This window comes from Colletotrichum fioriniae, assembly GCF_027942845.1.
Source record: "Colletotrichum fioriniae strain IMI 355084 chromosome Unknown scaffold_11, whole genome shotgun sequence".
NCBI lineage: Eukaryota > Fungi > Ascomycota > Sordariomycetes > Glomerellales > Glomerellaceae > Colletotrichum > Colletotrichum fioriniae.
In genome coordinates, this window is record NW_027076847.1 from 1,857,336 (window position 1) to 2,106,279 (window position 248,944).

General features: G+C 52.7%; 53 protein-coding genes and 1 non-coding gene across 54 annotated transcripts; 28 read left to right on the forward strand and 26 right to left on the reverse strand.

The window, feature by feature from the left end:
- Window positions 1-7,432: 7,432 nt before the first annotated feature.
- CBH1_2 (Exoglucanase 1) lies at window positions 7,433-9,086 on the reverse strand (the record flags this gene model as incomplete). Its single annotated transcript, XM_053189088.2, has 6 exons — window positions 7,433-7,489; window positions 7,548-7,917; window positions 8,002-8,212; window positions 8,274-8,478; window positions 8,549-8,622; window positions 8,675-9,086. 6 exons carry the CDS (start codon window positions 9,084-9,086, stop codon window positions 7,433-7,435), a joined length of 1,329 nt encoding a protein of 442 aa, XP_053053854.2.
- Window positions 9,087-12,335: 3,249 nt separating this feature from the next.
- Window positions 12,336-14,909, forward strand: N0V96_009149 (uncharacterized protein; the record flags this gene model as incomplete). The annotated part of the gene is made up of 2 exons (XM_053189089.1): window positions 12,336-13,831; window positions 13,892-14,909. 2 exons carry the CDS (start codon window positions 12,336-12,338, stop codon window positions 14,907-14,909), a joined length of 2,514 nt encoding a protein of 837 aa, XP_053053855.1.
- Window positions 14,910-15,566: 657 nt separating this feature from the next.
- N0V96_009150 (uncharacterized protein) lies at window positions 15,567-16,667 on the forward strand (the record flags this gene model as incomplete). Its single annotated transcript, XM_053189090.1, has 1 exon — window positions 15,567-16,667. The coding sequence occupies one exon, from the start codon at window positions 15,567-15,569 to the stop codon at window positions 16,665-16,667; it is 1,101 nt and encodes a 366-aa protein (XP_053053856.1).
- A 1,104-nt stretch (window positions 16,668-17,771) lies between these two features.
- Window positions 17,772-19,786, reverse strand: N0V96_009151 (uncharacterized protein; the record flags this gene model as incomplete). Its single annotated transcript, XM_065758557.1, has 4 exons — window positions 17,772-17,897; window positions 17,951-18,946; window positions 19,028-19,134; window positions 19,192-19,786. 4 exons carry the CDS (start codon window positions 19,784-19,786, stop codon window positions 17,772-17,774), a joined length of 1,824 nt encoding a protein of 607 aa, XP_065612950.1.
- Window positions 19,787-20,984: 1,198 nt separating this feature from the next.
- On the forward strand, window positions 20,985-21,863 carry N0V96_009152 (uncharacterized protein; the record flags this gene model as incomplete). The annotated part of the gene is made up of 1 exon (XM_053189092.2): window positions 20,985-21,863. The coding sequence occupies one exon, from the start codon at window positions 20,985-20,987 to the stop codon at window positions 21,861-21,863; it is 879 nt and encodes a 292-aa protein (XP_053053858.2).
- A 678-nt stretch (window positions 21,864-22,541) lies between these two features.
- Window positions 22,542-24,226, reverse strand: N0V96_009153 (uncharacterized protein; the record flags this gene model as incomplete). Its single annotated transcript, XM_065758558.1, has 2 exons — window positions 22,542-23,932; window positions 24,091-24,226. 2 exons carry the CDS (start codon window positions 24,224-24,226, stop codon window positions 22,542-22,544), a joined length of 1,527 nt encoding a protein of 508 aa, XP_065612951.1.
- A 1,561-nt stretch (window positions 24,227-25,787) lies between these two features.
- Window positions 25,788-26,411, reverse strand: N0V96_009154 (uncharacterized protein; the record flags this gene model as incomplete). The annotated part of the gene is made up of 2 exons (XM_053189094.1): window positions 25,788-25,951; window positions 26,021-26,411. 2 exons carry the CDS (start codon window positions 26,409-26,411, stop codon window positions 25,788-25,790), a joined length of 555 nt encoding a protein of 184 aa, XP_053053860.1.
- A 1,459-nt stretch (window positions 26,412-27,870) lies between these two features.
- On the reverse strand, window positions 27,871-55,628 carry N0V96_009155 (uncharacterized protein; the record flags this gene model as incomplete). The annotated part of the gene is made up of 2 exons (XM_053189095.2): window positions 27,871-55,279; window positions 55,342-55,628. 2 exons carry the CDS (start codon window positions 55,626-55,628, stop codon window positions 27,871-27,873), a joined length of 27,696 nt encoding a protein of 9,231 aa, XP_053053861.2.
- A 2,671-nt stretch (window positions 55,629-58,299) lies between these two features.
- On the forward strand, window positions 58,300-59,046 carry N0V96_009156 (uncharacterized protein; the record flags this gene model as incomplete). Its single annotated transcript, XM_065758559.1, has 1 exon — window positions 58,300-59,046. The coding sequence occupies one exon, from the start codon at window positions 58,300-58,302 to the stop codon at window positions 59,044-59,046; it is 747 nt and encodes a 248-aa protein (XP_065612952.1).
- A 1,660-nt stretch (window positions 59,047-60,706) lies between these two features.
- Window positions 60,707-61,695, reverse strand: SNO1 (Senecionine N-oxygenase; the record flags this gene model as incomplete). The annotated part of the gene is made up of 2 exons (XM_053189097.1): window positions 60,707-61,232; window positions 61,433-61,695. 2 exons carry the CDS (start codon window positions 61,693-61,695, stop codon window positions 60,707-60,709), a joined length of 789 nt encoding a protein of 262 aa, XP_053053863.1.
- Window positions 61,696-63,699: 2,004 nt separating this feature from the next.
- Window positions 63,700-64,635, forward strand: SNZ1 (Pyridoxal 5'-phosphate synthase subunit snz1; the record flags this gene model as incomplete). The annotated part of the gene is made up of 1 exon (XM_053189098.1): window positions 63,700-64,635. The coding sequence occupies one exon, from the start codon at window positions 63,700-63,702 to the stop codon at window positions 64,633-64,635; it is 936 nt and encodes a 311-aa protein (XP_053053864.1).
- A 515-nt stretch (window positions 64,636-65,150) lies between these two features.
- Window positions 65,151-65,256, forward strand: N0V96_009159. Its single transcript has one exon. It is a non-coding gene; the product is annotated as a tRNA-Phe (tRNA).
- Window positions 65,257-67,000: 1,744 nt separating this feature from the next.
- Window positions 67,001-68,185, reverse strand: N0V96_009160 (uncharacterized protein; the record flags this gene model as incomplete). Its single annotated transcript, XM_053189099.2, has 1 exon — window positions 67,001-68,185. The coding sequence occupies one exon, from the start codon at window positions 68,183-68,185 to the stop codon at window positions 67,001-67,003; it is 1,185 nt and encodes a 394-aa protein (XP_053053865.2).
- Window positions 68,186-68,913: 728 nt separating this feature from the next.
- Window positions 68,914-70,514, forward strand: N0V96_009161 (uncharacterized protein; the record flags this gene model as incomplete). The annotated part of the gene is made up of 2 exons (XM_053189100.1): window positions 68,914-69,445; window positions 69,505-70,514. The coding sequence occupies 2 exons, from the start codon at window positions 68,914-68,916 to the stop codon at window positions 70,512-70,514; spliced, it is 1,542 nt and encodes a 513-aa protein (XP_053053866.1).
- A 1,321-nt stretch (window positions 70,515-71,835) lies between these two features.
- N0V96_009162 (uncharacterized protein) lies at window positions 71,836-72,538 on the reverse strand (the record flags this gene model as incomplete). Its single annotated transcript, XM_065758560.1, has 2 exons — window positions 71,836-72,388; window positions 72,534-72,538. 2 exons carry the CDS (start codon window positions 72,536-72,538, stop codon window positions 71,836-71,838), a joined length of 558 nt encoding a protein of 185 aa, XP_065612953.1.
- Window positions 72,539-75,516: 2,978 nt separating this feature from the next.
- ATG26 (Sterol 3-beta-glucosyltransferase) lies at window positions 75,517-80,101 on the forward strand (the record flags this gene model as incomplete). Its single annotated transcript, XM_053189102.2, has 4 exons — window positions 75,517-76,357; window positions 76,416-76,513; window positions 76,575-79,760; window positions 79,820-80,101. 4 exons carry the CDS (start codon window positions 75,517-75,519, stop codon window positions 80,099-80,101), a joined length of 4,407 nt encoding a protein of 1,468 aa, XP_053053868.2.
- A 3,014-nt stretch (window positions 80,102-83,115) lies between these two features.
- fcp1 (CTD phosphatase Fcp1) lies at window positions 83,116-85,626 on the forward strand (the record flags this gene model as incomplete). The annotated part of the gene is made up of 1 exon (XM_053189103.1): window positions 83,116-85,626. One exon carries the CDS (start codon window positions 83,116-83,118, stop codon window positions 85,624-85,626), a length of 2,511 nt encoding a protein of 836 aa, XP_053053869.1.
- Window positions 85,627-87,044: 1,418 nt separating this feature from the next.
- N0V96_009165 (uncharacterized protein) lies at window positions 87,045-87,373 on the forward strand (the record flags this gene model as incomplete). The annotated part of the gene is made up of 2 exons (XM_053189104.1): window positions 87,045-87,232; window positions 87,328-87,373. The coding sequence occupies 2 exons, from the start codon at window positions 87,045-87,047 to the stop codon at window positions 87,371-87,373; spliced, it is 234 nt and encodes a 77-aa protein (XP_053053870.1).
- Window positions 87,374-89,273: 1,900 nt separating this feature from the next.
- Window positions 89,274-90,257, reverse strand: N0V96_009166 (uncharacterized protein; the record flags this gene model as incomplete). The annotated part of the gene is made up of 3 exons (XM_065758561.1): window positions 89,274-89,313; window positions 89,378-89,948; window positions 90,242-90,257. The coding sequence occupies 3 exons, from the start codon at window positions 90,255-90,257 to the stop codon at window positions 89,274-89,276; spliced, it is 627 nt and encodes a 208-aa protein (XP_065612954.1).
- A 3,359-nt stretch (window positions 90,258-93,616) lies between these two features.
- Window positions 93,617-95,765, forward strand: N0V96_009167 (uncharacterized protein; the record flags this gene model as incomplete). The annotated part of the gene is made up of 3 exons (XM_053189107.2): window positions 93,617-93,625; window positions 93,795-95,040; window positions 95,188-95,765. The coding sequence occupies 3 exons, from the start codon at window positions 93,617-93,619 to the stop codon at window positions 95,763-95,765; spliced, it is 1,833 nt and encodes a 610-aa protein (XP_053053873.2).
- Window positions 95,766-96,245: 480 nt separating this feature from the next.
- On the reverse strand, window positions 96,246-100,081 carry cnd1 (condensin complex non-SMC subunit Cnd1; the record flags this gene model as incomplete). The annotated part of the gene is made up of 4 exons (XM_065758562.1): window positions 96,246-98,846; window positions 98,899-99,164; window positions 99,217-99,728; window positions 99,849-100,081. 4 exons carry the CDS (start codon window positions 100,079-100,081, stop codon window positions 96,246-96,248), a joined length of 3,612 nt encoding a protein of 1,203 aa, XP_065612955.1.
- A 1,565-nt stretch (window positions 100,082-101,646) lies between these two features.
- CDC7 (Cell division control protein 7) lies at window positions 101,647-103,166 on the forward strand (the record flags this gene model as incomplete). The annotated part of the gene is made up of 3 exons (XM_065758563.1): window positions 101,647-101,932; window positions 102,000-102,248; window positions 102,277-103,166. The coding sequence occupies 3 exons, from the start codon at window positions 101,647-101,649 to the stop codon at window positions 103,164-103,166; spliced, it is 1,425 nt and encodes a 474-aa protein (XP_065612956.1).
- Window positions 103,167-103,800: 634 nt separating this feature from the next.
- Window positions 103,801-104,782, reverse strand: RPL28 (60S ribosomal protein uL15; the record flags this gene model as incomplete). Its single annotated transcript, XM_053189110.2, has 4 exons — window positions 103,801-104,050; window positions 104,104-104,149; window positions 104,206-104,324; window positions 104,751-104,782. The coding sequence occupies 4 exons, from the start codon at window positions 104,780-104,782 to the stop codon at window positions 103,801-103,803; spliced, it is 447 nt and encodes a 148-aa protein (XP_053053876.1).
- A 540-nt stretch (window positions 104,783-105,322) lies between these two features.
- On the forward strand, window positions 105,323-108,154 carry CHL1 (ATP-dependent DNA helicase chl1; the record flags this gene model as incomplete). Its single annotated transcript, XM_053189111.2, has 3 exons — window positions 105,323-105,484; window positions 105,539-106,768; window positions 106,820-108,154. 3 exons carry the CDS (start codon window positions 105,323-105,325, stop codon window positions 108,152-108,154), a joined length of 2,727 nt encoding a protein of 908 aa, XP_053053877.1.
- Window positions 108,155-110,462: 2,308 nt separating this feature from the next.
- On the forward strand, window positions 110,463-114,776 carry N0V96_009172 (uncharacterized protein; the record flags this gene model as incomplete). The annotated part of the gene is made up of 1 exon (XM_065758564.1): window positions 110,463-114,776. One exon carries the CDS (start codon window positions 110,463-110,465, stop codon window positions 114,774-114,776), a length of 4,314 nt encoding a protein of 1,437 aa, XP_065612957.1.
- Window positions 114,777-115,599: 823 nt separating this feature from the next.
- On the reverse strand, window positions 115,600-116,282 carry N0V96_009173 (uncharacterized protein; the record flags this gene model as incomplete). Its single annotated transcript, XM_053189113.2, has 2 exons — window positions 115,600-116,118; window positions 116,232-116,282. The coding sequence occupies 2 exons, from the start codon at window positions 116,280-116,282 to the stop codon at window positions 115,600-115,602; spliced, it is 570 nt and encodes a 189-aa protein (XP_053053879.1).
- A 6,609-nt stretch (window positions 116,283-122,891) lies between these two features.
- N0V96_009174 (uncharacterized protein) lies at window positions 122,892-126,035 on the reverse strand (the record flags this gene model as incomplete). The annotated part of the gene is made up of 1 exon (XM_053189114.1): window positions 122,892-126,035. One exon carries the CDS (start codon window positions 126,033-126,035, stop codon window positions 122,892-122,894), a length of 3,144 nt encoding a protein of 1,047 aa, XP_053053880.1.
- Window positions 126,036-129,409: 3,374 nt separating this feature from the next.
- Window positions 129,410-130,440, reverse strand: N0V96_009175 (uncharacterized protein; the record flags this gene model as incomplete). Its single annotated transcript, XM_065758565.1, has 6 exons — window positions 129,410-129,610; window positions 129,682-129,712; window positions 129,765-129,774; window positions 129,846-129,957; window positions 130,020-130,171; window positions 130,236-130,440. 6 exons carry the CDS (start codon window positions 130,438-130,440, stop codon window positions 129,410-129,412), a joined length of 711 nt encoding a protein of 236 aa, XP_065612958.1.
- Window positions 130,441-132,601: 2,161 nt separating this feature from the next.
- N0V96_009176 (uncharacterized protein) lies at window positions 132,602-133,318 on the forward strand (the record flags this gene model as incomplete). The annotated part of the gene is made up of 1 exon (XM_065758566.1): window positions 132,602-133,318. One exon carries the CDS (start codon window positions 132,602-132,604, stop codon window positions 133,316-133,318), a length of 717 nt encoding a protein of 238 aa, XP_065612959.1.
- A 172-nt stretch (window positions 133,319-133,490) lies between these two features.
- N0V96_009177 (uncharacterized protein) lies at window positions 133,491-134,411 on the reverse strand (the record flags this gene model as incomplete). Its single annotated transcript, XM_065758567.1, has 1 exon — window positions 133,491-134,411. The coding sequence occupies one exon, from the start codon at window positions 134,409-134,411 to the stop codon at window positions 133,491-133,493; it is 921 nt and encodes a 306-aa protein (XP_065612960.1).
- A 774-nt stretch (window positions 134,412-135,185) lies between these two features.
- On the forward strand, window positions 135,186-136,070 carry N0V96_009178 (uncharacterized protein; the record flags this gene model as incomplete). Its single annotated transcript, XM_053189117.2, has 2 exons — window positions 135,186-135,471; window positions 135,538-136,070. The coding sequence occupies 2 exons, from the start codon at window positions 135,186-135,188 to the stop codon at window positions 136,068-136,070; spliced, it is 819 nt and encodes a 272-aa protein (XP_053053883.1).
- A 1,111-nt stretch (window positions 136,071-137,181) lies between these two features.
- On the forward strand, window positions 137,182-138,039 carry N0V96_009179 (uncharacterized protein; the record flags this gene model as incomplete). Its single annotated transcript, XM_065758568.1, has 1 exon — window positions 137,182-138,039. The coding sequence occupies one exon, from the start codon at window positions 137,182-137,184 to the stop codon at window positions 138,037-138,039; it is 858 nt and encodes a 285-aa protein (XP_065612961.1).
- A 258-nt stretch (window positions 138,040-138,297) lies between these two features.
- On the reverse strand, window positions 138,298-139,044 carry N0V96_009180 (uncharacterized protein; the record flags this gene model as incomplete). Its single annotated transcript, XM_053189119.1, has 1 exon — window positions 138,298-139,044. One exon carries the CDS (start codon window positions 139,042-139,044, stop codon window positions 138,298-138,300), a length of 747 nt encoding a protein of 248 aa, XP_053053885.1.
- A 1,950-nt stretch (window positions 139,045-140,994) lies between these two features.
- Window positions 140,995-142,598, forward strand: N0V96_009181 (uncharacterized protein; the record flags this gene model as incomplete). Its single annotated transcript, XM_053189120.1, has 2 exons — window positions 140,995-141,558; window positions 141,624-142,598. The coding sequence occupies 2 exons, from the start codon at window positions 140,995-140,997 to the stop codon at window positions 142,596-142,598; spliced, it is 1,539 nt and encodes a 512-aa protein (XP_053053886.1).
- A 351-nt stretch (window positions 142,599-142,949) lies between these two features.
- On the reverse strand, window positions 142,950-144,731 carry N0V96_009182 (uncharacterized protein; the record flags this gene model as incomplete). The annotated part of the gene is made up of 1 exon (XM_053189121.2): window positions 142,950-144,731. The coding sequence occupies one exon, from the start codon at window positions 144,729-144,731 to the stop codon at window positions 142,950-142,952; it is 1,782 nt and encodes a 593-aa protein (XP_053053887.2).
- A 392-nt stretch (window positions 144,732-145,123) lies between these two features.
- Window positions 145,124-145,962, reverse strand: N0V96_009183 (uncharacterized protein; the record flags this gene model as incomplete). Its single annotated transcript, XM_053189122.2, has 3 exons — window positions 145,124-145,262; window positions 145,317-145,795; window positions 145,861-145,962. The coding sequence occupies 3 exons, from the start codon at window positions 145,960-145,962 to the stop codon at window positions 145,124-145,126; spliced, it is 720 nt and encodes a 239-aa protein (XP_053053888.1).
- An 870-nt stretch (window positions 145,963-146,832) lies between these two features.
- On the reverse strand, window positions 146,833-148,044 carry N0V96_009184 (uncharacterized protein; the record flags this gene model as incomplete). Its single annotated transcript, XM_053189123.2, has 3 exons — window positions 146,833-147,408; window positions 147,502-147,948; window positions 148,024-148,044. The coding sequence occupies 3 exons, from the start codon at window positions 148,042-148,044 to the stop codon at window positions 146,833-146,835; spliced, it is 1,044 nt and encodes a 347-aa protein (XP_053053889.1).
- A 1,306-nt stretch (window positions 148,045-149,350) lies between these two features.
- On the forward strand, window positions 149,351-149,842 carry N0V96_009185 (uncharacterized protein; the record flags this gene model as incomplete). Its single annotated transcript, XM_053189124.1, has 3 exons — window positions 149,351-149,368; window positions 149,446-149,640; window positions 149,699-149,842. The coding sequence occupies 3 exons, from the start codon at window positions 149,351-149,353 to the stop codon at window positions 149,840-149,842; spliced, it is 357 nt and encodes a 118-aa protein (XP_053053890.1).
- A 247-nt stretch (window positions 149,843-150,089) lies between these two features.
- N0V96_009186 (uncharacterized protein) lies at window positions 150,090-151,268 on the reverse strand (the record flags this gene model as incomplete). The annotated part of the gene is made up of 5 exons (XM_065758569.1): window positions 150,090-150,591; window positions 150,652-150,799; window positions 150,859-150,990; window positions 151,050-151,070; window positions 151,148-151,268. 5 exons carry the CDS (start codon window positions 151,266-151,268, stop codon window positions 150,090-150,092), a joined length of 924 nt encoding a protein of 307 aa, XP_065612962.1.
- A 1,575-nt stretch (window positions 151,269-152,843) lies between these two features.
- Window positions 152,844-153,563, reverse strand: N0V96_009187 (uncharacterized protein; the record flags this gene model as incomplete). The annotated part of the gene is made up of 1 exon (XM_053189126.1): window positions 152,844-153,563. The coding sequence occupies one exon, from the start codon at window positions 153,561-153,563 to the stop codon at window positions 152,844-152,846; it is 720 nt and encodes a 239-aa protein (XP_053053892.1).
- A 6,059-nt stretch (window positions 153,564-159,622) lies between these two features.
- Window positions 159,623-161,302, forward strand: N0V96_009188 (uncharacterized protein; the record flags this gene model as incomplete). The annotated part of the gene is made up of 1 exon (XM_053189127.2): window positions 159,623-161,302. The coding sequence occupies one exon, from the start codon at window positions 159,623-159,625 to the stop codon at window positions 161,300-161,302; it is 1,680 nt and encodes a 559-aa protein (XP_053053893.2).
- A 746-nt stretch (window positions 161,303-162,048) lies between these two features.
- NdufS8 (ndufs8, ubiquinone oxidoreductase 23 kd subunit) lies at window positions 162,049-163,004 on the reverse strand (the record flags this gene model as incomplete). The annotated part of the gene is made up of 2 exons (XM_065758570.1): window positions 162,049-162,417; window positions 162,687-163,004. The coding sequence occupies 2 exons, from the start codon at window positions 163,002-163,004 to the stop codon at window positions 162,049-162,051; spliced, it is 687 nt and encodes a 228-aa protein (XP_065612963.1).
- Window positions 163,005-163,725: 721 nt separating this feature from the next.
- Window positions 163,726-164,366, forward strand: ACP2 (mitochondrial acyl carrier protein; the record flags this gene model as incomplete). Its single annotated transcript, XM_053189129.1, has 3 exons — window positions 163,726-163,968; window positions 164,123-164,252; window positions 164,320-164,366. 3 exons carry the CDS (start codon window positions 163,726-163,728, stop codon window positions 164,364-164,366), a joined length of 420 nt encoding a protein of 139 aa, XP_053053895.1.
- A 1,591-nt stretch (window positions 164,367-165,957) lies between these two features.
- N0V96_009191 (uncharacterized protein) lies at window positions 165,958-168,345 on the reverse strand (the record flags this gene model as incomplete). The annotated part of the gene is made up of 3 exons (XM_053189130.2): window positions 165,958-167,463; window positions 167,734-167,852; window positions 168,189-168,345. 3 exons carry the CDS (start codon window positions 168,343-168,345, stop codon window positions 165,958-165,960), a joined length of 1,782 nt encoding a protein of 593 aa, XP_053053896.2.
- Window positions 168,346-185,646: 17,301 nt separating this feature from the next.
- N0V96_009192 (uncharacterized protein) lies at window positions 185,647-187,422 on the forward strand (the record flags this gene model as incomplete). Its single annotated transcript, XM_065758571.1, has 2 exons — window positions 185,647-187,200; window positions 187,300-187,422. The coding sequence occupies 2 exons, from the start codon at window positions 185,647-185,649 to the stop codon at window positions 187,420-187,422; spliced, it is 1,677 nt and encodes a 558-aa protein (XP_065612964.1).
- A 291-nt stretch (window positions 187,423-187,713) lies between these two features.
- On the reverse strand, window positions 187,714-189,797 carry N0V96_009193 (uncharacterized protein; the record flags this gene model as incomplete). The annotated part of the gene is made up of 7 exons (XM_065758572.1): window positions 187,714-188,254; window positions 188,322-188,487; window positions 188,576-188,873; window positions 188,944-189,032; window positions 189,127-189,254; window positions 189,401-189,595; window positions 189,691-189,797. The coding sequence occupies 7 exons, from the start codon at window positions 189,795-189,797 to the stop codon at window positions 187,714-187,716; spliced, it is 1,524 nt and encodes a 507-aa protein (XP_065612965.1).
- Window positions 189,798-193,203: 3,406 nt separating this feature from the next.
- On the forward strand, window positions 193,204-194,966 carry N0V96_009194 (uncharacterized protein; the record flags this gene model as incomplete). The annotated part of the gene is made up of 4 exons (XM_053189134.2): window positions 193,204-193,352; window positions 193,458-193,649; window positions 193,722-194,694; window positions 194,760-194,966. 4 exons carry the CDS (start codon window positions 193,204-193,206, stop codon window positions 194,964-194,966), a joined length of 1,521 nt encoding a protein of 506 aa, XP_053053900.1.
- A 4,737-nt stretch (window positions 194,967-199,703) lies between these two features.
- Window positions 199,704-200,139, reverse strand: N0V96_009195 (uncharacterized protein; the record flags this gene model as incomplete). Its single annotated transcript, XM_065758573.1, has 2 exons — window positions 199,704-199,882; window positions 200,136-200,139. The coding sequence occupies 2 exons, from the start codon at window positions 200,137-200,139 to the stop codon at window positions 199,704-199,706; spliced, it is 183 nt and encodes a 60-aa protein (XP_065612966.1).
- Window positions 200,140-201,652: 1,513 nt separating this feature from the next.
- N0V96_009196 (uncharacterized protein) lies at window positions 201,653-202,821 on the forward strand (the record flags this gene model as incomplete). The annotated part of the gene is made up of 2 exons (XM_065758574.1): window positions 201,653-201,657; window positions 202,002-202,821. The coding sequence occupies 2 exons, from the start codon at window positions 201,653-201,655 to the stop codon at window positions 202,819-202,821; spliced, it is 825 nt and encodes a 274-aa protein (XP_065612967.1).
- An 18-nt stretch (window positions 202,822-202,839) lies between these two features.
- N0V96_009197 (uncharacterized protein) lies at window positions 202,840-203,457 on the forward strand (the record flags this gene model as incomplete). Its single annotated transcript, XM_065758575.1, has 2 exons — window positions 202,840-202,844; window positions 202,920-203,457. The coding sequence occupies 2 exons, from the start codon at window positions 202,840-202,842 to the stop codon at window positions 203,455-203,457; spliced, it is 543 nt and encodes a 180-aa protein (XP_065612968.1).
- Window positions 203,458-207,089: 3,632 nt separating this feature from the next.
- Window positions 207,090-207,922, reverse strand: N0V96_009198 (uncharacterized protein; the record flags this gene model as incomplete). The annotated part of the gene is made up of 2 exons (XM_065758576.1): window positions 207,090-207,837; window positions 207,918-207,922. 2 exons carry the CDS (start codon window positions 207,920-207,922, stop codon window positions 207,090-207,092), a joined length of 753 nt encoding a protein of 250 aa, XP_065612969.1.
- Window positions 207,923-212,066: 4,144 nt separating this feature from the next.
- On the forward strand, window positions 212,067-212,929 carry N0V96_009199 (uncharacterized protein; the record flags this gene model as incomplete). Its single annotated transcript, XM_065758577.1, has 2 exons — window positions 212,067-212,072; window positions 212,144-212,929. 2 exons carry the CDS (start codon window positions 212,067-212,069, stop codon window positions 212,927-212,929), a joined length of 792 nt encoding a protein of 263 aa, XP_065612970.1.
- Window positions 212,930-223,874: 10,945 nt separating this feature from the next.
- Window positions 223,875-225,742, forward strand: N0V96_009200 (uncharacterized protein; the record flags this gene model as incomplete). The annotated part of the gene is made up of 2 exons (XM_065758578.1): window positions 223,875-223,916; window positions 223,958-225,742. The coding sequence occupies 2 exons, from the start codon at window positions 223,875-223,877 to the stop codon at window positions 225,740-225,742; spliced, it is 1,827 nt and encodes a 608-aa protein (XP_065612971.1).
- Window positions 225,743-227,599: 1,857 nt separating this feature from the next.
- Window positions 227,600-230,209, forward strand: N0V96_009201 (uncharacterized protein; the record flags this gene model as incomplete). Its single annotated transcript, XM_065758579.1, has 2 exons — window positions 227,600-227,608; window positions 227,645-230,209. 2 exons carry the CDS (start codon window positions 227,600-227,602, stop codon window positions 230,207-230,209), a joined length of 2,574 nt encoding a protein of 857 aa, XP_065612972.1.
- Window positions 230,210-248,944: the final 18,735 nt, after the last annotated feature.

Consider the following 248,944-nt stretch of genomic DNA (forward strand, 5'->3'; position numbering starts at 1 on the left):
ACCGTTGCCGTCTCAGTCTTGTCTTTGGTTTGGGAGTGAACGGGCGACTCTGACGACGGTATCTGGCACTGGTTTTGTAACAACCCACAAATCGCCTCTTGCGATTGAACTTGCGCAACTTCGGCCCTCGGGAGGCCACCGCCTACCCATCGTCATCGAGAATTGCCGGGCGTCACGGCAAGCTTTCGGTTCTGTTCGATCGTTTTCGCGCTGAGCTCTGTGTATGTTGGTAGATCTAAAACTCTGACCAAAGTACTTTAGTACTCTGTCGATAAAGACCTCCACATCGTAGCTATGCTTGTCAGCCTCGGTCGCGCTCTCGAAATAAATTGTCGATGCCGTCTTTGTGAGTATTTCTCTTGATGACCACTGCGGAAACAGAAGTGTTCGTGTTGAGAGAAGTTGTCGCCGCATCCTATGAATCGGATTATCCATCACATGTAGCTTCTGCGCATGGCTTAGTTGGATGAAGATTTCGGTCCCAACGGGTTCGTGTCGGCTTCGTCTCGCATGGAACTCGGTCTGGAGGATGTCGGGCTCGAATTTTTTCTCCGGCCGCTGAAGCCATCAGCTTCGATGGGTTGCTTTCCTAGGAGAAGGTCCCCCACACGGACGAGGTCCAAGACGTGGAACGGGTCACCTGTGGATCGTAATCGATTGAATATTTCGGTTGCCTCTGCTTCAGGTCGTGAGTAGAGACCTCTCATCAGCTCGTGTAGATCATTGTTCTCTCTTTCAAGTTCTTCCAGTCGATTAACAATCGCCCTTCGACGTGTTGTTTCGGGCTCGGTATCCCATTCGCACTCAACATTGTGGGTAGAACATCGAGAACAGATCGGCCGGGTTGCGGAACACTGTATTTTTGAATACTAATGATCAGTCGAAGGTTTTTGGCTTTGTGACTAGTCTTTTCGAGATGACAGGTGTCCGTCCGGCTGTGCTGATTCCTCAAGGGGGCAGATGAAGAGGGGGAAAGGTTGACGGTTAACTGTTTAATCTATTCATGATTTGACAAGTCTCTGGCCACTTTGCCCCACCTAAACGGCGGCGATGTCAACAACCTGGATAAGTAATTACCGTTGCGATGTGTGTGACACCTGGCTGTGGCGAAAGGTACTTTTCTCATCAACGGTAGGTAGCTAAAGGCGGGCGACTTTCCCTCTTCTTTTCTCTGCTGCCATTTCGATAGAGTGTGGTGGTTACCTTTACTTTCCGTCTGCGGCACTCAAGGCAAGCTGCCGGGACAGTTTGTCTCTGCCGTCGAAAGGGGCGTTCCGTTGAGATAACTCGAGGACCAGCACCGGCTGGTAAGAGACGCCTGAAGCCTGTGGCTGTCGCAGAAGCATCCGGGCTCTGAGCGTCCCCTATGTTATCGTCGTGTTGCGAGTTCATCATCGGTTCAAGATGAAGAAGAGAAAATAGAGATAGCAATCTAGCGACAAGGTTCTCCCCATCACCTGCCTTGGAGGAATATTTATGGCCAATTGTTCTTCAGTGGAATCAATATTCCAACGGCATCGCTTGGCCACTGCACATTTCTCTTCTCGGCCATAGTACGGATGTCCATTTGATACACCCCGCTGGCGTGGTACCATCCCTACTGGCGTTTGGAGGGATACCCGTCTGCACTGACCTGGACAATCGAGAAGGTGAACTTGCCCTGACGATTGAAAGTCCCGTTTGAAGTGCTAAGCCTTCCACAGCAGCCAATCTTACACCCTTTAGTACACTCCAAGCGGTCCACACTGTCGACGCGATAATCATCCACATAGGTATCAATGAGGATGTGGCAACTTGATCGGGCACTTAAGATGCTGCGGATGTTCTACTTTCTTTTTTACAATTGTACCTGTAGCGACTCGGATGTTGCTTTGCCACAGCTTGGCGGTCATAGTGATAGATGAAGCGGAGTATTCCCTCCGACTTGATAGATGTCTTGAAAGGCAAGGCGGTTCTTGTCTGCTTCTTCTTGAACCCCGTCAACCGTAAAATTGGTTTGAGGAGTCCCCATAGAGACGCGAGTTTTCCATCGAGTCGCAATTTAAACAAAACTTGAGGCGTTGTTTAAAGTGAGAAGTACGCGAAGAGAGTGAGAAAAGCCATAGCTTGAGTGTTCGCTTGGCCCCTAAAAACCCATTGTGGTCCACGAAGCGCAGACTGCGCAGTACACACATGGCGAAGGTCAAAATCTCAGCGGTGATCTGATGGATAGGTCAGATTATCTCAGCCCCTCAACCAACATGTAGGGGCATGTCTCAAAACTCTCGTACTTGTCGAGGCGACCCCTCGATTCACGAACTTTCCCTATCCCGTGTCAATGGTACTCCGTACATCAGGTATTAAGCTATCAAGTTCAAAGTCGTACCCAAAAAAATGCCGCATTCGCATGAAGGCTTAGCGATTATTGCAGGTGGGTTTTACTTAATTGTGAGTTCAATACGCCAATTCCTATTCGATCAAGCTCAAATTCAAAGCCATTTCAGAGGGAGTCCCAGTCAATGATGTCACAGTACCAGAGTCCTTCGCAACCATTAACACCTTCTGGTCTCGCAATCGTTCATCGGATTCATCTATCGGGAAACAAATAAAGAGGGCGGCAGTCAAGTGTAAACGAGTTTGAGAAACGGCCTCCTCCTCTCGCACCGCAGTTTGGGAAGTTTGGCCCTCCTTCTTGATGGCGTTGACTGCATCCAACGCAGAGCTGTGCGACTCAATTAGCATAATTAAACCTGAGTTCACTGAAATCAGAAGCTTGGCTGTGCCAAGCTGGCGTAGCGGTCGCCAGGTGCTGCGATTCAGGGCCATGGATTTCTCTACAAGCTCAATGTGCTACCCAACCACAGTGTCTTAATCTTGGAGGCTTCATATTCTCGACAAGATTATAGAGCAATTCCACATGAAGGCTTGGCATCACAAGCGCGAGTAAAGTCTTGGACACGACTCTACCTGTCTCGCGGGCAATCCAATAAACCAATCTCTTCATCTTGGCTTAAGGGGGCCGTAGAACCTCACCAAGGTAGGTACCTATTAGCCCCGTCGGGCCTCGGGAGTCGGGGTTTAGGCTGGCGGCACCGAGCGGAACACCGCTGCTCTCTTGATCGCGGGGCAAGCAACATTGACGCGAACCAGTTGTGCCTTTCAAAGGCGTCCAATGGTCGATCAGCCGTGATCACTTCCATGTGGTAGTCCGTGGCCGCAACCACCTGAGGAAGGTAGTTAGGCGGCTCATTGGCAATGGTTCAAGAATGATCAATCTGCAATGAATGATTGTTATTGGCCGTCCGTGAGTCGGGAACCTAAGTCATTGGTCGTACAGAAAGTTCAGGGCAGTTATGAAGCTAGCTCTACAGATGCCTCAACGAGCTCCACGATTCAGTGCTACAGCCTACGGCGCTATCAAGGCGTCTCTCAGTCAAATGCAAGCCCTTCCCTAATTTCAATTAGACCTGCGGATCCGTACACCGCAAAGGAAAGTGCTCAGAGACACAGAATGTGCAATTTAGGTCGCACCTAGGACTACCTTACCTTACGAACATCATAACATAGCTGGGAAGTTCGTGTGCATAGAGGATTGAGATCTTAAAGAGGAAAGACAGATCCAATCATGTCGCCCACCGTGTGTGCGTATGATTGTAGCACAAGCGTGGCCGACTCTTGCTCACCTACCTCAGACACGTCCGTTTCTGGTTCTCAAGATGTCAATCACCTCATTTTGCCACCTCCAGGATGGGCGTTGCAGTGTGAAAAAGTTTTGCGAGGTACAAATATGTACGGACATTCGGGCAGTAGTCCTAGCTTCCTAGCCAATATGCACCTTCCGCCACAACCTTAAACCCACCCCGCCCCGTTATGGTTGCATACCAGCCACAAAGCGCCCTTACATAAGCAAGGTAATCACTATGGTCTCAGCTACCCACGGTCGGAATTACCCACGTACGATTACAATTCCTTGTTTATAATTGCAATTGGCAATAAGCATAACTGCCTTGTTCTCGTAGTTATCATTGGTAATTGCCATCGTAAGTCAGCAATTGCGACCGTATGTAGGCAACTACGACCGAGATCACCACATACAGCGATGATAAATACCTAATTGTGGAGGCTAGAGGGCGGGTATATAGATATGCACAGTACCTAGGGAGTCGGTCGGCCCTCCATCTCTACATCAGCGAGCCCTCATTGGTCGGAAAACTCCGAGTGGGTTGCTGCCCAGGCAGCCATCACGACGATCTGCTTGCCTCCTGCGGATTACTCGGGGAGTGAGCCGAAGAAAGTGTTGGCGGCTCTGAAAAAGAAAAAAAATTGAACAAAAAAGGCACTGGCAGCGTTCTTTGTACACATGACGACGCTGTTTCGTGTCTCTCAAGGCTTCCAAAGGTTTGAAGCTGCGATCACTACCTTACTTGACTTGCGATAAGAGCTACAACAACTAAAAACCAATACCCTGCGACACAAATGCCAAAAGGCAGAAGATGGGGCCAATGGCCATGGCGACCTTGTTTTCTAGTCGCTCTAGAGGTATCTTGCTCAATGTTGACAACTTGATACGGCTTACAACTTCTGAATCCTGAGCATAAGTTGAAGCAGGCTGTGCTTCAGAAAGGAATTCTAACCACCCAATCACCCAGTCGCATCCGAATGAGCGAATCTGCCTGGAGCCAGGGCTCAAGCCATTGTCATTCTGCTCAAAACTCGATGACACGGCGCAGCAGTCCATCAATACCCTATCCTATCAACTGCTGGATGACGTCGGTACATAGATCTCCAGTTTTCTCCAACTTCCCTCTAAAGTTGGATTTTTGGGTTCGAGGATATCACGGGAATAGGGGCGAATCAATATCTGATTGACATCTACCCCAGATATGTACGTATACATTTGTACTGATGCCATTGCGCAGTTGATGGGATCAATTACCACAGGCCCCAGTGGTATCACAAACCTGGGCACATCCTTCACGAAGTTTTCTTGGGCCATCTATTATGCCTTACGAATAAGCCGATGCGATGAAGAGTACCCGCCTCCAACGCGAACAACGTGTTTGCCAATCTCTGGGAAGAAGCGATTAAGTACCCGTCCAGTCTATCCAGAGCCTCATCAGGTGCTGGATACCTTAAGCATCGACAGGCATCTGTCTAGACTTCTACGGTCCCCTAAAATATTAAATGCTCTATGCTCCAGGCATGAACAGGCGGGCTTAGAGAAACTGTAGAGGTCGTGTGCTGTATTATGTCAGTGCTTACCCTTGAACTCCCACATGCTTCTGAGGCATGGGGTGGCGAGCTCTATCTCAGGTGATCACCTTTCTACATCCAAACGTCTGGCTGTAAAAATGAGAAAGATTTGAGCGGCCGCATGACTACACAAGAAATCAAACAAAAATATGTACAACTGGCCAAGCAACAGCTTTCTGGATGGGCTGTGAGACTCACCCCTATTTAGCGAGCCCGATATCCCCTAAAACAAAATGTGCGCCATCCCCCACCTCGTTGATGAATGTTCATCTCAAGGGAATGAATGGAAGCCATGTTCGCTTGAGGTACATTTGGCAATGCAAGCGGAGGTCCAAAAGACACGCTCCTCGAAAACGACACAATTCCCGCCCCTATTTATGACCAAATAGTTTCCTTGGTCTGGGGAGACAAGATGATTGCTACTATCAGAAGATAGAAGCTGAAAGCTCATATGGAAAGGTGTTGCCAGAAGTGTGACGAATCATGACGGGGATCGTCGAGTCCACAAGCAAATCACCGGGGAGGTGCGCTGGCACGTATGCTACAGGACAGCCAAAGGACCCGTGGAAGCCCGGTGCCGCAGATATTAACATGCAATTAACACCAGATTCCTCTCACTGTGCTGTGTAGGCTGACCCTGGTGGGCAGTGAGCTATTCCAGCTTGAGATGCCGGATCTTGATAGGTTTACTCCACTATCATGGATACCTCTGTCTCCGATGTTGAATCACAGTATCGCTGTAGAAGACTGGAGTGGGCTCGATACCACGCCTGTCCCCTCTCCAATAACGGCACTGGCCATTCGTTCAGCTCATGGCTTAAAATCACTATGGGCTTGTAGCACAATGTAGGGGGTGCCGCTGTGGTCATTGATCCTTGCTATTGTCAGGAGTCCCAGGCTAGAGACAAGCGCGTAAAATAACATCAGCACTGATTCCTGAGCGCTGAGAGTCTGCAGACTCCAAATCACAGCCGATTCCGCGAGTGCTTGGTTTTTGAAGACCGTCAGATCATCTAATAGTACCTATGTCATCTCTCCGTAAAGCTCTGGGTGCTCGTTGTGCTCTACAATCCATACATGACGATCTTCAGACATTCACTCCGAATAATTAACATGACGGTTATGCATCTAAGCAGGAGTCGGAGCCCATCCCAAAATTACCAAACTGAATGGACGCACATGTCTTGCATGTGCAACAAACTTTTATCACCGACAGCCACTGACAGCCGGTGGGACCACGGGCATCACGGGCGGCGTTCTCCTCACCTCTCTGCCGGAATCCGGTTGATCCGTGACGGGTCGGGTGCGTCACTGAAGCTGGGGTCGAAGATAAACATACACTGATTGGTTCGTGTAACAATCATGAGAGTTTGAGCACTTTGATTGGATTGGAGGCACGGCTTGAGCGCCGTGGCGGCGCAGCCTGCCATTGGGCAGAGAACCGTCTGATGAACCTGATCACACCATCTCAACACGGATAGCCTCTTGAAATCAAGTTTATCAACGATAAGAGTGTGGGCACACTCACGGCACAGTCAATTCATTGAGTGGCCAGACCGGGTTGGCGAGCGCGGGTAGGGGCCCGTCTTATCCCAAATCCAAACCTTGCAACTTAGAATAGCACGAGGTTAGGTTCTAACTTAAAGGAGAAATGTCGGCAATCCCACCAGTGTCAAAGACAATTGTCCGATAGTCATAGCCCTGTAGCCGAAGTTAGTTGCCCCGACACTGTAATAATTACATGACTGGTGGCCGTCCTACTTGCCGTCAGCACTCGCTTTCGGTTTAGCTTCGAGGATTAATTTTGTACGTTGAAGACGAATCAATTCCCCGTTCGGAGGAAATCTCCTATGATTTCTTGGCTATTTCCCTTTGGTCGCCTTATTGACGAATTCCATACAGGCGAGGCTACAGCAGAGCGAGGCCGTTGAACATGGGAGTCGGGACACAAAACAACGAGCAACAAAACCTTCAGAGTGAAAGAGTAACGACTATACACGAAGAGAAAACGACACCCTGAACTTCGACCGACAATATTCTAGCTACAGACACAAGTGTCTATCGCAAATGACCAAGTTTCCCTGTAGGCCTGTCGTCGTCTCGCTACCCCCTTTACCGGAACACGCAGAGCTTCAACCCAGATAAGAGTTGCACATACCAAGCCCTCCAGCACGACGAGCAATAAGTTCTACGAACACACTTATTTGACGGTGGAGCCGATGGGTCCGAAGCGGATGTTCGAGTACGTGACAGTGGCCTAGTTAGTCTCGGTGTCAGCTCTATACTTGGCGCGCACGGAATGAAGGGTCAATTACACTGGCAAGACTGTTCTCGACCTCAGCAGGGACGCCGGAGGTAGTGGGGCAGTCTCCACGGGCGGCGCCGGGCTGACCAGCCTTCTCAGGAGGGTACACAGAGTCGAGCCAGAGCATGTTGGCATAGTGGTCATCCCAGAGGGACATGACGAGAACCCACTTCCCGCTGAGGGCCGAGTTGAGCTTGGAGAAGCCTCCGATCTCCGAGAAGCGGTCGCGGTCACCAAAGGCCTTGAACTGGGCGGTGCAGAACTCGGGAGTGACGGCGTTACCGGACACGCCGCTGATGGTCGAGTTGGGCATGTTAATCTTGGCGCCATTCTGGACGAAGTACTGCGCGACCTTGTTGTTGGAGAACTGGGTGACGACGCTGGGTGTTCATGGTCAGCTATTGGGCCATTGTGTCGCCTATTGAAGGCTAGAGGAAGGGCAAGGCTGTAACAGGATGACTTACGTGAACTTCTTGGAAGTATCGACCGTCTTGCCCTTGCCATAGAAGCCGGTGACACCCATGCGGTAGGGGTTGAAGTCACATCCGTTGGCATCGCAGTCGCCAGCGAAGCGGTCCGCGGAGTAGGTGCCGCCACAGCCGGACGTCTCGCAGACGTGGTACGCGTTGTTCGTGCAAGCGTGGGGGGTCACGGCGAAGGAGTGAGAGTTGGACTCTGTCAAACGGTCAACCACAAGGCTCAGAGACATGGCACATGGGGGCGATGTGTTGCGTACCCCAGACGTCCATCTCGGCACAGCAGGCACCGTAGGGACCGACGCCAGCGTTGGCATCATTGGATGAAGGAACCCAGCCCTCGATGTTGGCCTTGCCACCGACGAACTTGAGATCGCGGGCGCACTGGGCGTCGCAGTATCCAGTACCGTACTTGGCACCAGCCTTGTTAGTGGGATACTTGGCCATGCCACCATCGGCGTCCATCTGTTGAAAGGTAAGTATTTGACACGGAAGCTCTTCAATCATTGTGAATCTTCAAAGATGTTTGACTTACCTGCACAAAGTAGAGGGCACCGTTCAGACCGCAATCAACCTGGGATAGGTCAACGTCGAAGGCCAGCTCGTTACCTGTTGGGAGGTTAGTAACTGACACGAAAGCCTTTCCAATAACCAGACCAACCTGTCAACGTGAACATCTCATAGGCTGAAGCGCTGTTCATGAGGTAATGACGAGAGCCAATGTTCTTGCCATAGGCGTGCTGCGTGACGAACTTCAAGCTGAGAGCATTGCCAGAGGTCGTCACTCCGTATGTGGCCGAGTAGTCGGCGCCCTCGAGGGAGCACTTGGAGGCGCAGTCCGTCGCGGAACTGCAAGCGCTAGTCCACTTGTTACCATCGTAGCAGTTGGTGCCGGAGGCATCGTGGAGCCATCTCCAGTTATGGTCGATGACGACCTCACCGTTGACGTTGGTGCAGCTGGAGGCGGTGCACTTCTGCCAGGTCAACTTCGGGTGGGTTTCGGTCTGCAGAGTGCCTGCCTGCTGGGCAGACACGGCGCTGATGGCAGCAAGAAGAACGGAAAGTGAAAGCATCTTGAGATGAGATGTCAACAGCTGAGGATGTTTCTGGCTGGTGAAGAAGCTCATGAGTTTCACGACATCTTGCGTGATCCTGACGGACTTCTTATAGTCCTTCTTGGGACTTAGTGGGAAGTAGACTTTGACGAATACTCTCTCAAGGAGTCCCAAGTTCCGTTCGCAGTATTGACCAAGACCTCAGCACCAAGCAAGGGATCACCGGGAAGCGCACCGAACATCCCTTCATCCCATTACCGGTGGGATCCTCCATGCCTCCATGACGGAGGCACTCATCCGTTGGGCAGTAAACAGTATCGATCCGACTTAGGTGGATGGGCATCCAACAGTCCTCGACAAAACATCAGAGGAAACTTTCAACTTACCCCTGAGGGCCGCGGGAACCGGAGTGTCCCCAATGAACCAGCAAAGCGTTCCATCAATCGCTCGAGGCAATCTAAATTGCAATCAATCCTCACGTTGGCATAGGTGCGGGGGAGTCGAAGTGTGTCTTCGAGTCCAGGAACATGGAGTGTGCGGTACTGGACGGAATCGGGTTCCGATATCGTATAACACACAACAGTAGGTGTGCTGCTGCTTTTTCTGGAGTCTTGCTTTCAATTGGGTACCCGTTTTCTCTTCTTGTCCGAACGTCTTTCCTTAAAGCTTTCCGTTGACGTTCAACAATATAGAGGCTGCTGGTTCGACTACAGATGGAACTCGCGGTATAAGCTTTTCGTAGTTGCAATCAAGACTTCATGCTTGCGCCAATAATGCCAATACAGAATAAGCACTCGCTGCCAAGGTTCTTGGTAGGCTTATTTGCCTTGGGGCTTCTTCTTGCTAGGGATGATGGCGAAAATGGGGTCTAGATCGTCTTGGGCCTAACGGTGTCTGGCAAGAATGTATTTGGCGACCAAGACGTCCGATGGAGGTATTTCGGAAGAAGCCTTGCGGATGATACGGAGGCAAGGTGGGCGATGGCTGCTTGCCTTATGTCAGTGAACTCTAGGCAACCTAGCTTCCTAACACGAGGGTTCGTACTTATCGCTCACCCTTCAATTTCTTTTCAGAACATTTCTGGGCCTAGGTCCTCCTGGTCCAATACAGTACTAGAACTTGGAGCTATTTCCAGCGCCGCAAACGCAATGAGATCTAGCAACAAGTCTTTTGACGAAGCTCTTTATTTCTCCACATCAAATGTCTTCCCTTCGTTAGAATTAGATGTGGTCATGATGCTGTCGCCAGCGCGCAGCCGCCAACTTTCATGTACCTCACCCAGTAAATCTGATGTCGGCTCAGCGGTGCAATCCCGGCTTTGGTTTCCATAAGCGGCGCTGTTGATGTTGTCATGTGGGTTGAAGCACTTGCCATACTTGGACCGGGATGATACCCTAGTCTGGGGTAATTCTCCTGAAAGGTCGGCATTTATATTAGCCCCAACAGGGGTTGGAGGCATGCATAAATCATTCCACCACACACGATCCAAAATGAGCGACGAGCGAAGCGCTGCCGACCAGTCATGCGGTGGCAGTCGAGGAGGGGTAAACGGGACGTGATTATAGGATAAATGTCTTTGATCCAACCTCAATTACTCTCCCATGGGAGTTCGATATTGCTTTTGCCCCGGTGGCCCAACCATGATGTGAGGTTGGAGAGTTGCTTGGATGCGACTTGCCGGTATGGGACTGGTCGCCGGTCGATATACGGCAAACATTCTGTTTTCCAGAGTAAGCAGCATCCAGCACATGCCTCCGATGTGACTATTCGGAAAAGAAACCGGAATATCCCACCCCGTTGTCACATTTTATGACCTTGGCGAGTTTCATAAAAATAATTGAAATGACTGGCGACGGCCTTTGAAGTAAGGTACCCTCAGGAGATTGATGTTGAGAACAATAAGCGCTTATCGAGCGATTGTGAGCCCGGGTGCGAATGTCGAGTTTAATGAAAGGCAGAGAATTCCCAAGCTCTGTCACTCCATGTCTCTGCGTGTCCAGAATCTGGCTTGGGTTGTAATGTCTATAGCTGCAGTCTTGAAGCAGAGGTCTGTGTGTATCAAGGGGGTTCCTCGCCTCTTGGGCCCATTTCCGAGTCTCAACTGAGTCAGAATAGTCTTGAGTAGTTATTTTAAAAGCAAAGCAGAAGGAAGACGTTACTGGGGATGTCTCTCAATAGACTTGTGCTATTCAGGTTGACTTGTCCATGCTGTAATTCACTCAGATGATATTGTGCTTTTTGTTGTTAACCTCTCATGATTGATCGTATCCTAAGGTACCTTATCTTCAAGAAGCTTTGCCATTTTCTGCTCCCAAAAAGCAGTCTTGAACTGGCTTAATATTTCGCTCGTTGAATCAGCTAGCTATGTTGGGTGGCTGCTGTCCATTTCATCTTTGGCGACTGTTTCTGTCATTCTAGATATTACAATCACCTCCTCATCTACCTTGGGCATTATCAGTCTCATTAACAATTTCTATAGCTAGATCTCAAAATCTATTCTTAGCAGAATATCACTGAAGGAACACGAGACATGACTGACAAGGACGGTAATAGTAAGCAAGGTAGTGTAAAGAATAGTAATGGTGATAATCCTAAAGAGAAGGCGAGTCGTAATAATATCGAGGGGATTATGTATGGGTTAACTGGCGGGTTATCTATTATTATTTTACTAACCCGAATGTTTATAAGATTAACCTATATCAACTGGCTTTAGTCTTGGAGAAATAGGTGCTAGACCTTTTACTATGTAAGAGATAGTGAGTGAGAAGAGTCTTTATACAGCATATAGAGGACTGAGGGTTGATCTTCAGAATACGACTGACTGACTACCTTAGGGATGCACCTTCCTCTTTCTCTGGACCTCCGGGTTCTTAGTATGAGAGTGGAGCACTGAGAGAGAGTAGCGCTAGTCCTGTTTTGAGCGGCAGAATTTGCGCCGTGCGAAAACTCTCGCTCAATTTAGGACCCACTCACAGTTCACGTGCATTTCCGCACAAACCCTGGCTGATTGTCACTGTGCGCAAATCCTGCCCCACTTTCCTTTGGTACTCCCTGCTGACTCACCGCCCTGGAACGTCGACTGGGCGCAACACCAGAACCTCCGCACACCCACTTTGGACGCGCACATAGGCACACAGGACAGGCCGTCCCGAATCGCAGCCGGAGCTTCTCCGACAATCAGCCATTTCCACTCAGCACCGCCCATCGCAGTAGGAGGGATAAGACCAAGGGGGCCATCGCCTGGCCCTGCTCTTCTCTTTTTTCGAGATGTCATCGTCGTTGGCCGATCAGGAACCTCAGCCAGAGGACCAGCAGCAGCCGCCCGATCATCAGCCCGACCCTCAATCCGACTCCCCTGCATCGCCAACTGCCTCTCAGCAAGCGACAGCCCACGCCTACGCCAGCAATGGACTCCAGGTCCTCCAAGCTGCTTCGGACGCCGCAGCTGCCGCGGCTATCCAGAATGTCCAGCATCATCTGAGTACTGTTGCAGCCGCTGCCGCCGCCGCTGATGAGCAGCAAATACAGCAACAACACCAACAACAACACGAGCCACAGCCTGTCGAGGAACAACAGCAGCAGCACCAAGAACAGCTGGCGATGCCCTCGGCTGTCGAGCAGGACCAAGTCCAGCATCATCAGCAACAACAACAGCCGCCTCTCCCTCCTCCTCCACATACACCGTCCCAAGCGCCGCCTCACCAACTTCCGCCACAAGCTTCTCATGCCTCGACAGTCGCAGGTGCTCCGCCCGCATCTCCACTCGGCGCCGATGGCTCTCTCGGCGCCGTGTCGCAGAGCGCCTTGTCCGCCTTCCCTCACGCCTTCGGCCCAATGCCGCCGATGCCACGAGACCCGACAGTCAACCCGAAGCTGACCCGCCTCCGACGCGCCTGTGACATGTGCTCCCAGCGCAAGGTCAAGTGTGACGAGTCCGGTCCGCCGTGTAGGCCATGCTCCGAGCTCAACGTCGAATGCACCTTCAACCGAGAGCTGAAGAGGCGAGGGCCCCCGAACAAGCATGCCGAGGCTGCCAGGGCCGCTCGAAGGCAGAGAATCGAGCCTGGTATGGGTGGCTCGCCCACCACGGCCGCCTTCACCTCATATGGAGCTGCCGTTACACCCTCGCCTTCGCCGCATAACGCTGCGCAGGCTCTGGTTTCGATAGCAGAAGGACCGGGTCGTTTGGATGCAGAGGCCATCGCACCCTTACCCATTCTCGAACTCTTGATCGACGACTTCTTCACCTATATTCACCCGCTCGCCCCATTCCCCCATGAGCCGACTTTCAGACACTCCTTTGCAAATAGAGAGGATAGAACGAATCCCGAGTTTCTTGGTCTGCTGTCCTCCATGATAGCCTCTCTGGTGTCCTCCTTTCCCCGGAGTGCCAGACAGCATCTCAAGACCCAGCACAGCACCCACCTCTTTCCGAGAGCGATAGTCATGATTGAGAGATGTCGAGATATCGCCCTCGATACGCGGGGTCCGCGGTGGGCACTGAAGCAGAAAACGTTGGATGATGCCGCTACCAGCTACTTTCTTGGGCTCGCGGCAGGCTATACTTTCCAAGTCCCTCGCTTCCGCTACTTCATGTCCGAGTGTCTGTCTCTCATACGGGAGCTTGGATTCCACCGACCCAAGCATCCCAATGAGCTCCCAACTTTTGGCAATGATAACTGCTCGCCCGATCCTCTACCTTTCCACCATATCAAGGACCAGATCGGCAAGCGCATCTTTTGGTGTCTGTTGCTCGGCGTCAGGTGAGTTCCCTGTCTTCTGTCATGTTAGTCCACATACATATTCACTCACACACATCATAGGTCCTTCTCACAACTAGGCGCCTCTCATGCCGACTTGGTCATCGCCCCGTCGACCCCCGGACTGCCATATCCTGCCCTGCCCGAGAACGTCGATGATCTTTACATCATGGCCAATGAAATCGTGTATCCGCCCGAAAGCTCGGTCACTCTCCTTACTGGTTTTCGATTTGCCGTCGACATCTACACTACCATGAACGCCATTGTCAGCGTTGAGCTCGTTTACGGCATGAGCACCCTTCCGTGGTCCGATCAGAGGTCCCTGCTCAGAGACGCTCTCATCGCCGCCAAGGACATCATCGACCGGCTCCCGCCTGAACTTCAGCTCAGTGCTTCTCATGAGCAGTCCAGCGGGTTCGGCACCCTTGAAGATGCCGACCTCCAATACGTGCCTCCCGCGTACCCCAGCAGCCAGCCTCCCAACGATGTTCGAAACGTGATCAAGAATCACCCCCAACGCCGGCGCCAGCTTCAATACGAGATTCAAAAGGCCAACATCTACATTTCTCAGCTGGCTACGCGTTCGTTCTATGTGGAGCTGTACTTCAACTTGCGCGACGTCCACATGTCCGACCCCAACAAAGAAGAGCAAGTTGGGGACAGCGCCGAGGCACAAGCTGCCAAGGGAGCCGAGGATGCAGAGGCGGCCCGCGTCTTTGAGCTGATGACGGCAGAGCGGGAGCTCATCGTGCAAAATCTACTCCACGTGCTGGGCTCCATTTCACAGCGTAACCTCGAGCCTAACGGCGGTTCGCTCATCAACAAGGTTCGACAGGTTGCTTCGACTCTCCTCAATGACGCGCCGGAGCGGAAAGGCCCGGTAGCTATGAAGTCGGAGGAAGCGCTCGTGAAGCTCATTGACGTCCTTCTCAAGCTCGAAGGAACAGGGCCAAGCGGTAGCAACATGGCTGGAGAGAACATGACACCGCAGGATGAAGAAGAGGAGATGCGAAACTGGGCTCATTTGCGTGATTATCAACAGCGCTTTGCTGCTCACGGTGGTTTTGCAGGAAATATTTGACAAGTAAGGTAGCTATGGAGTCTACTCGCGCGAGCGGCAGTGGCATCAATTAGGGATGTCTCAATGGTTCAAGTATAGGAAATTCTCAATCTGGGGGCAACGAAATGGGTAAAAGTCACTCTCGTCTATAAAGTTGCTTCATAGGCGAGGCGGAGAGAAGGAAGGGTACCTAATCCCGAGGAAGTGGGACAGGCAACGGGATAATAATGATACCAGATCATTCTCATCACATCATCGAGAGTCCTCTTTCATCCCTCTTCACGCTGCAAGCATGGGATGAATACTAGGTGACTTTGCAGTGAGGGGAGTTGGAATGCAAGACAGTCCAATCAAAGGAATCGTTATTCCAGACCAAAGGCGCAACCTGCGGGAGGCCGTCCTTCTAGGCACAGGGTACCTTGGATCCCCTAAGAACTTTCCGGATGGAGGCCCAAGATTGAAGCTTTTGCCAGTAGAATCATTTTCATCTCGGAAATATCTAGAGAAAGCTCCTGCCAAAGACTAGGTACTTGCCTTCCCCTGGAAGAGAGTAGCTTCGCATCTCCCCAAATCCTGACCTCTGGGCTCCCTCAGATCTTCCAGCCATCAGAATCTTTCAACAACGACACAACCATCCTCAAGTCCTGATAAATCAATTCTATTGCAGCAGTCATACCAATGTGTCTTCGTCAGGATCTTATCAAGCCCATGGTGGTTGATACCACCAAAGGCCACGACCACACGCACACCGTCGTCTTTCTCCATCGCTTCCCCGAAACCGCCTCCGAGGAGGAGCTTAGTCGAAAGGTCCTGTCCGAGAAGTTGACGATGAACCACAAGACCCTCCGCGAACAGTTTCCCTCGGTCCGCTGGGTCTTTCCCTACGCCAAAGCACACGCGCGTCCTTGGAACAATCTCACGCCCGAAGATAGAGCTGCAGTCGGGATGAACGTAGGCAGTCTCCCCTACATCGCCCAAATCATGCTCCAGGAAGCAGACAAGGTTGGCGGTCTTGACCGCATCATCCTCGGTGGAATGGGACAGACTGCCGAGGCAGCTCACGATGCCATGACGTCCTTTCCCGAGTGTAAGATGGATGCCTACGATAATGCCGACGGCATGTCGTCGTTCCTTCAGAAGACCTTCCACGCCAACTGCACTAGTCTCGAGCAGCTGAAGCTCGCTGGTTTCGTGGGCATGCACGCCCAGGACGCTGAGATAACGTCCGACGTCAGAAGCATGGCCGTCTTGTCCAAGGAACTATCCACAATGAAGAAGAAGATCAACGCTACCCTCGTCGCGCAGACCCCCCATAAGTTCATCAACGGCGGCTACAAGATCCAGACCAAAACTTGGGACGGCAGCCGCATCGACGATTTCGCTAGCTTTCTCGAGGCCATGGGCGTGCAACGCACTCTCGATACCAAAAAGACGTGCACCGAGACGCTCATTCCGAAGAACCGAGAACTGGCCAAGAAGTGGGATCCTCGGGATACTCTCAGCGACGCCCAGAGATACGCTCAAGAGATTCTGGATCAGAAGAAGGAGAACGAGGAGATCAAGCGGAAGCTGCTCATTCGCATCGAAGCTGACAAGGTCGAGCGCAAGATCAAAGATGCACGCGAGAAGGCGAACCGAGGCAAGGTCAACAGTAAGAATAACTGGCTGAAGCCGGCGGATTCTGTCAATGTTCTCGGCGGAGTTGGTTACCGCCCCAATCTCAATCCTGAAGAGGATGAGGCCGAGGTACGAAAGCCGTCACCCAGCAAGTCCAAGTAAGTTAAAAAAGAGCAACCCAGCGATAAGCAGCCCAGCAGCGACGCATTCAACCTCATCCAAAACGTCTACCCCATCGTTCCCAAGAGGGACAGCAAAGCGAAGTCATTTGCATAAACACTAGATAGTCTATGTCATCTACGTTATCCAATCCTTCCGTCAGATACCTCGTGTACTCTGGGCAGTGTGACGTGAACCATAGATGCTTGTGCTCGTCGCTCTCTCCTAATCAATGGCCGCCTCTGCTTCTCCCATGTCTTGATTTGTGTGTTTCGTAGGAGTTTCAGACAAAAGCTACGAAAAAGAAGGAAACCAAAAAAAAATATATAGATGATTCCACGGGGTGCAGCCAGCTAATTATCGACGGGAAGGTCAAGGTCCACCATAACCCTAGGGGCATCTCATTAGCAATAACGATGATCAGATTTCATACCCCGTAGGCCACATAACTAGGTTTTCAGTCCCTTAAGACCCGAGGGAAACTCCAAATAAATCCAAATTCAAACGCTTCTCCAGCTTCTCGCCATTAGGTAGCCTGTCCTTGGTCCCGTTGTCTCCCGAGCAGCAGTGTATTCGCACTTGAATCCTCCCTCGGAGAAGACTACTAATACGTGGGAAAGAAGGATCGAGCCCTTTAACGGGAATTTCACAACCCCGATTCGCTGGCTGAACCTAAGACCAGGAGCAATTAGAGAAAGACGACCTGCGAGATTGAACAAGATTTGTCAAAGGGGCGAGGCGGCCGCGGCCTAGGTGGTAAGAATCTTCGCCTATCTCACGTTTTATAGTTGAATTCAGGTGATTCTAGTATATATCCAACAGGGTGTGTCCTCCCGTTCTCCTGCCGTAGCAGCGGGTATGGCGGCCGAAGAAGAGAGTCGCGCTCAAAGAAAAGTCCGATGCTACGGAAGTTACAAGCTTTCAAGAGAGAAGTTGACTCGGATGGACCAAGATGCCTGATGCCTAGGTTAGTTTCGGGGCTCGCAGTATCTGCCACTTGATAATCACGAGGTTTTGCAAGTATGGACGATTGCGGCATGAAGGACTCATATACCTGCACAGATATTTACCTGTGTAGATGAAGCTCGTCTAGACTCTTCCCATCTTCTACATCTCAACCAAACTCTCTTCCGTGGCCTTGATCTGCAGTGCCAAGAGCCGCGAATAAGAGCGACACAGGGCGAGATTCCCACCCATGTAGTAGAACCGCGGATGACCACTGCTCCTCCAGATCTGCCCGAGGTTAGTTGCCTGTTCAAATTTGTGGTAAACATCAGATAACTCACAGAATTGATCTCCCCTTGCTCATCAAGATCCCAACACTCCTTGACCCGATCGGCTACCTTGTCCCCTAGGATATTACGTGTGCTAGACCTCATCCCACCATACCCCGTCGCCAGCACAACAATGTCGGCATCCAAAGTCGTACCGTCCGCCAGCGCCAGACCAGTGGGCGTGAAGCCGGTGATACCCCCAGGGCTATGGTGAACCTTGACCTTCCCGTCGACAATCAGCTGACTACAGCCGACATCAATGTAATATCCTCCGCCGCGAGTGATGTACTTGCGGTAGATACCGCTTCCATCCGGCCCAAAGTCAAGCTTGAACCCCGCCTTGCTCAGACCGTCCAACAAGCCTTGGTCAACTGCGGTGATGGCCTTGATACCGTGTGTACTCAGCGCGAATTGCACGGGGATCGGGACGCTCTGCGCAACGATGTCGCAGTCTTCGGTCGGTGGCCCGCCTTCTTCGTACATTCCCTTGTGCATCACAAAGATTCCCTTATTCGCTGTAATGACATAGGTGCCGCCCCTTTGGATCATCGTCACCTGTGCTGCGCCATTTTCATAAAAGTTTTGGCAGATGTCGTGACTCGAGTTGCCAGAGCCTACGACGAGGACCTTCTTTCTGGAGAGATTGTCGACGAGGGAGGCGTCTTGGTGTTGGCTGCCGTGGTACACTACACCCTTGAAGTCGTCCTGTCCGGGGAATGTGGGCGTGATGGCATCACCGGCCTGACCTGTCGCCAGAACGATGTGCCGAGGCTTGAGGGTGCGGAGGGTGCCGTCTGCTCGACGAAGTTTGACGGTCCATATCTTTTCTTGCTCGTTGTAACTCGTCCCCTCGATGTTGGTGCTGGTCCAGATGTTGAGTTCCATCATTTTCGCGTAGGACTCTAGCCAGTCTGCCAGTTTGTCCTTTGGCATGAACTGAGGCCAGTTTCCGGGAAATGGGATGAAGGGGAGGTGGCAGTACTGAATCGGATCATGGGTCATGAGAGTCTGCACATAAGATGAGTTTTCAGGTCAGCATTCGTCTCATCACGCTCCAGCGGTTTTGGTCAAGACACCAGAAAGACTGACCCTGTATCGCTTGCGCCAGCTGTCCCCAACGTGCTCATTGCGATCTATCAGCAAAGTAGGGAGACCAAGATTTTGTAGACGAACGCCAATGTTGAGCCCAGCATGACCTAACAAGACACATGTTAGCAACCCAGGACCATCAGCATCGAGGATATGCAACTCACCAGCGCCAATGACCAACACAGTAGGGTCTTCATCGACGAATTCCACCTGTCGTTCGCGTCTCTCTTTCCAATTGCCCCCCTTGGGATCTACATGACCAGTAGGCCTGCTGACTCCCATTTTCTCCTCGAACCCCTTCAGTTGTAGGAGTGTAAAGTTGATCATGAAGGCTTTCCAGGTGTCATCCGCTTCCAATGCTAGCCTCACCATACCCTTGCCTCGGCCAACGTTGGACTCAAAGTCAAACATGCTCTCTACCCAGTGAACACCAGGTGCAGGGTCTCCAAAAGACGGCTGGAAGGCGCCCTTCTCCCGGGGGACGATCTGGCGGAGACCGGCCCGCGGCTGATTTTCCTTGAAAAATGCCGTGATCTCGTCCAGGCCATTGATGGTTCTAAAGTCCCATGAGAGACTGAGAAAGTCTCTGATCCAAGCATCTTCGCGGAAGACGGTCGATAGGCCGTCTTTTACGTTGTTGGTGAGCACTTTCTCAAACGCCTGTGTCCAAGTTTTGATGATTTCTCGTGCATTTTCCGGTGATTTTGAAGTAGGTTCCCTGAGGGTGGGGAGTTTGATGATGTAGTCGTTCTTCGCCATAATGGGCCTATTCCTGTTCTTGTATTATCAAGCTATTCGCTGCCTACACCGGTATAAATACCATGGTAAACTTGGATGACGATGTTGGGCTTTAAATGGGAGCTGACCGCGATCGGACAACATTAGTCCGCACCGCTGGGGGTAGCTTTGGCGATCGGCTTCAAAGTTCACAGCTTCATGCAGGATCCTGGATTCTGATTGCCGAGACTAAAAAAACACGGCCCGCTGTCGCCTGCATCATGTCGGTCGATGGACACGTCCAACGCATCGATCATGGCCAATTACATTGAGAAGCCATCAAGAACCCAATGGGCCGTGTCAGATATCAGCTACCCCTCCTCGACAGCCCTAACATGACCTAACTCCAAATCCACTTGTAAATGTTAGCTGGAGCTGTTGGGAGCACCAAAGGGCTCGCTGCATGATGGCGCGACACGGCCCGTTGGGGCGTGAGGGGTCACTCGGTCTCGCTGATACCCTCGTGCAATTCTTTTCTTCTTTTTTTTTTCTTCTTTTTTTCAATCATTCAGAAGGACCGTGTCGATGTTTTGAGGCAGGCAATTGATCTCGCCGTTCGATGAGCACCATCAGGTTGATGATCCGGAGACAGAGTGAAGCCAGATTCGTGATGTGAGATGAGATGCGCTCTTCACTTCCGACCATTTATCTCAATGACAAGCCAATACGTCACTGGATGAGGGCTGCCTCGGACGACACTCGTCCGATGGTACTGAAGTACTTTAGGTGAGGAGAAACGCCTCCCAAACATCCGGTACGTGGGTTTAATTCAGATTGAAGAAGAAAACAGCTGCTCGATATAGATCATCACTTATCTCCACGAAATTGAGAAGAAGTATTACCAAACTCACGGGCCCATCTTCAGTTTCATCCTCTTGATCATCGTATAATCTCACGACGACATAAACATTTGTACTCAACATGGCGACAGCGGCAATGCAAAACCCGTCCTGGCTTCTGTACGGCCCAGGTTCAGCCAAGATCGTTGACCGACCTACTCCCACTCTTGAGAACAAATTAAATGTGATGGTTCGGGTAAATTTTGTTGGTGTATGCGGGAGTGATGTAAGTCAGCCATCCTTTCAGGCCAATTGACTTGACGTTGATCGATCTCTACCAGGTGCACTTCTGGAAAGAAGGAGGATTTCAGCGCAAAGTAAGCGACGAGAAGCCCATTGTCATGGGTCATGAAGCCTCCGGTACCATCGAAGCAGTCGGTTCCGCCGTCACCAATGTCAAAGTAGGCGACAAGGTAGCGATCGAGCCAGGGGTCCCCTGCCGGCGCTGCTCGGCAGCCTGCAAGAGAGGCGAATATAATTTGTGCGTCTCGATGAGGTTCTTCGCTGACCCTCCGGACTCCCACGGGGCCTTGACAAAGTATCTCGTCATGCCGGAGGATTTTGTCTACAAGGTCCCTGACGAGGTGAGCCTCCAGGAGGCGGTTCTCGTGGAACCAACCGCTGTTGCCGTCCACGCGACACGTCTGGCTGAGATCAAGTATGGACAAGATGTCGTCGTGACGGGGTGTGGGACGATCGGGTTGCTCTGCGCAGCTGTGGCCAAGGCCTTTGGCGCCCGACGCGTCATCTTGGTTGATATCATCCAGGCAAAGCTTGACTTTGCGCACAAGTTCCTCGACTGTGAGACATTCCTGGTTGAGCCTGGGACAACGAGTGAAGATGTTGCTGTGAAGCTGCTAGAGACGATGGGTATTACCGACGGAGTGGACGCCGTCATTGAGGCGTCGGGAGCACAGTCGTCAATCCAGACGGGGATCTTTCTGCTCAAGAGCGGCGGCAGTTACGTCCAGGCTGGGTTGGGTAAAGCCAAGCCTGAAGTTCCCATGTTGGTTCTGTCCGAAAAGGAACTCAGAGTCCGAGGATGTTTTCGATACGCCTCTGGTGATTATGAGTTGGCTTTGTCGCTTATCGCGGAGGGCAAGGTGAAGCCTAAAGCGATGCTGTCGAGTGTGACCCCCTTCGAGACGGCCACTCTGGCCTGGGACAAGACTGCAAGGGGCGAAGGAGTTAAGAATATCATTGAAGGCGTTAGAGATTGAGAGAAGCCCTTGCTTGAGTCTGTGTAAATGTCTTCGAGAGCTTCGATCTCATACGATGTGTGCCGCGTTACCTTTATGATTTAATATATCACGGGTTCTCACATTTGCATTTGAGGTTTGGGACCCAAAGAATACTGCGTTTAATACTGGTAGGATTTTATTCCGTCAATTGAAGCAAGTTCGCAATGCTGATCTTTCGGCACCGAGTCCATGAAACTCTGGTCACCACCCTCCCCCTCGGTCCTCGAGTACATGTAGCCATTTTAGCCCACGCCTGCCTTGATTGTCAGTACTGAAACTTTTGTCGCCAATTTAGCTTTGGACGAATTACATCAGTTTAAAATAGCAACCCGGGCATTGCCAATTACCCAAGCTGTTCTTTCGCCTCTGTGAATGCGATGCTCATCTTATGGTAGTCACCCGGAGCCTTCCTTTTCCGGCTGTCTTCTTCTCATAACCCATAATAGGACAATGATTGACGTGCTGCGCTTTCCAAAGCGTATTCTCACAGGAATATGTAGGATACAGAGAGAACTAGCAGTAACAATATAGTCAAGAAAATCAGCAGCAGCAGTAGTAGTGATAGTAAGAATAGAGCTGAGGTATTGGGCGGTGAAATACTTTATTGTGTCACCCACATGGCTTACTGAACTCGCTTTGAACATGGAATGCCACCCTCTATGCCGAATCCGCGTACTCCCAGATGTGCTTCTCTATAAAGTCAAGTGCCTTCATGTCCTCGTTTTCCTTCTTGATCTCCAATACCCGCTTCTTATACTTGTCGTTGGCAAGCACCTCCTCTACTCCTCCTGCAATTTGTTGAGACGTCGGGCGACCAGTCTTGAGATTAACAGCTACACCCGTCCATTGGCCCCTCATTGCGATCTCTGGCTTGTCTTCTGTATCGCCTCCGAGCACCATAGGCACGCCGTTCACGATCCCGTGCAGGAAGCCTCCATAACCAGCATTCAAGACCCAAACATCTGCATGCTTGAGCAGGGCGTCATACGAGAGGAAGTCGATGACCTTGGTGTTGGCCGGAATCGTGAGCTCCTCGGGAAGTGTCGCGCCCTTGACACCCAAGATGGCAACGAGAATGATATCGTCGCGGTGAGCCAGACCTTGTATCGTGGGGATGATGAGATCCGTGTAGTTGATAGCAATGGTACCCTGAGCAACTCCCACAACCTTCTTGTTTCCGGCCGTGATTTCATCCCACCATTCTGGGTACTTGTAGTTCGGGTCGATGGGCTTGGGCGGTAAACATCCCGCGTACTTGATGACATCGGGGAGATCCGATCTAGGGTACTCGAGGCTGGGCGAGCACATTTGCAGGGTAACGTCATAGCTGGTTTGCCATGATTCGAACAAGGCTGGTGGCAGCTCACGTGTACCGCCGAGCGCCTTGACGACGTCGTTGTACTCCTTTGCTGCCGCACCAAAGGGGCCCACCGGGCTAAAAAACATCTCATTGAGGAGCTTGTTCCGCCCGCGGCCCGACTCGGTCGAGTCGGGAGGCAGACCGGGTCCGAACGGCGCGGTATCAATGCTCGTGGTCACGACAGGGATAATGTTGATGTCGACGACGGGCGGTCTCGTAGTGTAGCCCTTGGGTAGAGGCGTGCCGTACATCATAGGGGCAAGACCCATGTAGAATGTCTCGTGGACAATAACGACTTGCTTGTCGGGATGCTCGACACGGATCTTCTCGAGGGTTTCCATCAGGACATGGAAGTGAGGCGTCACAGCCCTAATGAAGATGTTGCTTAGGTCGAACATGAGGCGGGGTATGCCAACAGGAACTTTTTCGCGAATGGCTTGCTCGTCGGGATTCAACATGGGCGGAATGCTAACATGCTGGGCACCGATGCGCTTGACTTGGGGGTGGAATTCTTCGCCGGCGATGAATGTGCCTTCGAAACCGCGTTGGATCATCTCATCAGCGACCTGAAGGAGGGGATATGTGTGTCCTGTTGCTGGCGCCGCGCAGAAGAGAAGGTAAGGCCGCTTCTTGTTGCCGTCGCTGACACCATTGTTGGCCGCTGCTTCGGCAGCTTGAGCTACAGAGTCTGCTGACAGTGTCATGATCTCAGATACTTTGTCTCTTTCAAGAGATCCTTGGTGTGAGTAGATAGATGCTCGAATCGTTACTTCAAATGCAGAGAGAAGAATGACATCAAGATGGGCGGCAGCACCCAGTGATTTATACATGTATGAATAAGAGAACCTCTAGTGAAGACGCAGTACGCGGGGAGCTCCAACTCGATGCGGTCACTCATCTCGGTGAGATTTTCACCCGTACGCGCGCCGTTGGGTCGAATAGTCGCCGGCTTCATTGCGTTCAAGGCTGCATCGGGCCGCATTGCGAAAGGGAAATCTGACAGCAGATTTTAGTACGTCAAACGGTCCTGTCTTACCTGTCTCTACGCCTCAAGGTCGTTGTATGGAGCCATCAAAGAGCCAGTCAGCATGCACTAGTCGTATATCGTAGACCAGTGTGCGTAAGGCAGCGAGTCATTGTGAGATGCCGTACAACCTATGTGTCCATGTGAAGAGGAGTCGAACGGGAATATTGTATGGTCTTACCGGCGGTATTGAAGCCCATTGGTGTCATACTGTCATTATCGACGATCCATGTCTGTAAAGCGCGTTGAGAAAGGACACTGCAGGATCAGGGTCCTTGCAGATAAGTCTCAGCCCGTCAGCGCGACGTCTAGAACGAACGAGCTAGTGCGGCCGTGGATTGAGGCTAACGGTGCTAGTATCGTGGATGATGTAAGTCGGCGGATTGGCTTCGTTCTGTAGCTTCAAGCTCCAGTCTCACGGTTATCGAGTGCCGAGCCTAGAACCATCGCCGGAAAGGTCCTGACATGGCAGATCAGCTTCCCTTGAGAATGCTCTTAGCCACCTGAGATCATCGGATGACATGGCCTGAGGGGCATCTGCCACCACCGGTAGAGAGTCTACCAGCATAGAGGGACCAGGCAGGATAAGTGCTCAAGAGAAAACGTTCATATGTGAGATGGGGGTTGACGCGCGGTTCGTCTTCAGACCATGAGGGAGGCTTCCCGATCGAGATGTATTGACAGTTGTAGGTAGGTCATATATCGAAAGAGGAAACACCCTGGACACCAGCCTGCTGCCTTGTACGCACTTTACGCGTTTGTCAGCCCTTGCGAAACCGAGATCTCGAAGAAGACTTAAGTAAAGTACTAGGAGGAAGATGGCGCATGCAGGTAAGCTGACGCCCTGATATCCTGCCACTTGCGGGAGTCTCATTGGCGCTCTTGGGAATTTGATGGATTGTTGATGATCTAGAAGACGATGCGAGCCATTGATAGGGCATTTGCGAGCGAGTGATCAAAACCTGTGCGACAAATAGTGACAGTACCTTAACTGACAGCTTGATTTGTGTTCGTCTCTTCGTAAGGCTCTATTGTCTTGGCCATTGGACCACAGAGGCCTGTAACGTTTCTTCGGCCTCACGCGATGCGGGATACAATGCGTATGAAGCGTTCCTCAATGGTAAAGAACGAGTTGATGGACGTCGTTGATCAACATTGCATCGGCGTCGGCAAACAGCAAAAGGCCGCGCGGGGACGACGCTCTCTCGCGCGCGCGGGATGATGCACAAACAAGGAATGTTGTATCGTCATTAATGGGGCTCGGCCGTTATGTCTCGTCCGCTTTGCTGGACCATTCTCGATGCTTGATCAAATGTCTTGGTTCGCGCGCGCGAGACCTGACGAAAGGCACTCTGCATGCCCCCCCATCACCGTCGTTGTTCTCGAGGCCAATGTTCCAATATTTCCATATCCTTTTAAGATCCTAAACGCCCCAGTCATTTTTGACTGTTATTGTCCCACCCAAAGATGCAATGCGTGCTTGCTGCAGCCGTCCAGTGCTACCTGACGCGAGGCCTGTTCAAGCAGTCCCTTTTCCTTTGCGGTCGCCTGTCCGGGCGAACAGGTCCTTGAAGCTCCAATGCCTCCTGTCTGAATCGTCTGATGGTCCGGATGAAGGGAATATGGAGAATCGAGAAGATGACGAGCTTGACTTGGCTGAGCCGTAGACTTCGGTCGGTCGTCCTGGCAAAAGAGCAGTTAGGATTGTGTTCAAAAAATGCAATGCAAAGATCAAAGTGTCATCAAACTTACTAATGTTTCCAGCCCCTCCAATCCCATATCCTCGAAACTGGCGGTCTCTCACCGCAGTCTCCTTGACATCGTCCTCCTCCGTGTCGCTGCTCGCATCATCCAGGCTCTTCCTCCTCCGCACCGGCGCCACTGTGCTCCCAGCCACGCCCGACTCGAACTTTGCGCTCGCTGGGCCCCCCGACCCGTTGCCGACAACTGGGGATGGCAGCTCCGGGGCCACTGACGGCGTGGGTCGCAGATTCACTGTGGACACGCTGCGCACGACGGCGAGTCGGCCCTGAACGCGGACGCGGTGTCGGCGTTTCTTCGCGGGGATGAGCTGATCTGACTCCGGATCGGGTTCTCCCGTGTCGTCCTGGGAGTATCGGCGCTGGTTCGAGAAGGGAAGCATCGCGGGAATTTGGTGAAGCGAGTCGAATTAGGGGTAAGATCGGCGAAAAGAGGTTCGTCGTGACTTAAGGTTACGGTGCGATAACGCAGTGCTTTGCCCAACGCCCCTCGGGATGGACAGGAACAATTAAAGGGCCCCCCTGGAGGACTGAAGTAGCGCAATTGAAATGTAGAAGCAAGAATCAGAACAGCTACTGGGCTTGAATGAATGGACGCAACGAGGTGACAAATTCTCGTTGCACAGGAAGCGGGCGTTGCGAGGAACTATTTCATCAGCTCGCAGCGCAGCGACAGTATATACATACACACAGAGTTCATAAACAAGTTTGAAGAAGAGAGCAAAGGAACTAGAGCGTCGCATCATGAGCGGCAGAAAGGGGGCCCAACGCTCATATGTTCGCCCCCAGACGAACGCCTCAGCCCAGTCCAGCCAACACGAATCCGCCCTAAGCTAAGCACCCAGCTCTTTTAATGACTATGTGGTAGATAAGAAGACGGCGTGCTTGGGGTTGATTGCGCCGCTTTGCCATAGTCACCATGCTGATTTCCTTCTGTCAAGGCTTCTAGCAATCAAATCTGGGCTCCTTCGCCTTCCTTCGGTGTTCGGGGGCGGACGAGGCAAAGCAAAAGGTCCCCCCATCCCCCCTCATTAACTCATTAAACCTTGCATTGGCGCGAACCCCTGGCAGAGATGGGGGCTACGCCGCAAAAGAGTCCAAAGCAAGGAATTTTGGGGTGACATCGCCGGGGAACCAACCGGATTTGCGCCAGGGCCCGTCTCCCGCCCCGACCAGGTTGCCGGCTGCTTCGGATTCAAAGAATTCGAGGGACTCTGCTGGTGTTTTTTTTTGATCAACTTCGCTCTCCTTCAGATAAGATCTATCCTTATCTTTTTTTGTTTATGGAAAAAATGGCATCTGCGATGGACAGTTGTGCTGTGACTCCAATACAAAGGAAGCCTTGAAAGTAAGATCGATCGAACGTTGCACCAACAGCCACAAACAGCTAGGCTCAGCAGTAACCCATAAGAGGTTAGTTCTTACCTCACTGCCATAGTCTATGGAATAGCATTCGATGGCGCCTTGAAGCTCTGTTGATCGCGTCCGGGCCACGGCTTTTCGAGTGGCTGTCAGGTTTTCTCATCTCAATATTCTCTCATCTCAATTTGCAATTTTATCACGATGATTTAGGTGAGCTCTGATTTGTTGAACAAAAGAAGGTATTAGTGATATTACGTATTACATGATTATCAAATCTTGTGTTTGCTTAAGAAACGTCCTGCATCGCGACTTGCGCAGAAGAAACCAGCGAGTTTCTGAACAAAGAAAGGTTGGATAGAGGTGAGATATCCTTAGTAGACAATTTCATGGATTATTTTTTTTTTTTTTGCCGCAACGCCATCAAACACAGGAAACCCGGACAGAAAGAAAGGAAAGAGTGCTGTAGAAGCATTTTTCGGACTATTTGGCGGCCACGTTCACCGTGGCGACGCCAAAGAGGCGCAAGTTCAGGCAAGCCACAATGTTCGGGCCCGTCAAGGACAGGTTCAAACAATCCGAGGCGATGCCGTTGGACAAGAGGCCGAGCGAAGTTACGCAAGAGATGAGGTTTGGTGCGCTGACAGTCACTGCCACGCCGCCGGTCGCGTCGACGCCTAGGTTGACACAGCTCTGCGGTAGTGTCGTGATACACTGCGAAGCCAACGAGTTCTGGATACATTGTGCGTACGACTGCGTCTGCGCTCCGAGGAGACTGCCCACCAGGCCGGTGACACTGCCGAGGGTACAGCCCAAACCGGTAGCCAAGTTTGATACCGTGCTTCCCAAGGCGCTGACGACGAGGCCAGCCTGGCAGAGGTTGAGGTTGGCATTGATTTCCGACGTTGAGAGTGTGACATCCAGTAGAGCACCGCAGGCCGCCGGAGCGCGGGCGCAAGCTGTGCCGGAAGGACACAATACTGTACTCGCCAATCCGGCGACTGTTTGACCGACCGGCAATCCGAGAGCTCGTTCGAAACAGTTGAGAACGGCCGCGCCTCCTTGGTTGGTGACGCTGGATATGATACAGTTGCCTGCTGTCGTGATGGAACCAAAGGCTCCAAGATTGGCGAAGCACACAGCGGCGTTGGTCTGGACATTGGCAAGAGTCTGGCTGGATGCCGCCAGGTTGGCGCAGATTGATGGAAGTCTGGTGAGACAGGTACCCGCCAGAGCAGTCTGGATACATCTGACGTGGTTGAATCCCAGGACGTTTCCGATCAGAGCAATTTGTTGCAAGCTGAGACAGTTGCTGACGGTTCCAATGTTGGCGGTCGCGCCTAACGCTGCAGTACAAGCATCGAGCGTTGCCTGAGAGTATGATTGCAAGATGACACCCGTGAGACTGGCGCAAGCAGCAGGCAGAGTGATTGCGGATCCCGTTGATGGTAGACAAGTCGGGGCGGCGACACCCGTAGGCGTCGGGACACAGCCAGATGGTGCGTATGAGCTGGTGACGACGCGACTTGCCGATGCGAGTGCCGTCTGCTGGAGTACCGTGTTGCCAATGGTCGTAGTCCGCGTGCCGGTGAAGGCACCAGTGACTCCCGTGAGGATCGTGGTGTACGATGTGCTTGAGGGGAGGGCGGTTTGCTGGACGACCGTGTTGCCAATGGTGGTGACTTGAGTGCCAGTGAAGGTACCGATCACACCGGTGACGACTGTCGTGTAAGAAATTGGAGGAATGGCCGTCTCCTGAAGGACGGTGTTGCCAATAGTCGTGACTGAAGTTCCGGTAAAGGTGCCGGAGACTCCGGTGAGGATTGTGGTGTACGGCACGGCAGTCTGGGCGAGGACCGTTCTTGTTGCTCCGGAGCCCGCGAGGGTAGTGAGAGAGGTTCCGGCAAATGTGCCCGGAACGCCAGTGGGCACCGTGTTGTAGAAGACCTGCGGCAGAGCCGTCTGGGCGAGGACCGTGTTTCCGACAGTAGACAGAGAGGTTCCGGTAAAGGTTCCAGTAACTCCCGTGACGACCGTGGTGTAGGGAATCGCCGTCTGGGCAACGACTGTCTGAGTGGCTCCAGAGCCCGAGAGAGTGACCAAAGACGTTCCTGCAAAGGTACCAGGCACGCCTGACGGAATGGTCGTGTAGAAGATCTGGGGCAGGGCTGTCTGGGCTAGGACCGTGTTTCCGACAGTAGCCAGAGAAGTTCCGGTAAAGGTGCCAGAAACTCCAGTGAGGACCGTCGTGTACGGGATGGCAGTCTCTGCCACAACAGTTCGAGTGGCTCCGGTGCCAGGAAGAGTGACCAGTGAAGTGCCGGCAAAGGTACCTGCGACTCCCGAGGCAACTGTAGTATAGAAGAGCTGCGGCAAGGCTGTTTGGGCGAGAACCGTGGCCACACTTCCGACGGCGGGAAGCGTAGATAGCTGCGTTCCTGTGAAGGTGCCGGTGACTCCCGTGGCCACTGTGACGTACGAAACCACAGGTAAGGCTGTTTGAGCGAGGACGGTCGCGACGCTTCCGACAGCAGGCAAAGTAGACAACTGCGTTCCAGTAAAGGTGCCCGTGACGCCGGTAGGAACAGTGACGTAGGAAACGACAGGCAAGGCTGTTTGGGCCAGCACTGTGGCCACACTGCCGACAGCAGGGAGTGTCGAGAACTGGGTTCCTGTAAAGGTGCCAGTGACGCCCGTTGGCACCGTAACATATGATACCGCAGGCAAGGCTGTCTGGGCGAGAACTGTGGCAACGCTGCCAATAGCTGGGAGGGTCGAGAACTGCGTGCCGGTGAAGGTGCCCGTGACTCCTGTTGGAACAGTCACGTACGACACAACTGGAAGGGCAGTCTGCGCCAAGACCGTAGCCACACTTCCCACGGCCGGCAACGTCGACAAACGGGTGCCTGTGAACGTGCCGGTGACGCCAGTCGGAACGGTCGTGTACGAGATGACTGGAAGAGCGGTCTGTGCCAATACGGTAGCCACACTTCCAACGGCTGGCAATGTTGAGAATTGCGTACCCGTGAAACTGCCAGTGACTCCTGTTGGGACGGTAATGTAGGAGACGACTGGGAGAGCGGTCTGCGCCAAGACGGTTCCGATAGTTCCAGAGACTGGCAAAGTTGACAATTGGGTACCCGCGAAGGTTCCAGTAACGCCAGTAGGAATGGTGAGATACGAGATGGAAGGGAGGGCGGTCTGGGCAAGGACGGTTCCGATTGTGCCGGTAACGGGCAAGGTCGAAAGCTGCGTACCAGCAAACGTTCCAGTAACACCAGTTGGGATGGTGATGTATGAGACTGAAGGGAGAGCAGTCTGTGCCAACACTGTTCCAATGGTGCCAGTGACGGGCAATGTCGAGAGTTGGGTGCCCACGAAGGTTCCAGTAATACCAGTTGGAATCGTGATGTACGAGATAACGGGCAACGCGGTCTCGAGAAGCACCGTTGCGATGGATCCCGTGATCGGCAGCGTGGTTGTCTGGGTGCCGGTGAAGGTTCCTGTAACTCCCGTGGGAATTGTGATGTACGAGATGACTGGGAGGGCCGTCTGAGCGAGCACAGTACCAACGGTACCGGTGACTGGAAGGGTGCTGAGGCGGGTTCCTGTGAAGGTTCCGGTTGCTCCAGTGGGAATTGTCACGTAAGAAATGACTGGGAGAGCAGTCTCCAGATAAACGGTACCGACAGTCTGGCCTGGACCGGTCGTGGGCAAGGTGACTGTGGAAGTGCCCGCAAACGTGCCAGTGACCCCAGTAGGGATGGTGATGTACGAGATGGCTGGGATGGCAGTCTCCAATAACACGGTACCAACGCTTCCGGTGGCTGAGAGGGTGGTAACAGAGGTACCAGTAAAGGTACCGATAACACCAGTGATGATAGTCGTGTAAGAGACAATGACGGAGCTGGGGATGGCAGTCTGAAGAACCACGGTTCCAAGGCCTCCTCCAACAGCCGGCAAGGTGGTGGTCTGAGTGCCGGTGAAGCTGCCGGTGACTCCGCTGGTGACGGTGAGGTACCCGGTGGGCAGGGCGGTCTGAAGCAGAACGGTTCCGAGACCGCTGACGGCCGGGATTGTCGACGTCTGGGTGCCAAGGAAGTTGCCCGCGACTCCGGTGAGGAGAGTCGTGTACGAGATCGGGATTGCGGTCTGGAGGAGCACCGTACCGATGGTTCCGGTTGCGGGTAAGGTGGTTGCCGAAGTTCCAAGGAAGGTTCCGAAAACGCCGGTGACGATCGTCGTGTAGGACGTGGCTGGTGGAACGGCCGTCTGCAGAACAACAGTGCCAAGGGTTCCAGTGACTGGAAGAGTCGTAGTCTGGGTGCCTGTAAAGGTGCCGACGATGCCGGACAGAATGGTTGTGTATCCAGTGGACAAGGCAGGAATAGCAGTCTGCTGAAGAACGGTTCCGATTGTGCCTGTGACGGGGAGAGTAGAGAGCTGGGTGCCGAGGAACGTAGCTCCCAGAACTCCAGTAGGAATGGTGATGTAAGAGGTGACGGGGTTGGGAATAGCAGTCTGTTGAAGAACCGTACCGATAGTGCCGGTGACAGGTAGGGTCGACAGTTGGGTTCCGAGGAATGTAGCTCCCAGAACTCCCGTGGGAATCGTGACATAGGATGTGACGGGGTTGGGAATCGCCGTCTGTTGAAGAACGGTTCCGATTGTGCCTGTGACGGGGAGAGTAGAGAGCTGGGTTCCGAGGAACGTGGCTCCCAGAACCCCAGTTGGGATCGTGACATAGGAAGTCACAAGAGGAATGGCGGTTTGTTGAAGAACAGTTCCAATCGTGCCAGTAACAGGAAGCGTAGAAAGTTGCGTTCCAAGGAACGTAGCTCCCAAGATTCCGGTCGGTACCGTGATGTACGATGTAGCAGCGGGTAGAGCAGTCTGTTGCAACACGGTTCCAATCGTGCCGGTAACGGGCAAAGTGGAAAGCTGGATACCCGTGAAAGTAGCTCCCGCGATGCCAGTAGGAATCGTAATGTACGAAGTTGCTGCCGGAAGGGCTGTCTGTTGGAGCACGGTGCCGACGGTTCCAGTAACGGGCAGGGTCGTGAGTTGAATGCCGGTAAAGGTGCCACCAATGACTCCAGTTGGGATCGTAATGTACGAGGTAGCAGCCGGAAGAGCAGTCTGTTGAAGGACCGTACCGATGGTTCCGGTAACGGGCAAAGTAGAAAGCTGGATGCCGGTAAAAGTGGCTCCAATGACTCCGGTGGGAATCGTGATGTATGAAGTAGCGGCCGGCAAGGCGGTTTGTTGAAGTACAGTACCAATGGTTCCCGTGACTGGAAGGGTGGACAGCTGGATGCCAGTGAATGTGGCACCAGCGACTCCCGTGGGAATCGTAATGTACGAGGTGGCGGCTGGGATGGCCGTCTCCAACAAGACGGTTCCGATGCTTCCCGTAACCGGAAGAGTGGTGGCGCGGGTGCCGACAAAGGTCTCGCCAGCGATGCCAGTGAGGATTGTTGTGTAGGAAGTTGTTGGGACGTCGGGAATAGCCGTCTCCAGGAGGACAGTTCCAAGTGTGCCGATGACAGGCAGGGTGGTTGCCCTCGTACCGGGGAAGCTGGTTCCGGTGACACCAGTGAGGATCGTGGTGTACGAAGTCGTGCCGGGGCTCGGAATTGCCGTCTGAAGGACGACGGTGACGAGTCCGGGGGCCGTGGCGGCGGCGGGCAAGGTAGTTGTCTGGGTTCCTGCGAATGTGCCAAAGATGCCAGTGACAATGGTGACGTAGGAAGTGTTGATCACGATGACCGACGAGCTTGAAGACGTGCTGCTGACCGATGGAAGAGCAGTCTGGATGAGAACAGTCGCGACGTTGCCCGTGCCGACGACGGGAAGAGTAGTCGTCTGAGATCCAGCAAAGTTGCCTGGAATTCCTGTGAGGAGCGTGGTATAGGAGATGGCGGGCAGTGCAGTCTGGAGGACGACAGTCGCCAATCCGTTGGAGCCGACAACAGGCAAAGTGCTTGTTTGTGTTCCGATGAACGTTCCAGGAATGCCCGTGAGGACAGTAGTGTACGAGACGCTCGGAAGTGCAGTCTGGAGGAGAACGGTGGCAACGTTTCCGGTGCCGACGACGGGCAGAGTGGTCGTCTGGGTGCCAATGAAGCTTCCAGCGATGCCGGTGACCAAAGTTGTGTAAGACAAACTCGTGGTTGGAATGGGTGTCTGCAGAACAACAGTTCCAAGGCCGTCGATTCCAGTGCCAGGCAGAGTGGTTGTCTGGGTTCCGGTGAAGGTGCCAACGATTCCACTGAAGATTGTGGTGTACGAAGTAGCGGCAGGGAGAGCAGTCTGGAGAACAACTGTTCCAAGGCCGTTGGCACCGGTGCCAGGGAGGGTGGAAGTCTGCGTGCCGATGAAGGTGCCCGGAATGCCCGTGAAGATTGTGGTGTAGGAAGCCGCAGTCGTCGAGGGGACAGCCGTTTGCAAGACAACAGTGCCAAGACCGTTGGTGCCGACGCCAGGAAGAGTGGTTGTCTGAGTTCCGGTGAAAGTGCCAAAGACACCACTGAAGATGGTCGTGTATGAGGTGACTGCGGGGAGGGCCGTCTGAAGGACCACGGTAGCCAATCCATCCGGACCAACACCGGGGAGGGTAGTGGTCTGGGTGCCGGTGAAGCTGCCGGGAACGCCGGAGACGATGGTCGTGTACGATTGCACAGCCGAGGTGGGAATGGCAGTTTGTAAGACGACAGTAGCCGTGATACCGATGCCGATACCGACTCCGATAGACGGAATGGGCAAAGTGCTTGTCTGAGTGCCAGTGAAGCTTCCCAAGATACCAGTGACGATGGTGATGTACGTGATGCTGACACTGCTTGTTGGTGACGAGGTGGTAGAAGGAAGAGCGGTTTGCAAGAGAACGGTCCCGACGCTACCAGAGATGATTGGCAGCGTAGTCGCCTGCGTACCGATGAAAGTTCCCGGAATGCCCGTCAACAATGTGACGTAGGAGAGAACCGGGCTTGGAGTTGCGAGAGCGGTCTCCAAGAGAACAGTGCCAACAGTTCCGGTGACGATGGGCAGCGTAGTCGTCTGGGTGCCTGTGAAAACACCAGGGACTCCAGTCAAGATTGTGGTGTAAGTGACACCAGCGCTGCTCGAAGTCGGCGTGGGAACGGCGGTCTGGAGAATGACGGTGCCAACTCCGTTGGTTCCCGCGGGAAGTGTTGAGGCCAAAGTGCCGACAAAGGTACCCGGGATGCCCGTGACAATGGTGACATATGACGCAGCTTGGACTGTGGGAACGGCGGTTTGAATGATGACGGTGGCAAGACCATCAGAACCAGCCGGGAGCGTAGTAGTCTGCGCGCCCAAGAAGGTTCCTGGTACCCCGGATAGCAAGGTGGTGTATGAGATGGGGCTTGCTGTGGGCAGAGCAGTCTGGACAATGACAGTTGCGAGTCCATCGAGACCAGCAGGCAACGTTGTCGTTTGTGAGCCCAAGAAAGTGCCCGGGATGCCAGTAAGCAGCGTGGTGTACGAGGTTGGGCTTCCGGTTGGCAGGGCTGACTGGATGACAACAGTTGCGAGGCCATCGGGGCCAGCAGGAAGTGTTGATGTCTGCAGGCCCAAGAAGGTTCCTGGAAGTCCTGTGAACACGGTAGTGTAGGACACAGAGCTAGCTGTTGGAAGGGCAGTCTGGATGACAACAGTCGCGATTCCGTTGGTACCGGCGGGCAAGGTAGAAGTCTGCGCACCAAGGAAGGTTCCTGGAACGCCTGTGAGCACCGTGGTGTACGACAGAGGGCTTGATGTTGGCAGAGCTGTCTGGATGAGAACGGTTGCCAAACCGCCAGGGCCAGCGGAAAGGGTAGTCGTCTGGGCACCCAAGAAAGTGCCGGGAACGCCGCTGAACACCGTGGTGTACGAGAGCGGGCTGGCCGTCGGGAGTGCGGTTTGAACGACCACGGTCGCAATGCCGTCGGTTCCAGCGGGCAGAGTGGTTGTCAAGGGCGCCGTGAAAGTGCCAGGGATGCCAGAGAACACAGTCGTGTACGACGTTGGGTTGCCAGTGGGCAGGGCAGTTTGGATAACCACCGTGGCAATACCACTGGGCCCAACAGGAAAGGTGCTCGTCTGAGCGCCGATGAAGGTGCCCGGTACACCAGTGAGAACGGTCGTATATGACGTAAGGCTTGCAGTTGCAGTCGGAAGCGCCGTTTGAATGAGCACAGTTGCGATGCCGTCAAGTCCAGCAGGCAGAGTGGTTGTCAAGGGTGCGATAAATGTACCGGGAATGCCAGAGAACAGAGTCGTGTAGGACGTCGGAACACCAGTGGGCAGCGCGGTTTGGATAATCACAGTGGCAACGCCGTCAGGTCCAACCGGAAGAGTACTGGTCTGCGGGCCCAAGAACGTTCCAGGGATGCCAGTAAGCAGTGTGGTGTATGAGGCACTGGCTGTTGGAACCGCACTCTGAACAAGTACCGTGACGAATCCGTCGGGACCGGCAGGCAATGTGGTTGTCTGAGCTCCGATGAAGGTACCGGGGACGCCCGTAAAGCGAGTCGTGTAGGAAACGCCCGAGGTCGGAAGCGCGCTCTGCACGATGACGGTAGCAAGACCGTCGGGGCCCGCGGGCAAGGTCGTAGTTTGAGGTCCCACGAACGTGCCGGGCACGCCAGAGAAGATGGTGGTGTAGGAGACGGGGCTTGCAGTGAGCAGAGCAGTCTGGAGAAGAACGGTTGCGATGCCGTTGGTACCAACAGGCAAAGTCGTCGCCTGGGTTCCGAGGAATGTGCCCGGAATTCCCGTCAATACCGTAGTGAAAGAGACAGCAGCAGACGGAACGGCGCTCTGGACCAGGACAGTCGCCAGTCCATCGGGTCCTGCGGGAAGAGTTGATGTCTGAAGACCAGCAAAGGTGCCAATGATACCCGTGACGATTGTCGTGTACGAGACAGTGACGCTGGGGCTGGACGTGGCCAGAGGGAGGGCAGTCTGGATGAGAACGGTGGCAGATCCGTCATTTCCGGCAGGAAGGGTAGTTGTCTGGGTGCCAATAAAGGTTCCAGGAACACCCGTGATGAGAGTGATGTACGAGATACCGCTGGTGATCGTCGGTGTAGCAACGGAGCTGCTCGTCTCCGTGAGGGGAACGTAGACAATGACCGTGTTGGGCAGAGTGGGATCGCCGCTGATGCTGACCAGAATTGTGGTGGTGATTCTTGTCGTTCCGGTGTAGGGAGAGAAGATGGTGGTGAGGTCACGGCTGAGAATCGAGGTGGGAGCAGATGTAATGGATGGCGGCGAGGCGGACGTGCCAGTGATCTCTGGGACCTGCACAATGACGCTTCCGATGCCAGAACCCACAGGGGGGATGGAGAAGGTCGTCGCAACGGAGCCGGTGATGGTGAGGGTCGTGTAAGACGCGAGGAGGGCAGTCGGAGTCTGGATAACCACGGTTCCGAGGCCGGTAGGGTCGACAGCTGGGATGGTAAAGGTCGACGCAGCTGGGCCACCAGACGTGATGGTGGTGAACAGGGCTCCCGGGCTGACAGTGGGCGTCTGGATGACGACCGTTCCGAGGCCAGTGGGATCAGCGGCTGGAATCGTGAAAGTGGAAGCGACTGGACCACCAGAAGTGAGAGTCGTGAAGAAGGCTCCAGGGCTGGCGGTGAGGGTCGGTGTCTGGACGACGACCGTGCCAACGCCACCAACGATGTTGGGCAGAATGGTGCTGGTCGCCGCAATTGGTCCTCCCGTGGTGATGGTGGTAAAGATACCAGCCAGAATTGATGTGGGCTCGGAGACAATGACCGAGACGATACCATCCAGTCCGGTGACTGTAGCAGTGGCCGGAAGAGCTCCGGTACCTGGAACGGTGGTGAACACGGTCGAGGGAATAACCCCCGGGGGCAGAGTTGTACTTGGGAGCTCCACGATGACAGAGACTATTCCACCGAGGCCGCTGGCCGTGGTAGTGGTAGGGAGAGCTCCGGTTCCAACGATGGTGGTGAAGACCGTCGTAGGAACCACGGGGCTCTGGCCCGAAGTCGTAGGCTCCAGGAAGATGACGGAGACGACTCCATCCGCCCCCGTGACGGTGGTTGTTGCTGGCAGAGCAGCCGTTCCGGGCAGCGTGGTGAAGACCGTAGTCGGAACAGCTCCAGAAGGAAGAGTGGGGGTCTGAAGAATAACAGAGACGATTCCATCTGGGCCGGTGACGGTAGTGGTGGCAGGCAAGACTCCAGTGCCTGGCTGAGTGGTGAAGACCGTAGAGAGGATCTGTCCAAGGGCTGTGGGGGTCTGTATGATGACTGAAACCACGCCATCAGGGCCAGTGATCGTGGCAGTAGCCAAGAGTGAGCCAGTTCCAGGCGCGGTCGTGAAGACGGTGGAAGGCGTAATGGCCGGTGAGCCCGTGGAGACGATTGGGGTTTGAATGATGACCAGACCAGTTCCGGAGGGATCCGATGGCAGAATGGTTGTCGTTGCCGGAAGAAGACCAGAGTAGCCGCTGGTGACGGTTTGGAAGATAGCAGGAAGATCGATGATGACCGTCGCTGGAAGGCCGGTGCCGGCGGGAGCGATGGTAGTGGTGCCGGCAGATGGGGCGCCAAAGCGAGTTGAAGTGACTTCGGCAAAAACGCCGGGGATGTTGACAAGAACCGTGGTCGGGTCGCCAGGTTGAGCGGGGGTTTCTGTCTGGATGAGAGTGACAGAGCCGCTGTAGGTGTTGAAGACGGTCGTGATGCCTCCGATTGTGGGAGACGCCGTGGCCGTAGCCGGACCAGGAACCTGGATCATGATCGTCTGAACACCATCGGAGCCAATTGGCATAGTTGAGGTGGCAGTGACACTGAGACCAGGGATCGTGGTCGTGGCGAGCACCAATCGGCGAGGGAGACCAAGAAGAACAGTGACCACATCGCCGGTCCTTGAGGGAACGAGGGTCGAGATCTGAGTGGTGGAAGCCGTGATGAAAGACGTAATGGTCGTGTACGAAGTGCCGTCCGAGATGGTAAGAGAAGGCGTGCTTGAAGGCACGGCGGTCGGGACTTGGATGAAAACGGTGCCTGGCAGACCAGAGGCAGCGGGAGCGAGCGTCTGGAAGAGAGTTGAGGCGCCAGAGTAGTAAGTCGTGACGGTGATGTACGAGATGATGGACTGAGTGACCGAGATCGCGGGCGTGGTCGTGGCCGTGACCGTGGCAGTGGGAACCTGGACCAGAACGGTCGCAAGTCCATCTGCGCCAGTAACGGAGCCGATGAGGGTCTGAAGAAGCGAGCCATCATACCCACTTGTGACGGTCGTGTACGAAACACCGGGCAAAGTGGCCGTGGGCAGAGTTGCCGTGCCAGTGGGGATGTTGACGACCACGGTGATGTAGCCGTCAATGCCTGGAAGAGAGCCGATGAGAGTCTGGATGAATGAGCCGCCATAGCCGCTGGTGACTGTGGTGTATGAGACCGGAGCCGAGACGGTCGGGCTAGAGGTAATGGAGGCTGTTGGGACCTGGATCACAACCGTGGCGAGACCATCAGCTCCAGTAGCGGTACCGATGAGGGTCTGGAGAAGAGATCCAGCGTAGCCACTTGTGACGGTGGTGTAGGAAAGGCCGGGAATCGTGGCAGTCGGGGAGGTGAGTCCCAAAGTGGGAGTCTGAATGACAATCGTCGCCAAGCCGTCTGCACCGGTCTGCGTTCCAATGAGAGTCTGGAGGAGCGTGCCGTCGTAGCCACTTGTCACGGTGGTGTACGAAAGGCCTGGAATAGTGGCAGTCGGCGAGGTAATCGCGATCGTGGGCGTCTGAATGACCACCGTAGCCAGTCCATCGGCTCCCGTCTGCGTTCCGATGAGGGTCTGGAGGAGAGATCCAGCGTAGCCGCTGGTGACTGTGGTATATGAGAGACCCGGAATGGTGGCCGTGGGTGAGGTGACCGCGTTAGTAGGAGTCTGGACGACAACAGTAACAAGGCCATCAATACCGGTGGCCGAGCCGGTTGACGTGGCGATGACAGATCCATCGTATCCTATGGTGAGCGTGACGAACAAGCCGACGCTTCCCGTGATGGTGGGCAAGGAAGCGGCGGTTCCGGTCGGCGAAAGAACCACCACAGTGACGAGGCCATCCACTCCGGTAAGAACGCCCGTTTCGGTTGCGAGAACGGATCCAGGGTAGCCGCTGGTGATGGTCGTGTACACAGCTCCAAGGGCGCTCGTGGCACTTGGAACCTGGATGACAACAGTGCCGGGATCTCCGGGGTTGGCCGGAGGAATGGTAGTCGTCAATGGGGCCAGGCCGGTGAAGCCACCACTCGTGACAGTCACGTACGAAATGGCATCCACACTGACTGAGCTGGTAGGAACCTGGACAATGACGGTTCCAAGATCGCCGGGAGCGCCGGGAGCCACGGTAGTGGTCTGAGGAATGAGTCCGGTGTAGGCACTGGTGACCGTGGTGTAAGACACGCCGTTCGTGTTGAGCACGTTGCTGGGAACCTGGATAATGACCGTGGCAAGTCCTGAGGGGTCGGTCGCCGCAGGAGGGACGGTGGTCGTCAAAGTGACTGAGCCATCATAGGTGCTGAAGAGCGTGGTGAAGAAACTGCCTGGCGAGACAGTGAGACCGCCTGTGGGGAGGCTCGAAGTATCCAGAATGTCGGGTACTTGAACGACAACTGTTCCCAAGCCCGTGGGGTCCGCGGCGGGAATAGTAGTCGTCAAGGTAACTGAGCCAGGGTAGGTACTGAACACGGTGGTGAACAAGGCACCCAGAGCACTCGTGGCCGTGGGAATCACTCCAGTGTCGGGGATCTGGATAATGACTGTGCCAAGACCCGCAGGATCAGTAGCATCGGGAGGCAAGGTGGTGGCCAAAGTAACGGATCCAGGATAGGTGCTGAAGATGGTGGTGAAGGAAGCAGCCAAAGCGCTGGTGGCGGTCGGAATGATTCCAGTATCCGGGATCTGAACGATGACCGTGCCGAGGCCAGCTGGGTCTGTGGCAGCAGGAGGCAGAGTCGTGGTGAGCGTGATGGAACCAGGGTAGTTGCTGAAGATGGTGGTGAACGAGGCCGCCAAAGCATCGCCAGATGAGCTGGTACCGGTGGCTTGAGAGTCTGGCACCTGGATAATTACGGTTCCAGTTGCAAGACCGGCGGGATCTGTAGCAGCAGGAGGAATGGTGGTTGTCAAAGTGACCGATCCCGGGTAGTTGCTCACGATAGTCGTGTAGAAGATGCCAGGCGAAGCCACAAGATCCGAGGTCGTAAGAGGGACCTGCACAACAACTGTGCCAATGCTGCCTCCAGCGGCGGGATCAATCGTGGTGGTGATGGGAACAGATCCCGAGACGAAGCTGACAATCGTCGTGTACGTGATACTGACGCTGATGGTCGGGCTGGAAGTCGCCAGGACATTGGGCAACTGGACGATGACGGTGCCGATGTTGGCAGGGTCGCCGCTAGCCGGAGCAAGAGTCGTGGTGAGAGGAATGTCGCCAGTGTACGTGCTGAAGATTGTGGTGTAACTGATGCCATCAGAGTTGACAGACGATGTTGGCAACGCGGTGAGGGCCGAGCTGGGCTGAAGAATGACAACAGTGCCAGTCTGGCCAGGAGCGCCGGGCGCAATGGTAGACGTCTGGATGATGGACCCATCGTACCCACTGAAGATGGTGGTGAAGGGCACATCTAACGTTGCGGTGGCCTCGGGCTCAAAGAAGATGATAGTACCAACAGTGTCAGTTCCCGAGGGGGCCTGCGTGGAGAAGGATGGCAACAATCCAGTGTACGTGCTGGTGACCGTGGTGTAAGAAGAGACACCAGGGATCTGGACGCTCGAGCTAGGAACCAACAGGATGACGGTGCCAACAGCATCGGTGCCTACGGGAGCCAGAGTCGAGGTCGCCAGCAACGAGCCTGCGTAGGTGCTGATGATGGTGGTGTAAGACACGGTGACGCTTGGCGCGGCGGTACCCGTTGGCTCTAGAATGACGACCGTTCCAAGTCCATCGGTGCCGACGGCCGGGATGGTGGACGTGGCAATGACGGAACCATCGTATCCGCTTGTGATGGTCGTGAAAGAGCCAGCGTTGGTTGTCGTGAGGAGCAGGGCTGGGTCCAGAATGATGACGGTCGCAGGGTCTCCAGAGACGGCGGGCGGAATCGTAGAGGTCAGAGTCTCGGTTCCGGTGTACGGTCTCGTAATGGTGATGCCCGGAGTGTCGATCGTGATGGGGTTTAGAATGATGATGGTTCCCTCGGTGTCCGATCCAGTTGGGAAAATGGTCGTCGCAGATGGGATAGCACCCGAGTACGAGCTCGTAATGGTGGTGAAGCTGATGCCCGCACTGCTCGTGGGCACCAGAATAACAACAGCGCCAATAGTCTCCGTACCCGTGGGCAGAATAGTTGACGTTGATGGTACGATGCCTGAGTAGCCGCTGGTAAGCGTGATGAACTGACCAGGAGAGGCACCGAGAGCGGAAGTTGGTACCAAGACAACGACGTCTCCAGGCTCACCCGAGGGACCTGCTGGGAGAGTGGTAGTCAAGGTGACTGAGCCGTCGTAGGTGCTGGTCAACACGTTGGGCAGAGCCGCGGTGGGAGTAGTCAAAGCACTGGTGATGCTTGGGACCAAGATGACGGTGGCACCAGGCTCTCCTGAAGGACCAACCGGAAGTGTAGTGGTGAGGGTAACCGATCCGTCGTATGTGCTAGTCAGGATGTTCAAGTCCGCAGTAGGCGTGGGAATGGCACCAGTGAGACTTGGCACCAGAACCACAGTCGAACCAGGCTCGCCTGAAGGTCCAGCTGGCAAAGTGGTCGTGAGAGTGACTGAGCCGTCGTATGTGCTGGTCAAGAAGCTTCCCAGCGCAGAAGTAGCGCCGGGAACCAAGACGACGGTCGGGCCAGGTTCTCCCGAGGGCCCAGCAGGAAGTGTCGTGGTAAGAGTGATGGATCCTTCATACGTACTAGTGAAGACGTTGGGCAATGCCGAAGTCAAACCAGGAACCAAAACGACGGTAGGACCCGGTTCGCCAGATGGACCAGCTGGGAGGGTAGTTGTGAGCGTAATGGATCCATCGTATGTGCTCGTGAAGAGGTTGGGCAAAGCACTCGTGAGGCCAGGGACCAAAACCACGGTTGCACCGGGATCGCCAGACGGGCCAGCGGGGAGTGTTGTGGTGAGAGTGACAGACCCGTCGTAGGTACTGGTGAAGAAGTTTGGCAGAGCAGATGTCGGCAAGGCGGATGTGAGACCCGGAACCAGAACAACTGTAGGGCCAGGCTCTCCTGATGGGCCAGCAGGGAGGGTGGTGGTGAGGGTGATGGACCCATCGTACGTGCTGGTGAAGAGATCTGGCAACGCTGATGTGGCGCCAGGAACGAGAACAACCGTCGGTCCGGGCTCGCCAGAGGGACCCGCAGGCAAGGTTGTAGTAAGAGTAATGGAGCCATCGTAGGTGCTGGTGAACAAGTTCGGCAGGGCAGACGTCGGCAAAGAAGATGTCAAGCCAGGAACCAGGACCACGGTAGGTCCAGGCTCTCCAGATGGACCAGCTGGAAGGGTGGTGGTCAAAGTAACCGAGCCATCGTACGTGCTGGTAAAGAGATTGGGAAGTCCGACGCCGACTGAAATAGTTGGGACTAGAATAATGGTTGCACCAGGCTCTCCAGAAGGACCGGCAGGAAGCGTAGTCGTAAGGGTAACTAATCCATCGTAGGTGCTCGTGAAAAGGTTGGGAAGGCCACCGACGGAAACAGTCGGGACAAAGATGATGGTGGCTCCGGGCTCGCCAGATGGACCAGCAGGGAGCGTAGATGTAAGAGTGACTGAGCCGTCGTACGTGCTCGTGAAGAGACCACCTCCCACATTGGTCACGCTTGGAATAAGAACCAGTGTTGGTCCAGCAGGCAGGGTAGTTGTGAGAGTGACAGATCCGTCGTACGTGCTGGTCAAGACATTCGGCAATGCTGAAGAGCCAGGAATGCTTGGGACCAAAACCACGGTTGCTGGGTCTCCAGAAGGTCCGATGGGCAGAGTGGTAGTCAAGGTAACAGAACCATCGTACGTGCTTGTCAGCACGTTGGGAAGTGCTGGAGCCGTGATACCAGGAACCAAAACGACGGCCGTTGGGTCACCAGAGGGCCCAATCGGCAGCGTCGTTGTGATTGTGATTGAGCCATCGTACGTGGACGTGAGAACGTTGGGGAGACCAGGCACAGTGGCGCTTGGGATGGCACTCGGTACGAGAACCACCTCTGCTGGATCGCCAGACGGGCCAATGGGCAAGGTAGTGGTGAGAGTGACAGAGCCATCATAAGTTGAAGTTAGGACGTTGGGAAGGCCAGTAGCAGTTACGCTTGGGACGGCGCTTGGTACCAGGATCACCGTTGCTGGGTCACCCGAGGGACCGATGGGCAAAGTCGTGGTCAGCGTGACGGAACCGTCGTAAGTCGAAGTAAGCAAGTTGGGCAGTCCAGGTGCGGTGACACTCGGTACAATGCTTGGGACAAGAACCACCTCTGCGGGATCTCCGGAGGGGCCGATCGGAAGCGTGGTGGTGAGAGTAATAGAGCCGTCGTACGTAGAAGTAAGCACATTCGGGAGACCAGCAGCGCCAGACGAGGGCACCAAGACCACGGTAGCCGGGTCCCCAGAAGGACCAATGGGCAGAATAGTGGTAAGAGTAACTAATCCGTCGTACGTGCTTGTTAAGATGTTTGGAAGACCAGCAGCACCAGTGTTGCTCGCGCCAGGTACGAGGATGACCGTGGCCGGGTCGCCAGATGGACCGATGGGCAAGGTAGTTGTGAGAGTAACCGATCCATCGTAGGTGCTCGTGAGAACATTTGGTAGACCGGCGCCAACCGAAGACGGCACCAGAACAACTGTCGCAGGATCTCCTGAAGGTCCAATGGGCAAAGTAGTCGTAAGCGTCACCGAGCCATCGTAGGTACTGGTGAGAATATCGGGAAGACCACCAGCGCCATCGCTCGTCGCACCAGGCACCAGAATGACCGTAGCCGGATCTCCAGAGGGCCCGATGGGCAACACTGTAGTCAGAGTCACCGAGCCGGCATAGGTACTGGTAAGCACATTCGGTAGACCGGGGGCATCCGTGATGGAAGCTCCCGGAACCAGGACGATTGTCGCTGGGTCTCCGGAGGGGCCAGCCGGAAGCACGGTAGTGAGAGTGACCGAGCCGTCATATGTGCTCGTGAGGAGAGTGGGCAGCCCTGGAGCATCGGTAATGGGAGCACTGGGAACCAACACAATCGTCGCCGGATCGCCAGAGGGACCAGCTGGGAGCACAGTGGTGAGGGTCACAGAACCGCCATATGTGCTTGTGAGAATATTGGGCAATCCCGGAGCATCAGTAGGAGTAACACCAGGAACCAAGACGATTGTGGTTGGATCACCAGAGGGACCGATTGGAAGGACGGTCGTGAGAGTGACTGAGCCGGCGTAGGTGCTCGTAAGCACATTAGGTAGAGCCGAAGCGTCCGTGATAGTGGCGCCGGGCACAAGGATGATGGTCGCGGGGTCTCCAGAGGGACCAACCGGCAAAACAGTGGTCAAAGTGACAGAGCCAGCGTACGTGCTCGTTAAGATATTCGGAGATCCAGGTCCCGCCGTGATACTAGGGACACTGCTAGGTACCAGAATGACCGTAGCCGGATCACCAGACGGTCCAATGGGAAGGGTAGTCGTGAGGGTAACCGAACCACCATAGGTGCTAGTGAATAGGTTGGGGAGGTTGATGCCAATCGAGAGGTCGATGAGCGGAGGAGTGCTGGGCACCAAGATGACGGTGGCAGGATCTCCAGACGGGCCAACTGGTAAGACTGTTGTGATGGTGGATGGACCTCCATATGTGCTGGTGAACAATCCTGGAAGATTGATACCAAGAGAAATGTCGATGAGTGGAGGAACGGCGCTGCTGGGTACCAAGATGATCGTAGCAGGGTCTCCAGATGGTCCCAAAGGCAAAACCGTTGTAAGAGTGACTGAACCACCGTACGTGCTGGTAAGCACGTTAGGTAAACCAGGCGCAGGCGTAATGGTAGGAGTAGCACCCGGGACTAAGATGATGGTAGCCGGATCTCCAGACGGGCCAAGAGGCAGAACCGTCGTGAGGGTGACTGAACCATCGTACGTGCTCGTAAGCACGTTGGGAAGGCCGGGAGCAGCCGTGATGGAAGGAATCGTGCTTGGGACCAGGATGACAGTTGCCGGATCGCCCGATGGCCCAATAGGTAGGGTCGTCGTGAGAGTAACTGAGCCATCATAGGTGCTGGTGAAGACATTGGGAAGACCTGCGCCAGTTGAACCAGCGCCGGGCACGAGAACAACGGTTGCAGGATCGCCAGATGGTCCAACCGGTAAGACAGTAGTAAGAGTGACCGAGCCTCCATAGGTGCTTGTAAGCGCATTAGGGACACCAGGAGCCGCCGTAATGGAAGGAATAACGCTGGGAACCAACACAACCGTGGCGGGATCACCAGAAGGTCCAATGGGTAGGGTGGTAGTAAGGGTGACTGATCCGTCATAAGTGCTCGTCAGCACGTTGGGAAGACCACCGTTGTTCGAACCAGAACTGGGCACCAACACGACTTCTGCTGGATCTCCAGAGGGCCCAATGGGAAGTGTGGTGGTGAGGGTGACTGAGCCATCGTAGGTACTCGTGAAAATGTTGGGAAGACCACCATTGTTCGCGCCAGAGCTGGGAACCAGAATAACAGTTGCCGGGTCACCTGAAGGTCCAATGGGCAGCGTCGTTGTGAGAGTGACTGAGCCCCCATAGGTGCTCGTAAGCACGTTAGGGAGGCCAGCTCCATTCGAGCCAGAGCTGGGTACCAAGATGACTGTGGCAGGGTCACCCGAGGGGCCAATTGGTAGAGTTGTTGTAAGAGTAACCGAGCCGTCGTACGTGCTGGTAAGAAGGTTGGGCAACCCAGGCACAGCAGTCGAAGTGGGACTACCGGGGACGAGAATCACCGTCGCGATATCGCCGGATGGTCCAACTGGGAGAGTTGTAGTCAAGGTTATGGAACCACCATAAGTGCTTGTCAAAATGTTGGGTAGACCAGGGGCAGCAGTTGAGCTGGGGACCAAAATCACGGTCGCGATATCACCAGAGGGGCCAACAGGTAGCGTCGTGGTCAAAGTCACTGAACCGCCATACGTGCTGGTCAACGCGTTGGGCAAACCAGGCGCCGCAGTCTGACTTGGCACAAGGATCACTGTTACGGGATCTCCAGACGGTCCAACAGGCAAGGCAGTAGTCAGCGTGACTGATCCGCCATACGTGCTGGTCAAAACATTTGGCAGGCCAGGAGCAGGTGTCGTGCTCGGTACCAGAATGACCGTTGCGACATCTCCTGAAGGTCCGACTGGAAGGGTGGTGGTCAACGTGACTGATCCACCATATGTGCTGGTCAAGATATTGGGTAAGCCACCAGCGCCGGTCTGACCTGGTACCAAAACGACAGTCTCGGGGTCGCCAGAGGGACCAACTGGCAAGACGGTGGTAAGAGTGACTGATCCTCCATACGTAGATGTGAGGATATTTGGCAAGCCAGGAGCAGATGTCACACTTGGAACCAAGATGACAGTTGCGATATCTCCAGAAGGCCCAACGGGCAAGGTCGTTGTGAGAGTGACTGAGCCACCGTACGTCGAGGTCAAAATGTTCGGGAGACCAGGAGCACCGGTCTGACTTGGCACCAGAATGACCGTCGCAACGTCTCCCGAAGGACCAACAGGTAGTGTGGTGGTCAAAGTGACCGAACCTCCGTACGTAGAAGTGAGAATGTTGGGAAGGCCAGGCGCCACAGTTTGACTAGGCACCAGAACGACGGTGCCAACGGGCAAGGTCGTGGTCAAGGTGACAGACCCATCGTACATGCTGGTGAAGAGATTGCTTGGGACAGCGGGAGCAGCAGTTTGACTCGGCACCAGGATGACGGCCGCCGGATCTCCAGAAGGTCCGATTGGGAGGGTAGTGGTAAGAGTGACCGAGCCGTCATACGTCGAGGTAAAGACGTTGGGCAACGAAGGAACCCCGGTGTTGGTAGGGATGAGAATGACGGTGGCACCAGGCTCGCCAGATGGGCCGGCGGGTAACGTCGATGTCAATGTGACTGAGCCATCATAGACACTGGTCAACACTCCGCCAGGAGCAATGGTAGGTGTGGCGATCGGAGAACTTGGCACGAAGACGACCGTCGCGCCGGGCTCGCCAGAGGGGCCAGTAGGCAGAACCGTGGTGAGGGTAACCGAGCCCCCGTACGTCTGGGTAAGGATGTTGGGAAGACCCGCGGCTCCAGTACTGCTCGGGACAAGAACAACAGTAGCAGGATCACCAGATGGACCGATAGGCAAGGTGGTCGTAAGAGTAACCGAGCCACCATAGGTACTGGTCAGAATGCCTCCAGGAGCAACAGTTGGTGTAGCAATCGCGGAACTTGGCACAAAGATAACAGTCGCACCAGGCTCTCCCGAAGGACCCGTCGGGAGGACAGTCGTCAATGTCACCGATCCGCCGTATGTCTGAGTAAGAATATTCGGAAGGCCAGCAGCGCCGGTGCTGCTCGGCACCAAAACAACGGTTGCCGGGTCGCCTGACGGGCCGATGGGCAGAGTAGTCGTCAAAGTGACTGAGCCGCCGTAAGTGCTCGTCAATACGCCACCAGCAGATGGAAGTGCGGGAGTCGTCGTTGGGAGGCCAGGAACGAAGATGACTGTCGCTCCGGGCTCCCCCGAAGGACCCGTGGGAAGAACCGACGTCAAAGTCACAGACCCACCGTAGGTCTGGGTCAGGATGTTGGGAAGACCTGCCGCTGCGGTGCTTGTTGGAACCAAAGTGTTGCTTGGGACCAAGACCACAGTCGCAGGGTCACCAGATGGGCCAACCGGCAAAGTAGTCGTGAGCGTGACCGATCCATCGTACGTGCTAGTCAACACATTGCCGAGGGCCTGAGTAGGATCAACGGATGAGGCTCCAGGTGCCGAGGGGACGAAAATCACAGTCACACCAGGGTCTCCCGCAGATCCTGTGGGAAGAACAGTGGTCAACGTGACGGAGCCACCGTAGGTCTGGGTCAAGACGTTGGGAAGCGTAGGAGCCGGAGTGATGGTAGGGGTGGCACTGGAAACACCAGGCACGAAGATGACCGTAGCAGGATCACCGGACGGCCCGACTGGCAAGACTGATGTCAAAGTGACTGAGCCGCCATAGGTGCTCGTGAGGATGTTGGGCAGACCAGCAGCACCAGAGTTGCTGGTGACACCAGGAATTCCCGGCACAAAGATGACTGTGGCTGGATCTCCAGATGGGCCCACTGGCAAAACTGAAGTGAGAGTGACGGAGCCTCCGTAGGTGCTCGTTAAGATATTGGGCAGACCAGCAGCACCAGAGTTGCTGGTGACACCAGGAATTCCCGGCACAAAGATGACTGTGGCAGGATCGCCAGATGGGCCGACCGGTAGGACCGAAGTCAAAGTCACAGAGCCTCCATAAGTACTTGTCAAGATGTTGGGAAGTCCGGCAGGATCAGTGTTGCTAGGAACGATGGTCACGCCCGGAACAAAGACAATGGTCTGTGGCGGCACGTTCACACCACCGTCAGTAACGACTGAAGTCAGGGTGACTGAACCACCATATGTGCTGGTTTGAATGTTGGGCAAACCCGGAGCAGCAGTGTTGCTCGGCACAAAGATGATTGTCTGCGCCGGATCACCCGATGGCCCAGTTGGCAAGACTGAGGTCAGGGTGACTGAACCACCGTATGTGCTGGTCAAGACATTGGGCAAAGATGGTGCGCCGGTGGCGCCGGGAGCGCCCGTATTGCTTGGGACGAAGATGATGGTCTGTCCAGGATCTCCGTTGATGCCAGTAGGCAAGACAGAGGTCAATGTGACGGAACCTCCATACGTGCTCGTCAGGACGTTCGGCAAAGCCGGGGTAGCAGTGGGAGTCGGGATAAGAATAATAGTCGCACCCGGTTCGCCAAAGGGGCCGGTGGGCAGCGTAGATGTGAGAGTGACGGAACCACCATAGAAGCTGGTGAACAAGCCACCGGGAGTAGGTACTGTAGCCGATGGAGTAACAGTGTTGCTGGGGAGGAAGATGATGGTGGCGCCCGGCTCGCCAGAAGGACCGGCCGGTAGGACCGAAGTCGATGGCACCAGTCCGCTGTAGAAGCTGGTGAGAACTCCGGCCAAGGCGGTAGTAGCGGGATTGGTGACAGCAGTGTTGCTAGGAACAAAGATGACTGTAGCACCAGGCTCTCCAGACGGTCCGACGGGAAGCGTGGAGGTAAGAGTGACTGAACCACCATACGTGCTCGTGTAGAGACCGGCAGCCAAAGCCGTGGTAGCGGCGGTCGGCAGGCCGGTGTTGCTAGGAAGGAAGATGACGGTACCACCAGGCTCGCCAGAGGGACCTGGAGGCAACACGGATGTCGAAGGCACCAAGCCACTGTAGAAACTGGTAATGACACCACCAGCAGTAGGCGTTGCGGCGCCTGCTGCACTGGTTGCACTCGGAACGAGAACAATGACCGTTCCAGGGTCGTTGGAGTTGACCGGAGCGACAGTGGTAGTCAAAGAAACTGAGCCAGTGTAAGTGGACAGGAATGTTGTAAGCACATTGTTGCCAACACCAGGAGCAGCGCCACCAGTCGAGCTGGCAACGTTGCTTGGAACCAAGACAATGAGAGTGCCGGGGTCTCCCGGGTTTGCAGGTGAAGCAATAGCCGTTGAAATGATGGAGCCTCCATACGTCGACGTGACAGTAGTAAGAGGAATGGCGGGCGTGGCAGTGGGAGAGGCTAGTACGTTGCTCGGAACAAGAACAACGAGGGTGCCAGTCGAGCCAGTTCCCGATGGCAGCACGGTCTGGAATGAGGTGACAGAGCCTCCATAGGTGGAAGTGAGAGTGGCAAAGACTGCACCAGGTGAGGATGTAACAGCCGGAAGACCGGCACTTAGAGTACCGGCGTCGACGGTAGAACTCGGGACAAAGACGACGAAAGTTCCCTGAGAGTTGGTTCCAGTAGGGAGGATAGTCGAGGTCGACGGCACCAATCCAGTGAATGTGCTGATGAGAGTTGCAAAGTTGGCACCTGGAGTAGTTCCAGGGGTTGCCGTGGCACTTGGGAGAAGGACGATGACGGTTCCCAGGCTATCAGTGCCAGCCGGAGCGAGCGTAGTGGTCGATGGAACCGATCCAGTGTAGGTGCTGATGAGAGTCACAAGCGAAGCGGGTGCCACAGTCGGAGTTACAGCTGGCCCTGTGGTTGGGAGGTTGACCGCAGGGTTTGAAGTTGCCGGGTCCTGTCCAACGGTGGGAGTCTGGATGAGAACAAGACCGACGCTGCCGCTGACGGTAGGCAGGATGGTGGTGATCTGAGTTCCAGTGCCAGAGTATCCAGTCTGAACTGTAATGAATGAGAAGCCAGGAGCCGTGGGTGTGGGGGCAACATTGGTAACTGCGGGTGAAGAAGGAGAGAAGGGAGTCTGGATAATGATGGCACCAACGGTCTCGGTTCCAGATGGGAATACTGTGGCGGTAGTCGGCACAGCTCCAGTGTAGCCAACTGTTGTGGTGAGGAACGAAAGGCCAGATGTGGGAAGAGGTGTCTGGATGATGACTGTTCCTGGATCACCGGCGTTCACAGGTGCTAAAGTTGTGGTCGCCGCTGCAGTACCGAAGAATCCGCTCGTCAAAGTAACGAACGATGCCGGAGCAACAGTGACCGAAGGATCAGCAGCAGAAGTAGGCGTCAAGACAATCAGAGTCGTCGGGTCGCCGGCGGAAGAGGGGGTAAGCGTAAGTGTAGACGTGGCAGAGCCAGCAAATCCGCTTGTGACAATGACATTGGGCAAAGCGTTTGTGACGCTGGGAGCCGCGGTTCCAACTGATGGAGTCTGGACAACCACACTTCCTGGGTTGGTGCCAGACGGAGGGAAAGTGACCGTGGTGGGAAGAGTGCCAGTGCCAATAGTAGTGGTGAGGATGAAGCCGCTGGGCACAGTAGGTGGTGGAGGATCACCGCTAATACTGACGAGAACAGTCGTGCTGATTCTCGTGGGAGTCTGGATGAGGACGATGCCAACAGAGTTGGTTCCCGTGGGAAGAATCGTCACCGTGGTCGGCTCCGTGCCAGTGAATCCAGTAACAGCTGTGATGAAGCTGTTCGGAGCAACAGCAACGCCAGAGGTAGGAGTCTGGACGACGACGACTCCGGGCTGTGTACCAGTTGGCGGCAGAGTAAAGGTCGTCGGCGTGGATCCAGTGTAGCCAGTGGTAACAGAGACGAAGCCGGGCGCGGTGACAGCCGGGTCAACGACGGGGCTAGTTGCGCCTCCGGCTCCGGGAGCGGTGGGAGTCTGAATAATCACGGTTCCGATAGTGTTGGTGCCGGAAGGCAAGATAGTAGATGTCGCCGCAACAGGTCCGCCAATGGAGACGGTGATCTGAATGTTCGGCAGACCCAATGAGATGGATGGCACAGTCACAGCACCTCCAGAGAAGATGGGTGTCTGAACGACCACTGTTCCAACCGTATCAGTTCCACCGGGGAAGTAAGTAATCGTAGTCGGCGCGATGCCTGTGAAGCCCTGGGTGGTGGTGATGAAGCTGTTGGCCGCCGCGTTGGTGGCAGAGACCAAGGGGTTTGTGAACGGGGTCTGAACGACCACGATACCAGAGCCACCTGAAGACGGCTGCACGGTGACGGTAGTGGGAAGTGATCCGGTGAAGCCAATTGTGGTGGTCTGAAGAATGTTGACTTCCACAGAGACCGTGGGCGTCTGGATCAGTACGACGCCGAGGGTATTGGTTCCCGTCGGCGGCAGGGTCGTAGTCTGAGGAACAGATCCAGAGAAGCCCTGGAAGAGAGTCGTGAAGACACCAGCGCCTGGAGCGGCAGTCGCGGCGACAGTCGGTGTCTGGATAATGACGAAGCCCACCGAGTTGGTGCCGGAGGGAGGGAGAATGGCGGTTGTTGCTACCGGTCCACCCTGGGTCAAGGTGATGAAGGAGCCCAGGCTGAGACTTGGAACAGACAGAATGATGGTGGGCAGGTTGATGGAAATCGGCGGGATGGTGAGTCCAGGAAGCACCAAACCAGAGTTGACTGCGCCTGGGGAGGTGGCAGCACCGGTTGGCAGAGCCGTGAACAAGGACGAAGGCACCTGGACGAGAACGGTGCCAACAGTGTTCGTTCCCGATGGCAACAACACGTTTGTCTCCACGGCGGGAACGTCGGCTGGTGTTGTGACCGTCACGAAGGGCACGCCAGAGGGGAGGTTCAGCTGAGAAGCAGCAGCAGTAGCAGGAGTCTGAACAAGGACTGTTCCCAGGGTGTTTGAGCCAGTGGGCAACAAGATGTTCGTCTCCACGGCGGGGACGTTGCCGGCGGTCGTCACCGTCGTGAACGGAACACCAGCAGGCAAAGTGAGTTGAGGAGCAGCGATGTTAGTAGGGGTCTGGACGAGAACGGTTCCTAGAGTGTTTGTTCCCGTGGGAAGCAATACATTTGTTAGTACAGCGGGGACATCACCAGCAGTAGTTACCGTGACAAATGGCACTCCGGAAGGGAGAGTCAGTTGAGGAGCAGCTGCGTTAGTAGGAGTCAGGACGACAACCGTTCCAAGAGCGCCGCTGACAGCAGGAGGAACGGTAAAGGTCGAGGGCTGAAGGCCATTGAAACCGCTCTGGATGGTGGTGAAGGCACCCAGAGCTCCAGGTGCGAGACTGGATGGAACTCCATTGACACCAGGATCCTGTGTCTGCGTCTGGCCTGGCTGAGCAGTAGCAGTGGCCAAGGGATCACCCAGAACTACAACCGTGCCGACACTGTTGGTTCCTGCAGGAGGAATGGTCAGCGTGGTGGGAGTTGACCCAACAGCTGGCCCAGTGAGGGTGGTGAAGGAACCAGGCAGAGCCCCTTGGGACGCCGCGGCAGTCGCAGCAGCTGGATCCGGAGTCAACACCAAAACGACGGGAGCAGTAGATGCAAGGCCTTCTGGGAGAACCGTGACGGTAGTAGGTTGGGAACCGCCAAATCCGGTGGTGATGGTGTTGATCACATTAGGAGCCACAGTCGCACCAGAGCCCGCAGGGTCAGGCGCAGCGGAACCGGCAGCGTTGGTCAATGGCGTGAGAACCAAGACTTGCGAGGCCGTTTGTGTTCCCAGAGGAGGCAATGTTACCGTGGTCGGCACAGATCCAGAGTAGCCGCTCGTGAGAATGTTCGGTAGAACACCTGCGTTTGAAGCCGCCGGGTTTGCGGCAGATACACTGGGGGCGGTAGCTTGCGTAGCAGCGTTCGTGATAGGAGGCACAACCGTAGTTGCGGCAGGGTTTCCAACGCTGACTCCCGCGCTGAAGCCAACGGGCAACTGCTCGACGATGGTGGCAACCGGGTTGTCGCCCTGAGAAGGCAGCGTCAGAGTCAACGGATCGGTGCCATTATAGTCACCTCGGATAGTGACGAGGTTGGCGGCCAGAGCGGCTGGTGCAGTTGTGGCCGGATCATCTCCGCCCAGTCCCACGGCGACTACAATAGTTCCGGGGGCAGAAGCAGAGTTTCCCAATAAGGGTAAGGTGATCGTGGCACCGAGGCCGGCAATCGGGAGCGCGGCCAAAGTTCTAAAGAGGGCAGGCCGAGCAGTAATTGACGGAGTCTGCACAATGACGGTGCCTAGGGTCGGGTTACCAGCGGGAACAATGGTGAGCGAGACTGGAAGAGATCCGGTGTTGCCATTGGTCGTAATGGTCGTAAAGGGGCCGGTGAAGGAGGTGATGGCAGGCTGGACAACGACAGTGCCGGTCTGGCCGGTACCTGAGGGAGGGACTGTAATGGTGACTGGTGATCCTCCCGTGTTGCCACCGGCCGTGATGGTCCGGAAAGGCCCATTGAAGGCCGTAGGATCCAGGCTCTGAACGAGAACGGTGAAGACGCCGTCCGTCGCACCAGCGGCCGGGGGAATAGTCACAGTCGCGGGAGCATCACCCTGGCCGCCGCCAACAGTGACGGTCGTAAACGGGCCAGCAGCGGGGCCTGTGAAGCCATCCGTGGTCTGTACGATGACCGTACCGGTCTGTCCTTCGGGTGCCGGGATAGACAGTGTCGTTGGTGTAGCTCCGGCAACGCTGATGGTTTGGAAGATGGCACCAAGAGCCGGTGCTGCAGTCTGTACGATTACCGCACCAACACTGCCAACCGTCGGAATAAGCGTAAAGGTTCCGGTTTGGCCGTTCTGGCCCTGGATACTCACGGTTGTGAGCCTGGCAAGAAAATCGGCCTCACCTCCCGGAGTCTGGATAATCTGAAGCACAGCATCGGCCCCGGTCTGCGTCACACCCCTGTTACCGGGCAATGTGATGGCAGCGGGTGTAACACCGGCATTGCCGAGAACCGTAATGACGTTCTGAGGACCAGTCACAGTGATGGAGAAGCTGTCAAAAGTCTGTGCAAAGACCGTACCGGCAGATCCAGCCGAGTCCACGACGGTGAAGTTCCTGGGCACGCCCGTGGCACCACCAACGTTGACGGTAGCAAAGATCTGAGGCAAAGCCGCAGCACCTCCGGATGCTGTAGGAGCGATTGTAACCGGAACTGAGGCAGGGCTAGGTCCGGGGTTGACGACGCTGCTCGCCGCTGGCGCAGACTGCGTGACAAAACCACTTGGGTCGATAGGAGTGCCCAAGACAGTTGCTGTTTCTGGAACACTGCTGCCCGTGGTAGCCGCAATGTTGGCGAAGGGGGTGAAGACCAAGTAGGTTCCGACGCCATCGGGACCCGAGGGGAAGATTGTGATTGTGCTTGCCTCAGATCCGGCCTGGCCACCTCTTGTGATTGTGACATAGGCGTTTGGGATGGATGAGACCTGGTCAATGATTCTAAGTTGGCAGGTTAGCTTGTACTTCCAAAGATGAAGCTCGGGGAAGCACGACCAACTTACCTGGTTACTTGGGACGTGAGTGTGCCCAACTTATCAATCTCGGTGACCAAGGTCAATGGAGCATTAGTGATGGTAAGCGTCAGCCCATCGTCGAGTACCAGGACGGTGTTGACTGGCAAGTAGGCGCTGATGTAGATAGGCTGTCTGACGATGAACTGCACCGGCTGTACTTCGACAGACGTGATGCCGGCAGCACAGACGGGATTATCGGGAAACTGAGGCAGGGCAGTGACCGGCCAGTACTGGCTGGCGGCAGCCAACAGGCCCAGGATGGTGTTGAACTTCATGGTGATGATGAAGCGCCGCTGCGTGATTCCAGCACGATAGTCTCAAGACCGTCCAAGACACCAGGTCTGGAAGCCGAGCAGCAGCAAGGTTAACGTTAGTTGTGTAACGTCGTTGCTGCTAATCAGAGCCGATCCTTTTCTTTTGTTTCCTTTCGGATATTAAGGTATAGTAGAGTCGTACAAGGAAATATCTGGTCGACTATTGACCATGCAGTGGCATCTCTCGAATAAGACGGGAGGCGCCGCTGTTTCAACGGGAAGAGGAAAAAGAGGGAAAAGGCAAACAAGAGAAGCGTTCGAGGCCAAAGTGTGTGGACGCCGTGAAACAAATACTAGATGTGTTACTTGTACGACGGTCAACGAAGATGGCTCGATTGTTTTAATGGAGAGGTTCTGCTGTAGCTTGTTGCCGTGAGACTGGTGCGTTCCTGACCATGAGAATGGGCCAGAGGTGTGTGGAATGTCGTATCCTATGCGGACGATGGCGGGATCTGTCTTCAGCCCAAGGCGCATGCCAAGCTGGCTCACAATGTCTCTGTGTGATGAGGATGATGGATACTCTACCTCGGACTCGATTGCAACGTCCAAGTAATGACGAGATGTAAAAAGGGTAGATATCGGAAGCGAAGAGAGGCAAATAGGAGAGAGAGATGGAGAGAAGAGGCGAAAGAGAGGGAGAGAGATGGCGAGCAAACCGTGGCGAACCTGCTACCGGGCCGAGTGCCTCTCGTCGAGGATACGGCAGAGGCATGAGAGGCCAGAGCCATCTCATTCGAAAACAGGAGGATTGATGCCTCGCCTGACTTCATGGTTACCTACTCTGTGACTGAATCTGGCCGAGTTCTGCTCGTTCCGGCCAAAGATGTGATGCTGTTCAGAAGCGATTGGTGAGAATGGGGTCTGGCGTTTTTGGAGATCTAAGACAAGACCGTCAACCGAGAGGGAACTAGAGCCGCTTCGGGAGCTCACGGCGGATTTTCCGCGCTCGGCGTAGGTAGACAGCAGGACTGCTGTGATTACTAGGTAATGCTCGGAATTCTCAGAGTGGCCCATTGTAGACAATCACATTGTTTGTTCGTCCGTCCGTCGGTAGCGTCAGTGGTGGTGGGTGATGTGGTTGAGAGCCACAGGAGCCTCGGTATGCAGGCAAGGCAAGAAAACACATAGCTAAGGTGATTTGACTAGCATTAGACTCCCGTCATCTCAGATTCCGCGCCCGCAAGAACGACGACGGTTGAGATGACAACATCCGCCTGGCCCTATTCTTCGCGGGTCCTCCGAAAGAGGGAGAGATTTGCTCCCGCTCTTAGTAGCTTTTTCCCTCCCTACCAACCTTACTTATTAGATGCCTAGCAGAAGCTCTCTCCGCTAGCTGCCGCCCAGGTCTAGGATGACTTGCAGCCTCCGTACGAAAGCGTTGCCGGTGGGTCATAGCTATGTGTGTCGTATCTGTGTGTGTTTGTGTGTGTGTGCGCGGGAGGTCAGTCAGACGCAATAAGGTGCGAGACGGTTCGAGAGAGCTGAGGTCCATCTTGACCAAATCCGTCCAAGCTTCCCCAACTCCCCAGTAGGAGGCGTTCAATGTAGCCGAACCGTTGCTGGCTGTGGACTACCTACTTGTTGTGGCGGGCACTCTCCTTCGGCCGCCTCTTTCAACCTGCTGTGGTGCCTCTTTGGGAATATCACCGCCACAGCCCGGAAACGAATTGAGAAGAGGTGGACGGTGAGTCGGAGGTCCTCATCCCGAGGGGGTGTGTGCATCAGTCTACTCTGTCGGTCGGTCTGTGAGAGGAGTGAGGAGTTGTTGTCAAATAGCACACTAGCAGAGTTAGACCGCAACTAAAGACGGGAAGGGAATGCGAGAGATCTACGCAACAGTTGGCGCGGTTTTCCCCCGGGGGAGCCGTCGCGGTTGGTCAGCCGTCATCCCGTCTAGTTCCAAGACACACACCCTACAAAGAGCCTAGACCCTTGAACTCAATCTCACCGTTCCCACGGAGCTTTGACAGTTTTCTTATTTCCGATCTCTGCTTCTTGTTCGGATCCGGTTACTACTCGCCCTTGACCAGGACGGCCCGTGACAGTTGAAGCTATCCCAACCTGTCTTCCCGAACAAGACAAGCAGTCTGAAGACTACAGATACCCTCACACACGACCGCACCCGGAACAGTGGCGCTGGGCGAGGCCAGGTATTGGATTCTCTGGGCAGAAGGCATCACGATCGCAGTCACAAAGACCTTGGCAAGTTCGCATTCAGCTGCTCTCTCGAGCAAACCCCCTCATACTGTTCCTTTGCAGCTCGATGAGGGCTTTGTGAGAGTTGCGTCTGTTCCGGCCGTGACACTCTCGAGAGGCCCTCGGGAAGGCGTCTTTCCAGTCCCCAAGAGGGTTGGAGGAACAAGAGAGTTGACGCCCTGTTGGACATGACGTTCCGGAGATGGATGTTAGATGTCGACAAACGGCTTGGCGGCCGGGGGTGAAGGAGGTACGGGAGGCATACGATGTCGGTCCATCTTCAGATCAAGATGTCCTGATATAGACTTTGTCCGCATTCCTTCTTCAGCCCGGGATTCTTGCTACTCTTGGACCCTGAATTCAACCGCGACAACCTTGAACCATCCAACATCAGCTCATATCAGCTCACATCTCGCCTCTTACGCCTCTTACAGAAATGTTGCAACTCATCTTTGCATTCGCTGCCGTTGCGGCTGGCGCAAGGGTCTACCGCAGACAAGAAGATTGCTCCTCCACCACAACGTTAGATGCCCTCACCGTTACAAGGGTTGAGCCAATCTCGATCTATATCCTCCCTCAACAACTTGCACCTACAGGGACCAACAACGATCCCTTCACCGCAGTCTACACAACAGTCTACCCTACCTTCTGCCCAGAGTGCTCCCAGGGTCTGAGGCCAGAGACTTACACCATCACCCAGACCTGCACCGGCATCACAGGATGCCAGCCATCAGGCAGTGTCCTTCCTCCGGGCTTCACTACAACCCAAGCCACCTGCACCGACTGCCCAACACCCTTCAGTGCCATCCTCACTGTTCCTCAGGCGACTGATGCCGTCGTCACTTCAACCTTCCTCGAGACCGTCACCGAGGCTGGCTTGACCACGACGCGCACCATCGTCCAGACCTGCGCGAGCGAGCCTTGCTTGGCGCAAATCACCAATGTCCCAGGACGTGTCTCTACTTTCGATGGGGGCCTCTTCGCCGAGCCGGTTACACAAACAGCCACAGTGTCGGTCTCAGTCACCGTAACCGACAAGTCAACTGCAACCGTCACTGCCGATGCTGATCCATCCTTCCGTCCTGGCAACTTCAACAGCGGTGCCGGACACGTCGTCTCTTCAGACAAGTCTCTTGTTCTTTGCGTCAGCGCATTTGTTCTTTTGATGATCATGTCTTCATGAGCGAGCGGGTGGAGCGAGCGGGAACTATGTGTGTTTGGGCCACAGATTGTGGATGATGTTGATGGCCATTAAGACTCATGAACTCTTAGCCTGCGGATTGCTTCATGTTGCTTCTATTACTTCTAAGGACAATACTTGATACCACTTGTTTTCAATACGAGCCTTTGAGGGCTTTTACTTTCATTTCCTTGTATAATCTTACTTCAGTCCAGTATATACTTCATCATATTACTTCTCTATCCATCAGAGGATCTTCAATATTTGTTGCATCTAGTAGATAGATATCCACATACCTTAATCAACAAAGTCTGAGAACTCATTTTTCCAAATCCAGCTCGATTAAAAAATCACTTGCTACACATGTTCATCACGAATATTCCGCGCATTCTTCGTTTTCCTTCACTACTTTGCCGTAGTCGAAGATGAATCATTGTGCCAATGCCACTAATGATGCTGTGTAACTATCACCATTCTACATCCGACTTACGAAAAGACCGCTTTTTGAAAGGTGCTAGATCCCGCAATATTAGAGTGCGGGTAGCAATCAGACCATGAGGGTCCCCCCTGATATTAGTCACATTTTGAGGTTACACGCAAATTCCAGGGCTCGAATGTCCAGTGCCTCGTCTGGAAGTGTTGTTCCTCTTTTTGGAAAAAATAAGAGTGATCTGCGTCCCCTAGCCATGTTTCTTATTGTCAAAAGAAATATGCGTCGTTGGGTCTCGTCTGCATGTCATTTTCTGGGCGATCATTCCATCACGGCCCTGTCCATCGGGTCTCGATGTGACGACAAACCCCTGTGACCCCCCTTGACCACCCCCCCAGGAACCATCCCGAGATCATGGACATGGGCACATCTGAATCCAAGAGTGAGGTTTGACCTCATCTTCGGCTCTGGATCTGCACAGCTGAACAATCTGGAGTTCTTGGAAATGTCTGCATTCGTTGAACTTTTAAAGCCCTCTTGGACCCTGCTGACTGGATGTCGCGGCGGCTGGAACTAGGACTGCTGATCATATGCGATTCCGTCTGGTCTATTCTAAATTCTATCTTTACTTGACCCTCTCTTGCGGGGCCGTCTCCTCCTTCTCCCGCGGGACCCCGACCATAGCCAAGTAGGCTATTATCTCACAGTTTTAATTTTGTTTACCGGCCCGTACTCACGGGCGAACCCTCGGCTCGCGTATGATCTGATGATGTGTCTGGATTGGCGGGAGGTCCAAATTCCGCGCAAGCCACGGATGTCACTAGCCCATTTCTCCTCATTCCAACGACAAAGGCAGCGCTACGCAAACTCTCTGCCCACCCGTTGCTACCAGGCTGACCAGCACTAAGATCTGCAAATCTCCTCCCGTTGCGTCTGTGCGTGATGCAAGTTGGCTTCTCTCTCTCCCTCTGTCTGCTTGTAGCCAACCGGGTGGGATGCGAGATGTGATGTGATGTGACTTGAAACTGTCGCCCCCCAGTGGTGGCAGAATTGTGGCATAGATGGTGTATGCCACCCCTCAACGTCGACGCAGAGACGATACGCCCTCGGTAACTCGGACACCTCTCGTCAATGGCTTCGTGTAAATCTTTTCTCATTTTTCCTCATTTTCGAATGTGCGCCGTGACATCACTTTTGCTCCATTCGTGAAAAACCCCTCCGTCGAGGCCCCAGTCATGCGGATGATGTCGGTGCCGCAGCCTTCATCACCTGCTCCAACCACCAAACGTGAATGCGGACATCGTCGGTGAGCTCAGGGTGGAAACTCGTGGCAAATATGTTCCGCTGCCTCACAGCAACAATGTCGCCGACAGAGTCGTCCGCCGTGCTCTGGCTGACGCCCTCAGCGGCCTTGGTCTTTCGCCCCGGAAGAACGGCAAGGACCTCGACAGCCGAGGAGGCTGGCTTGTCGCTCTTCTCGCCTGCCGCCTCGGTGGAGAGGATCTCCTCAACAATTGGGGCGCGGATGAAGACGCCAGGGTAAGGGGACGACGCCGTTTTCGTGTGGCCGTCGCCCTGCGTCAGGAAGGGCAGGTCTAGGTCCGCGACGAAACTCTCGATTTGTCGACCAAAGTGGTTGCGGTGGACGCGGACGCCCAGACCGCCGATGAGCTCTTGGCCGCCCTTCTTGGTGGCATTTGCCTCATCAGCGAGGAGGATGGCGCCGGCGCAGGTTCCCCAGACTGGCTTACGGTCGACTCTAAAGATGAGAATAAGAATTAGATGTTGTCTCACCGCGAAACTCTCCAAACCTCTAAAGTATTCGCGCAAAGTGAGTGAGATGAGAAAACGAGTGAAAACCACAGAGGATGGTGTGGAATTCTCTCAATTTCGCACATGACATCATGAAAGCAAACTCGGATCTTTTTTCGCGGGTGAGAGTTGAGTGAGGTGGCTTACTTGACGAATTCCTTGAGCGGTTCCATCAACCCGGACTGCGCCGCGATAAAAGAGATGGTTGTGCTTTCTCCGCCTGGAATGATGAGAGCATCGCAGCTCCGGAGCTCTGCCTCGGTGCGGACCTCGATAGCAATGATTTCGGGTCTCGGGCTTGGCACCGAAGACTCGGCCGTAGCGAGGTAGACGGCGGCCTTCCGTACGAGCTGGACATGCTCATGAAAGCCGCCTTGAAGAGCCAGAACGCCAATCGTGAGAGGAGACATTTTGAAAAGTGTGTTGTAAAGTTCAACGCTCTGAGGCTGGTGGCGTTCAGCAGGGTTCCTGAGGATGATGGGTAGTAATAGAGTCGCAAAGGATTCCGAAAGTTGTGTTTGAGTCATTTACACAGACTCTGAACGAATGAAGTCGGACACCACGCCCCGGACCGGCGAAGAGCAGCAAAAGATCGTAGGCTATGCGCGCAAGATAATTAGGAGAACGGGGATTTGGGGGTTGCTTCGTCGGCCTTGGCGATAACAGCTTCGTTGAAGACCCTTGCTAGCTAAAGTAAGGTACTTTATGTCGCCCGTACTGCAGTAATCGGCGGTTTAGTCAGTGAGGTTGGCTGGCAGCCCATGTAACGGTGGGCTTAGCAGTAGTTCGCCGCCGACTCGCTCCGCTGTAGGTAGTCCACAGGTTGTAGACCAGGAATGTCCCGTCTGCTTTGGGCGCAAAGGGCGTAAAGGGCGCGGGACTGTTCGATGTCAAGACGCGAGATCCATGCAAATGGTGTTATACTACTTCGTAGTTGATGTCAATGACGGGCGGAGCAACGGGACAGGGAAAGGCGTCCGTCAGATGGAGGCACGGATGATGGGACTGCAGCGGCGGCGGCGAGAGAAGATTCCATGCATACGGAGCTTGTTCCAGCTTGACTCTGCAGCTCGGGCGGAACAAGATGGGGCGATCTGGGTGTTGTCCCGCGCGGAACAGACTCGAAGGGAGCGGCAGGGCGGGTGTGTTGGAAGGGGGGCCGAGGGGCATCGCTCGGATCTACATCCGATGACAACCGCTCTGCTCTCCGCCCGCCCTTCAGTCTTTGGTAACTCTCGCCGCAGTTCGGAGCATGTGTAAGGTCGGTAGAAACTTGTCACCAATTGTGGAGGAAGCATTTGGCTCAGCCGGGTTGCGAGCTACCAGGGTGAGATGCACATTGGTATTACGATTACATACACTATATGCGCGCATTGTCAGAGTGACCCATGATCAAGAGAATATGTCGGGCCACGATCCTTCCACAACACGAACACGTCCCACAGCACGAAACCCTCATCTTTCTCCTTTTCGGGCAATACCAAGTGCAAGGGAAGCGTGTCAAGAGTCCAGACATCTACGTAGAGCTGTATCCCGCCACCCGTTCAAACACCGGTGCGTGGGACTGGGCCGCTCTCCGCACCCGCCACGGTCTACGACTTTGCGCGGGGGGATACTTCGATGACACTGCCATTCCATTAAGGTTGGCCATGTACCGGGTCCCGGAGTAACCGTATCTTGCCTTTCCGAGATCGGGCCCTGGCCCGTCGTAACCCCTCCATGCTCGCTGCTGGTGCCCGCAACCCATCCATCTAACAGAGTCGCAGTCTACGCAGTAGGTTCACCGTATTCATGACTATCTGCAGACTTGCTGGGTGGTAGGCTCGGCCCTAGGGGTACCCTACGGCCAAGTGTCGCCGCCGACTCAGTCGCGGACCACGCGCTGCTTTGCTCGGCTCACCTAGGCGGAGGGGTTTTGTGTACCACCACCGTTCAGTCTTGTTCTCCAAGCAGATGGAAGCGATCCGCGGGAAAGACGGGATGACTCGGTACAGCAGAAGTGTAAAAATTTTCTCTCTCTCTCTCTCTCTTCGTCCAATCTTGGATCCCTCGCTGGACATGCCGTGTCATCATCGAAGTTGTTGTCTGCCGCCATATACATATTTGCCCCCCCCTCCCATTCACATCTCACACTTGAGACCCCTTTTCCCCGGATTTCATGACATACAACCAGACCCATCGTGAAGCGGAGCATCTTGAATCTTCGTTAACCATTTTGAGGCCCTCCTTTCTCTCTGATTGATTGAAAAAAGATACCCCTCACTCCCAGAGCCGTTCTATTCCCGTCTCTTTCACTCAGACCTTCTGTACCATCCCACCTCACAACCTCTTCGACTCACTATTATCGCTCATCTCATAGCGATTCAGCCTTCTCAAAGATACCCCCGAAAAGTCTCTATTCAACTCATATCACAATGACCAACAGCGACGCAACCAAGCCTAACGGCACCAACGGCGATGCCAAGAACACGTTCGCCGTCAAGGCCGGACTCGCCCAGATGCTCAAGGGAGGTGTCATCATGGATGTGACCGACGCCGCCCAGGCCCGCATCGCCGAGGAGGCCGGCGCCTGCGCCGTTATGGCCCTGGAGCGCGTCCCGGCAGACATCCGCAAGGACGGCGGCGTCGCCCGCATGTCCGACCCTGCCGTCATCAGGGAGATCCAGAACGCCGTCACCATCCCCGTCATGGCCAAGGCCCGCATCGGTCACTTTGTCGAGTGCCAGATCCTCGAGGCCCTCGGCGTCGACTACATTGATGAGAGCGAGGTCCTCACCCCGGCCGACAAGGTCTACCACGTCGAGAAGGCCGACTTCAAGGCCCCCTTCGTCTGCGGCTGCCGCAACCTGGGCGAGGCCCTGCGCAGAATTGCAGAGGGCGCCGCCATGATCCGCACAAAGGGCGAGGCCGGCACCGGCGACGTCGTCGAGGCCGTCACCCACGTCAAGCAGGTCACCAGAGACATTGCGCGCGCCAAGGGCGTTCTCGCGACCGAGGGCATCCTGGGCATCCGCGCCCTGGCGAGAGAGCTAGAGGTGGACCCTACGCTCCTCCAGCAGACGGCCGAGCTCGGCCGTCTCCCCGTCGTCAACTTTGCCGCCGGCGGTGTCGCCACACCCGCAGACGCGGCGCTGATGATGCAGCTCGGCTGCGACGGTGTCTTTGTCGGCAGCGGCATCTTCAAGTCGGGCGACCCGGCCAAACGCGCCAAGGCCATCGTGAGAGCGACGACGCACTACAAGGACGCCAAGGTCCTCGCCGAGTGCAGTGAGGGACTTGGTGAGGCCATGGTCGGCATCAACTGCGACAGCTTGAAGACTGAGGAGAAGCTGGCCACGCGCGGATGGTAAGCAAAGGTTTTGGGGGATGTTAAGAGCTTTAGACTACAGGGAGGCAGCGTGTGTGTGAGATCTGGGATGTTCATATGGGTTCATGACTCTGCGATATGAAAAGCAGTTTATTTTTTTGTCAACCAAGATATGGAGGCATTGTGGCCGCATCAGCTAGCGAAGCCGAGGGAGTCCTTCTTCTACGGAGCATATGGAAAAAATTGGGCATAATAAAGTCTACCTCATTTGAGGCTGAAGCTTTGGTCATTCATTCATTCATTCATTCATTCTCTTCTTGGTGATGTCTCAGAGTGACTCGCTGTAATTCCTTGAGCAACAAGCACGCACCCATCCCGGGTTTGTAGCACACCACCCTCATGACTCTGGTTTAAACTTTCCTGACACATTCTATGCAGACAAGGAATTATTCTAGAACTTTTCAATCGTGAAAGATCGCACAACCTCTACCAACTCTTCGCGACAAAGGGCTTGGCATTCATAGTAGCACCACTTCAAGGCGGACCTCGAAGATGGCGGCGGACATAGCTCAGTTGGGAGAGCGTCAGACTGAAGTGGGTTCTGAACCCTAGAAACTTCATTCAATCAATCTGAAGGTCGTGTGTTCAATCCACACTGGCCGCAACTTCACCTTTTGGCCGAGGTGTATGTACTCACCTCATTTTGTGGTTATCTTTTGTTGCAAGAGGTCTACTGCGATCAAAGTCTTTTTCACGTGATGTATCATTGAAAATTGGACATAGAGCCTTTATTTTAGTCATTTGTTGTTGTCGGCTCATAAGAACACGACGTACGTAGGTTGTGTTTCTTGCTTATTAGTGAACAGCAGGCACTCGGCACGAATCTTGTTCATCAAGGCTCTCTCTCTCTATCACACTCATAATGAATGAGGCATTGATCACACTCGTGATGAGAACTAGTCTGAAAAATGCACAGTTCTTGAGACAAGTATACTACTTGCAGTGGATAGATGATGTATGAGTACTGCTTCACCTTCATGTTTACACTTACCTTATGGATCACTCATTCATCTGCCTATGCACTCAGTAGATTCTTCAGCTGTCATTTGCGCTAATTCCTCGCCACGCCAACCAGATTCCTCAAAAGTCTGTTAATTTGGCTCTTGAGTTGAAGTCATGTTGACCAAAATACCTTAAGCTTGTCCATCTTGACCACAGATCGGCGATGTTAGCCTGCTGTTTTGTCGTAGAGGCCATCTAGAAGACATCCACCGACGTTAAGTCTCTCATACAGTGTCGCCCGGTGACGTTTCTCAGGCTTTCGAATTGGACCGTCACGAAGATGAAGCAAGCCAAATAGCGCCCAGCATCTTGGCACGGCGATTCTGTACGGTTGATATTGAATTGGACTCGTTGACTAAACCACACGAGTTGAACGTGGCCTGGAGCTTTTTTCCCACGCAGTGAAGTTGCGAAAGGGAGCACGTGTAGTCTTTGACCGCAACGAGGGGTAATAAAAACCAGCTCACGAGATTCCATTTAGGAACCACAAGCCTCAGCTTTTCATACAGAGGTGTGTCCTCAGACGAGGCCTCTCCATCGGACGATTCCAGCACACATCACAGATCGAAGAAGCTGCAGCGAATAGGCCAAGCCCTCTCCCATAGCGGCGTTGCACCGTCTCTAACAAGTACATGGCGCGAGAAAAGACGAGATAACGCCTTTCCCGTCAACATGGCTGTGGGACGCCCTGGCTAATAACTAACAACTGTCGACCAAGCCCAAGCCCTCCTCAAATCCATTTGGAATCTTGGGAGGGGGTGGAGTCTGCTCATCTGGGGCTGAGAACAAAGACATTGAGAGAAGAAAAAAGTGCTCAGGAATGGCCAGGAATGGGTTGATGGCGTGGAGTGAGCACACTTATTTAGTTCCCGAAGGCTTAAAAAGGCTCAAAAGGCTTATTAATTCCTCGGGATCACCGGTCTTCTTTGAAGACCATCAAGTCCGGTCTGAAGTCCGGCTACCACGCTTGGTAAACAAGTGGAATAGTAAGTTTCTGTTCTGTTCTGTCCTGTCCTGTAAAGCCTTCCCATCCTCTTGCTCTCCTAGAGAGAAAATCGCAAGGTGCGTATTGTCTGCTTATAATGTCTCAGCCAACATCGAGATGCTCAGAATAGCACGTCTATTGGTTTGGAAATGTTGGAGCTTTTGGTGCTTTTGAAATCTTGATTACATTTGTGAATCAGGAGCGCCGTGCGCCTTTTCCATGATTCCAATCCTGATGAGGATTTCGCTATACGTAGTGTTATGTTTACAGATATGCTACAGTGTCTTGTACAAGCAGCCTCGCCTCTCTCTCAGGCCTTGGCGGCAATCATCCATCATCAGCTGACTATACACCGGGAGTCCTAGTATCGTGCACTACCCCTGTGCTCTCTGAGACTATGGCGGACCCTTCGCGCGTAACGCGCCACTCTTGATTTGACATCGAGATTGTAGCCCGGCATGGTGCCAACAGCCTGGGAGAACACCCCCAGCTTGCCGCCACGGAAAGAGTCTAGGGCCAGCTCAATGGTATCGATGAGGCGCAGCGTCTGCATGTCGTAGAAGAGACCCGCGAACTGCATCTCGTCCAACACGGCGAGCACAGCCTGGGTATCACCGTGGCGGTACCAGAGTATAGAGGCCAGCTCGTTGTAGAATGGCGTAGAGACGCCGAGGACATACGAGGCTAGGCCGAGCTCCTTAACACGAGGGAGGACGTTCAACGCCAGTGGGGAGGAGTGCGCAAATGACTGGTCAAGGGTCTTGAGGCCCTGCAGGAGGTGCATCGAGTACAGCGGACCATGCGAGTCCATGCTGAGGGCGTCTGGCTGGGCCTTTTTGGACGACTTCTTGTGCAACGAGGGCTTGGCCTTCTTTTCCGGATCCGGCTGGCGCTGCTTGTCTTCAGAGATACCCAGCCTTGCGACCATGGAGAAGACGTCGCGTTCCAAAACGTTCCAGACCTCAACGTCGGTGTTGCAGTGGTCCAGAAGGGCCTGTAGGCGCACAGCTTCTTGGGCGCGGGCGTCCCTCCGCGCAGCTTCGAGCTTTGCGGCTTCCTCCAGGTCTGATTCGAGTTCCTCTTCCGGCTTGAAGGAGATGCGCGACGAGGTCAGCTGGTCGCCTTGAACCTGGCGCATTCCAAGCGCGACCTCAGCCGCGCGGCGCAGAGCAGGGGGGTATTTTCGCAGGATGGCATCGCGAGATCCGGACTCGGGTTCGGGTTCGACTTGCGAGGAGGAGGCAGCATCCGGGGTAGCTGCGTGTGGCGGAACCTGGCCGCCGCGCTTCGCAATATCGTCAAAGATTGCACGGAAAACTTGTCTCTCGGTCGGGGTAATAGTGGACTTTCTCTCGCCGTCTGGGCCGCTGGGGGTATCGGTTCGCTCGTGGGCAGGGCCGTCCCATTCGAAGGGGATGCTCTGCTCGCCGCGGCTTCGGGGGTGGGCGTGGAGCCGGCCTGCGGTTGTCGAGAGGGATCGAACAGAGACTGATGCCCTGAGGATTGTCCTCGTTTGGTAGAGGAAGGGCGTCAATGTTGTAGCCATTGTCTGTGTGTGTGTGTGTGTGTGTGTGTGTGTGTGTGTGTGTGTGTGTGTGTCTGTGTGTGTGTGTGTTGTACGGTTGGAAGCACAAGCTGTGCACTTCACTTTGCGATGATCAAAAAGTTGCGAATCTGCAGATGCAACAAAATTTCCGTCCAAAAATCCAACAGGGGAAGCTCGGGCCATGCAGGGACCACTGGGGGATGCTGTGCTGTTAGCTGACGTAATAGACATTAAACCCCCTGTAACCGCCGGGGAGCTCAACGCGTTGCGACGCGCTTTCAGTTAGGCAGGTTCGCCTCCACCGCGCTCCTTCTGTCGTGATTTATCTTACTCCTTCTGAATTGCCTCTTTTTTTTTCTTTTTTTTTTCCGCGGATATTTCCAACTTTCTCTTGTGGCCTCACAAATTCCACTCCTGGGTCTGGGCTACTGTTGCGACAGATCAAAACAAAGATTGGCATTTCAATTGCGTTCCTGAGGTTGCAATTCTCGCAGTAAGTCACAAACTCCCTCTTCATCACCACTTCAACCTGCTCAACTCTGTCGTGAACAGCCCGCTACCGACGAGTACGAACGCTGCCCAGCGCAAACATAAGCACAGCCTGATACATATTTGCAAATTGACTTTATTCCAAGACTTCCGAATACACAACTCATTCTCCGGGTCGACCACCGTCAGATTGCATACATTTACCTCTTCCTGTTCATACCCATCCGGCAAACCGCATTATGGCTCGCACAAAGGTCAAGGCCGAGGAGGAGCAGGGGATGAGTGCATTCGAGAAGATGCGCCTTGCAAATATTGCCAAGAACAAGACCATGCTGGATGACTTGGCCAAGGCTTCGAATAAGATCATGCCCCCCAAGCCCAAACCAGCACCAAAGTCCCGATCCACCCCCGTGAAGAAAGAGCCTGTTGCCTCGACTGGCCCGGTCCGTCGAAGTGCTCGTGTTGCAGGCTTCGATGCCGACAACGAAACCCTTAAGCGCAAGTACGAAGTCGAGGTTGAAGAAAAGGCCGCGCAGGAAAAAGCCAAGAAGACGAGAATTGGTGGCAACCTTAGTTTGGGAGACATCGCCGTCGACGGCAAGAAGTTCAACAACGGGATCACCGGCCTAAGTGCACTGGTCCCTCGAGGTGCCCAGCCCGGTGTACCGACCTTCACGGACGAAGACGTGGAAAACACGTCCGATAAGGACCTGAAGGAGTTGCGCAAGAAGATGGGCAAGCTCGAGCTGTACGAGAAGTGGAGTCCCCAGGGTACGTCAAATAACCTATGTTCGTCGTTAGCTGTAGTTGCTCATCTAACCTATTCCCAGATATCAAAATATGTCCGTTGCGCATATATGCGGCCACCTTTCACCCTACCGAGGACAAACCCCTGGTATTCGCCGGCGATAAGGAAGGCGCTCTAGGTGTTTTCGACGCCTCTCAGGATGGCCCCCCCGAGAACGACGACGAGGACGAGGACGCCTGGTTTGACCCTAAGATTGGCGCCTACAAAATCCATACCAGAACAATCACAACCATTATCGTTTCTCCCTTCGAGCAGCAAAAGGTCTACACATCCTCATACGACTCTACTGTCCGTGTGCTTGACCTGGAAAAAGACGTATGTTTGCCCGTCTGGGAGCCTGAGGACAAGAATGAGGATATCCCCTTGTCCGCCATCGACATCCCCCTTACAGACAAGAACATCATTTACTTTTCTACACTCAATGGCGCCGTTGGAAAGGTCGATATCCGCGACCCCAAGTCTACGGAGATGTGGCAGTTATCCGACAACAAGATTGGAGGTTTCTCATTGAACCCGCGCGAGCCGCACCTTCTTACTACCGCATCTCTCGACAGAACGGTCAAGATCTGGGACTTGCGGAAGATCACCGGCAAGGGTGATATGCGACACCCTGCCATGCTCTACGAGCACAATTCTCGGCTTTCAGTCTCTCACGCGTCCTGGAGCCCTGGTGGGCAGATCGCCACATCGTCCTACGATGATACCATCAAGATCTATGACTGGGCGGACCGTACCGACTGGGACAAGAGCACCGAGATGGAGCCCAAGCATATCGTGAAGCACAACAATCAAACTGGCCGATGGGTGACCATCCTCAAGCCCCAGTGGCAAAAGCGCCCGAAGGACGGCATTCAGAAGTTCGTCATCGGTAATATGAACCGTTTCGTCGACGTGTACGCCGCAAATGGCGAGCAACTTGCGCAGTTGGGCGGAGACGGCATCTCGGCTGTCCCAGCTGTCGCTCACTTCCATCCGACGATGGACTGGGTGGCTGGTGGTACAGCAAGTGGAAAGCTGTGCTTGTGGCAGTAAGCCTGGAAATACAGGTACTATACCACTGAGTTTTCGTGTATATTGGATTGTCTTCCTGGCAATAGGAGGAGGGAAGGAATTGGCATGTCATTTTGCGCGGCGTTGGTGGATAGGAGGTCATTACTGCGGTGACTGATGCTTCAGGCCGTCAACTTTATCAAATGGTTCTGGAGGATTCTGGAAGCTAGGATACTTGAGGTTGTTTACAATCCAGTCTGTATGCAGACGCCACCAGCTCTGTGTGTTTACAGTGGTCATCATAGTCTTGGACGCTGTTATGCGGCTTTGATACTGTCTACAGTCTCTCGGCCAGGCGTTGCTTGGACAACAAGAAGCATTTTTGAAAAGAATTGGAGGAAAGAACTTTTGATTACATTGCTTTGACTGATACGTGACCGTTTGCCGTCGAACATACTGCCATGAAGGCGCATACCCGCACCAATTTCTTTTAACCCAGGAGTGAAAGCAAGGGTACCTGTATTCAATTGCCTTTAGAGACACAAGGAAACAAACAGCGGAAGAGTAAAACAATAAGTAAACCATCAGCTAGGTGAATTGCTGAGTAGGAGAAGCTGTCTTGAGTGGAAGATGACCACTATTCCAAGCAGAGTCCCTGGTCACTACCTACCAGGGAAGGTGATGGCCACTAAGATACAAAGAAGAGAGGTATCATGAGTTCCACAGCATGCCCAAAGGATTTGAGACTTGGCCTCTGTCATTCTTCTACCATGGGCACTAGTATGTAGATTCATCGCGTAATATGACAAGTGAACACTCGTGTAGGCAGAGGTCTTCTTCCATTCGCAGTCTTCATCCTATATCCTCTTATCAAAGCTCGGAAGTCTTGATACTGGATTTATTGAAATGAAGAAGAACCTCGGAGCCTGGTTGAGGCTAAAGAAGTGAGTGAACCGGCCAGCCTATGACTTTCCACTGCGTAAGTGGCTATTTATGAAGCCTTACAGTGGTGAACAGGAGTATGGGCCATCGCTGGTATCTGGCTTTCGTCATTTTCATGTAGTTTATAATTATTTCTTTGAATAATATTGCACTACAACAAATTCTTCCTTAGTCGAACAGGTTTTAGGCGGTGGTTGGTGTTGTACTGATTTTTCCCACGTAATTCATGTCATTTTTGATCCTGAGAATATGTCGAGGGAAAAGTGTCAAGTAGGTAAGCACCATCACAAAATCTTGCACAAGTATAAATATTTGATAATGTCTATATATAACTACTCATTAAGGCACATAAAACGGCTCTCCTTGATTGAAGGGTTGTATTGTTGATTATCTCCATGCTGCTGAGGACTCAGTCGCGCGATTAAACCACCCGGTAAGCATCATAGATGACCGTAGCTCCTAACCGAGCACCACTACCAACCCACATGGCAGTGTTAACAATATCCTTGTATCTCTCATCTCCCGTCTCCATCTTGACATTCAACCGGAAGCTATACTCGGAGGGCTTGACATCATTCGCCCTAGCCGGATCAAATAACCTCTCCATGACCTCCCTCGGCCCAGTCCGCCAGCCCGTCGTCTTCACAGTAATGTACGCTGGCGTCTCATCATCCGTCTTGAGCAGATACGACGTCTCGACGGCGGTGCTGAGGGTTTCGTTGACGACAATCTGGCTATCCTGCCCGCCGGCAACGACGGTGCCGGTGCCCCACTTGGCCGAGAAGGCGCCCCCGGAAAAGGAAATCCAGTTCCGCTGGCCGAACGGGCCGACGCCGACGGGGATGAGCGGGTTGAGGTCAACGACGATGCGGAAGTCGAGGTCGAGGGTTGGGACAGGGAGGGGAAAGGCGGCGGATGTGCGGTTTGCTGGGAGATTACTCTCGTTGAAGGGGGGATTTTGTTGCGACGAGGGACTGGGTGAAGTTAGTGTTTGAAAGCTCATGTTTATGCGAGCCTTGAGATTCTTCATCAATAGATTGAAAGAAAAAGGCAGTCACCTACGCCAAACAGGCTAAGAAGGTGAGCAAGGTGAGCAGTGCGTGAGGGGATCTGAGATACCTCATGCTGGGCTAGATCTCGAAGTAAGAATACGCTTGGTGGTGGTCCGTGGTTTCCTCAATTGAAGGCAAGCCCAAATTTGCAGCGATGAATGAAAGCCTGAGACGGAGAATAGACACTCAGTGAGCAGAGGAAATGTGAGATGATGTCAAGAAACGGATTGAGTTCTATATACTGCGCAACGTCGTCACTTCCCGTCTCCCCCTCTCGCGCGGGTGTTGATGCCCCGCCCCCGCAGTAGTATTCGGCGATGGTGACCGGCATTTCGGGTCCGGATCTCGGCTTCAGTCAAGCTCTGCGATCGCGCACCTTGGTGTCGTTGCCAGTCCAAGCCGGACTCCTGCTAGTCATTTCCATGGGTCGTTCTTGCATGAGGAGGTTGGAAGCTGTCGAGTCCAGGGCACTGTGGTAAGAAATTATATCTCACCATTCATGAGTGCGCCTTCAATCCATTACTTACATCAACTCAATTGGAACAACCGTTGCTGACAGATTGGAAAAGATAAGAAATGCATCATCAGTCTTAGCGAAGCTTTTCGCAAAAGAATTTCGTGATTTCTGAGTGGTCGGATTTGAACTGAGACATTGAGACACAGTCTGGTATTGTGCAAGAGGAAGGCAGTTGACCTCAGCCCACTGCGTAAGGCTTAGAGACAACTATCACGCAAAGCAAGAGACGACGTATCTAATTCATTACATTACAATAGATGTGCAATTAAATCTCAAAGTGTTCATATGGGTACGGACATTTTCGGTATTCTGTTTTGCACTCGTTCAAACCCGACATCAGTATGATATTCATGTCGCTGGAGCATACTGCGAGTGAGGGCTACAGACCCAGCACAGTATGGCCCATCTGGCTCGAAAACTCTTGTCAGACAATAATAAACAATGAGATTTGACGATGTTGAATGCGCTTGTTGATTTTCCTCAGTCATAGCTTGGGCGGCTCTCAACAAAAGAGGGGACATGATATGGGGCAGATCTGGGATGGCCCCGCGATGCGAATCTTGGTGCTCGGGCAGATGCTCATGCCAGAGAGTGTCGTTTGCGGTTACTCTGGGCTGATGTCATTTTAGGCTTGGTCCCCTCACTCTCACCTCGATTTTGGGTCTGTGAGTGAGTCTGAGCTCAGGTGAGTGACTGACTGTATTTGGCCACTGAATACTAAATATCAACGTGTTTTGAAGGAGAATAATGAGTGGTCTCCATATGCATCTGCTGATGAAGACAATAATGTGTGCCTCGGGTCTGACGGGAGCGAGCGAGGTCAGGCTGGCGGCGCTGGGCCGGAGTGGTCGGCTCACATGGCAATCCATGTCTTTTGTCAAGATCTTGTGATGGGACCCGGATGGGACACTTTGGCGTCATGGGAGTGGCTTATCGATAAGGAAGCTTAAGCAGAGGCCAATGGGAGGGGCGGGATATGTCGGGGATCCACAGGGGACTTGTTTGCAGTCACTTGTACCTTTGTACTTGTGGGTCCCCATAGCGCCTTCCCGGGCATTCCTTCTCATTTCATCTGTTGCCTCTCATCTCTCATCTCATTCTCACCTCTGCGTAAAGAGACCTGAGGAGTGAGAAGAGGAGATAGGACCCAGCATCTCAGTATGGCCAGTCAGAGACTGATTCACTCACTGGTAACTGGGTAAGCAGAGGCAGAAGCAGGCAGGGGACCACTCACACATGGGCCATCACAAGCTTCATGCAATCAGACATTGGAGCGACCAAAGATGAACCCACTCTGTTCAAGACACCGGTCCAATAAAAAAGCACATAGAGAGAAAGTGAGAGGAATGACTGGACCCCTGAGAGAACAACCCACGACACCCATGCATCCCAGGTCCACAAGGTACGGGCATATTGCGGATAGAGAGGAGGAAATGCGCGTACTTTTGGCGCAGCATCGCGTGCAGCTGCGCACAGAACTTGGGGGAGTCCAGCTGCTGCTAAGGTGCTGCTAGTGCACATTTGGAAGACAATGAAGCAAGTGAGACTGTGAGAGAATGAGTCTCTGACTCTCCCAAGACACTCACTCTCATTCTACCTGAAGAGGCCTGGGCTGGCTGCTCCCGGTTATCTCGACTGTCTACTTACCTTATGGATATCTGAGGTGAATGCGACGGAACCGAACTGCCTAACAAACAAACACCTTAGAACTTGGTAGATGGCTGTGAATTGCCGCCTTTCCCCTTGCCATTTGAGCCATCCATCAATTGTATCCCAAGTCAGTCCCCGTCTTTTCCGGGGTTCAGGCGCAGCAATAATAACCTTCATTGAACTGTTTCCTATCTGATCAGCGAGGTGCCTAAACCACTCAGACAATCCGCAGTCCTCATTTCTTTTGCTTTGTACTATGCTATCTACCTTACTCTCTGACCTGCTACCTTACCTTAGCTAGGCGGTAAAGTACCTTGCCTTCTTTGCCTTACCTAACCCTTTTGACTCTTGTCTTTGTGCCACCCTCCTCAACTTCTGTCGTCTCTCTCTTACACAATCCGTTCTTCAAGGTTACCGCCGTGTCTCTGGCTGTCTTTCCGTCTTCATCCCAAACCAACGGCCCAACCCACGGATACCCTTCTTACCTCACCTTGCTTACTTTGCTACCTTGCTTACCTTACTTTACCTTACCTGACCTGGCCATTAACTCTGTACTTTATCGCCTTCAGACTTTGGGCCCGTTCTGCCTCGTTCTCTATTCCGTAACCCTCCCGCAACCTCAAACCTTATCGTCATCGCCCGAATGAACCCGCTGTAGCCACACGACTCTTCCTCCACCCTCCCGCCTTCCTCTCCGCAGTGCGACGCTTCCGCTGCCGCAGCATCGTCTACTTCGCTTTCGCCCTTCCCCGCCTCTCCACCATCCGTGCCGCCCGCACAAAGAGGTTGTCAACAGTCCTACCTCGCCAAGGTAGCTCTCGACCTAAGGTACCACTCGACTGCCTCCAACCGACCGACCGACCGACCAAATACCCCGATAGCGATGGCGTCGCCCGCTCCAGCTGGCGCTGCGAGCGTTAGCTTCGGCGAGGACGATGTAAAGAAGCGCGTCGGCAAAAAGTTACAGAAGAAGCGGCACGAATCAAATACCCCGGCCATGGAACTACCAGAGAGGTTAAAGGAGGGCGACGATAGTAGAGAGGAGGACTTAGTACCGCAGCAGGGCCCGCCCATGTTTATGAACATGAACCAGTCCATCTTCGGTCTCATTGCTGCCGCCGGCTCACGGGTTGACTTCCACGATCGCTTTGAATCCAGCGACGAGGAGAGCGCCGACGAGGACGAACCCACTCGCCGCCACGGTGCCGATAAGTTGGATGGTGGCGACGACAAGGTCCACGGCGGCATCGGCCATCTCTTGCATCGCAAACAGCGCCGCCAGAACGACTCCGACTTGTCAAAGACGACCATCCTCAAGAAGGATTCCTCTTCCAAGACCGAGAAACACCGGCGCAAGATCTCCGGCTCCAAACTCCTCCGATCGCTACCGGCGCTCCCACGTCTACCACGGCACAAGTCCAAAAAGGAGCCCTCCAAGCTCGAGCCCACCTCCGAGGAAGCTAGCGACACCTCCGAGCCCTCTCCGTCCCAACCCGCCGATGATACAAGAGAAGACGATGACCAAGACGGCCACCGCCTGGCCCCCGTTATGAGCAGGATGCTCGAGGCAAAGGCCGAAATGTCCGCAAGACCCAGTTTCGACGTTGACCGCCGGTCTAGCGACCAGCTGAATTATAGCGACTCTGGCGATTCAAACTCCACTGCGTTGGCGCGCCGTCTGCAGGATATCTTTGAGTTTGACCATCCCGAAGCTGTCATCGAGGGTATGTTCATGAACAATGCCCCGCCGGTAATGGTTGCAATAAGCTAACACGCATGTAGAATACCCTTGTTGGTTGCTCCAGAGCGTATTACTCCAGGGCTACATGTACATCACGGCAAAGCATATCTGCTTTTATGCCTACCTACCCAAGAAGGCGGTGCGTATTCGCCTTACCTACAACCCATCTTGCTGCAATACATACTAATAGGAAATTACAGCACGAGGTCGTCAAGTCGGGCTATCTATCCAAGAGCGGCAAGCGCAATCCAAAGTATAATCGCTACTGGTTCCGCCTCAAGGGCGATGTTCTAGCATACTACAAGGACCCCTCCAACGTCTACTTCCCCAGCGGCCAGATCGACCTCCGTTACGGTATCTCAGCCAGCGTGAACAACAACAAGGATGGCCTCACCTTCACCGTCGTCACTCACCACCGGACCTACCACTTCCGCGCCGATAGCGCTCCCAGTGCCAAGGAATGGGTCAAGAGTCTGCAGAGAGTCATTTTCCGCTCTCACAATGAGGGTGACAGTGTAAAAATCTCGCTGCCCATCGAGAATGTCATCGATATTGAGGATACTCAGATGCTCGAGTTTGCCGATACGTGCAAGATTCGCGTCATTGACAATGACGAGACCTACGCCATTGATGAATACTTTTTCTCCTTTTTCAGCTTCGGCAAAGACGCCATCAGTGTGCTCAAGATTCTCATTGAGGATGCCTCGTCTAGCGCAAAGGATGCAGCCCTTCTCAAGGCAGCGCAAGCCCAAGAGGAGCAGGAGAGGCAAGAGAGGCAGCCGGTGCCGGCTTCGGCCCGCAGCTCCATGAGTGCAAGTAGACGCATCGCGCCGCCGAAGCTTAGGACGACCAAGCTGCCCGATGCTGTCAAGGCGACGCTGTCGCCACTGTCTGCTCACAGTCCTTCGGCTCTCAGCCCACGTGCCAGTATGGATGCTGCGCGAGCTAGTTTCGATGCCTTTAGGGGGTTCCGCCGCCGTAGTTTGGACCTGTCGACCATCATTCGCGATTCCTCGCCCCGGCGCAGCTTCAGCGGCAATCGGCGCTCCATGAGCAGGAACCGTCTAGACGACTCTCGTCACGGAACCCACAAGCAAGGGTCTACTGACTCATATGTGCAGTCTTCGATGGAAGACCCGAGCTATTCTGGCATGGTGGCATCATCAAACGAGGACCCCTCGGCAAGCCAAATCCTGCGCGGCAGCGACGTCTTCCAGAACCCGACGGTGCGACGCTCAGCGTCTGCCTCACGGACCGAGCTCGAAAAGAATCAGCGCCGCGACAACAGGAGCCCTCCTGCATTGGCCGCATACAGTGGCCAACATGCTGCAACGACAGGCTCCATCAATGATGGCGACAAGCCTCCCGTGACCCCTACACTGCAGAGCATCACCAAGATGGGCGCATTTCCCCTGCAGCGAGTGGGCGCCTTTGCCCAGTATCTCAATAGCACTAGTGGTAAGTTGGGCTCCATGCTGGCAACGGAATCAATGGGTTACGTCGAAAAGGTGTCTGGCATGTGGCGAGGCGGCCGAAAGCACTATGATGCTCCGCCCGAAATTAAGACGGACGATGAAGATCTATACGAGGATGCAGAGGGCAAGATCCAGACTTCCATGGATCGGTTCCGCGCACATTTCGCGCTGCCCGAGACGGAGAAGCTTCAAGCGACCTACTTCGGCTATATCTTGCGTGTCTTGCCATTGTACGGCAAGATCTACATCAGCGACAAGTCCTTCTGCTTCCGCAGCTTGTTGCCTGGAACGAGGACCAAGCTCATTCTCCCTTTGAAGGACATTGAGAATGTGGACAAGGAGAAGGGTTTCCGGTTCGGCTACTCCGGCTTGGTGGTTGTCATTCGTGGCCACGAGGAGGTCTTTTTCGAGTTTGGTCAGGCCGAACTCCGAGATGACTGCGCCGTTACTCTATTGCAAAGCCTGGAGACGACACGCTATCTCAAGGAGTCGGGAGACCTGGACCTGGACGAGAAGGAAGAAGAGGAGAACGCCATGGCCGAGCGCGACGCGTTGAAGGAGGCCCGCCAAGTCGAGGAATTCCACGACCACGAACTCCGCCTGCCAAAGGAAGGCTCAGGCGTGAGCGATGCGCCGACGATATTGTTCGACGACCCCAAAGCCTCATTCCTCAACTTCAAGCCTCCCCACTCGATGAAGATCACCTGCTTGACGATCGGCTCCAGAGGTGACGTTCAACCGTACATTGCGCTGTGCAAGGGCTTGATTGCAGAAGGCCATAAGCCTCGGATCGCTACTCACGCCGAGTTCAAGGACTGGATCGAGGGCCACGGTATCGAATTTGCCAAGGTCGACGGTGATCCTGGTGAGCTCATGAGACTCTGCATCGAGAACGGTACGTTCACTTGGGCTTTCCTGCGGGAGGCCAACTCCATGTTCCGCGGTTGGCTGGATGAGCTGCTGGTCTCGGCGTGGGAGGCTTGCCAGGGCTCTGATCTCCTCATTGAGAGCCCAAGTGCCATGGCAGGCATTCACATTGCAGAGAAGCTCTCGATCCCCTATTTCAGAGCATTCACCATGCCATGGACCCGGACCAGAGCCTATCCTCATGCATTCGTTATGCCCGAATATAAGATGGGTGGTGCATACAACTACATGACGTACGTCATGTTTGACAACATTTTCTGGAAGGCGACTGCTCATCAGGTCAACCGCTGGCGCAATAACACACTGAAGCTGCCCAACACCAGCCTCGAGAAGATGCAGCCCAACAAGGTTCCTTTCCTCTACAACTTCTCCGAGTACGTCGTCGCACCGCCTTTAGACTTTTCGGACTGGATTCGCGTCACCGGCTACTGGTTCTTGGAGGAGGGTACGGATTTCAAGCCGCCTCAAGAACTTGTCGACTTCATCGCCAAGGCGAGAGCGGACGAGAAGAAGCTCGTGTACGTTGGCTTCGGATCCATTATTGTGAATGATACGGCCAAGATGACCCAAGAGGTTATTGACGCCGTTCAAAAGGCCGATGTGCGCTGCATCTTGTCCAAGGGCTGGTCGGATCGTGTGGCGAAGCAGGGTGAGGCGGAGAGCGCAAAAGATGAGCCCATCATCCCGCCCGAGATTTTCGTCATCAAGAGTGCGCCCCACGACTGGCTGTTTTCACAGATTGACGCGGCCGCTCACCATGGTGGATCCGGCACGACGGGTGCCAGCTTGAGGGCTGGTATTCCTACCATTATCCGACCCTTCTTTGGTGACCAATTTTTCTTTGGCGGCAGGGTTGAAGACATTGGCGTCGGTATCTGCCTGAAGAAATGGGGTGCAGTCTCTTTCGCTCGCGCGCTTTGGGAAGCTACGCATAACGACCGTATGATTGTCAAGGCTCGCGTGCTGGGAGAACAGATTCGCAGTGTAAGTCACGTCTCTGATTCTGTTGTGGAACTTTGTGGTCAACTAATACATAACAACAGGAACGCGGCGTGGAAAACGCGATTCAGTGCCTGTACCGCGATATGGAGTACGCGACGAGCTTGATCAAGAGAAAGGCAGGCAAGCATGCGCATGCTGAGGAAGACGAAGACGAAGAGGCCGAGGAGAGCTGGACGTTTATAGGGAACGACGAGCCCGACCCGGATATGACAACCAAGAAGCTCTCTGAAATGGGAGCACTGCCCGGGCTTCCTGGGGACAAGCCTCTGGGAAACAGAGTGATGCGCGTGTCACCCTCGCCCTCACAGCAACCAGTGGCCTAGGGGGTCAATCAGGAGTTGCTCAACGAGGCGCTAGGGGACAGCATCCTTCGCGACTCGACTCCGAGGCCAATATATGAGGTGGGTGGTATGGGATCGGAATGGGAATGCGTCGGAGATTCTGGGACGTTACCTGATTGAAATGAATGAACATTGGCTGGCACGGCGTTTCACGGACTTTGCTAGAGGATTCTGGGGAAGAGTTGCTATTTTCCTGATTCGGAGTCTGGGGTGGGAGACGGGGGAAACTGAACGACTGACTGACTGGTTTACGGGGTTGTGGCGTGATCAGAACGGCACTGGGGATACGGGACAATGCGGCACCCATACTCATGAATAGAGAGGGCATTAATACTCGATTATGACTTCTTTTATTTGCGGTAACGAAGTAGTCGAGTCTGGAAATTGCAGACAAACAAGAGCGATATTTGATGCAGCCCTAATAGAAGCGTCCAAGTAGGCTCCTTATGGCTGTGATGTGGTGAATCCTGTGTGATGTTTTTAGGTAGAGGTGTCATGCACAATATCAGAGAGCAGATCAAGTAAAGTCTGGGGGAAGCTCTCTCCGCTCTACCTTAAGTGAGCTGCATCTTGATTACATGGATCATCACGCTATTGGAGCATCACACTATCGACAGACAGAACTGGGTGGCAGCATCAAGGCAATGCTGGCAGAGAGGGAAAGCTGAAAGCAGCTGCTGGATAGAGCCGGATGAGAGGGGTTTATTGACAAGCTGGAAAAAATCAGGAGACAAAACAGATCTAGAATGGGAGGTAGGCAGGTTGAGGTTAGGTGGTGGGAGGCTGCCGTTGCTGCTCATGTGAGGTGCCGAGTTCACGCCACTTTGGAGAGGGAGTCACTGATGCAGGTGGTCCCGTCACTGGTGTTTGCTGACCACTGCATGTTGCCTCCCAGCTTTTTCTTACCTAGTACATACTTTACTCAGTGGAGCTTATTTTCAAGGCGCGTGACAGAGAGTGGGAATAGTTGAGGTAATGTTGAAAGTCATTGGGAAGGGTGGATGTAATTAAGTTATGTGAAGTGGCTTTGTAAAGTCATCTCATCAGGTTCACTTGTCGGAGCTGTCTTGCTCTTTATTCACGTGACTCATTGTTGGATGAGCTTGTTTGAAGAGGCTCGCTATTGTAACCCAGCAATGAGAGTAAGAGGTGTGACTGGCTGGGAGAGGTGGGATGATGGATCTGGGTGCTCACAGCTGAGATGAGAGAGAGAGCGGCCTCATGCACCGGCACTGCACAGGGTGAGGCACAGGAGGCAGAGTGACAGGACTGTGAGTGAGAGGGGAGTGAAGTGAGGCACAGGGTGAGTGAGGGACGAGTTGGGGAATGAACAAGGGGGTGATTCGTGAAGCTCTCATTCTCATGCAGGGGTTCACCAGGCGGCCACCAGTTGAAGCCGGCTGGCGCCATGAGCGGGAAGAGGAGGAGGAAGAGGAGCATCGCTGCATCGCTGCATCACGGAGGAAGCAGGCTGGGGTGCTACAGCAGGTACAAATAGGCCATCGCATCCCACTCTTTCAGAAGGGGGTGGCTCGGCTGATAGTGGTTGACGGACACCAAAAAGGCTGCCCTTTTCCCCTTCTGCCAGCCACCACACCTTGTACCTCGACAGCTCAGGCCTTGTACCTTTTCTTCCATCTCTCTCGCTTTCAGCATCGTATCACTCCAAGGCCATCACACCACAGCTCTGTCAGTCTGTCAGATACGTTACAACAAGCAAGGTGCCACAGAAAGAGTGCGTAAAATCAACTGTACGGATACTCGACTACAATACCATCATCAATACCAACGTAAAAGTCAGATCAACTTGCAGTTGCTGTACCTCAACGTTCCATCACCAAACACTCGAAGGCTTGGCAAAGCAACGGACTGCCGAAGACACCGAGGTACTTGATTCCGCCAGAACAGGTACACACACACACAAACGCACACACCAAGACCACCAGCACCACTGGACGCTCCGCTCCTCCCGCCGCCTAAAAGCTACCTTAGGTAAGGTACACACCTTACTACGGAAAAGCATTCCTGCGAAAGGCCGACCGACCGGCCCCACTCCAGCTACCCGAGTGGTCAGTGCTTCCCGACAGCCGACCCCACCCCGTCGCGCGGCTCACCTGCGCTTTCCCCGTTGGTTCTCCTTTACCGCGCCTCACCTTGCCTTCACCTCGCCCTGCTTGCGGTGTACGTCACGGTTCGGTCCAGACCTACCCGCCTCCACTCGAAATCCCCGAGCTCCAAAACCTCCACACCCCCCCCGAACCCCAAGCGAGTAAGAGCATCAGCAGCACAGCTCGACTTCCCATTGCAATTCGCATCGAGACCAGCGCCAACTTCATCCCACCACATTACGAATATCACGCGTCAAGCCAAATAGACATCTCGCGCGACAAGATCCAGCATTCCGTTCAATTGCATCACGTCACCAAAAACTCAATTGCGCCTGAGGTACGACCCGAGGAAGAATACTCGACTAAGGCAAAGGCAGTCAAGACCCAAGGCTAAAAAGAATACGGACGTCCCACGCGTTTTCTTCCCTCTCTTGCCATCCTCCACCAGCAATCACCACCAACAACCAACTACGAGACTTTGCACAAGGCACCCACCATACAATACACTTATCCGTCCATCTCATCACAGCGCAACGCTCCAGAGCTTCCCCATCTGTTGCGTATTCGTCAAAACACTCCCCTCATCAGCTTCGGGGCAATGGGATTGGCCACTACACCGGCACCTTCTCCGATTGTTACTGGGGGAGTCTCATTAGGTTCGTCGCACCTCCTCCTTCCACCTTCGAGACGTCATTGAAGGTTCCTCTCGCGGCCGCCTACCGCGCCTCGTGTCACGTCCACTTTCAATCAACCAACCCTTGCTTGCATCTTCCAGCTTCTCATCCACCTGCGCGCACGCGCGCGTTTCAAAGCCCGCATTGCTAACCCTGGTCCTTTTCCATCGCGACAGACTTTTAGATCAAACCCTCCCAGTAGCCTGCCGTCATCATGGGCAAGCTACTTTCACTCGGCGCGAGACTGCGCTACCCGATTACCATTACAAAACTCCTCAAGCGCCCCGGCGACGCCGTCCAAAAACAGGAGAGCGTGCTCGAGTACTCATTCAAATGGATGCGCGAGGTCGGCGACCCCATCGCTGGCAACACCTGGCAAGAGGAGGAAACAACCGTCGTAGGCTGGGATAGTCCGGCCGAAGGCACACTCAAGGAATGGCGCCTCAAGGAAGGCATGACATTCACCCGCGACGCCCCGTGTATGATGGTTGAGGAGGCCTGCTCCCACGAAATCCAGTTCCAAGGCTTGTGCGCCATCTGCGGAAAGGATATGACCGAGGTGAACTGGGCCACCGCCGAACGCGATACTCAGCGCGCCACCATCAACATGACACACGACCAGACCGGCCTCATGGTCAGCGGCGACCTGGCTGCGCGTGCCGAGTCCGATACCCAGAAGCGTCTGCTACGACAACGGAAGCTGAGTCTTGTTGTCGATCTCGACCAGACCATCATTCACGCCTGCATCGAGCCCACCGTTGGCGAATGGATGGAGGACCCGTCAAATCCCAACTACAATGCCGTCAAGGACGTCAAGAAGTTTCAGCTCAACGATGAAGGCCCACGGGGCATGGTCACATCCGGCTGTTGGTATTACATCAAGATGCGTCCCGGTCTCGCCGAGTTCCTCGAGAAGGTTGCCGAGCTTTACGAGCTCCATGTCTACACCATGGGAACGCGCGCATACGCTCTCAACATTGCCAAGATCGTCGACCCTCAGCAGAAGCTCTTTGGCAACCGCGTCATTAGCCGTGACGAGAACGGGAGCATGATATCCAAGAGTCTCCAGAGATTATTCCCGGTAAACACAAATATGGTGGTCATTATCGACGACAGGGCAGACGTGTGGCCGAGCAATCGCCCCAACCTGATCAAGGTTGTGCCGTACGATTTCTTCAAGGGAATTGGCGACATCAACTCGAGTTTCCTCCCCAAGAGACAAGACATCCTACCCGCGCCGCCCGAACCCGAAGCGAAGCCAACACCAGCCGCCGCAGCAACCGCAGCACAGACGAGCGAGGCGCCAACAGCCGAGCAACCAAATGGCAAGGTGTCTGCCATTGACGAGCTGGTAAAGATGAGCAGCGGCGACGACAAGGTCCTGCAGGAAGCACAAAGCGGAGAGCAAGAAAGACTGTTGGAACAGCAAATCAAGGAGAGACCGCTGCTCCACATGCAAGAGGCACTTGACAAAGAAGCCGAACAAAACGAAAAGGTGACACAGGAAACCGAAAATGGCGCACATATCATGACAGTACAACATCGGTCACAAGTCCTCCGCGACGACGATGCTGAACTGCATTACCTACAGCAACACCTTGCCCAATTACACCACAAATTCTATACCGAATACGACGAGAAGCGCGCTGCCGCGCCTACTCAGTCAGCCCCGCGGAAGAAAACGGGCGACGACGGTATCGATCTCGACGCCGTTCCAGATGTTGGCGAAGTCCTCGATACGATGAAGGCCGCGACACTCGAAGGCACTACGATTGTCCTGTCTGGTCTTGTACCCTTGGGCGTCGACGTCTTACAGTCCGAGATTGGCATCCAAGCCATGAGCTTTGGCGCTCAAATCTCGACCAGGGTATCCAAGCAGGTCACCCATCTCGTTATCTCGACGTCTCGCCCGCGGACTCAAAAGGTCAGGCAGGCAGCCAAGATTCCGAGTATCAAGATTGTTAGCCAAAATTGGCTGTCTGATTGCCTCAGTCGATGGCAGCGCGTCGATGAAGCGCCTTACCTCGTCGAGGTCCACCCAGCAGACCGCCGCCAGCTCGCCCTGTCCGAGTCAACCGATGCGGAGACGATTTCTGACGCCGATGGCGATGATTCACGGCCACACCTGACAATCATTGACGAAACGGGTGAGCAACGCGTACTCGAGGAAGACGAAGACGCCTCGGACGAAGACGAAGGCGATCAGGATGGGGATGAAGAGAACATGATGCTCGAGTTTGAGGACGGCCAAGTCAGCCCGATAGACGGCCTAAAGTCGTTTGACTGGGAAGGTGTCGACGACGAGATGAAGGAGTTCCTCGGGAGCGACGACGATAGCTCGGATGCCGATACGGAAAGCCGTAGTGGCGATACCGATGCTGGCGAAGACCTGCCCTCATCTCAAGAGTCTTCAAATGCGGTCACTGGCGGTACCAAGAGGAAAGCCATGGACGATGACACAGCTTCCGACGAAGGCGGAAGTGCGCTGTCCAAGAAGCAACGCATTGCCAAGAGCCGTGGTGCTTCCAAGTTAAGCTCAGTACGGACTCCCAACGTCGAAGACAACAATGAGTCAAGCAGCCTGCCTACCCCTCAAGTTACCGGCGACGAGGAGGACGTTGCGCTCATACCGGACAGCGTCGCCGCGAACGGAGATGACGACTTTGACGAGGACGATCTCGAGGCAGACCTTGAGGCCGAGCTCGCTGCCGCCGGAGAGGACTAGTGATCCTTACCATAGCGCAGCGAGAGGTATGATGCATATAAAGATAAGCTAAGCAAGGGAAGGCCGCGAAAGTGAGGACGATGGTGAGGAAGAAAAAGTTGGTTGGCTATGGTTTATTCGGTTTATACCCCAGCCTTTCCGTTGGCGAAGCATGGCATGGAGTTGAGATGTGCAAATATTTGTAGGATTCAAAGTGCAGTACTGCTCGTTGGGGGGTGGTGAATAGACGATCAGGTGTTGGGTCGGTGCATATCTAGCCAGTTGAGATTTATGACCTATTCGATGAATCAACTGTTACAACCTATCTATGAAGTTGAGTGACATTGTACACTTCTCAATCATGTCCAATTACTCACCGAAATCCAGGGGGGCACACCTCGGTGAAGGTGAGAAAATGGACCCATAGTATGCCTTACATAAGCGATCGGCCAATTGAGCGAATCACCATCGACCCGAAAACAATCACCTCAGGCACCCCAGGCCAAAGCTTGTCCCCGAATCTCAAGCTCGACGACCACCATATCGCATCGCAACCCACACACCCCCGTCGAATCGACGCCGATACCCCCCTTCCGCTCTCTCGAACGAAACGATTGTTTGTTCGACACATAAACCAATTGACTCCCGACAAACGAAGGGGCAATTGACCGACGAAAGTCACTCGACGAAACTATACACACCCTTTAGACGAGCGCAGCCGACCGCGTTGGGTCGGTAGGAAACGATTGAGACAGGATGCCTCAGGACATGCCACCCGTGGGGGGTTACCAGGCTGTGCAGTACAAGGTGAGTTGTTTCTGGCGCGGTGGAGGGATTGAAGGAGAGCGTGGAGGGTGAGGGAGTCGCAAGAGGAGGAATTGAGAAGGGACGATCGGGTCGAGCGGGTTGGTTATGGGAGCAGCAATCATAGCAAGAGGAGGCATTTGGGATACGGGAATATTGAGCGCCATTGACTGTCGAATTGGCACTTCGACCGAGGATACCGAACTGGGACGATGAGAGGTTGCTAGGCAAGGGACACTCGGACTCGGGATCAGGGACACTTTGGACTCAGGATCACGCACATGGGGACAACGAGGAGTCAAAGATTTCAGGGGAACCATGCTGATTATTGGAAACAGCGCAACTTGCCCGCCCGTGGATTCCGCCCCGGCACAATGTTGATCGGTATGGGACTGGTGATGGGATACGGATGGTATCAATTGACCAAGGGTATCCGGGAAGCCAAGTACGTTGCAGTCTCTTCACTCCCGCCATGACGATTGCTATTTCCTCTTCTGGCCGGATATTGGACGAAGTTGCGAGTGGTCTGGTAGACAGATGCTGTACTGCCCAACGAGAGGCAGTGGACACGGATACCGGAAGCACGCAACAACGACCATCCACTGAAGGAGGAATAGAGCAATCAGACGGGAAATATGGTCTTGAGGAGGACAGTGCTGACGAGAACCAGCGAGCTGGCGAGAGAGAAGATGTGGGCGCGTATTCACCTTATCCCCCTCCTCCAAGCCGAGGAGGACCGCGACCAGGTTCGTAGGTGGTACGCCGACCAGGCGAGAGAGAAGGAGCTGTTGGGCGAGAACACTAAGGTTTACCACAACGAGAGGTATGTTGATATGGCACTTCCCTCTGGCCGATTATTGTCAGAGGGAGAAGAGAGTCTATGGGGATTTGGATGAAGATGGCTAATTCATGACACAGATTCGTTCGTCCTACCTTTGCTCTTGCGCCGCAGAGCAAGAACTAGATTTTTCATATCTGTATCTGGTGGAAGAGAGCAGGGTTTGGAGGGGAGCTGTCAGAGAGAAAGATGGGTTGAGGCAAAAGAAGCTGGCAGAACGCTAGCGTGTGTATATGATACTTTTCAGGAAGGAGAGAATCAAGACGACTTGTTCAATCATGCTGATCCTTCCGGCGAGTACCAGGCTGCCTCATGGTATCTGGTCGGTATGCCTCTGGCGAGACAGAAGAACGACGTTACTGACTTGGGGTCATGTCTACCTTCGTGCAGTATGCCCCTCGAAAGGTACAGAGGAAATCGGGGTTCTTTTAGAAGAGCCTTGCGGGCTTCTGGGTCTACCTCTAATCCTTTGAGGTGAGTTAAAATTGCAGTGAATCAACTGCGTCACTCCACCACACCTTTCGTCATGCAGGCTGACGGCTGCGCCTCTTTGTGGCCCTCGGCAGGAGACGAAGTGTAAGAACATGGCCCACGGCAGATCACTCATGTTTACTGCTGTCCTGAGAGCCGTCGGGAGTAGCTAAGTATGCGATGTAGAGAGTGATTGCACTTTGAATTGGCCACACGCCTCGTTGAACCTCGAGCGCATCAGGGGGAGTCAAGATTGCAGTGAAGAGTTGATGCGACTTCCCACAGTTGAGGCGAGTTGCGGAAACTCGCCTCATCTTTTGGTGTCCAGATAATTGGACACAGTACAAATCGGAGACAGCCTACAGCTTATGTATTATCTAGTCTCAGCTACCGGCCACGTCGCGTATGAAAGGTAAGGGACCTATATAGAAGGCGTACTTCAAGAGTCTCATCCCCGACTCAAGAGTCTTCGAAGCCTTAAGTCGCGTGACGGACTTCTTCCAGAAAATCTGTCTGTGGTAGCAACACTCACACTCGCTTACAGATGAATGCGAGCCACAAGATGCCTCCCGCTTCCAAGGGACGGATTGGACAACACCAGTAGGAACCGGGTTCAGATAGAATGTGTAGTGACCACAAGGCATATCTCGGAGGACGATCTAAAAAGACAGCGTACTCTAGATGTAGGTAGCCGCAAGTCTAGGGTCCCGAGGTCGTCTGGCGTGGGGCAGCCACGGCGGATCGCAAAACAACCGACGGGATGAGATGCTGAGACAGCAGGGTGGGAGTCCGGGACTCCGGGGACGGTACCGGGACAAGTGGAGCTTATTGCTAAAGATGCTGAGCCCGAATGAGGACAAGTACCTATGTGGCACATTCAAGCAAAGCGGTCGACATGATGTATTCCATTACCATCCGTTCACAAGTAGACTAGCTAAATGCCCGTTCAGGGATTGAATTATCGCTCCATTTGGCTTCTACCTCAAAGATATGCGTTTCCTCGTCTCTGCGCTTGAGAGACTTCTATTCATCCTCTGTCTTGCTTTAAATGCCGTCTTTCAACAGCCGCGGTCCATGTCAAATATTTTATTGGTCTAGTCAACACCTCGTGTCAATGTGGTTCCTCAACATCCGGACATGGGAAATCTGGGACTGCCACTTACCTCTGCAACCACGTCATAGCACATGGCCCATTTTGTGAATTGTGGCGTCCTAGTCGGAGCATTCGCATCCATCTCAATGCTTTCCCAATCCGTTGGGTGGCCAGTGAAACCGTTAGCTAAGAGTTTCTGATCCCTAGCTTCTTGCTCTGGCCCATCAGGAAGGGTGAACAGGACAATGTTCTCGTGGCCGACATCAAACATCTTTTCAGCGCGTGGCTTCCTAAGAGCTTCCTATTTTCTCAAAGTTGGAGCCAGGTTGTCTCGACTGTCACACCAGCGAAGGGCTGTCCTGAGTGCCAAGCCATCCTCGATGCCTTGGCTCACCCCTTGGGCAGTATGCGGCAACATGGCATGCGCAGCATCACCAAGAAGAATACACCGTCCGTCGAATCCTAGCCAGGTTTCCATCTTTGGTGCTGTGGCGATGTGCCACTTGTCGATAGGGTAACCCCCACGTATCACACATTCGATGTAGGCACGCAGCGGCGCACCGAACCCTTTGAACATTTCGCGGATCTCTTCAGGGTTGCCATCTGAGTTCCAAGTTCCACCCAAATCCGCATCGGCGGATGGAAGCCCATAATGTAGACTGCATAGAAGGATGCGAACGGTGGCATGAGCAGTCGGCCGACCGACGCAGTAGAGCCCGGGGCCGAACATGAGATGGTGCGAGCAAGCGCCAAGCGGAGCGGCGACTGGGTCTTTCTGCACCATGGCGATATCAACCTCCGTCTGGAATATGCATTCGGTTGTCACTGTGGCATTCATGTTTTGTCCGGGGAACATGAGGTCCCGGATGCGTGACTTGATGCCATCAGCGCCAACCACAATATCAGCCTCGTAATCGCTGCCATCCTCCACTACTACGCGAAGTTTGCCACTTTCCTCGTCGATGATTCTGGCAACGCTCTTGTTGAATAGATAGTTGGCTCCTGCGGCAATGGCAGCTTCGTAGGTTATTCGCTGCAGTGATGGCCTATCGGTAGGCTTCCGGACCGTCCCACTGGGAATCGCCTTTGTGACTGTGAACGGCTCGTCGTCCTTATATCTCCATAGGATATCACTGACTGTTTCCACAGCCACCTTGTCCAGAGATTCTGAGATGCCAAGCAGGTTCAGGCATTTCACAGCGGCCGGTTGTACGATAAGGTTCCCTCCCCGGGTCTGAATTCGAGAGCCGCGTTCGAGTACAGTCACCTGGTGCCCGTCAGAAGCCAAAGCCGCCGCTGCCGTGTTTCCGGATGGCCCCGCTCCAACAATCAATATCGTAAACGAAAGTGGCGAGGACATGTTGATTCGCCCGGCGCTGGTGGCTCGTTGACGATACCTCAGCCGGTCAGAGATAATGCTTCTCACTCACAATCAGCAGCGTACATTGTGCGGAAGTGGTCGGGAGGCCGCGACTAAAGTACATAGCATATGTTTAATAGGCACGGTCTGCTCATTAGCCGAAGTCCGTCGAGACAGGGTCGCCAGTACGATTTAACTTTGGGATTGAGTTGTACTGGCCACCATACATATGGACTAGCATGGCAGGTGAAATTGTACATTTTACCACGTGCCTAAGTGTCAATGACTATTAGTCCACCAGCCGTGAGGCCCGAAGAAGACTGAAAGTCCACTATCTTGTAGACCCTTTGGGTCTGCGTTGCGCGATCTTGGAATGGCATATTGATGTCGTGGACTGTGTAGGTGACTGGGCCCGAAAGGATGAGACATATCCTGCTGCATTAGCCAAGATTAATTGCTACCAGGGGTGGTGATCCCCTTCGCTAATCGTATTGCGGCGTGTTCCACCCCCGCACCCAATCGCGTTTCGGCGCTCCTCAATGTTCGCCGCATCCAGATACGTGTGTATATGATACTTTTCGGGATGGAGAGAATCAAGCCGACTTGTTCTATTGTCACGCGAGGTACTCATCGGGCCCCATAAGTCCCTATGTTTTTGATCGGCACATTTCTGCCGAAACAGGATATGGACTTTCAGGTCGAAGGTCACGTCAACGGCTTAGTCGTCGGGTGCTTGAAGTGAGTCGTTGTGCTACCACTAATTCAGGCAGACTGGGTCAAGCACAAAGTAGCTAGTGAATGGTTATCCTGTGGGTCTCTGATTCCTCGAGATGAGTCTAAATTGCAGTGAACTTTCGCCCGTTATTCTGCATTTGGACCGCCAAACCGCTTGCCACCAACGTAACCTTTGGTCGAGGGTGTCAGCCTAACCTGCAGGCCACGGGCGCACCTTTCCGTAGCCCTTGGTCAGGAATCGAAGTGTAGGACCATGGCCTGCGGCAGGCTGTAGTTTTTGCTGTAGGTCCTTGAAACCGTCGAGGGTTAAGATCGCGGTGCAAGACCCGCTGGGGACCCTTCTTTGCTATAAGATTCGGCAGGCCAAGGTATCTATCACAGCCTGCATATCTGCAGCAAGCTTTTTCTCGACTTATGCTCGCAATTCCCATCCTCCGGAGCTATTCCGCAATCGTGTAACATCGGCTTGTCTCACGGTAAAAGAGGGGCATGAGCTGTTTGATTGGACATGGCATCGATAGAAGGGCGTGGTTCTATGTGTGAAAGTGAGGCTATCGACATATTCCTATACTTGACGGGCCTCGCGTTGGCCAGAACAGAAGCTTGATCGGTCGAAGAGCCACAGAACTTGCGTAATCACCTCGAAGCTGGGCTGTCGACGGGATGAACTTGTGTGAAGCTTCCCCTGTAGATGGGAAGGATAACCAAGCCTTCTGAGGCTCCAGGCTTTGTTCTGACCCAAAGATGCGGAGCATGTAAGCCAATCGCATCCCCTCCAAGAGCTTTGTTTCGTTGATGCCTGTACATAAACTGTTCGCTTGTTCTTCGACGCTGTAAGAGACGGTTTTCTGCTCTACATCTTCGAATGTAAGCAGCTCACTCAAGACGACCCCCTTATCCATCTCTCTACAGATTTATAGCCACGCCCCTTGTCTTGGCTTCGTCGTGCTGCTCTCTAGGGGGGGACTAAAATTGCAGTGCACCGCGCTACCGCTACAAAAATCCGACCATGGGAATGCTTGAGTCACGAAGACGGCAAAAGAGCCAGTAAGAGGGAGTCCATAAGCGGCAAGCCGAGCTATACCGCAGCCTTTCGCTCTCTTGCAATAAGGTAAGATGCTGATAGCTAAGCAATGTCGCTGACGAGGTTTGTTGGCTTGCTTCAAGCCCATATCGCTGCCTTAGAGGGAGGTAATATTGCAGTGTAAGGCGGCAACAAACTGTGATTGGGCTGCTTAGGCAGATGTCCATCTCAACAAAGTCTGCCTTGGGCGTGTGAGGATATGCCGCCTAGCCTGGGTGTCTCTGGGCTTTGATCGAGGTGTGGAACTTTCCGAAGGTGATTGGTTGATTACCATGTCAAGCTGTTCAATCACGGGATGATATTCGCTGTCATCTTATAGGCAAGATCTCAAAACCTTATGCGGATTCAGTCAGACCGAGCCTTCTCTAAGACTCTTCGAGAACCAAAGTACCCCAAGGAACTGAATAGATGGAAGTTATAGAAAGCCCTCTCTTCGTAGAGAGACGTGACAATAGTCAAAACTTACCGGTGAAGTATTCGATTTGTAGTAACTACTCATAATTCTTACAAGGCGAAAACGAGTATTAGCCCTGGTGTACTCCGGGTTGGAGACCGGCGTTGTGGGCCTGAGCTCCCGAGCCGCTCCGTCATCTAAGGTTGGGGACGCCGGAGACACGACGAATGGTGTCAGATACTTGTTCCCATGGCCCTTAGCTTATTGGAGATTTCTATTGGAAGGAGCTTCTGAGGGATGTATTCAAGATCTGGCGAGGTTCAATACGTGTATACCACTAAGTTGTACGGAACGAGTGTAGTGCAGGCGGCGAGCTCTGTGAACTAAAGAAAGCCGTCACAAGACGGAATTAAGAAAAGTCATTCGCCATTTCTTGTGAGCTGTAGAAACTCCCAGGTAAGTCTAATCAAGATGAGCCCAAAGCCCTGGAAGCAAAACTCAAACCATGACGTCCAGCAGGGCGAGCAGTGAGGTCTTGGTCCTCCGGTGATGGCGGCTTGGCTACGAAGGGTTGGCCTGCGTCTACTAAACAAAGGAGCCCTGACGAGCTATTCGTACCTTCGCATCTATTACTGAGGCCGCATAATCTGTCAACTAAGATCAAGACCAAGCCATACAAAGCTCCGCAGTCTTCTCGTGACTTTCGTACTCTAGCCACTGGCCTCGGTCCGCGTATTCGGCGAGCGTGCAAGAGTCGAGTCCAAGGTCCTCGCATTTCTCGGGTTAATACACTCAAGATCGTCAACTGCGGCTTGATTCATTCGCAAACTCGGATCAGGGGCGAGAAGTACGGCATGGAATCTGGGGATGTTTAAAGCTATGGAAGAGAGGGCGCGTATATAACAATACGGTAGTTCATTACATCCATTACATTCTGTCTCTCATTCTAGAAACTCACTTACTTGCCTCACCTTGGTCGCTCATTTTCAAGTTTCATTCATATCATATAAACACTACAACCATGCTGATATCATCTAATACAGGAGCCCGAATAGCTAGTATTCTTTTCTGTCTATTTAGCGCAGTCAATGGACGGCATGGGTCCCAGAGGCCCCATCGTGCTCAGAAGTCAACAGCAGGCTCATCCACCGATGGAACCATCATCCTTAGCTCCAACGAGACTACAACCCTCACATCCGATGGGACAAATGCTTCTATCGTGGTCCTCGACTATGATCAGAGTGTTGAAGGTTTTCCTACGTTCGAGGTCATCTCTGCCTCTGGCGATACCTCGAGCTTCGAGATTTCCTTTGCAGAAAGCAAAGCCGCGCTGGACTCATACATGGTAAAGAGCTTGCTTCCATCAATACCCCTGAATCTGATAACGAATGAACAACTAACGAGAGACAGAGTGATGGTCCTCTACCTCTCGCGGCGGCGATGGACACCTACAGAGTGAACCAATACAACATCACCGTCCCCTCACTAATCACAAACCGTCTCATCCAAGGCGCCTTCCGCTACCAGAAGCTCAACCTCTCTTCCGCCGGCTCCCTTCAACTCCGCAACATCGGCGTCAAGCCCACCACATCCACCATACCCGTGACACAACTCCCCAGATCCTTCGAATGCTCCGATGAAGATCTCACACGCATCTGGACCACTGGCGCGCGGACAGTCCAACTCACCGAGATCCCCAAGAACTCCATCCCCGACTTTCTACAAGTCTCAGACGAAGGCGCCTACGCCGAAAGCCAGGCACCGCAAGGTCTAGCCGGTGCCGTGACCGCCCAACTCCTCAACTACCGTCTCGATATCCAAGCCAAACCCGTCAAAGGCGGCTTCGGCGTCTCTGTTCTATGTGACACGCTCAACAGCTGCGTCTATCTCTCCTTCAACTTGGACAGCCACACCATCGCAGCCCACGCCGGCTCAACCAGTCTCGACACCCTCCTTGCAACATCCCCTTTGCCCGTCAACACCACCCTCGAAACCTGGCACGATGTTCACATCAACGTAGCAATGACCTCCATCACCGTAACCCTCAACGCCCTCCCAGTTCTCAACCTAAACCAAACCTCCCGCTACTTCGGCTCCTTCGGCTTCGGCGCCTCCTTCGGACACGCAGCCTACTTCCGCAACCTCACTGCCAGCACACCCATCGGCGAGACCATCTACACCAACCCCCTTACATCTCCCTCCTTCCTCTCAGACTTCATGATGGGCGCAAACCCAGCAGACACGATCGTAGACGGTTCGCGGCGCGACAGAATCGCCTACACGGGCGACCTCGACGTGGCCCTCGGCGCCGCCTTTGCAAGCACCTTATCCTTCATCGACGGCTCACTTGACCTCCTGGGGTCTTACCAAGCTATACCAGGCTTCTTCATCCCCACCGCAAAGATTCAACAGGCACCCCTGACGGAACCTCTGGAGACGAACCTTACGGGACTCATTGGCTACTCCTTCAACTTCCTCAGCGTCCTCACGCAAAACTACGAAATGAGAGGAAACCTCACTTTTGCAAAGCACTGGGCGCCCAAAGTATCCAAAATGCTCAACTGGGCCGACTCCCAAACCCTCCCCAACGGGCTCTTCAACCTCGCAGATGAATCCTTCGGCGGCGACTGGAACTACTACGACACACCACAGTCCGGTGTAGTCACAAAGTTCAATGTAGTATACGCCTACGCCCTCCAATAATCTCTTCCCCTCCTCCGCGACGCGGGTCTCAACACCACAACATACCAAACCCGCCTCGACACCCTCCGGTCTGCAATCAACACAAACCTCTGGAACCCAGACCTAAACGCCTACATCCTCTCCTCGACCTTCACAACCGGCTTCGCACAAGACGCAAACGCTCTCGCCATCTTAGCCGGCGTGCCCCCTTCACCCAACGCCACATCCTCGATCCTCTCCACCCTCGCAAGAGACCTCATCCTCCCCTCTGGCCCCCTAGCCTTCTCAAACTCTACCACATCCGCCGGCTTCGCGCAGAAGATCAGTCCTTACGCATCGTCCTACCACCTCCGCGCAGCACTTTCCACTCGTGACGCGTCCACAGCTCTAACCCTCCTCAAGACCCTCTGGGCACCAATGGCCGATCCCAAGCACGAGAATTACACAGGCTGCTTCTGGGAGACACTGAACCCAGATGGCACACCCGGTCTAGGCGTCGTAACCTCCCCCTGCCACGGCTGGGCTGCAGGCCCGACAGCGGAACTGAGCCGGTACATTCTGGGCATCCAACCTGTTGCGCCCGGGTTCGCGGAGTGGAAGGTTGAGCCGCAGACGTTGGGGCTGGGGTGGGCTAAGGGACGGTATCCGACTGTGCGTGGAGATATTGATGTCGAGTGGAGGTTTGAAGGCGGGATGTAGAGGATGGTGGTTGAGAGTCCTGCTGAGAGCAAGGGGACGATATACCTGCCGGAGCCGTTGGTGACGAGTCTCGAGGAGTCTGTTATTCGGGTGAATGGAGATGTCGAGAATGGGACTCAGTTTGAGGTTAATGGAGGGGATGCGTTTGTTCTTACGCAGGAACCTTTAGACGCAGGATTACTGGCTTGAGATGGCTAGTCGAGCTTGTATATACCTACACTTACATAGAGTGCGAGCATAAAGGTAGACGGAGGGTATCATAAATAGCCAAAGTCATCACTGAGCCACTGTCAACAGATGATTAAAGTGAATAAATCAATTCATCAGCATCATTAAGTAGAGTCTCATCATCCATGCAGTGGTATACCCAAAGTCAGACAGCCAACCAACGACCAGAAGCAGCAAAACCACCAACGCCGACCCATGACCATAGTATTACACGGCCACATGGCCAGCCTACAACATCTCTGCCACTCTCCTTTACGCCTGGAGCTGAACAACCCTGAAGCCCTCGGAGACAGTCTTGGTAATGTCTTCGTTCTTGTGCTGCAATAACCCAAGAGCAAAGGCAACATCGTTCCATTGGCGCTCCGTCTCGCATCGGGTAAGTCTGGCGGCAAGCTTCTCGGCCAGCTGCTTGGCGTGCTTGTCCTTCTCGACAAAGCCCAGGAGGAACCGGATGATTCTCCGGAAACTCTCCTCCTCCAGACCCTTCTCGGCAGACAGCAGGGAGAACATGTCGACAAAGTGGTTGTAGACGGCGTTGTCCTTGGTGCTGAGCTCGGTGAAGAACATCCTCGCCAGATCAGCAATGCGGCGGTCCTCATCCTCAAGGCACTTGGCCATCTCGCCCAACTGACCCTTAACCTTGACTTGACCGGCCAGAATGAGGAATGTGAGCGTCATCAAGCATGTGCGCTTGACAGACTGGTCCTTGTCCGCTAGACGACGGTACAAAAAGTCGGTGTTCTCGTCAATGAGGTGGTTGAAGCACACAGCCATGTCGCCAAGAGCGATGACGGCGTTGGAACGAACTGTTGCGTCGGCCGAGCGCTCCATGATGGTGATGAGGAGGGGCAAGTTGGCCTCGCAGTATTCTGAGCTAACGCACATGAGCTTGGCGAGACAGAGAGTCGCGGCGGCCTGCAATCCCTTGTCGGCATAAGTGGTGTTGTTGGCGCAGATTTCAGACACCAAAGGTCCAAACTGCGCCAACAGAGACTCGGGCCCAAACAGAAGCTCACGCTCACGAATGTGCGCCATGGCCTCGGTAAAGTCATCTTCAGTCGTGCCACCAATCAAGTCCAGGTCATCGGGCTCGTCCTTCTTGCCCGCCTGGGCGGTGGACTTGTCTGCGGTCTTCTCCTTCTCCTGCTCCTGCTTACGGCGCTTGAAGTCGAGCTCGCAGAGTTCAAGGTGCACAATCTGCTTGATGGCAACATGACCAACGATGAAGAGAAGCTGGGACAGACCGACAGCGGCGTCCCGCTTCTTTGGCTGCGGTGCCGGAGCAACAATTGTCTCGTTTCCGTCCTCGTCAACAGAAACGGAGTCGGCTTCGTCTCGCGAGACTGGTCGTGAGCTAGGTTGGGAGCTTGCTTGCGATGCCGAGCGCGACCGCGGTGCGGCAAAGACCTGCTTCGTCTTGTGGCGAATAATGTCGGAGCAGAGCGTATCAGGATGCTTGGAAATGGCGTAAATCGCGTTGATAGCCTGCTCAGCAACACCATACCACTCCTTGCTCTCGGATGGGACCTCGGTAATGGAAGCCAGCTTGGACAAGACAGCATGGTCATTCGGCAGTCTGGAGAACTTGACGGTAGACTCCTTTGCTTGACGACCGGTTGGGTTGATACGACGAAGGGCAATGCAAGTGTACTTGGCCAGCTGAAGATCAGCGCGACCATGGGAACCCAAGCCAGTGCGCAGCATAGTCTCCATCTCTCCGACAACAATCTCCGGGTTGGCAGTGGCCAGCATGCCAAGCACAATGATGGCACCGCGACGTTGTGTCCTGGAGATCTCGCGCTTCTGCACGCCGTAGACCTGCCAGAGCTTGGCAATGACAATTTCGGGAACCAAGCCTTGCTTCATCATGGTGCTGAGGAGTTGCTCCAACGATGTCAACTCAGCGGGAGTCGCACCAAACGTCAGACTGATCATGTTGCGGGCGATGAAGTTGGCCGCATCATTGGAGGTGAATGAGTCGGGTGCCTCGAAAAACAGACGCTTGTAGACATCAATGAGATGACTCTGAACGCCCTTGCCCTCATCACTGTTGCCCTTGGTCCAGATGAGACGCAACATGCGTCGGATACCGACTTTGTTCTGCTCAATGTTGTAGGCGTCGCCAACTTCAAAGTAGTCCATAGCCTCGATAACTTCGCTCTTGTTGCGTGATCCCAACAGCTGGCAGACGGTCCCAGTAGCCTCGTGAAGGACGTCGATGAACTTCAAGGCCTCGGAGTAGTATCGCTTGGTGAGCGTCAGCTTCTCGATGGCTTCGGATGTGGCAGCCTCCTCGCGGGCCTTGCGGACGGCCTCAAACTTTTGCTCATCAGACATGGGCGCGGGCTTCTGGGGCGACTGCTCAATCTGAGTCGCGTCGTCAAGCAGTTGCTGATCAACAGTGGTGTCTGCTCCTTCCCCTAGTCCCGGCGCGCCTTCGGGCGGCTTGAGCGCATTCAGCTCCTCGTCAACCTTGTCAAGACGTGCCTGCCACTCTTTGCGGGAAAGCTGAGCGCCGTGCATGACTGTGAAAGGGTGTGTCTTGATGAGAGCCCCCAGAAGCTTGATGGCATTCCTCCTGACGTGACTGCTCTTGTCTTCGAGGCTGCGGCACGCCATCTCGGCAGCGCGTTGGCGCCGTTTGGGGAACTTTTGTTCGAGATCGCACAGCTTGACATAGACTTGGATAGCTCTGCATCTGCAGTAGGGGTTGATATCGAGGAAGCGCTCTTCCAAGACGTCGAAGAAGGCGTTGAGCTGAGACTTGTGGTTCTCGCCGCGCTCGTCCTGCTTGACTAGGTGGGCAACCATGTTTCCACAAACTTCGATGAGAGAGCACCGCAGCGTGTACGACTTTGAGGCTTGTTAGCAATGCTTCTCTGGTATGCGCTGGGAAGGAAATTACCTCGCTGTCTAATTGTTTTGCGAGCATGGTCATTTGCTTGATGACCAGTCTCGGGGCAAGCTCAGAGAGCTTGACGATGAACTGGGAGACAGACTTGGGTCCCTTGGTGTCGTTGGAGTTGAACTCCTTGTTACTGAGTTCGCGGAGAATCTCGTCGGCAAGTTGGGGATAGTCGTAGGTCTCGGCGAGGATGTGAAGGAACTCGGCCATGGGTTCGGAAAGGTGCTCGAAGTATGTTAGGTTTTGAACGATGGAGATCTGGGCCGCTGCTGTACGTTAGCATGAGTGCGCGAACATGCGCCGCAGTAGACAGCGTACCGTATGCGTGCCCGTGATGCTTGACGGCGATGCAGAGCACCTTGAAAGCGTGCATGCGGATGGATGTGCTTTTGACGCGCTGTTCGCTCTCGAGGACCATATAGACGGGCCGTGTCAACAGGCCAATGAAGGTGTCTCGTTCAGAGGTTGTCAGGAAGATCTTGGTCAGCTTGAGCTTGAGGACTTTGCTCATGATGTCGAGAGCAGACTGCAGTTGGGTGGCCGAGTCCCATACGCCGTCCTTGTCTCTTGGCGCATTCTTCTTTGGCTTGCCGCGACCCCTTGCGACTGGTGCTGTTGACGACTTTTCGGCGGCCTTCGTCTCGACAGCGGCGATTGTCCATTGGAGGAGGAAGCCGTAAATCTCGAGAAGTTGCTTGTGGTGGGCGAGTGTCTCTTGTTCATCGGGAGACTCGAGATCGTGGTTTATCGCATCGCCCTCGGCGGCCAGACCTGACATGATCAAGTCGAAGATCTTGCTAAGAACCTGTGGCGGGAGGAAGGCGGTGTACCTAGAGGAGTTGAATAGCTCAGAATGGCGTTCTTTACGGGACCTGGGAGTAGAAGACGAAGAGGAAAAGGAGGGCAACAAAAGAGAGGGATCTGAAGGATGAGGAGAGACGGGTGCGCACTTTAGGAGGAACTGCAGTGAGTCGAGACGAGCACTGCGGGTGATGGCTTCGGGGTTCTCGGCGACGGCATCAACAATGGGGTTGAGCACCGGGTTGATGACGGCGGCGGTGAGGCCCTCGGGGTCATTTTCGTAGTCGAAGAGGGAGCCATCAGCTTCTGGGGTGGGAATACTAGCGGGATCGCTCATGTAATGCTTGAGCGCATCGTTGATGTCGAATGCGACCGAGTCCATGGCTGCGGTCTAGTCGAGGTGTGCGCACCCAGCGACGTAACGCGATCGAGAGGAGGGGGGAAAGAAAATGGAAGATGGGAATCAAAAGGATGAAATAGAACGAGAGGAGGGGTCAGTCAGTCAATGTCTGTGACCAGCCGTAGTGTTCTCGTGTGGCCCGGTGTGGTGTTGCAAGTTGCTGGTGGGTTAGTAATGCACAGCGCCAGAAAAGGAAGCAAAAGAAGGCGAAGGAAGCGCAAAACGGCCTGTGATGTTGACGATGTGTTTTGGCCTCTACTTCAGGTTGTGTAATCCGTCAGTCTAAGTACGGAGATAATTAATTTAGGTAGCAGATGGGAGGGTGGAGGGGACAAATGCGCCTAGCAACCAAGTGGGAATTTGTTTATTGTTTTCTTTTGCGCTCCGACGCGACCGGCAGTGTCTGGCAGTTCCATCTGCCACCTCTTTGGTGGGAAGTCACTTTTTTTCGAGGTGCGGGGTCGGGATAAGCGAGATGATTGGTCCGCGCAATGTTTTTCAGGGGACCATCACACTGACCACCGCCGCTGTGCCCCTCCATCGCACCCAGTTGGGACTATTTGGGGCCATTCGGGGCTCATCCTGGGACCACCCGCGATGTACCTTTTAGGTGGTAGACACCTGGGGCAAGCCGCAAAAGGACGAATGCGAAAAGAGCCCAGAGAGAAAAAGAGCCCGCCGACGTGCATCAGATGGGACGCACCAGACCAAAAGAAATCCCAAAAGATTCCCACCTTCATTCTCTATCCGTGTTCACCTGCTGCCAGATGCAAAGAAGAAAAGAAACTCGAAAAAAAACAAGAGCGTCCAATAATACCCTTGGTAACCTCCCAAGACACCCAGACACCTCACCATACATCAGTCCTTGCCTTGCACGCCTGCAGCAGCATCTGCAGAGCACCTATCTCAGGACCTCAGGTACCTCTACCTCGCTATACCTACCATAAGGTACCTCACCGAACTGTTTGTTCTGCAAAGACCTCAGAAGACAACTGTTGTCCAAAACTCTATCGAATAATACAACAAAACATTCTCTCAATTCCCTTCCACCAACAGCCTCGAATGACGCAGTGTACGACCCAGCGAGATTCCTCAGCTGGCCTCACTCAACCCAACCTGGATGCCATCGATCAATTGACTCGGTTTGGCCAGACACTCGACGTCCAGGCCTGGCACCGGCACGATTGGGCAACAACACCAACGCCAACTCCGCCGCCACAACACCAAAGTCGCCAGACACACCACCCTCCTCCACCACCACCACCACCACCACCACAATCACAATCACAACCACAACACCAACAACACCAAAGCTTTCTGCAGCAAAACTCTCAACAACTCAACCACCACCACCAAACTCAATCACACACCCATCACCCACAGTCATACCAAGCTTCTTCAACTACAGGTCCAGCCTAGACACTGTCTCGAACCATACACGCGCGCCCTCTCCCTTCCATGCCCCGGCACTCACCTCTACCGCCCCGGCAGACGTGCGATTGGCCCACCGCCCCATGACCGCAGAGTCGAGACCACAGCAGCACTCCATGGCCACTGCCACAGCCACGCGCAAACGCAGCCGCGACGACTTTGAAATCCACCAAGATCCCCCCCACGCCCGCACAGAAGACACCGAAATGATGGCCGAGTCCGAACAACACACCGAAGAGGTCGAAGAGGATGAGGATGAGGTCGAGGTCGAGGAACCGTCCGACGAGAGCTCCGATGAGGACGAGGTAGTCGACACGGGTGTCCAACGCGACATGGACCGTCTACAAGATACCTTTCCCGGCTTCCCCCAAAGATACCGCCTAATCAAGAGAATCGGTGAAGGTGCGTCACTCTGATGTTGCTCCCTTTGTCCTCTTGTTTCCACTAACACCCCCGCTCTCCTCTGCAGGCACCTTCTCGACAGTCTACAAGGCAGAAGACCTCCAATACGAATTCTATGATAACAGCTGGGATCTCGAGGAGAAGGACAACCTCGCCGCAAAGTGGACATCGCCGCCTCTGAAGCCCAACGCCAGCAACACCTCAGTAGCCCGCGAACGTCGCCGCGCCCGATATGTCGCCATCAAGAAGATCTATGTCACCTCGAGCCCTAACCGCATCCTCAACGAGCTCGAGCTACTGCACGACTTGAGGAACTGTGCCGCAGTGTGCCCCCCTGATCACAGCCTTCCGGTCCACTGACCAGGTCATTGCTATACTGCCCTACTTCCGCCACGAAGACTTTCGCGATTACTTCCGCCAGATGAAGGTCTCCGACATGGCCATTTACCTGCGCAGCCTGTTCACCGCCCTCAAGGCTGTCCACGAACACAAGATCCTCCACCGTGATATAAAACCAACAAATTTCCTCTACGACCCTCAGTCACGACGCGGTGTGCTGGTTGACTTTGGTCTAGCTGAACGCGAAGGTTCCGACAGTAAGCCTTGTCTCTGCCACGAGAGCAAAGACGTCCGCAAGCAGAGAATCACCAACAGCGCAGCATCCCAGAACGGTCCTCAGCAGGGCTACCCCAAGACAGATACTCGGCCGTCCAGGAGGGCGAACCGTGCCGGCACGAGAGGTTTCCGTGCACCAGAAGTGCTTTTCAAGTGCACCGAGCAGACGACCAAGATCGACATCTGGTCCGCGGGTGTTATCCTTTTGACAATCATGAGCAAGCGATTCCCCTTTTTCAACAGCGCCGACGACGTTGAGGCCATGATTGAGATCGCCACCATCTTTGGTGTCAAGCGAATGAAGCAGGCCGGCCTCCTCCACGGCTGCATGTTTGAGACCAACATTCCTACCGTCGGCAACGCTGGATTCTCGCTGGGCAAGATCATCCTGTGGTCCACATGTCGCACCGATGGTGGCAAAGACGGTCAGCCTGGTATTCCCCTGACAGACGAGGAGAAGCTGGCCGTCGATTTCTTGGAGCGATGCATGGAGCTCGATCCCGCTCGACGCATCAGTGCCAAGGATGCATTGGAGCACGAGTTCTTAAGGGAGCCTAAGCCCAAGCAGTCGGTGGAGATGGATCACGATGACGATGAGATGGATATGCTGGAGGCGTAATGATAATGTTTTTGACACCAAAGAAAAAGAAAGATTTCGATACCAATGGCGTGTTTTGGGCCACCTTGCGTGAGGGGACGGATGGCTGCGGGAGTCAGACATATACTGTACAAACACTGGACGAAACATATGGGATTTGGGAGTACGGAAGTAGCATGCTTGAGTCGTAGAAGGCAAGGGCTTGGGAACAGCATTCATCATGTTGAGAGGCACAAATCAGACGGAACACACATATATAAAGACAAGACGAGACGAGTAGACGTAAAAAGTAATACCATTTCAAATCGTACCCCGTCCGCCTTATGGAAAACCCAGACACGCCACTAAACGCACAAGATCCCTGGATATCATCAAAGCCATGAACTTTTTGATTTGGGAAGAGCCTTTCGTTTTTTTTATTCGTCAAACTCCATGGGGTCGGATCATTATGTAAAAATGAAGAACCGTTTTCCTTGGCCCTTTTTCCCGTGTACCCGACAAGCACGAAGCTTGTTGACAGTGGATGACACTTTCGCAGAACGCCGTCCGCTTGATGACCCGTGACTATCTCATGTAGCCATCATTGTATTTTCCCCCCCAAAGAGTGCCGCACATCATCCGTCGAAGAGTTGGTATGATTTGGATTTGACTGAACTTATGCGACGAGCTCAACGACACCACCGGCCTCGGTGATCTTCTTCTCGGCCAGCTTGGAGACCCAGCGGGCCTTGACGACAATGGGGACCTCGGGGAGGCGGCCCTTGCCAAGGACCTTGGAGTAGCCGAAGGGGAGGAGGTCGATGACGGGGACCTTGTCGCCCTTGCCGGCGAGGTACTCCTCGCGCTTCTCAGCGGGGACGAGGGTCCAGAGCTTGTCCAGGTTGATGACGGGCTTCCAGAAGTGGCTGCACGATGTTAGATGGTGTGGTCTTGTCAGGATCAGAGCTGGGGAACATACGCTTGCTGCTTGTGGAAGTAACGCATACCAACCTTACCGAAGTAACCTATCATCGCAAGTTAGCAAGTAGTTCGCGGTTGCATGGGAGAACGAGAAACATACCGGGATGGTACTTGTCGAGGTTAGTGCGGTGGTGGTGCTGACCACCGGCCAGACCACGACCACCGGGGTGCTTGCGGTGCTTGCCAACACGTCCGTGACCGGCGGAGACGTGTCCGCGGCTACAGAGAGAAAAAGAGAAAGTCAGCTTCCGGGTACATTTGGAAACGAAGACAGTTCTCCCAGGATCGCAGAATGGCAGAGTTGGTGGTGTCACGCCTGTCCTTTCCTCACATCTCTGCGTGTTTCAACGCAGAGGACAGAGTCAAGAACGGATGCGACGACCTCCTTTTTGCTGGGGAAGCAATGTTGACGCCCTTGTTTTCAACATGCTTAACCCCCTCTGAACCATCGCGCCTGCATGGCATGAAGCCAAAAATAACATTGTATGTGTTCCTTCTTTTTCATCCTTCCCATCCCCCACGACGGGTCGCTGGCCATTTCAGGCCATCGGAAAACCGACTGCGACTGCGCGCGCGCGATAACCGTCGACGAGGGATCAAGACCAGATTTATAGAATCGGAGCGGAGCGGGATTGGTAGACGTACTGCTTGCGGGTGCGCGAGAATCGGGTAGGCATGGCGTCGGCTGTGGGAGTGGTCGACTTTGATGGTTAGTATCGCTGAGGAACTTCCTGGCAAGAAGTTTGCAAGAAGGAAATTTGTGATGGTGGTGGTGGCAGGCTGGCGGCAGAGCTTCGGGCAATTGGCGGGGCGGAGGGCATCCAGCCCTAAGGTTGATGTGGTTGTTGTGTATTATGTCAGCACTGCATTCTCGCCTGCTCAGGTCTCCTCAGCTTTTTTCATGGCTCTGCTGCATCCAGCCCCGTCCCGTCCATAAGGTAGCTCACCGAGCTCCTGACCTTTGTCTTTGGCAGGACTGGTCCATGCTCCTCCCTCACCGAGGTGAGCTCAATGGGTCTGTTTTCTTTTGATCCTGGCCAATGCACCTAGCAACCGTGACCACTTGCGTCCCTTGACTGCACACTCACAATACTGTACCCACGTCAATTTTGGGATGCGTGTTAACATTGAGACACATATACACCATTTTCATTGTAAAGTGGCTAGCTTCAAGAGCTCCAAGGCGCTTGTTTGTCCATCTCTCATGTCACTTCGTCATGGCGGACAAGGCCCCCGGTGACATGACCGTCCCGGACGGCATTGACTTTAACCACCCTTACACCCCTTATGATGTGCAGACTGACTTCATGAAAACCGCCTACGGAGTGTTGCAGCAGGGCAATGGCCAGGTCGGCATTCTCGAGAGCCCAACAGGCACGGTAAGATGCCATGAACTGCAACTCTAAATGCCCAGGTGCTAACACCTCTCCTAGGGCAAATCGCTTTCGCTCATTTGCGCGTCCTTGACATGGTTGCGGAATCAGCGTGTTGAGGAACACGAGGCATCGCTCAAAGTCAACATGGACGACTTCAAGGATGAGCCCGACTGGATTGTGGAGCAAATGCTGCGTCGGAAAAGAGATGAACTCGCCCGCACCTGGGAAGAGCGAGAGAAGAAGCTGGAGCAGATTCGTCAAAAAGAAAAGGCTATTGAAGCTCGCAGTGCCAAGCGACGCCGCTTTGATGATGGCCCCTCGAGATCGAAGCCTCGTGCTCTTGAGGCTGAGGAGGATGACGAGTGGTTACTCGATGAGCCTGACGCAGCTGGGTCAGCCAATGACGGCGATGCCATGAGCGGTCTGAGCAAAGAGACAAAGGATATCCTGTCCCGGTTTGGCTTGGGAAGTCTCAAGGCCGAGCAAGAGGAGGACAAGGTCGCGGACGGAGTCAAGGTGCGCAGAGCCCCTGTTGTTGCTGGGCTCGTTGGTAACATGATTTTCTATCAGATTTACTACACGTCAAGAACGCACTCGCAACTCACCCAATTCATCCATGAACTGCGACGCCCGTCCTTCCCATCGTCCGTACCTCAGTCGATTGTGCAACGTCAAAGTGAAGACGACCAACCTGCCAAAGAACCTGTCAAACACCTGCCCCTATCATCACGCCAGAAACTCTGCATCAACCCGTCAGTGTCGCGCCTCGGCAGCTTATCTGCCATCAATGATCGTTGTGCGGAACTCCAGAAGCCAAAGTCAAAGGACAAGTGCCCCCATGTTTTGAAAGAAGAGAACATTGCCGAGACGCATCAGTTCAGGGACACCGCTCACGCCACGCTGCCTGACATTGAAGACCTGTATCACCTGGGGAAGAAGCTGTCTGTTTGTCCGTACTATGCATCACGCGCGGCGATTGCTGGTGCCGAGATCGTTACTTTACCGTACCCTTTGCTGTTACAGAAGAATGCGAGAGATGCGCTCGGCATCAAGCTGGAGGGCAATGTTGTCATTGTCGACGAGGCACACAATATCATGGACGCGGTAGCCAATGTGTATGCATCCGAGGTGAAGTTGAGCGAGCTGAGGAGGGCACGGCAGATGCTTGGTATCTACGTCAAGAAGTTTGGCAAGAAGTTGAAGGGAGAGAATCGAGTCATGGTCGGGCAGGTGGGCAGAGTTGTCGAGGGTCTCAGCGAGTGGATGGACGGGCAATCGAAGCTCAAGGTAAGTCGCAATGCTCGAAGCCTCGTATTTTTGTTGACTAACACATTGCAGAGTGCCCAGGGTATCGTCGACTCCAAGGTCCTCCTACGCTGCAAGGGAGTGGACCAGATCAACCTGTTTCGTCTGATTCAGTACATCCAGGAGTCAAAACTCGCCTACAAGATCGAGAGTTATGTGGCCCATGTTGAGGAGGAAGCCGCCGATGCAGGTCACGTCAAGGCACCACCGAGGTCTTCGACACCTGTTCTTCACATATTATCGTCGTTCCTGATATCTCTCACAAATCTCAGCTCCGAGGGACGCATTTTCTACGAAAAGCTCCCCACAAACCCGCCAGATATTCAACTTTCTTACTTACTACTATCACCAACGCACGCCTTCTCGACCATTGCCACAAGCGCTAGAGCGGTCATCCTCGCGGGCGGCACCATGTCCCCATTTGACGACTACAAAGACCACCTCTTCCCCTATCTTTCCACTTCAAAACTTACGACCCTCAGCTGCGGGCACGTCATTCCTCCGTCTAACCTGTGTGTCTGGACCCTGGCAGGCACACGGCCCGGCCCAAATCGGGACACAAATTCTACATTTGAGTTCAGCTTCCAGCGCAGGGCTGACAAGGCCATGGTAAGCCAGCTTGGTCTGGCCATCTTGAACATGTGCAACGTCGTGCCTGATGGTGTTGTCGTGTTCTTCCCCAGTTATGGGTACCTCGATGAAGTCGTTGCAATATGGGATAGCCGGACTGCTGAGGAGCCCAAGTCAATATGGCAGCGCCTTCAGGAAAGAAAACAGGCCTTCAGAGAAACCCGCGGTGGATCCAGCGACGAAGTGCTGGAGGCGTATAGTCAAGCCATTCTAGGCGACGACACCGACCGGAAACCGGGAGCGCCACCCAAACCTCGTGGTGCCCTGCTCCTCAGCGTCGTGGGAGGTAAGATGAGCGAGGGCATCAACTTTTCCGATCGCCTAGGTCGCTGCGTCATCATCGTAGGCCTGCCATACCCGAACATCAACTCCCCCGAGTGGAAGGCCAAGACGGAGTATATCGAAACCACGACTGTGCAGCGACTGACCGACCCCGCCGGCACGACGAAGATGTCGAGGGACGAGGCGTTGGTGGTTGCGAAGCAAGCGGCGAGGGACTTTTATGAGAACGCGTGTATGCGAGCCGTGAACCAGAGCATCGGGCGGGCTATCAGGCACATGGGTGACTATGCGGCCATTGTTCTCGTGGATCGCAGGTATGGAACGGAGAGGATCCGGGGCAAGCTTCCTGGCTGGATTCGGGGCGGTATGAATGGCGATAGCCACGAGAAAGGGCTGCCTCAACTCATGGGAGCACTGAGTGGGTTCTTTCGGTCGAAGAGGGCTGGAGCATCGTGATGGTTTTATTGGCGTCACTGGCATCATTGACGTGTACTGTCTAGTGTATAATCCGTATTGAATATGCTTATGGGCTGGCGACTTTCCTGCCATGATGAAGTACACGTGAGAAAGCCAACCGAACCGAAGTACACGTTACACGTGTGAGCACCAACTAATCCTCCCATCTATTCCATTCCGAAACCCCAGCCTGATCTTGTTGGCTGCAAGAATGCGCTCAGAGCGCAGTCCTGGACACTGACCTAATGACTGGACTCCAACAACATCGATTTCGATCGCGAGAATCTCGATGCGATAGAAGTCAAGGATGAACTTACGAGAATTGCATGATGTACTAGGCAGCGTTGAATCGTGGAATTCTTGGTGGAACTCGGCAATCCTAGTGAGCCACCGCATGCCACGCCAGTAGACTGCAGCAGTATGATGATGATTCACAGCCTCCTATCCAAGGTCGAGAAGCAAGGCTACATAAGGGCCGTCGAGCTCATTCCTGTCACCAGCCAGCAGGCGGCCCCCTAGGTCGGGGGATCAGGACAAACTGGCTGGGTGGTGGAAAGGTTAATGGTCCAACAATCAATACGCCCACAGCCTACTCGACGACAGGCTCCGAGTTCGAGTTCGAATCCCAGCATCAGCACCAAGAGATGTAGCCCCAATTCAGCACCGGGGGGTGAACTCTTTTTTTGGCTCTTTGTGTATCGATGTAGTTGTTTAGCATTGCATTATTCCCTCGAAACTGTGTCTCTAGATGGTAGATAATTCGCTGTTGGTGTCGAGGCGTTCGTCGCTTGTATTTATATCTATTTCTAACTTCAAAACATATCAATAACAGAAAAAAGTGCAGGAAACACTTTGTGAACGGACACTCCTTTGAATCCAATATAGAATCGGTAACCATATAGTTAAAAAGACGAAGCTATTTGTTTGATCAAGAAATGAGCCAACGTCGACTTGAAATGCGAGAGAACACCGGCGGAAGGAGCTCCTTTCATCAAGTCCCGGAGCGGCACTCCGGCAAATGTTGCAAGCTCATTGGACGAGACGCTCCGCGTTGTTATGTCAGCTCAGTGATCATTATGTCAGCAGTCATACGGCACCAGTCCCCTGTGGCACCCCCACTTTATCCCCATAACGGTACCTTAGTGGCGTAAGCTGTAGTGAATCTCACTCTTGATTTTCCTTTTCTCATCCCACCTCAAATGCGACTGTTCCTGTTCAATTCGTGGCCTCGTGTTACCTTACCTTACCGTAATTCGGTTGCCTGAAATGGCGTCTATTCCGTGACTCACTATTACAACGACAACAACAATGAGGCTCTTTATCACTGTTCATGATAGACGCCGTGAGCGACAGGCAGCCTTATTGAATCAGCGGCTCACCCACTGAACAAGGAGCTGATTGTCATGACTCTCAGAGATGCACCATCAGCCACTCTAGCACTCGCAGCGGGAGCCAACGTGTCATAGCTACCTTACCTACACCCCGCAGTTCTGGTGTTTCTGAGGTTCCATAGTGAAAATCCTACGCTACCTCGTCTAGTATTCTTTGCATACGCCGTCTCGCCGCGATATCCACCGGGCCCCCAATGAGCGGACGAGCTGACCTCAGTGACCTTGACCTGAGCAGGTGAGCAGGGCTTCGTCTCGTCGGTTATGTCACGCGTCGCCGTGACGGTTTGCAGCTTGCGGTTTGCCATGCATTCACCGCCTCATTTCGCCTCGTTTGGCCTGGCCTGAACAGTCTTTACTCTGAACAGCCTGCCTACCTTACCTTACAGACTGAACAAGCTGTCTTTCTGGCCTCGGACTGGTTGGTCGAGTTTGATTGCACAGCTGCCCAAGTCTCCGCAAGCTTACTCGCACCTTACTACTTGTAGAGTACGAGGCAAGGTAGATCTACCCCTCGTCACTCCCGATCTCTCACACACGTCTCACCACCACCACCACCACCACCTTCTTTTACCTTACTTTAAAAGCATTTGATCTTAAGTGCTGACTTCCTTAGTTGTAGCCACTCGGTCGCTCCCGCGCTCCTTCCGCTGCCTTAGCCTGCGTTTCCAACTTTTGGGGGCAGTTGCTTTCCCGTCCACCGTCTCTTCGTCCCTGCCTCTTTTCAACTACCGGGTTTTGGCCAATCTGGGGCTTCTCTCGTCCACTGCAACTTCTGACCGAGAACACACCCCGCCAAGTGGGTGACAAACTTCACTTCTACTACTCCTCATCGTCGTCGTCGTCGTCCTCCTACTACTGGCGTTATTGTGCTTGCTTTGTTCTCTGCATCTTCACCTCGGAGAAAATACGTTGCGAAAATGGGCGGCTCCGATACCATCGACCGGCGGTTTGCCGACGTCCTAGCCAAAGCTCAGAAACAGTATGCCGATTCTCAGGGAATTGATCTCACGGCTTACATGAGCCCACCCATCAAGTCCACCGAGGATCTCATGGGACTTATCGCCGACGAGAACAAAAAATTCCAAGTGTTTCGAGAAAGGCGCAAATACATATTCGACAACCTAGCGGCCGCTTGCAAACCCCTCGAGATTGCTGGCGAAGCATTAGCGGGAGCTGCCGAAAGTGTATTCCCACCGGGCCAGACCATCTTCGCAGTCGTCGCTTACCTTATCAATACCGCCGACGGTGTTAGAGAAAATTACGACATCATCACTACTTTGTTTGAACAGGTCAAGGACTTCACTGTCAGGTTCAGATTTTACGTCTCCCAAGAGATGTCATCCGAACTCCAGGACAAGCTCGTTGAGGTTCTCGTCACCGTCTTCGAGATCTTCGTCATCGCCACACACGAGGCAAGGATGGGTCGTCTCAAGCGCTTTGCCAAGGATTTATTCGGCAAGGGAAGCAAAGTTTCTGATGCCATGACGAAGCTGGCTTCCCTCACTGAAAGCGAAGAGCGCCTGGTCATCGCAGAAACCAGCGCCGGCGTCAAACGTTCCCTTTCAAATGAGCAGAAGCTCCTGGAAATGATGTCGAGGGTCGATGTCAACGTCCAGACCCTGCGCAACGAGACTCGCGTACCCCAAACAAGAGAGCAAGCTCTCTCTTCCAACAGAGACAAACTCAAGAAGATTCTCCAACCCTCCGTGTACCCGGTGGATACCTACACTGCCCTAGACAGGACGCGCACCGCTGGCACCTGCGAATGGATTCTGCGAGACCCTGCTCTCTTGGCTTGGATAGCTGGCGATGTTCGATTCCTCTGGATCTCTGGAAATCCCGGCACAGGAAAGTCATACCTGACGTCACGTATGGTATCGTGGGGCCGAGATCTGCTCGACGAACAGCAAACCACCAGCATGATGGGGTACTTCTTCTTCCGTCAGAACAACCCTGAGTCTAGATCCGTGGTCCAGGCTATCAAAGACATGGCATACCAAATCAGTGAGCAAGATGTCTTTTACGGCAAACAGCTCGTCCAGAACATCTCTTCCAGCGATGAGATCAAGACTGTCTCGAGCGCCTTCCGGAAATTACTCGAAGACCCCTGCAAGCCAGACAAATGGAAAAGACACATCTATCTCCTTGTGGACGGCCTAGATGAAGCCGAGCCGGGAGAGGTCACAGAGTTCTTATCGTTGCTGAACGGCCTGAACAAGCAACATTCGACAGGAACAAGGGTACAGGTTGCTTTGGTTGGACGGAATACTCTCACAGAGGAGGTTCAGGAATCGATGGGAGATGAATCTATCAGCCGATCGCTACTTGTCACACCCGACCGGAACGGGGCCGACATTGAGTCGTACATTAAGGAGGGAATCAACCATTCTCGCATTCTTCGACACTCCACACAAAGAGAAAAGGACGAAATCATCGACGCCATGATCAAACAAGTCGACGGTCTTTTCATTCTAGCCAAGTTCATGTTGACTGAAATCAACAGAAACAGACATCTCACAGACATTGCCAACAGCTTGAAAACCTACCCCAAGGAGATGAATGGAATGTTGACAAAGACCGTACTGGATTTCAGCAGATCCTTCATCCAAAGAGATGCAGACGATCTGAACGAAATCTTGCGCTGGGTATCGGTTGCCGAGATGGGCTTGACCCTCCAGCAAATCGAGTCTTTTCTGGCCCTTAAGATGGGAGACGCCCCGCTGGACCTTGAAGGATTACTGCGGGGCAAGCTCTCCTGCTTCTTCACACTTGAGCGGGAAGATGGACTCTCAACAGCTGACCTCATTGAAAAGCATGAGAGCACCCCGCATTTTGATTCCTTGGACACTGATGTGATCAGGGAGATTCAGTATGATTCCAAAAAGAGTACCACATATGTCAACTTCTTCCATGATTCCGTCAAGGAGTTCTTCCGAGGAGACTCGTCAACGAATCTCAAGGCAGTTGGCGCGCAGTGCCCGTCCATTGGGTTCCATCTTGCCGACGCGAGACTGCACGTTCTCAAGACTTGTTTGCGAATCTTCACTGATTCAACGTACTTTACTCTCCGCGAGGGTGAACTCTCTGCGCAAAGGTACGCTGCCTGGTACTGGCAAGAGCATTTGGACGACGTCGAAATCACCGCCATCTCTAAAGCTGAGAAGGCCGAAATCGGCAAACGCCTCTTCATCATGATGACCGATCCGGATATCCTTCTCACCTGGACGAACCTCTTTGAGGAAAGTCTAGACATCTGGACTGACCGCAACATCGAGATTGTTTCCCAGTGGCTGAGAGATGCCGATGTCATAAGCTCTCTGACTCCGGAGCAGAAGGAGTGGACCAGGTCGGCGACAGAAAGCCCTGCAAAACTGCTTGAACCTATGGGGAGGACGTTTGCCAAGGCTTGGCTTGGCGAAGGGTCTCGAGTATACATGACGACACTGTTTTGTTTCGGCGTCGTCCAGTCACTGCCGCTGTTGGAGAGAGGCGGCAAATGGTCCGATTCCGAATATCACTGGCAGGATGTGTCGCTGGAAACGAGGATCCAGCAAGCCGCCGACTGGGCGAATCAGCCTGAAACGGGACATTCGCTACGGAGAATCGGTAGTACTCTTTTGAATTTGGGGGAGCACACCAAAGCACTGGAATACTTCAACAACGCTTTCGAGAAGGATGGTAACAAGGCGGAAAGCTTTGGCCGAATGGGATTGTGCCACGGCCTGAATGGAAACTACGAAGAGGCCCTGAGACTGCACCGTGAATGCGAGTCGTTGGAGAAGACGCGAATGGCTCAGGGTCCTTACAGTAATGAGCAGGAGGCCAAGAGTGCCAAATGGAGACTATACAGAAACCAAGCTCAGATTGCGGAGTGCTACAACCGCATGGGCCGCATTGACGAGTCGATCGAGTATTGCCGCAAGGCGATGAACGCCTATGACGCCCCCGACTTTGAACCCCAAATCGCCTATATTAGCGTTCTTACCGAGAACAATCGTCTTCCAGAGTTGATGAAGCTCTCTGACGAAATGGATGGCCGGTTTTTGAATTTGGATAGAGGAAATTCTCGCTTCGTTCAATTCCTCTTGACGCAGATCCCCGATCCATCCATCAAGGACTGGTTTCCACAAGCAGCGGCTCGCGCAGATCCAAGGAGGACGGATGACTTGGCAGAACGCTACCGCAATGCCATTCAATCCGCGCAAGACGACCAAGATTCTTGGAAACAGTTCTATCTCCAGAATGCCCTCGGCAACATCTTTTTGGCGGCGCAAGATTACACTACTCTTATCCCTATCCATGAAAAGATCTGCTTTCACGATTACAAAGCAAGAGGCAGCTTACCAGTCCGGATTGAGTACATTGCTTCATTCAAGCAGCTTACCAGAGCATACTTCATCAAAGCGCTGGAGGCGGACCAGACATTGGTATCCGAAGCCAGTGGTGTATGGATCAAGAAGCTGGAGAAGCTCATGCAGCAGCAGGAAAAGTACCAGAACAAGAATGTCCCGCTCCACATGGCTGGTTTCGACTTCAACGAGCCATCCACATCCCTTATAGTGCTATACCGTCTGCGCAACAGAGAAGCTGATTTACTGCGACTCGTCCAAGATCTTGTCTCTGAATGTCTCAAACTTTTAGAGGACGAGGAGCCCCAGAATGACGAGATCAGCATCCGTCATCTTCAGCGGTGTCTACTTGCTGCCGGAGACGACGCCAATGCCAAAGCGTTATGGCAATCGACAAGAACCCCCTCGCTGTCTGCTACTATTTCTGGTCACTTGAAGGCTGATCGAAGACGATCGAGCTCGCCCAAGATCGGCGGGGGGCTGTCACCTAGGATGTCATTGTCACCCAGTAGACGGAGCAAGCAAATATTCCTTCCGAAGATCTTCTCAGAAGGCAACCATGTATCTTGCGACCACTGCCTGAAGAGGTTTGAGCCGTCGGAAACGTTTGCGGTGTGTCGGTACTGCATCGACTTGAAGTTTTGCATGCCCTGCTTAGACGTCGTCAAGAGCCAGAAGTTCGAGCCAGGTCATGCTTCGGTGTGCAAGCCTAGCCACAACAGGCTCATCGTGCCACCCTTGACGGTCAATCTTGAGGCTAATGAGATTCTGGTTGATAATCAGGTGCGCAGGCTAGAGGAGTGGAAGTCAACGCTGCGGAAGAAGTGGGTACTGACCGAGCAGGCCAAGGGGGCAAATGGGCTTGGAATATCGCAGATGTAGATCATGGAGTCGTGGCTGAATGTTTCGTGGGTGGCAACGGACTATTGTTATGACGGCAACTTTCTCGGTTGAAAGGCCGTTCCGCCCAAGGGATTATTGCTCTACGCTTATATGTGTAGTATGATGATAGATTAGTGCTTAATAGTTGCACTTGGAGTGCAACATGCCCAGTGCCATTGTTTCCAAAGCGTCGTGACTCTATTCAACCTTTCAGCACACAAGTTCGGCTCTGGAGCACCAACTTGGCATGTGGGGTTTTGGAGCAGGGAATAGCAACACCTCAGGTAAGGTAAGGTAGGTAAGGTAATAGCGAAGGAGGCGCAAAAAACCTGTCAACTTTCCAATGCGTGTTCTACCGGGGGGCATCGGCAAATGAACCTCGGACTGGGTCCACATCCCGCTCACATTGGGGGCCGGTAGACTTCCGAACCAGCCAGCGGCGGGTCCGTGGCTGCGGGGCCGGCGGGCGGCATCACCGAGCAGAGGAAAGCTCAACGAAGTCTCAAAGTTAGAGCGGGAGACTGACTCGGCGTGGATGACATCAGCGAGGGATTTTCGGGTACGGGGCACGGGAGATCGTTCGGGTAGGAGTAGAGTTGCCGTGCAGTAGTACCATCCAAGATGGTCATCAAGATGGTGTATGTTGAAGTGATGCTACCTCATCTGGTGGATGGGATGATGGTGTTACTGGCCTTAACATCGATGCACCACGGCGATCATGATGGGGCCTCACTCAGTCACTGAACAGTATTGCATTTCAATCCCAATGGAAAAGGTTTGTATTCATAAGTCATTTCTCGCACGAGAACCTCGGCCCACGAAACTATGCACCAGCATCCTTGAGAGCAGCCTGTCCCTGCTTCACAATAGCATCCGTCTCATCCGCGCTCAATCCGGGCAGCGGAATCCGCTTGCCCTTGGAATCAATCGACCCGGGCGCCTTCTTATCCTTAAGATCGAGGCCGGTGACGATCTCGGCCGCCTCCGAGTCCGTCAGCCCGGTCGTCGGGTTGACTTTATTGTCGCCAATCGCCTCCACGCGCGGATCGCCCTTTTTCGACGTCTTAGTGGTCTTTGTGGTCTTGGCGGTACCGCTCCCCGACGGCTTCGCTTGTCTCGGCTCCACCGCCGCTGGATCCAGGCTCCTCGTCTTCGTTGCTGCTGTTGCTGCACTTCCCTCCTCTGCCTCGTCCTCCTCTTCAGCATCTCGTGCTGTTACCGTCTCGACGCGGGAGAGACTCATGTCGTCGACGAGGGCGGGAGCGGCGGAACCTTTGAATTCGACGGAGCGGCTGTTGAGGAGATCGACGGGCTGGCGGGCAGAAAAACCGTTGAGAGCGGGCTGTGGTGAGACGTGTTAGCATCAGAGCGTTGTGTTTCGGTGTATCAAGATCTGTCGGGTATTCTTTTTTTTTTTTTTTTTTAAGAAAAAAAAAAAGAAGAAGAAAAACGTACCAGAGCTGATGCACCGCCCGATAAGGCGAGGAAGACGATTGAGAAACGCATCTTTCTTTATTTGTCTCGATGTGAGTGTGTGTTGTGTTGTGTTGTAAAAAAATCACACGAAAATTGATTTGAAACTTTGCTTGGTTGAAGCGACTGTCCGGCTGCGAGAAAAATCCAAGAAACCGAGAGCAGAACAATTGATTTGCAGATTGCAAGTTCGCAAGAGTGTGATGGTGTGAGAGTGAGTGTGAGTTGATGTGTCGACACCGAACTGCTGGTGGTTTACGAATGATGACCAGGTCGTTGATGAAACGGTTCAGTAAATCAGTGAAAAGAAGAAACCAACCAAAGAGAATGGAAGCAGAGAGCCGGTAGAGGTGGAGGGGGGGAGGGGGGTGTCCAAACACTCTGGGCAACACGTTCTTTGATCTGAACTATATAGTTGATTCAATGTTCGGGCATGCCATCTTAATTCCCACGCCATGCGGCCATGTCGACACACCGAACACAAGAGACATCCGAAGTTGAGAGCACGAACCAATGCCCATGTGCATCTGGGCACCGGTATCATGTCAGTGGAGAAGGGGGGGGCATGTTGGAGAGAAGTCTCAACCACGTACCCTTGTCAAGTTTGTCGTGCATCTGGGCTGCTTCGGGGGCCTCTGCGATGACATTCCACCCGACGCAAACCCCAAGAGTCTAGAGATGGGAAGCCCAGGCCTGCTTTGCCCAGTCTGTTCAGCAGCCCAGCTCCCAGCTGCTCCACGGATGAGACACAGGGATGATGCCGTATATCCAAAACTATGGCGAATCAACTGGCAGGCTGAGACGGCACAAGGGGTCCTTGGAACAAGAAGGGGGATTCCATAGAAGTTCCCTAGAAGGCTGGGCTGCGCGTTGGTTGAAGCACCACTCGTGACTCCGTAGACTACCACATCACCACAGGAAGGGTGTGTCTGCGTTGGGTTTGGATGATTTGTGTGCAGACTGTTTCGCTGGGTAACATCAGAGCGCCTCTTTCTGGAGTCTCTAGGGGTTGGTTTCTGTCATTGTGGGCGACCAACACACCTATTTTTGCACTCTCAGACTTTCGTCTCCCTGAGTCTCGACTAGTAGTCAACTCTCTCTTGGAGGGGGGAAGGGGAATAGTCGGGTCTGAAAGTCTCTGGGCGTGCTAGCAACGCAGTCCGCAGTCGCCGAACACCTGGCCTCCCACTCGCAGTCTCCAGGTCCAGAGTTCAGCACGACATGGACCGTTGACTTTTTTTCCCCTCGTCCAAACATCGGTCCTCGCATCGAGACCGAGGCCGCGAGCAACGCACCGACCAGCCCGACTTTTTCGGGTGGTTGAGCTTCTTGAAAGGGGGGGTCACTGGGGAGCCTGGAGGGGCAGATTTGTCACTTTGGGCGGAGTGAAACAGCAACGCCCGACTCGACGTGCTGTGACGAACGAGGGTTCTTGTCCCGCCACACACAGCATAAGTCCTGTACAATTCCTGTGATGTGTTATGGATGTTCCTTGACATAAAAGTGCGCATCTACCGCACGAGTGCGTGTGTGCTCAGCTCCCGACCGTGACAAGCCTTTTTCCTCGCCTCATCTACACGAGCAAATGAGGCGGTGTTTGGGTGAATAGGGGCTATCCGATGGACCTTTTGGTGCGGATAGAAAGAATTGACCACTTGATAAAGAACAAAGTGTACGATAACTCTAAATCAAAGTAGGCTCGGGCCCATCAACGTTGGCCCAGAACTACGCTATCCGTCCAGTCCAGTACACTAACACACAGTAAGTGCGGCAAGGAACGGGTAAAGCAATAAAGAGTCCAGGGCAAGATGGGAGATGAGCACCGAGATTAATTGCGATCCGCCCCCAACTTCCTCTTACGCGGGCCCACCCCGGCCGACACCGACGGTTAACTCGGCCCGGAGCCGGACAAAAGATTGCGTGCTGTAGTAGACAGATTTTGTGGCTCTGCTTTCCCCAGAGCGGGATGTTAGTGTACTAGTGTATCCGTAGTCTATTTCATTAATCCCCGCTGCGTTGCCTACCTAGTAGTGCCGTCGAACCGTCTTTGCCGTCCTCGCACACTGAAAAGGTTACCTGAGACACTGCCCCGTCTTCCAAGGGTGCGCGATTGTGGCAACGGGGCGACGAAAGCTGCTGACGGCCTTCGTGGCAACAGACCACCCAAGTTCAACAGACCAACGGTTTGGGGACCCGGCCTGCCGGCTTAGCTCGGCACCATGGCAATACGGCACCAGAGGATAAAAAACCTCACCATCTCGTATCGTCATGCGTTAAGAGCCGCAAGAAGTGGTCACACTGCTAGCCCCCTTCGGTGCTTCGGCACTGGCGCAATTTACTTGTAACGGGAGCACGGCCTATAAGTCGCCAGATATCGGACGTGGGGCCGATTTGCCGGGGTGCCGGGGCCGCCTCTAGTGTATTCACTCCAAGACTCTCCAAGGCCCCAGGTTCGAAGGCCAGACTTAATATGGTCCATCTACCGGCATGGAATTTTCTCGCGACGTCCAGAAGAGGGAATTCAACAAGGGGGGTTTGTCCCAAAGGAGCTCGCTTTCGTTGATGGGCCATGGTAGTGTCTCATATCCTGGTAGCAGATCGCATATTTTCAGTCCAAATTCCACCGCTTGCGAACGACTCTCTCACGTGGGCTTTCAATTAGATAGCGCGGACCTTGGCATCTAAGTTGAGGTCCGTAGCTCATTGACTCGGCCTTTCTCTACTGCCGACATCTCGTGACGCTAAGAGACATCCGGCACTTATGGTCAAGGCGGCAATTCCATCCACCACATTTGCGGCTCGGAACTTACTGATTGAGCACTCCAAGGGAGTCATGTCGGGAAAGTAGGACCTTGCTAGGTACATGTATCATACGTCTCCAGTGTTGGCCGCGGCCACGATGAGCAATGTGGGCTAGACCGACTGTTTGGCACCTTTGTTGCATCAACAGGCGCGGTTGACAGGAACCTAGGCAATGAAGCTGGAATGCATGTCGTGTGCTTTGAATTAATGAGAGTAGTAACACTTGAAGCCTTTTTGCATTTAGATGGTTATGGCCAGGACCAATAGATAAATCGTGGTGACATGCTTCTGCAAATTCTCATATGGATGTTTCAAGACCCTCTAGTGCTACGAGCATGACTACACAATACATACATTCCTACCAAGGTCCGTTAAATAACATAATCCCTCTCAAGCTTCAAGAGGCAGATATGCAATTGCCTACAGTCTTTGAGCAACATCAGAATATGCCGTATGGCCCGTAAGGGTAGACTGCAGGTGTGAAAATGCTACTCTTGCCCACGCAAGCTGGCCCTCCTGACACTGGTCCGGGGAACAGCTGGATCCCGCGGCTTAAATACCACCAATACATTGCGTAAGACGGTAAAAAGACTTTGTAGCATGACTTAAGTAATCTGAAAATTCAACCTCTGTCCGTAGAAAGATCAAGAGATCAGCTCAACCGGGGACTTAGGAGATAACAGAGCCAAGCATCGCCTAAGCGGCCAACTCTCAACAACCCGAACTCCGCGGTGAAACTATACCTACTCTTCAATCATATATTAAAGAAGCGATTGATCAATCTCGGAGATTCCTCCGCGGAAACCGGGTGCTACGCAGACGAGACAAAGGCGCCATACCACACAAGAACATCTCATCTTGTTTGTCTACTGGGTGATTATAGAACAGCCATTACATCTCTTGTTTGACACCACACATTCGAAAAGACTCGTTGAGCGCCCCTAGACGACCCTGAAAATGCGATACCAAGAATACCTGGATGCGTACAACAGCCCCGATGAAAGCACCAAATCGCACTTTTACGCCGAGGACTGCCAGTTCCAGTTCGGCGATTTGAAATTATCTGGAAGAGACCAAATCATGGCCATGTTCGCCAAAGGTCATATGGGTGTCAAAGAAGAGTTGCGGCCTGTTCATGTGCTAGAGACCGATAAACACATCTTGGCCGAGCTGGATGCGTGCTTCATGCCCTTCGAGGACACACCAGACAACTTAATCCACCCTTTCAAGAAACAACAACCGATTTCATTTCGATTCTTCGCTTCATACGAGATACGCGACAACCAAATCCACTCATTCCGGCTGGCGCACTGGCCTCAGCCGACGGTTATCAAGCCGTTCTGACGGATGCGGCAAACACTTATCAGAAGGACTGTTTGCTTAGATCAATCAGGCAGTGCTCGCTAGTTCTCAAATTGAGCCTTTGGAAGTCAGAAAGATGTTGCGTATCAGTTTCACAATGAAGCCACAAATTTACACTGATCGAGGAACTGCGGTGATATCAAATCTAGGTCGCACGTGTTGTGTCGAAATACGAAGACAATGCCTTGTTTGCGAACACTCCGTGTCATGATACAACACGCAAACTAGACCTTGTGCGTCTGAGACCAAAATGATAGTAGGACGGACGTCATTGGGGACAGTGAGTTGGTCGTGTAAATTCGAATTGCCCAATCCCATCACATACCGTAACGTGTCATGTACTGGCGACCTTCTTTTGCACATAAGTATTCCTTTAAGTCGATAGGAAAGTCTCCATCCTTATATCTGTTGATCAGCAGTAAGAACTAAGCTACCGAGTGCCTAATAGGAAATATGTATGTTGATCCCCTGCAGAGTATTGGATACTTCTTCCCGGGAGTTCGTGAGCATGGTGACTTCTGGATGTCTTAGACTCCGAACCGAAAGTTGTGACATTATTCTTGGCTACAGCCACTCAGCAAAATGCCAAGGCTCAGCTGAATTCAACGCTCCGAGAAGCGAACGCGCTACAGATTGCTTTAGTGGATGAAGGGGGCGCACCGCTGATCACGCTCCATCTTCGTCTCCAGATACTTTGCCCCCTCTCTTCTAAGCCTTGTCTTGGAATCTGAAGCGTCAATGCTCAGCATTCTTTTACTGAAGGCCATGTATGCCGTTCGGACTTTTGCTGACTATTCCTAGATGAATCGGTGCCAACTTTACGCTCGACGCAACTTTTACTCAGGGCCAACTCGATGCTTTTTGAACTTACTTGAAGCTCTGGGATATCTCCTGGCGAACTTCGCCCTCTCATGAAGCGTGACAGATGAAGCAAAGAAGAAGCCGAGATACTCGAGGCTGCTTGTATAACAGTGGCCCGATACTATGTAGCGCAGACTCTACATTTGGACTCGAGCTATCAGCCATCAGCAACGGCCCGTTCTCGGAAATGATTATTTGCGGGGAAGCTCCTCCCTACGAAGGGGGCTTTTTTCTCTGTACGACAAAGTGCGCTAGCATACTCGATATTGTAAAGATCATCGGCATGGCATGTGAGGGCAGATACTGAAAACAACATGGCAGTGTTGGCCAAGTGCGCCCACAATTCGTATCCCCCAAAGTCGTCTGGTTGCGGGCTTCGGCAAGGCATCCCCGGAACTTTACGGGATGACGATCAAATGGCAAAAGTTCTTCGTGATAGGCCACTGCCGTTCGAGTCTATCGAACGAGCGAGCTTGCAACGTGCTGTGGGCCTCAAGTACGTCGTGAAGCTGTGACATGTCTCAGCAGCATCACACAAGGCAGTGGATCGTTCACGAGGGTTGTCAGCCGGGCAACTTGGTACTTGACCTCACACTACTTAAATGGAGGAGAGTGCGTTCATTCCGACAGCCTTCGCCACAACTTCTTAAGCAAAGTCTCACTACAACGCTCAAGCAAAGACCAATAGCTATCATGAGAGCCTTTTCAAGAAGCATTGTAATTATCGGGATGGCAGTGTAAGAACAACTACATGTCCACGAACAAACCAAGTTTAGCTAACAAATCAGCAGACTTGCCATGGCTGAGCCCCAAGCCGATGCGGTCTACTGTCAAACAGTAACGTCGACTGGCACCGTTTGTCCCACATTCGTCCAATTGGCATGTCTTGCCTTGTCAACCATCTCCAGTCGATGTGGATGTCCATCGACAGTTCCAACAAAATCAGTCGACTATCCCTGTGGCGGAAACCCACCCCGCGGCTGCATGGGAACTTCGTATATCTACGAGACTGCAACTCCAACCTGTGATGGTGTCACTTTCACCACCCAGACTATTCCCACAATTGCACCAACTCCAACTGCCGCCGGCCTCGAAGCATGTCCAACGGTCTACACGACAGAAATGTGCGACAGTTGCATACGGCCCATGTGTGTACAGATGTCAAAAATCTCTCAGCTTTGCCATTGTCCAACTCCAGTGCCCACTGTCACCGTGAACATCGACTGTCCTAATTGCCCCACGGGATGTGGCACCTACTACGAGTACGCAACTGCAAAGCCGGAATGTGCCCCGACTGCTTAATTCAATAGAGCAAGAGACTTGGGGCTATTGTCGAGCAACTGGGGGCGAATAGTCAATGCATTCCGGCTAGAATGCATTACCTTGGCAAGGACGCGCTCAAATAGCATATGGTGGTTCTGGACGGGTTGGATGTACATGGGAATCATCATGGTACAACTTTAAAGGCAGATCAGTAGTCAGATCAGTAGGTAAACAAAAAGTAAAATTATCAAGAATTTTCATCATATCCACAAAGTAGACTACAAGTATTTACAAATCCTCTCCAAATGTACAGAATAATGCTCCGTTTCCCCATAAATCATTACACTTCATCAATCAAAGACTGCGCATTACGCGCGACATGCGCCGGAACTTTTGAGGAACAGTCTGAGGCTCAACGCTCGTCAGAGTAGGAATAACCGGAATGGCCAACCCCGTATCAGCGTTGAAATATAGATGGTCAATAGTCGTCTCGCGTCTGTAACCACCGCCACCGGGGATGCCAAAGCGGTGGTAGACGATGTACCAGTCATCGGTGCCGGGGACGTTGAGGATGGAGTTGTGGCCAGTACCGAGGATGCCTTGGGACGTATCCTTCTGCAGGATGACGCCTTGGTACGTCCAAGGGCCGTTGAAAGTCTTGGAAGTAGCGTAGCCGACACGGTAGTTTTCAGATCCGGTATCGTCGATGGAGTAGGTGAGGTGGTAAAGATCCTCGCGGTAAACCATGAAAAGCCCCTCGCGGAAATCGACGAGGCCAGTCATAAGTTGGGCGGTGTCCCAGTTGACAGAGACCATGTCGTCGTTCAGCTGTGCCACAAGAGGGCTACCATTGCCCCAGTAAATGTAGTATTTGCCAGAGACCGGATCATGGAAAGCCGCCGGGTCGATAGCCTGCCCTGTGGTGACAGCTTCGTTGTTGAGTATCATAGCCTCCGGCTGAGCAGTGAAAGGTCCCTCAGGGGAGTCGGCTACAGCAACTCCAATGGTCTTCCTGTTCAGAGCTGCGTTCTGGCCACTGAAGTAGAAGTAATACTTTCCGTCGCGCTCGGCAATGGTAGGAGCCCAAGCATTACCGGTCGCCCAGGGAACGTTGCCGTTCGCTCCATCGAGAGTGAGGAAGGGTTCCGCGCTGTGGGTCCAGGTGACGAGATCGGTAGACTTCCAGGAGTAGAATGTGTTTCCACCCCAGCCTGGAACTCCGTCGGTGGTGACATAAATGTAGTAGACGCCGTTGAAGACCGCAACGTTGGGATCAGCATAGAGACCGGGCAGAACGGGGCTGCCCATCTCCACGGCGCTAATGGTCCATTCCGCGACGACCTCGTCACCCTTAGAAAGTACATACTTGACTGGAGCACTCAAGTCAACAGTCGAGCCAGAGGCAGGAGATGAGGTCACACCCTCGGTCATGGTGAAGACAGGGGCGAGAGCGGTAACGTCAGTGCCCGGCTTGACAGGGAACAAGACTTTGCTGTCAGTGGTGTTGATAATGGCTGGGACCTTCAAGACTGAGGCATCAGAAAGAGAAACTTCCGTAATGGCCCCGACGTTTCCAGAGCGGGAGAGAACTTCGGCAGCGGTCAAGGACCTGTTGAAAATTGCAAACTCGCGAATCTGGCCCTTGAAAAGCTTGTCGCTAGAGTAGACAGACTTGCCAATGTAGTTTGCGGTTGTGACACCATTGCCAATGTTCTCAGGATCAATGTTGACATCCTCGTTGCGAGCCACTTCATAGCCATTCAGGTAGATGACCGAAGTGCGGCCCGAGATGGTGTAAACAAGGTGCAGCCAAGATCCTGTCGGAAGAGAGGAGCTGGAAGCTGCTGACTTCTCACCCGTCCAGTTGCCAGTTGTAATGCTGGCTCTGTAAGGACTTCCGGTGGTGAAGAGATAGCCATTCCCGTTGCCATCGGCAGCAGTGTTTCCAATGCCATAGATGAAGTAAGGTGTTGTCTGAGAAGCATCAAGGAGAACCTGAGCCTCGATGGCAACATCCTCAACGCCCGACAAGATGTTGTTGGGAAGTTTGACAAAGTCATCGACACCGTCAAAGGTGAGAGCACCGTCCACGACAGTAGCGCCACCATTGATCACAGCGTGGTTACCGTTTCCGGAAGCATCTTGGAGCTGGGTGCCATCAACAGCTGAGAAGTCGTAGCGGAGGATCTCGCCCTCAGCTTCGACTGCTCGGCGTGTGGCCGATGCTCCAGTCAAAGAGGCAAGCTCGGCAGCGGTGACAGGGATGACGGTTCCGTGACGCGGGCTGGCCGGCAAGCTGTAGGAAGATGATACCGTCCAGTTGGGCTTGCCAATATCAGCAGTCTCCAAGGGGATGTAGCCTCGACCACCGTACTCATCAACGAAGAGGTAGAATTTTTCGCCGTGGACGTCGTCCGGGTTCGATTTGAAGGCAGTCGGGCCCTCGACAGCGCTGGTACCCGCCTTCTTGCCGATGCAAGAGTCGATGATGGTCCACGAGTCCAGGGTAGCGCGAAGAGACGTAGAGCTCTCTTGGATGATATCACTGCATCCAGTACCGCTAGCGCCTTCGTCCTTTGTAAAGCGGTAGTAGGTATCAGCCGACTTGATGACGGTCGAGTCAATCCTCGACATACCAGCATCCTGCCAGATAGAAGTCTCGGAAAAGGTTACGAAGTCGCGAGTGGTTGCGTACAGCATCCGGTGGTAGGTGTTGCCAGTGCGGTTGACGTCGCTATCCTCGTAGAGAGATGATGCCCAGAAGACCAGATAGGCGCCAAGATCGTCGTCGTAGTAAGCCTCGGGTGCCCATGTGTTTCCTGCTTCAGGAGGGGAAACCAAGACATGCCTCTGTGCTGACCAGGTCTTCAGATCATTGGATTCCCAAACCTCGAGATACCGACTACCGATGCGAACTGAGTCACCCCAAGATGTGCCTGAACCAATGGAGAGATCGGTCGCAATGAGATAGAAGGTATCACCCTCGGGCGATCTGATGAGGAATGGGTCCCGCAGGCCCTTGGTGCCGTATGTAGAGGTCAAGACGGGCTGGCCTCCGTTCAGCTCAGTCCACTGCAGGGCGTCGTTGCCTTGACTAGCGGCGAAGTAGATCTTCTCTCCAGCAATGGAGTTTCCGGTGAAGTAGGAGAATGCGTAGCCCGCAAAGGGGTCAAGGGCCACGGCTTTGCGGACGGAAGCGATCAGCTCGCGAGTCTGAGAGCTGCCTTCGTAGTCGATGGAAGCGGTCAGAGCCACCAGAGTATCCTCGGTCTGTCTCACGACAACACCACTGCTTGAGATGACCGAAGAGTTGCTTGCCCAGGTGACATTGAGGCCGTCAATGGTAGAGGGTAGGTAGAGGTTGCCACGGACATCTTCAAGATTGGTAACGGTGATGGCAGCAAGAGCCGCCTCAACCTTTGCGGTGTTGTCATCTTGGCCTCTCACAGCCGTCGCGAGGGCGAGTGCAGAGGAGAGCCAGAAGTGAAGCGACTGCATGACTGGGATTGCTCAGAGAGCCACAAATCGTCACCTTGAGCATCAAGCAGGAACACGTATCACAAGACCTCCCTCTCACTTTATATATGTAGCGTTCCTGTCGTCCGGCCCCGACATACGCAGGAGCGGGATGATCTCCCACATCGCTGGGTCAGGGCAAGACGAACCGTCCGAGACTTTGGCCGGCCGGCTTGGGTAGCACTGTGATGGATATTGCGCCCATAAACAGCCCAATGGCCGATCATTGCCTCTTGTTATTACGCAAGCCTCATGCTAGCAACGGAAGATTTGCAAGTTCACTTGTGAGGAGCAAGCGCAGCAGTAAAGGCAAAGCGTCGTGGAACGGTTGCACCGAAGCCCAACGGGAACTTGCGGTAGTCACATTAGCTACCCCGAATACCCTTGTTTCTCCGCACTTTGAATACCCCACAATCTCCAAAGACAGCCGGTGATGATGCGCATCCCCGGCTGTTGATGGCTGGTTTGCGGGGAAGTCGCAGCCGGTGAGGAGACTAGGAGACGATGCGCCTGAGTCAGGCCGCCCGGCGGTGTTCAAGTTACTGAGTGAAGATAGAACACAGTCTGGCCAAAAGTCTTTTATAATATATTTCTTGACCTTCTAATTGGAAATGTCCTGTGAGAAAGTTGACCTAACTGGAAGCTGTTGCGACGGGCATGACTTCGGGCAAAGATGTGCCCATTCTTGTCTCCAGATCGGGCACATATGTCACAAGCAAGGTGCCCTTGATCGCGGTGGTACTTGTCCTGGAGAATCTTCCAGATGCGGTCAGATTCTTTCACGTGCCGCCAGGGATTGTGCAATAACAACTCGTATTTACCGGCAATGGTGACATGGCCTGCTGGGTAGGGGGAAGAAAGTTGGAAACGGACGATGGCTGGTCATTTGAGCAGGGGAAAGCTGTTCGTGACATCGCAGAAATGATGTACCGAGGTAAACTCACCACGCGCTCGAATCAAATTGCACCCAACGTTACTATTTAGGCAAGTCGCCGCCCCGCTACTCATCCAAACCTTGACTTAGAGTTCCTGTCACCAGGCAGCGCTCGGGCCGAAGCTGCGCGATGCTATCACCAGACCAAATGAAGTCTGAGTTATTTTCTCACAACCAAGAAATTCTTGGAGCCTTGCCAGAAAGCTTTCCCCTGCCAAGTAGACCCTTGATCGTAGCAAAGGCACAGAAAAGATTGACTAGACAGTCAGACCTAAGGGGGTCTTCTCATGTTCAAGGATCAGGCACTTCACATCCATACTTCAGATGGATCCTGCCTCTAAAGAGTGTTTCAAGGATTAATTTCCACTGGAGATTTTGTCCCGCAGTGTCACATCTTGTAAAGCGTCCGAGTGTGAGATCAGATTGATACCGAGTTCCAGTGGTATATGGTTAATGATAAATCAAGAGCAACGGGCGTTCTAGTCTTTAGTCACATGAAATGGCTGAGAGTGTCGTGAAATTGGCAGAGTGTCAGAGGTAGCCAGTGGCAGACCAGATGGTCACTTATTTATCTAATTCGCTCGCTTGATTAAGCAGCCTCCGACGGAAAGCTATACCAGTAGAAATAGGGCACGATGAAGAAGGAAATCTTGTTACGGATTCTTTGAAAGGATGTAGTTCTAAAGTGACATCGGAATAACGTGTGGTAAGGTGACAACGCCGCAGTCACGCTAGACGCTTCATCTGTGTTTCCATTTTTCTGGAGGAAGACGGTCACCCAAGTCCCATGAGACCTCCACTAATCACAGTGACATCCACTGTCATGACATCCCCCTCCACTAGTGTCGAACGTAGTCATCATCAACCACGCATTTGGGTCGGATTTATATGTTGAGCTTGATCGTCTATAAACGATACTGCGTTCTTTTCGTTTGGCGTCGCGAGCTTCCGCCTTGGCCTTCTTTGCTTTGGCCTTCTCCAGTGCCTTTGCTTCTTTCTTGATTGTGGCCTCCTGGTGTTGCTCTAGTCTCTTAATCGGAAGACTTTTCTTCGTATGAACCAAAGTCCTGAGACTTTTAACCAAAGCTTTTAGCCTGGTAGAGCCTTGAGGATTTTGAGTATTGGCTGTTTTATTCGCCATGATGAAATTTTAAGGGGTTACTGGAAGGTTGACATGAATGAGAGTTTCAGATAGGTGTGGTCGAAATGGCTCCGAAATTCCGTTTATGATGAGGTTGATAGTGAATTTGGTAGTGAGTTCGGCAGTGAGGTTGATGAGGAAGTTGATAAGTTCATGTTTAATTACTCACACTCTTTATGTGTCCTTTTATACTTAGAAAAGGATGGCCATCGTGGTGCAATCCGTCGCCCCTGTCATCACTTTGGCAAATCCGCTTGATGATGCCTCAAAGGTGCTTGAATTCTCATTACCTGATAGTTGCTTGGTCAGTGAGATTTTGGACACAGAGGTCGCGTGGTAATGTTGTCCAGCAATGGCCGATAAAGTCAGATCAACCCCCGAGTACCAGATATTTTGAAATCCTAAGATTTAATAGGCTTCGGTTGAGAAATAGTTGGCTTGGGCCACTTGATTACGCATGTTTCAACGCATGATTCGTAGCTAGAAGATCGGTATATATCGCGCTGACTTAAGTAACCATCATGCTCATTGGGAAAAGTCAAGGATTCAGCGACACAGTGGAATTAGACAGGTATTACATTATGTCGGAGTCAGAGAGCCGTATCAAACTCACCCCCACGATTTCCATGACTGCCCTAAAAGAGCATAGGATGTAGAAACGTCAGAGATCCATTTGACCGATTTCGTCGGTCATACGTTGCGACGAAACAAGTATTACTACGTCAAGCTCAGATTGAGGTCATACTTCTACAAAGGTAGCAAGTAAGTAATGGGTTCAAATGGTAAAGACAGCTTGTATGTAGAAGTCAAATTGATTGGTAAATTACCTAAATTTCAAAATATTAACGAAAGTTAACTTCTTTTCACGCGTGACGCAGCCTTTCTCGATTTAACTGCTTGGCATCCCATGGAATGAACCTGCTCGCATACATTCAGGTCATGCGATTGAATAAAGTACCATGCTGAATACTTTCAAGAGACCACGCGTAAAACACGTGCACATATCCTTCAGTCTTCAGGGTTCTTACTTCATTCAACGGATCAGCTGCGTTGCGTAATGTAGCCAAGGTATGTCGGCAAACATGGTCGTTCCTCATTTAACATCAAGCTAAATATGTGCGCAGCGACTATAGGCCGCAATGTGAGATGATATGTACAAGAAGTTCTGGCCAAAAGTTCTGACTTGAGAAGAAAATACGGTCCAGGGTTGGTGATGGGCCCGAGGGACCCGTGTAGACTCTCGGCGATGCCGTGCGGCTTGCGGTAGACCGTAGAGGTATCTTATCCGGAGCAAACACCTGACTTGACGGGCTCGCAGCCACCAGCACATCCGGTGTACATCTGGCACGGGTTCTTAGCGTCGGTGCAGACGTTCTTGAGGGTGGCGGTGTCGCCATAGTTGGAGTTGATGCCAACAACTTCGCCACCGTTGCGGGCGGTAGTGCCCTCGACGTAGACGTTGCGCTTGCACTGACTGCTGCACTGGTTTGGAGAGACTCAGGTCAGCATAATTAACCCCCAAAGATCATGAGACTTGACAGTAGAAGACCTACGTTGCCGCAAGAGCGATAGACCTTGCCATAGCTACTTCAGTGTTAGTTTGGTATCACCTAGATAATACACGAAGACAACTCACTCGTTCGCGTCTGTGTTACACAATTGTGGTCAGCGATATATCGCAAGTAATCCAATAGGGAACTGCTTCAGAATAACTCACAAAAGTTGATGATGTTCACGGTGCCGCAGCCGTTGTGTTGAACAATCTTATCGCTGGCCTTGTACGCACCACCACCAATGATCCAGGTGTGGTCGCCAGCCTTATCGTTCTTCTGTATCGGGTGTCAACTATGCTATTCGAAGAGGTTTGTTTACTGCTCATTTCATTACTTACAACAGTGATGGCATCCTCACAAACATCCTCGAACCACACAAACTCGAGAGTGCAAGGTCCGTCGCAGTGAACGCCCTCCTTCTGGTTCTTGCCAATAATGGCGTTCTTCAGAGTTGCGCCCTTGCGGAGAATAAAGACGGCATCGGCATCACCTAGGCGACTTTGTCAGTTTTCAACTCAAGCTTGCCATGGCGTCAGATACAGTAGATAGCATACCTCCTTCACCGCTGGTGCAAGCACCAGAACCACGGTCGAACCTGGCCCAACCACCGTCGTAGACAGTGCCAGCGGGAACCTCAATGTACTTGCTGTTGGTCTTGGTGGAAGTCGCAGTGGGAACGCCGCCCTCGTATCCGAGACAGGCGAGGGTGCTGGGTACGGCCGCCAGCAAAGCCACGATGCTAGCCTTGGAGAAGTACATGATGGCTAAAACCTGGTTAATCGCAATGCTGGAAGGTGGAAGTATAGCCAATCGTGATTAGGATAGAATGTCCTTGCTCAGTGAAGCTTCTAAGACTCTCCCCAAAATGACAACATCAGACGGTGAGCTCGGATTATATAGAAGACTGAAGCCGAGTCTTCTTTGCCAACTCTCACAGACTTAGAGTCAAGAAAAACAAACAAGCTTAAGATACCATGCATACTCGATTGGTGGACTTATCGTGGAGGATTCTGACTGCTCGAAGCCTCACAAACTAGATCCAACATACTGTCCGAATCCTACGCTGAGATAAACCCACGATCAACGAAAACAGGAGATTTCTATAGGCGATCCAATCATGTTCACAAGTCGACGGGCAACAGTTGCGATTTCAAGGCTCAGAGATATGGCTGAGGGGGTGAGCCAAAGGGGCGGACGCGAAATAGGAAGGACTATGGAGCTATTTCCCCTTCAATGGCAGTTTGCAGCCGCTGGCCCTTGTTTCAGTGTGGTATTATAGAGCATTCGACTTGCGTTGCCAAGATCTAATCAGGATCCTGCCATACCATTTTGTCAAAGGTCACATTATCTGCTTGATAGTGCCAAGAACAGCCATGTGGACGGAGAAATTGCCTACTACCGTACGCCCCGGTCCGGGTCCCCGGTCCTGCAGATTTCCCCCAGTCACAGCTCCTCAAAAAACTGTTCCGTCCGGAGCCCTTTACTGGGGCCGTATCGCGGGCGTGTCACCGCAGCCCGTCGGGGCACTCCAGGAACCCCGCCATTGAGCAGCTTTTGGCGACTGGGCTATCACTTTCAAGTAAGGGCTTGTTCGCTAATTGCCCATGTTGTACTGTACTGTAGCGCCCGAACACTTGCATAGTGTGCCTAGTCAGGTGAAATAGGTTATCTGCGAGGCGCAGATTTCTTCTTTATCATCCATCATTGGGAGTTCTCGACTCCTCAGACGTGAAGAAGCTATTAGCCCCATGGTCCCAACTGCGGCGCTCGCTTCATGCACTCCGCTCGGGGTTGATAAGTGCCGGCAGATATCGGTTGCACCAACAGCGGGCCTGTAGAATTGAAGAATTGGCGCAGTTGCACGCAGATTGGTTCCCCGCCCTGGATTCATGACTAGAAGTTGTGCTGACTGCAAGCCAAGGCCGTCACTCACGCCACTCTCGCAACAAGGCCTTCCGCTCCTCGGAGGGGTAAAGAAATGGGCAACAAGTGTTCGATCCGGTGAGCTAGGGGGCTTTGAAATAAGCAAAAGAATTTGTTCAACTCACGAAACTTTTCATAAAATTCTCCAATGCTCTCCAATAATCTTGTCTCGACATGAACAAGTTTTAGGCTCTAGAGCCGAGTGGAAGAGGGAAGAATCATGTCAAATTGCCTTACGTTGAGATTTATGGACATTGCCTTCGTACAAGAAGCACTATTATCACGATCTTACTTTGGGTGCCACAGAGCCTAAGTCCAAGAGGGCTTGAAGCTCTGAAACGAGCTGCGTCAGTGGTAAATATTTCTTTTGGTGTTCGTTCTTTCCACAATTCAGACATGCCAAGGGAGGCCGGTTGAAGCCATCTTAGAATCCTTGATGTCTTGGTTGTTGATTCAATCTGTGCTGGGGATTACTTCTGTTTTGCCTTCTCCATCTAGTTTTTGATGTACTCCTGAAATTGAGAATGAAGTAGAGCACTCCAGATCATCGTAGCGGGAGGGAAAGCAGGAAGACGCATTGGGATTTTCAACCAATAACAACCGCTTGTAGGCTTAAGTTTATAAAAGCTTATACGACCTTCTTTGAATTCTTTTTTCCTTCGAAAACTTGACTGGCCTTTGGTGTCTTACTTTTCGCATTTACATATGGCCGCTTTGCTTTGGTTAGGATAACCACGTCATTGTACTCGGCTTACCTGATCGTGCTGACAGTGCCCGCATGCTTATGTACAACATGTTGAAGGATGGTTGCGCTAAAGCGCGCCCTTCCAAAGTCCCAAAATGACCTCGAATTACTAATAGGATTCAGCTTGTCGTTCTGAAAGCGATTGGGAGTCAAGACCTCATATTTCAAGGTTTCTGCCAAGCAAAGCTTGTTTCCCCGACCATGGCTTCCAACTATCCCCAAGGGTACCTCAACCAATTCCTACCAACCATCATGTCTCAGCAACCTACAAGGATCAAGGCGGTCTTCTTTGACTTCATGGGAACTTGCCTCAACTGGCATGCAAGTGTAATCGAAGCCTTACCCGCCACCATCCCAAAGGATGATGCGTCAAAGTTCGCACTCGAATGGCGCAGACAATATTTCATTGAGAATGCAAACCGGCATGCGCAGGGTCTTGAGCCCGAGGACATTGACATTACGTTTGCTCGGGTCCTCGATAACCTGTTGGACCAGTCCCCCGTGTACGCCAGCCACTTCAATCCCGAGATCAAGACGGAGTTGATCAAAGCATGGCACTCGCAGCCTGCCTGGCCGGAAGTTTCCAAGGTAATCGAAAGCCTTCGGAACGATCTCGGCCTCGAAGTGTTTGTGCATGCCAACGGCACAACTCGCTTGCAGCTTGACCTCGTCCGGTTTTCGGGGCTCAGCTTCAACATGCTCTTTTCCAGCCAGATCCTGGGTGTATACAAGCCCAGTCCCATTGCGTATGAAAAGGCATTGCAGCTTGTTAAGCTTAAGCCTGAGGAGGTGGTGCTGGTTGCAGCGCACGCATATGATTTGCGAGGGGCGCAGAAGGTTGGGTTGAAAACTATCTATGTTCATAGATGGACTGATGACGTCGATGAGGACATGGAACAGGTTCGGTCTGAGTTTGATGTATTCCTGGACGATATGACGGACTTGCCAAAGGCAGTCGATAGTTTGTAGTTCAGAAGTCTGGGATAAACCATAGACATTTACCAAGATTGTGGCACATACATAAGCGATCCCACATACAGTTGCTCAATAAGTATTACTCTCAAACAAGGCGAGAAATCAGGAATCTAATTAGCGTAGCTGAGACAGTTCTATCGGCCTTCCCTGGTACACGTGGTGTCCCTCAAACTGCTGGGTTGGCGACAACATCTGCAATAACAGTATCCAAATCCTCATCCTCCAGCCCCAAAGTCTTCATGGCAAAGTCATCGCGCTTCGTCCAGTTTGCATCTAATTGCCCGACGGCAAAGACAAGGTCCTCAATCGCCTCAGCGTCGCCCGCATCGGCCTTGACCTTGTGTTCTGCGATGAAGCTCTCAGATTCGACCTTGTTGATAGTCCACTTTGCTCCCGTCGCCTTCTCCAAACTCTGAAGCAGCTCGTTTTGCGTGATGCAAAAGCTCTGAATGAAAAGCGTCTTGTTCTTCGTCACCTCAGTAATGCCCAAGTTGAGAATACGCACAACGGCCTCGCCGACCCTCGGCAGCGTCGCAACAGAGGCCTTGATATCTCCGCCGTCAATGACGTCGATCTTCTTGGTGTCGAGGTACGCGTGCAAGAAGCCCTCCTTGACACCCCAGTCGAAAAAGTGCCCGCACACGATACCCGTCCACGCGAAATCCGGGTTCTTGTCCGCCAGTTCTTGCGCCTTTATACGCACGGCGCGTTTCCAGCGGTACAGCGGGATGAGCTCCCTCGCGCGGGGGTTATCGGCATCGATGCTGCCGAAATCGGCGGGCATAAAGTGCTTCACGCCCGCCGCGGACGCCGCCTCGGCGATGCGCAGGTGCTGGTCGAGATCGCGCAGGCGGAAGCTGACAATAACGACTTCTTGGCCCGTAAAGGCCTTTTTGAGACCCTCGTAGGAGAGGTCGTTGTCGACTTCGATGACTTGCACTTGGTCTGCGGGGTACGCGATGGTGCTCTTGGAGCCGGCGCGCTTCAGGGCGCTGAGCTTGAAGGATTTGGCGGCGACCAGGGAGTCTAGGATTTTGGCGCCTAGTGTGCCATTGGCGCCGACAAGGAGAACGGATTTCGGTGCCATGTTTAAAGGTGTGTTGTGTTTATTCTTTGCGTTGATAAGTTGAGAAGGAAATGACCGCCGCTTCTTTGTTTGTTTCGTCAGTGATACTACGATTTCAGATAATTTAAGGTACGCCGTACTCAAACTCAAGATGGACAGCTTGAGGGCATTAGGCGACTTCAGCACTGACTCACGTCATTTAGCAGCGTTCGGGATGGCTTACCGAGTCCTCCAGTCTGCCGTCGGGGTGGGGTCCGTAGAGGGCCGGTCTAGGCGGGACATTAAGCAGAACATACGCTGTGTCTTCCTAAGAGAGAAGGTTATCGCGGTTCTAAGCGTTCGCAGCTGTGTTTCTGTTAGTGCTCGTTAAGAGTCCAAGACCCCCTCATCGAAGAACCCCAACGGGGTTAAAGATAGCCAAATCGGGACCCTCCCGGCTCCGGACAGCGTGAGATCCACTCGCGCCGGGCCGGAGGACGCAGTTAAAGATCATTGACGTTGAGATCTATGTCTTCGCGACTTCGGGTTTATATACTCTCATCTCAAAGAGATCAAGGGGTTCTTGGCGCCTTTTTGCATATGATTTCCCCGCAATCTAGCCATCTGTCGTATAAAACTCTCCGTCAAGCCTAATTCCGGGCGCGTTGACTAGGGCTGAAGCTGTCTCAAGCTAGAAACATGCTGCAATGCGGAGGGATAAAAGGGCTGGAAGTCTACTGTTTTCTAGACAACATCTTGTTCTTCTATATACAGTCCCATTTCACCGATAAACCAAGCCATCTAAGATAACCGGCCATGTCTTCTAAGCGTATTGTCCTCATCACCGGAGCCAACACCGGCATCGGCTATGAAACAGTCAAGGTTCTGCTGCAGTCCGACAGGGTATACCACATCATTATCGGATCAAGGTCCCTCGAAAAAGGCGAAGCTGCTCTGGGTGAACTCACGAAGGAATTCCCATCCACCAAAAGCTCTTTGGAGGTTATTCAAGTGGATGTAGCCGATGATGATTCGATCATTGGCGCTTTCAAGAGTGTCAAAGAAAAGCATGAGCTGCTCGATGTCCTGATCAACAACGCCGGTAAGTCTTTATCCCAGGACAAGATACAATCACGACCCAAGAATAAGTCTGACGGATAACTTCTAGGCGCCTCTCATGATTTCGGGCCTCACAATTACAACCCCGAGGACATCAAAGCTATTCGCCAGAACATGAACAAGTCATACGACGTCAACACATCCGGAACACACGTCATAACCCACACCTTTGCCCCTCTTCTCATCAAATCTTCCGACCCTCGTCTTCTCTTCGTCACCAGCGGACTATCCACTCTCAATGGCATCGAAAGCGCCGGTCTGCTCCCGTTCCAACCAGGCACCGTGACGGCTGCCGGCTGGCCTAAACCCTACACCCCTCAAGCCGGATACCGGTCTAGTAAGACTGCGTTGAACATGGTCATGCAGAACTGGCACTGGCTTCTCAAGGCAGACGGGGTCAAAGTTTGGTGCATCTCCCCCGGTTTCCTAGCTACAGGTTTAGGAGGAAATCCGGATGCGCTGAAGAAGATGGGTGCGGGTGCGCCGAGCCAGGGAGGCAGGCTGATTCAACAGGTTGTTGAGGGTGAGCGGGATGCTGATGTCGGCAAGGTTGTGAACAAGGATGGTATCCAACCTTGGTAGTTGGACAAGCTACCTAGCTGAGGAAAGAGACTGAGAGATTCTGAGAGTCATAATATACATGCAAGGCTTCTCTCTACCTAGAGAACTCTTGGGTCGAAAGTGGATGACTTTTATACGGCGGGTTTCTGGGGATTCCTTGACAAGCCATTTCTGTGGAGGGTCGTCCTTGACGAAGTGATTGTAGCCCAGATAGACCTCGGCGTAGAGGAATTCACTGAATGCATCTTTGAATGCCTTGTTGACGCGACACAAAGCCCTCAATGTCTTCTTGTTGGTCGCCTGTTGGTACCATACGGTAATGGCAGTTAGACCACATCCGAAAGGGCCTCAACGTGTTTTTAGGTTCGAAATGTTGACTTGCAAGGTATTGTCCGATGATGTGCAACAGTTCTGGCGCGAGCGACACCATACTGGCCGGTTCCACGTGCTTATAAGTTCGCTCTCGTAAATAGCAAGACGTTCGACTGCTTTGCGGAAGCTTCAAAGGAAGAATTTATTGGTCTTATTCGCAGACGATGTTGAGGGAGTAGGATTGTCGCGTCTGGATGATTTGCAAAGTACACCACATGTCCCGGTTGCGTAAGGTCGGGCAGGTCGTGTTTGTGGGTTTATTGTCTAAACTCAAACGACGACTGGGAGATTGCTTTTCGACAATCACTTCTAAAAAAAGAAAGGCAATCCAGAATATCACTTTAATATACCTTGTCTTAGGATACTCGGTTGATGTGTTTGCAGCCCCCTTTCTCGATAACTCTCCATGTTGAAGATACATGACAAGGTACCTTGAGTCTGTTGAATCCCATTAAGGGAGGCAGGTACCTTCCGCAGCATAACAAGGGGCATCATGGAAGGTACACTCGGCAAGAAGCGCCCGGGAAGCACAGCGAGGCAGGTGCATTTCTAGCGGAGGAAGGCATGTACCTTGAGGTACCCTAGTGACTGGCAATTAATTGGTGGAGGGGACAACTTCCTGACCGTCCCCCCAACCACCAGCCAACCTATCTGCAAATTCACCACCACCGACACTATTCGTTTGGAACAGGGAATACACCACTCTTGATCAACATCAATCTGAACGGTACCTATTATTGTCAGCACATCTATCCGTACAATGACATTCCTCACAGACGTTTTCCACCTGGACCCTGCCCCGGGCTACGAGCACACGCACACCGTCATTCTCCTCCATGGCAGAGGCAGTAACGGCAAAGAGTTTGCAGATGAGTTCTTTGAATGCGAAGTCTCGGAAGCCCTGGCACAAATCCTGGCCGATGGCCCTGAACAACCCAATAACCCCCTGGACGACACACCAGCGCCACCACCCCCTCGAACCCTCCAAGCCCTGTTCCCAACCTTCAGATGGGTCTTCCCCAGCGCACCGTCGATCCCATCAAAACGTTTCAAGACGGACATGACCCAATGGTTCGATATGTGGTCTACAGAGAACCCAAACGAGCAACAAGAGTTGCAAGAACCGGGCCTGTTTGAAAGCGTCGACTTCATCAACCGCCTCATCGACGGGGAATCCCACCTGGTGTCACCCGACAAGATCTTCCTGGGCGGTATCAGCCAGGGATTCGCAACAGCTGTCGCGGCCTACTTGATAGGTTGTAAAGCCTTGGCCGGCCTTATTGGCTACGCTAGCTGGGCCTACCCAGGCCTTTCGCCCTACGAAATCCCACCAGGTCTTTTTGGCGGCGATGATGGCAAGTGGAAGATAAAGTGTGGTGATGTGAACTACCAGATGGCACACACGCCGATCTTCCTTTCCCACGCCCGCAACGACCCAACGGTTCCGGTGAAAAACGGAAGAGCTCTATGCAAGGCGCTACACAACGTAGGCTTGAAAGAAGTCGAATGGCACGAATACGAATATGGCGGCCACTGGATCACCGAGCCTGATAGCATAGATCAGCTCGTCTACTTTATTAAGCGCAATATGGGCCTCCTGGAAGATGACTCAAGTTGAAGGGCGGACGGAGACGATAAAAGTCTCGATTGGAAACCAGCGAACAGCGACATGCCCCGGGCCTTTTCAAGCCGGAATCAGTTTCACGATGGGAAGCAGGAAGCGTATCAAAACATTGTATTAGAGGTAATTCGTAGTCGACAATTAGTGATGAAACAAGCAGAGCATACAAAACAAGGGTATTGAAAGGAGATGTCTATGTGAAGCCAAGCAAGAACATGGTGAGAAGCGAAACGAAACACAACAGCCTAGTGGTGATTAGTAGGTGACAGTTGCAACCTTGGCAACATATTTGTCGTCCCCATCCTTTTGCAAGATGTTTTCAAACATCCACTTGCCAACATCTTCACGGGCAATGCTGTACCCAATGGCCAGTTCTTCAACACCCTTGACGGGATCCTCGACGCCAACCCGGACCGTGCCGGCGGGTTGCTCCTTTCCGTTGGTCAGGAAGCTGGCGCGCACCACTGTCCAGGCTTCACCACTCGCAAAGAGGAGTTCCTCCATGGCTTTCTTGTCCATGTGCGGGGTGTGCAATAGGCCCTTGTAGAGAGGTTGAATGACGAGGGGCGTGTCCCTCCCAAACTTGGAAATGCCAGTGCTGCTGAGTCCAATGATGCGCGGCCGTCCAGAGACGCCCTTTTCAGAGCGCAGCTTCTTGATAGCGTCAAGCAAGACGGTCATGCCCTTTTCGCAGACATTGACGTCCTCGAGGTTCATCTTGCGCAGCTCAAACCAGGCGCCGATGGAGGAGACGACAGCATCCACGAAGCGGGTTGCGTCAAGGGGCGAGACGACGCAGCGGGAAATCACGTCGGCGTCGTGGGCATTGCCTTGTTCGATGCGGAGGTTGGGGTATTTTTCGGACGGGAGGACGGAGGTCAGCTTGGACGGAGTGCGGCATAGGGCGATGCATGTGAAGCCGGCGTCGAGGGAGCGGCGAAGAGCCGAGAGTCCGCAGCCGCCAGTGGCTCCGAGGAAGAGAATGGTCTTTGCGGAAGACATGGTCGGCGAGTGATCCGTGGTGTGCCGTGCCGTGTAAGCGCCTAGGTGATGGGGTTTCGGGACGGAACCGAGTACGGATGCGAGAGGTGAGACCAGGTGCGGGATGGCGGATCGGGGCCGGGGGGTTGTTGGTAGATCGGTTCCACTGAGGTGTTTGGGATCGACAAGAGATGAAAAGAAGATTATTTTTGTCCTAGAAGGTAAGACTGGTTCGATGAGAGTTGAAAGTAGTGGTTTAGAATGATGATCAAGTCTTCAGATTCCACTTGGAAAGCGAGACCTCCATCGCCTTTTTATCCTACCAGAAGTCCGCTTGAATACCGCTTGGGGACCTCGAAGGACACGATTTCGATGCAAAGTCCGCAAGCCACACGGGGCCGTGAAAGTCCATAGTTAGGCCGAATCGCCGTATATGCGTGTATGGCTTACATGTTAGTAGGCGGCAGCGTTTGGGGGAATCGAGGCCAACTGCCACGGTACTTGTTTTGGGGTAAGGAAATGCCTCCAAAAGAGGCCACACGGCCACAGGGCTGGAATACGGTTGGAATATTCCTCCGCTCAGTCTGGTGGCGTCCAGTCGGAATGCTCTGATCAACATAGTGGGTCAAGGCACCTTTTTCTTATCGGAATCATAGACCCTGGTGTGGATCAGGGGTGTGGGTCTCTGCGCGGGATTCGACCCCAGTGGCTTGACGCTAGTCTCAGTCCAGTTAGGACACGGACTGGCAGGGCCGCCTGGTTGGGAAGGCAGCGGGTCGACTCGCATTCCAAATCCGGCTGGAGAGAAGTCCCTGGACAATCCGACTCGGATCCCATCGTCAACATCCAATGCTCCAATGCTCTTCTACTGACATCTTCCACTCTCTCAGAGTCTCCATCACCGAAACCCTGCGCCTCCCAAGATGAAGCTTCTCAAGTTTGCTGTATCCAACACACTTTCCAAAGCGTGGTCATAGTTCACTGACACAGACCATCTTTTCCGAACCTACGGCCGGCCATTCACTCTCTCGTCTTCCCAACTGACTGGCCTTACTTGGCCAACTCTGACTTCCACTACCAGAGTGTATTCTCGAATCCGTGCACACACATTTGACGCATCATGAACTTCTGCTCGTCTTCGCAATACGACACCTATGCGACTCGAGATGGCACATGTCGACCCGACCTGCCACGTCCCACTACTGTCCCCAGCTTACACGCTACCAGCCAACCCCCGTCGCCTCCCTCACGCGAATGCATCGTACAGAACTGGATCGGGCAATTGGCTTCGAGCTCACCGATCACTCCCTGATCTATAACGACTTTGCTACCCACCCTTGAGACAAGCAAGTCCCTGCAGCATCTCGCAGCTCACTTCCCCAACCCAACTTAACAGCACAGACTGTGACGTTTCGGCGTGGCATTGGTGGGAGCGTTGAACACTTGCCTACAACCCAAGAGAGGGAACTCAGCCTGCGAAAGAGTCCACACGACTAATCCTCCAGTTGAGAGGTGGCACCATGTCGCTTCGGTTTGAGTTTCGTCCGATTCCATCACCCAACTTTCATTCGCAATCTGCCTTTCCACAGTCCAAGGCTTCAAGGCAGTGCCCGGACAACAAGGAACGCACCTGGAGGGTTCTGTTCGGTTTGAGCATGTTTGTGGCCCTTACCAATGGCCGTTGTGCCCTTCAAATCACAAGCGTAGACAAAGCGAAAGGGAACCACCCTCGGCCAGATACATCCATGTTGCAGGCCGGGCCCATGCCGTTTCGTAGATCTCTGACGCGGGTCCCAGGCTTGTCGATTCGAACTGTCCGTCGTATTAAGATCGCAGCATGCCGCTGCACAGTCATCTTGACTTGGCCTTGACAGACGTCGTCAACGCCAAGAGACTCTGACGGATCGAAGAGAGCTCTCTTATACGCAACTACCTTAGGCACTAGCCCCGTCCAGCATTCTCTAATACAAAATGCTCGTGGGAAGGTCGGTTCCGGAACTCATCCTCGTGAGATCCATGGTCATATACTTCCAGTACCTCGGATTTCTCTGCTTCCTCTACTTTTGGTTCATCTTCGCCCTCGCTGGTGTGCCCGGCATCGCTCATCCCGTATCCATCCTCATCGAAGTCGTTGGCGCCATTGAAATCATCTTTTACTTTGCCTGGTTCGTGCCATATCGCCGTCGTTTACAGAAACCCGGTCTACAGCCGGAGCCTCTAAGCCAGGAAGAACGTCGGCGGTTCTTCTACCAGGGACTGGATCACGCACCCGACGTCGAACAGTATATCCGAAAATGGCACTGCAACGCCCAGCTCGGCGATATTCGCAGAGAAAATGTCAAAGACTGGCTGATGTGGGCACTGTTCGACAAGCAAGGCAACCCGCAAGAACACGACGAGGAACTCGAGGAGTACATTGCGGAAACCGAAGAGCGGGCCGGAGTCAACATCAAGAGAGGCTTCGGAGACGCAACACCGATGCGCCTCAGTTTTGATTCTATTACAATAACCCACCGGAGCTTAATGTATTACCTTGTAAGTGATATTGCAGTTAACATCGTCCTCAACTAGTCCGGGTAAGAGACTAACACATTCAAAAGACCACCGGTACCCTTGACCTCTTCGCAACCCTCGTCCTCTTTATCAGAGGCTTCAAATTCTACCGTCAACCACGCAACACCTTCTTCTCCGTCTTCCCATGGCGGCCCATGACCCTCTTCTCGCCCAACGAGTCTGCCGACCCGAAGTTGAGCTATTTCTGCCGCCCGCACACGTCAGAGACCAAGCGTCCCATCCTCTTCATGCACGGCGTCGGCGTCGGCATGCTCCCGTACCTACTATGGCTCTGGAGCATTCCAAAGGACGTTGGTGTATTATGCATCGAGATTCTCCCCGTTTCATCCCGAATCTGTCCCCCTCTGCAGACAACCAAGGAGCTCGTCGACGGCATAGATGCCATCATCAAGCAGCAAAACTACGATGACTTTGTCTTTGTTGGAAACTCTTTTGGCACGCTCTTCATGTCTCCGCTGTTACAAAGACCCGACATTGCGGCAAAGATCAACTCCATTGTCCTCATCGACCCCGTATCACTGCTCCTCCACCTCCCCGCCGTGGCCTACAACTTCACACGGCGCACACCGAAATGGGGCAACGAATGGGAAATCTGGTTCGTCGCCACAGACCCCATGGTCGCACACACCCTTGCCCGCCGTTTCCGTTGGCAAGACTTTATCCTCTGGACGCCCCAGCTACAAGGAAAGCGCACCACCGTCGTCCTCGGCGGCGAAGACTGCGTCACCGACCCAGACGCCGTGGCCAGCTACGTCTACTTTGGCGACCTCAACTACACGCGGCACGACAAACCTGAGTGGGCGACGACGCCTCAGAGGTGGAGCGGGAAAGGGGAGCTGGAGCTCATGTACCTGGCCGGCATGGATCACGGCCAGGCCTTTTTGAGCATCAAGCACATGCCGCAGATTGGCAACGTTGTAATAGCGTATACGCATTTAAGCGGGGTGATGGACTCGAGGCAGGCGGATGTCGCAAAGGAGGAAGAACAGAATCAGATTTGAGATGATGTTATGATTTATGAGGCGTTTTTGGGTTACTACTGGATGGGTAGGCTGCGTGCGTCCTTTTTGCGACGTGGCCGAGGAGTGGATGGTCTGGGAACCTGCCCTCGTTTTTGTCACTTTACAATATTGATTACCATTTTCCCTCTTATTCTCTGGCGTATCGCTATCTCTGGGTACCCTGCGACATCTGACATGTCGGTATGATGATGGTCTCATAGAGTCTATCAGACCCAAAGATATCTGATCCAAGTCCATGGTGACGTTTCCGATCCGCATCCCATCACCACGCTTGAACCTCGACGTATCATTCACGATATCACAATCACTGCATCCAGAGTTCATGATGAGTCAATCATATTCGTCCCACGGCAAAAGCCCCGTCTTCTGATACCCAGGAACATGCGGCTGCAACGGCGCACAACACTCGATTCTAACCCCCTTCCTCCCCAGCCTATCAACCTCCACCAACCTCACGCGCACAGGAACCTCATGCCTCTTAACCTGAGCGGACCCCCTACTCCTCCAATTCCGGTCAAAAACTCCACCGACCTTGACCGTGACCTCCACATCCGTCTCGACAAACTGATCCAACCCACCAGACACGGCAAACTGCGTGTCGCTCCACAGCACATCAACCCCCAAATCAGCCTGCGTCTCACAAGCATGACACCACACCTTCCACTCCCCATCCACCCTCCTCCACCCGACGACTACATCAACCTGAATCCGCGGGTTCGTGGGCGACTCAAACCTCAACCCAGCAAGCACCGGCTCGAAATGAGGGTTCCCCGTCCTCAAGATTCCCAAACTCGGCACCCACGGCCCCGTGGGATACGAATCAACAACCCGGTACGCCTCCCGGAGGCCACTCGCCTTCCACCCCGCCTTGAGGACCGAGATATCCGGTAAAACATACGCCGGGCTCCGCTTGACGAAGACAGTCTTGTAGCTACCCCGCCCCGGCCTCGTCGAATCCGGCGCCGGGATAACCGTGCATACACTCCCTGTCCGGACCCGGGCGTATTGGTTCCCCGATAACTTCCTCAGCATGATGCGCGGACACTGATCCCCGTTCTCGCCCTGAATAGCGCAGTCCAAAACAGCGTAAAAGTCGTCCGCCGCGCTGCCATCGCCGCCGCCGCCGCCGCCGCCTTGTTCATCGTCCACAGGCTCAAGGTACATGGATATCCTAATCCCCTGATTCGTAAGCTGGATCGGCTGCTGCCCCGTCGTCCCGAACGCCGGCAACGGGCGAAGGTACTGAAACTGGGAAAACTCGACCGGCGACGGAGCCAGCAGGCCGCTGAGGATATGCTGGTCAAATGCCGCCTCCTGCGTTGACGTCTCGTAGTTGCTGTGCCACGCGAAAATGGAATGATCTCCCGTATCCTGGAGTATGGCCTCCTGCAGTCGCGCAAAGGCCTTCATCCCCTCACCGTACAGCAGCGGCATGTTGACGCCAAAGATGCCCATAAGGCTGTAGGCCAAGTCCTCTTTCCGGGTCGTGACTCTGGACGAGGCCCAGTGCATGCGCTCGGCGACGCTCGACGACTCCAAGGGTACGGCCTTGTTCAGGATATCGAGACTGATCCCCGTGACGTTTGCCAGCGCGGGACCAAGTGACTCGTCGAGTTTGGAGCCGACGAGGTGCCAGCTCTTGTCGTAAAAGTCAACGTTGTCGGGGGCGATGAGCTCCTGGAGTGTCCAGCCGCGAGTACACCATCGACATTCGCGCAGCGCCAGTTCCAACGGAGCAGACATGCCGGGCTGCTGGTATATCGAGTAGTCCAAGTCAGAGAGGTAGACGTAGCAAACACTGGCCTGCTCGTACCAGTTGAACATGGAGTTGATGGCTTCGGACAATTCGGCGCTGCTCGTCTTATCGATGCAGCACGTATCAATCCAGATGTAGTCGTACCCCTGACTCTGGGCAAGTCGGCAGGCTCCGGTGATCTTGGGGTATCCGGCCATCAGTCTGATGTCCTTTTTAGCATCGTGCACATCTTGCAGTGTAACCTCTTCCGTTCCCCACGTGTGGGAGAGGATGGCAAAGTCTGGCGCATTGTCTCCTTCGTAGATAACAAAGTTCCCGAGCGGTTGTAACCCGTGGGCGGTTTCCAAGAGCCTCATTGTCTCTCTGTGTCTGTACTACACAGGATATGGCTTGGCCGATGCGGAGGTGAAGGCATGTTGCTGGCGGTGTTCGTGGTGGCCACTAATGCAGCTCGGGTCCCCGCAGGCCCTAGACAGATCAACTGTCTCTGGGGATCCATTAGAGCAACCCCGGCACTTTTCGATGCTATCTACCAGGGTCAACACACGTTGAAGTATTAAACCTATGGATGTGGATGTTCTGCAGACTGAATGAGGCGTGCGCCGGTCAAAGTATGACACGCAGTGTAAGTCTATATCTTACTTGAGAGCTGGTGTTCCTGGTACGCAAGTTGAAGAGAAAATTCCAGTATTATTGTTCATGAGGTATCTCGAATATAAACGTTGCATCTTGGCTCGGTATCGTAAAGTCATGCCTTGGGAGCATCAGTCAGTGGTACATATCGAACCCCAAATAGCTTCTCCTTCACAACAGACCCGTCCTCCTTCTTGTCAATGGCCCAAACGTACTGATCGTAGCTAATATCGTCCTCGACGGGGATAAACATCCTGCCTTAGAGTCAGCATTGGTTTACTAGACAACAGTGCTCTCGCCCAACTCACCTTCCAGGCGCCCGGAGCTGATCCACCAACTCCTGGTGAAGCTCCGCCGCAGCAGCACCAACGTGGATGGCATCCCACCCCGTGGAATCACCCGCCTCCCCGTCCCGCGGCGCCTCCACCCAGCCTTTCCGTCCGTCACCGACCCGGAACTTGACCTTGCCGCTGTCCAGAAGTGCTCTCCCTTCGACACTTTTGGCCATATTAGTCTCGCCCATGTCTTTGAGTGCCTGGATATGCTCCAGCCCAACGACGAGCCCCTTGTCCCCCACGAGCTCGGCAAGGAGGTGCGTCAGGTATCCCGACCCGGACCCGACATCCAGCACCCGCGGCGCGGGCCTCGTCTCGGAGGGCAGGATGTGCGGGAGGAGAGACTCGGTCGCGCTGGCGTGCATGTGAGGTGCCGAGATGGTGGCCTTGTGGCCTATGGACTGGGGTGAGTCTTCGTACGGCGCAGCGGGAGCGTAGTGTGCTCTGTCAACCTAGATAGCAGGTCAGAGCAGCCATCTGTGGCAGTGACTACGGGAAAGCTTCAAAGGTGAGGTACCTTGAGAAAGGCGTCCTTAACTCGTTGGTCTTTGATGAGGCCGTGCCGCCACATGTTTTCGACCAGGTCCTTGTTCGTCGCGCCGGAGCTTCGCCAGGCCATCTTGAAGTTGGGGGCGGGGGTCTGGTGTAGAAAGCGAGGGGTCTGTCGTCGTGTTGAGCTCGGGAGAAGCTTAAGAGCTCTCCGGACTGAAGGGCGTCTGGTATTCGTTGTGGCGGGTCCTTGCTTGGGTTAAGTGGTGGAATATTAGTTCGCTTTGTCTGGTAAGGGAAGCGAAGAAGTCTCTGGGTAGAGGGTGTGCGAGAAGATGTTGTTAAGGGAAGAAAGATGAGTGCGTTGGAAAGATCAAAGATGACAATCAAAGGCGAAGGTGATTCAGTTCCATTTCCAGCATGAGGTAACGGACTTCAGGATATGCTACAGCTACAGCTAAAGCTACAGCGCTTGGTATAGCGCGAATATGGTGGAGGTGGGTTGATCCCCCGCGCTCTCAAACCTTGTCGATAAGCGACCCAGGGAGTTCAGACTGCCTGGGTAAGTGGGAGCTCACAACCTGGAAACTCTCTTGTTGACCCCGCCTACAAAGCGGATCATCCCGCCGCAAGCACTAAGAGATGCCTCTACCGCCCTGTGGAATCCAAGGAGCATCATATCTTGTACCCAAGTATGGAAGAATAGCATTCCGTTGTCACGGTTGTGGTTGCGTGTGTAAATCAGACACACCCGAATGTAATGTACCCAAGAAAACCTCAATATTGATGCCGAGAATGAAAGCTGCTGCTGTGCTTCCTTATGTAGATTACCCTGCTCCCATTTCCGTTCCCGTAAAACACCCAAAACCCACTTGACGACGCAAAGAAAAGGCGTGAGATGCCAAACGTCGTAGACTCGTGGCCCAGACCGATAACCACTTTGAAACATAAAAAAAACTGACTGCGCTTCGTCACGCTGTGACACACGAAAACGCCAATGCTATACCACTCTCTCGGACGACTCGCCATCTGCGATGATGGGCACAGGCAGTCCACGGTCGGGGCTCTGCAAAACGAGCTGCTCGTGACGACGTGCCTTCAGGTAGTCGCTAACAGACCTAATGAGGACGAACCATCCGACAACCATCAAAATGTACGCAATCCACTCCTGTCCGGTAATGTCCGAAACACCACCGCCGCCCTCTCCCGTAACCGCGTTGGGGTCGAAGCTGTGAGAGTTCGGGTCCGGCGGTGCCGCGTATCCGTCTTGGCCGTTCATCTTGGGCGGGTGGTCGCCTTCCGTTGTGCCCTTCATATAGAAACCGTACTGAATTAACGTAATGCCCAGACCGGCACGGGAACCGTTCTTGGCCGCGTGAGTCGAGTGGAGGAGGTATGTGAGGATGAAGCCGACAACCTGGAAGGACATGGAAATCATGCCGTTCCAGACAAAACTGAAAAGAGATCCGACGGGCATTCCATCAATGTAGACTTCGTCGGGTCCGCCGAGGCCTGGGGCTAGGATAGTCGTCTCCCAGTAGGGGGGTGCAGCATCAGCAGCGGCTTGTTCATACGTCTATAGGTCTGGTCAGTACATCATGTTCTTCAAAAATGTTTGCCGTCTTTCCGCATGCAAGATGTGGAAGTGGTGGCAGTGGATTGAACGTACCGGAGGTTGCTCCTCCTTCGTCTCGCCTCCCCGCTCAGGCTTCGCCGTCAAGTTGGAAAAGACACCCTCATTCTGGATACCGCTGCCGTAAATGCGGAATGGCGTCGTAGGTCCGCCTGCTGCTGCCGATGCAGTGGTGGGAGGAAGCTGGGTGACCTGCCTATCGGGCTGGGGTCTTGACTCGGAGGAAACGGTGCGGGACGTGTCGCGGGAGGTCAGGGTGGAGTCGGCGCGGACTAATCTTTGCCTGTCGTCGGCGTCGTCATCGCTTTCGTCTCCATCGGTATCGAATGCGTCGGCGAGGGTAGAGTCAACACCATGGGCGGCACGATCGCGCGATGATGCTCTCGAGTGAAAGGACGGGGGTGGAGAGTTTGGCACTGTTTGCGCGTGACTTGGCGGTGCGGAGTTGGGGCTATTGAAGTCGTCCTCGTCTTGGGCGTTTACCTGCAAGGAGTACACTGTCAGCGAACCACAACGAGAATGGGAAAGGAAAAGTGTCGGGTTTGGGACACAACATACCCGCTCATAACGTCCAGCCATCTTGACGAATGTTGTGTAATGTTTTTGTTTTCTCTTTCTCTATTTCGTTGTCTTGAAACCGTAGGACTCGGGGCGCCCCTTTCGCCACTGGGGGAAAAGACGGCTAGCGCTGTGTAGTAATTGGGGGGGGGGGGGAAGAGGCGTTGGAGGTAAGGAGAAGTCGGGAATACGGAGGCGGTTCTTCGAAAGGAACAGGGCGGAAAATGAAAAGGAAAAAAGGCGAGAAATCGTTTCGCGAGGATCGTAGGAGAAATCGGAGGGGTGAGGCGACAAAAAGGAACGACGATGGTGGTGTTGTGCTGAAGAAAAAAAGGGTGTTGGTTCGGAGGAAAAAGGACTACGCCATCAACGTTGGCTCGGTTCGTCTGTGGTGATGAACGTCGGAGAGTCAGTCAAGGCGTAGCAGTACGCTATAAGATACCCTTCCTTAGGTGGTGTATGGTGTACGAATACAGGAGGAGGTGGTCAGGAGTGTCGGGATTGTCGCACGACCCGGGTGCTGGTCTGTCGCTGGTTCGCTTCGCTTCGCCTCGTCTCGCTGCGGTGAAGTGGATTACCTAAGATACGACTCTAACGCTAAAAAGCCCCTGTGGCAGTGGAGGTGGAGACAGTTCTCAGTGTCACTGTTAGGGGGCCATGGGGGTTACGTATACGTACTCGTACCTTACCTTATCCGCGGGAATGTGCTGGAACAAATTGAGACTGAGGGGGCACGGGGGTCAATTCTGTGTTGCTCCGAGTCCGCTGCGGGAATCTGGGCTGCCACAACGGTGACTGCTTGACTGTCAATGGCTGCCTCTTTGGTGGTCTGGGTGGCTGACAAAGACAACAGATAGGTACGTACTATGCTGCCTAATGCCTCAGGCAGGAGTCATGCGCATAAGGTAGGCCAACTCCCTGGTTCCACACGTGCCCCACTCCCTTCGGTCCACCTCACCTATCGGACCCCCTGACCACTAGAGATCTATCCCTCCAATCACAGTCGTCTGAGTAATCCACCCAATGCCATTCACGTCTTTTGCCATCTCGTCTCCACTTTGACCAGTTCGGTAAGCGCCGATGCAGCGCATTCCCTTAGCTCCGACGAAATGAATTCTTCGACGTCTGCGGCCGGGCCTGCCATCTGATGCGAAATCCTTGACGTCGTTGATGGGATTCTAAAGCTACCGCGACTTTCGCCCTCCACAGCCGCACCCACCCCCTCTATCTATCCACTGCTGCCTCATTGCCCCGCGGTGAGACCATGATAAGGTAGACGGCATTCGGTACTCACCTCCATTCTCTAATTCATCCCAATATCGCCGCCATGTCGCGCACAACGAGTGTATGTCTCTCCTCTCTGCCTCCCTTCACGCCCTTCCCAACCATCGCGTCACCCTCACTAACACCATCCTCCCACAGCAAGCGTACAAGCACATGAGGTCTGCCCTTGCCTTGTGGCCCAAGGACAACCTCCGCCCCGAGACCCAATTCAGCGAAATCATCCAGAGAGGCATCGAGAGGAGGTATACCAAGCCCAATGTCGTTGACGAGGCCAAGGAGCTGAAGCAGGCCAACGCCATGTTTGCCCTCACCGACGATCGCTTCAAGAAGAGGGTAAGCTGTACCAAGACCTCTCGTCTGTAATTGCAAACCTCTAACATACATCGCATAGTTCCCCCTCAATGGCGAGCTGTTGAAGCCCGAAAGCCAGCCGACATACTTCCAAGACCTGTTGAGAGAGCTCGAGGAGGCCCCGACGCGAGGATGGCTACAAAACATGTCCAAGAAGCTGTCAGGCATGTTCAGGCTTCAATGATGATGGAATAAAGAAAGAACAACACAAGAAAACGACGACACACACACAAACACAAGGCACCACCAATAATGGCATCCAACAGCGGAAAGGAAGCCTTCTACATAGCAGGGGCATGCTTGACATGATTGTCTAGGCCCTATGTACCATATCTTGTACAAAATCTGTACCCTGTATAGTGGAACTATCTATACCAAAACAAAACAAAACCTAGAACCTCAACGCCATTGTATTCTGTAGCAAGTCCTTCTTAGATGTATCTTCCCTCAGGGTCGACCTTATTCATGAGATCCATGCTCTTCTCGTACATGGTGAAGACGAGACCGCCGCTCACCACAAGACGCGCCAAACGCGGCAGCGCCCCACTCCACAACGTCAAGACACCCTCCTGCTTCAGGATCATGGCAGCGCATCGGAACGAGTTGCCGTACTGCTGCCGTGCCGTGATACTCTGCATGCGCGTCTTGATCGTGTCGAGGGGCTGTGTGGCGTAGACTGTGATTAATCCCGCAATGCCGCCCATGGCAAACGTGCCTACGGCGCCCAGCTTCTCCCCCGGTGCCGTGTAGGACTCGGCCATCTGCTTGAGGGCGTTGTACGCGCTGAACCGGACAGCGCTGTTGGCCGCCTGGCGAGCCGTCGTAGGCACGAAGCCCTGGAAGAATCCGCGGAGACCGCGCTCGCGGGCAATAATGGGGACGGCGCTGAGGAAACCCTTCATTCGCGGCTTACCAGACTTCTTGTCGTCGATACTGCGATCACGTTGTCAGCAATGATGGAGTGCCATTGATGGCGCGGAGAAAAAGACTCACAGCGTAGTCTTGATGCTCTCAAAGGGAGTGACAGCAAGGGCCGACTCTGTCACACCGGCGCCGAAGCCGGCGATGACCGTCTTCGGGCCAGAGATGTTGCCGTCGGCGTCGGAGAGGAGTGTCTTGTACTGGTCAAAGGCAACGAATCCTGTATATCGGGCGTCAGCAAGCACGAGACAATTGCCCCGGGATAGCTGCTTCACGTACGAATTCCCGCCTTGAGCGAGTTTCCAATGATCAACGTGGTGCATCCCGCGTACCATTGCGCGCCGAATGGCGGCCACGGCAGCTTCTGTCCGGCGCCCAAGTTTCGGTTCAACTGCGACCGGGTCTTGGCAACTGTCGAGGAAGGGTTAGAGTGTCAATCGCAGTTGGGGAATCGGTTGTGGTCGTCTTACATTCGGCAGGGTACGTGATGGCTGTGTCATGAGAGTCAGCTTTTTGTTGTGCTATATTGGTGCGTCATCGGGGCACCGCAAAGAGTAGAGGGACTCACCAATCTCAACAGCGCCGGCCGTAGATCCAGCCAGAATGGATCGCAGGACCGTCGGTCCACCCTTCTTGACGGGCTGCGACTCATCCTTGGTCGCCGCGGTGGCACTCGTCGCGGTCGACATTTTGGAGGAGGAGGAGGAGGATCTGCGGAGCGTGCTGGAGTTTGTCTGCCGGACGGGCACTCTTTTTTTTTTTTTTGGAGGAAGCTTGACGTGCAGGTGCAGTCCTGCGTCCGAGATCGCGGGATGTGGAGACTCTGGAAAGCCGAATGGTACGTACCAGCTAGTGGTCTGACGACATCTTGGCCGCTGACCGTGCATACTATCAACACACCGAGGTACCTCACCACTACACCGAGATGCCGAGACAATGATGACCTACATCAACAGCAACCTTTCTTCGAGTGTCTACATATCACATGGAGGATGCGTCTTTAATCTAGGGATTATCAACTAGACATTTTCTGTCATACCTGTAACTGAATACCTCGTTTCTCAGCTAGTCATCTTTGGAGTCCATAATATACAAACGCGAGCATAAACAGGCACGTTGGCTTCCAGTCTGGACTGACCACTATTACAGAGGTGGTCATAAGATCAACAGTGTATCAGAACCAACCAGTCTATATTGTGGCGCATACTGCCTCTTGTTGGCATAGATGAAAAGTGGAGGGCATTGACAAAAGTTGATGTTATTGTCGTGGCCATCCGAGATACCGGAGGCGCGATATTTGGTTTTCAACCCGCCGTCTTGTTTTGGCCAGCGACGAAAACGGATGGTCTTGATGGAAACTTCTATATGAGCTGATTTCAGGACCAGTCCAAATGCGCGTCAAACGCTTGATCCAGGCTGCTGGAGTCTTAGACATAGCATATGAGTTTTATCCGACAAACATGTCTGGAATGTATTTCTTGAATATGAATTCCATTCTATTCTCAAACAATGAAGGTAAACGAAACAGAAATTTGGAGAGTATTTACCGATGCTATCTTGTTCCTAGTATGCTTTTGGATTAGTAGTTCCAATACAGCATATTTCACATCTGTATTAACTCAATATGAATCCCTGACGTGAAGATTATGACGATATTTATTGTTAGCAACGCAAAAAACTTGATCTTGCAACTTTGCTTTTTAGCTGAGATACCTGCTCGAGTCTACAGGGTCGTCGCGGTCATTTTCACGAATTTCGGAAAGACAGGCAATATTCACGCTGCTCAATGGTAGGAAGTTCTCTTTTGGAGCAATAAGCTGATCTGCTTTCTAGATACCGATTTCCAAGAAACAGTTTATTTAAGACTGCCCTTGTTTGACTTGCCACATCACTACCTACACGATTCATTGAAGCATAAACTAAATGTTATCATCAGAGCACATTCTCTTTCCCAAACCTTAATTTGAGTTCAGCACGGGCAGATGGGGTAAACAACATAAGCTTAATTCACACATCATTCATGTCATTCAAAGTTTTATATTCTGTATACTATATGCGATAGGGCTTTGTTCTTTTTAATGTTGACGAATTGTCGACAAAAGTCGGTCACGGCGACGGATCAAACATATTGCATGGCAAGAGGTTGAATTATGGAACCTGGAAGCAGCCATGGGCACGTCTTCCTAGTCTGTCAAAGACTATGTAGTATATACAGTGAAACCAATCCTTCTTGTAGTAGCCGCAGGCTTAAGTTGCTAATGCATTTACTGCATCTTGGGGACCTTGATGGTGGCAATCTTCCAGACCTTGTTGCCGTTGCTGGCAGCGAGTCCGGTGTAGGTGGCACCCTGGCTGACACCAATGGTCTTGCCAAAGTTGGCATCGGCGCTGGAGAGAGTGATGGTGGTGTCGGAGTAGATCTGCTCAGCAATGGTACCGGTGCAGCCGTCGTTGCACTCGGTGCCGGTTCCGTATCCTCTCATGAAGGGGCCGTCCTTGTGGTCGAGGGTGCTGATGACCTTGTTGGTGGCAGTGTCGGTGACGGTCTGGCGCCAGGTGTCGTTGTCGTCGAGGAGGTCGTACTCGATCTTGATCTTCTGGGTTCCCTTGACGGGGGCAGAGGTCGTGCTGTCGATCTGGCCAAAGGAGCCAAAGACGGAGGCACGGACGCACCACTCGCCGGCGACGGCACCGCACCAGCTGTTGTCGGGCCACGACTCGAGGGTGGTCTGGACGAGGTTGCCGGTGCCGTTGGACATGCCGGGCCAGAGGAAGAGGACACCAGCCTGGGTGGGGGGAGCAGCACCGGGGGTCAGGTAGGTGACGGCGTTGATGATGGTGGAGGTGGTGGGGCCGAGGGAGACGGCGCCGCCCCAGGAGTCGCGCTTGGCGACGTTGTTGGAGGGCTCCTCGCGGCGGAAGAGGCCGGGGAAGGCCATGGTGGTGGCCGGGAGGGCGGCCAAGAGGAAAGTAGCGAACTGCATTGTTGCGGTAGTGGGTTTGTTTTGAAGAAGCGAAGGACTGGATTGGAGAACGAATGTAAAAGGTTTGTGAAAAGGGCTGAAGAAGTGAACGTATGTGCTGGAGACTAGAACCAAGATTAAAGAGGCTGACACTCGAGGAGAGGCATCTTTATACAGGACATTCAGAGTCTTGGCCTTTCAGTCCCCAACATTCCTAGCGTGGGAGCCGCTTGACGAGATGAGAGGAGTTTGATGCAACGCAGTTGAGTCCCAAAAGGAGAGGGAGTGTGTTCTGGCCCGCCTACTTTGGCATGGACGGGGATGTTCTCCATTCGGATTCCTGATGGGTACGGTAGCACACGGAGTAGTCCATCGCGTATGTTTGTCGTCCAAGAGGACCAAGACTAGGGTCACGGCAGAGGATGCTACGTTGAGGGGCCCGAAGTAGAGTGGTGGATCGGTTCGGACGACAAGAACATGGGATGTAAAATTCCGGAGGAACATTGTTGGATTCGATGGAAGAATCTTTCCTGTTGGTCCATCGTCGTGAAAGAGGGGCCAAAATGGCGTTGTAGTTGTTTGTTGGAAACACTAGCCGAGTCGAGCCCTGCCATGCTCGGCCGAGTCTGGAATAAGGTGGCCCCTTATTTGAGACCGTTATAGCTTTGAAAGGCCCAACTTGTCGGGCCAGTGGCGGCAAACCGAGTACGATAGGCGGGAAATTACTGCCCTTTCAAAAAGTCTCAAGGTAGGCTTTCATGGCGGATACTACACTCTCACTGGGAGACTCTAGAAAGTTAGGAACAATATATAATGGATCTTGCGCTTCGTAGGCGAATGACCTTTTTCGCCCGCAGTGCCGTTTAGCCATATTAAGGAAAGCGAATCCGAAGAGAGCTCATGACTTTAGCTTCATGCTGGGGAAATCTGAAGGAGAGATTCTTCTTTGGGATCCTCCACAAGCCAAGTCGGCAGTTGGACCGAACCACGATGTCACGAAGCCAATCTACTTTTGGAGTCGTACATTCTCCCACCAGTGGTAGCGCGGCTCATGTGTCGGCAGGGACCATCAATATCGGGGTGGTATCCGATCAATTGTCAGTAATGGGCATGTTACATTTTGGTCTGAGAAGGACTCTGTCTTGGCCTTTGGCCCTGATGATGATAATGATGATGAAGGTGATAGTCTTATGAGTTTGCGTTTGAGGTAAAATTTGGTGGCAGCGATTCCCACGACTTGCCTGCCAAGCACATCCACATGAGTAAAAAAGTCATGAATCGCAGTGAGTACTGATAAATAGAGTGAGCCCCTGACTCTCTCAAGTGAAAAATCGAATGAGAAACGACGGACTATTCCCACCCGGTCTTGTAAGTGGGCGACTGCCGGATAACCGCCATGTGACGTAAGCAATCAATTTCTTTAAAACAAAGGGGTAAAGTAAAGTAGGACTGAATAGGGAAAAACAGCCGGTAAGCATTTGGAAACGTCGAAACGTCGTATCCAACGAGACGGTATTCAATTCCTTTTAGAGGACGTTTTTCGCACTCGATTCACACTTGAACAATGATATAAGTCAAGAGAGAAAGTTAAAGTGTTGGTGCTGGGCAGATTTTCAACCTCGCATCGTCGGGTGCCGAAACTCTGTTTCTCTCTCTCTCTCTCGGTCTTCGGTAGTTTCGCACGCACGGGGCCGGATGCATCATGCACACGGCCAATTTTTCACAAGTCGAGTTGGTTGCGCGGTGACGGGACCGGTCTTGGAACCTCCTTGGCGACCGGTGGAAACTTGGGAACTGCCGTGCCGTCCGCTTGGGTTTTCTTCCCACCTATTTGGATCCCCCAGACCCCAAGATCGCCGTTGATTGACCCTTTGAATTCTCCGGAATGACGAGCAGACGATGTCAATGGCCAGATCTTCTCACCAGACAGTAGCTGATAACTCGACCATTCTGACATGTGCACACAGTCATCACAGTATGAACTTACCACAACCTCCATCCCAAGAAGGCGAGGATTCATTTGGACGCCCGGCTGTGCTCGAAGCTATCACCCTGGCATTGGATCATGAGGATTCACATAGTGACCGCGATAGTGGAGGTGTTCGTCGCGTGAGATCATAGGATTCGTCACGGATCAACATCCTTGGTGACGAACAATGCGAAAAATAGCACAGATGCGCGCAGAGAGAGACAAGAAAACCCAGCTGGCCGTCTCCATTGATGTTCACCTAGCCGGGGTGAGTGACATCACTATCAACCTTAACCTCCCTCGTACACATCATCGTCAACGTCGCCCACTGTGATCATGATCGTGTGCGCAAAGGTGGTGCACGCAAAGTGACCGAAAGAACGGCTGGCGCGGAAATAGGGGCCATCAAGCCTTGGAACGGTCGACAGGTGAGCAGTCAGCCACGTCCGCGAGACGAAGCTGGGAGACCCAAGCCTTCGAGGTTGACGAGTTCCCACCTGCCAGCTGGCCGGCAAGGACATGCCTCGCTCGTCGGCAGCATGTTCAGTTCCGAGTCAGCGAAGAGGCCGAAGCTAGACTCCACATAGGGGAGAGTCTCAGCTTACTTAAGGTATTCGAGACAGCAAAAGATGGCAGACGGCAAGTTTTCCAGGGGCGCAAGTGTGGCTCAGCGCAAAGTCTTTTGACATTCCTACGGCACAGTCAGCCAGCTACGGCCCAGGCACGACGCACAGGGGACAACACGCGCAATGTCGGGGTCCCTGGCATTGCCGTGTCCAGGGTCTTGCGGTACCTATGCGCGGGCGGTTGTGGACAGTTACACAGTACTCCATATAGTCTCATCGACGCCACAGCGGACCTGGACCCTTGAAGTTGACGTGGATACGACCGAAGATCCGGTGCGGTGCGTCACAATTGTGAGATGCTTGACGTTTCGAGGCGGCTATTGTCTATGTATGCGGGAATACGGGCACTGGCTGTTGAACCAATCTTTGTACAGCCATGCCGTAACTTACCAACCACTGTGCCATTCAAGAACTTCCAAGTGCTTAGAAGAGATGACTGAGTTGTTCGATAGCAACCCGCAAGGCCTTCCATGAGACGGGGATAGGATCGGGAGTAGTGATGAAGGGATCCCCCCCGCTTGAGCCCTACGATAACTGACTCTTGAGATTGAGACTGCTTTGACTGCCCAGCTCCAGAGAGCCTGTGGATGCCTTTCAAGTGACGTTGATCTTCATGCGGATATGCTTATTCGTCAGAGTCAAATGGGCTGCAAACCTCTTGTGCAATGGACATCCTCGTAAGGGAAAGCTCCTCCCAGCTCGGGCCCCTTGGTCCCCAGCATGTCCTGGCCCTACCCGCATAGGAATGTAACCCTCTAGAGACTTTTGCATCCCCTCATCGACATATACTCGTGTAGGGGAAGATGAAATATGAACCACTAGGTAGTGATATTCAATGCGGCTGCGGCACGATCACTTGGAGGTTTGGTTTCAGTTGTGGACAATCTCAGGCGTTCATGGGACCCTGAAGAGGGAATCCGAGACCATTGGTCGTCATCCCGCGTGAGAGGCGAGACATTATGTGGCCAGTCACGGAGCACAATCAGCCTCGATGAAGCTCTGGCGCTAGTTCAAGCAAGAGCTGAAGCATGGGAGATGGCAGGGCTGCTCAGTTCTCACTGAGGTGCTCAAGTCGTGTACGTACGGATAGTCTAGCCATCCCACTTACTGCTATTCGTGTATTGTTGTACAGAAGGTCACCCACACTAGAAATCTGCAGAGTTCCGCGAAGAAAAGGATGCAAAAAATAGCACAAACCCCCTCTCTTCCCGCCCCAAGTCCCCCAAAATCCTCCCGAGAAGATCTTCCATGCATATCGCAACTCTCCGATGCATACAAAGTTCAGACTGAACTTCTGAAGCATCGAGACGTGAAAAGAGGGGAAAGAGCTTGCCTCCCACCACCAAACTCGCAGAGTCAGCATCTTCACTTCTGCTCAAAACCTCATCTTCCCATCTCATGCCAAGAACAGCACAAACCACCAACTGCCCACTCTCATTTCACAAGACAAAGCTCTGGACCCTGTCAAGCCCAGATCATTAATTTCAGCCTTTTCAGGTGCCGTCGCTGACTCCGAACCCATCACGGCATTGGGAGCACAGTCTCTCCCTCCCGGGCTTTAGAAAAGCTTCAGAAGTAATCAAATAACATCGCACCGGCGCCGGCACCAAGAAAGACGACCTTCAAGACCTTTCATCACCAAGGTTACGGAACGGACACGTACACAGCACCGCGCTGCAAAGTCACCAGCGCCGCCATCTCGCTACTTTTCATCACATTGCAGCCCAGCCCAGCGCAGCATAGCACAACACAGCACAGCACAGCCACATCCAGCTTACGACTCGTTTTTGCCATTGGATGAGTCTCAACCCGCCAAGTCGACAGAGAAAGAGAAAGAGAGACAAGCATTAAGCAGAAAGCTCGCTTCCACGCTTCTTACCAAGGGACCGTCGGTCTCCGCAGTTGAAAGCGATCCAAACAGTGCCGACACATCCCAGCAACTTGAGAGCTTTCGTCTTTGCCAACTTGGAAGAAGAGAGAAGACGACAGGCCCTTTTTTTGCGGCTCGCCAGGCACCATATTCCCGTACATCCCTTCCGCGCCGCTACTGCAGATCCGGGGACTTGCTTCTCTTGTCCTGCCCGTCGTTTCTATTTTTCTCGTTTCTTCTTTGAAGGGTCTACTCGCCTCATAGTACTTACAATAGAAAAAACGAAGTAAGGTACACCTCATCGCCAGCACAACGAGCCAACCACTTCTCACTCCCTCGCTTTACTCCCACTCTCTACGAATACACGCGAGCAAACAACTGGAGCATCGAGCAGCAAGATACCCGTACTTCGTACCCACCAGGCAACACACGCGCGATATTAGTATCTCTCATTCGCCCCTCTTCTACTTGCTCGTTCGTCTTTCTGCGAGACTGCATCCACGTCAGCCCTCGCCGTCTTTTAATTCAAACGCCCCCAACCACCCGTCCTGCAGCTGCAGGTTGATCACATCTCGCTCAGATTTCATCCACCACCACCGACTACGCGATACTCTTTACAGCGCTCTGCATCCGAAATTCACTTTTGCATTGCCAAATTCATCACACTCACCAATCTCACTCGCATTGTGTCCAACAAACAAAAGATTCACCACCAACACTTACCACTCACACCCGTCGCCGTATACAAACCGAACGAGAGAGAGACCGAGCCAAGTGAGATTTACTAGATGAAGTAAATCTTTTCCCTCATTTAAGCTCAACCTTTTTACAAAAACTCTCCATCACAACCCCGTTTTCCTGACCCACACCAGCTCCAGCCGTGACATTTGACAGCGCCAGCTCCCTGGTCTCCCCTCTCGCTCGCTGCTCACATCCCCGTCGTCCACGGCATTTGGCCCTTGAGTTGAGTATCCATAAGGCACAAGGGAGTACCTATTGAGTACTCTTCAAGTGCGGGCGGGCTGTGAACCTCCCGCCTCACATCACCTCTTGGCTCAGCCACCCTTTTCACTCACACACCACACCACACCACCACAACAAACACTTAACCACCCGGAAATCCTTCCGCCAACCTACATCGAGCCAGATATACTCGCAACCACCTCTTCCTGCCCCTCTGCTTGGGCACACTTGAAGCGGAACACAAAGACATTTATTCTTTCTGATAAAAATGTCTACACAAGTTGAGGCTAGGTCTCTGACCTCGCTCAATTACCTCGCCGCAAATCCCCCGCAATACCCTCACAAACCAGCCGATCAACGTCAAGATCCCCTCACACTCTACATCTCACGTGTACCCGGCACGCGAGGTAAGTCTCTCTCTCTCATCTTCACTCTCACGATCACAACTTCTAACGTATGAAACCCTGCAGACGTCATCTTGACAACCTCAAAACCTCATCTCAAAAATGTCACCAGCGAAGATGTCGCAAACTCGTTTTACTACATCCACTTGGAACTGCCCAGTGATGGCAGCCACCCATACCATCCAAACTTAGCGGCTGGATCTCAGCAACCTCACCATCTACGGAACCCGGACACGCCTAGGTCTAGCATGGATAGCACCCGTAGCACGGCTCAGATCCGGAGGAAACCCGTCGGAGGCACAAAGGTGCCCTCACCGCCAGCCGACCCAGCCCGCGCTCATCTTCCCCCGCAAACACAGACTCAGACTCAGACTCAGACTCAGACTCAGACTCAGACTCAGACACAACCTCCGACTTCCGGCTCACATCCAGCGGCCGCCGGCAATCGCAACTCCAGCCTCTACGGCTATGGAACCGGGAATGCGACGGGGTACGGCATCGGCTACGGCACAGGCAACGACCCCCGCCAACCCCGGTGGACAGAGGACCGCCCGGAGCTTCCTCCGCGACCAACATCCCACTCACCTCCGGCCCCCCCGGTACGCAAACCCGTTGGCCCGCGAGCCATCCCGACCCCGGCACCCGACTACGACGCGCCTTTTGCCTCCAGACCTCCTCCTCCCGCTGCTGCAGACCTCCACCGCGCCTCTCCCTCCCAGTCTCCCTCCCGTATGCCGCCGCAGCAGCAGGAACCCTCCTCGTCGCCGGCGCGTTCACGTCGCTACTCCCGTCCGACCTCTGTCTACCGCCAACAATCTCGCTCTCCCTCACCGAACCGTTTCCACAACACAAAGGAGGTCCCCTACACCCTCTCCCTCATCCGCCGCGACCCGAGCACGGGGAACCAGTGGAACGTAGGCCGCGTGGCCTCCCACCAGCTCGAGGACTCTGGCGACGACGGGTACGAGTACTTCTCCTTCGACTCGGCAGGTCTCTCAGCTCACGACCGCCGGCGCGCAAACGCCCCTCAACCCCCCATCAACATCCGCCTCGAGTCCTCCGGCTACGCAAAGTTCCGCCACATGCCTCTGCGCCAGAGCGTGGATATGCCGCGGACATCAACGACGACTGCGCCCCCTTTTGCAAACTCGGAAGACGCGCTGAACCACCTTCAGCAACAGCAGCAGCAACAACAGCAACAACAGTCACCGGAGGGCGGCTTCTCCCGCCAAGTCGTCATGTCCTACGCCAAATCCTGGTCCTCCAACATTCGCGAAAAGTTCAGCTCTCGGTCGCGCTCAGGCAGCCTGATGGACGAAGGCGACTCAGTCCCCTTTGGTTCGCCGCCAGCGAGGTCTACCCATCGCCACTCACGCCAGCTGAGCGCACACTCGACGGGCTCCGTCTCTTCTAACGGAAGCGACTCGGGCCCCATCATCACCCAGCCGGGCCACGGCCTCCGGCCTCAGGGTTATGTGTTTGTCTCGCCCTGGGACGGCCGCTGCGAGTTCCGCACGGGGAATGCCGGGCGTAGTGTTAAGTGCAGACACATCCTGCCCACGGCTGGCGGGCTGAGTAACCCGCTCGCGCCGTCGAGTTCGTCGTCGTACTCGACCAGCGTGAGCGAGTTGCGGTTCAACTTGCCCAGCACGGAGATTTTCAAGCAAGAGGGCAAGAGGGAGCAGCTGAGCGGGCACTTTAGCCGGCTCCTCAACGTCGGTAACCGAAACGGCGAGTATAGCGACGAGGACGAGCCGCCTAGCCCGTTTGATCTGAAGCTCGGCAAGGAGAGGGCGGGCGGTGGCAACAGGGGAAAGAGGGCCATGTTGGGCAAGCTGATCATCTACCCCGAGGGGCTGAAGATGTTGGATCTGGTGGTGGCCGCCAACATGGGTGTTTGGTGGGGAGCTTGGGAGAAGACGTTTTGATTGTGAGATGCGTAGGGGCGTAAGGGTGTAAAGGGTGTGGCCCATGTCTATGATGAAGAAGACGTTACAAGATTTCTTCTCGCGGTATCAAGCCGGGGAAATACGGAAGAAACGGAAGCGTGTCATTTCGCAAAGGTCGCTGGCGTTGTCGAAGCTTGCTTGGCCCATGGTATATTAGAGCGAGGCGTTTGTCGGATTGTATCTTCTCGCCATGAATGTCAATCCGCGAGGTCATGGGGGATGAACATTTGATAGAGACATTTGTCTATAAAGCTGCACTAATAACCATCTTCTCAAAATTCAACCTAAACGCCCCGTCCCAACGTGATGCGAATCTACATGGCATACATCTGGAAGGAAAATGACATGAAACGCAATGACTTTGTCAACGCAATGCCTTTCTTTTTGCGATGCCATCACTCAAGATCGGGGGCGACGGTGGTCAACAGACAAAGAAAAAGGTTGCTTTTCGCGAGAGATATTTACACAAGTCTAGCCGACCCCGACCTGTCTGTAGAAATACACAACATGCCAAGATCACTGCTGCCGCGGCCCTTCGTTGTCCTGCGACCGTCGTCCCCTCGCGTCCGCCTCGATGTGTCCATCCTTCAGGCATTAAAGTTGCAAAAGAGGCAAGAAAAAGGTGTGGTTCCTCGGCTTCTCGCTCTCTACCGCCACCGCCACCACGCCCTCAACCAGGAAAAAAAAATCCCTTCTTTCTTTCGTGTAGGTGAACAAGCCTGGTCTTATCTGTAGGGGGCATCGGCGCGGATAACGGCAGCCAACTCCGGCTCCCACTTGTCACCGTTGGACAGCAGCTTCTCCTTGTTGTACAGCAACTCCTCGCGGGTCTCGGTGGCGTACTCGGCGTTGGGGGACTCGACGATGGCATCGACGGGGCACGACTCTTGGCAGAAACCGCAGTAAATGCACTTGGTCATGTCGATATCGTACTTTGTGGTGCGGCGGGATCCGTCGGCACGCTCTTCGGCCTCGATGGTAATGGCTTGAGCAGGGCAGATGGCCTCGCAAAGCTTGCAGGCGATACAGCGCTCCTCACCGGACGGGTAGCGGCGAAGAGCGTGCTCGCCACGGAAGCGGGGGGAAATGGGACCCTGAGAGAAATTCCTGTTAGTCGTCTTGCTCTTCAATGCGTGTCTGTTTTGTCCGAAATAGTCCTCTTCTTCCTCGTTGTATTCGTGGTTTCGTATGCGATGATAGCGGCCGATGCGTGTCCTCTTAATCTCGGCAACGATCCGGCTCTTCCTGTATTTCCCGTATGGGCACCACACCCCATAACCACTTTAGGGCCTCAATTCCTCCATTGTCTCTTTCTTCCCTTCCGATATGATCGCAATCGTCGAGAAAAAAATGGTTTGCTCACCTTCTCAAAGGGGTAGTAGATGGTGTAGGGCGGGCGGAAGAACTGCTCCATCAGGATGTACATTCCTCTGGCCATCTCGGACAGCAGGAAATAACGACCAAGCTTGTTCAACGTAGACTCCTGATCCTCGTCCCAGGTCTGATGTCTCTTCATGCGAAAGTTGGCAGGCGGGGGACCGGCGGGCGTGGCGTAGGTGCGCATGGCGTTGGCAGCCATCAATCTGCCGACGTGCTGCATGGCGGCCGACGAATTTCTCGCGACCGGCCTTGTTGACGCCAGGGCCAACATGGTGACGGGAAGCTGGGCCGCGGGAGGCATTGCGCTATGGTTTTCCTTTGAGGAAGAAAGGGATGCGTCGGCGCCAATTGACCGGGCAGATTTGGGGGGGTTTTTCCGGGGGTCGGATCGAGGGTTGAGGACGAACGGGGAGGGGCGAGGTTACGGCGTTGGTGAGGGAGTAGTAGGATGTCCCGGGGCGGCGATGAGAGAGCTTGACGTTATGGGACATTCGGCCATCCCAGAGGGTGCGAGCTTTGGTGCGGGATTACAAAGGGCGGCAATTGATTGGCTGTGGGGAGGTCACGTGGTTCGTTCGGGACTGGGAGGGAACGGAAGAAAAGCTCCTCAGATTCGACGACGACGGCTTCACTTGGCGGCGAAAATCAATTGATGCTGTAAAATTTTATGAGAGTATCTAGTGCTGTTTGTAGTTATTTCTCATTATTTTCATTCAACTCTCTCCATCTGGTCTGGTGATGCATCGAAATGAAGATATTCTGGGAGATCACATGACTAAGCACGTGCACCTTCCAGGAAAGCTAGCCAGGGAATACCTCGGGGGGGCGGGTGACGAGAAATTTATCATCATCACTGGCACTTCGCAGCACCCTCCTCCACTACCCCCGAAGCTCCCATCAAATCCCAGCTTTAGCCGTCAAATACCAACCGATCCTCCCATCTCCTCCATCCCCGATTCCAATTCGCATCGCCAGAGCTCCCGAAAGTCTCGTCTCTCACAGTCCACACCAATACCTCCACAATGTTCCGCACAGCAGTCCTCCGTTCCGCGGCCGCCGCCACGCGCGCCATCCGTCCCGCCGTCCAGCAGTCCGCTCCCCTCGCCCGGAGATCCCTCGTCGCGCCCCAAGCTGCCTTCCGCGCCGCTCCCAAGGCCATTTCCGTTCGCATGTACTCTGCCGCCGCCGGCCTGAACAAGCAGGAGGTTGAGGGCCGCATCTTTGCTCTGCTCCAGGGTTTCGACAAGGTCAACGACCCGGCCAACGTACGTCACCTCCTTCTCGCCCTTTGCCCTTTACCCTTTGCCCTCGCCATCCCCCAAATCTTGCCAGCATTCACTATCCACTCGCATCAATTCAGTTGCGCTTCCGTAGCTACCAAAAACAGTAAAACTGACCCGCGTCTGTTCGCAACTGTAGATCAAGTCCAACGCCCACTTCGCCAACGACCTTGGCCTGGACAGCTTGGACACCGTCGAGGTTGTCATGGCCATTGAGGAGGAGTTCAGCATTGAGATCCCCGACAAGGATGCCGACACCATCCACTCAAGTATGCTCTCTCCATACAGCCCTTACCACGTTGAACGGCCCAAGTACTAATCTACTACCATCTACAGTCGACAAGGCGGTCGAGTACATTGTTAGCCAGCCCGATGCCCACTAAATATCCCAATTCCACTTCCTCCACACCGAATCCGTCTCCCCGGCGGTCTGTACAATAACCTGCCCCCCCTTTCGGGCATCGACCACGCCACTCGCAACTAGAACGGGAGGGAAACGAAAGACGCTGTGTCTGCTCTTGAGGAACTCTTTGTTTTCGGGATTGGGGGCAAAAAAGAGGGACGGACAGAGAGAGAGCGAGAGAGAGAGAGAGAGAGAGAGAGAAGCACACCGGCTTATCTTTGTGTTTGTGGGTGGACGGTTCCGTACGATAGCCCACGGCGCGGCCTCCGCGCATAAACGGCATGGCGACATGATCTGGAGTTGGACAATCTCTGGGCCCTGTTGACGTTTGCCTTGTATTAGTGTATAGATTTTCGTCACCCATTGGCGGGGTTTTTCTTCGTGACTATTCCTCTTGTTTTTGTGTCCGTCCTAGCGGTCTATTGATTCAATCTGTGATTTGCTTGGACTCCGCGGCCAGTCTTCAGGAAGAGGACATTGCAATTCTGAGGATATCGGAATAGCTCGGGATCGGCAGATACAGCGCATACATCGAGCGATATGCGGACCAGCCGAGTGCTCACACTAGGTACCTTACCACAGCAAAAGTCAAATCAGGTTGTGTTTGTTACCTTGTGCATACAAAAGTCGTCATACGTACTGCCTCAGAATTGTGATGCCCTCAATTCAATAGATAATAATACCATTCGTGCGGCCATTGCCAGTCTCCAATAAAAAATCAGCTTTTATATAATGAACGAAAATTAGACGGTTAGTTAGTATCTGCTTTTCCTCTTCCAGGCGTCTCTAATGCGGTGTCAAGTCACGCAGCCAGCCGACCTGTGACTTTTGTGCCAGCCAAAGCCAGATATTTCTCCCCAGTCATCCGTTGCCTCCCCCCAAGTAGCCAAGTTTCAGAAGCTGATGCCATTCCTCTGCTTGACGTGTACAGGATTCCCCGCCTACTTTAAGCATCGAGAAGCCACACTTCCTTCACCTATCGTAGGTAAAGGCGAAGGAAACCCATACGTCCCAAGAGTTTGACAGCGGATTCTTCATATTTGCGAACGATCCTATCTTGAGCCAGTTGGTGGTAGTATTAATCCTCCAATGTTTGTTCAATCCTCGAGAGCCAAAAGCGACTCGGCGTCGACAAAAACTCCAACAAACTCCCTACCCTGTTGTATAAGCAAGCCACCGTGTAGATCCGATCCCTTACTCGTATCCCATTGATTTTGTAGACCGGTTGAATTTTTCGTTTTCCGTTTGGCTTTTGCCCATGCATGCTGTGAAAAATCGTGGCTGAAATATGTTCTTGATGTGTGTGTGTGTGTGTGTGTGTGTGTGTGTGTGTGTGTGTGTGTGTGTGTGTGTGTGTGTGTGTGTGTGTGTGTGTGTGTGTGTGTGTGTGTGTGTGTGTGTGTGTGTGTGTGTGTGTGTGTGTGTCGTAGAGTTTCGTCAGGGTGTAAATGTTGAGAGTTGTGAAAAGAATGCCACCGAAAGCGTGACATGTTGCAAGGCTGTCGCTATGCTTTTTCTAGTTGCCGGTGTTTTGAAGACTTCCTTCGATCCGCCATGGAGCATAGCTAGCATCAGCGCCCGCCAACGGTCTCAACGCTGACCGATGGCTCTCGCTGCTCCTTGGCCATGCCGGAACCAGAGCTGGCACCTTTGTTGGACAAGGCGTTGGCGTAGCTCCATCCACCACCAATACCGAAACCGGCCGAGCCACGCTTCCGGAGCCGTGCCGACGACTGATCTTCCTCTTCCTCCATATTGAAGACGAAGGCAGGATCCTCCTCGTCAATGGGCGTGGTGTATCGTCCCGTCACGGAGGAGCTGATAGATCCGCTCGAGACGTGACGCTCCATCGCGCGGTCGCGTTCCTTGCCAATGGGCCCAGCGCCGTTATTGCTCGGGGCTCGGCCTGTGGCCGCCAAAGGATGCAAGTGGGGGCTGCTGCTCCCGTCGTCACCCAGCCGTGTGCGCTGAAGCTGTTGTGTGAGTGCCGACATGGTCTCGCTGCCGGCACGAGAGCCGATTGGTCGGGCCATGGCACCGCCGTGACCCATCTCGTTCGAGAGCACCGAGTTTCGGAGAGGGCTTCCAACATGCCCAAAAACCGACGGTCCATGCTTGTGACCAAGCTCTTCTTCCTTCTGGCGCTGGAAAAGCGGGCCCCACCTGCTCGGGCTCGCGCCGCCGATGGGGCTGCCAAACTTGGTGCCGTTCTCGCTGCCCGGCTCACCGTCAACAGTGCGCAGAGAGCCGCGACGGGCCTTCTCGGTCGGTGTCAAGAGATCCTGCAAGTTGGACGGCACACAGTCCTCCTCCAAGAACCCAAAATTGGCCTCCCAATCGTGATCAACGGCCGACGTCTTTGGCATGCTCGAGCTGAGCATCTTTGGCTTTGCGTATCGGCTCGAATGCATGGCTCGCTTGCCAAAGTATTCCTCCGGCTGGCCGGGAGGGCTGCTGGAAGCGGTGACGTTGGCCGCAGCAAGATACTCGCTGCCACCAAATGCCGAAGTGTGGAGCATTTTGAGGGTTTCGGATGTTCGCGAATCTTTGGCGTTGCTCAGAGAGGGCGAGGGGGACTCGATGCCGAATTTCGAAGGTACAGACGAGGGCCATGGCGCGGCGGGAAATCGGGCGGCATTGGACATGCCCTGGGAGTCGAAGGATGCTGGGAGTGGCGCGTCCAGTACTGACAGTCCGTTGGCATTGACAGGAGACAAGCCGAGGCCGAATCTGGAAGCATCGTCATCGCGGGGCGAACCGTAGTTGGAACCGGGGTGGGAGTATGTGGTATCGATCGTAGGCAGGCCGTTTTCGAGGCTGGGCTGGCGACCCAGCGATTGCTGTCTCTCGTCACCGCCGTAAGGGTATGCCGAAGTATAGGGAGGGACACCTTCGCGGTACAAGCCAGAGGTAAGAGCACTGGTAGGGTGGTAGTTGGAGGCTGCCGTGGGATTGATGCGTCCGCCGAGGGCTATCGGAGAATTGCCAATCGTGACGCCATTCTTGCCATAGTTAATTCGCCGGCCGTCGGGGAGAACGTGAATGTTTGCGCATTTGGGACCGAATTTACAGTTGCCCTGTCATCAAATCAACCACATATTAGCACTCTAGCACTCTTATCTACGCCGCTCCACGGTTCCGTGACCAAAGAAGCGCAAATGATGGTTTAGTAGGCAGGGGTTGCTAGGATGCGAGGGGCACGGGCTCGAGGGTGGGATGGGTTGGGTGGTCTGTGTAGCCGAGGGGTAACAGTAGAGCAGAGCAACCGACAGGATGGAGGGGCGGAACACATGAGGATGAGGGAGTTTGTCGCGATGCTGCTCAGCTGAAGGAGGGAAATAACGCACCTTTGCAAAGTACTTGCAGATGTTCTCGGCGGCCGAGCCTAGATCGTGACTGAAAGGGCAAGCATTGCCGGCTTGACAGGCTCCTTGTCGGAAGAATTTGCAGGGAACGTGGGAAGTATCTGTAGCGCAAGAGAAGAAACGAGTCAGCCGAGGATCAAGTGCTTGATGCAGGACAGAACAAAGACAGAGGAGCAATCGCCGGTTGCTCAAGGACGGGTGCGGTGCGACGTGTTGCAGACGACACTAAGCGGCGGGAGGGAAGGCGAGGCGACCATCCCGACGAGCTTCAGCGACGTGCCATCGTAGCAGAGCCGACGTGAGACAACGGCGGGCATTGGCGGCTTCGGGAGCGAAGCGGAGAGAGAGAGAGACAGAAAGAGGGAATAGATGAATAGGAATACGACGATGGAGACGAGGAGGAGGAGGAGTAGAGACAGAGAAGCAAGGTGACGTACTCGGTGGACTGCGCGGGCCATCGAATCTGGCGGCGGAAGTGGTGGATGCGTTGGAGGCCATTGGGCTCAGGATAGGACTGGGATGGCCATTCTGTTGTTGGATATTGAGGCTGTTACTTCGCATATGGCGATATTCGGAGCCGTTGGTCGAAGGCATTTTGGCTGGAGGAGGAGGTGGAGGAAGTGTGGAGGGGGGGAATTCGAGGAGGAGGAGGAAGAAGAGGGAAAAAAGAGGAGCGAAGTGGAAGAGGCGGGAGGACACAGGCGCAGATAGTGGAGGGGAAGAGCGCGGGAGCTGCGGGCGCTGCGCCTTCAGTGGGCAGAGAGCGCTGTGGACTCGCCGAGGGGCCCCAGTTGCAGGGCAGCGAGCGGGCTGCTTTCGCCGGGCCGGAGACGGTAGTGGTGGGGACAGTCCCTCACTCTTACTCTCACTCTCACTGAGTGGAGGTTACTGAGACGAGGTCAACAGGTGACCAGTGATGGCCAGTGGTCGGTCCAAGCAGTACCGGGTAGGCTGTATGTATTGAGTATGCGTAGCTGATGGCCTGGTGATAGTGTAGGCCAGATATGAGAAAGAGGTAAGATGACAATGCGAGCTCTCAAGGTCTTGCTGCCTCGAGGTCTTGGTCTTGGTCTTGGTCCCTGAGGATCGCGCAGCAGTCCAGGCCCAGTCCACACGGTCGGTACCTGAGGTGGGCAGAAAGACAGCAATCCCAGCGGCGTAGGGAGAAGCGAATAGTGTGTGATGTGAGAACGAGTAAGAAGGCTAAGAGTGATAGAGGGTGTGGGATGTATGTGAGTGTATGTGTGTGTGCGTGTGTGAGGCGGAATGTGTGAGGTGTGAGATGTAAGGTGTGAGGGATGAGGTATGAGGTGTGAGGTGCGACAAGGATGCCGTGCGGGCGGCAAAAGCGGTGCGCCTCGGTCAGATGCGGTTTGCAAAGGTGAAGAACGATGTGAGCGTGTGAGTGTTACTGATGAGGATCAGTGATGAAATGTTGCAATCTGCTCCACTCTGATCGGGAATAAACTCAGGTTAGCAGCGACAGCGGGCGATGGGATTACCCAGCAAGCTGAGCGTTGCTTAGGTGAGGTGATCGAATGAGTGAGTGAGTGAGCAGCAAGACCACTGAGAGGGGTGTATCCCGGTGTCTGGTGCTGAAGCCGAGCTGCGTCCGTCGTCGTCCCGAGTCAGGATTCCGTCGTCGGTATCTTCAACAGAGAACCTTGGTGGAAAGGCTGCTTCTGCCAACACCTTCCTTGGCTTGGGGATCCGTAAAACGTCGAGGTCTAGTAGTGAGTCTCGTCTGCAGGTAAGAGACGAGCGACGATGCCACCAGGCCTGACTTGCTATGCAATGTAAGGACTATTGTAAGAGTCGGGCGCTGGAGCACGCGATGGAGGGGAAATTCCAAGTGGGACAGGAGGCGGCGGGGCGCGGCGTTGGTCTCGGTAGCGTTATGTAGCGCAGTGCAGAGGAAGGGTCCGTCGTTCTGATCTCTGCCCAAGTGTGCAACGATGGCGCCAGTGATGGTCTCGATGAGAGGTAGTCGATCCAAAGGGTGATCTGACGCTCTCTCGTACGGAGTATTATGCACGGATATGCGGCTGGATGAGAAGGGGTTGAGAGGGGGCGACCAGACAGATATAGCTGAGGTATCCAAAGACAAGGCAAGGCAAGGTCAGGTAAGGTAAGGTAAGGTACCAAGATAAGATGGGGGGGTTTGTAATGTCAGGCTTGCTGGATATCGTTGCGGGTGACGCGAGTGAAGTGGAACAAGCAAAGAGGAAATAGTAAAAGTGAACACGATGAACGGTCCGTGACCAGAGAGTCAAAGTTGATTCAGGTCGAGCGAGGTTCGAGGTTCTATGCTCCAGGTCGCAACTGGGGTCGATGATGGCGGAAGCTGATACCAAGATACCGCCAGATGACCCAATCGGCGAATCAGATGTTTGGCCCTCCCTCGAGCCTTGACCTGGGAGGTTGGAGATTAGATCAACTGGACCAGACAGCTTCAACATGCCAGGATCTTGCTGGAGGGCAGAGAGGCGAGTAACTCGCGGCTGGCAGAAGGGGGAAGCTCTGGGGAACGAAAGATTATGTGCGTACCTCGAAGGAGCAAGTGCTAGGTAAGCTGCAGGACCTAGTAGACTCCAGACGCAGTGACGATGTGTCGATATTTCTCTCTCTCTCTCTCTCTCTCTCTCTCTCTCTCTCTCTCTCTCTCTCTCTCTCTCTCTGTGTGTGTGTGTGTACTAGGAAGGAGAGATTGTCCCAGCGGGCGTTGAAGCGGGGGTCAAGTTGTCAAGGAGGGCGATGATAATCCCAGCTATCCGTTGCGGCAAAGATCCAGTATCCAGATAAAGCACTGCCGGTGCTCAGGGGTCATCTTTCAGGCCTGGCGGACCGTGGCGCTTCACTCGGCGCAGTGGAGGGTTCGGTAAGCAAAGTTGACGGTGTTGGTGCTGCTCTGGTGAGCTCGCTGGACTTTGGAAGCCGGAGCTTTGGTTTCTCTTACTCCCAAAAGGGCTTCGAGATGGGGTGAGGCGCGGGCGGCCAACTTTGAAGCCGCTAAGCTAGGCAGCTTCAAGAGATGGCGCTGCTCCTATTAATAATGAGATTCAGATGGTGCCAAAGTGAGAGGAATGGGACCTTGGGGACTAAAGGATGGATGCCTTCTAACGGCAGACTCGGAACCACTCACCCTCATATACCCATCTCACCACCTACCTACCTACATATCTTTCTCACTTTGAGCTGAGTAAAAGTATAAGCAATCAACAACAACACCTTCATGGACATAGCATGAAGCTCACTTCCCAAGCTGCACACTCATTTCATCCTCGTCTCATACTAAGGTAAGCTAAGGTAGGTCTCGCTTCACGACAGTACGCCCGCGATACCTCACCTCTCTTGAAGCGAGGTAGTCCAACCCATCATCCCAAGCCAGTTATACACTCCTCCCAGTATCTCGCCCACACGGCAACAGTATCCTATGTGTGCCATACCGTATCTGCCGTAGGCATCTATATCAAGGGTATCTGATGAACTCGCCTTCGCCCCCTCCTCGCTTCACCCATGCCGCCATCCATTTTGCTGCACTCCTCCTCCTTCTCCTCCTCCTCCTCCTCCTCCTCCTCCTCCCTCTTCCAAACCCATGCTCATGTCCATATCCACGCCAAGCCACGCCCGAATGCCGTGTTGGTCGAGCCTCACTTCTCGCGCCCCAAAGAGCACCCCAAGACATTCACCTTGTTCTCGTACGAGCAAACATTTGATCTTTTCCCTCTTCGTCTCTTCAGGCCTGCAGAGAAGCACACCAGTACGCACCCACCACACCTAATGTTCAATTGTCTCTACTTCACTTCTTGCCATCGTCAACCCCCCTCTCACCACCATCCGTCCAGAAGGCAGGTGGTGTGCCTCCATCACGCGGCGACCCCATGATGCACTCATTTTCTACTCCGTACCCCTCAGCCACCCATCTTGCCCAGGTCAAGACATTTAGGCTCACCGTCACGGAGGGGTCCAACAAGGGGGCCACTTCTCAATGATACATACACTTGTAAAAAATGAATGGGGAAAGGATACGGTGTCGAGTGCAGTCAGCCGTGCGTAAGGAGTGTGGTTGGAAATACTGGTTCCCTTCTCGACATATGCCGCACCTCCCATCACTGCTATGCGTCGGGAGGAGGCGAGCCAGGGACAGAGGTGCCAAAAGCGGGTGTCAATGTTGGATGGATCATGAGCCGTGGGATCGCCAGCCTCTCATACCCACCCACACCAGGGTTGCTGCCACTTCGTTACATACCGGTCATATTGAAGCGTAAAGTACGAGCGGAACCTTGTAGACACATCCAACTCCTGAGGTTTTTTCTAGAGATTTTCAAAGGCGATCGGGGAGAGCTTACGCCGCTTGCCTTCGTCTCATCTCACTCAGTATCCGTATGAGAGACTTTTATGAATCCGACTTCAATTCTCACCAAGTTCTACATCCACAATCCGTCGGCCGTTTGTCAATGACTGTGAGGCCACCCGCTGCTCTGAGCACCCGTGTCACAGTGGCAACCAGCATGCTGGGACCCTTTTCAGGCGCCTGGCGCCCTGTGCGACATCTTGACGATGGGGACCCCTCCAGCAAACATTGGTCTGCTTGCCTCGCGTTTTCAAAACTACCTTACGTCGACTCGCACCACTCGTATCGATGAGAGTCTCAGTCAATGATATGCATCTTGGATTCGCATCTCAGATGTTCGACGCATTGGGGTCGTATTTGAGTTCCAAGACCTCGAATGGCAGGAGTATTCGATATCAGAGTCCGTCAATAACATCATCAGCACCAATCATGGCCCATGCCGACGAACCCCTAAAGCCGCCCATGTCTCTCAATAACTTGCTTTTTTTTCCCTCATCTCTCTGATCTTGCATCGCAGGGTTCACTCAATGTTCATGGCAAGCCCGAAGGGGCCCGCCCAGTGTCTCGCCTATCTCGAGCCCATCTAGCATCACGGGTCTTGGTCTTTCACCTGCTGCGTTACTACCTTACCCTTCAACTGCAGCGCGACGTCTCGTCCCAAGGACACAGAGAGTTACATCAAAACCGTCACTCGACAATCTTGACTCGTCAGTCACCCGTGAGAAAAGCAACCCAGAAGGGCCGTGGGCACTTCAACTGTGGCCTGCTCCCTACAAGCTTAACCTGCCATGTCGGGCAAGGCGCGGGGCCGCGCGCGACTCGTCGCCGCTCCAGAGTTGCAGCTGTGCGACATCAAACGCAACCCGACGCGATGAATCCCACCCCACGCAGACACACACCCGCATATCGCTCGTGCTACGCAGTATTAGAGTGTATTTACGCATACAGCCGCCCGACGGGGAATACCTCTCTCAGTGCCCAGTGTCTGGAGAGACACGCAGACGAGACAGAAGAGAAGAGACAAGACTAGGCTAGACGAGCAAGATAGGGTTGATTGCTGCAGCAAAGCTCAACGAGTAAGAGGTAGCAAGTAACGATCATGTACGAATAGGTCAAGTAGCAATGTAGTTGGTAATTAATGTTAGTTACCCAAAAGTCATGAGAGACCGGCGCATTGCTCAGTCCGATCGTTGTCTTGGCTCCCTCCCGCCCTGTTCGTGCGTGCTGATCTTTGTCGTTCTTCTTACATTTCGACATCCCCACGCCGACCAAGTACCATACAGTGTTTGCTATTCTTTACCAACCCGGTGGCTTTTCAAGACTTCACCTCGCGATGTCACAAGACCCTCTCAGTAGGTATCGCAAAGTCCTGGGGGCCTTGGCCAGCCCGATTCTCGGCCGATGGCGTCTCCAGCTTCCGACGGACGCATGTCTCTCCTATAACCCAAAGGACGTGCTATCATCAAGCAACTCGACGAGGTTCTGTCAAACCCGCAGAACATACCCCGTCTTCGCTGCCTATCCGCATGATGGCCTTTCTTGACATGTTGACACTCCCGTCCTCAATCCTCTGCCATCTGGCTGGCTCGCCTCGCAGCGCAGGGGTTCAGCTACCGAGACAACGACACCTCCAGCAAGTGGCTAGGTGCTGGTTTTGTCATCTTTGCCCCGGCCGGCAGTGCCCAGTCGGTGCCTCTCTTCTCTCAAGGATTTGTTGCTCATCGGACAGTTTTCCTGGCCTGTTTCTCCTCCGCGGCGGTCCATCCGAACCCTTTCTGCCCCAGTCAAACCTGCATCTGCCTCCTCTTTGAGACCCCTTTGCAGCTTCGGCCAGTAGCCACCCGTCTCGCCGGCTCCTTTTGGGACAAGGCCAGCATAATGCAGCTACCCGACGACAGTCGCCTTCTTTCGGTGAACCGCATTGGCCAGGCCTGGCTTAACCCGATGACGCCAGCCATATCCGTGCCTTGGGAGCAGATGGCAGCGCGCCGCGCAGTGCCCCGGCAGCAGCAAGCCACCTCCTGTCTACTCTATCGTCGGCTTCCCTCGAACCCGCGTTGGTTGCGAGCCAAGACGAAATCGTACCTGTCGTGCTTTCTCGCACAAGCTCTACCCCGTGGTCGCACGGTCACATCACACAAAGATGCCCGGGAAAGGTCCGATGCTGCAGGGAGGCTGCTACGCCAACGTCGTTCAACTTCCTGTCAAACCACCATACTCCGGACAGAGTATTGCTTTCAGTCACCTCCCCCTTCGTCGTCGCAATCGCTTCGTGGATAAGGGTAGCTTGAACCTTGACCTTGAAGCAAGGCTCGTCCACCTCTCCGCGCGGCCCGCCGTCCGCCATCGCCCACGCTGATCCCTGCAACGACTAGGTTTGCCCGCTTGTCCTTCTCCTTTCTTTGCCTCCCCCCGAAGATACCTTAGGTGCTTAGGTACTTACCAACCTGCGGATACGGATACATCCTCCAAGCTTTGCAGCTCGCTGCTCGAGTGAAACATCCCAGTAGAGCCCGCATCTTCTCATGGGGAGCTCCATGTCGTCTGAACCACGGCATGCTCTTTAAAGACTGGCGGGGCCAAACGCGAAAGGCCGGCGCATCGCGCGTCTACGCCTGAAAATGAGATAGAAAAGATACATGTCTCCAAACCTATGTAACTAACACCTTGGCTTTGCCATCATTCTTGACAGGTTCTTGACACTCCTCGCACACCGAACAAGCTCGGTATTCCAAATCAGACGTGATGCCTCTACAGACACATCAAATCATGAATCATGGACCACCTAAGACGACTTTCCCGGTGACTTGAACGGCTACGCACCCTCTCCCTCTCTCTCACTTCCCCCTCTCTCTCAGTGTTTCCCCGACTGGCGGGCGTATCATTCTCATCAGCTCACCGCCTCGGACCTGTTTCACGCACACAATCGTCCATATCCAAGTAAACCAAGTTCTCGCTCGACACCACTAGCTGCCTCGTCATGGCTCCATCAACATTCCCGGGTCAAGCCACACTCTTCCCGGTCTGGACCAGTGAATCCCTTTTCGCCCTAGTACACCACTGCTTCTAGACCTTGCAGGCACTCAAAGACTCATAGTCCTCGGACCCCAGCGCAGCAAGGATGTAAGGGTTCCCATTCCCTACGCCGATCTCTCCTCAGCCTCCCCGCCGTTTGCTCTTGACGACTTCACGACCAACCCCCACCCTCCATCACGGCACCCCTCCTTCACCACCTAGGTCGATTTCTCAACTTGTCCGCCCGTTCCGTTCACCCCATCACATCAAGACCATGTTAACTGGCTACACCCTCTCACATTTCTCACCGTGCATTCCCCAGTCGACCAAATCAAACGGTTGCCAGTTCCCTGCCCCGACTGTGGCGTCACGTCGAGTGGCTGACTCTTATGAACTTCCCAGCTGGTCCACTGCCATGTTCAAGTGTTGTCCGACTGGCCAACTTCCTGTCGCTAGCATCGGACGGCTATGTATGCGACCGGTGTTACTCGCAGCAGTTCGCAGCTCGAATCCTAGCCGCCTGCTAGGAGCACAACATGTAGTCCGGAGAAGCTTACAAAATGACTGCCTCTTTCTTGGTGAGAAGTACGCCGAGCAAACATGACAGGAAATGGCAAATTCCCATGGCATAAAGCGCTTACATTCATTCATCTGTCCGATTTGGCACGAAAAGGCGGTCATCGTGGCGGCCGCATGAGAAAGAAGTCAGACAAATCACTGCTAGTCTCCGCTCACCCTTCCCGATCCTTCACACCATCATGTACGTCCTCCAACACCCCACTCTCCATCTTCTCTCAATGAAGCTGGATATCACCCCAATCTTTCTCGTATTGTGCTTCCTGCTCTTGACGGACCTAGAAGAATGCCGCATGACTTACCCCTTGTCTAATCCAACCTCGCCCTCCGAGAGCCCGCATCTCTTTTCTTGCTTTCAAGCCACTACCCCATACTGTTGCCATGCTGGCCGAGAAGCCACGGCCAGCCACGGAACTAGTCCACTAGTAGCCCTACGACGGCATCATGTCAGACCTACGGAGTTGGTCACTTCCCATTCATTGACCGTTGAACTGGCGGACATGTCCAAGGTGTATTTAGGACTTGCCAATTCTGTATGTACCATACCCTCGATATAGAATCTGCCACATCGTATCATTTGGGTCCCTTGCCACTCCTCAACTGCCATTCCGACTTCCGACTCCTTCTCCGGAGCGAATGAGAACGCCCTGCTATTGTCTTATGCTTAACAGGAATCCCGAACCAACCTCAGCCAAACCTCTGCTGTAGCACTGACCCTGCTGTCAAACATGGTGTCCTCTGAACAGGGAAAAAAGTCCTAGTCAGGGTAGGACGGTCTCATTGGCAGCCATCATCTGCACACCCTCTTCCACAAGATCGTCTTGCTCTAGATATCTTTGGCACATCATCTCGAACCCCATGATCCCCACACACCCCTCCTTTACGGCGCGCTCCAGTCCGCCTGTGGCAAGCAGGTTGCTTTATTGTCTTTCTTCGTGTGGCGCCCGGTAGTCTCGGATCTTGCCATCACGACGCGTACTTTCCAGAAACTCCATTTTACGTGAGCTGTCGCTCCAGGTTTCAAGCATACCCGCTGCGTTACAGGCCACAGAGTGACATTCTTTTATCGTACTATGGGTCTTTTTTCATAGACTCTGCCTCCGAGAAATCGATGTTGACGGTCTGAAAATCCAACGTGGAGCTGAGGGGTCTGCTGACCAAGGAGCAAATGCGTGATGCCCCTTGCCATCGTGACGTCCGCTATTCCATTCGACGCGGCTGGCTCTACGGTTTTCGTGGGGGTAAGAAGACGAAATTCAAGGTCATGCATGCCTTCCGGAGCTTTAGTCCCGTCATCTTTCCATCACTAACACAATCTTGAGAAGCTGAACAAATTATCAAGAGCTTGATTTACTATTTTACGTTTGATCTTCTCGCGTTATAGGATAGCGTACGATGGTTCAGCCCTCATGTTAGCTCCATGATCTGTTGTTAGTCAAAACCAAACCTGTTATGTACAAAATCGCTTTGCAGTCGCCCAATGGGACGCTAGCAGCCTAAAGTAACTATCAGATCAAGCCACAATCCCAAGCTCTGGGATCCGTACGGGCTGGGCGGCGGCTACGTGGTCACGGAAGGAACGCCCGTTTGTTTAGTAGCCTGGGGTTGTGACTTGCCATGTGACTCTAAGCCTGCGGCCAAGCGGTGTGGGTGGATGTCTCAGAGTCCTTGGTCTCCAGTGCGAGGACTATTGACGCGTCTGCTCGGGGCTGGGGAGCCGCTGCCGCTTCGTATCGAAGATAAGCTGGCATGTTCATTCTTCCACCGACTGTTCTTCAGTAGGCTGAATTTACATCTCGCTTCGACATACATGACAATGTGCCAAAAGTTGTCCGAGGAAACTGCCGGGGCGGCTAATCCCGATACACTCAATGTGTGCAGGCTTGACAATCCACTTGAAGCAATGGAAGAATTCAATAAAAGCCGGAAGGTCGGGGAGGCTAGGCAGCCCTCCGAGTAGACTCAACATTACAATGCGGCCTTGTGATTTGCCACGACGTTTGTTTGTATATTGATCAGCTGGACGCGCAACTATCACCGGGGAGGTTGTACAGTCTCAGGTGGGTGCCGTTGGATGTGGGCTTCGCCCACCCTCTGATGGCTTCTACATATGCGACTCCTCGGACGCACAAGGCTGACAGTGATTTTCGTGTTTTCGATACAGTTGTGTAGGTCCTGCGGTGATCCGGATCATCGCGATGGTGTTACGACGGCAATGTACATGACAAGTGATTCCATTTGGAATCATGTAAGGTGCCATGAATGCAAAGATGCTCTTTAGCTTCGTCTCTTCACCCCCAGAACTCAGGTAGACTCTCAAAACGTTTGATGTGACGTAGCCTTTGCCGAATCTTTGAACTTGGTGAAGTCGATCGGCCGACGCTTGACTCTAGCGAGGCGTCTTGTCTTGTCCGCCGGGCAAATTCTCGGACATGAATAACATTCTTTGCCGTAGTGTACCCCTCATTGTTACCAGTTCTTGTCAACTGGTGATGCCCCGGTAAGGACAAGACGTATAAACAACTTTGCTTCCAGACGGCAACAGCTGGGAGAAAACCCCGTTCTATATAAAGACCTCGTATCGGATGGAGTAGGTGAGCATGCGAAGGAAACCGGAATATCTGCCAAGCAGAACTTGGGGGAAGGAGATTTATCGTTATTTTGGCATCGGCATCATCTCGCACGATGGCTCAACACAATATTGAGCTTGACGTAGATAGTTGAGTGGTCCTATACGGTAAGGAAAAAGAAACACGGCCTTTACAAATGTTTCATTCACTTTGATTCCTCGCCTCAGAGGACAAAATAGAAATCGGAGCCGGAGCCGAGGGTCGCCTTGTTGACTTCGAATAACTTTACGGACTCTGGGATTGTATCTGTGGCATCATATCGAAAGGCAACGTTGATGAGGGAGTTCACTGGTATCTTTAATAGCTTCGCTATAAGCAACGCTTTCTAGTCTACGGAACAGGCATTTTGTCCATAAGGCGCAGCACTCTTCAAAAACATCCAGAATATTGTTGCCATCATAACAGAGTTTGCAGCAAGAATCATATTCCCCCATCCCAGCCCTAGAGTCGAATATAATGGGGCAAGCGAGGGGTATAAATGCTCTAAATACACTACGAAGATAAGTGAAGTGAAAGCAGCGAGTGCGGAGGCGGCATATGTGCTGATTACATGAATGAGGTATGACGCAAGTGGGGTCTGAAAGATTTGTTAGTATTCTCAAATTCTGAATATCGAGACTCCCACGACTGGTTGGTTTGGAGTAGTCTTTACTTACAAAGACATATGGCATGCCGACGCTAACGATAGTTATGCTGATCATGGAAACCATCCAACCACAGCTTTCTCAGCCGACTACCTACATAAAAGCAACCCAAGTGGGATTATGGATACGGAGTGTGGCATGAGGGGTAGACGCAGCCTAGGTCTCCTGACTCCTTCTTCGAGAAGCAACGTTGCGGCGAAACGATCAACCCGGATTGAGACAAGTACTGCTCCAATACATTCCCTATCTCGACCCCCTTACACGTGGGACCAGAAGAGCTGGCTGAAAGCCGACTGGCCTCTTAAGGCCATCGGAGAGTTTGTGACGAAGGGGTCCTGAGAAGCAAGATTAGAAAGGTACAAAGCAGTTGTAATAGTAGATGAGCAGAAACATACCAGGTATCTATAAACAACGTCGGAGTAAGAGGAAAGTCGGAGAACTACTGGATGTAGCATCAAAAGACGTGGAAGCCTCTTGATAGCATGGAAGAAAGCATTTCCGGGCGAAATACCGTGGGCTGAAGCTGAGACATAATATAAGTCTCCAACGACTTTTTTGATCTTTCTGCTGCGTTTCTAGAGCAGTGGCTTCGCAAAGATCTCTCTTAGAATCCAGTCAAGATTGTGGTCACACCAAGTGTCCCTATCTATGAGATTGGCCTTTGAATTTAGCGATTTCATGTATGACTGACCACAGCATCTTTGACCGAGGGTGGGTTCACATACCGTGATACAAAACTTTCAGAAGATCCAACGCCAACCCAAGCATTCGGTTGAAAAGTTGCCCGCTACTGGCCTAAGTACAGAACTTAGCAGTGCGACAATCGAGTAGACAGTTACGGCTCGATGCTGGAAGTGCAAAAATCGGTGATTGTACCGCCTCCGATGGAAAGTGGAGAGGCACCGGTACATCCGCTGAGGAAGCGAAAGACGAGCAAGACGTCAAGACTGTGCGAGACAGCACAAGCTTCGTTGCTGGCACGGGCAAGAGGATTCGAGATAGTGCATCCTGTATATCTTCCGTGCGCTGAAGATAGACATAACGAGAGAAGTCAGAACTCTGTGGCGTTGTAATGCCTAAGAATGTTCGGTACGGCGGGAGCGGGAGCGAGCTAGGCAACTACCCTTCATAGAGAAACACATCAGCAATTGCGCCATGACCGGATCAAGTCATTTCGAGCCGAAGCTATCCATGCATGTAGCATGAAAATACTCACAAATACGATCTGCACCCATCTTGACCTCATTGCCCAATGCATCGACTCTTCGGGATCCTGCGGTTTCTTCAAATCGACTATGTATGATGAATCCTTATCTGAGACTGTTGAACGATCACTAGCCGAGGGGGCAAAGTAAGGCGATCGAGCCGATTCATTATCGTCGGGAATGCTGCTAAAGGCGGTGCCCATGTAGAGGTTGAGCTCATCGACCGGTCCCCAAGGACGGCCGTCCGCGCTGAGTCGAAACCACGAGAAACCTGATGTCCGTGAGTGTCTGGAAGATTCACTGCTGACCCTGGATCGTCTCTCCGCCGATGCCACTGGCTCTGGGTACCGTGGCTCGTCTTGCCCCGTTATCGCATGGTCTTCTTGGGTGGAAGCCATTGGGCCTAGGTTCCACACCCTGGTCTCATGAGAAGCTCCGGTCGATAGCCTAGCGATTGTTGTCGGAAGAGAGTGAATGAACCAAGACGACTACCGCCAGAAAGACAGTCCAGGAGTCTGGGGTAGTGTCCGGATGATATGCAGCGGGGAAGCAGCGTCGCGGGATCTGATCCTAGTCCTTCCCCCGGGTTTGGACATAATCGCTTTGCCATTTGAACACTGCCCACTTGCCGCAGTCATACTACCATTGTGTTGAGAGTAAACGACTGCCATAGTTGGTGGCGTTGTGGTGCCTGACGGGGCCCCGCTAAATGGGCTGTCGATTGCTTCAGATAAATTCGTCGGAGAGTTATCACATGACGGATGCGGGCAAGTTCCTCGTAGCACTTCTGTGTGTTGTAGGGCCGGCATGGCCGAGGAGCTGAATACCTAGGTGAACGTGTTAAAGGGCTGTACAGTAAACGTCAGGCGTAAAACGCGCGGGTTTCCCCGGCCGATCTGGGTGTTGCGTAGACCGTCTGCCGCGCGAGCCGACCTTCTGAGCGTCCAATAAATCATGTACTATGATTTTCTCACTGGGCTTGTCTTCCACGTCTGCTGCTATTCACGGAGGGTTGGGTCTAGGCCCCCTGTTTCACGTTATTCGAGAATGAATCGTATGACGCCTGGTCCGAACTGTGTGATGGAACTTTAAACTTGGCCCCCAAGCTGTCAAATGCAGCACGTCAAACTTCCTAAGAGAAAAGCTCGCTTTGCGAAAATTCGAGATTAATTGTGTATATTTGGGTAGATCCCATCATGAAACTCGCAAAATATTCCGTTTCGCCTCCTGTCAAGCTTTCTCAGACCTGCTAGTGACGAGATGAGTCCTGTACGAGTGAAGGCCTTGGAACAGGTTACTGGGTTCATTCGCAGTCCCGAGATAAAACCTCTAATTGATGAGAAATTAGTGGTCATTCGGTTCTCTTGATGTTGTCACTGAGCGTGCATGGTAACTTCGAGAGCTATGCTCTTTCGTGACCAAGAAGAAGGCGCCGATCACATAAAAACGCTTGACACGAGATCTTGTGACAAAAAGTAACTAATGTATTTTGAACATACCTAGAGGTATTCTCAACTTCTGTGTTCTAGGTTATATGAAGTGTCTTCTAATTCTTAGGGTCCATATATTGAACCCCAAACTGAACGGCACCTGGCGGCACCGATAGTACCTAATGAGCTTATCGATGAAGAATTATTTGCTCCAAATACCTCAAGGGGAGGTAGAAAATGGCGCTCATTATAAAGGCAACCTCGAAACCTATATCGCCCGTCGTTTCTGCAATCGGTCCCGTCCACCAGGCTTGAGCCATACAAGGGATCACGAGACCAAAACTCAAGATGCCGGCCCCGAGTGCCGCCGCACCACTGGGAAGACCGGAAGAGACGTTCCAAACATGATGATCGTACAATTTGGGGTTTCCTTTGCGGAGGAGAAAGTGCTCTACTAGCACAATGCCAACGAAGGAGGCAGACCAGCACCCGATCAAAGCCACAAAGTTCTCCAAGTTAAGAAAGAAGTCATCAGCTGCCTTAATATTGACCGGGATCATGATGGCTGTGACGATGACTGAAAAGATGTAGCGAGGAACTCGAACGAGCCAAGGTAACAGCGTCTGGAAATTTAGTGTAATGGCATAGAGAGTGCCAGAAACGTTGCCGAGTAGTGTGAATGCCAAGATGACGATAACGAACTTTCCAAAGCCAACAGCCGGAGACAACATGGCAGCTAATACACCACCGACTAGAGTCTTGTCGTATTCCTCTTGCCACTCAGGCACGTTGGTGATGGCACCGCCAATTGCACTACCTAGCGTCATCAGAGGGACAGTAGGAAGGATCAAGCCCAGGTAGCTGTAAGTAAATATGCGGTGCCTTGGATCGGGTAATTAGATATCAGAATGCATCGGAACCACTGGAAGGACTTACGATGCCCAGCGGACCTTTGGGTCAAAATAGGTTGTTAAGTCTGAAGGAATGCAGGCCCATGGAATCATGTACGATGCAACAATCATGCTGAAGCTCAGAACTGCAGATGCGGTTGCTGGGGCCATCTCAGCTTGTTCAGCCAGTCTCGAACCTCCACATCCAGTGGCGATTACAATGGCGATTACTGCTGGAATGAAGGCGTATGTCTCATAGAAGTGTAACACCTTGAACCCGCAGAATGAGATGAATAAGGACAGTATTGCAATGAGCACGATGCCTAGATCTGGACTAAGAGCACCGCTTGTGACGGCCGATAGACACTGGCCACCAACGACGCAAATGATTACACAGAATCCAGTCAACGTAGCAAGGTTGAGGATAACTGGCACCAATACAAGGTAGCGCCTAAGGAAAGAGGTCAGCAATACGTAGTGTCCTTGGCTGGCGAGATGGCTGACCCGAAGCTCTATCGCGCTTGTATCATCGAGCGCATACCCGTTTTGGGACCAAGCGTTGCGAGAAAGGCCGGGGCCAGCGTTGATAGCAACGTGAAGAAGAGAATAACCAGGAACGAATCGCGGAGATTGAGACCAAAGAGCGAAGGACCCAGCATACCAAACGTGATCCTCGAGTGCTGTTAACAGGCGACATTCGCACCCTTAATAGTCAAACTAATGATGACTCACGGAAGAATATTGGCATTCATAGAGCACCAAACAGTGAATGCATTGAAGTAACGAGTTGATGTGCGCTCTCCCAGCGGAATTGGCTCAATGCCTTGTTCTTCAACTCGGCCCAGGCGCAAAAGTTTGTGAAGCAAGCCATCGGACTTGCCGTGTCCATAATATAATTTTGTCGTGACTGCCTGACAGCACTTCCCTTCTGGTTGTTCGTGTAGTTGCCGGTCCACGGATGACGGCCGTGACGCTTCAATATCCGTCATATTACTGACTTGCCGTTGTCTCTGATCTTGTGCAAAGCTCTCGTGACGATGAACTCGACTGAGAAGAGAGTGGTTGCATGAGACTATAAAAAAGATGTTGAGACTTTCAGAGAGCGATATGCAGATGTGACCAGCAAGTTCAAGCTGCAGATCCGCTGCTGTTCGATCTTGTCCTACCTCGGACCCGACTGTGTGGTACAGGAGGGTGGCAATTGGGTATGTGTAGACGCATAAAGGATGTCGGACGATCTCCGTTTAGTTGATGAACCACCGCAATGTCTCTGTCTGAGATAGTGTGGCAAGCGCGGGAAGGTAGACGAAAAAACCTTGGAAATACCAGATCAAAAACTATGAGATGTCTGCAGTAGAAATGGAAGCCCATATTCCGAGGATTTAAACCACCCACGGAGCATAGCCGGCTGTCAAATACTATTCGTATGGCTCATCTTCTGTTGCAGAGAGGGCAGTCAATGACTCTTTCTAGACCTTGGCAGGCAGCTAAAATCTCTAGCGGGTGTGGTTGCCGCCATGTTTAAGTACCATTACTTTGCGACTAGCGACAACTCAAACTCAGTCAAGCCAATCTGCCAATTTCATCGGCAGTGTTTTGTTCGCGGGGAGCAAGGATGGGGGTGACTATACTTGAGCCCCGACTTAAGGACCCTTCGAGTGCATCGGGCTGCCATCCGAAGGGCTAGAGGCTTCGCTGACCTTTCTTTGATCTGCAGGAAAAGTCTATTGTCGTCAGGGCTCTGGACTCCCTTTGCTCGGCACGTCCCAGAGAATTTCTCTTCCCCAAAAACCTTGACAGTATTCAGGTACCCTTTGGCCTGCTTTGCAATCAATTCCCGCTAAACACCCAGATTACCAGGCTTGGGTTGATCAGCATGTTCTCGATGTGTGAACCTCACTTGCTTGAGCTCTTGGTTGGGGATCGCTAGCGTTTCTGCGCCGAGTCATACAGCACCCCGGCACGCCGGCTAGACTCGGACGCTGAGAGATGACGAGAATGAACAAGAATCGATCTGCTAACGGAGCCATCTCCGACACAAGCGATGCCTGGAACATCCGACCCAGCGACTTTGCAGCAAGTATAGCTCGATCAACAACTTACAGCGCCAATTCAGGGACGGTCATCTTGCTCATGTCGTAGAAAAATGTGCAATTTGCCAATAAAATCATCAAACCAAGAATGGTCTCACTCTGTTCCAACGTTCGGGGCCTGCGGGTTGGATTGCGTCTACTTTGCACGGCAAACAGCACATCATCTACTTTTCCCAACTTAATATAACCGGTCCGACTTGACTGTGTGAAGTCAGCGCAAACGATGTGCTTCAAACCATTCTTAGCTCTTTTCTTTTTGTATGCAGCTGCTCCGCATTAGTATTGACGAATAACGCGCTGCCTTGCCGTGAATAGTCGCACTGCTAACGTTCCCCTCCTGGTACTGCGCAGTTCACGGTATTGTCCGCTAGAAGCCCCCGTGTTATGATTAGACCCAACGACGTTCCGCAACTACTGCTGAAAGCTTCCGTTAGACGGCCGTGAACTGCAAACAGCCACTGGGTCTCCGAAGGGCATTGCTGGTGAGCTTCGCTGAGTCATTAAATGAGCCTTGGATAGTCGTAACCTACACTTGGTACATGAGATATGCGGGCGCAAACAGGAGCTATGAAGGGCTTTCATCCTGATATTGTTGGCTTGTTGCTAGTAACAAAGCAATGATCTACACGCCAAAGCCAAAACGCCATGGTCCGGTAACTTTGAGTCATCTGGACGGCGGGGATTCGGGACGGCACAGTCAAGCCCGGACGAGGCCCGGCCCCAAACCCCACCTGACCGGTACGGGGTACTCCTTACCCCTGATTTGAACCCCATTTCTTTTCTGACGGCTCGCACTGCTGGTTGCATTCCGCGCCCAAAAGGCTTAAACCTTGAGAGCCACCACGGTCACTTTCGTCTCAAAGGGCCCAGCTCAACGCGCTACGTGGCGGCTCCTGAGACACAATGCCCCTCGGTTATATGCCTTGTCTGAAGCTTACATTGAACAGCTATGGCTTTACACCATGACTTCCCGTCGCGATCTCTCCAGTCAAAGCTCCCTTGGAGCATCCTGAACACCTGTACGAATAGTCGACAAACCCCCCTTTCGACATGATAACATGGCCAATCGACGACAACGGCGTGTCATAATCATCGCTGTAATCCTCTTCGGTCTCTTTGCTTTCCATAGCCTTCGTTCCAGTAGCGAACTGCCTCCCGTCGTCCGCGAACATGTCAACATCCGCCTCGTAAAGAGCAGCTTCGACTGGGCCAACCATCGTCACAAGTACCCCGTATCTCCGTCAAGAATGCACCATCTACCTACACAACGGCCAAAGACACTCCCGCGAGTCCAATTCAACTTTGGCGCGAAGCGAATGCGCAAGAACGACGCGAAATCCGAGTCGCGACGAAAGGCGGTCCGTGAAGTCTTTGTCAAGAGCTGGAATAGTTACAAGGAGTACGCGTGGGGCTTTGACGAGTTGACGCCGGTTACGGCCAAGGGGAAAGACACCTTTGGCGGTTATGCGGCAACTCTGGTCGATGCGCTCGACTCCTTGTGGATAATGGACTTGCGCGATGACTTTGACGCCGCCTTGTCCGTCATTGGAGCCATGGATTGGGATGATACAAAGGAGACGGCTGTTAATGTCTTTGAGACTACTATTCGTCACCTCGGAGGACTATTGAGCGCGTACGACCTTAGCGGGGAACCCGTACTGTTGCTCAAGGCCATTGAGCTCGGCGACATGCTGTATGCGGCCTTTGATACACCGAACAGGATGCCTCCTTTCTGGTTGGATTTTCAGCTTGCTAAAGAGGGAAAGCTCGTGGCTGGCACATCAGATCCTTCAGCATCGCCATGTTCGCTATCGCTTGAGTTCACAAGACTGTCGCAAGTGACCGGAGACCACAAGTACTTTGACGCGATCGAGAGAGTCAAGCTATTTCTCGAAAGCACGCAGCGGGAAACTCAACTTCCAGGTATGTGGCCGGCGCTCATCAACTTCCGGGATGAGAGTGTTTTGCAACACAACGAGTTCACATTGGGAGCACTTGCCGACTCTCTGTACGAGTATTTGCCCAAGATGCATGCTCTGCTCGGAGGGACGGACCCGGCCTACGAGAAGATGTATCGCCATGCGATGCACGTAGTTGAGCAATACCTCCTGTTCCGTCCAATGCTCCCCGACAACGAGGATATCCTATTCTCTGGGACAGCATTTGCCGGGGGTGATGTGCGGCGCAACCCCGAGAGCCAGCACTTGTCGTGCTTCGTAGGCGGGATGTTTGGGCTAGGCGGCAAGCTTTTCGGTATCAAAGAGCACATGGGTCTCGCCGAAAGGCTGGCCCGCGGCTGCGGGTGGGCGTACAACTCATTCCCAACGGGTCTGATGCCAGAGATCTTTGGCATGGTTCCTTGCGAGACACTGGATGGCTGCAAATGGGACGAGGAGCGGTGGAAGCGCGAAGGCGCGTCAGGGTTCAAAAAGGGGTTCTCACACGCGCGGGACCCTCGTTACATCCTGCGTCCAGAGGCTATTGAAAGTATCTTCCTGATGTATAGGATGACTGGAAACCCGGAGTACCAGGAAATAGCATGGACAATGTTTCAGTCTATTTTGAATGCCACGGAGACTCATATTGCGAACTCAGCCATTGAGGACGTCACCGTGAGGGGAGAAACGAAAAAGCTTGATTCAATGGAAGTAAGTCACAGCATCTGCCCAGAGCCAAAGAAAAGTAAAGAACGCAGACTAATGGCACCACAGAGCTTCTGGATGGCGGAAACGCTAAAGTATTTCTATCTCATCTTCTCGCCTCCTAGCCTAGTCAATCTTGACGAGTATGTCTTGAACACAGAGGCACATCCGCTGAAACGACAGTTACTTTGAGCAGAAAATACAGCACCACCACTCTAGACCAGGCCATTCTCACTGCGATGCCTCGAGTTAAGGAACTTTTGCATCAATTCGTAGCTGTCTATTGGATCCGATATATACAGATAAGCGCAGAAGTATGCATACCTCGTGATGCTGGACCTGCCAGCCTTCCTCCCTTGCGGGCCCGACTCTGCATTGATGCCGTTCATATCTCATCGTGTGCAAGTTCGCTCCCAAATGGTATCACGTGGGGAGCCACGCCCCCCTTTCCCGCTGGCCGCCTCTTCCTTCAAGGTAGCTTCTTTAGTGCTTCCATCTCAGCAGGGTGACTGAGGCCTTGGCGAATTCGTACGGGCCCTTGCCATCCCACTTGCTCTCAGTAATACCGACAGGGTTCTTGTCGCCAGTGTTAACGACCTTGACATTCTCGCCAGTGACGGTGTAAACCTGAACCTCAGCACCCTCCTTGACACCCTCGAGATCGACGGAGAATCCCTTGGTCTCATGGACGTTGACGACAGCCAAGTTGACAAAGCCGTCGTCGTCGATGGTGGCACTGACGTCGAGGTAAGGAGTCTCGATGGCGCCGCGGATCCAGACGGGCTCGGTTGCACCCTCGTACTCGGGAGCGCGAACGTGGGTGGCAATGGTAGATCCTCTCATGTACTTGCTGAACAACAACAGAGGCCACCAAGTAGTCTGCTTGGTGATGCCTTCCTTCGTAGTCATCAAGGGGGAGATGACGTTGACAGATTGAGCAATGTTGGCCATGCCAACGTACTTTGCCTGACGGACAAATATGTTGAGCCATACGCCGACGGCAAGAGCGTCGGAAAGAGTGTATCTGCGGCCCATCGTTAGTATTGCTAGTATGAATCATAAAGGTCGGAACATAGAAAGGGTTGGCTTACGCCTCCTCGGCACCCTCTTCACCAGGTGCTCTGACGGGATCCCAAACGTTCCACTCGTCAAAGCAAATCTTTTGTCTCTTGCATGTGGGCGGCACCTTGTTCTCAATGCGGGCCAGGTCGATAAGGCTACCAGTGATCTCAATGGCGCGCTCGGCGGCTCTGGGTGCTGTGCAGGGGAGGGGAGGCAACGTCAGTTGTCTATCCTGTGACTGGCAAAGAGCCATATGACAAGTAGATAGGCGGAGAGAACTTACCTGTGGCATTTTTGAGATGGTCTTCCGATGCAGTGTAAAGGTGGATGCTGTGCATGTCGATCAACGACGCAGTGGTGCTGCCACCAAGGCCATGCAAACTCCACGTGATGCACTCCTTGATCACATATGTGTCCCAGCTACTAAACCCAGTCTCACCGCAGAGAATCAGTTCCAAAGAGGGATCGAGAAGCTTGAGCGCCTTGGCCCATTGGTAAGCCTGCTTGGCGTAGTCTTCCTTGGTCATTTGCATAACCTGCCAGGGACCCCAACACTCATTGCCCAGGGCCCAGTATTTGACCTGTCATTGGAAGGTGAGTTGAATGTCCCTGTGCACATACAATGATGGTCCTTGAAAAGGTCTGACTTACGTTGTAAGGCTTCTCGCGTCCATTCTTGCGGCGGAGGTTGGCATAGTAGGTGTCCTTGTCCGAGTTACAGTACTCAACCCAAGCCAGAGCTGAACATGCCAGTATTAGTCAACCATACGCATCGTCCAGATCTTGTTAGGACCGAGTCCCGGCCGGTACTCCGGCGCTGGGAGAATAAATTACCCTCATCAAGCGTGCCAGTGCCAAAGTTGAGGGCCAAGTAAGGCTCAGCGCCAACAACCTCACACCACTTCATGAACTCGTCTGTTCCGAACTCATTGCTCTCGACGCCGATCCAAGCCAGCTCAGGCCTAAACGGTGGACGCACATTAGCCACTCGCTGCACTCCAAACGCGGGCCGCTTACGCAGGGGTCCAGATCCCAGAAGGATTCGGCGTCGAGGGGTCTCGATTCCCATGCTGGCAACCGGAAGTTCAGATTGGGAGTTTTTCCATACCTCTTGGGACGGTTTTCTTTGGGCCCGACGCCGTCAATCCAGTGGTAGGTAGCAACAAAGTTACCACCTGGGTACCTTACAACGGGGCAATTGAGTTCCTTGAAAGCCTCAATAACGTCCTTTCGGAAACCGTTCTCATCAGAGAGAGGGTTGCCAGGGTCGTAGATTCCACCGTAGATGCATCTTCCCATGTGCCTATGAGAAGCGTGTTAGTAGGTTTGCATATTTACGCCAGAAGCTTGGGGCGAGAGGCAGGCGGCGGCGGCGGCGGCGGCGCAGCACGAGCTTACTCTGTGAAGCCACCATAGACGTTGTCATCGATTTTGGAGACGACATGGGAGGGGTTCAGCGTGATGCTGGGGCGAGCATCCTCTGCGATCTTGGTGAAGGTCGCCATGGCTGGAATTGGGTTTGTGGTGTGGTAAGGCGTGGTGAGAGCACTCTCCTACTGTCCGAGCGTGAGTGCGGTGGTGGTGGTCCGATCAACCGGTAGCTGGTAATTTTATGCAAAAAGAATAGCTAGTCGATGAGTGGTGGAAATGGACAGGATGTGTGTGCCGTGGCCGCAAATGCACGGGATTGAGGTCGGAATTTGAACTCGCCAGGGGCGGGGGCAAGCGGTGAAACAACGGAGACGGGCTGAAGAGTGGCAGAAAGGCAATGAAGGAGGATATTGGGCCGGCAGAGGAGGGATCGCATACCAGGGACCTGGCTACTCGGTTTTGGGCATCAGTTCCCGTAACAGTCGCTTTTACAGAGATGGGATACCCGAGCCAAGACATTGGACTGGGGCTATGTGAGGAGGGGCGGGTGGCCCCCGATTCGCCTTGGTTACTGACACGAACGGCGCTCATCGATAGTGACCAGTTATCAGACATGTTGGAGCGGAGAGAAAGTGCGGCTCTCAAGTCTCTACTCCAACAGCGAGAGGTGAAAGGCAGGTGATACAACAGGCGCACGAATCATAGAGGATACCATGCGGAGAAAGTCGACGATAATGCGGGTGCCGGGGCATCGGGGTGGGGTAGTCGGCTCCGAGTGGCACAGGATTGGGCATACGGTATGACTGCGTGGGATGGTCTGCAGAGAGATGAGGGATGAGGATGGGAGGGGGTGCTAGCTTGGGATGGGATGGTGGGGTTGGAACAGGGTCTCTTGGGGATAATGGGGAAATAGTTGGAGATATTGATGGATGGGGAATCATAAGCCGGCCCTTTTGTTGTTTGGGGCTGCATGTTGCTGATGTTGGCATCATGTGTACGGAGTATGAGGTTGGTACTTGGGGAAGCATACGATATCTACATGTACGACGTACGGGCATGTATTGAAGGAAGGGAACCGCTGGCGGTAGTGAGGGGGGCTTTCATGCAGATGGCTCTGTTGTCTCTTTTGACATGAACTTTTACCTACCCATTTCCATAGCATGGATCAGTACGGATAGTAGCCGAAGTGTGAGGATGGAGACCATTTCAGGTGGGTTGCCTCTATCCGTACTTTTGCTTAGACCTTGGTTGTCACAGTCAGGCCAGAACCCATTTCAGGTCTGACTAACAACTTGGCGTGCAGGTAACAGCCAGGGCAACGGGTATTGGGTACAGTGTGGACTTGAACCATGATGTGGTGATCAAGGCGCGTACTGTGGTGTGCCAAGATTAGCAGATGCGAAGATTATCGCCTAGTTGTCCCCCGATATCCGTACATTTGCAAGGACAAGCGATTGAAGAGTATATGAAGGCTGAAGCGAAGCCGGGGAATAACGAGGAGTAAATGAGTGCTGGTTGGACCGGCTGCCGAAGAACGGCAAAGCAGGCCGAACGACGAGGCGCGAAAACGGTCGAGACGGGCCCGAAGAAGAACGAACCATGGACAACAAAGAGAAGACTCCAAAGAGTGTCCAGGAATCTGGAGTGACCTGAGCGAGTTTGCGGAGAGGACCGAGAGAATGCGGAACATTTTCCAGCCATTTCTTTTGCTTTTGGGAGGCCAAGACCCGAGGTGAAGTGGTTGAGGTACGTGCCTGGAAGCAAGGTGAGGAGAGGAGAGGAAATAGCGGGGCCGTCACCGGTCAATATGGAGACACTGTTCTACGGCAACGGCTTTCATTGGAGCGCATAGGCCAGACGCTAAAGCTTGATTCTCCTCCAATCTTGTGCCAGTCTTGCCTGTGACAAGATTGGCTGTAATAAGTGGGTACGGGACGTCGGTCGGTCCAATTAGAGTGATTTCATCCGGTACGTATCTCTATACTCTGCTTGCACCCGAGAGTACGTACCTTACTTTGGCCATTTCGCCAAGGTAAGGTAAGGTACGTGGGTACCTCTGTCGGCCAAGGTACAATATTGAAGCAGACGGGTCATCACGGAATCAAAGAAAAAATACCAAGATGGAATGGATACCCATGCTGGAGAAATAGAGTAGAAACCAGAGGATCACAAAGTCATGCTAGTGCTACGGCGGAGATGAAGCGCAATTGACATCTTTTACGAAGCGCGTTGCCGAGCACTTCGGTGGGCAATGACACGCCAATGTGGCCAATGTTTGAGAGCGTCCATTCACTTCCCCCCCGCTTGTCGATATTTCTACTTTACGGGAAACAAGACAGCCGAACATTTTTCATGAATCGTTTTCAGCAAGCGGTTAATAGGGAAGTTCAGAGGCCTCACGTACGTTCTGGCTCTGCACAAGGCTAACCAACTTTCAGGCAATGGTAACCGAGTTGCCGTGTGACTGATTCTTGTCAACACGGGTCTCTCCTCCCTCGCCGCGAGTTCCAGCAGCTTAGCCAACAATTTGATCATCATGGAATTCACCGACACGCACGTCCTTGACGTCTCCATTCATTGCCGTGTCGCTCGTCGGTGTTGATGAGCCGAACACCCACAGTCTTCCACACACACACAAACACACACACACACCCGCAAACTCCGCCTTGAAACTCCCAACCCTGGTAAATTTCCCCGCGTGCCCACGTTGCTCAAAATTATGGAGATTGGAGAAGGTCCTGGCCGTGAACCTTAACGGGCGCTTCTCCAAATCGACCTCAACTCTGTTACCTCTGCGTCAGTGCCTACCAGTACCTCGTTCTTGACACGCGCAGGTCCTGGCACACACACACACACACACACACACACACACACACACACACGCACACACACATATGCATAGGTACACCGAATGAACACCTCCAGCTTTCACCAACAACTAAGGTAGGTAGCAAACTAGCGCGACATCTCCGCATCCCAGCGTAACCTGGGGCAAGGGGGTGGTCTGGGGCCGGGGCAACCGTCACCGATGCCGTCTTTCAACGGGCTGAGTGGCCCCGGAAATGGTAAGCCAGGGATTCGAATGCCTCTCCACTCTCGCATATCCCCCGGGAACTTTACCACCGACCGAACGCGCCACGGCAACAGTACTTGACCTTTCGCCTGCGCTAGCCTGTTGTATCCAAACCTGCCCACGCTTCTGGGAGAGCACGAGGGAGAGACTCAGAGAGGCAGACCTGCTTGATCTCTTCGATGCTCCCACGCTCCCATCCGATGCGACCTTCGGGCCAAAGTGGATACGGGGAAACATGGGGTCGCTCAAACATTCTATAAAGACACGACGATCCCTTCGTGCTGATGCAACACGCGAGACCGTTCCATTGCAGCTTGACGAGTCGGTTTGACCCTGAACCCTCGAATCATCAGATTCCCCAGCCCAGGCTTGGACGTTGCCTACTTTCTTTCGAGCCCGCGACGACAACCTACCCAACACGTGCTCGAGAGTCCTTCACCAACAAACTCCCCAAGACCAAGCCCATCATGGCGCTCCCTCCCAAGTGGTACCAGTTCCTGGTGAGCGTCTTCGCCTCACTTGGTTCCTTCAACTACGGTTATGATTTGGGTGTCATTGCCTCTGCCATTGCCTCGGCTTCTTTCAAGACCAAGTTCGGCGAAGATCCCAATGAGATGTAAGTCACCGCCTAGCTCATACTTGATATCGACTGGAATCTCTGGTCGATCATCAATCTCCATAAATCCATGGGCATCAAGACTGACTCCATCCCCCTCCTCAGTGGCGCTGTCGTCTCCGTCTTCACTGGAGGTGGCTTCATCGGCGCTGGTGTTGCCGGTCCCACTGGTGACAGACTAGGCCGTAAGAAGACCATCCTCATCGGTGCCTCCATCTTCGTCCTCGGTGGTGCTCTTCAGGCCGCTGCCCAGTCTCTCGCTTTCCTCTACGCTGGCCGTGCCCTCGCTGGTATCGGGTATGTCAATCCCTTCAACTCAAATCTGCCAACAACAACATCATGAGGCAATACTGACCAAGTATTCTACAGTGTCGGTATGTTGACGATGATCATTCCCATGTACCAGGCCGAACTCTGCCACCCTAGCATTCGTGGACGAGTCACCGCTCTGCAACAATTCATGCTCGGTGTCGGTGCTTTGGCTGCTGCTTGGATCTCATACGGAACATACATTGGGTTTGCCGAGAACGACAACAACCAATGGCGCGTCAGTTTGGGTATCCAGTGTATTCCTGGTGGCATTCTGGCTCTGCTTATTCTCCTCTTCCCCGAGTCTCCTCGTTGGCTCATCGACCACGGCCGTCTTGACGAGGGTCTTGCCACCTTGGCCAAGCTTCACGCTCACGGCGACATCAACGATGCCTGGGTCCGCGCCGAGTTTGACCAGATCCAAGATTCCATCGCCGCCGAGCACGAGGGCTCCGCAAAGTCTTACAAGGAGCTCTTCACCGACAAGTCTTGCTTCCGTCGTCTCTTCCTCGCTTGCGCTCTCCAGGCTTCCATTCAGATGACCGGTGTCAGTGCCATCCAGTACTACTCCGTCGCAATCTACGAGAAGATTGGCATCGCCGGTGATGAGACCCTCCGCTACCAGGCCATCTCCTCCGTCATTGCCCTCGTCGCTCAGTTCCTCTGCATGATGCTCATCGACAAGACTGGTCGCCGCTGGCCCTTGATCTTCGGTAACCTTGGCAACTGCGTTACCTTCATCATCGCCACCATCCTTCTGGCCAAGTTCCCTCCTGGCTCTCCTCATGCTAGCGGAGCCACCGCCTGGGGCTTCATTGCCATGACATGGCTTTACAACTTCAGCTTCAGCGCCACCTGCGGTCCTCTATCGTGGATTATTCCTGCCGAGATCTTTGACATGAAGACTCGTTCCAAGGGTGTCTCCATCGCTACCATGACTTCATACGCCTTCAACACTCTCATCGGTCAGACCACCTCTGTGGCCCTCGATGACAAGCACGGCATTGGCTGGCGCTGGTACATTCTGTTCATTGTAAGTTACCACAAAGGCTGGCGCAAGGTTCAATAAGTTATAGTGACTGACACGTATTCTCATAGGTGTGCAACTTTACCAACGCCCTCTTCTTCTGGGCATTCCTCCCCGAGACCGCTAAGCGTCCTCTGGAAGAGATGAGATATCTCTTCACTGAGGCTCCTCTGTTCATCCCGACGTTGGACATGTCGACTGTCGAGTCCCACGATCTTGAGCGCAGGGTCGAGGCGGTTGAGCAGAAACGCGAGGAGCACGGAAGCGAGCACATTTGATTCATCAATGGACCTCACTCACACAACAAAATGCACAAACACTCCCATAATACCCAGGCACACATAGTACTTAATGTAACATTCAGCGCACTGGTCTGACCAAAGATCTAGTCAACGCTTTATCGAAAACAAACACGAGTCCATCCTTCGCACATTGGGTATACTTGTACACAGTCATGGTCCTAACGCCATGCCCGAATCGTAACTAACAACCGACCTTCCCGTCCTCCTTCCAAGTGATGATATTCCACATTGTTTGACGTACATTCCGCGGTCGTCTGCCCTTTATCTGTATCCATGTGTTGGTGCTGGCCTCGCTACGCCGTGGTGGCCGTGTTGGCCATGTCCGTGTCCGGGCCCGTGTCCGTAGCCAGACTCCATCATCGCCGGGCCGCCGCGGCGCTGGCGACCGAAGCGAGAAAACATGCCTCCACCTCCGCCGCCGACTGGATGCGGCTGACGACCGCGCTGCTTACGTTTGTTTCGGAAACAGCAGCAGTAGCAGCATAGAACCCAGAAAGCGATGAAAATAAAGCCGGCAATAGCAATGCCGATGATGGCGCCAGTGGCAAGGCGTCTTCCACGTCCGGCCTGGTTTCTTAGTATATTGCCATCAAGATCTGGACTCCAAGGGAGACTAACCATTGTTCAGGCAGGCGGATGCAGGATGGATGGTTGAATTATTGAGTCGTTTTAAACTCTAATGGTTGGTTGTATGGATGAATTGGCTCAAAACCGGAGAGTCGGTGTAGATCGTCTGCGTGGAGAAAGATTTTGAGTCGGTGGTACTTAGTATTCCATCACGATAGTAGGAACGAGCCGCCCGGGCAGCCTTATATCAATCTTATTCATTACGACTCCTGGGCACACGACATACTTGGCTTGTCCCAATATCTGGCCATGTCAAATAGTGTCACGTCATGAACATGGCTGAGAGCGCTATGGTAGTCAAAACACGTCAGCAGGGGAGCCCGGTGTGGCGCATTCCAAATTAAGTCGTTGTTTGGTAGCTCAAGGAGCAAGGTTCTCACCACTCCTGTAGCTCCAAAGCAGCAGTCAATAAGTCATGTCCCAAGCCAGTGAACGGCAGAAGTGCCGTCTGGTGCTACGCCGAGCTCCACGGTGACTTCATCGTCCAACTTGGCTCGCGGTCGACGCGTGGCTGGTGCCTCGGTGGGGCCGGCCCGAACGGCACCTTGACGCGGCGCCAAGGTGGGCCGGCAATCCGGCACGGCCGACATATTCTTGGTGTCTCCTCGGCAGCACCGAACCAGCTTGGGTGAAGCCATCACGATTGTGTTAATCAATCCAATGTGTCTGATCCTTTCTACTTCAACGACTGAATGGAATGACCTAGATTGAATGCTTTCATCTAAAGAAAGTGAAGAATCGCGTGATGCCTCAAGGTTCTCAAGCAATTGGGTTACCTATATCCACTTGCCTGAAGCAAACTGGAAGACACAGTGGGGAATGCATCATAGTCTTGTGCGAAACCTACAGAGTTGAGGCGCCAGCCTTGGTTCGACGTCTGCAATTCATGTGAATTTCATGGACGGCCAAGTAGCGTTCTCCCTCCTACCTTACCTACAGGTACCTTAGTGAGTAAGTTGTGATGCCCAGTTCATGACAAGTGAGTTTTTGAAGATGACCTAAATAATCGTGATGCCCCGCTGATAGTTTGTATCCCACCGGGAATGGCCCACAATAGAAGGGCTGAGGGAAAGAACATGGATCCAAGCCTCCAGCAAGATGGTGGCTTCGAAACCCAATTTTGAGTGTGGCTTTGCATCCGTACGGACCTTGAGCGAAAAACATGATCGGTAATGTTAAGTCAAGCTTCATAACCTTGGTTGGGCCTTTCTTGGACAAACGCGATACATCCTGGGCAATTGCTTATAGCTCCGATCTTCGAGCCGAGGATAGGCCATGACTGCGGCTATATACGATCCGCCGCCGCGACGCATATTCGTACATGCATCAACGACCGCAAATAAAAGACATAAATGAACAGTGCTGCAACCCGCGTGGCTTGGCCGTGAAATTTCCCTTGCGATCAACGAGACCGACCGCCTCCGTACCACGTAGCCGAGTCTGAAGAGCGACGCCTCGAACATCTTCCTGTTCACCATCCCCATGCCACCTCCATGACTCGTAAGACGAATCTTGTGGAACGCTAGGCTTTCAGTGCCCATCGGGGAGCTTAATTCGAAACCCTACATTCCATCAACGTCTTCCGGATGTTTCCTCCGAAGTCCGCCGGTATCAAACACCGTGATCTGTAATCCGACGAACAAAGCTGATACACAATGCAGTGTTTGATTCCGGATAGCCGGCACAGATGCCTGGCAATTCATGTCCGCTGATACAATGGAAGAGCTTCCATTCGCTCTGTTCTGTGCCAGCACAAGTTCTATGTCAAAAGTTTCGGGAGTTCACCTGTAAAATCAATCGAACAGCAGGTCTGGCCATTTCTAATACCCTTCCTCAGACGTTCAAAGTCCACATATCCACTAACGAACTATCGTCACTGGTCTACGACAGAACTTCAAATAAACGTTATGATCTACCACCTCTGCATAGGTCACTGCGTTGCTGGACCCGCCAAGCTGCTAATGACACAGTCAATTTTGCACCGGTCCGGCTGATAGTCTACTGTTGCCAATTGAAAAGTCTCTAGGTTAATAGATCACAGCCAACGAAAGAAGACATGCTAATCATTACCTACTAACCTTACCCTGAGCGTCAATTACCACTCTGAAGGGTGGGCATTGTCGTGAAGCTATACATACTTGATAGGTTAAGTGCCTGATGGGAAGCTTGTAAGGGACGGCCCGTGTGCATCCGCGATAAATTCACGTCAATTTTCTTGATCCCCCCTAAACCACTCAATGAGGCACAATTGGTTACTTAAAAGTTTCCCGTTTCAGGCTGGAGCACGCGGCTTTCCTACTCAAACAAGAAAATCCACCTCTTGGCAGTCAACACTGTGCACAAGTTTGCAAGGGGTTCGCGCTGGAGCAAGAGCCTGATTTGAAAATTTATGATGTACGAAGGATAACAGTCACAACCAACGAGCAAACAAACCAACTACAAGGGTCAACAGCAAATAAGAGATGGGCGCCGAGGAATAAGGATTTCTGTATGGTGGAGAAGAAATTTCGAAAACTCTTCCTGATTCGGCGTCCCAACAACCACTTTGTTGCAACATGAAGCTGAAGGTAATTGCATCGTAATTATGGAGCCAGATGTACATCTCACAGCCACTCCACGCCGCATAGCTACATACGGTGTCGGAATCTACAATCTCAGCCTGGAATCTTTATTCTCGTCCTTCTCTTCACTCTTTCTTCATACTCCCAAAACAAAGAAGAGGTTGCCATACGTCCTAGTGTCAGTCACCATGCTTCATGTCCTCGCAGCTATTCTCACGCCTCTAATCGGGATCGTTTCCGGTCAAGGGGCATGTTTCGTGCCCAACGGTACCAACAGACATGATTTGACCAACGCCAACATTCAAAGGTATGCGTCTTGCGAAAGTTCTGGACATGGCATGTGTTGCAATATCGCAGGGGACAAGTGTCAGGCGGATGGCCTGTGTTGGAACGAGGAGCACAAGCAGCTCTGGCGGGAAAGCTGTACAGACCCTACATGGGAATCGCCCAAATGCTTGAAACTGTGTGTCACGGATGATTACGGTAAGCTTCTTTTCTTGAAAAAGTCAAGCATAGCAACATAAAATTTCAACAGTCAGACACTGGCTGTCTAAGAAAGCAACTGACTAGTGAGAGCGGCGTGAGTGCTGACAACCACCAAGAATCAGACGACGGTATACCGGGAAGTGGAATGGATGTTGTTATTACCAAATGTAGCGATGGTAGCTATTGCTGCGGCGATGGCCAGAATGCCTCAATCTGCTGCATGGCTGGGAGAGGAGTGTACATCGTCGATGGCAATATAATCACCTCCTCTGCAACTTCTTCGTTTAGCACGATTGCTCTCACAACCTCTCTGGCGACAATTGGGATCTCATTCGCGACCTCTTCCGCAATCACCTCTGCGTCTATTTCTGCCGATGCAAGTTCAACATCTCCTCTGATTCACTCATCGACTCCTATCGAATCCACAACAAGCAACAAAAACTCGACTTGGGACAATCGAAATGGGATCATTGGTGGCGTTGTGGGTGGAGGTGTTGGTCTGGCGATAGTTGGCATCGTGGCTGCGTTTTTTTGCTACAAGAAAAAGCAGAGAGACAAAGAAACAGCGAAGTTCGAGGAAAGCACCGAGAAGGAAAACGCCAAAAATTGGCCGGCTTCATCGGCTCAACCTCAGTACCCTTACGAGCTCCCAGTTAAGCCGAACCCGGTTGAGCTGGCATCCGAATCACCACCAGCTGAGTTAGAATCAGAATCACCGTCAAGAAGATGATTCTTTACATAGATGAGAAATCTAAATATCTGCTCCACGTCTAAGTGGCGTTGTGTCAAACAATATTTCAAAATCAATGACATAAAGCGAAGGTAGAAGGGGAGTATGTTGATTGCACTGGGTGAATCTTGATGTACACATTGGTTGGCAAGCATAAGCTCGAGCCGCACGAAGTAATTACAAAGGCCTCTCAGTCTAGATGCCTCCCTACTGGCGCCAATGAGCATCGGTAGCTCGGCCGATAGTTGAACAACTTGCTTGTGGAAAGGATGGGTCATAGTTCTTCAAAGACGATCTACTGGTTCTTTATCAATCCTTGTACACTCTTACTTTGTAATCATCTCTCCATTTGTCTTCGATTATGACAAGTTGGGCCTTCTGCACCTTGTCTAGGTATCGGTCTTCCGGAACATCCTTGTAGTCATCTCGGTCAATATCCATGTAGCCCTCTTTCGCAACGGTTCTTGGCGTAATCATCAACGAGCGTCCTGTAAGGTAGATTCTGTTAGAGGATAAACTTGCAAGTGGTTTGGTTTCTGCGACTGACCATTGATAGACTTGTCGCAAGCGACTCTCATCATGCAGTTGGCGACATCCTCCTGCTCCCCGAACTCAACCCCGTGGTCAATCAACCATTTCTCATACTCGGCAGTACGAATCGCACTCTTGATCCAGCATGGAGCTACATAGACAATCCGGATACCTTGCTCCCAACTAGAGCGTCTGGCAGTTCTCATAAACCCATGGAGACCGTACTTGGTGGAGGTGTACTCCCAATTTCCGGGGGAGTCAATCCATCCAACCATGCTTCCTGTGATGATGAAGCATCTGTCCCTGTCGTCAGTTTCTGGTTGTTGTCTGAAGTAGTGTACGGCGAGTTTCCATGTGTAGAAAGAGCCCTTGAGGTTGACATCGACAATGTTGAGATTAGGCTTGACTGGCTCTCCATTTGGATCATCCAGATTCCATAGGCTGTCTCCCGAACTTCGACTAATGCCAGCGTTTGCAATGACAACGTCTACGCTTTTGGAAGGACTTTGGCTTTTGGCTGTCTCGAACATTGCCTTCTGCTGATCCCAGTCCCTGATATCGCACCCCACAAACGTACAACACACGCCGTTTGCATTCAGCTCTTTCTCGATGTCTTTACCCCTGGCGTTGACATCGCCGAACGTAACAAAGGCACCGGCTGCGACGAAGGCTCGCACACATGTCTCGCCCATACCATTGGCACCGCCTGTGATAATGACCGATTTTCCGCTGACGTTGTTGCGATCAGGGATGATACTGTGGTCAATTGGACCGTTGTAGGTGTACTGTGGGAGGGGCATGGCTGCGGCGTGTCTTGGTCTAAGAGCTTAGATCGACTCGTCAGGGAAGAAGCTCGTGAGGGAGAGATGAACAGAGCTTGAACGTTGGGTATTGAGAGTCGAATATACTGCAACCTTTCGAGTAGTCTTAAGATGTGCAGAATCCCAAGGTCTTAATCGACCTCATGTCTTTTGCAAACGTACCTCCCGATATCAATTGATGTTCTCGGCTCTGCACAACCAGGACCGAGACAATAGGGAGGGGAAAATTGGAGTCAGCATTGGACCCGTGAACGCCCCAAGCTCCCGGCCATTACCCCAGCCTCCCCACCCCCGGATCCCCCGCTGGGAAACCGTTTTGGGATAGCCGATAGCCATCCTCAAAGATTGTTGATTTGGCGTGTAGGCTTCGGCAACCTCAGACACGGCAACCCAAAGAGAACGGTTAGGCCTAATGAGTGCATAGCGTGACTGGCACAATCGTTTAGCTGAGAATCATGTCTATCTGATGAGGCCATTCTCCGTTAGAATTGCCAGAGTATGTGCCGGGTCCAATAAAGATAGTGCGGACTTGGCTATCTCGGACATCACTGGAGCGGAGCGTGTGTCTCTAAACAACATCTCTCAACCATAAAGACGAAGAAGAGGATTGCTCATCCGGGACTTCACCCTTCTGCTCAATCACTTGAAACCGTGTGCTGCCGTTCTTCAAAGCCACCTTGGTCCACCTTAAATTTCGCATCCGCTTGGAGGCTCATAGCATTTCTCAACTTTATCCCCGTAGCAAAATGACTGCTTCCGTCGAAGCACCTGCCACCGCACCGGTCGACCCTGGCCCAGTTGCAACATCTCGCGTTCCCAACGAAGTGCCACGAATGCCGGCACCAGAACTACCAGAGGTTGTCCAGGGCAATACAAAATTCCCGCAACCTTCAGTAGGCAATCAAAATGGCGTTTGCGACGATCCTTTCAAGCTCGACACCAAATTCGCCTACACCCCACGGAAGATCAAAGTGTTCACCATTGGTGCTGGCTTCTCTGGGTTGCTCATGGCCCATAAGTTCCAACACAGGTTTCCAGAGATGCGAGACATCGTCGAGCACACAATATTCGAGGCGCACAACGAGGTCGGCGGTACTTGGCTTGTCAATAACTATCCTGGCGTGCAGTGCGATGTTCCAGCGCACATTTATGTGAGTACCCTGTGTCAAGCATCCAATAGAGCCTGAGTAGGCTGATCATGTCTTTAGGCATTTCCATTTGACCCTAACCCAAACTGGAGTCGTTTTTATGCCAGTGGAGCTGAAATCCTCCAATACATGAAAGACACAGTCAAGAAGTGGAATCTTGATCGTGACCTTCAGTTGAACACCAAGGTTGTTGGCGCGGTATGGCAGGAAGAGCTTGGCCAGTGGAAAGTTACGGTAGAACACCAGGGTGAACAGCGTGATGAATTCTGTCACGTCCTGATCTCTGCACAAGGTGTACTTGTGCACGAATCTTGGCCAGACGTCCCGGGTCTACGAGATTTCCAGGGCCACATCACTCACTCCGCTCGCTGGGACCACGATTTTGACTACTCCAACAAACGAATTGCTGTCATCGGAAACGGCTCTTCTGGCATTCAGATCGTTCCTCAAATGGCCAAGCTACCTGGCACGGACGTGCTGAACTTCATCCGAGGACCGGCTTGGGTATACTATCGCGCGCCTCCATCCAAGCACCTTGGGAGGGATGACCCGGACCCTAACCCACGATACACTGACGAGGAGAGGAAGAGGTTTCATGATCCTGAGTACCACCTCGAGCATAGGAAGGGAATCATTTCACGCACCAATAAGTCGTTCTACATCTTCATGAAGGGCGAGAACAACAAAGAGGGCATGAGGTTGGCAGCAGCGCAAATGGCAGAAAAGCTAGGCCACGACCCCGAGCTGTGCGAGAAGCTCATTCCAAAGTGGGAGTTGGGATGCCGTCGCATCACGCCTGGACCTGGCTACCTCGAGTCATTCTTGCGACCAAACTGCAACATCACCAACAGTGCCATCACCAGCGTCTCGAAGAATGGTGTTCACACAGCCGATGGCAAGTTCTATGAGTGTGACGTCAGTAAGTAAAACAACCACTACTATTACATGAAGTATTTGTTTTGCGGCGTATCTGACAGGTCTCTAGTTGTCTGTGCGACTGGATTTGACGTTTCCCATCGACCAAGATACCCAATTGTCGGAAAGGAGAACATCGACCTTGCCACAAGATGGGCTGAGGACCCTGACTCCTATGTTTCAGTTGCTGTCCCAGACTATCCCAACTACTTCATGATGATGGGACCCAACTGCCTAGGTGGTCATGGGTCCTTAGTAGAGTCTCTGAACTGGACAGGAGACTACTTCGTGAAGTGGGTGAAGAAAATGGCTACAGAGGACATCAAATATGTCGAGCCAAAGCAAGAGGTTGTTGATGCGTTTATCAAGTACAGCGACCAAGTGCACAAGACACTTGTATGGAGCGGTGGCTGCAAGAGTTGGTACAAGAGGAATCGTGTCGACGGCAGGGTTACAGCTCTGTTCGGCGGCAGTGCTCACCTTTTCAATCGGATGCTCAGCAACATTCGCGGTGAAGATTTCAACATTTGCTATCGTACATCAAATCCTTTCAGGTTCATGGGCAACGGGTTTACGGAATGGGAAATGGATTCAAAGAGCGACTTATCATGGTACGTAGAGAAAGCCGAGGTTTTGGGCAAGGCTTGAGTCCAGGCTCGAGGTTTTGGGCAAGGCTTGAGTCCAGGCTCGAGGTTGAATCGTTAGATTAGCACTAGCATCTTCAGTAACAGAGTGTTTAATTGTTCAGTATGATGCGCTGGCAGTAATTATTGGTTCACTCGATTGTAAGACTACTAGTACCTTAGCTTACCCCAGTCATTATGTGCAAAACTTCTATGAACCCGCCTTCGTGGTGGCTTTCACCCAGGGACCATGAAGTCCAGACGGTAATCTACGAAAGGCTCGAACAAATCCTCAAATTGATTAACGAGTGTCTCATGGAATAGCGCATTATCCGGAGACGGGAAGCCCCTTGTTGCTGTGCCATGGGCCCGACCAGTCAAGAGACTGTCAGCGATTCCTCCAGTATGTTGTGTGGCGAATGGAAACAGGGCAGTCCAGTCAAAGTCATCGAATCCTCCTCTATCCAATGGCACTGCCTCGACGTTTGGTGGATCGGGCATGGCAACGCCAGTCTGATCATGGATGGGCTCAATATTCTCTGCCTCCGGCCTTGTAATTCGTATTGCACCTGAGTTGGTACCCCTCAGACGTGAGAAGCCCTGCCTGATGACGTTCGCGGAACCCCACATGATCTGAAGCTGGTCTGCTGCTCTGACGAGAATGTCAAGACAGTCATTGGCATCTTTGGCCAAGTGCGGGATTTGACAGGCCTGAAGGAGTGGTATGAATGCCGTTCCAGTGTACCAGCAGGTAATTGCCATCAAAAAGCGAGTGTTACCTCGAGATAAGATATCGCGCAGTATTCTGGCAATACAGGATGCTGCCAGTATGGCCGGAGGAAGTGCTTCTGGCAGAGTGTTGGCTGAACGTTTAAGGTGAAGGACAATGATGGTGGTGAGATATGGAAGGTGTAACTGATGCACATCTTTATCAAAGTTCTGAGTGCGAGCTGAGCCGATGGGTAGTTGCAGGTGAGGAGGAAGAGAGTTGACCCAGTCTACCAACTCCTGTCTGTGGTGGTCGGGTGATAATTCTGCCGTAGACAGCGTCGAACGTGAGAGCGTTTTTGCAATCCTTCCGATGATGACACAAAGGCGAACCCAGTATATAAATATCTCCCCTTTTCTCTGAGATCTGAGGTCACTTGGAAAGTCGGATAGAGTGGGTTCCTGAATATTACAGTCATCAAGATCGATGATGGCCGGCTTACTTTGACACAACGCAGTCAAACGTTCTCGAGCCTAGCACATCTCTTAGCAAATCTTGACGGGGAAAACGGTTGTTCTGAAGCCACTTACAAATGCCGTCCACCAGATTCTCCTTCGTAATCCTAGGTTCAAGTTGCCTGCAACGACTTGGCTCGCTGTTGGCTCCCGGTGTAGATTCATTTGCTGCGCATGACGAATCAAGACCGACGTCCACCACCATGATGAATGCCGATGAACTGTGCTTGGAGGGCGTGGAGCCCACCAGTAGAATAGAGAAACGGCCATGAGTGTAGTCAAGCCATCTGCCTCTTCATCTTCGTAGAATATTGTGCGTGCCTTCTTGTAATACTCGGCCGGTCCTTCGTAAGGTACAAGAGGAGGCTGTACGTTGCTTGCGGCAGTTGCCAACGCGTTTGCAAGGAGAGGCGATCGAGCAATATCGCTGGCAAGGGTGTCTGAATCCAGGACTGGACACCAGGCATAACAGTATTCGAAATAGGTCTCGGCAAAGCTTTCTTGGAGATCCTGTTCATGGGGATTCGAGAGACTGTACTTGTGGTCCAGGCATGCCTTCAATGCCTGTTTCTCAGCGTCAGACTGATTCTCAGGTGCATATACCTGTAAGAATCCGGTGTCTATATCTCCAGTGTGACTCTCAGCAACACCTTCTGTGCGTGCATCACTGCTCTGCGACCTCTGGGATGGCGATGGTGCGAGGTGAATTTCTTGAGATCGCACAACCGGAGCAGCCGAATGAGGGGATGAGGCATGTCTATGCTGCTCTGATATTGAGTGGCGAGAGCGGGAAGGCGGAGGCGGCGGAACGAAATCATTGAAGCCTGTGGATAAAACATGAATGGCATCAGCAACTGCGTCTGTTTGTGATACGGTTGCTTCATCGCCAGAAGCCGATGTCGCTGGTGGTGTCGGAACACGACTTGAATGGCCCGGTCGTACAAGACGTCGCCGTTTTGTACGCTTCGAAGGGCGAAGATGGCATTCCTTCTCCCAGACATCACAGTTCGTGCAGCTTTCGTAGCCTTCAGAGGTTCTAGCCTGAGTATGGTCAGAGTGATTCGAGAATATTGTGCGCCTCTCAGACAAACCTGAAGGTCGCACTTGACCTTTTTGCCGTGGCAAACTACACAGACGAGCTCGGCCCGCCGGCGCTTGGGCTGCGAGGCATCGAAAGGGAGCCATTCACTGATTGTCTCCGGCATGGCAAATCGTGGGATTTGGACAGATTGTTCTAGGCAAGCAAGGTCGTTGACGAAAGACAAAGCTTGATCCTGACACTCCCTCGAACGGATTTGAGATGAGGTTACAGTGAGATGAGGGAAGTCGTGCGTCTGAGTCTGAGCCCAGAACCCGAGGGGGCGGAGATGGAGCGCTGGAGCTTGGGCCGGCTGCGGAGAAATGCGGGGAACCGGGTAGTCACTAGATGCCCAGGCGCCAGCACCCTGCCACGCCTGTGTGCTATTACTTAGCGAAGGATCTTGTATTCTTGGGGGGGATATTCTAGACAAGGGAGTGGAGGGAGGACACTTGGGGGACCCCAGGCTAATGTCTTAGGGGGTTTACTAGGCTGATGGGGCTTTTGAACCATTGGGTAGATGGAGCCTGAAAGCAAAATGTGATTCGTACGTGGTCTTCCACATTGAGGATGGCGTTCCCACGTCGTTGGGTTCAGTTGGGGTGGTTGGTAGCTGTGGTCCCAGCAGAGACAGTCGGACAGAACCATCAATTCCTAGCCTCTCTCTTAAACTGCCACGTGAGTCGATTGAACCGGACACTTCGGAATCAGCTCAACTCTTTCCCAATGCTGAATCTGTACGTAGGTGAGCTACATGAGGGTGCCTCATTGTTCGTGACCGTAGGGACTAGGCTTTCGAAGACTCGATCTTCACGAGATTTACTTAAATATGTAAATGCCTTTTTATGCGGCTGGATGTGAATTTGCATAACCCTCAAAAGAGTGGATGGTGTAATATTAGGGAACTCGGCAATATTCAGGTGTAACTAAATCCTTCTGAGTCGAATACGTTCCGTTTCTCCATTACAAAGAGCAGCACATCGAAACAACACAGGCAGCAGAAAGCAAGAGTCCAACTGTCCGTGGCAAAAGCACGACCGACACCAAGTCCACCTAGAGGATATATCTGAACTGGGGGTTCTGCCACTTGATCAGCATACTTGAACACTTTCGACAGCTAGGAAGTCAACGTACCTTCATGTCGGTGAGATCGTCCTCGTAGGCGTGGTCAAAGCCCTCCATGATACCGGCCTTGTCACGCTTGTTGTTATACCAAATGCAGACAAATCGATAAACAAGGCCAAGAACTCCTGCAGCCAAAGACGTAATCACAACGACGATGAAGCCAGGAGCATAATTAGGCGCATCTTCCTTCCGGAAGACCAAGGGCCCGACAAAGTTACCTGGTCGCGGAATTAGTCATGACGGAAACGTGGTCGTGTCAAAGAAATATTTGACATACCAAGGCAATATCCAATGTAAAGGCCGGACGAAGCAATCGACCGTTTGGTGTAACCCGAAGTGTTGGCGATCTGCAGGCCCATAAGAACAGCGTACCCTCCTCCGACGGACGGCAAAATATAGGCAGCAAAGAGAAGAGCCCCTTTGGCAGACCGCGGCAATAGCCACAACAAGAGGGCAGCGAGAGTGGTTCCCATCTGTGCACCAAACACGATCCAAGTGCGGCAGTTCTTGAACTTGTATGCCAGGTAAGGCATGAGGAGTTGTACAGTGCCTCCATATGCACCCGCCGGCATAGTAAGCAAGAGGGAATTGAGAGTGCTGAATCCGAAACCGTTGATGATGATGGGAACAAATGTCGAGATGGGTCCATTTGCAATCATGCAGAGGAATGCAATAGCGAAAACCAGCCAAAACTTGATGTCAAGACCGAGCTCGCCGACCTGCTCCATTTTGTAGTGGGTGTTGCGCACGCCCGAGTTATTGCTCCGCAACCGGGCAACCAAGATATATCGTTCTCTGTCGTTGAAGCCCTTTGCGCGAATGGGGTCGGGAGGGAGGACAAAGTACAAGAGAAGACCCCAGACAATTGTCAGCGACCCGGCAAAGTAGAACATGTATCTCCACGAAGAGACTCCGCCATTGAGCTTGCCGAAGCCAAAGTTGATCAGTGGAGAGAAGATCGAAACATAGCCCGTGCAGCTGTACCAAATACTTTATATGAAATGTTAGCATATTCTCAAACTTTCCTCGAACCTGTACGGCGTAGGTGGTTGACGTACCCCATTCGCATGGCTTGCTCGTTCTTCTTATACCAACTTCCGACAATGAGCATAAACATTGGGCTGATGCCGCTCTCCAGCAGTCCAAGGCAGAATCGCTGAGCGTAAAGGTCTCGGTAGTTTCTGCATACAGTCGTAAGGATCAAGGTGAGACCCCAAAGAGTGACAATAACCGAGGCAACTCGCTCGATTGGAAATCGTTGGGCCAAAATCATAGTCGGATAGGCACCGACAATAAATCCAAGGTAAAAAATGGCGGCCGACATCGAATACCGATCACCGACCGTCAGGTCTAAGTCAGTTCGCAATCCGAAGAGAGCCTGTGTATCAGCAAGTTAGCGGCACGATAGGACATAAGGTCGAACACCGACTGGGTAGCACGAGTCTTTACTTACCGCCTGCGAAAGCATCGCCTTGTCATAATACTGGAGACCGTATGTCATGCATAGCACTGGCATCAATCTCCAGTCTATCTTTCTTCTGAGTTTCTTCTCTTCTTTCTCTGTCCATTCATAGTCGCCGGTGTAGCCTTCGAGCACCTTGAGTGCCTCGTCATTGTGAACCGTGTCAACAGCGGCGCTCGGCTTCATCTCTGCAACACCTTCAGGACGCTCCACTTGCTGAACACTCTCTGCAGACTTGGCGGGATCAGACATGTTTGCTGAAACTTGAAATCGGATGTCAACTTGTGGGATCCCGAACAGATGGCAACATCGTACGAGGGAAACCAAGGCAATGTTATAAAAGAAGCAGGTCTGCCTTAGCGCGACCTGTAATCCGGGGAACCGCGAGCTAACGAGACTTCTCCATGAGCAAACTGCAATGCAGGCCAGAGTAGTTGACTGGGGGAGGGTGCTGGATCAGCCGGCTTGCATCGAGAACGTGCATGTGGCCCCTAATCCCGGGGGTCTGGATCACAGCGTGGCACTCAGTGAATTAGGGGGCTGTCTCACTGACACGGCATCTCGGTAATTCAAGACGGGTTACCGGCCACAAGAAACCTTGCGGTGCTGGCGAACAACTACACCGCTTAGGGGTAACCGACCGCCGAAAGCGCCCGTAAACAAGCTGGAAATTCTCCCCCGCAAGGCCATAGCTCGGCGCTACTGAGGGGCCGGCAGATCTTTCTGTGGTTCTTCTCAAGCCCCTTGTTGACGGCTATCTTTCTCATGACCCAAGCAAACAACCCGAACAAACGATTGCATAGGTACTTGAGACCTGCCCAAAGTCAGACAAAGTTGGCTTGACATTGACTAGTATTCCAGAAGCGCCTCACATTTCATATTCGTAACTTCATGAGCGAAGCGCCAACATGTCAATGAAAACTCCTGTTGTTTCGTTGCCAGAAGGAAGGGAGACGGTGGTTGTCAAGATGATCAACCCTGTCAACTTTGGGCCGGCTATCCTCAAGCGTTTCATGGCTCCAGATGTTCCGGGCCTAGAAACTTTCAAGACGTCTCCTTCTCTCTGCTTCCTCCTGGAGCATCCTTCAGGTCGCAAGCTTGTGTGGGATCTGGGGATCAGAAAAGACTACAGCAACTATGCGCCTTCGATAACCAATTACTTGCCAACAACGAATTACGACATACAGGTGAAGAGCAATGTGACGGACATTTTGGAAGAAAATGGTGTTGCTGCGGAGGATGTCGAAGCAGTAATCTGGAGGTGCGTAGAGAAAAAGTCTTGTTTTCTCTTCAACACATTCTTTACATGAGGTACACTATGATCCTCTAACCTGCTGTTTAGCCACTGGCATTGGGATCATATTGGCGACCCATCCACATTCCCGAAAACAACCGACTTGATTGTTGGGCCAGGGTTCAAGGCGGCGATGCTTCCGGGCGCACCTGCAAATCCTGAATCTCCTATACTCGAGAAGGACTATGCGTAAGTTATTGTAGCCCCTAAGTATGATCGATCAGAACTTGTAACTAATTGAAACGTACACATTCAAGTGGCCGAAACTTGAGAGAAATCTCATTTGAAGAAGGGCCTCAGACCATTCGCATCGGGCGGTTTCCGGCATTCGACTACTTTGGAGACGGCTCATTCTACCTGCTAGACAGCCCAGGCCATGCCGTGGGCCATCTTTGCGGACTAGCCCGGACAACGCAAAGTCCGGACACATTCATTCTTCTTGGAGGTGATGTCTGTCACTACGCAGGAATCTTCCGACCTTCGAAGCATCTGCCTGTTCCCGCGTCAATCTCGCCACATCCTTGCCGGCCACACGGAGATACCGCACTTTGTCCTGGTAGCGCTTGGGACGAGCTCCAGCGGTCACGGGGCAGAGCTTCCACAGATACGCTCTTCGATGCAACGTTTGGTTTGGACCTTCCTATGGTGGGAAGAACAGTGGGAAGTCTCCAAGAATTGGATTGTGACGAGAACATCTTTGTCATTATAGCACATGACTCGACAGTCAGAGACGGTGTGCCTCATTTCCCAAGTGACCTTAACGACTGGAAATCAAACGGCTGGGGGGAGAAAGTCAAATGGTCGTTCTTTCGCGACCTAGAGTCGTACTGGGACTCGAAGGGGTTACTGTAGATATCGGGCCTAATTTATAGAATACGCATCGTCCTGCAGTTATCCACCAGACTGTCCTGAAAACTTACTAAGGCACCTGCAGAGTCAACGTTTATTTAACTTTCGCTTGGTTCCATTACTCTATTTATCCGCGACTTGGTGCCCCGAAGTCATGTGAATCCTAGAATCCAATTTGTGTCATTGAATAAGTCGACACCGATGTTCTCAGTCACTTGACGACAGCTCGCTGCAGATAAACCTCTCCGGCGATTTCATTTCGTGTCGTAACTAGTACCGTAGTGACTGATGAATGGGGGAGGCAGTAGTTACATGGTCTGGATGCACTGAGTCGTCTAGGTACTAGTCCCTTTGACAATGGCTTGAAATTCACCAGAGGCCTGCATTGCCGTATTACAACTGGGGCATTTCGGCACTTTCCTGATTGGGGTAGCCGAACCCACCGAGCGCGCCGAGCCGAAGTTTGTTTGTCTTCCGCGGTAAGGTTGGGTGACATTCTACCGCCGGCATCCCCGCGAATCCCCTCTTCCGTCTCCACCCAATTCCAAGCCTCAGATCTCTGTAGACCAACTGCGTTACTCACTGTTCATTATAATTGTGCAAACACCCTAATCCACAATTGCCCAGAGAGCATCGAGTCATACTCTTATATCGATAGTACTTCAAGCCCAGATCCGGAACTGTTGAGAACACCGTCGCGCGTCAGAGTTCAAATCAAGCCAGGACTTCGCACAAGTTATTGCACCAACCATGACACAGGGGTCCGACTCGAAGCCCAACGGCACATCGCCATCAAGCTTCCAATCTGCTAACCAAGACCTCGATTACGATGTCTTGATAGTTGGTGGCGGCCTCAGCGGAATTTTCTCACTTTATCGAGTGCGGGAACTGGGGTTGAGAGTAAAGGTCCTTGAAGCCGGTTCTGCTGAAGGAGGCACTTGGTTCTGGTATGACCACTTTGCAGTACCGATATGTGAAGATTGAGCTAACTTCACTGTAGGAACCGATATCCTGGAGCTAGATTTGATTCAGAGAGCTATTCCTACATATTTTCCTTCTCTCAAGAAGTGTTGGATGAGTGGGACTGGACTGAGCATTTCTCGCCTCAGACGGAGACTCTACGCTACATCCAGTACCTCACCAAGAAGTTCGACCTGAAAAAGGACATGCAATTCAATACGCGTATTCGGTCAGCTCGCTTCCAGGAAGACTCAAGGTCTTGGCTTTTGACCGACGGAAACGGCGCCACTTACACATGCCGTTACCTAGTAACGGCGATGGGAATTCTCAACGAGCCCACTTTACCAAATATTCCTGGAGTTCACGACTACAAGGGAGAAGCATGGCATACGGCCCGCTGGCCTGGAGACGGCGCCAGTCTTGACGGCAAGCGCGTGGCCATCATCGGCACAGGCGCAACCGCCATCCAGACAATCCAGGAGATCGTTAAGACAGTTGGCTCTTTGACTGTATTTCAGCGGACGCCCAATTGGACTGCACCACTGCGGAATACAAAGATTAGTCCAGAGGAGATGGCCGATATTCGAAGGCGGTATCCTGAGATCTTCCGCCAGTGCTTGGACTCTTACTCGTGTTTCATACATGTCGGTGACACGAGAAGTGTCTTTGACATGGAAGAAAAAGAGCGCCTGGATCATTGGGAGAAACTTTATGCACAGCCTGGGTTCGCCAAAGTGCTCGGCATCTCAGGCGACATTTATACCAACCGTGAGGCGAATAAACTCTACAGTGACTTCCACGCAAACAAAATCCGCCAACGCGTCATCGATCCCAAAGTTGCGGAGAAACTTATCCCGAAGAATCACGGTTTTGGTACTCGTCGAGTCCCGCTTGAGAGCGGCTACTACGAGGCATTTAACAGACCGAATGTCCGCTTGGTCGACATCACAGAGACCCCGATTGATCACATCACGGAAAAGGGCATCAAGACGAGCGAGGAAGACTTCGAATTTGATGCCATCATCTACGCAACAGGATTCGACGCCATCACTGGGTCATTCCGGGCTGTAGACTTCCAGGGAATCGGGGGCAAACAACTCACAGATGTCTGGAGCGAGGGCATCCAAACTTTCCTTGGCTTGACTGTCAAGGGATTTCCAAACATGTTCATGGTTATGGGACCGCACCAGATGTTTGGAAACATCCCCCGAAGCATCGAGTACGCCGTAGAGTGGGTTGCAGATTTCATCCGGTATGCTCGAGACAATAACATCACATCTGTTGAGGCTACAGATGAAGGCGTGCGCATGTGGACGGATCATGTGTGGAAATGCGGAGAAGGTCTTTTGGCTAACGAGGTGGACTCTTGGATGACGGGTGTCAACAAGAACCTAGCTCATAAGCAGAAGAGGTCTATGACACGGTACAATGGACCTGCACCCGGCTATAGAAAGCGGTGCGATGAGGTGAAGGCCAGGAATTATTCTGATTTTGTGCTTGGATGATTTGGTTGTAAGAGAAAGTTGGCTGTAGTAGCATTGACTTGAGATTTTGTCAAAATTATGAAATCACTTTACGGGTACCAATACTTCCGCACAATTAGGCTTCGACATTATCTGCGACACAAGGTATCTTGTTCTTGAACAAAGCCCTCTGAGGGAAGTGGTCTAGATATTGAAAGCGGAATCCCTCACATCACAACAGAAGATGTCCATGGGCTGACAGGTATGACGTTTTCCTCTGACTATCTCACGCCTAGATATCCTGAGGCCTTCGCGCCTTAACCAGTGCTAGTACTTCGTATCGTGTCAAGTAAAGGTGCCTGTCTAATGTTCATGAATCTTGAACTCTCCCGTGGCTGTCGGGTTAGTCAATGCCCAAGTAATCCCATTGTCCGTAGTCTCGTCCCAGTGTTTTGACGCTGATAACTTGTCTCCAAACCGCCTAAATCCGTGAGGAACGCCCTTGTAGACATGAATATCCGTGGGGACACTGTGCTATATATCAGCGATCACTTCATGTGCTCCGGGGCCCCAAGCGTAAGAGCCACTTACCCAGCCTCTGTAAGCATCTTGGCGTATAGCAAACCCTCATCTCGTAATGCATCCAAACCGCAAATTCCAAACGTCGTCGGAGGTAGCCCTTTAACCTGGTCCGGGGTTGCATTGCCAGGATTGAGTCTCAGATCATTAGGGTCTGGATTCTCAACCTTGAGAAGGCCAACGAAAAGATCGATCATGGGGCGCGGCAAGATTGGGGCGCTTTCGTTCTCGGGGTACGATGAGACCGACGGACTTTTCATCTTCTTCAACAAGCCATCGTAGCAATCAACATGCGCCAGACAGGGGATCATCAGAACCTGGCCTGCGATAGAGGGTAAGTCCGAGGGGAGCTTTCCCAGGTGCTGAGCCAGTGTGAGTGAGGCTGTCAACTGTCCACCCGCCGATATACCTCCAACGACAACTTTGGCCGCGTCGCCATTGATCTCCTTGATGTTTGCATGCAACCAGATGAATGCATCTTCGGCATCATTCCATGCTGCTGGGTAGACGTGTTCGGGCGTATGGCGATAATTTACATTGACAACGAGCACATTTGTGCTGATGGCAATGCGAGAACACGTTGCATCTTCAGAAGTCAGTGTACCGAAAAGAAATCCACCCCCATGAAAATAAAGATAGACTGGCAGAGGCCCATCACCCGCTGCTTTGGGTCGATAGGTTCGGGCTTCGAGTGTTGCCCCATCACGTGTAGGGATTGTCCAGTCGCGTACTTGGACTTTATCTGCCATAGGCTTCATGGCTTCCACTGCCAACTCATCGCGGACCTTATTCATGACATTCTTGCGTTCCGACGGAGAGAGGTCGGTTTGGGGAGGAGGAAGACCAGCTTCCACCACTAGCCACTCTTCGCTAGGGCCGCCGTATCTCGAAAAGTCACACATCTTTTCTTGCGTCCGTCCTTGAGGCTTCAAAAGAGGTATCAGACGATGTTTGTATTGAGAAGGGCGAATTGAAATCCCCTCTCCAAGTTCTCTTTGTGTGGTTTCCCATGATCAGGTTGTCAAAGCAGAGCATAGGCCGAGGTTCGGTCAAGCCAACGCAATTAGTAATGACGAGGAGGGGTAATAAGCCTCAAGACTAATTTAGCCTCATAACAAGGACAGCGTGCCGAGGTTCTGCGGGGAAATAAGACCAACCATGCCTCATGTTTGCTGATCAGGGTCCCGTCATGCTGAGATTCGGCTTTGGTGACTCCGGCAATCACCAAGTTACCTGTCAGCGGCTCAGCAAACAACAATTACCGGGGAGAGCATGCCGGTTTGGAATTTGCACCGTGCCTGGTGCCCAACCGCGTGGTGGCCGCTAATTACCACAACCCTCGGGGCATTGTCACGGCTGAGGGAACCTTTCGGCAACAAGCCCACCCTCCAGTGCAGTCATTTCAGGTCCTTGTTCTAGTGCGACCCCGCTCAAATTGTGCTGGCCGGGTTTCCCCAAACGAGTTATCCGTGTTGCCGATGCAGCTACTCCCATGTAATATTACATGAAAAACTGAGGTCAAAATCGTCAAGCTGTTTTATATGACATGTTGAGTAAATGTAGTATAATCGCTAGTCACGCGATAGTCCTGTCATATCCAGGAGTCACTGAATTCCTTGCCGAGCAACGCAACATACACCACAGCCATGTCAGAAATTCCTAGCGAACCACCATCTCGATCCCTCAAGGGCAAGGTGGCCATTGTTACTGGAGCTGGATGTGCAGGAGATGGTATTGGAAATGGACGAGCTATCTCTATTCTCCTGGCCGATGACGGCTGTCATGTTGTTTGCGTAGACAGAGACTTGTCCTGGGCCCGCAAAACCTGCGATTTGGTAGCTACGAAATCTGGGAGAGGCGAAGCTCTGGCGGTCCAAGGGGATGTGACCTCTTCCACAGATTGCGAAAACATCGTTCAAACAGCATTGGAGAAATTCGGTCGGGTCGATATTTTAGTCAACAATGTTGGAATTGCGGGAGCTGCAGGTACTGCAGTCGAGGTCGACATGGAACAATGGGCAAAAGGTCTCGATGTCAACGTTTCTAGCATGGTTCTCATGGCGAAGTATGCCATCCCCGCCATGCTCAAAAACGAGGGCGAAAGCAAAGGCGTCATTGTCAACATGGGCAGCGTCGCTGGCCTGAAGGGAGGCACTCCGCACCTATTATATCCGACGAGCAAAGGCGCAATCGTCAACATGACGCGAGCGATGGCGGCACACCATGCGAAAGATGGAATTCGTGTGAATTGCGTCTGCCCCGGGGTAAGCCTTCGTCTTCATATCTCGTCTTCTCACCAAATAACATGACAAGCTGACCATATGGCGTTTTCTCTTGTGCGTACAGATGTTGTATACACCCATGATGTACGCCGGGGGAATGAGCGAGGAAGCCAGAGCTGCAAGGAAAGGAAGGAGTCTTCTAGGAACGGAAGGGAATGGCTGGGATGCTGCTTGTGCGGTTGTCTTTCTAGCCAGTAATCATGCAAGATGGATGACTGGTGTGATTCTGCCAGTCGACGCTGGCACTACCGCAGCTGTCGGGATAGGAATGACCAAGGCTGCCAGTGTGAACGGCTAGCAAATATGCATTTCTCAACACTTGAATGAATTTTAGAAGTTGAATAGAATTGCTGGAGCCTTGGAGAACGCATATCAATATTTGACCCAAGTACCAAGAGTTGAAACATTCAATTTGTGTAGTAGATCATTCGTGCATCAGAGCAACTCTAGCTTTAATTTCCCCTCTTTCCAAGCGTTCCAAGACATCGGGAAAGTCGCCCAGTTTCGCCGTCTCAACTCTAGGCCTGATTTTACCTTTGGAAATGAGTTGCAAAACTTCCCTCAGGTCCTTTACCTGGCCTCCATAAGAGAAGATGTAGCTGAGTCGCTTCCTAGTTCCGATCTTCATATGTATGGTGTTTTCGGTGTCGAGACTACCAATGCATAATAGCTTTCCACCTCGACGTACTAAAGCTATGTGTGAGATAGATCTTCCGTATTAGATGAGTCGTCAAGATCTGGTCTGTCTTACCTATCTGCTGAGCGTCCTCAAATGTCTGATGAGTGCCGACAAAATCGAGGACGGTGTCAATTTTCCCGGTCAATCCTTGCTCGACAACGAATTCTTGAACCTTCTTCCCTGGCGGAACTAAGTCTGCCCGAGGAACCCCAATCGCGGTGGCCTCCTCGAGCAGACTTTCTCTGATATCAGAGACAATAACTCTTGCCCCAATGTTGAGGACAATTTGAAGAGCATTGAATCCCAGTCCTCCCAGGCCGAACAGGAAAACAGTCTCGTCTTCTTTGACCTCACCTCTTCGATGGACAGCATGGTAAGCGGTGGTAACGGCGTCAGTGGCCACCGCAGCCTCAGCTGGCGAGACTCCTTGAGGAACATGTGCAAGTCCACGTATGTCGATAGCTGCGTACGGCGCATAGAATCCATCCTGACCTATACCGGAATGATGTCCAACTTCGCATATCTGAGCTAAGTCCCGCGAACATTCATCGCAGTGAGAAGCGCCGCATCCTGGAACGGCATTCAAAGCCACGATGTCACCCTGGCGATGTTAGGTACTAGTATGCGATGATTGTAAAGAACTTTTATCAAGGCTTACCACTTTGAATTTCGAGTCAAGAACCTGATCCCCAACCTTGATGATTTGACCGCACCCCTCATGGCCCTGGAATGAAATTAGCAAGGCGTAGAATTACACGTCAAGTGACTTGAAGCGTCTTACAAGAATGAACTTATCCTGAAACCAGCTGGGCTGTTTTTCGATGGTGAGAAGCGAGTGGTCACTACGGCAGACTATGGTTGTTGTGGAGTGAGTCACCATGATCTACAGCTATCGAATTGTTATGAGCTTACCTCCGGAGGCGATCATCTTGCACAAAACGCCCGTCGGCGAAGGCAAGGGTACGGGTACTTCTTCCCAGACCTAATCTCGCACGTTTGAATCATTAGCTTTGAGGTCTCGAGCCACTGTATCCAGTGCACGCACAGGATTTGGATTGCCCTTGTGCTTTCTCCAAGCAAACATAGTCTCGGGGATCTGCATGACTGAAGGCTTGCTCGTAGTTAATATCGAAAGCTAATGCCGTGTTTTGATAATCGATTCTGTTCTGCAACGATGAAGTCGAATTAAGTATTCGAGTATGATATGTTTTCCCTCTGGCAGGGTTCATCTAGGTACTTTACACCCAGACCACCAATGCTTAACCGGCTTACTCATATGGGCAAAGCCGAGGTTTGCCGATGGACTACCTTAGGGAGCGAAATGCCTAAGCAGCAAGCTAGCGAGTGTAACGAAAGAAATTCAATTGAGGATGAGAAGTTCAAACATCCCCGGTGTCTTGGACGTAATTAATATATCTGTTACCGTCCCGATATTCATGATTCTTGTCGTCTAATCTGGATCCCTCGGCAGAATGTCTCCTAAATAAACCTAACGTTATGGCTCACTCAACTCATAGCTTTGCTGCGCGACGATGCTTCTCGCGGTCTCTCAACAGTCGTCTGAGGATCTTGCCCGAAGGAGACTTAGGGATCGCCTCCACAAACTCGATGCCTCCCTTGATCCATTTGTGGGGAGCTTTCCTGGCCTGCACGTACTCTTGAATCTCCTTTTCGGAACATGGCCCCGACTTGACGATGTAAGCCTTTGGGACTTCGCCGGCACGATCATCCGGCACAGAAATGACGGCACAATCCGCCACGCTTGAATGGCCCAATAGGCACGCCTCTAATTCGGCCGGAGCAACTTGATGGCCCTAGATGGCTCTAGTCAGTCACTGCAAAAAGTGATTGAATGTTCGAAGCTCGTACCTTGACTTTGATGAGTTCTTTGATTCGGTCCACGATCCAGAGGTGCTCCTTTCCGCTTGGCGCTTTTCGCATCTCCCCAACGTCGCCTGTCTTAATGAAACGACCATTCTCCGTGTCGACAAAAGTTTCGCGATTTGCAAACTCGTTATTCAGATAGCCGAGCACAACACTTGGCGATTTTACCCACACCTCGCCTGGTTCGTTATACGTGTTGACCCGCTTGCCGTCAGCGTCAACGAGCATAATTTCAAAACCTGGCAAAATCAAGCCGGAACTGCCAATGACAATGTCCCTAGGCGTGCCGGAAGTGACGACGACGCATGTTTCTGTCATGCCATACCCGAGAGTTATCTTCCAAGAGGGATACGCGGAAAGCAGCGCATTAGTTGCTTCCAGCCCTAACGGTGCCGCTCCCACCCACACCCGCTTGACGGATGAAAGATCGTATTTCTTTAGTGCTTCAAAATTGTTGATCATCGCGATAACCAAAGGCGGAACCAGATAAAGTGTGTTGATTCTGAATCTCTCTATTGTGCGGAGGTATGTGTTCAAATCAAACTTTGGGAGCACGATCACCGAGTCGCCCCGATATGTTGAAGCGTGACATATGATGATAAGGCTGTAGATGTGGGATTGAGGTAAAAGGCCAAGTCCAATGTCGCGATGCGTTGGAGAGATGGCGTCCCGGTCTGCCTGGTCAAAAAGTGACAGCTGGATAATGTTGGCAATGACATTTTTGTGTGAAATCATGACCGCTTTCTTGTATGGAGCATCAGTGTACGAGTTCAACAAAGGACATGGATCTTTGGTGGTATCACTCACCGGTAGACCAGAGGTACCACTGGAGTAGCAGAGAAATGCTGTCTGTCTTTGTCCTTGACCACGATTCCACTTGATCGGCTCAAGTTGTGGCAAGGTTTGGCCTCGAAGAGTAAGCTCAGCAACCGTTTTGTACTGGGAGAACTTCGTCTCCTGTTGGTCAGGCATATCGCAGAGGTAAATGTAGCACTCTGGTATCCCGGCAGCTTTAGCAGCTTTCAATGCGACGGGTAGAAGAGACTGAACGGTGAAGAGCGCTTTGCATTTTGACGTCATGAGCTGATGCGTGAGTTCTTCGGCATTATACATCGCGTTTGCAGGGGAAGAGATGCCATTCACGCGATGGACGGCCCAAGACAATCCCATTATGTCTACCTGATTTCCAACAAGATAGTCAGCACATGCATCGTCTTTGGAAATCTTAGATTCCCAATGATTAGAGAACATACAGTGTTGAGGGCGAATATGCCAACCACCTTGTCGAACTCGTTGCCCTGATTGACACTCCATCCGAGTTCATGGGCCAATGATCTCGCAAGGGCCTCAACACGACCTTTCTGTCCCTGAGCCGAAATACTACTACCACTTAATCCGCAAGTGTAGGAATCAAGAGATGTCGCAACTGGGTGCCGTCCATACTGCTCATCGAACATGAAATCGCAGAGAGGCACTGTGTCGGGAATGCTTGGGAGTTGGGGAAGAGATTGGTCCTGGACGAACAACATCGTGACGGCGGGCTTCTTGGGCGTTACTGAATCGAGTTACTTGGCCACCGAGAGCTCCCAAAGAGATTCACGAAAGGTTCGAAATCCAAGACCTTTTCATTTATTAATCAGCAGTCGTTCATCTGGTAAGAGCTATCTCTGGCATGGAAGTAGGAGATTGACCGCGAGGTTCAGCTCTTTGCTAATCCCAATTGGGATTGCCGATAACCCCACGACGCGCAGTATCCCAGCGGGCCGTCTCGGGGTTGGTAAACCGCACTTGGTTCAGGGGCCCATCCTTTCAAAGAGCCCCACTAGAGTAGGCTCGGCTTTAGGCCAACAGGGTCACCCAGCTCATGCAGGCTGAAAATGGGCATGGAACAATACCGGCTGTCCTAGCTACGACATTGCGCTCTTGCTCGCCACGTGGAGACGCGAGACCTGGCCCCAAGATCTAGATGGTCTTATTTTAATAATAAGTTCGCAACATACACCGGGCCAAGAGCCGGTTCCGACGTCGGGGTCAACTGGCACTGACTTCTATACCCATCTCTATCCGGATTAGTTGCCGGTTTCAAAAGATAGCATCATAGTCGATTGTCGTTGAAGTCGGATCTTCAGATTCTTCTTTTATTAGGAAAGTGTGCAGCCCGTTACATACCAGTGCCGCTTAGAAAATCAATTCGATGGAAATGACAGCTGTAAAGCTCACCAAGACGGCTAACAGTACTTAAATGATTTTGGCAAACAGCCTATGTCACCAAGGCACTCCGGGCGACTTCACTGTTGATGAGGAATATGCCATGAATTGAGGCGTCGAACGCCTTGAGAATCCTTGTATCCTGTGACCTCTCAGTCGTGCACCAGTAGCAGGGACTCCTTTTTTGAGCTCCTTGCCGGTTCCGGGCATAGTTCAGAACGTTCTCGATGTGGAAATCATCATTCATACGTGCACGTAATATCAGCGGTATGATAGTCGCCCTGCAAGCGTCTTCCAAGAAATTCAGGAGTGTTGCCTGTTGATAGAGATGTAAGATTGTCAAAAGACATCGAGATAATGGAAGGGGACAATAGGCAGTGCCAGAGTAACAGACTGGAAGGGCCCCTTGACTAGTCTCAGAAATGGCTAGTTTTATGGCCAAGACTTTAGACGAGGGCGCTAGCGCTTGGCATCTGGGGAACGGCGAATTCATTCACTTTCCGGCGCAAATGTTCGCCCATCCATGTGCGTTCTCAAGATCGAAAGGCATCTCTTCTTATCACCCCGATAGATGCAAAAAAGAACCTCATCAATTTATCTTCTTGTCGGCGAGTCTCCACCTCTTTGGCCGAGTAATTGCACCGGCAGACTGGTCCCGAAGTGGCACTAGGGGGTTGAGAGGCAGCATGAAGCAAGTTTGATGAGACATGGTTTGGTTCTCTTGATTCGCAACTATCTGGATCTGTTCTCAGACAACAGCCTAAGTACAAAGTTTCAGTCTCTCTTGGAACCAGACTCTGCCGTGACTTTGGGCTGAGTCTCAGCTGTGCCATATATAACTCGTCCAGCAATGTCTTCAACTTGCAAATACGTTTGCCTTCCTTTGATAAACCAAAAGCCAACGCTGAACAAGAGGATAATCCCAAAGACAGCGATAGCATAGTTCATTTCAGCGACAGCAGGGTTTGGCTCAGCGGGGAAAAAGAAGAAAACCGTTGTGACCAGGCAGTAAACAATCGAAACCCAATTGATGATAGCCCCATATCGACCAAGACAGAATTCCGCTGGGGGCAGTTTGTTCCTGCCGACCAGAAGAAGCGTGAGAATAGGTATAGCATAGGATATCGTGAGTGCAATAGTACTGACGCCGACGATGGCCTCCAGAACCGTGTTAGAGAAGGTGTAAAGAAGACCGACGAGTCCGATTATGATTCCTTGTAACCATAGAGCACGAACTGGTGCCTTCCAAGTTTCGTCCACATGGGAGAAGTAGGGACTCCACGGAATTCCTCCATCGCGCGCAAAGCCCCATGTGAGTCTAGACGCCGTCGTCACGACAGTGACCCCCTGGCCCAAGCCATTGATGATGAAAAGCGCAATAAGGACTGCTGCTCCTTGCAGCCCAACTGTGCTTTTGACAAGATCCATAAATGGCAGGCCTGTTGTCGGGTCGAGGACCCGCTCGAGGTCTTGGATGGAAAAGAGACAAACGATCATGAATAAGAATCCAGTACCTGCACCACAGATAATAGACAACCAGATTACCCTGGGGATGTTTTTTCGTGGTGCAGGTATCTCCTCCACAAGATGGATGGCGGCGTCGAAAGCGGTGAGTCCGTAGGCGCTCTGGACAAGGCCCATAAACCACACAATACCATCACTCCATCCCGTGCGGTTGATCCATGCTCCGAATACAAAAGATGCGGGTTGGAAATGGAGTCCATCCCTAGTCCCAACCGATATGAGTAGGGCGAGCCCGAACACGAAAAACAACCCGGCGAAGGTTATCCCAACAAAGTTGTTGAAAATGGGGAGAATTTTGTCCCTTCGACAAGAAATAATGTTCAAGAGGGTCAGAAGTACTGTCGTGCCGAGGTAAACCAGAAACTGGACCCAGCCAGTTTGAGGTGCCGTCGAAATTTCGTCGAAAAGCAAGTTCATCCCCAAGATGAACTCAGTCATGAAAGCCACGGTGGAAGCTGACAAGGTCCACCATCCAAAAGTATTAATCCAGGCGCAGAGGTACGACAAAAAGCGACCAGCTGGAGTTGGCCATAACCGCGAGACCCAGTATGCCTGGCCCATAGCCGTTGGCATACTGCTGCACATCTCTCCCAGGGAAACGCCGATGCAAGTGTTGCAAAAGGTGACCAAACACAAGCCCCAGAGAATGGTTATGGGACCACCGTTCGTGAGGCCACTGGCCAGACTTTGTGCAAAGACTGACCAGGTGCCTAGAACGACAAATGCCAGTGACAACATACTCCACGTGTCGAACTTGCGACTGAGAGCTTGCGAATGACCAAGTTCGGCGAGATCTACTGCATCTTGGGCTGCCTGATCCGACATGATCGAGGGTTTCAACGTGGCACCCTGCTCAGCATCCATGTTGATCGCGTGGATTTGGATTCTCGTGAGGCTTTGGACAACAAAGGTAGAAGCAGAGGAAAAGCTTGATTGAAAAGTTGAGATTGTGACATTCTCTTGTGGTAGGTAGTTGGCGTGTCTTGACCACCGCCTACTTTCACGGCAGCGCACTACTTCTTATAAATATTTCCCCTCATCCTGATGTTGGATGTTGCCCCTTTTGGAGTCGATAAGACTCGGAGTAAGTGATTAGTGTTGGCGTGTAATAACGACCTACTTGTGACTAGAGATACGCATCATCCGAGTAGATTCATCTACTGAGGAGTAGGCCGACTCGTTATGCCGGTAACCCGTGGTTCTCTTGCCCCCACCAGCCGGCCCGGTCCCACTAGTCATCAACGACAACGAGTCTAACAACGTCCCTTGTCCCGGTCATCCCCGCGTGCGTTAGAGATCTCGGTTGTAAAGCTGATACCCATTTGACTAAAGTTTGAACGGGCCGGCGAGCAAATGCCCCAGCTGCACTTCGTAGATGGCACGACATTTTACGTAAACACCATTCGTCAGTCGAGCGACCATGAGTATAAGTATAGTCGTTGTCTCTCAATTCTCAGACGGCTTTAGAAGCTGGAATTTGCCCCTGTGCATTGATACGATATTGCCGTCAACATGATCGAAGACACGGCTTCTCTTCCTGGTTATACAATCTTTCACCATGAAGAAAACGACCAAGCTCCTGATTTGTCTAAGCAAGCGGTGATGCATCCTCTCGGTATGTTCGAGTCTTCACTCTTGACGTGCAGCAATGCCTGCATACCTGAGACGGCCGCTGCCAATTACAAGTGTGATATTGTAAGCTAATGCAGATTTGCAGATCCGTTGTCAATTGACGAGCTACGAGTTGCTGCCAAGCTCATTCGTGAGCACGGAAACGCTGTCTCGGTCAAATTCAACTGTCTGACTCTACGTGAACCTCCCAAGAGCGAGTATGCAGAGTTCCGCGCAGGGCGAGGTCCTCGACCCGATAGGCGTGCTTTTGCTATCATACTTGTAGAGCATGGTTCAAGCAAGGTTGTCGAGGTCATTGTCAATCTGGCCAAAGGAAAGGTTGAGACTTGGAAAGCAGTGTCGGAGGTCGCACCGACCTTGACTCTTGAAGACCTTGACGTTACGGAACGAGTTGCTCGGAAGAACCCGAAAATCGTGGGGGTTTGCCGTGAGATCGGTATTACTGATATGTCCAAGGTGTTCTTCGACGCCTGGGCTATTGGATTCGACCACCGCTGGGGGTTTGAACGTCGTCTCCAACAAGGCCTACCCTACTACCGAAAGTCGTCAATGGACAACCAGTACGCGCACCCTCTGGACTTTTCCGTGGTCGTGGACACCGAAACGGAAGAGGTCCTCGCTGTTGACGTCCGACATGTCAACGGAGAACGTACCAAGGTCCCGCTAGATGAATACAACTACCTACCAGACTTCATTCAAGAGTCATACGATGGCACCAGGCTCAAGCCTATCGACATCACCCAGCCGCAAGGCGTTTCATTTCGCATGCAGGGCAACGAGCTTTCTTGGGCAGGCTACAAGATGCATATTGGTTTCAATTACCGGGAAGGCATCGTGATCTCAGACGTGAGCATCCACGACCAACAACAACAACGAGATCGAACACTGTTCAAGCGCATTAGCGTTGTCGAAATGGTTGTCCCGTACGGCAACCCTGACCCGCCACACCAGCGGAAGCACGCCTTTGACGTTGGCGAATACGGCAGCGGGCTAATGACGAACTCGCTCAAGCTTGGCTGTGATTGTAAGGGCGAGATCCATTATCTCGACGCAGTCATGACGACATCCAAGGGCGAACCAGCAATGATCAAAAATGCGATTTGCATCCACGAGGAGGACAACGGGCTTCTCTACAAGCATACGGACTTTCGTGATGGCAGTGTTATTTCTGCCCGTGATCGGAAGCTCATCATTTCCCAGATCATCACGGCGGCCAATTACGAGTATGCTTTTTATCATACGTTTACTCTCGACGGCACGTACAAACTCGAAATCAAGCTCACGGGCATGTTGAACACGTATTGCATGCACCCATCCGAGTCGGCAGCTCCGTACGGCACCGAGGTCGCCCCTCGGCTGAATGCACATAATCACCAGCATATCTTTTCATTGAGAGTCGATCCCGAGATTGATGGGCGAACCAATTCTGTATTGCAAAGCGACGCGGTACCCTCGGACGCGCCTGTGGGATCACAAGAAAACCCCTTTGGCAATGGCTTCTACTGCAAAAAGACAGCTTTACGTACTTCGGAGGAGGGCGCCTCAGTGTATTGTCACGAGACGAGTCGGGCGTGGGATATCATCAATCCGAGCAGCATCAACCCTTCAGCCAAAAAGCCGGTTGGGTACAAAATCATCAACCCCAATTGCCCTCCTCTTCTGGCCAAACCGGGGAGCATGGTATACAAACGGGCGGCGTTTGCTCGCAAGAGTCTTTGGGTAGTGCCGTACAGAGATTATGAGCTTTTCCCGGCCGGAGACTACGTCTGCCAGTCGACGGGAGATGAGCATCCGCATAACCAGACAGTCGTCGACTGGGTGGCACGGAACGAGTCCATCGAAAACACGGATATCGTGTGCTACATTCAATTTGGTCTCACGCACTTTCCTCGGACGGAGGACTTCCCAATCATGCCAGCAGAGCCGGTGAGCGTGATGCTGCGGGCCTCCAACTTTTTCGAGAAGAACCCAGGACTTTGGGTACCGCCGTCGTCGGTGTGTGTCGATCGGACGTCCAAGGATGCGTTCTGCGCCGATAAGGGGAGGCGTGGCTGCGCCCGGTTGTGAGGAATGGTATCCGTACACGGTGATACAGTGTGTGAGGACTGATGGGTGGGAGATGAACAGGGTGGAAAAAATAGGAAAGAAAATTGTCGTATTTGGATTTGTAGGAAAGCGCAGTGTGGATGAATGTCATTGTCTACCCACCCACGCGAAATTTCGTGTTTGGTGCTTCTAATGAGAGTCCGGTGAATCGCACAGACGGTGGATTAAGGTGGAAGGGCAAGACGGAGATTGTGACAAGGGTTGCGTGATATGACCGACAGTATCCGTAGGTGCTCCGTACCTTGGGCCTCATGTCGAATCCGTCATCCAGGCGGTCTACAGAAGATGGACGAGGTACCTACGAAGTAGCCTACCTTAGGTACCGTGGCACCTTAGTACTTTAGGTAGTACCTAATGGTAGCCATGGTCCAATTGGCACTTTTGCCTCAAGAGTCACAAGTGAACAAGGCGGATGACGATGCTCGAGTAAAGCGATGCCGTGACGGGTTGACGTGCTTATCTTCGATGAGTTGGCATCTCAGGGGTGTGTATCGGTCAATTGTAACTGTGTATCCGTATGCCATATGGGCGTGGTTGGATCGTGACGTCCAGCCCGGCGGTTGCTTGGGTGTCAATGACTCAAGTAAGATCTGAACATATGGATCCAGTGAGATGTTCCGCAGGAGCAGCCGCAGCCTCCGCTGAAGTATTGGCGATGGGAGATTTAATGAGGTGACGATGAAGGGGAGTTAATTGCTTTGCATGTGCTTGAACTTGAGGAGGGACCCCTCATGCGTAAGGTAGCACGGTAGCAGCCAAAGGCAAGGTAAGATGGTAAAATAGCTTCATACCTGAGGCAGCAGATATTTCCCCTCTTCTCCATTGGATTCTGCCGTCTTCTCTCCCCTCCGAGGCAGGAGCATACTTAGTAGAGGGAAGGCAGTCACCCAAGCACCTTCCCAAGTTGTACAGAGTACGGATATGGCCATGGATAAAATGTGTTTGTTTACATCCCAATGTATCCATAAGGTACACATGTTTTTTTAATTCTTTGCCGCCATGTGCCAGTACCATAGAAAAGACAAGAAAAAAAAAAAAACTTCGCGCCCAAGTGCAAAGAAACAGCAGCGGCAGCCATTGAGAAGCCCCCACGTCTTTGGCAGGAAAATCCTTGACGGGCCCGTTGGTCAATGGTCACACAATGACAGGTCCCTGAGCGCCCAAGGTGTGACCTCGGGCCATTCCTAAGTATCTCTGTGCGCTATGGCCCGCTAAATGGTACCTCCATGGGGATGCCGCCACTACACCCAATTAGAGTAGCTTGAGTGGGCCCAACGGCCGGGCTGCCAATAATTTGGAGGGTCCAAAGCAGGGGTCTAGCCACTTAGAAAGCAGGTCGCTCATTTTCATCACCACATGAACGAGTGAAGCAGCAGGTGTAAACCAGTGACCCACGATAACGGCCCAAAAAAAAAAACACACAGCAAGAGCGATTGCTATGTATATAGAAAAAAAAAAAAAAAAGCACCCTGGCCAGGCAGGTGCTATGCTGTGCAGAAAATCCCCTTGACCGCCTTTCTTTGTTTACCTTGCCTCACCTTTTACCTTACCGACAATTCCCTCCCGGTCCTACTATCCCATACTCCTGCTCCTCCTCCTCCTCCTACTCCTCACCGTTACCTCACTCCCCAAGAGAACCTCGAGGACAGTCGACTCACCGACGTTCATGGGTCTTGCCTGCATTGCGCCTTTCCCCCAAATCTTCAACCATTAACCAATCTTATCCCACCAACTGCCCGCCTCTACACCTTCCCTCGACTGAACCGACAACAGGCCCCCCTTCCTCCCCTTAGTTCCGTCTGACGAGAATTCTCCATCATGGGCAACGTTGTCTCAGTCTTCTCACCCAGTAACGGTCACCAGCTTGAGGGTTCTGCTGCAGAGCTCGAACAGAAGCTGGCCGACCGTGAGGAGACCATCACTGTCCTCGAGGAGGATCTTTCCAAGAAGGAGAAACAGTACACCTCCCTTTCCGAGGAGGCCGAAGACCTGCGCAAGAAGATCCAGGAGCTCGACACCCAATTGACCTCGACCAAGCAAGAGAACAAATCACGCATTGCCACTCTCGAGTCCGAGCTCGCTACCAGCAACGACAAGATCAACCATCACCTTCAGGCCAACGGCGACGCCAACACCCAGCGCGCCCAGGAACTCGACAACGCAAACAAGAAGCTTGCCGCTCTCCAGGAGCAGCTTGATAAGGTTCAGCAGGAGAAGAAGACTCTCGAGGATGATCTCGCTGCCGTGAAGGAGCAGCTGGCCGAAGCCAAGAAGGAGCGCGAGACCCTCGAGGTCTCCCTCCGCGACGAGCTCAAGGCCCTCCAAGAGCGCCTGACCGATGCCGACCAGGCCCGCTTCACCCTGCAGGAGACCCTCGACAAGATCAAGGCCCAGGCCGAGTCCGCGAACAATTCCCTCGGCGAAAAGGCTGCTGCCGTCACAACCCTCGAGGGCAAACTTTCCGACCTCGAAGGTCAGCACTCCAAGCTCAAGTCCGACACCGAAGCCGAGCTCGCCGCCGCTGGCAGCAAATACACCGCCCTTCAGGAGGCTCTCGATAAGCTCAAGGCTGACACCGATTCCGACCTCGCCGCTGCAAAGAAGGAGCTGAGCGATGCCCAGGAAAAGTTCACCGCTCTGCAGAAAACCCACGATGATCTCCAGAGCGGCTCCAGCGCCAACGTATCTGCCGCCCAGAAGGACCTCACCGATGCTCAAGAAAAGCTTGCTGCCCTCCAGCTGACCCTTGACCAACGTAAGACGGAAGCTGATGCGGACCTCGAGGCCGCCAAGAAGGAGCTGCTCGAGGCCCAGACAAAGTTCGCTGAGCTCGAGGATAACCACAACAAGCTCAAGATCGGCTCCGAGGAGCAGGTCGCTGCCACCAAGAAGGAGCTTACCGAAGCGCAGGACAAGGTTGCCGGCCTTCAACAGACCCTCGATGGCCTCAAGTCCGACTCCGCATCCGTCCTGTCGTCCACCCAGAAGGAGCTCGCCGACACCCAGGAGAAGCTCACTGCCCTCCAGCAGACCAACGACAAGATCAAGGCCGAGGCTGACGCAGACCTGGCGACTGCTAAGAGCTCCCTCGCTCAGAGCGAAGACAAGTACGCGACGCTGCAGGAGTCGAGCGCGGCGGAGCTCGAGTCTGCCAAGAAGAGTGTTGCCGAGTGGGAGGACAAATACAACAAGCTGGAGCAGTCGCACAAGGATGCTCAGTCTGCCTCTGGTACCGAGCTTGAGTCTGCAAAGAAGTCTCTGGCTGAGTCCGAAGAGAAGTACACCAAGTTACAGGAGACTCATGACGCCGAACTGGCGGCTGCCAAGAAGGGCGTTTCCGAATGGGAGGAAAAGTACAATGGCTTGGAAAAGACTCAGAAGGAAACGCAATCCGCTGCCACCGCAGAGTTGGAATCCGTGAAGAAGAGCTTGGCCGAGTCCGAGGAAAAGTACAAGACGCTGCAGGAGGCGCAAGCACAGACCCAGTCGGAATCCAGCGCAGAGTTGGAGGCTACCAAGAAGAGTGTTGCAGAGTGGGAGGAGAAGTTCAACGCTCTCAAGCAGACGCAGGAGAAAGCCCAGTCTGAAAGCAGCGCTGAAGTTGACGCCGCCAAGAAGACTGCTGCCGAGTGGGAGGAGAAGTACACCACCTTGCAGCAGGCCCAGGAGAAGGCTGCGTCTGACTCCAGTGCCGAGATTGATGCCGCGAAGAAGAGCGTGACGGAGTGGGAGGAGAAGTTCAATGTCCTCAAGCAAGCACAGGAGAAGGCCAAAGCCGAGTCTAGCGCTGAAGTCGAGGCCGCGAAGAAGAGCGTTGCGGAGTGGGAGGAGAAGTACAAGGTTCTCCAGGAGTCGCACGATAAGGCACAATCCGATGCTGGATCTGAGCTCGCCTCCATCAAGCAGAGCCTGGCCGATGCCGAGACCAAGCACAAGTCAGAGCAGCAGTCCCACGAGAAGGCCAAGGCCGATATTGAGGCGGAGCACACTACCACAAAGAAGTCTCTCTCTGATCTCGAAGAGCAGCATGCCGCCCTGCAGCAAACTCACGACAAGACGAAGACCGAGTCAGCCGAGGAGTCCTCGCGTCTGAGCAAGGAGCTGGCGGACTTGCAGAGCAAGTATGCCGACCTTGAGAAGTCCAGCGAGAGCGTCAAGAAGGACGCATCTACTGAGTTGGAGAGCGCTAAGAGGGAAGCTGCCAGCTGGCAGGAGAAGGCCGAGAAGTCGACCTCTGCTGTTGACTCATTGACGAAGGACCTCGAGGACTCCAAGAAGGATCTGGCTGCCGCCGAGGCGAAGCACGCCGCCGAACTGCAGAAGCTGCGTGAGGAGCTCACAAAGGCTGCCAGCGTTAATGGCGACAAGCCCGGCGCCGAGCCTGCAGTGGAGGAGGCCAAGCCCAAGGAAGAGGCTGTTGCTGCATAAGTGTCGCTGGGATTCCATTGATGACTGGGAAGATCTGTGTACAAAGGTGAAGGGCGAAGTCGACCAGGCCCCAGGGGAAGGACATACACCAAACCGAGATACCAAACAAGAGTGCCACGAAGTTGTACTTAATAAACTAATCCCCCATGAACTAGATACGAATCATGACACGTGTGAATTGACTTACCTTGCCTCTTCAATGACCATAAGATCCTGATGCATAAAAGACCCGCGATGTTCGTGATAGTGTGTCAGATCTATCTTCACCATGCTCATGTGTCCTTAACACATTTCCACCTCAGACTGCCTCGCAAACAACTGAGCAGATGACAAGATCTACTGCTCAATTCCACCTTTCATCCAAGTGGGTCTCATCGCAATCGTAATTATTGAAGGCATGAAGACTGGCATTGGACATCGTTTTCGTCACTCGTCTCCGCCGAATAGACACTGGCTGTCACTGCTATACGTTTTCAAGACTGAAAGGTTCAATTCCATCCGATTGCCTCCCAGGCATTTCGATCGGTGCTTACTTATAGGCTTACGGCAGCTCGAATACCCCCGAGTCGGAAGGAACAGAACTTGGGCCCTCCTTCCCCCGATTGGTCATGTAAGACGCCTCATCAATTAAGTCTCTCTGATTACTTGGACTTTGATAGCTGGTGAATTGATCCAAGCTTGGAATCGAACCCAGCATCTCGAAAACTTGAACTTGCTCAGACTCTTGCTGGGGTACTACATTACCCTGAAATTGTGATACATGGCTACCTCGCAGAGAATTTAGAGAAGTAGCTTGCGAAAGTGGATGAGGAGCCCTCTCCTGGGCATAACAAGCGAGATGGGCCTGTGATCGCAATGATTGCCGTTCGTGCGTAAAGTCTGTAATGAATGCTTGATGTTGTTGCCGACGAGGCTGAGGTGGAGAGTTGTGATGACTGGTGACATCCTCGTTGCGGTATATGGGACTATATGCGCGAAAACGGCCATTTGAGACGGTATTTCGACCATACTTAGCATCTAGAGGAAAGGAACCAGGATATACAACCTTAGGCTCCTTTGCTACATCTGGCGATGATGACGTATCTGGAGGGTTGGACTGGTGGGGGCCCTTACGTCTGTGTCGACCTAGTAGTGAAAACGATGGCGACGACCACGAGCGAAACTGACGTGCTGAAGATGGGATAGGCGTGGAAGCCGAAGAGGGAGATGAAGTGCTTCGTGGTGATGTTAAGTCATGAATCATGCCTGGAACAGGCGGACTGTCAAGGTTCCGATGACCGAACTCCTCTGATTGATGTTGTTTGCGGAATGACGGCGGTCGCTGCCTCTGGGCTAGATTTTCCAAAGACATTGCCGAGGTGGATCGAACCCCCAATGTGGTCTCCGAGTTGGAAAACCCGGGCGTTCCACGCAAAGACGACAAGGAAGACACCACGGAGGCTGGTCGATGGAAATGCTCAGCATCAGGCGACCACGGTGACATGGATGTAGATGCGCTCGACACAGATGGCGTTGATGATAACAGTGGTGTCATGTTTGCATAATCCCCGAACAAAAGAGAAATTCCGTCTCCATCAGACGAATCTAGGACTTCGCCTCCTGTTTCCTCATATTCAAATATACTCGGCGCATCTTGATTTTGGTCGAGGAGGTGCTCGGGTATGTCGATCTTCGACAAAGAGGAAGAGAGGAAGTCGGAAGGGAGTTTAGGGCAATCTGTAGATACAGACGGAGGAGATAGAGCCGAGTATACGGCAGAAGGACCGGAAGGCGCAGCAAAGAAGGTCTGACTGGCCATTGAATCGACTGGTTGGCGCTGCTCAGGGGGATTGATATTGCTTGGGTAGGCCGGTAATGAGGTCACGGATCCTAGGCCAACGTCAACATATATGCTGGGCTTACAAAGAGGTATAGTACCTGAAGTATTGGCTTTCCCCATCAAGTCCTCCAAGAGCGCAACGTTGTCAAACAACATCGTCGGTTTCTTGGCAACATCATCATCGCCATTACCGCGCTCAGGTGACGGCGCAAGCAGTGCAATCTGTCGTAGGAAATTCAATTCTGCGAGAACGGAAGCGTGATGCCGACTGATGACCGGTCTTTGTGCTTTGAATTGTGCGGAGTCGAGAAGAATCCAGGACAATCTACTCCTGAAGGGGGACCTTCCAGGATTAAGGCGAGGACGACTCTTTTCCACGATCTCATAGACCTCTACCAAACCCTTGTGTGTTGTTTCGACGATGCTGTTGACGCGCTCGAGAACTTTTGGACGTCTCTGAAGAAGGGGCAGCAGCTCGTTGCGGATTTCGATGAGATACTGCAGGTCGGCATGGCAGGTGCGCACAAGTTCTAAGCTGTTTCTGACTTCCTGTGGGACTTGATCCAGTTCAATACCAAAGAGAACAATATAGTAGGTTGCACGTAGAGCGCTGAGGGGATCCATAGAGAAACGACAGTGCTTAAGTTTGCATGCGTTCAACCGAATGTCAAATCAAGAAACTGACGAAGTAGTAGCAAATCATGATCCAAAAAGACGCGTTAGACAAGCTCACATGATAACAACGAAACCGGGAGGGGCACCATGGACTGTGTTTCTTGCCAGTTCGACGCCACATCAGTGAGAGAATGTGCAGAACCGAGATGACAGAAGGAGCTCCGTACCGAGCTCGACCCTGGTCACGGACCTGGTGGCCGCGATTCAGGTCTTCTTGTCTAGCAGCACTACACACAGTAGGCACATGAATGGCGCATGACCTAATTTTGGGGGCCAGAACGCTTGTTGGGGCGTGGCTTTCGCCGTAACAAGCAGGCTGCGGTATGATCCCGCCGCCATCAAGCATATGGCATGTTTCTCGTGTGGATCTCCTGCGCGTGAGGGGTTTCGGTGATGTTACCAAGAAGGCTCCCTCACTTGCTTATATGTCGTCTGTGAACTTGGGCAATTAGTAGTCACTAACCGACTTAAGTAGGACACTCCGCTGCTGCATGGTGGGATACAACAAGACGAGCCCTTGTGTCCAGCCTGTAACTGTCTAAATATGAACCATCAGGCTGGGGCTGAATATGGAGTGAAAGACCATCTAGGCTATTAGAGCCGTGGTGAAGGGGGTGGGGTGGTCAAATGCACCCATGGAGAGCCAGCATGCATGTGGCACAGTGGCGGCTGGGCTTTCTCTCTTGAGAGTGTGATGAGCAGCCTGATTGGTGCTCGTTTTTGTTTTAAAAAAAAAGTACATATTCATAACCAACAGCGCAGTCTTGGCGCTTGATACTCAATGGTTTTTCACCAGGGTCTGTGTGACGGTACGACTTTTCTAGGGGTAGAGCAGGCTGAGCTGAAGATTGATCATGCAGACAATATCCACATCTTCATCTCACAACCTACCATCCTGCAGGGTCCTTTTGTTATTTCCCTCACCTGCATGTTGGTTTGAGCCAATTTGCTAACATGAAGTAAGTAACTTGCTTTGCAGTCTGCAGCCAGCCGGTCCAAACATCTTACTGCTTAAACTTGTGTTACCACAGGTGCCACGACCTGATGAGGTGACTGATACAACTTTCCGTCCTTGCCACTCAACTTATCAAGACCAGGGAAAATAACGAGCATCCGCACTCCCGAGTTTCCTCTACCCTGGCCATACTTGAAATGCCAGTCGCCGGGCTGTGACATTACCAACCAACCAAACTTTGCGAATTCCAAAATGACTGCCTGGAGATGTTCCCTTTGCATCTCCATCCTGGTCTGGTCTGTATGAACGAAAGGCCTGAGGAAGGTCTCAAGAGCCGCGGTGAGATCAGCAGCCTGCTGAGCTGCCGCCGAGTCTGCCACTGAAAGTGGGGTCCGTTGGTTGCTACTTGGGTGCAGTAGATACGCCGATAATTTGCGCCATTGTGATAACGCGAGCATTTTTGCTAGTTACCGAAGTTAGGTCTGAGAATCTCGGTACTCTGGGAGGCCTGGAGCATTCAAATACTCACCACTAGAGTTTTCGTGTTGGGTATCCCCTGGAATGGAGCGGAGAAAGTTCGTCACCGGTTCGGGAAGCACAGAAAATCGGCCCCTGGAGAGGAAGTCGATACTGTTGAGAATGGCTGTAGAAACGACGTGCTGAAGCCCAACTTGTCGATTGATCGGATTAGCACAGATGGCGGCCACGCTTTCGGGAGTTGATCCCGAAGTCTGAGGCAATTCCAAGTCGCGAATGCTCGGAACTAGTGAAGAAGCCAGAGAGTGCAATGGTTGTAGATGGTAATGATCATCAATGTGAGACCGTAGAAGCTCGCTTAGTGAACGGAATTCGTCGCAGATTTCCTTGTCGGGGGTTGCATCTAGCAGAAATTGGCTGAGGTCGATATCCTTACTTGACTGGCCAGAACCAGGCTCTCCGTACATCTTCGACTCCGTTGTTAGCATGAGATTCTCCTTCTTGATATCCTTCCCATCTTTCTGGTGCTTTCGACGCAAAATCGCTATTGCCACAATAGCTCCGATCAGAAGGCCACCCAACAGACAGCCCACAGATGCCCCGGCGACAGCTCCTGAGGATATACCGGATGAGGACGGCCGAGAACAATGTGTCGAAGCACTCGGATTTGTCGTTGGCTTGAAGCTAGTAGTATGAGCTAAAGGATACTCAAGGACAGTAATCGCCACTGCGATAGGTGCTTGTGGAACCGCATTTGTGTATGGAGTCGCAGTGAGAATGGTGTTGGCTACTTGGGTAGGTGTGCCTGTGTCGATACCAGACTGGGCCCCAGATAGTGTCAGATTGATTTCTACAACTGGCAGAGCAGGTGTGTTTAAGGCCGACGAAGCAAGCTGGCTTGATCCAACTGAGGTGGAATCAGTTGATGAGGTGGCCGATGCTATACTCCCGGAAAGGCTGCTAGACGTCGCGGCTGAGTTTTGCGTGGTGGAAGGACTGGACATCTTGACGACCAAGATCAGACAGTCCCCTTATTGAGATAAAAAGAGGAGGTTAAGAGTAGGTTGACTTGCGACGGCGGTGAAGCGGGCTTTGCAAGCTCAAATACGGCCTGGAATTAACACACAGTATTGCTTCTGCTTCATCGTTATGCTCGAAAAGGGATGACACCCCCCACACGCAGAAGCACAAACATCCTTACCCTACACTGAGAGCGTAATACTTGTCAGTTCAGGTAAACAACCCACTTGGTGGTCGGGTGTGAAGATAGAGAGGTTGGGGGGCAGGCTAAGACGTAAAAGCTGACAGGGTGGTAGGAGGCGGAATTGCCTTTTTTGCATCCCTTGCGGACTAAGGTACTTACTTTCGTTGTCAATCATCAAGCTCAGCCAACTGGAGGGGCCTCACGGCACCAACAGATGAACTAGGGTCATCAAATCGCCACTTATTCTTGCAGCCTCGTGATAGTGCGGCAGTCCGCAGCAGAGTTCAGCGCCTATGGAATCTGACTGCATGAAATTGGTTTCAGGCAGACGTCGGAAGGTGTTTCCTTGTGCGTAGAGTCTGGGTTACCCGAAGACAGCGAAGGCGCAAGTTGACCATGCCACCTACATGTAGGCAGCCTTCCTGCTTGAGCCAGGGATGGACACATGCCAAGCGGGGAAAATATCAGGCGGTGGATAAGGACGCCCAACACGCAGCTTCCTGGTTTCCGTCTACTAGCCCCGCTCCCTTCCCCTTGAAACATGAATACATAGAATGAACCTTTGAATTCAATCAAAGAGGGCCTCTGCCGTGAGACTTGCCTTGTCAGTCTTCCTCGAGAAGGGGATTCCAACGTAGTAGAATTGAGCTTGACCTACCATACCTCATGCCGCATCGGTCAGGTTCTGCTCTTACGATGGCTGCTAAACCTGATATTCTGGTGTCCATTGACCTCGGCACTACTTATACTGGCAAGTTGCTTATATTTTGTTCTCATAGAATTTGGTAACTAATGGTTTATCCAAGGGGTTGCCTGGATGACACCGAGAACACCCATCCAAGTCATCAACGACTGGCCTGGGAGCGGCGACCGGGGAGAAAGAAAAGTCCCGACAACTATCATCTACAACGCTGATGGTACTATCTCTTCGTGGGGTTTCTTGTGCGCAGACGATGATGAAAATGTTCCCGGCAAGACTCGGCGGGAGTTCTTCAAGATCTTTCTCGACGATGATACGTTGGTGGCCGCGCAGAAACAAGGCCTGGAACACATTCCACGCAGCACTTCTGACGCGCAAAGATACGTTACAGACTATTTAAGACAAGTATATGGACACATCAAAGAGAGCATAGAAACCCAGTGCGGTCGACGTCATTTTGGTGGCTGGGCAAGTATGACAGTTACCTTCCTGTTCAGCGCCCCGACTACCTGGACTAAAATGGGAGTTGTGAACGCATTCAAAAATGCAATAAGCGATGCCGGATTTGGCATCGAAGGACCTCATCATATGGCACAGCTTGATTTAACGGAGGCAGAAGCAGCCGCAGTCGCGACTCTCAAGACTAGCCCCGTGGAGTTTCGATTGGGGAGTCTCTTCTTAACAGTTGACGCGGGTGGTGGAACTACTGACCTAGCCTTGATGCAAATTACATCAACTGATGGCAATTTCCCGCAAATGTCGCAAATGGCGGCTGTGAGGGGAGTTGGCATCGGTGCATCCCTCATTGATAGGGCCTTCGTTCGATTGGTAGCTCATCGACTATCTACCTGCCCTGATGCCCATGATCGACTGCCCACGGACTGCGCCAATAGAATGGCGAGGAGTCACTATTTCCGGACAGTGAAACACAAGTTCGGAGAGAGAGCCTACATGCAATCCGTCTACAGAATCCAGATGGATGGTGTTTCTCATGACTTTAGCCATCCTGGATTGCGGGTTGAAAATGGGAGGATGGCATTCACTAGGTAGCTGGCTCAGCTGGCTGGCAAACTTATGGCTTGACTGACAAAGAATTCAGGGAAGAGATCACTTCGCTGTTCGAGGTCCAAATTGAAGGCATAATGAGGAGAATCAAGGAACAGCTGGATTGGTTGGGCGCAAATGGCCAGCCTCAGCAAGTTGTATGTCTCGCATGACTACGATATTGAACAACATAAAACGGCTGACACTAACAGGATCATATGATTTTGTCCGGTGGCCTGGGGAGTTCGGCATATGTTCGAGATAGGCTCCAACAACAGTTCACCAGCTACCCACACCCAAATGCGAGCCAGATTGCAGTCATCCCCTGCCAGGACCCTCAACTCGTTGTCGTGCGAGGACTACTCCTTGATCACAGGCAGAAGATGGAGTCTGGGAATCTGGCGGTGCTAGCGACTCGGATAGCGCGAGCTAGCTACGGGGTCATTGTCCGAGAAATCTACTCGCCAGCCAAGCACCTCAACGAGGACGTTGTTGACGACCTATTTGAACACAAGCAGAAGTGGGCTATCAACCAAATAGAATGGCTTATTCGGAAGGTCAGCCTTTCAATTTCAGGGTAATAATGGTGAGATCACTGACACGTCCACAGGGGGACGTTATCAATCCAGCGAAGCCGTTGGTGAAGTCGTTTGATATTCGTCTCAAAGCGGCAGAGACAACTAGGTCATGGGACGCTAGAATCGTGTCTTCTTACAATGAAGTATCCTTTTTACCACGCAGTATGAAGCAGGGTAAGTCTTGAGCTATACAACGCAGTATTGTACATATTTGAGGGAGGGGGAGTGACTAATTTTGTGCATAGCTGGAGCATTCAAGCTTTGCGAAGTCAAGAGCAACCTCACGGGCGTACAGCAGGAGCAACTCATACTCAAAGAGAAGCGAGGCACATGTTTCTCCCGCGGCTTCAAGTTCTATATATGTCAATTTGATATTCGAGTCATTGTTGCGCCTGCAGATTTACGATTCGAGCTTTGGTTTGCAGGCCAAAAGTTCTCTGGAAACCACGACCCAATCGTGGTGACGTGGGAGGACGAGGGTGCTAGCACGACTAGTGAGAAGTAAATGAAGATGTATCGTGGTAAATTTGTGCGTACTACTAGCTGAGACTTAATCGAAAGCAGGAGCGTCTCTTGTCGTTTGTGTTCTTGCCATGAAGTCTAGAACGCTTCCGCCGATGCGAGCGGAAGTATTAGGAGCCGGGAAGCCGAGTGCTGACAAACGTTGAACATGGAGCCACATACTTCTTAGGAGGCACAGCGCCAACTACATATTATTCCCGGGTGTTCAGTATTAATGCCGCTTCATTTCTTTCTCCTGAAGCCAATCAATAAGCCCCAAGTGAGATCAGCGGTAAAGAACACCGAAGGTGTAAGCCTTGACGTAATCTGACGCTTGATGGGAACCTGTTTATATGGCACAGGTAAGCTGCATGTAAGTGATTATAATGCAAGGGTTTAGTGTTCGCCCGTAGAAGGGTATTTGAGTAACTCTACAGTTCACACGCTTTAACAAAAAACAATCTCGAGGAATAGTCCTAATAGGGTATGGCCCATGACTGATCGTCGGGAAGGAGGTGAGGTTAGCGGGGATTCGTAGTGCCTCGAGGATTGCACCATATCTGGTAATTGATCAGCAGCCCGAGTCATTCTGTAAATGATAGTGAAGGATGGTGATCCCGGCATTGCGCTTTCAGTGGCGTTTCTCCTACCGTTTACCACATGAAATGGCATCTACGACAGCCAGAGATCTAGACAGAAATAGCAGTCACCTCGAGGAATGAGCCGAGTTAGGTATCGTCTGGTATACTCATCCCTCCGTTGCCTGCGGCCTTGCGAAAACTTGTTCAAACAGACCCTCCTGTCGTCGTGTTATAAATTCCTTGGCCTCAAGACCGCAACTTCTCGAACCATGTTCTCGAGGTAGGCACATCATTTTGACACTACTCAAGACGAGTCTCAGTCAACATACACCATCGACACTTGCACACATAAACGTCAACGATGGGAAACGCACAATTAGGCTCAACTAGTTTCCCCACAATGAACGACATCCATGTTACTGCACCCCCTCCTTATTCCGTCGTTGAATCAGATGATCCCCGGAAACTGTCCATAAACTCGTCATCTTCTGATCCCATTTCGTCTGGCTCGCCATCCTCGGTTTCACTCTCTATGGATCTGATATCTTTACACTCCTCTGGTCGAGACGCGGAGTGTGAGGTTGAGCCCAAAACAAGCTGGATACCTCAAGAGTCCAGCGACCCAGGGCACTCGCAATGCCCACTCGAAGTTAGTAAACCTCCTCTCCCTATTCGACTGCTGGGCCCTGCCGAATACTGACGACGCAAAGAAACCAGTAGTAATCCCTAGAGTAGACTTTGCTCGTCCTCTCGAAGTTCCCCTGCCTTTCATGAGAGCATACAGCCTGGTTCTACAGGCCCATGGAATTTTCGAAGAAGATTTCGTCGCATTCCTCGATAATTTGACCGTGGCTCAAGGCCCGCCTGCCCCTTTGACGATATTGAATACGGCAGGTAGCATTGCGGGGCTCGTGTAAGTTTGTGTCTACGCTTCCCTCACGGCACTTTGAAGGAAGTTGACATTCCTAGGCCCAATCATTGGGCACAATTAGCAGGAGGCATAGCAAATGTGACTGCTGGACTAGGGACAGCTGCCACACGGATTGTTCGGACGAAGCTGTTTCTAGATAAGGTTAACCGTGACTATTTCGAGCCTCGAGGCCTCAGAGCGTCGATATGTAAATCCAAAACTCTGGCCGCTAAATTGGGATGCGGTGAACAACTCCCAGAGCTCTTGTAAGTGTCACTGTATCCAGAGCAGAAGTTTCATGATTCTTACCCTCTTCATGCACAGACCCACCACACCAGAGACATGTGAGTTGAGCTTACCAGACCGCCGAATGCGGACTCTCGAGCCATATGTCGCGCCTCTCACTTTTGAAGTCCCGCCACCCAGCAAAGAACGGAACCTCGTTGACAGGATGACCGAAAAACAAATTGAGCGGGCTGTCAAAAAGAGAGAGAAGCAGAGAGAGAAGAAAAAGAGCAAAATCAAGAAAAGCAACAAGGATCAGCCGCGTGATGGATCTAAACATGTTGAATGTTTAGATGGCAGTCTCACCGACAAAAAGGTGCTGAGATTGGAGAAGCGATACGAGAGAAACCGGCGAAAGATGGAAAAGGCCGAAAAGAAAGCCGCCGAAAAGTTAGATAAGAAAGGGCCACTGGAGTCTCAAGAAATCAAGAGGAAGAAGGAAAAGAAAATCAGGAAAGCTGAGAAGAAATGTCAGAGATTGGACGGATATGAGGAAGAAGCTATTTCAAAGCGTGCTGAGGAAGGGAGCAAGAGTCAGGCAAAAGATGGGAAGAAGTCAGAGAAGATTGAGTTTCTATTGATAGAGTCTTGGAGGGGCTAGAAGCATTGAGGCAATAGCAAATAGTCTCTTCAATGCGTACAAACCAGATGTCATCGAGGTTATCATTTTGAGTAGTCACGTATGAGTCTGTCCGACGTGATGTTTGAGACAGGGTTCAAGCGGAGCACGTGTCGAGCCATGGCCCATCTACCGGTAGAGCCGGACGAAATGTGCCTGAGCTGGAACATAAGCCACAGCCCAAGGACTTCGTCTGACTTGCCTACGGCCTCGTACGCCATTCTGATTGGAAACAGAATGGATGAACTCGCAATATTCCGCAGTTTATCAAGATGATAGTCCACACTGCGGCATATAAGAATGCCGGATTCATGTATCCTGGTTGGTGTGGGCCCAGGTTCGATACCATGACCTGCTAGATCTCGTAGCGCAAGCTGCAAACCGTGAATCAGGAGTAACAGTAAGATCAAGGTCGCGTGAAACAGAGTTGAGGTACTCGCATTATAGAGACTGTGAAATTTAAGAACGGTGTCCCAGACGGGCTCACAGGACCTGTCGCATCCAGAGCGCATTGGTGTTGTAGCGGCCGGCGCTGGAACTAGATCATATTGATCCAACTCGGTGGATGACCAGCATTTCTCCCATGTCTCGAGATCGTTGAGAACTTTTTGTGCCTTTTCGAGCAGAGATATTAGTGCTGAATTGCGAGGAAGCCCTTCAGATTTACCGAAAATATCCTCTCGCAAAACAAAGAGTTCGGGGCAATCTGCAACGATGTCAAGAAGCAGCTGGAGTGGATTCTTCCGTTCGGGGTTGTGCACCCATGGGAGACCTTTCCACAGGGCCCTTGAAAGAATTGTAGTTTTGCGGGTGACAAGAGCAGCGAAAATCATTGACGGCCGCGCCTTCTCCAACAGTACCAAGCATGGTAATGGCTGCATGGAGATCGGTCCTCGGAAGTCAAGAAGCCTTTCCAAGCCTCGCGCGTGTTCTATCCATCCGTCTTCACGGTTACCAGCAATCATCTTGACCATCAGAGGTTAGCTTCAATACCCACAACCATTGATTTAAGCCATATCCTCGGGTATAGCCCTGCAGGGCCACTCACCTCGAAAACGGCCATCACTATGATGGCCTCTAGGACGTCGAAAGATCGACTCTCCTGGGGGTCACTTAACGCCCTGTTAAGAGCCTTGAGCGCAGTACCATATCTATAAAGACCATGTTGCAAGACGTCCGGCTCTTTCTTATCGATGCCAAAAATGGTTGTGGAAAGCGCGACAAAGCACTTGTTGGTCAATGTTCGATTTGCGTCAGGGCTCACCACAACATCCTCGCTCTCGTGCAGCAGATAACTTATCGCGTAAGAGGCGTAAACGTCATCCATAGATCTAGCGTCAAGTATTGTCTTCCAATCTGGGTTGGAATGATCTCGTTTCCCCGGGGCACTATAGCTGAGTGCGCCGTGGTCTTTGATCCTATGATCGGTGCTGTCTGAGAGGTGTCACTGACACCGGTGCCGTGGTGCGCGGCCCTGTGCCCGTTGTATTGGATGAAGCTGAGGCCGCGACAGCCCCCGCATTTCAATTGCGCCTTGACGCATCTTGCGCACTCGGGCGCGGCAAGATCTGAATCACTCGGATTAGAGGATGGGCCGGTGAGCCATCTACAGGAGTGAGGGCAGCCTTACCACACTTGACACGTCGACGTCGACAATGGTCGCAGGCTTTACTTCTTCCTCCCACTCCAACCATTTCGTCTTGTGGTGAAAAGAAGGCCGCTGGGTTGCATGCCAATTCCAGTGAGATTCCCTCACCCCCGGGCCATGCAGCTGAGTGATGTGATATACGCGGGTCAACGCGCAGATTAAATCACGTCTTACGGCCAAGCCTGTTCCCAAGGCTCGCGCTATGACAAAAGCGGTCAAGACACCCAGATAGCCTGCCTAAACAATAAACGCGGGGCAGAATTCGACGGCAACCGCCTTTCACTCCAGATTTGGCTGTTACTGCTGTCACAATGTATGGGGATTCCAGAGACTAAACCACGAAGTAGGAATCGTCTGTGCTCGCATCTGAAGCCTCATGTGTATGTCCTAACATTGCTCTCCAAGAATATCAAATTTTCTTGACTATTGCTGGGAACCAAGTCTGATTTATGAATAATATACTTCACAAGAGGTATCTAAGATGTAACACACGGACGAGCGTCAATTTTTGTTCCCACTGGAGGCTCTGTTGCCTTGCACTAGAAGTTGGCTCATGGATTATCGGCAAGCCGGCAATCCTGAGACGGCAGCTATCTTGTTAGTTTCGCCGTCGCAAGTTTCTGTCCATGCGCAATGCCAAGCAACCCAACTGATAGGGAAAATGGTGTTGAAGTCTAACTGTCGCCTTCGGGGCAATCTTCGCGGAAATCTTTAGCAAAGTTTTGACTTGGCTGGCATGCTGCCTACCTTACGTTGCCGCCGGCAGTGGTGGGCAGCAAAATCAACTGGAATCCCCCCCTCATAAGAGCATCGTCTAATTTATTCGGCTCAATTGCCGTTGGCCAAGCTTTGTCCTCCCATTCCTTCACCAACCCTCGACTTCCATCTACGCTGGTCAGTTCTGTCATTCGTTACATCTTTTAACTACTATGGAGAAGCGGAGGATTCGCACCGCAAACCCATGCGATGGCTGCTCTCTAAGGCGGGTACGATGCCGTATGCAAGGTAATCCGCCTTGCCTCGAGTGCCAGAAACACTCTGTAGAGTGTACCTTTTTGCGAGTTCCACGAAAGCGAGGTCCCAAAGGGCCTCGACAATGTACATCTGAGAAGGTGGCACACTACCAAAACGAAATCCGCCAATCTCAAAGTCTTCGTTCCATCTCACAAGACCTCGTAAGCCCCGTTGTTGATAACGAGAGCGGCCAGATGCCATTGTGTCTATACATCGAGTATTTGGACAAGTTCCGAGAATCTCTCACCTGCGTCTGGCCCATTCTTAATATTGAAGATTTGAAATCCAGACTCGTCCATGATCCTCTGAGTGATCAAAGTGCCTGGGCACTAGCTGGTGCTGTCTGTGCGACGGTTATCGCCCAGTTGCGACTCTCTCAGATACGATTGGCAAAGCAAGACACCGCAACAACAGATCTCAGCTCCGTTGCCGAAAGCTTTGCCCGTCATGCTCAGCGCTTGCGAGATCAATTTATTTACCGGGAAGATTTCTCGACCGAGTCTTTGTTGACAGCATTTTTTCTGCATATCTACTTTACAATTACTGGAAGAATCAGAACCGCGATTCTGTACTTGCATGAGACGATTGCACAGCTACATCTCCAAGATTTGCACCTCACCGACACATTGGCCAGCCTGGCCGACGAGCAGAAAGAACTGCTGCTCCGCATCTACTGGCTAGTATTTGTGTCTGAGAAGTAAGTCAAACGTTTGCTTGTGGTCATCAGTATCCCCAACGACGTCAAAGTCTGACATCCTATCAAGGACTTTTTGTGTACAGAATTGCTTTCCGACGTCACTTTCGCCGATTCAGGCTTGGCCGTCTTCGGAATTCCATATTCCGGGGGTTGGGGATCTTGACCCATCTTTTCAACTCCTTGTACAGCTCTTCACGTTGCTTGATAACAATATCATCATGGCAGGGGATAGAAGAGGGGCTTACATGGATGCTAAAAAGTGTAGACCACCTTCAATATGCCCTGTCAGCCATGGACAACATTGCAGCTGTGGCGCCTAGGCTCCCGGAAACACAACGTGTCAACGTCTTGATGACGGGAAATTGGATTCAAATCCTTTGGTGGCAATATGCGCTTCGCCATGTCCAGATGTCCAGCCGCGGTGAAGGTGACGCCGCATTCTCAATATTGGAACCTGCATTGGTGGCCCAAAAGGCTATGCAACTTTTCGCGTCTGTGTCTAGAGATTCAATCACGACCCACGGGTTCGGCATGGTACGTAAATGATGGAAAGACGAGCGATATTGACCTTCAACGGGATCTAACGCGGTAGGCGGGGCCCTTTACAGGAGCTCAAGGTATTTCGTATCACGGACGCACTGGTTGACCTGTTGTCCTGTAACAGATACCTACTTGATTCAAGTCGGGTTAAGGGCGGAAGGATGGTGATGGGCCCAAGGGATGTGCTTTACGCGCTCCAAACCACCCTGCATCTTATTGGAGGCCCCGAATCTCCCCTGTACAAGAGGCTTTTGAAGATGATGGCCGAAGTTGCGCTGCCTGTACCCGACGTCCCAGAAATTGGTTATCAGTATGATAAGGCCGATGCAGGAAATGATGGAGATCACATCAAGGGATACAGATAGATGTTCGATAAGGGTAATTACACAGAAACCCAACCTCTCTTCATTGAAACTCACTCAAAGTAGTTCATCCGTCAGATTCGAAGTCCTTTTCAACCCTTGAGGCAACAACAGCCGTCTAGACCACCGCAAGAACAACTGTTTCCTACCGCGTTAGTCTAGCTTAATTTGCCAACTTCCGCGTGTTGGGCGCGCAACATATCAAGTTTGATCTAATAAATGCTGGCCAAATTCTGTCCTGCTTCAAACCATAACAATTTGATCTTTTCGCAGAGAGTTTACAGTCAGCTGATTTTCCGTACAGCTCTAATCCGCCACGTGAATGACAAACTCGGATCCGGCGTCAATTAACGTCTTCTGCTTAATGTGGTCTATTTTCTGCTATGTGTTAGCCAATGTAGAGGGGTGGACCATTGCTGGCGCAACTTGTCCCCTCGCCTTCGTGCCAAAACCACGTCCTCGGCAGCAGTCTCGAGCTCCGTCTGTAATATGGGTTGGTCCATATGATCCTCAATCCGATGAGCGAGCAATCGTTCGGGCTGACTGATTGGTAATTCGGGTGACTGTCATGTTTTAGATTTCCAATACTTAGTTCTAGAAGAGCGAATGAGTTGGCGGATTCGGAGTCCTAAACTCTCATACTCCGCGGATTTCGGGAGAGCTTGGAAGCGAGCCACTGTAAAAGGGTAGCCATGGACTACGGCATTCTTTCTCAGGAAGGCCAGTATATAAATCATGCCCATATGACGCTTGGAATAAGGGATTCATGTTAATCTTGACCCAGTGATGAGAACCCGGAGCTCTCGCATTCCTACGCAAGTACTTTTGGCATCATTCAACAACACCCACCACGTTGCAAATCGGTTATTTTCCTTGGCTTTCTTGATCTCGATTCCACTTGCTCGGCTCCTAGTCAATCGCAGACATGAGAGAAGCTGTCATTACTCCCGACATCCAGGTCGAAATCCGCGATGTACCAATTCCCGTGCCCAGAGCCGGAGAAGTCCTTGTCCGAGTGGTTGTGTCTGGTTAGTTGTCCATGACGTTTCATACGCCTCCGTATCTTACTAAATAAATGCAGGCACAAATCCTAAAGACTGGAAAGTACCTTGCATCTATGTCCAACAGTCTTTGAATTCGGGAGATGACTTTGCCGGCGTTGTCGAACAAGTTGGGGAAGGTGTGTTTGAATTCAATCCAGGGGACCGTGTGGCAGCACTGCATCAGATTGGAACACCTAGTGGCTCTTTTGCTGAATATGCGATTTCCCCTGCCGCGACCACTTTTCTTATCCCGGATAAAATCAGCTTTGCCGAGGTGAGCTCAACGTTTTCGTCGTGTCATATCTCCGATTGATGACCAAATTACCACTAGATTATGAATGGCTAACTTCAGCAACTAGGCGGCGACTATGCCAGTGGCTTGCCTGGTAGCAAGCTTTGGCTTGTATGATGTTCTTCGACTTCCAACACCATGGCTTTCTCCAGGAACTCTAAGCAATCCTCTCGTTATCCATGGCGCGGGGACTGCTATTGGGACTTTTGCCATAAACCTTACATGATCAAGCGAGAATGAGAATCCAGCGGTACGTGCTGCAACTTTTCGTTCATGGTCAAAGGTACAGGATCCACCTCCCGTTTCTCGCCCGCGGCGCCTCATACGCGACATCTCGAATGGCTTGCGTCGAATCTGCACGGTTTATCATTCGCTTAGAGGAACAGCTATAGCAAAGAGAAGCCGAGTTTGCTTCATCACGATTAAGGCTGTTCATTGTTCTTCACCATATTTACTTGGCATTCGTCGTCCTCCTCTTCGATCTTTGTCTAGATGCCCCAGGATCGGTACATATGAACAACTGTCCGGAGATGACCGTAGGGTAGAAGATTTTAGAAGAGGCAAAAGAGCAGCTGCAACAGGCAGAGGTTCTTATTGAGCGTCTTCGGAAAGTGATATGGAGCTATCGTGTTCTGCCTTTCGACGAGGGGATGTCCTGCCCTCAATCGAAAGGTGGCATCTTTCATGGAAACGCAGTCAAATCCACATCGTTGGCAGAGCTGAACGGTATGGTCACAAATGGGGACGTAGGACATATGGAGTTTGCTCAAGATTGGAACGACCTTGGGGCCAAATTGGCACTGTCTCGCGATGATTGGTCGAACCTTCTTCAAGGTTTAAGTGATCCCGGTCTTGGAATCAGTAATTAACATCAAGAACTGCCTACCTCCAGCACATATTCCATCGTTCAGTCTACTTCACTCTTCTTATAAGGCTCTTTCTCGCAGAGATTGACCGTACCTGGTGAACCTGCCCATTGGGTGGACATGGCTCGCCCGGCATGCGGTACATCGTAGGTAGACAAGCCCATTACACGAACAGTCAGGCCGTAAGAGCCACCGGAAGATCAAGCTATATACGATGTGCAAATGAACCACGTAAATCAAGCGGATATTGGCGGCTAAGACTCAAGGTTCCAGTTCAATAGAAGTCTACGTATTAGGATATTGTTCCTTACGTTCTCTTAACTCGGGACACACCCTGTAGATAAGTAGATAATAATGTCGTACCCCTCCGAGGTGCGCCATAAATGTCCTCCGCAGCTTCCAAGAGGCTGTTCTTAAGTTCCGCCCAATTGACCCGTTATAAACTTTTATGAAGGTAGTAAGCCTAACCCTTGATCGGCTACTTTAGACTCCAACGTCTTGCCACTAACTCAACTCACTAAACTTGCCCACGTGGCCACTACCTTTCCCGTCCGGAAACTTGACGATATGTTAAAGGCTAAATTGAGTTACAATTGTTAGTGTTTTAGATATTATTTAGTGGTATGACTTAGATAGGTGAATATACATGGGGCTTCGTTACGTACTACTATGTTTGAAGCGATGACCACCTTAGTGAAAGCTATATGGTAAGGAAAAGGAAACTTCCATGACGATCTCATTAAAGTTAGCGAGGCCGATATAGAAGAATAATATTTTCATCTTGCTAGATCGAGGATTACGATACCTTAGATACTAGTGTTGCTTGCTGGGATATTTTTTATAGCCTCTATATTACTACTAGCCCCTCTATTATTAATATTATCGCTGACTAGGTCTCTTTCTATATTACTATTAAGACTATACGAGTTCCCTAACGTGGAGAGTATATGCCCGTACGCTTCTGGTCTTGCATTAACACAAGTTTGTATGCTTACGTTAGATGCTGCTAAGCTTTTTGTAGTATTTTTATCGGTTTGCGGAGTTAATAAGCCAGGCGGTTTAACGTTGTTAAGGACATTTGCGTTACTAAAATTCTGTTTGTGGCAAAGATTAACTTCTTGTGCGGTGCTACCGGGGTGACGATTGGCGATACGGCCAAGCCTTTTTAGTGTATCGAATAGCTAGTATAATTAGGTTAATTAACCCCCCGGAAGTCTCCGTAATAAATGGGGTTCTTGTAAAAGACCCTAGCTTATAGGACTATTTATATACATGCTATTTAATAAAGCTTATTTTTTATTTTAAATAACGACCTATATTCTTATTGCGGAATAACACGGCTAATTAAATAAATTACCTTTTAAATTATAAGTAAATATAGCCCTTACTTAACGTAGCGAACACGACGAACTATAATAAAATTAATAAAAAATACTAAACAAAATAAATATAGGGCATAAAAGCAGGGGGGTAAAGTTAATAAAAATTATATAGAGTAGAGTTAATAAATATTATTTAAAATAAACTAACTAAAAATAGAATATATCGATTTATCTTAATTCGCTTATAACTTTATAATTATCTAACTCTTAAATTACTATTATAAAGTAGTAATTAAGATTTCGACAACTTTATAATAAAATACGGGTTAAACTAATTACGGGCTAAATAGCGCCTACTACCGCACTTAAAAAAGGGAATAATTCTAACATTTAATATAACACCATAATAAAAACAATTACTTACTAAACATAATTACCTACTTAATAATATCTTAATCTAATTATAGGGTTAGGGTTAGGGTTAAGGGTTAGGGTTAGGGTTAGGGTTAGGAGTTAGGGTTTAGGGTTAGAGGTTAGGGTTAGGGGTTAGGGTTAGGGTTAGAATTGCAAGCTCTGGGAGGCCCATGGCGCGCCCTCGGGGCT